At 43.8% G+C, this 288,358-nt stretch overlaps 11 protein-coding genes across 12 annotated transcripts; 3 read left to right on the top strand and 8 right to left on the bottom strand.

Annotated features, from left to right (window-relative positions):
• Positions 1-8,120: 8,120 nt before the first annotated feature.
• Positions 8,121-33,262, bottom strand: LOC120053263 (leucine-rich repeat-containing protein 17-like). The gene is made up of 7 exons (XM_039000405.1): positions 33,135-33,262; positions 32,844-32,980; positions 29,309-29,648; positions 28,899-29,125; positions 10,223-10,378; positions 8,907-9,048; positions 8,121-8,761 (listed from the first exon to the last, which is right to left on the bottom strand). The coding sequence occupies exons 1-7, from the start codon at positions 33,260-33,262 to the stop codon at positions 8,485-8,487; spliced, it is 1,407 nt and encodes a 468-aa protein (XP_038856333.1). The 3' UTR covers positions 8,121-8,484.
• An 11,562-nt stretch (positions 33,263-44,824) lies between these two features.
• On the bottom strand, positions 44,825-57,342 carry fam185a (family with sequence similarity 185 member A). Its single transcript, XM_039001369.1, has 8 exons — positions 56,693-57,342; positions 56,332-56,441; positions 50,310-50,402; positions 50,037-50,175; positions 46,947-46,988; positions 46,732-46,830; positions 46,409-46,543; positions 44,825-46,258 (listed from the first exon to the last, which is right to left on the bottom strand). Exons 1-8 carry the CDS (start codon positions 57,114-57,116, stop codon positions 46,146-46,148), a joined length of 1,155 nt encoding a protein of 384 aa, XP_038857297.1. The 5' UTR covers positions 57,117-57,342; the 3' UTR covers positions 44,825-46,145.
• Positions 57,343-84,470: 27,128 nt separating this feature from the next.
• LOC120053264 (fibroleukin-like) lies at positions 84,471-97,122 on the bottom strand. The gene is made up of 4 exons (XM_039000406.1): positions 96,818-97,122; positions 91,692-91,880; positions 86,703-86,971; positions 84,471-85,237 (listed from the first exon to the last, which is right to left on the bottom strand). The coding sequence occupies exons 1-4, from the start codon at positions 97,120-97,122 to the stop codon at positions 84,528-84,530; spliced, it is 1,473 nt and encodes a 490-aa protein (XP_038856334.1). The 3' UTR covers positions 84,471-84,527.
• Positions 97,123-103,443: 6,321 nt separating this feature from the next.
• LOC120054015 (lysine-specific demethylase RSBN1L-like) lies at positions 103,444-122,863 on the top strand. The gene is made up of 8 exons (XM_039001370.1): positions 103,444-103,904; positions 104,156-104,299; positions 104,518-105,200; positions 115,890-116,027; positions 118,381-118,523; positions 118,768-118,935; positions 119,064-119,172; positions 119,407-122,863. The coding sequence occupies exons 1-8, from the start codon at positions 103,457-103,459 to the stop codon at positions 121,126-121,128; spliced, it is 3,555 nt and encodes a 1,184-aa protein (XP_038857298.1). The 5' UTR covers positions 103,444-103,456; the 3' UTR covers positions 121,129-122,863.
• Positions 122,864-125,005: 2,142 nt separating this feature from the next.
• On the bottom strand, positions 125,006-126,710 carry tmem60 (transmembrane protein 60). The gene is made up of 2 exons (XM_039000605.1): positions 126,547-126,710; positions 125,006-126,110 (listed from the first exon to the last, which is right to left on the bottom strand). The coding sequence occupies exon 2, from the start codon at positions 126,035-126,037 to the stop codon at positions 125,633-125,635; it is 405 nt and encodes a 134-aa protein (XP_038856533.1). The 5' UTR covers positions 126,038-126,110; positions 126,547-126,710; the 3' UTR covers positions 125,006-125,632.
• A 352-nt stretch (positions 126,711-127,062) lies between these two features.
• On the bottom strand, positions 127,063-135,779 carry LOC120053482 (proline-rich protein 5-like). The gene is made up of 10 exons (XM_039000606.1): positions 135,652-135,779; positions 131,287-131,412; positions 130,857-130,937; positions 130,175-130,223; positions 130,000-130,057; positions 129,662-129,753; positions 129,275-129,415; positions 128,756-128,894; positions 128,366-128,653; positions 127,063-128,208 (listed from the first exon to the last, which is right to left on the bottom strand). The coding sequence occupies exons 1-10, from the start codon at positions 135,777-135,779 to the stop codon at positions 127,955-127,957; spliced, it is 1,356 nt and encodes a 451-aa protein (XP_038856534.1). The 3' UTR covers positions 127,063-127,954.
• A 6,275-nt stretch (positions 135,780-142,054) lies between these two features.
• Positions 142,055-147,909, top strand: rad52 (RAD52 homolog, DNA repair protein). The gene is made up of 11 exons (XM_039000608.1): positions 142,055-142,151; positions 143,303-143,401; positions 144,012-144,113; positions 144,276-144,369; positions 144,533-144,600; positions 145,493-145,611; positions 145,722-145,797; positions 145,874-146,160; positions 146,327-146,535; positions 147,192-147,455; positions 147,695-147,909. Exons 2-11 carry the CDS (start codon positions 143,342-143,344, stop codon positions 147,754-147,756), a joined length of 1,341 nt encoding a protein of 446 aa, XP_038856536.1. The 5' UTR covers positions 142,055-142,151; positions 143,303-143,341; the 3' UTR covers positions 147,757-147,909.
• A 139-nt stretch (positions 147,910-148,048) lies between these two features.
• Positions 148,049-211,058, bottom strand: LOC120054016 (serine/threonine-protein kinase WNK1-like). The gene is made up of 25 exons (XM_039001371.1): positions 210,949-211,058; positions 204,436-205,647; positions 171,502-171,674; positions 171,082-171,302; positions 169,251-169,408; positions 163,427-163,515; positions 163,005-163,224; positions 162,689-162,790; positions 162,243-162,579; positions 161,948-162,117; positions 161,741-161,791; positions 157,782-157,859; positions 156,761-156,840; positions 156,433-156,592; positions 155,557-155,673; positions 155,252-155,380; positions 155,095-155,146; positions 154,870-155,001; positions 153,668-154,626; positions 153,450-153,500; positions 152,446-153,065; positions 152,047-152,240; positions 151,697-151,846; positions 151,311-151,519; positions 148,049-151,135 (listed from the first exon to the last, which is right to left on the bottom strand). Exons 2-25 carry the CDS (start codon positions 205,177-205,179, stop codon positions 150,779-150,781), a joined length of 5,553 nt encoding a protein of 1,850 aa, XP_038857299.1. The 5' UTR covers positions 205,180-205,647; positions 210,949-211,058; the 3' UTR covers positions 148,049-150,778.
• A 20,232-nt stretch (positions 211,059-231,290) lies between these two features.
• Positions 231,291-255,923, top strand: LOC120054017 (ELKS/Rab6-interacting/CAST family member 1-like). 2 transcript variants are annotated; one of them, XM_039001372.1, is made up of 19 exons: positions 231,291-231,878; positions 232,125-232,313; positions 239,731-240,022; positions 240,113-240,240; positions 240,383-240,457; positions 240,539-240,694; positions 240,932-241,099; positions 241,204-241,371; positions 241,495-241,632; positions 242,559-242,699; positions 243,962-244,102; positions 244,192-244,385; positions 244,876-245,011; positions 246,220-246,351; positions 247,900-248,060; positions 248,273-248,420; positions 248,892-248,987; positions 250,994-251,179; positions 251,379-255,923. In XM_039001372.1, the coding sequence occupies exons 1-19, from the start codon at positions 231,333-231,335 to the stop codon at positions 251,514-251,516; spliced, it is 3,333 nt and encodes a 1,110-aa protein (XP_038857300.1). In that variant the 5' UTR covers positions 231,291-231,332; the 3' UTR covers positions 251,517-255,923. The 2 variants fall into 2 exon arrangements, with proteins under 2 accessions (XP_038857300.1, XP_038857301.1); XM_039001373.1 differs by lacking the exons at positions 246,220-246,351; positions 250,994-251,179; positions 251,379-255,923 and adding an exon at positions 250,375-250,401.
• Positions 255,924-256,790: 867 nt separating this feature from the next.
• On the bottom strand, positions 256,791-259,512 carry LOC120054019 (F-box/LRR-repeat protein 14-like). The gene has a single exon (XM_039001374.1). It carries the CDS (start codon positions 258,952-258,954, stop codon positions 257,743-257,745), a length of 1,212 nt encoding a protein of 403 aa, XP_038857302.1. The 5' UTR covers positions 258,955-259,512; the 3' UTR covers positions 256,791-257,742.
• A 12,679-nt stretch (positions 259,513-272,191) lies between these two features.
• On the bottom strand, positions 272,192-273,970 carry LOC120053265 (E3 ubiquitin-protein ligase TRIM47-like). The gene is made up of 4 exons (XM_039000407.1): positions 273,392-273,970; positions 272,891-272,986; positions 272,412-272,645; positions 272,192-272,200 (listed from the first exon to the last, which is right to left on the bottom strand). The coding sequence occupies exons 1-4, from the start codon at positions 273,968-273,970 to the stop codon at positions 272,192-272,194; spliced, it is 918 nt and encodes a 305-aa protein (XP_038856335.1).
• Between the last annotated feature and the right edge of the window lie 14,388 nt (positions 273,971-288,358).

Consider the following 288,358-nt stretch of genomic DNA (forward strand, 5'->3'; position numbering starts at 1 on the left):
GGTGATACAGCCCGACAGGATGCTCTCGATTGTGCATCTGTAGAAGTTTGTGAGTGCTTTTGGTGACAAGCCGAATTTCTTCAGCCTCCTGAGGTTGAAGAGGCGCTGCTGCGCCTTCTTCACAACGCTGTCTGTGTGGGTGGACCAATTCAGTTTGTCCGTGATGTGTACACCGAGGAACTTAAAACTTTCCACCTTCTCCACTACTGTCCCGTCGATTTGGATAGGGGGGTGCTCCCTCTGCTGTTTCCTGAAGTCCACAATCATCTCCTTTGTTTTGTTGACGTTGAGTGTGAGGTTATTTTCCTGACACCACACTCCGAGGGCCCTCACCTCCTCCCTGTAGGCCGTCTCGTCGTTGTTGGTAATCAAGCCTACCACTGTAGTGTCGTCCGCAAACTTGATGATTGAGTTGGAGGCGTGCATGGCCACGCAGTCGTGGGTGAACAGGGAGTACAGGAGAGGGCTCAGAACGCACCCTTGTGGGGCCCCAGTGTTGAGGATCAGCGGGGTGGAGATGTTGTTACCTACCCTCACCACCTGGGGGCGGCCCGTCAGGAAGTCCAGGACCCAGTTGCACAGGGCGGGGTCGAGACCCAGGGTCTCGAGCTTGATGACGAGTTTGGAGGGTACTATGGTGTTAAATGCTGAGCTGTAGTCGATGAACAGCATTCTCACATAGGTATTCCTCTTGTCCAGATGGGTTAGGGCAGTGTGCAGTGTGGTTGCGATTGCGTCGTCTGTGGACCTATTGGGTCGGTAAGCAAATTGGAGTGGGTCTAGGGTGTCAGGTAGGGTGGAGGTGATATGGTCCTTGACTAGTCTCTCAAAGTACTTCATGATGACGGAAGTGAGTGCTACGGGGCGGTAGTCGTTTAGCTCAGTTACCTTAGCTTTCTTGGGAACAGGAACAATGGTGGCCCTCTTGAAGCATGTGGGAACAGCAGACTGGGATAAGGATTGATTGAATATGTCCTTAAACACACCAGCCAGCTGGTCTGCGCATGCTCTGAGGACGCGGCTGGGAATGCGGTCTGGGCCTGCAGCCTTGCGAGGGTTAACACATTTAAATGTTTTACTCACCTCGGCTGCAGTGAAGGAGAGCCCGCAGGTTGGTAGCGCAATTTGAATGCACAGAGATACCGTGACGAGATCCTGAGGCCTATTGCCATGCCAGTCATCCTCTGCCATCACCTCATGTTTCAGCATGATAATGCATGGCCCCATGTCGCAAGGATCTGTACACAATTCCTGGAAGCTGAAAATGTCCCAGTTCTCCCATGTCCTGCATACTCACCAGACATGTCATCCACTGAACATGTTTGGGATGCTCTGGATCGACGTGTATGACAGCGTGTTCCAGTTTCCGACAATATCCAGAAACTTTGCACAGCCTTTTAAGAGGAGTGGGACATCATTCCACATGTGACAATAAACAGCCTGATCAACACTATCTGAAGGAGATGTGTCTCACTGCATGGGTTGGCTAAAAGTTATTAGCTAATACAATTATTTATCCAGGCTAGTTTCTGCTGTTTAGTATTGCTGATTATGCTGTGACTATTTACTTATTCTCTGTATCATGTTTATTGAGTTAGTGTTTGGCAAAAATACAGTTGCAACATCCATGTTTCTACAAAAACTTTTCCCACAAACATATCTTTTTTTCTACAGTATATTTACTTTTTCATGTGTACACGATGGAATTAGACTGCACGGTAAATTAGTGAATGAGAGAACAGACGGGCTGTGGGCATCACGCGCTTCAAATTCGAAATCAAGTCTATTTGTCTTTTGTCTACATGAAGCAATGCTGGTAAATTGAGCGGATAATAGAAAATAGACGATTTGTGCATTTTTACATGTATAGGTTAAAAGTGTCTATGTAGTGTTGATAAGTTTAGCTGCCATTGCCAATAATACAAATTTGAAAACAATAACCTTATGCTCATCTTTGTTGATTTCGTGCACAGGCATATAGCCTAGCTGGGAAACTCGTATGGCTGGGAAACTCGAGGATCTCCGTTCAAGAGAGAATAATGTTATGTAGAAAGAGACTAGCTAAATTCGTTAACTGCTAGGGTGTATTAGCTACAACTCTCCTCATGTTCCTGAGCCAAAAATAAATTAAACATTTGCTATGCTACGACAGGCAACCACGCACCGCCGTCGGAAATAATCATAAGCAAATGTAATAATAATCATAACTAAACTTAACAAATTGCCTTTATTATTACTACCGGTTCTAGTATTACGGCGTACTGCAGTTCTGCGTGTGGTTTCTCCAAGTTGAGTTGCCGGGCCCCAGCAGAAGACGTTGCTCGACTGCTGTGGGTAGGTACAATCTATGTCAAACACTGTACTGTCTCTCTATTTCATTACTTTCAAATGTATTAAAACGTGGGAAACCTATAATGTAATATGAATGTTACGTAGGCTATAACGCTGTCGATTGTGCTAGTTTTAACGTCAACACGTAATTTTGCGCTGGAACTGTAATTGTGGAAATAAATAATATTTTGCTAAAAAGTGTCAGTAATTGCATGGAGTGGAAACAAACGTTTTTGGTGAAACAGGGCGATTTGCGAGTGCTAATCAATCAACCATCGCTAACGTTAGCTATCATAGCTAAATTACATAAAGTTAATTAGCCACACATTCACCCAGCGACCAACGATGGTGCTCACGGGCGTATTCAACTAACGTTAATGTCTTTATTACGTTATATTTGTCAGAAAGCCCATGTGAAGTCTGAGTAAAGTGTCAATCATTTATGTTGCGCTGCATGTGTAATTTATGTAGACAGTAGTACCTTTAATTTACTGCATATTTGTATACTGTATAGCTGTACTTGCTTATGATAAATAGCATTATTAGTGTTTGTTTGATTAAAGTGCAAGCAGTTTTATTAGTCAGCTTTCATTCACATTGAGTGTCATCAAGAGGAAGGGTGGCAGTGACATTTGTCAGTTTTTTGGGCCTCAGAAAAGAAGAAAAGTATGTTGAGAGCAGTGAGGAAATGAGTACCAACAGATGATAGAAGTACACAGTAGTACAAGAGAAGAGTCAATGTTTCTTGATATAATAATCATTGCCATTCAGATCAGAAATGGTTAGTAATCCATTCCTGAACATCCGGGCAAGAAACACCACTTGTTTACTGATCATATTTATTTCATGTTCACTCTGGTGCGTTCAGAGTAAAGAGAGGGAGAGAGAAAGCATGAGGATGCTAACAGGGCAGGGAGAGCAGGTGACATGGAGGTGAGTGAGAAAAGGAGCAAATATTGATGACTGATCTGATATCGCCATGTTGGTGTTGTTCCTACGACATAATTAATGTTGGCACAACTGAGCTTAGGTTTAGGCACAGGTGCCACTGAGGTTAGGGTGGGGTGCAAGGGAATATTCTGTCTTTGGACTGGGGTAACCAACTAACTACAGGTCAGTTGCAATGATGGTCCTGGAGAAACATTAATTATGATGTCTTAGGAACAACACCAAGACGGCGATATCAGATCGTGCAAATATTGATGGTTAAGAGTCTTATATCCGCAAACCTACAAAACATTACACCAGTCAGGCTACAGTCCATATCCATCCGGATGCCCAGTCTGTACAGAGCCCAATTCTACAACGCCTTGGACACAGTGAAAACTAAATTCATAGGTTTGCTCAAACTGGATTCCACAAGCTGCAGCAGCTTGAAAATGTGCTGCTACGCAGAGACATGGACAAGGTGGTAGACCAGTATCCTGAATTTAATTCAAGACTACTGCAGGTGCAGCTGGCCATGTTTGGTGCTAATTACACATATCAAACGAGCTCAGATGTTGCTAGCATTATTTGGGAAATGGTGCCAGAGGTGAGAGGTCTCTTCAGTCAGGTGGAAGCTTTAGTAAGGCTTCTGCAGGTCATCCCTGCCTCCTCTGTAGAGGCTGAAATTAGTTTTAGTGCCCTGAGGAGACTTAAGACATGGCTTAGATCATCGATGAGTCAAACAAGGCTAAATAATGTGGCCATGTGTCACATGCACCTGGAGAAACTGGACAGACTGGACCTTGAAGGAATATGCCAGTCTTTTATCGGTGTCAACGATAAGCGCAAAAAGGCCTTTGGATCCTTTGCTTGAAGAATGGCAAGTCAAAACACATGTCATTGCCTGGAGAGGAGATGAGAGGAAAGGAGAGCAGAGCAGAGGAAAGGAGATGACTGGAGAGAGCAGGGGAGAGAATAGGAGAAGAGATGACTGGAGAGCAGGGGAGATGACTGGAGAGGAGAATATAGGAGAGGGCTCAAGAGCAGAGCAGAGCAAATGCCCCTGCTGCCCACCCAAGTTTACTTGTAAGTAAAAACAACAGATTGCTTAACCTTGGCCACAATATCTGAACTTGTCTTCATGTAACAATGCATAGATTTCTGTTTATATGATTACGGTTATGGTTGTACTTTATTAATCCCTAATCTCTGCCATTACATACAAGAAAAGGTAAAAAAGAAAAAACTGAGCAATGTAATACAATACACCATTAGAAATTATTGTAAAAAAATAAATAAAATGTTCATCCCATGTGTTAGTGAATTTCTAAATATTTTAGAATGGCAGGAAATTAGTTTTCAAATGTTGAGTTATTTCCTGGGGGGCCAGAGCCCCCCGTATAAGGTGAGTCAAAAGGAACACATAACAATAATTCACAAGGGCTATATAGAGAACATAACAAATACAACTGTTTATTATGGATTCTCATAAATATTAAGTTGGCATACGCTACGCAGTGTATGTGAATTGACACTACTCTCGCACGCAATTTTGACCCCGTTGATGGTGTGGTTTCGGCTTAATTCCCATTGTACAAATGACCCAAGCAATGTATCTGTTTATTTTACCAGCATTGCTCCGTGTAGACTGGAGAAAAATAGACTACTAATTTTACGTGCGATTACACCGTTGGACAGATTTGTTATAAGGGATATTATACTTTAGTAATCCACAATTACCTGGTGATGTAAAAATCGAATAATGACATTATCTTCCATATTCCTACAGATACCTTGTAACTGGAGATTCTTTCAAAACAATGACCTACAGTTACCGTGTAGGGCACTGCAAGGTTGGGTGACCAGGGCCATCTGGGACTGCCTCCTGGAGGAATTCAGGCGTGTGAAGGCTACCTATGTCCATAACTTCTTGAGGATGGACACGAGGTCCAGAAGAGGATCTGCAGCTCACCGCCATGTGCCAGAGGAGAAGTCTGCTGCTCTGCAGGATGTTTCAAGGATGGTGTCCAACAACTCAGCAAGAGAGGCAATCCGTGTGCGGGAGATCTTCACCTCCTACTTCTTCGAGGAGGGTGCTGTTCCCTGGCAACACCATAGAATACACTATGCACAACCAAAGGCTCTTTTAAGAGCCATCCACATTGCAATAAGAGTACTTAGCTATGTCAACTGCAGTTTCAATTCCCATTTTCTCTCCCTTTGATTTCTACTTCTCAGGTGAGGGTGCTGTGTAGGTAAGGGTGTGATGTATGTACAAAAACAAAACAGGGTATTTTAAGTCACCCATATTGATTTTTTTTTAGAACAATTAGACACCCTATAACCCACACATACACACTCATGTATCAATCTGATTGTGTTGTGCAGTAAGCAGGCTCAGGTGTATAACTGTGGCTCCTTCCACCTTCAAAGAATAGGCAAGAGGGCCAACCATGGAGAACAGTAAGACACTTCATTATTTATATGCTATATTGTTTGTCCTCGTGTCTGCATGTTTTTCAGTATAAAGTACTCTGCAGCCACTTAGTGTGGACACCAGGTGAGGCCACACGCACATATTCCTGTTGAACACTGTCTCTTTAACTACCTTATTTTCTCAAAAACAGTCTCTCTCCTTCACTTCATCCCTCTCTCCCCTTCTCCCTAGATCCTCTAGGTTATATCAGCTGTGTCGGTGAACCCCTCCCGCATCTGAACTGGCTACATAGAGGGCACAGCATGATCAGAGGTGAAAGGTCACTTGGTCAGGTCAACAGGAAGTATTAGTAAAGAGATGCTTTACATTGAAATACAGATAGAGATGTAGTAGTCCCAGAGTTAATGATCCAAGGTCAGTTTTGCATTTCACCTCCTGATGATTGATGACTGACAGTGTTAGAATTTAAAAAAAAATAGGCTTAAACATATCTCTCTCATCTGTCTCTCGTCTGCAGGTATGTTTTGATGTGAGAGAGGATGCCAAACCCCAGTCCCATCATCGCCACCTCACCCGCTCTTAAGATAACCTTCGGGTCGACTGGGAGCCCAAGTTTCATAGCTAGGTTCTGAACTAATATGTATACCAAACATTTTAGGGTCCATACACAGATCAGCTACATAGCTAGCTACACATCCATAGACATACAGGTTTTTTTATTCTCCACTGCACAATAAGCAAGAAAATAGTTAGCTAGCTACGTTATTTAATCTATCTGCATTGCATGGCAAATATCAGCAAGGCAAGCTTACACAATTGTACATTAAATGTGCAGAAAATGCTTTAGCTAGCTAGATTCTTTACATCCACTGTTTCACAAGACAACAGCCTGGTTTGCTGGTTGTTTCAGGAGTCCATACAACATTAAACAACCAGAATTACAATGTCATACTCATGTCACAACACCCATAAAGCTAGCCAGCTAGCTGGCTAATGTTAGCCAGTCAGGTGGTCTTGTTAAATCGCGATTTTCGTAAATAAACTTTGACAAAAAAATATGCATAATCGTTTGTCTCTACATTAACTGACATATTCCTGTCAACTGTACATTTTTTGCATGATTCGTTATGCCGTTATAATCACTTACATTTGCTTCCATCCTAGTATTTTTGTCAGCCATCTTTGCTAAAGAAAGTCTCCAGCCATGGGTCGCATTGTGTCAAATTCGTCATGGGAACCACTCGATATGATTGGTCATCGCCCAGCGGTCGCCGTTGGTGATTTTCCATAAAGTTGGGAAAAGTTTATCTTTTTCACAGCCTCCCACGCCACCTTCGCACCGCCCAAAGGACCCACGCCCTCTCCGGTTCTCACCGCTTTCCTCCCATTGAAATGAATGGGAAGTGGTGTTTCACCGCGCAGCATCTTGTGCTAATTGTACATGGGCTGTCATCACACACTATATGCATTCTATTTCCAGCGTTCGCGCACTTTAAAAAAAACTTTTCGTTTGAATTGGGTTTATGTGGATGGAATGGCTCTCTTTCTCTGGATGATAGTGTCATTGGACCCTTTTCTTAAAGCAGTTACCCCATAATAACAAGTTCCCCTGTGTGTTTTATGTCTGCTAGCAAAGCACATTTTTAGTGACTTGTTTTTGATTTCTAGGGCCAGGGGTGTTGTAACCGCAGGGAAACTAATCAGCAGTGGTTCATGTTTAGTGTGGGGATATGCTAGGAAATGGGTCACATAAAATAAATGTTTACCTATAATAATATTATACAGGACTGTTTTGTCTGGGACCATTCTGTAGGAATCTAGCAGTTACAGAGTAGCTATGGTACCAAGGCTTATTTCTTGGCAGAGATTACTATGCTTTTTTTTTTTTAAATCAAACATCTTGCCAAATAAATATTCCTGGGCCATGACTATGTTTGGGAAAGGAGCAGGGCTCCTAAATGCTTTGTTGACAGTTTAGACAGTATTTTTAGTATTTGTGTTATGGCAAAATATTAATATAATTGTGGGAAAATAGCATGAGGAATGGAGGCAGAGCGATTGTTCTGCTGTGTGCTCTCAAAATGAAATGGATTCAGATTGACTCACAATGGGAGTGCAAATGGCATAAACAGTATGGGTGAAAAGTTTGAGTAGACCTGCAGTAAATCAAGGCCTACAGACTAATGCCCCATTTATGTAGAGCCATTTTTATTTATTTATTTTTATTTAACTAGGCAAGTCAGTTAAGAACAAATTCTTATTTACAATGACGGCCTACCGAGGAACAGTGGGTTAACTGCCTTGTTCAGGGGCAGAACGACAGATTTTTACCTTGTCAATTCGATCCTGCAACCTTTCGGTTACTGGCCCAACGCTCTAACCATTAGGCTAACTGCCGCCCCCAAAAAATCTATTGAATGCTGGTCACCTCATATTCTGTTTATATACTGTTGTTTACTCACTGTGTATGTATATATTGTATTCTAGATATAGCTCATCCTAATATACCTAATACTGTACATACCATTTTCTCTTCCAAATTATATACTGTCTATACACACCACATGTATATTCTGGATTCTCATACATGCTCAATCCAATATATCTACTTGGATTGTTATTTCTTGATTTCTTGTTTTTTGATTTTTTTGGGACAAAGCAAGAACAACAATATTGAACAAAGTTCAAGTTTACCATCTGATACATAATTAATTTGAATGCTCTATAAAAGGAAGACAAAGTATTTAAAGGTGTTCAAGATGTCAGTCATTCCATCCTGGGGTAGTTTGTTAATTCAACCTGGTGACGTGGTATTTCTGCGGTCCTCTCAGATGTGCCGGTTCCATCTCCTCTAGCTCCTCCTGCAGCTCCATAGATGTGACCCACAATTCTGGATCTGTCTGGCCGTATTCTGTCTGACTGTGCTCTGTCTGGCTGCAGGCTCTGTTGTAGGAGTGAACATAGTCCTCCACACTCTTTCCTCTGAGCTCAGGAGGGGAGTGGCACAGCAGGCCAGAGTGGGTCACCCCTGGGTGCAGACGTAGCCAGTACACCAGGTAGTGGATGCTGGAATATTAATTTATCTATTTATTTCATGGTTTATTTATGAGGGACAGGCCCATTTGAAACATTGACACATTGAATGATTCATGGTCAAATGCATTGTACCTGTAATTAGTTGTTAGGTAACTCTAAAAGTAGTGCTACCCACCTGTAGTCACAGACCCAGGGGTTTCCCCCCAACCTTAGCAGGGACAGGAAATAGAGATCTTCTAGAACACCATAGTGGAAGAAGTGCAGGTTGTTGTTGGAAAGGTCCAACTCATGGAGGTGGAGAAGGCCAGACAGGGAGGCTGAGAAGCAGAGAAGTGTGATTATCATCATTAGAACGGTCAAACTACACTTAAGAAAAATATAAACGCAACATGTAAAGATTTGGTCTGATGTTTCATGAGCTGAAATAAAAAGATCCCAGAAATGTTCCATACACACAAAAAGCTTATTTCTCTAATTTTCTGCACAAATGTGTTTACATCCCTGTTAGTTAGCATTTCTCTTTTGCCAAGATAATCCATCCACCTGACAGGTGTGGCATATCAAGAAGCTGATTAAACAGCATGATCATTACACAGGAGCACCTTGTGCTTTGGACAATAAAAGGCCACTCTAAAATGTGCAGTTTTGTCACACCACCCAATTCTACAGATATCTCCCAATGCTACAGATTTGAGGGAGCGTGCAATTGGCATGCTGACAGCAGGAATGTCCACCAGAGCTGTTGCCAGAGATTTGAATGTTCATTCGTTTTAGAGAAGTTGGCAGTACGTCAAACTGGCCTCAACGCCACACACGTGGTCTGCGGTTGTGTGTTTGCGAGCGGATTGCTGATGTCAACTTTGTGAACCGAGTGCCCAATGGTGGCGGTGGGGTTATGGTATGGGCCGGCATGTGCTACGGACAATGAACAAAATTGCATTTTATCGATGGCAATTTGCACAGAAATACTGTGACGAGATCATGAGGCCTATTTTTTTAAGGTATCTGTGACCAACCGATGCACATCTGTATTCCCAGTCATGTGAAATTTGTAAATTAAGGCCTAATCAATTTATTTAAATTGACTGATTTCCTTATATGAACTGTAACTCAGTAAAATCTTAAAAATTGTTGTATGTTGCGATTTATATTTTAGTTCAATATAATATTTTCTTCCCTTTTTTAAGTACTTCCAAGACTGTCCTGTGAATTCAAAACAGAATTAGTTCTCTGACAATGCAAATGCTTCAAACCTCCCATATGTTAGGCATCTGCTGATGGGATACACAACTGTGTTTATAGGTTTCTCCTGGATATCACAGTGAATAGTAAACATATGGTTTTCATTTATCCATGATCTGGTTATGGAATATTCTACCTGTCTGACTCCCACTCATAACAGGTTGATATGATAATCAGGCTTTCTGTCTCTCCGCCTCGTTCTCACTATCTCTCTCTCTCTCTCACTTACACACTCACTTACACACACACCTGTGTCCATGTCCTCCAAGTTGTTGTCGCTGAGATTGAGTGACCTTAGGCTTCTGGCCTCCACAAAGTCTCTGGCCTTCAGGCGCCGGAGGGAATTTTGGGACAGGTCCATGTGAACCATGTCCCCTGGGATGTCTGCAGGAACCTCCGCCAGATCTAGAGACCGAGAGGGGAATGGGGGAGATAACAGAGAGAGTTGATGGGTGATAGTCATTCTCTGTCACAATTGTTTTTCCAAAGTTTCCTCTCTAACAGATCGGCATGGAACAAGATGGCTGTAGTTAAAGGGGCAATCTGCAATTGCTACATACATTTTTGGACTTGTGAATTAATGATATGTATCCATTGATTCTTGAAGAATATAACTTCTAAATGCCTCATGAGCTTAGTTCAACTGTCGAACCCCATCAGAACCCCAAATATAGGCTTGTTTTATTCCAATGTTTGTAAATAAAGTAAATGTAAATCAGACACGATATAACCTAAAACATGTTAGAAACTATCATTTTTATATCATGGATAGTCAGTCTTTTCATCCATAGCTCAGTCTGAATTTGAGAGTAGTTCAATTTCTCCAGCCCCATCCCTCAGTTTTTTACCAAAACAGGGGCAGGGAGTTTGCTTTGTTATTGTTTCAACTTCTGATTGCCACTTTAAAGACCTGTTTCAGGTCTTTGGGGAAAACTCGAATTTTACAGCTTAGTATCGATAATATCCAAGGAATTCCTGAAGGAATGGTTTTCCAGTTATCGTGGGTTAATTACTATACAGGCAGGACTGGGACTCGCAAAGGTAAACCCTGGAGGAGGGACAGATGGAAAACTGGTAGGGGGACAGTTTGAAACTCTCCTCTGATTGCCCTGTGCAAAGCATCCCCTGGTGCCCTGACAATGGCTCAGTCCTGGATTTATAGTGGTTTACTTTATTCCCAAATAAAATTAAGATGTTATTGTTTCAGAGGGAATGTAGTCTGTTAGATATGGCTTGTTAGATATTACTGCACTGTTGGAGCTAGAAACACAAGTATTTCGCTACACCCGCAACAACATCTGCTAAACATGTGTATGTTACCAATAACATGTGATTTGATTTTAATCTGATTTGGCAAATAGATCGCTGATCCCTTATAAAGAGAGAGAGGAAAATATGCAGAGCGAGATAGGGGGAAGAGGGACAGGGATACTGTACAGTCGTGGCCAAAAGTTTTGAGAATGACACAAATATAAATTTTCACAAAGTCTGCTGCCTCAGTTTGTATGATGGCAATTTGCCTGTACTCCAGAATGTTATGAAGAATGATCAGATGAATTGCAATTAATTTCAAAGTCCCTCTTTGCCATGCAAATTAACTGAATCCCCAAAAAACATTTCCACTGCATTTCAGCCCACCCACAGAAGGACCAGCTGACATCATGTCAGTGATTCTCTCGTTAACACAGGTGTGAGTGTTGACGAGGACAAGGCTGGAGATCACTCTGTCATGCTGATTGAGTTCGAATAACAGACAGGAAGCTTCAAAAGGAGGGTGGTGCTTAGAATCATTGTTCTTCCTCTGTCATCCATGGTTACCTGCAAGGAAACACGTGCCGTCATCATTGCTTTGCACAAAAAGGGCTTCACAGGCAAGGATATTGCTGCCAGTAAGATTGCACCTCAATCAACCTTTTATCGGATCATCAAGAACTTCAAGGAGAGCGGTTCAATTGTTGTGAAGAAGGCTTCAGGGCGCCCAAGAAAGTCCAGCAAGCGCCAGAACAGTCTTCTAAAGTTGATTCAGCTGCGGGATCGGGGCACCACCAGTACAGAGCTTGCTCAGGAATGGCAGCAGGCAGGTGTGAGTGCATCTGCACACACAGTGAGGTGAAGATTTTTGGAGGATGGCCTGGTGTCAAGAAGGGCAGCAAAGAAGCCACTTCTCTCCAGGAAAAACATCAGGGACAGACTGATATTCTGCAAAACGTACAGGGATTGGACTGCTGAGGACTGGGGTAAAGTAATTTCCTCTGATGAACCCCCTTTCCGATTGTTTGGGGCATCCGGAAAAAAGATTGTCCGGAGAAGACAAGGTGAGCGCTACCATCAGTCCTGTGTCATGCCAACAGTAAAGCATCCTGAGACCATTCATGTGTGGGGTTGCTTCTCAGCCAAGGGAGTTGGCTCACTCACAATTTTGCCTAAGAACACAGCCATGAATAAAGAATGGTACCAACACATCCTCTGAGAGCAACTTCTCCCAACCATCCAGGAACAGTTTGGTGACAAACAATGCCTTTTCCAGCATGATGGAGCACTTTGCCATAAGGCAAAAGTGATAACTAAGTGGCCCGGGGAACAAAACATCAATATTTTGGGTCCATGGCCAGGAAACTCCCCAGACCTTAATCCCATTGAGGCGGGTGGACAAACAAAAACCCACAAATTCTGACAAACTCCAAGCATTTATTATGCAAGAATGGGCTGCCATCAGTCAGGATGTGGCCCAGAAGTTAATTGACAGCATGCCAGCGCGGATTGCAGAGGTCTTGAAAAAGAAGGGTCAACACTGCAAATATTGACTCTTTGCATCAACTTCATGTAATTGTCAATAAAAGCCTTTGACACTCATGAAATGCTTGTAATTATACTTCAGTATTCCATAGTAACATCTGACAAAAATATCTAAAGACACTGAGGCAGCAGACTTTGTGAAAATTAATATTTGTGTCATTCTCAAAACTTTTGGCCACGACTGTATATAAAACCGTGGGATTAAGTCGTAGAGAGTGATAGAGACTGAAAAATAGGACACCTGCCAGCCGTGATCTCCCTCTCTCCAGCTCTGTCTCTAATTGTATGAGTCCTCAAAGGAATGGGGGTTTGTCATTCCTGTGGTGTGACGTGGTCTAGTAAGATTTTCACAAACATACGTGTTCTCTGACATACAAAATGGAGTGATTTCTTTCATCTGTCCTGTTGTGTTCGTAGCACGGGTTCTAAGTACTAAACATACACATGCAGATACACATGTACCAGGCATGGCCATAGTGTCTAACCATGAACCCACGTCAAGACATACATCTCTTTTCGTCACTTCCTTTTAAATGCGGAATGAGGGAGAGCTCGGTTTGTTGTTTTGGAAAGTTTGTTGTTTTAAAAGTGTATTGGAAAGTTTATTAGTAGCTTGCTAACTTTTTAGTTTGGATCCAGCGAAGCAGTTGGCATCAGTTGCAGGGACTGCTACTCTCTGTCCAGTGATCCTGCCGACCAAGGCCGGGTCTGAGGAGCTAATTGACAAAGCAGCTAGCCTAGCTGCTAGCTAGCTGCCTATCATGCTAGCGGGGTTTCTTGAGGGCTTGAACGCAGCCCGCTACGAGGTTAGCCATTGTGGCTGGGACCGCGGATTGTCCCGGGTTTGTGGCTGTCTAGATCCCTGCTGTTTGTTGTTTTCAGTCTTTCCTGTGACCTGCCCTGTCTGGAACTGCGATGAGTAACAGCGTAACCTACATTGCTAGCTACCATGACAAAGACCAAAGCCAACGGGAGTACTGTTGAGGACAGTGGTGTCTCTCTATCACAGGTGAAGGATCTTTTAAACGATCAGAAAGAGTTCTACAAGCAGTTGTCACAACACCAAGAAAATAATGTGTTTTGTCCAAATACTGGTGGATTCAACTAATAAAATAATGGACGACCTGAGCAGAGAGGTCCAGGACCTAAAGAACAGAATTTGTATTTATTTTTTATTTCACCTTTATTTAACCAGGTAGGCCAGTTGAGAACAAGTTCTTATTTACAACTGCGACCTGGCCAAGATAAAGCAAAGCAATGCGACAAAAACAACATCACAGAGTTTACATAAACAAATGTACAGTCAATAACACAATAGAAAAATCTATGTACAGTGTGTGCAAATGTAGAAGAGTAGGGAGGTAAGGCAATAAATAGGACATAGAGGTGAAATAATTCAAATGTAGCATTAACACTGGAGTGATAGATACTGGGGTGCAAAAGAGCAAGAGGATAAATAACAATATGGGGATGAGGTAGTTGGGTGTGCTATTTACAGATTGGCTGTGTACAGGTACAGTGATCGGTAAGCTGCTCTGACAGCTGATGCTTAAAGTTAGAGCGGGAGATATAAGACTCCAGCTTCAGTGATCTTTGCAATTCGTTCCAGTCATTGGCAGCAGAGAACTGGAAGGAAGTGTTGGCTTGGGGATGGCCAGTGAAATATACCTGCTGGAGCGCGTGCTACGGGTAGTATATGGGGCTTTGGTAACAAAACGGATGGCACTGTGATAGACTACGTCCAGTTTGCTGAGTAGAGTGTTGGAGGCTATTTTGTAAATGACATCACCGAAGTCAAGGATTGGTAGGATGGAGAGCACGTGATGCCGCGGAGCTGAGCAGACGTTGACAAACCGAGCTCTTCAAAGTTATTCTATTATTACCTAAATAACAACGTTGAAACAATATTCTAACATCGGCTGATAAATTGTCAAGTACTTACCTTCCCAAAGAGCCATGGACCTCCGACCGAGAGGCAAGAAGGATGACCAAAACGTCGTTGATTCCCAAGATAATGATAACGCTACAGCTAGAAAGATTAGCATTAGCCCTCATAACTCAGACGACAGTTCCAGACTGTTGCTCTTGCGAGCCTGCCGACATGCTGGCTACTCTCCTCCGGGAAATTCAGGATGGTAACAAAGGTCTTTCTATGAAAATTTATAAGAAAACGGCTGAACTCTATTCTTCCATTGACGACCTGAAATCCTCCATGAATGATCTCCTTTTGAGAACGACTGAGGCAGAGTTGCGCATTAGCACAGTTGAAGATAGCATCGCTCGACATGACCAGGTCTTGATACAACTGCAAAAGGACAATGCCTACCTCAAAAACAAGGTAGATCAGATGGAGAACCAGAGCAGACGTAGTAATATCCGTGTGGTGGGATTGAAAGAGGACAGCGAGGGCCGTGACCCGGTCCGTTTCTTCACTCAATGGATCCCGGATGTCCTAGGCATAATCAACTTCACCAAGCCACTGGAAATCGAACGCGCCCACAGAACATCAGCGCCGAAACCCCGGCCAGATGAGCCCCCACGGGCCGTCCTGATCAGGTTCCTCCGTTTCCAAGACAGAGAGAAGATACTGCAACTCGCAAGAGCCAAAGGGGACATCACCATCGATGGCAAGAGGGTCAGCCTTTTCCCGGATATGAGCGCGGATCTCGCCAGACGTCGCAAGCAGTTCAGACTTGCCGCCAAAGCACTGAAGGAGAAGAACATCACCGGCTACCTCATCCACCCTGCGCGGATGAAAGTTCAGTACAAAGGCCGAAGCCATCTTTTCAACACACCGGGAGAAGTGTACACTTTTCTCAAAGAACTGAACAACGTCTGAGCCAGGACGGTCTCTCTGGGGGATAAGATGCAGTTTGTTTGTTTTCTCTTATCCGGACTGAACCGCTGATATCCTCCGGTCGCTATAATTGATTTGTACATTTTCAACTAACCGTATCTTTCCGGGGTGAGTTCTATTACATTTACAGGAGAGTCTATTTTGGTTTAGTCCACATCCACTGGGCAAAGCAAATAAGTGGGTTTAGGCCCACTGCTTTCCCCCCCATTTATGTTAATCTTTCGAAAAGAGACTCAAGCAGCCCTTACCGTGGGCAGTAAATATTCAGCCATAAATGTCTATTCACAACGTTTGTTTTCAATCTAGAGAGCACGCAGGTTTTAGTTTACGCCAAGGTTTAGCTAGTAAGAGCAAGATGGAAAGCGAGCAGCAACGTATCTCTACAAGTGTATTCATGTTTGATTGTTGGGATTGTGGTTTTAGTCTAACAATCGGGGTGGGTGGGATTCTTTTTTTTATCCCCCTTTTTTCTATGTTTATTGTTTCCTTCCTAAAGAGACACATAGGTCACTTCTGTGTTCAAACCAAAGTTGAAACATTTCCTAACTATCTACATATGATAGATTTCCATTCAGTTACATATTTGAAACCCAACCTATGCTTAATCCACTCAAATATGTCACATTCAACGTAAAAGGTCTTAACAGCCCGATTAAAAGGAAAAGAGTCTATACATACCTTAAGAAATTAAAGGCTGACATTGTGTTTTTACAAGAAACACATCTTACAGCCAGTGAACACAAGAAATTGAAGAGGGAATGGGTAGGACAAGTTTTTGCGTCCTCTTTTAACATCAAAGCAAGTGGAACTGCAATTTTGATAAGTAGACACATCCCCTTCTGCGTCAACAACACCATCTCTGATCCCTCTGGCAGGTTTGTTTTGGTGCAGGGGCATATGTTTTCAGAGTCTTGGACCCTATTGAATATTTATGCTCCTAACTTCGATGACCATATGTTTATTCAGAATGTCTTCCTTCAGGTTGCTCAAGCACCACCAGGATGGCTACTGGTTGGAGGAGATTTAAATGTTTGTTTAGATACAGTTCTTGATAGGTCCTCTGATAAACACTCACTTCTTACCAAAGCCAGCAAGCTCACCATGTCATTCATGAAAGATCTCAATTTACTCAACATCTGGAGACAGTTGCACCCACAGGATAGGGACTACTCTTTTTATTCACACCCACACAAGACACACACACGCATAGATAACTTTTTACTATCGACACAACTGTTTCATAGAGTGTTAGATGTCAAGTATCTCCCCAGAGTGCTTACTGACCATTCTCCTCTGGTATTATCAATCTCCATTCCTACCAAGGTAAATGGAGCATATAGATGGAGACTAAATTCTACACTCCTAAAGCAACCTGAATTTTGTGCATTCATCAAAGAGCAGATCAATATTTTTACTTTGACAAACAAACCCTCCGCTCCTGACAGTTTCATTCTTTGGGACACATTGAAGGCCTACCTGAGGAGACAGATCATTTCCTATACTAAAGGGCTGAAGTGAAAACAAGGTGCGGAACTGAGTGCCCTTGAATCTGAAATCTCCGAGCTAGAGAAAACCTACCAAAGAGGCCCGACTAAAGATCTATACAGGCTTTTGGTAAATAAAAAACTGAAATATAATATTCTGAACACATATCAAGCTGAGAGGGCCATCACTAAATCAAAACAGCATTATTACGAGCTTGGAGAGAAAGCTCACAAAGTATTGGCATGGCAACTGAAAGCAGAGGAAAGTAAGAGGACAATTAATGCTATAGAAACTCTTACTAATGAGATATCTTTCGAACCCTACTGAAATTAATAATACTTTTAAGAAATACTATGAAGACCTCTACACTTCCCAATCAAGCGATGATCTATCAGAGATCGACTCCTTTCTCTCCTCTCTCAACCTCCCATGCCTGTCAGGGGAAGACCGCGAGCGCCTGAGTGAACACTTCTCAGTTCCTGAATTGTTGGAGGCCATTAAATCCTTACCTTCTAATAAATCTCCTGGGGAGGATGGCTTCCCTCCAGAGTTCTATAAATAATTTAGGGAGCTGTTGGTCCCCTACCTTATGGAGGTACTTAAAAAAGCCAGGGAAGACAACTGCTTTCCAGAGTCTTTCTCTCAAGCAGTGATTACTGTAATCCACAAGAAAGGGAAAAACCCACTAAAGTGCGCCTCCTATAGACCAATCTCTCTCCTTAACACAAATTGTAAACTGGTCACCAAGATGCTATCTAAGAGACTGGAGTCATGTCTTCCCCTGTTGGTCAACCCAGATCAGACTGGCTTCATAATTAATAGATTGTCCTCCAATAATCTCAGAAAGTTCTTTGATATAATTCACCTTGCTAACAAAAACAAAATACCTAGTGTCGCAGTCTCCCTCGACGCTGAAAAGGCCTTTGATAGGGTTGAATGGCCATACCTCTTTCACGTCTTGGAAAAGTTTGGTTTAGGTACCGTGTTTGTAAATTTGATAAAATCACTCTACAAATCTCCTAAAGCTAGGATTGCTACCAATGGGATTACTTCCTCCTCTTTCCCTCTCTATAGGGGGAACAGACAAGGTTGCCCAATTAGCCCCCACCTCTTTGCCCTCGCCATCGAACCGTTGGCTGAGGCTATTAGAACGTGCCCTGACATACATGGCTTTGAGGTGGGCCCCCATACCCATAAATTATCACTCTTTGCGGACGACCTTATCTTATTTCTAACAAACCCAGAACACTCCCTCTCTCACTTGCAGATCCTACTACAGTGTTATAGTTCTTTCTCTGGATATAAGGTCAATTTTGATAAAAGCGAAATCTTACCGTTGTCTGTCTTTGACCATCATACCATCAAGCTCAAGTTTCCTTTTAGATGGTCGCCTATGGGCTTCACATATTTGGGCATAATGGTGGATGGTAATCTGAACAACCTCTATAAACTCAATCTGGCCAGTTTGTTGCAAAAGGTGGAGGGTGACCTTTGTAAATGGATGGACTTACCTCTCACTCTACTGGGTAGAATCAATGTAATTAAAATGAATGTCCTGCCCAGATTTCTATATCTGTTTCAATCTCTCCCTATCCCTGTTCCCGCAGCATTCTTTTCCTCTCTCGACAAGCTGACCAGACGGTTTATCTGGCACGGTAAAACCCCTAGGGTTGGCCTGGATAAACTGACCCTTGATTACAGTCAAGGGGGCTTAAACCTCCCCAATTTTAGAATGTACTACTGGGCAGCACAGTCTAGGTTTCTGGCTCAGAGGTTTGACAAGGGTCCCTCTCCCTCATGGTTGAACATTGAAAAGCTTGAGGTAAATGATGACACTGGGGCAGAATTGTTTTACAAATGGGACAGAAAATCTATAAAAACCATCACAGACAACCCTTTAATCATACATTCTGTCCTGGCATGGTGCAAACTGCATGAGCTGTTCGGACGAGGGGGATTCCTTTCCCCTAAAACCCCTTTATGGAACAATAGATTGATTCCTATGTTTTTCCAGAATAGTAACTTTAGACCATGGTCTGATAAGGGGATCACTCTTCTGGAACATTGTTACGAGGAGGGAGTTCTTATGTCTTTTGATCAGCTGAAACAGAAATACCACTTGCCTAACAGGGACTTCTTTAGCTACCTACAACTACGAAACTTTATTAGGGTGTCTCTCAAGGGACAATGGAACCTACCTAAGATGTCACCTATTGAACAACTCTGCCACGCAGACCAACCACTGTTCAAGACCATTTCCCATGTTTACGATGCTCTTATGTCAGGACTAACACTGCCTGGGCTAGATAAACCCCGACTTAGATGGGAAAAAGATCTGGGTATTGATCTTGATGAGGGTCTATGGAGTGACCTATGCAGGGATGGTGTTACATCCACATTGAACTCCAGATACAGACTGATCCAGTTTCATTTCCTCCATCAGCTCAATATCACCCCATCTAGATGTTGTTCAACCCTGATATCTCCTCCCTATGTTTTAGATGTGGCTCAGATGAAGGAACATTCCTCCATTCCACTTGGCAGTGTTCAAAACTACACGGTTTCTGGCAGGGGGTATGCGATACCATATCCTCAATTCACGGGGTTGCATTCCCTTTAGACCCGGAGGTCTGTCTACTGGGCAACTTTACTAACACCAATCTTAGGCAAAGCCATACTATAAAGCTAACAGAAATAATGCTAGCGATTACCAAGAAATGTATTGCCTTGAAATGGAAATTGGATTCCTCCCTGCCAGTTGCAATGTGACTATCAGAAGTTAATAGTTGTATCCCACTGGAGAAAATTACTTACTGCTTGAGGAATAAGTTAAAGACATTTTACAGAATTTGGCAACCTTTTATTGACTATATGGAGAATCTCCCCCCACATCCCATTGAATTAATCTCTATATTATCCTTATATAATGTTTCACACGTAATGTATAATATGTAGCCTACGGCAGGTGACCATATGATCCAATGTCTCTTTTTTTTAATTTTTATTGCATGTTTGTATATATAATTATAATTTGTTTTATTTTTTCTTTCTTTGTTACGCTCGTCTGTTACTGTCACTTTGTCCTATTGTTGTCTAATATCTTTTCACTTTTGTCTTGAATGTTGTTAATTGGAAAATGCAAAAAATAAAAAATAAAATAAAAAAAAGGATCGGTAGGATAGTCAGTTTTACGAGGGTATGTTTGGCAGCATGAGTGAAGGAGGCTTTGTTGCAAAATAGGAAGCCGATTCTAGATTTAATTTTGGATTGGAGATGCTTAATGTGAGTCTGGAAGAAGAGTTTACAGTCTAACCAGATACCTAGGTATTTGTAGTTGTCCACATATTCTAAGTCAGAACCGTCCAAAGTAGTGATGCTAGTCGGGCGGGCGGGTGTGGGCAACAATCGGTTGAAGAGCATGCATTTAGTTTTTGTAGCATTTAAAAGCAGTTGGAAGCCACGGAAGGAGTGTTGTATGGCATTGATGCTCTTTTGGAGGTTTGTTAACACAGTGTCCAAAGAAGGGCCAGATGTATACAGAATGGTGTCGTCTGTGTAGATGTGGATCAGAGAATCACCAGCAGCAAGAGCGGCATCATTGATATGTACAGAGAAAAGAGTCGGTCCGAGAATTGAACCCTGTGGCACCCCCATAGAGACTGCCAGAGGTCCGGACAACAGGCCTTCCGATTTGACACACTGCACTCTGTCTGAGAAGTAGTTGGTGAACCAGAGTCGAAAGCCTTGCCCAGGTTGATGAAGACGGCTGCACAGTACTGTCTTATATCGATGGCGGTTATGATATCGTTTAGGACCTTGAGCATGGCTGAGGTGCACCCATGACCAGCTCGGAAACCAGATTCCATAGTGGAGAAGGTACGGTGGGATTCGAAATGGTCGGTGATCTGTTTGTTAACTTGGCTTTCGAAGATTTTAGAAAGGTAGGGCAGGATGGATATAGGTCTATAACAGTTTGGGTCTAGAGTGTCTCCCCCTTTGAAGAGGGGGATGACCGCGGCAGCTTTCCAATCTTTGGGGATCTCAGACAATACGAAAGAGAGGTTGAACAGTTTAGTAATAGGGGTTGCAACAATTGCGGCAGATAATTTTAGAAAGAGAGGGTCCAGATTGTCTAGCCCAGCTGATTTGTAGGGATCCAGATTTTGCAGCTCTTTCAGAACATCAGCTGTCTGGATTTGGGTGAAGGAGAAGCAGGGGGGGCCTGTGCAAGGTGCTGCAGGGGGTGCTGAGCTGTTGGCCGGGTAGTGGTAGCCAGGTGAAAAGCATGGCTAGCCATAGAAAAATGCTTATTGAAATTCTTGATTATCGTAGATTTATCGGTGGTGACAGTGTTTCCTAGCCTCAGTGCAGTGGGCAGCTGGGAGGAGGTGCTCTTATTCTCCATGGACTTTACAATGTCCCAAAACTTTTTGGAATTAGTGCTACAGGAAGCAAATTTCTGTTTGAAAAAGCTAGCCTTAGCTTTCCGAACTGACTGAGTATATTGGTTCCTGACTCCCTGAAAAGTTGAATATCGTGGGGGCTGTTTGATGCTAATGCAGAACGCCACAGGATATTTTTGTGCTGGTCAAGGGCAGTCAAGTCTGGGGTGAACCAAGGGCTATAACTGTTCTTAGTTCTACATTTTTTGAATGGGGCATGCTTATTTAAGATGGCGAGGAAAGCACTTTTAAAAAGCAACCAAGCATCCTCTACTGACGGGATGAGGTCAATATCCTTCCAGGATAGCCGGGCCGGGTCGATTAGAATGGCCTGCTCGCTGAAGTGTTTTAGGCAGCGTTTGACAGTGATGAGGGGTGGTCGTTTGACCGCGGACCCATCACGCACGCAGGCAATGAGGCAGTGATCGCTGAGATCCTGGTTGAAAACAGCAGAGGTGTATTTAGAGGGCAAGTTGGTCAGGATGATATCTAAGAGGGTGCCCATGGTAACGGATTTAGGGTTGTACCTGGTAGGTTCCTTCATAATTTGTGTGAGATTGAGGGCGTCTAGTTTAGATTGTAGGACAGCCGGGGTGTTAAGCATATCCCAGTTTAGGTCACCTAACAGTACGAACTCTGAAGATAGATGGGGGGCAATCAATTCACATATGGTGTCCAGGGCACAGCTGGGGGCTGAAGGGTGTCTATAACAAGCGGCAATGGTGAGAGACTTGTTACTGGAAAGGTGGATTTTTAAAGGTAGAAGCTCGAATTGTTTGGGCACAGACCTGGATAGTATGACAGAACTCTGCAGGCTATCTCTGTAGTAGATTGCAACTCCGCCCCCTTAGGCAGTTTTATCTGTCACGCCCTGATCTGTTTCACCTGTCCTTGTGATTGTCTCTACCCCCTCTAAGTGTCGCTTATTTTCCCTGGTGTATTTATCCCTGTGTTTCCTGTCTCTCTGTGTCAGTTCGTCTTGTATGTTCAAGTCAACCAGCGTCTTTTTCCTGTGCGCCTGCTTTTCTATTCTCTTTACTAGTCTTCCCAGTTTTGACCTTTGCCTGTTTTTCTGGACTCCATACCCGCCTGCCTGACCATTCTGCCTGCCCTGACATCGAGCCTGCCTGCCATTCTGTACCTCTTGAACTCTGAACTGGTTTTGACCTTTTGCCTGTCCACGACCATTCTGTTGCCTATCCCTTATGGATTGTTAATAAACATCTTGGACTCTAATCATCTGCCTCCTATGTCTGCATCTGGGTCTCGCCTTGTGCCCTTATACTATCTTGTCGGAAGATGTTATAGTTAGGGATGGAAATTTCAGGAATTTTGGTGGCCTTCCTAAGCCATGATTCAGACACGGCTAGGACATCAGGGTTGGCAGAGTGTGCTAAAGCAGTGAATAAAACAAACTTAGGAAGGAGGCTTCTAATGTTAACATGCATGAAACCAAGGCTTTTACGGTTACAGAAGTCAACAAATGAGAGTGCCTGGGGAATGGGAGTGGTGCTGGGGGCTGCAGGGCCTGGGTTAACCTCTACATCACCAGAGGAACAGAGTAGGATAAGGGTACGGCTAAAGGCTATAAGAACTGGTCGTCTAGTGCGTTCGGAACAGAGAGTTAAAGGAGCAGATTTCTGGGCGCGGAAGAATAGATTCAAGGCATAATGTACAGACAAGGGTATGGTAGGATGTGAGTACAGTGGAGGTAAACCTAGGCATTGAGTGACGATGAGAGAGATTTTGTCTCTAGAGGCACCAGTTAAGCCAGGTGAGGTCACTGCATGTGTGGGGTGGAACAAAACGGCTATCTAAGGCATATTGGGCAGGGCTAGGGGCTCTACAGTGAAATAAGACAATAATCACTAACCAAAACAGCAATGGACAAGGCATATTGACATTAGGGAGAGGCATGTGTAGCCGAGTGATCATAGGGTCCAATGAGTAGCACTAGATGAGTCAGGGAGCCAATTCCGTAGTTGCTGCTATGCTAGGCGAGCTGGAGACACAGTGATTCAGACAGCTAGCGGGACGGGGCTAGCAGACCTTCATCCGGTAACATCGCAACAAAAGAGCCTGTTGAGACCACCTCGGACGGTTACGTCGGCAGACTAGTCGTGATGGATCGGCGGGGCTCTGTGTCAGCAGTAAAGGGTCCAGGCCAATTGGCAAAAGAGGTATTGTAGCCCAAGAAATGGCTGGTGGACCTCTTTGGCTAGCCGGGAGATGGGCCTAGCTCCAGGCTAGCTCCAGGCTAACTGGTGCTTGCTTCGGGACAGAGACCTTAGCCAGGAGTAGCCACTCGGATAGTAGCTAGCTAGCTGCCATGATCCGGTGTAAAGGTTCAGAGTTTGAGGTAGGAATCCGGAGATGTGGTAGAGAAAAAGCAGTCCGATATGCTCTGGGCTGATATCGCGCTGTGCAGACTGGCAGGAATTGACTGGGTTGAGGCTGGCTGATGTCCGAGTTAATGGTGAGGACCGCTAGCAGTGGCTAACTGACTACTAGCTAGTAGCTAGTTAGCTGGCTAGCTCCTGAAGGGGGTTCCGGTTCTAAACTATAAAAATAGCAGATCCGTACCACATTGGGTGAGGCGGGTTGCAGGAGAGTATATTCAGTCCGTAGATGGAAAATGAGATTAAAATATATAGAAAATATATTTGAAGAAAAATATATATACACGGGACAGGACGGGACGAGAGAAAGACACACGTCCGACTGCTACGCCATCTTGGATTGAGATCCAAGCTTGCAGCTCTCCCAGGGTCAGCTCGATGAGGTGAAACAGGAGAACGACAAGATGACAGCAATCTGTAAGTCATTGAGAGAGGACATCAGTTCTGTCTGTGAATCCATGATAACAATGATGGATAAATCAGACTTGAGGGACAATCAAGGCGGAATAACATGCTTGTGGACGGAATTGCAGATTCTCCACATGAGACCAGGACGGAGTCTGAGGACAAACTGAGGGAAATGATCACTGAGGAATTGAAGATGGACCACAGGAAGATTGAGGAGGAGCGTTCCCACAGGACTGGAAAACCCACCACCGGCCCAGGTGACATGCCCAGGCCGATAGTGGTCAAGTTCCTGAGGTTCCTGAGGTACAAGGACAAGATAGCTGTTCTGGAAAGAGCCAACAAGGACCATCCTGAAGCTGTGCGCCAGAAGAGGAAAGAACTTATCTCAGCCATGAAAGCTGCCAGAGCATGTGGGGACATTGCTTATATCCGCTATGACAGGCTCATTGTTCACCCTCCCTCTCAGAAGTCTGGAAGGGATGAGAGAGCCAAGCATATGGGTTCGTAGCTTCAATCCCGCAGCGCACGCACACACACACACACACACACACACACACACACACACACACACACACACACACACACACACACACACACACACACACACACACACACACACACACACACACACACACACACACACCAATTGATTAATAGACTGCTGAATGTATATATTTTTATCTTGCTTTGTTTGCTCTTTTCCATATTATTTCTATCTCTGATAAGCTACCCAGGAAAAGGCTGAACATAGCCCATATTAATATATGTAGCCTTGGAAATAAGGTTCATGATATAAATATCTTGCTAACATCAGATAACATTCATATATTAGCCATTTCTGAGACTCACTTAGATATTTAATTTGATGACACAGCAGTAGCAATACAAGGATATAACAAATATAGAAGAGACAGAAATTCTTATGGGGGAGGTGTTGCTGTATATATTCAGAGCCATATCCCTGTAATGCTTAGAGAAGATCTTATGTCAAGTGTTATTGAAGTGGTGTGGTTACAGGTTCACTTGGCACATCTGAAGGCTTTTCTAACAGTCAGTATCTAAATAATATATGTGAAATGCTTGATAGTGTATGTGATGTAAACAGAGAGGTCTACTTTCTTGGGGACCTGAATATTGACTGGTTTTCATCAAGCTGTCTGCTCAAGAGGAAGCTTCTCACAGTAACCAGCGCCTGTAATCTGGTTCAGGTTATTAATCAACCTACCAGGGTGTTAACAAACACTACAGGAACAAGATCATCCACATGTGTCAATAGCATTTTTTCTAATACTGTAGAACTTTGTTCTAAAGCTGTTTCCGTACCCATTGGATGCAGTGATCACAATCTAGTGGCTATATTCAGGAAAGCCAAAGTTCCAAAAGCTGGCCCTAAAATAGTGTATAAGAGATCATACAAAATATTTTGCTGTGACTCTTATGTGGATAATGTTAAAAATATTTGTTGGTCTGATGTGATAAATAAGAAGCATCCAGACGCTGCACTTGATGAATTTATGAAATTGCTTCTGCCAATTATTGATAAACATGCACCTGTTAAGAAACTGACTGTTAGAACTGTTAAGGCTCAATGGATTGATGAGGAATTGAAAAACTGTATGGTTGAAAGAGATGGGGCAAAAGCAGTGGCTAATAAGTTTGCCTGCACATCTGACTGGCTGACTTACTGCAAATCGAGAAATGATGGTACTAAACTCAACAAAAAGAAGAAGAAACTGTATTATGAAGCCAAGATCAATAATATAAAGGAAGATGGAAAAAACACTTTGGAGTATTTTAAATGAAATTATGGGCAGAAATACAAATTCAACTCAATCTTTCATCGAACCAGATGGCTTATTTATCACAAAACCATCAGCCAATTATTTTAATGATTACTTCATTCGAAAAGTGGGCAAACTTAGGCAGGAAATGCCAATAATGAACAGTGAGCCATCATATTCATACATAAAAAAACTAATAATGAAAGAAAAGCATTGCAAGTTTGAATTTTGTAAAGTTAGTGTGGGAGAGGTGGGGAAATGATTGTTATCGATCAATAATGACAAACATATCATTGACAACTTAGATGGAAAGCTACTGAGGATGGTAGCTGACTCTATAACCACTCCAACCTGTCATATCTTTAATCTGAGCCTAGAGGAAAGTCTTTGTCATCAGGCCTGGAGGGAAGCCAAAGTCATTTCGCTACCCAAGAGTGGTAAAGTGGCCTTTACTGGTTCTAACGGCAGACCTATAAGCTTGTTGCCAGCTCTTAGCAAACTGTTCGAAAAAATGGTGTTTGACCAAATACAATGCTATTTCTCTGTAAACAAATTAACAACAGACTTTCAGCATGCTTATTGAGAAGGGCACTAAACATGTACTGAACTGACACAAATGACTGATGACTGGTTGAAAGAAATTGATAATAAGAAGATTGTGGGAGCTGTACTGTTAGATTTCAGTCAAGCATTTGATATTATTGACCATAACCTGTTGTTGAAAAAACAGGCCTTATTGCTTAATCAACCTCTGCCATTCATAGCTATCTATCTAATAGAACTCAAAGGGTTTTCTTAAATGGAAGCTTCTCTAATGTCAAACATGTAAAGTGTGGTGTACCGCAGGGCAGCTCTCTAGGCCCTCTACTCTTTTCTATTTTTACCAATGACCTGCCAATGGCATTAAACAAAGCATGTGTGTCCATGTATGCTGATGATTTAACCATATACGCATCAGCAACCACAGCTAATAAAGTCACTGAAAGCATTAACAAAGAGTTGGCGTTACCTTGGATTGTAAACTGTCATTGTTAGAACGTATAGATTCAATGGTTGAAAAGATAGAGGTCTGTCCGTAATAAAGCAGACACCACACTCCACAAAGCAAGTCCTGCAGGTTCTAGTTTTATCTTATCTTGGTTATTGTCCAGTCATATGGTCAAGTGCTGCAAAGAAAGACCTAGTTAAGCTGCAGCTGGCCAAGAACAGAGCGCTACGTATTGCTCTTCATTGTAATCAGAGGGCTGATATAAATACTATGCATGCCAGTCTCTCTTCGCTAAGAGTTGAGGAGAGACTGACTGCATCACTTCTTCTTTTTATAAAAAACATTAATGTGTTGAAAATCCCAAATAGTCTGCATAGTCAACTTACACACAGCTCTTACACACACACTTACCCCACCAGACATGCCACCGGGGGTCTTTTCACAGTCCCCAAATCCAGAACAAATTCATAAAAGTGTACAGTATTATATAGAGCCATTATGGCATGGAACTCTGTTCCATCTCATACTGTTCAAGTTAACAGGAAACCTGGTTTAAAAAAACAGATAAAGCAACACCTTTTTATTTTTATTTATTTAATTTATTTTACCTTTATTTAACTAGGCAAGTCAGTTAAGAACGAATTTAACTGCCTTGTTCAGGGACAGAACGACCTCACGGCACAAAGCCTCTCCCCTATTTGACCTAGATAGTTTGTGTGTATGTATTGACATGTAGGCTACGTGTGCCTTTTATAATGATAATTTATTCATTCTTTATGTATTTATGTAGTTCTGTCCTTGAGCTGTTGTCTATTAATGTTCTGCATTATGTCATGTTTCATGTTTTGTGTGGACCCCAGGAAGAGTAGCTGCTGCTTTTGCAAAAGCTAATGGGGATCCTAATAAAATACCAATAAAATACCAAATACCAATCTCTACACACAAACTCACATGTACACATGCTCTTGTTTTCATTCTAACCGGCCCTCTGACGAAGTAAATTGATGTAATTATGGTAATCCACATCTGTAGTGAATTTCCAGAGAAACACAAACATACGGTTGGATAAAACAAGCTGAAAGACTAAAACATGCTGATTTGGTTAAGATATTCACAACCTACAGCTGCCAACTGTTAATGCAACCAGTCTGTAAACAGGTCTGCCTACACATAGATAGGTAAAATGGTACAATAAAACCAATGGAATAGTTCCAAAAGTGCAAATACCACCCACCCTACATGCTGGTCAAGCAAGCTACACTGAACAAAAAAGATCCAGAGGCCTATTGTTGTGCCATTCATCAGCCGCAATCACCTCGTGATTCAGCATGATAATGCATGGCCCCATGTCACAAGGATCTGTACACAATTCCTGGAAGCTGAAAATGTCCCAGTTCTTCCATGGCCTGCATACTCACCAGACATGTCACCCATTGAGGACAACAGCGTGTTCCAGTTCCCGCCAATATCCAGCAACTTCGCACAGCCATTGAATTGGAATTGGACAACATTCCACAGGCCACAAGCAACATCTTGAGATGTGTCGTGCTGCATGAGGCAAATGATGGTAACACCAGATACTGACTGGTTTTCTGACCCACGCCCCTACATTTTTTAAGGTATCTGTGACCAACACATGCATATCTGTATTTTCAGACACTGTTAAAATCTTTGAAATTGTTGCATGTTGTGTTTATATTATTGTTCAGTGTAAATAAAGTGCACCTCAAGTATTTGAACCAGGTGGGTCTGATAGTTTGTGACCTCACCTCTGCTTCTGCAGTCCAGTCGGGGTGTGGGGAACAGGTAGGTATGGCAGGAGGTGGTGGCGTCAGGCTTGCCCCTGATGGGGATGGGCTGCAGAGGGTATGTGGAGTCCCTCTGGTCCTCCCCATGCGGGTCTGGGGGGTCGCTGGGAGGCTCCAGCTCCAGACACAGCAGCTCTGGGTCCACCTGTCTCAGCTTCCTGCCCCTCAGCCCAACTGGCTCCGCACACCTATAGGTTGTGTTCAGTAGAGCTTTTTTTTTAAACAGGGAGGTGCTATAGCAACATGAAGATGAGAACACAGATTTCTGTTGTCCATTATATAAAGTATAGTACACTTATTTAGACCAATGCCCACAGATGTAATTTGGGACACCTCTGTTGAGCCCTGTGTCACATTCTATTCCCACCCACCTGGCATGGTTCCCCAGGTTACGGTTGCTGGGCACCTGCAGGGTGCGAACCAGACTGTCGAGTGTGCAGCGGCAGCTCCAGGGGTTGTCATGGAGACGCAGGTAGCGCAGGGCTGGCATGGGGATGAGAGCCTCCTCGCTGAGCGTGCCCAGACGGTTGTGCTGCAGCAGAAGGGTGGTGAGGTGTATCAGGCCCAGGAACACCCCCTCCTCCAACACTGAGATCCGGTTCTGCTGCAGGTCCAGGCTCCTCAGGCCCTCGAAGCCAGAGAAGGCCCCGTCGTGGAGGGCCCGGATACGGTTACGGGCCAGCAGGAGGTGGTCTGGAGCCCGTGACCAGGCTGACAATAAGAATGATCATGATATTATGTTTCATTTCCATAAAACTTTTCAAGCAAAGCACAGACGCAACGTGTTATATTTTGTTACAGTGAAGGTTGCAGCAGAAGTAAACTCCTTTATCGACGACTCAATATTAGGAAGGTGTTCACTTACGCCAAAAAATACATTTGTTCATATTGGCAGAAAATCTTATAAAATAAATAAATACAAATGCGCTGCATTCGTTGCCTTCCTTTTAGATGGAATAAATAAAACAGGGTTGGATGAATAACTTGAAAAATGTAATCCATAAGCCTACTAATACATTGATCGGCATCAATAACCTATGTAAAGTCTGTCAAAGTTAGCAATGAGGAATCGACCCGGGGGACCGGAACTGATTCCGGGGGACCGGAACTGATTGAATTAGCCCAGAATCGGGTGTCGGACTCGGACCGGAATCAAAATGAATGACTGCCCAGAATCGGCCCAAGAACATCAGGCCGTTTCCATCTTCCGGTATTCAGCCGACTTTGCCGGTATTTTACCAGAATCCCCCCAGAAGCGGCCCAATGCAATTTTAAATAAATGCATACAAAATTACCTGATTTAGGCCTCCCGGGTGGCGCAGTGGTCTAGGGCACTGCATCGCAGTGCTAACTGCGCCACCAGAGTCTCTGGGTTCGCGCCCAGGCTCTGTCGCAGCCGGCCGCGACCGGGAGGTCCGTAGGGCGACGCACATTTGGCATAGCGTCGTCCGGGTTAGGGAGGGTTTGGCCGGTAGGGATATCCTTGTCTCATCGCGCTCCAGCGACTCCTGTGGCGGGCCGGGCGCAGTGCGCGCTAACCAAGGGGGCCAGGTACACGGTGTTTCCTCCGACACATTGGTGCGGCTGGCTTCCGGGTTGGAGGCGCGCTGTGTTAAGAAGCAGTGCGGCTTGGTTGGGTTGTGCTTCGGAGGACGCATGGCTTTCGACCTTCGTCTCTCCCGAGCCCGTACGGGAGTTGTAGCGATGAGACAAGATAGTAATTACTAGCGATTGGATACCACGAAAATTGGGGAGAAAATGGGATAAAAATGTTTTAAAAAATAATAAAAAATAATCATAATTACCTGATTTAGTCATTTTAAAAATGACTATTATACATACAAATTATACCCATCCACATATTTTTTAAATAATTGTATTTATTTATTTTTTACCCCCTTTTCGTCATATCCAATTGTCTTGTCCCATCTCTGCAACTCCCATACGGCCTAGGGAGAGGCGAAGGTCGAGAGCCGTGAGTCCTCCGAAACAACCCCGCCAAGCCGCACCGCTTCTTGACACAATGCACGCTTAACCCGGAAGCCAGCCGCACCCATGTGTCGGAGGAAGCGTACATGTGCTTGGCCCACAGGACATCCCGGCCGGCCTAACCCAATTGTGCGTTACCTCATGGGTCTCCCGGTCGCAGCCGGCATGGGTATCAAACCAGCATCAGTAGCAAACCAGCATGCATAGTTTGCACTGCGATGCAGTGTCTTAGACCGCTGCACCACTCGGGAGGCCCCATCCACAAAGGTTTTAATGCTTATCAACTGCCTTGCACAAAGTATCCAAATACAAAAATCCTTCTTAAACAGGACTCTTAAAGAATTTAATTTAAATGTTAATTTTATTTTCTGATGACAGAAAATATGGGAAAATAAATAAATAATTAAATGTTAATTATATAAAGCAGCCTGTGTAATCATCTGCCAGAGAGTAGCCACAATCGCCCCGAGCCCCAAGTAATACATTTGGGCAGATAACTCACACCGGAATCGGCCTGAGCCCCGAGTAATACATATGGGCCAGATAACTCACACTGGAATCTGCCAGAGCTCAATCCCCGCATTCTAGTCATAAGTAATACTGCCAAAGGCGGCCCAAACTCGGACCACATGACATCTGCCGAGTCTGACTCTCAGCCGAGTGCGCTGACTCTCAGCCGGAATCGGCCCAGATCCACTGTGCTAGCTGGGGTATCAACAGGCTACCAGTTGCAATTTGTTTTATATGAAAAAGAGACTGAATTAAATCTTGACTGCCCTGCAGATAGGAACGTGTCCAGACCAATAGACTATAGGTGTGAAATGTTCCGAAACCTCCCCCTTATGGGCCATCAGCGGGACAAAAGTATTGCTGAGTCTAAAAGATGTTGCGCTATTAACGGCAGCACCACTTTATCAATTCATATTAGTACTTTAGACTACGCCATAAAAACTGTTTTTATGGGCACACAAATCCAAAATGATGTATGAGATTTGCAAAATCGAATGCTTCCAACCGAAAGTCACCTAACTTGTGTGGTTCTTCAATAGGCTATGCAAGGCTAATAGACCTACTTGTTGGATGTGTGTTATATCCAGCTGTTTAGTTAGGCCTAGTGATATTGTCGACCATCATCAGCTGATCCAGGAGATAGTTTTCTGAATGACAATCAAGTGACAAGCAGCTGTTGTGTTATAGCACCTGATGCAAAAACAGTCAGTGCAGGAAAATGGTGTTCTAAGAATGTCCAGAATATGTTGATGTTTTGTTCATTGCGCCAGTGAAGACCTTTGATCCACGTTGGATCCAATCCAATATGCCTACATTTGTTTTCTGCTTTTTTGTTGCTTGATTTACAGCAGGGTCTAAAATATTTAACAGAGAAAGTATCAAGGTAATGAGTGAATGTTTTCACATGTTTCTGTGCGTCAGATTGGACACAGAGTTAGGCTTCTGTGTGCAATTGTGTAGGATAACCTAGGCCAGTGATTCCCAACCTTTTTCGGTTACTGTACCACTAACTGAATGTTGCTCTTCCCAGAGTATCCCTGAAGTAGCCCCTCATGTGCATTTTACCAGTAGGCATATGGTCTCAAGAGTCTTCTCAAGTACCCTCGGTGGATATAAAAGGAAACTCAATGTATCTCCATAACGTTGAGTGCGCGGTGGTTCTGTACGCAGCTTGGTGGTTTTTGCGCGCCAAAAAGACAGATACTGTAAGCACTTTTCAAGAAAGTGGCCCTCGCCAGTGACCTGATACTAGATGAATGCAGTCCTGGACTAAAAAGCGTGTTCAGTGAAGAATCCCCATTGAAAGTGATGTTTTGTCCAGGAGTAGGCTTAATCTGGCCCTATTTGATCTTTATAGGCAGTAAAACCATAAAGTAAATAAGCTATAATCCATCGCATTATAATTACATAAGGCAGTGGGGATGGAGGAAAGTTTTCTCCCTTGGCAGTCCACGAAGAGGTCTTCGGAGTCGCTGTACTCTGAGCATTCAGGGACCTGATGCCTGATGTCTCCTGACCTGCCCTGGCGCCCCCGACCTCTCACCCTAATGATGAGAACAATACATTTCAGCATAATTAATGTAGATAATATTTGCAGCTAAATAGACTTACTTATAACACCTAATAAAGTCAATAAAACATAGTGGTTCAAACGAGTAAGATATAAAATGAGAGAAACAACCTAGAATCCATCCATACCTGTCCCGTCTGAGGAGGCGTCTGCCTACTTTGAGCCGCCTACCCTGGCCTGCCTTCCTCAGCTGGGAGGGTGGTGGGAGCAGCAGGAGTACTAGGAGAGCCAGGAGGAGAGGGGAGGTTACACGCATCCTGAGCCCAGCTGGGGCTGCCTCTCGCTCGGGATAGCTGGAGCGAAGCAGTGGGTGGAGTGGAGGTTTTACTGGAAAATGGGAGTGGAGGATTGCATGTTGACAGTGTCTAATATAATGTGATTCAGCTGCTGTTCCTGCAGAGAGAGAGAGGGAGGGAGAACGGGAGGGGGAGGGTGGAGGGGTAGGGAGAGAGAAAACAGATAGTGTGAGTGACTGGGACAGAGAGAAAACAGACAGTGTGAGCGACTGGGACAGAGAGAAAACAGACAGTGTGAGCGACTGGGACAGAGAGAAAACAGACAGTGTGAGCGACTGGGACAGAGAGAAAACAGACAGTGTGAGCGACTGGGACAGAGAGAAAACAGACAGTGTGAGCGACTGGGACAGAGAGAAAACAGACAGTGTGAGCGACTGGGACAGAGAGAAAACAGACAGTGTGAGCGACTGGGACAGAGAGAAAACAGACAGTGTGAGCGACTGGGACAGAGAGAAAGTTGACGGATGGCATTAAAGCAACACAATGGTTAAATTTCAACATTTCGAAAATTGTTTGATTTACACATTCTTTCTGCATTTAGCAGTTGCTTATTTATACTTACATGTGACAGTAAATTCAGCTGAAACCATGAAGTCAATGTGTGCGAGATTACCCAGATAAAAACAGCTTTGTAAAACTTGATGAGACAAGTTATGGCAGAAACCAGTCCCTCCCTGTAACATTCCTCACAGTCAGCGATTTGTTTGTTGGTGTGTGTTTATATATATTTGCTCCTGAGTATAGTATTTCAAATAAAGCACACACATCTGGAAACATTCTAATGTTCCTTCTGCTGCTTTTCTCTCACCTCTCTCTCTTTCTGTATCCCCCTCTGTCAGAGGTGAATGCAGAAACCTACAGGAGCTGAACCTGCCATTGTTCCAACATTAACATGAGTAACGGCAACATCTTGTCACGGGTACAAACTACCCTCTTATCTTATCGTCCAGGGGTGGAATTAACGGTAGAACAGAAAGAACATCTTTAGTTTATTCATTCCCTTTTGATAATGGGTGCAAACTTTGCACAGGTACAAACACCTAGTAAACCAAGTGCTTAGCCTTGATGGAATGCCACTGTTCTGAAGCTCATCACCACTCAGACTGACAGTTGAAGTCAGATTATTAAAACTAGACATTGCTTGATTATACAGCACCCCTACTATTATCTACAACATTACATTAAGAGGACTACAGGGAATCATTCATTTTCCCTTTATTCCATATGTTGTATACTTCCCAATACTGTTTAGGTGTAAAGCTACAGTGAAATCAGGACCACATGGGGACTCGGGTGGAGGAGGGAACTGCTTGTCATATAATGTGATTTACAGTCACCATTCATCTTTACCGATAACACTACATTCTTTAAATAACATGTCATTACTATGAAAAATAGGGACACATTTTCTACATTAAAGGCCTGATTGGTGGAGTGCTGCAGAGATGGTTGTCCTTCTGGAAGGTTCTCCCATCTCCACAGAGGAACTCTAGAGGTTTATCGGAGTGACCATTGGGTTCTTGGTTACCTCCCTGACCAAGACCCTTCTCCCCCGATTACTTAGTTTGGCCGGGCTGCCAGCTCTAGGAAGAGTCTTGGTGGTTCCCATTTAAGAATGATGGAGGCCACTGTGTTTTTGAGGACCTTCAATGCTGCATACATTTTTTGGTACCCTTCCCCAGATCTGTGCCTTGACAAAATCCTGTCTCGGAGCTCTACGGACAATTCACTAGAACTTATGGCTTGGTTTTTACTCTGACATGCACTGTCAACTGTGGGACCTGATATAGACAAGTGTGTGCCTTTCTAAATCATGTCCAATCAACTGAATTTAATCATGTTGTAGAAACATCTCAAGGATGATCAATGGAAACAGGATGTACCAGAGCTCAATTTTGAGTCCCATGGCAAAGGGTCTGAATACTTATGTAAATAAGTTATTTATGTTTTTAATTTTTAAGACATTTGAAAAAAATTCTAAAACCTGTTTTCACTTTGTCATTATGGGGTACTGTCTGTAGATTGCTGAAAAAAATAAAATATTTTATACATTTTTGAATAAGGCTGTAACGTAACAAAATGTGGAGAAAGTCAAGGGGTCTGAATACTTTCCAAAGGCACTGTACATATTGTTGTTTGTTAAGTGGCCCTGTTTGATTTTTTATGAACCATCTAATGAACTCTGAGGGCTTGTTTGTTATAAGGGGCTACAGTACCTTGCAAAAGTATTCACCCCACTTGCCATTTTTCCTATTTTGTTGCATTACAACCTGTAATTTAAATGGATTTTTATTTGGATTTCATGTAATGGACAAACACAAAATAGTCCAAATTGGTGAAGTGAAATGAAAAAAATTACTTGTTTCAAAATAAATTTTTAAAAAATAAAAAAACGGAAAAGTGGTGCGTGCATATGTATTCACCCCCTTTGCTATGAAGCCCCTAAATAAGATCTGGTGCAATCAATTACCTTCAGAAGTCACATAATTCTTTAAATAAAGTCCACCTGTGTGCAATCTAAGTGTCACATGATCTGTCACATGATCTCAGTATATATACACCTGTTCTGAAAGGCCCCAGAGTCTGCAACCCCAATAAGCAAGGGGCACCACTAAGCAAGCGGCACCATGAAGACCAAGAAGCTCTCCAAACAGGTTAGGGACAAAGTTGTGGAGAAGTGCAGATCAGGGATTGGTTATAATAAAATATCAGAAACTTTGAACATCCCACAGAGCACCATTAAATCCATTATTTAAAAAATGGAAAGAATATGGCACCACAACAAACCTGCCAAGAGAGGGCCGCCCACCAAATCCCACGGACCAGGCAAGGAGGGCATTAATCAGAGAGGCAACAAAGAGACCAAAGATAACCCTGAAGGAGCTGAAACGTCCATAGGACCACTGAAGCCATACACTCCACAAAGCTGGGCTTTACGGAAGTGGCCAGAAAAAAAACATTGCTTAAAGAAAAAAATAAGCAAACACGTTTGGTGTTCGCCAAAAGGCATGTGGGAGACTCCCCAAACATATGGAAGAAGGTACTCTGGTCAGATGAGATAAAATTGAGCTTTTTGGCCATCAAGGAAAATGTCTGGCACAAACCCAACACCTCTCATCACCCCGAGAACACCATCCCCACAGTGAAGCATGGTGGTGGCAGCATCATGCTGTGGGGATGTTTTTCATCGGCAGGGACTGGGAAACTGGTCAGAATTGAAGGAATGATGGATGGCGCTAAATACAGGGAAATTCTTGAGGGAAACCGGTTTCAGTCTTCCAGAGATTTGAGACTGGGACGGAGGTTCACCTTCCAGCAGGACAATGACCCTAAGCATACTGCTAAAGCAACACTCGAGTGGTTTAAGGGCAAACATTTAAATGCCTTGGAATGGCCTAGTCAAAGCCCAGACCTATATCCAATTGAGAATCTGTGGTATGACTTAAAGATTGCTGTACACCAGCTTTAGAAGATTGCTGTACACCAGCTTTAGAAGCCAGGCTAATTGACATAATTTGAGTCAATTGGAGGTGTACCTGTGGATGTATTTCAAGGCCTACCTTCAAACGCAGTGCCTCTTTGCTTGACATCATGGGAAAATCCCCCAAAATCAGCCAAGACCTCAGGAAAAGCAAGGTAGATGCCACTGCTCCAAAACCTCCATAAAAAAGCCAGACTATGGTTTGCAACTGCGCATGGGGACAAAGATTGTACTTTTTGGAGAAATGTCCTCTGGTCTGATGAAACAAAAACAGAACTGTATGGCCATAATGACCATCGTTATGTTTGGAGGAAAAAGGATGAAGCTTGCAAGCCGAAGAACACCATCCCAACCGTGAAGCACGGGCAGCATCATGTTGTGGGGGTGCTTTGCTGCAGGAGGGACTGGTGCACTTCACAAAATAGATGGCATCATGAGAGAGGAAAATGATGTGGATATATTGAAGCAACATCAAGACATCAGTCAGGAAGTTAAAGCTTGGTCGCAAATGTGTCTTCCAAATGGACAATGATCCCAAGCATACTTCCAAAGTTGTGGCAAAATGGCTTAATGACAACAAAGTCAAGGTATTGGAATGGCCATCACAAAGCCCTGACCTCAATCCTATAGAAAGGTTGTGGGCAGAACTGAAAAAGCCTGTGCGAGCAAGGAGGCCTACAAACCTGACACCGCTCTGTCAGGAGGAATGGGCCAAAATTCACCCAACTTATTTTGGGAGGCTTGTGGAAGGCTCCCCGAAATGTTTGACCCAAGTTAAACAATTTAAAGGCAACGCTACCCATGCTCTACTATAATTCTGACATTTCACAATCTTAAAATAAAGTGGTGAGCGTAACTGACCTAAGACAGGGAATTTTTACTCGGATTAAATGTCAGGAATTGTGAAAAACTGAGTTTAAATGTATTTGGCTAAGGTGTATGTGTAACGGCTTTCTTCCTGGGGTGAAAGAGAGGACCAAAATGCAGCGTAGCCAGTGCTCAACATGTTTAATATAATAACAAGTGAACACTACAAACAACAAACAAAATAACAAACCGTGAAAACCGAGACAGTCCTATCTGGTGCAGAACAAACACAGAGACAGGAAACAAACACCCACAAAATCCCAACACAAAACAAGCCTCCTATATATGAGTCTCAATCAGAGACAACGACTACCATCTGTCTCTGATTGAGAACCCACACTAGGCTGACATAGAAACAGACAAACTAGACACACAACATAGAATTCCCACCCAGCTCACGTCCTGACCAACTAAACACATACAAAACAACAGAAAACAGGTCAGGAACGTGACAGAACCCCCCCCTCAAGGTGCGAACTCCGGGCGCACCCCTAACAACTCAAGGGGAGGGTCTGGGTGGGCATCTGTCCGCGGTGGCGGCTCCGGCGGTGGACGAGGGCACCACTCCACCATTGTCTTTGTCCACCTCCTTAGCGTCCCTTGAGTGGCGACCCTCGCCCCCGACCATGGTCCAGGAACCTTCACCAACTCCCCTCTACAATAGAGGAGACAACTCAGGACAGAGAGGTAGTTCAGGACAAAGAGGTAGCTCAGGACAGAGAGGTAGCTCAGGACAGAGAGGTAGCTCAGGACAGAGAGGTAGCTCAGGACAGAGAGGTAGCTCCGGACAGAGAGGTAGCTCCGGACAGAGGGACAACTCTGTACTAATGGCAGCTCCGGACTGAGTGGCAGCTCATGACTGGAGGGCAGCTCATGACTGGAGGGCAGCTCATGACTGGAGGGCAGCTCATGACTGGAGGGCAGCTCATGACTGGAGGGCAGCTCATGACTGGAGGGCAGCTCATGACTGGAGGGCAGCTCATGACTGGAGGGCAGCTCATGACTGGAGGGCAGCTCATGACTGGAGGGCAGCTCATGACTGGAGGGCAGCTCATGACTGTAGGGCAGCTCATGACTGTAGGGCAGCTCATGACTGTAGGGCAGCTCATGACTGTAGGGAAGCTCATGACTGTAGGGCAGCCCATGACCGTAGGGCAGCTCATGACTGTAAGGCAGCTCATGCAGCTCCTGACTGGCTGGCGGCTCTGGTTGCTCCTGACTGGCTGGCGTCTCTGGCGGCTCCTGACTGGCTGGCGTCTCTGGCGGCTCCTGACTGGCTGGCGTCTCTGGCGGCTCCTGACTGGCTGGCGGCTCTGGCGGCTCCTGACTGGCTGGCGGCTCTGGCGGCTCCTGACTGGCTGGCGGCTCTGGCGGCTCCTGACTGGCTGGCGGCTCTGGCGGCTCCTGACTGGCTGGCGGCTCTGGCGGCTCCTGACTGGCTGGCGGCTCTGGCGGCTCCTGACTGACGGACGGCTCTAGCGGCTCCTGACTGACGGACGGCTCTAGCGGCTCCTGACTGACGGACGGCTCTAATGGCGCTGGGCAGACGGACGGCTCAGACGGCGCTGGGCAGACGGACGGCTCAGACGGCGCTGGGCAGACGGACGGCTCAGACGGCGCTGGGCAGACGGACGGCTCAGACGGCGCTGGGCAGACGGACGGCTCAGACGGCGCTGGGCAGACGGACGGCTCAGACGGCGCTGGGCAGACGGACGGCTCAGACGGCGCTGGGCAGACGGACGGCTCAGACGGCGCTGGGCAGACGGACGGCTCAGACGGCGCTGGGCAGACGGACGGCTCAGACGGCGCTGGGCAGACGGACGGCTCAGACGGCGCTGGGCAGACGGACGGCTCAGACGGCGCTGGGCAGACGGACGGCTCAGACGGCGCTGGGCAGACGGACGGCTCAGACGGCGCTGGGCAGACGGACGGCTCAGACGGCGCTGGGCAGACGGACGGCTCAGACGGCGCTGGGCAGACGGACGGCTCAGACGGCGCTGGGCAGACGGACGGCTCAGACGGCGCTGGGCAGACGGACGGCTCAGACGGCGCTGGGCAGACGGACGGCTCAGACGGCGCTGGGCAGACGGACGGCTCAGACGGCGCTGGGCAGACGGACGGCTCAGACGGCGCTGGGCAGACGGACAGTTCAGACGGCGTTGGGCAGACGGGCAGTTCAGGCGCCGCTGGGCAGACGGCAGACTCTGGCCGGCTGAGACGCACTATAGGCCTGATGCGTGGTGCCGGAACTGGAGGTACCGGGCTGAGGGCACGCACCTCAGGGCGAGTGCGGGGAGGAGGAACAGGGCTCTGGCGATGCACTGGAAGCCTGGTGCGTGGTGTAGGCACTGGTGGTACTGGGCTGGGGCGGGAAGGTGGCGCCGGATATACCGGACCATGAAGGAGGACACGCGCTCTTGAGCACCGAGCCTCTCCAACCTTACCAGGTTGAATGGTCCCCGTAGCCCTGCCAGTGCGGCGAGGTGGAACAACCCGCACTGGGCTATGCAGGCGAACCGGGGACACCACCTGTAAGGCTGGTGCCATGTACGCCGGCCCGAGGAGACGTACTGGAGGCCAGATACGTTGGGCCGGCTTCATGACATCCAGCTCGATGCCCAACCTAGCCCTCCCAGTGCGGCAAGGTGGAATAGCCCGCACTGGGCTAAGCACGCGTACTGGGGACACCGTGCGCTTTACCGCATAACACGGTGTCTGACCAGTACGACGCCCTCTCACTCCACGGTAAGCCCGGGGAGTTGGCTCAGGTATCCAACCTGGCTTCGCCACACTCCCCTTTAGCCCCCCCCCAAGAAATTTTTGGGTGAGCCTCTCGGGTTTCCAGCCACTCTGCCTTGCAAGCGCCTCATAATGCCGCCTCTCTGCTTTTGATGCCTCCAGCTCCGCTTTGGGACGACGACACTCCTCTGGCTCTGCCCAGGGTCCTTCTCCGTCCAGAATCTCCTCCCATGTCCATTCCTCCTTGTACTGCTGCTGCTGTTGCTGCTGCCCGTTGCCACGCTGCTTGGTCCGGGTTTGGTGGGTGTTTCTGTAACGGCTTTCTTCCTGGGGTGAAAGAGAGGACCAAAATGCAGCGTAGCCAGTGCTCAACATGTTTAATATAATAACAAGTGAACACTACAAACAACAAACAAAATAACAAACCGTGAAAACCGAGACAGTCCTATCTGGTGCAGAACAAACACAGAGACAGGAAACAAACACCCACAAAATCCCAACACAAAACAAGCCTCCTATATATGAGTCTCAATCAGAGACAACGACTACCATCTGTCTCTGATTGAGAACCCACACTAGGCTGACATAGAAACAGACAAACTAGACACACAACATAGAATTCCCACCCAGCTCACGTCCTGACCAACTAAACACATACAAAACAACAGAAAACAGGTCAGGAACGTGACAGTATGTAAACTTCCGACTTCAATCGTACGCCAGTTATGATTGCCCAATACTGTTATCCCAGTTATGTAGTGAGATAATGTGGCAAGCTGAAACAATGAATGAGAGCAACAGAGAGAGAGAAAAAAAGGCTTTGTGTGTCAACCCCAAAAGGCATGGAAGCCCGTACAGGTCTTTGTGTCAAAATTAAGACGTTAAATAACGAGCTGTCTACTGACCCGAACAGCCTTCGATAAACAGGGACCTTGACCATGTGTCTTTGTATCCTCTCCATAAGTGTTTATATTCCAACATTATTTACACCTGAAAGCAATTCCATAGGCTCTGTTTTCTGTTAAACCCTATGAGCTCATAGAGAAGAAATCTGTGGAAAATGCTTCACAGAGCTGGCTAAGAATGAAACTGCAGAAATAAAGTCTTATTTCAGTTCATTTCCAAAGACTTTTAACCATCTGACTGTCAGTGCTGCTGTCAACACATACCTACACTCCCCTCTTTCTCTGGTAGTCCCTCCTCTCCCTGTCCATCCTTCCTCTGCTGTTCTTATGGGATTCCTCCTGATTATCAAGGTCTAAACTCAGGTTAAAAATCTTCTCCCAATCAAATGCCACAGTCAATTTACAACTGCCTACCTCACATCCCTCCACCAACCCGCTCGCCCCTTTCTTGCCATCCTACGTTGGTCGTTCACCTGGGGCAACCCTACCAGAAGTCAAATAATCAGTCATATATTGTCATAACCCCAACACCCATACCTACACAAATTGAAGAAAGTGAGAAGACTTGAATTAGTGAAATCAGGCTGATAACAGGCTGCAGGTGCAGAGCTGTAATAAAAGAACACATTGTCTTTATAAATACTATGGAGTATTACTTGTTCAATTACTTGTTACAAATCATAGATCTTTAGAGGTGCCTTCAGAACATCCCGTATGAATACGAGGCTAACACACAGCCAGTTGTGGCCCAGCACTGTTCACATATTGATCTTAAACCCCCTCTGTCTGTCTGTCCAGGAGCTGTCGGAAGGTAGATTCACTGTTAAAGGCTTACAGTACCTGGCCAAAGGGAAGGGTTGCCACAAGCTCATCCACCTCAATCTCTCCGGCTGCACTCAGGTCAGTTTCTGCGGTCCTCTCTGATCCATATGTCTCCTCTTCTATCTGCTTTAACTATATCCAGATCAGTTTTCCAACACATCTGTGTCCTCTGCCCCCTGGCTGCACTAGAGTCAGTTTGTGTGCTCCTCTCCAAGTCTGTATGTTGACCCTGGGGAATGAGAAAGGTTCTCTCTCTGGCTCTGAAAGGAAGAGAGAGAGAGAGAAAGAGAGAGAGAGAGAGAGAGATAGAGAGAGAGAGAGAGAGAGAGAGAGAGAGAAGGAGGGGGCTACAGCTTACGCACTGGTTTTAAATTACAACACACACACCCACATGCACATGTACTCCAGCATGAACATGGACTCTCACCAGGGCCAGCATTTTCCCAGCTGGTTAAGTGGTTGTACTTTGCTGCGAGAGAGAGACAGAAAGGCTGCAGCTAACTTGTTTGTTGAAAATTACAACATGTCCATATTCACCCTCTCCCTCTATCTCACCCCACTGCTCTCTAATGTTCTAATGTAGTGTGTGTGTGTGTGCGTGCGTGTGTCTCTCTCTCTTGTCCCTAAAGATCTCAGTGGATGGTTTCAGGTACATAGCAGCGGGCTGCCCACTGCTGCAGCAGAAGTTGTCAATGACATGCCCACTCTGTCAGACAACTGTGGGCTGGTACGTATGGAGCTACCAGACAACTCATTTAGGCTCTGGCCAATAGTTGTTCTCTTTCTAGGGAGTAGTACCATCTTTTTTAACCACCATTGGCTACCTGTGTATTTTGTGAGTGAATGAGTTAATGGACCTCTGCCTGTCACTGTCTGGTTTCCTCCAGTTGGAGCTAGCCTCTAAGTATCACTCTCTGTCTGCCATCTCACTATGTAACACGGCACATCTCTCAGACTTTGTCCATCTCTGACATGGACAACCTCACCAAGTTCAGAGTGGATGGTGAGTGTCTGTGAGTGCGTGTGCTACGACTCATGTTCCATATCTGTGTATAAGTGTTCGTTGATTGTCTTGGCAACCCACGTTGTGGTGAGTCTCGTTGCCGGTGTGATGTTTACAGGGAATCTGATTGGGTGACTAAGTGACGTGCTACACGCCTTATTTCATGTGATTGGTCTGTGACATCAAACCATGATGTAGCATCCAGAGAAACATCTTGTGGGCAATGTTGTGGGTCAACCCTGGAACTTTGGAAATCCACACATTTTTGGCCTTATACAGTGCTGTATCTGGCACAGGTCACTGTTAAGTGATCAGTCAATGATTATAGCTCTTCAGCCAAAGGAGATGGTCAGATTGTTTCTTGAAGATGTGATTAGTCAAGACAGATGGTTCAGGGGCATTATCAACACACACATAGTTTGTTATGGTGTGTGTTGTTCTGACAGTATATCTGTGTGTTCCTGTAGGTAGCAGTCAGAGCTCTGTGTCGTAGCTCTCCAGGCCTCGCTACACTCCATGCTGCTGACTGCCCCAGAATGACTGACGCCAGTCAAGTCTATGGGCGCCCTCCAAAACCTGGTCTACCTCAGCATCTCACACTGCAGTAGGTGTTTGTGTGTGTGTACTGTCTCTCTACTTTAGATGACATCCGGTTGCGTCACCTGACAGTGTGTGTGTGTATGAGTGCATGCTTGATGCAGGGTGAATAATAGGGGCAGTGATACCTGACTTAAGGGCTCTCTGCCTCTAAACTGAGGGAGCTGAATCTGAGCAACTGCAGCCACATCAACTGATCTATCACGAGGGTGGCTCAAAATAAGGTCATACAAATAAATAAACACACATATTACACACACATGTACTGTACAAGCATTGATTGACTGGCGTGATGTGTTTGTACTAGTTGCAGTGACCTGAACCACCTGAGTGTGTCTTAAAGCCAACTTATGCTTGCTCTGAAAATGTAATCCGGAGGCTCCTCGTGGAGGGTTTGACGCAATTGCGGAGCCTCTGGAGGCTTGCAGAAGCCAAATTGAGCTCCGTACTGCATTGCCGTGCGCCTCCCAAATGTTGTAACAATGCATAGGCTCCATATAGCTCCGCATTGATTGGTTGACGGTAGGTGGGGGCGGGAGGTCCTGTATAAACAAACTCACTTCCTTGACAACTTCCTTCACAACAGCTCTGCGAAGTGCAAAAAGTGTGTTTGCTCTGACTTCTGCGGAGGCCGCATCGCAGTAAATGCTGTATGTCCAATGCAGAAGTTGGATTGACCATGCAGAGCCTTTTACTGTGATAACATGTCTGATTCTGGTCTGGAGTGGCTCAGTAGCAGTTCCTCTCTCCTCCCTCTGGACATCAGTTGATGCAACATCACGGACTAGGTAATGCTTCCATAGCTTGCTGTATATGTGTGTAGAATTACAGTTAGCCATGTCAAACACCCCAACAACCTTACTCGTGTTTCCAGGCCATGAGACTGCAGTCCTGAGCAGTGGGAGCGCAGTAACAATGTAACCCCCTACTAGTTTGGCTATGACTGCTGTATCCAATCAGATGATCCGACTAGAACCAGGACTCCCAGGAGGAAGACGAGCCAGCACCAGGTAAAAATAACAAAAATAGGAATTTGATAAAGGCCTGTGAAGAGGACTACAATTACACAACATGAGTACACAGTCCATGCAGACAAACACACAAGGACTGAGTTTATACAGTTTATATATACATTCCAACTACCAATTTAAGGTAAACCAAATCCCTATCATTCACTGCACCTTTAACTCTAGCTCAATGTCAAGCACCTGACTCAAATGACCACAGATGAATAACCACAAAACAGATTATTTTTAGGCTAGGAAATATTGTTGAATTTATATCAGAACATCAATGCAGTATATACATTTATGTAAAGCTTTTACATCAAAACATTTCAACTGAGTTGGAGAAAGGATCTAGATTTTTATATGCATTACAACACAGATTGAATTTCATTTACATCATACAGCAAATATTTTTTGCATTTAAATAATATTAAAAAACTAAATTGCCTCAATGATTTCATTGTCAGTGTTGGTGTCAACACTTTTCCCAGTATTTTTTATTCACAGTAAATTGAACCCCCCATGAATAGTTTAAAATAAAGGCAACAACAACAAACACTGGTCACATCCTTTACGAAGCATCCAAAAACATTTAGTACATTTTGCAGTTTCAACCCTACGATCAGAAAGTCTTAAGAGTGAGGTTCTCCTGGTTTGTCATAACAAACAAGGCAATTATCTTCCTCAATAGTGTGCAATGAATTCTACTAGATGAAAAGCCAAAGTGAATATACATCCTGCCATTAAAAGAAAGCTAAAACATTTACATTTCACATACTATCAAACGTTCTATTTTCGCATAGTATTTAAAACGCAAGCGCGGGTATTCAGAAACAGCCAATGACTGAACTAGCCTGGCTGCCACTAGATTTATGCTTGAGCCATTTCATGACAACAGTTGGCTAAAGCAGAAACATTATGACTGAGTTACCTCTACTAACCGTGATCATGTTTTGCAACTGCATTTAGACACGTAATAAAGCCTAGTAGGCGTTGTCAATGCTACAGATGTGATTGTAACTTCATGATATTCACCAAAAACTATTGATTGAGAACAGAAATCAATAAGATTTTATTTTGTTTAAATCTGCTCTCATGGGGTTCTCCGTCTGCATGTGTCAAGACTCCCAGAGTGCGATTCATTTCATCCTATCACTGATCTGTCTCCCAGTTCCACATTGGCAACTTTCTCTTCTTTTTTCTCTCCTATGTCAGCTTAGCAGTAGAAAGACAACTGAGACAACAGAGAAAGACAACTGAGACAACAGAGAAAGACAACTGTGGTTGGACTCTGCCCAACAGTCACAGTCAGTGAGATAGTTATGTCTACACTTCTTGTCCCTGAGGACTTAGTTCAGTAGGTAGACAGGAAGGAGGTAGGACATTTTTGGAAGTGTTGGAATGGAGCGTAGGAGTGAAGCCTCAGCTGCCCAGCTTCAGAGACTCAAACCAGCTCTGTGCCTTCAGGGTGATGGAGCCTCTGTCTGCCTGGGCCCTGATCCACTGGTCACCCTGGGGTTGCCCATTCATATGGCCTACAGGGAGAGCAGAATAAATGGAATTGGGTGGGTTAAGTAGTAACAGTAGCAGCTGTGTACTGTACTCACTGGGTGAGTAAACATAGTAGGAGTAAGTGTAACTCATTGGTGAGTTCAGTCCCAGTAGTATTTATAGGGATGACTGACCAGTGACAGTAGTCATGCTATCTTTGGAATCTCTCTCTGCTTGCTGAAGGACTATCTCTGGGCTGATCTCTACTGACGTTCCACACAGCTGCACTCCTGCTCTTATAGAGGGGTGGACACGCACAGACACCGCACCTGAGAGAGGGGGGGAATAGAAAGCAAAAGGGAGAAAAGAGTGATGGGAAGACAGTGACAGGAAAAGACTGGGTCAGAGGTGTAACATTGGAGAGAGAGAGAGTCAATTCAGAGGGATGACCAGATATGGCTCATCCTATTGAGCATTCTATACCCAGTACATCCACGCAGAATGTTATTATGTTTACCTTGCTGAGAGTGGATTTCTGCACTGCCACTGTCTCCTACATATGCATCAATGTTTCCACTGTTTGACAACACCTTCAGGTAGCCATTATTAGAACCATCTGGCAAAACGTGTCAAAGGAAAAAAATATTACGCTTGAAATCAGGTTAAAATAGCCTCAAACAAAATTTGACACAATCGGTTTTCAAATGTAGCACAGAGTATTGGCCCACTTACCTACAATTATATCTCCAGTCTCATTCCGCACTGTGGCATCACCTGTATGACAAAGAAACTAAACGTGAGATGCTGATGTACCCAGAGAGCTCACAAGGCTAATGGTTTCCATGTCCTCTAGGAGAACAGAGAGGCTGTCTATCTCAGAGGAAATCTCCATGAATTATGGCTGACTCATCCTCTTCGCCTCACTTTCTCTCTGTTAATTGCTCTTCCTGGTTGTTTTCTTTGCCAGAGGTTCCTCTTCTTTCACTCTACCTAACCTTGATTTATCTAAGCAGTGACTCACTCAGGCCATCCACAACTTAATCATCTTGTTTACACCAAGTTAGGGAAAGCATTTAAGTCTAGTCTGAATAATGGTAGTCACTAAACCAAAACAGTCCTGACCAGGAAAAACTCTGTACCTTAGATATAGCTGATAAATAGGGCCCAGGGTTTTTGCATGTCATGTCACATGTTCAATAAAAATTCAGGGCCCTAACTAAAAGTGCTGGCCAGTATTTGGCAGTATACAGTATACTCACAGATTACTGCACCTGTACATAGCCCATCCAACTACCTCATCCCCATACTGTATTTATTTACTCATCTTGCTCCTTTGCACCCCAGTATCTCTACTTGCACATTCATCTTCTGCACATCAATCACTCCAGTGTTTAATTGGTATATTGTAATTACTTCGCCACCATGGCCTATTTATTGCCTTACATCCCTTATCCTACCTCATTTGCACTCACTGTATATAGACTTTTTCTACTGTATTATTGACTGTATGTTTGTTTATTCCATGTGTAACTCTGTTGTATGTGTTGAACTGCTTTGCTTTATTCTTGGCCAGGTTGTAAATGAGAACTTGTTCTCAACTAGCCTACCTGGTTAAATAAAGTTGAAATAAAATAAATTAAAAATACAGTTGAAGTCAGAAGTTAACATACACTTAGGTTGGAGTCATTAAAACGTGATTTTCAACCACTCCACAAATGTCTTGTTAACAAACTATAGTTTTGGCAAGTTGTTTAGGACATCTACTTTGTGCACGACAAGTAATTTTGTCCAAAAATTGTTTACAGGCAGATTATTTCACTTATGATTCACTGTCACAATTCCAGTGGGTCAGAAGTTCACATATACTAAGTTGACTGTGCCTTTAAACAGCTTGGAATATTCCAGAAAATGATATCATGGCTTTAGAAGCTTCTGATAGGCTAATTGACATAATTTGAGTCAATTGGAGTTATACCTGTGGATGTATTTCAAAGCCTCCCTTCAAACTCAGTGCCTCTTTGCTTGACATCATGAGAACATCAAAGAAATCAGCCAAGACCTCAGAAAAAAATAGTAGACCTCCACAAGTCTGGTTCATCCTTGGGAGCAATTTCCAAACGCCTGAAGGTACCACGTTCATCTGTACAAACAATAGTACACAAGTATAAACACCATGGGACCACGCAGCCGTCATACTGCTCAGGAAGGAGACGCGTTCTGTCTCCTAGAGATGAACATACTTTGGTGCAAAAAGTGCAAATCAATCCCAGAACAACAGCAAAGGACCTTGTGAAGATGCTGGAGGAAACCGGTACAAAAGTATCTATATCCACAGTAAAACGAGTCCTGTATCGACATAACCTGAAAGGCCGCTTAGCAAGGATAAAGCCACTGCTCCAAAACCTCCATAAAAAAGCCAGACTACAGTTTGCAACTGCACATGGGGACAAAGATCGTACTTTTTGGAGAAATGTCCTCTGGTCTGATGAAACAAAAATAGAACTGTTTGAACATAATGACCATCGTTATGTTTGAAGGAAAAAGGGTGAGGCTTGCAAGCCGAAGAACACCATCCAAACCGTGAAGCATGGGGGTGGCATCATCATGTTGTGGGGGTGCTTTGCTGCAGGAGGGACTGGTGCACTTCACAAAATAGATGGCATCATGAGGCAGGAAAATGATGTGGATATATTGAAGCAACACCTCAAGACATCAGTCAGGAAGTTAAAGCTTGGTAGCAAATGGGTTTTCCAAATGGACAATGACCCAAACCATACTTCCAAAGTTGTGGCAAAATGGCTTAAGGACAACAAAGTCAAGGTATTGCAGTGGCCATCACAAAGCCCTGACCTCAATCCTATAGAAAATTTGTGGGCAGAACTAAAAAAGTGTGCGCGAGCAAGGAAGCCTACAAACCTGACTCAGTTACACCGGCTCTGTCAGGAGGAAGGGGATAAAATTCACCCAACTTATTGTGGGAAGCTTGTGGAAGGCTACCCAAAACGTTTGACTCAAGTTAAACAATTTAAAGGCAACGCTACCAAATACTAATTGAGTGTATGTATGTAAACTTCTGACCCACTGGGAATGTGATGAAAGAAATAAAAGCTGAAATAAATCCTTCTCTCTACTATTATTCTGACATTTCACATTCTTAAAATGTGACCTAAGACATGGAATTTTTACAAGGATTACATTTCAGAAATTGTGAAACTGAGTTTTAGGTGTATGTAAACTTCCGACTTCAACTGTATATGACTAGGTATACAGTATTATATTTTGGCCAACATATACAGTGCATTCGGAAAGTATCCAGACCATTTTACTTTTTCCAAATATTGTTACGTTACAGCTTTATTCTAAAATGTATTACATTCATTTCCCCCCTCAAATCTACACACAACACCCCATAATGACAGTGAAAACAGGTCTTTAGAAATGTTTGCAAATTATTTATTTTTTTAAATACAGAGAAATGCCTTATTTACATAAGTATTCAGACCCTTTGCTATGAGACTCCAAATTGAGCGCAGGTGCATCCTGTTTTCATTGATCATCCTTGAGATGTTTCTACAACTTGGAGTCCACCTGTGGTAAATTTAAATGTATTTGGCTAAGGTGTATGGAAACTTCCGACTTCAACTGTATGTGTGAATTCAAACCGATATCACAATAACAAAGTATTCCACAAACCACTGTCAATACCATTGACTCATAAAAGCCAAAGCTCTGGGGTGACAATGTTTCAAGTCTCATGAAGGCCATCTTACTATGCAATGCTAAATGTACTATCCACTATATGCGCAGCACTCCCCTCCTCACCATGTATGTGTCCCAGCTGTATCCTCCCTGAAGAGGACGATATGGTGGTGGACTCAGCGTAGATGGCTTTCACCTTCAGAGGGCCATGTTCTGTCGACACGTTCATAGTAGTACCCTGGATCTTCTTCACATTCACCGCCTACAGACAGAGCACAAAAAGAGCTTATATCTACTATTAACTGTAATACACATACCATTCAGCACAAATATACTTTTATAAAATAAACAGAATTGGGTAGGGTAGGTCTCAGAGTATAACAGCAGCTACTGTACACTGTGTCCAGAGGTGCTGATGTCCACATTGCCATGGATGGTTCCCACCCCAGTGACGTTGCCCCCCTGGGAGTGGACCTGCACCTGGTGACCCTGTAGAATAGAAGATTTTTTTACGATGGAAATATTTTTTGCTCTCCTCCCATTGCCCCCAAAACCCACACAAGAAGATGCATGCCCAAGCAATATCTAATCCCCCCCTAACCTTCTAGGCATAGCCACAGGAAGTAGGGGTGCTGAGGGTGAAGCACCCACTGACAAATCGAAATCAACCTTTTCATGCGTGAGTTCCAAATATCTCTAACGGTCACCCCAGCGTGAGTTGTTTTATGCACGTGATGTCAGAATGCACTCACTGTTACAAAATGTGATTGTTACGCAACAGGACAGTTAACCCGCGCTGCCTGCTAATTATCTGTATATCATGTCGTTTCTACTGTATGTAGGTATATATTTATGATAATATATTTACTGTATTATTCACATGTTTTCAAGTACTGTGACAAATAATGCATTCCGATTATTGCAAAGATTGTAATGGACACCTATGATGTGTGTAAAATTCTTATGTAGCCTACATTTTCCAGTTTGCATGATTGTGTTATGCTGTCTCTACTTCTGTGGATGTATGAACATTGCATCCAAAAAGAAACTGGTCACATTCAGGACATAACTTTGTAGGGACTGTGTTTGTGCAAAATGTTTCTGTTAAAAAACAGTGGCCAGCTCAAACGCTGACTTGCGTCAATTGAAACTGGACGCTCTAAATAAGCGTTCTAATCACACCGGTTTGAGCGCACGCAGCAGGGACCCCTGTAGAATGATCACACCTGTTTTTTGGTATGTGTCAAAGGAAAACATATTTAAGAAACAATCATGCAGTACAGTAAGCAGCAAGCAGTTACACTGGCGGGCCTCAGTGGCAATAAATTACCAAAAGCTTACCTTGACTTGGAAGAGTTCCAGTGTTGGATAGCCATAGCTAGCTAGCTAAAATAGCACCCCTCTGTTTGAGTAGGCTAAACTAGCTAGCAGGATTGACTAAATGAAAAGAAAAACACTATGAAATATAGCTAGCGTTCTCTTTTGCTTCTCCTTCATTTTTGAAGAAATTAATTTGTTCAAAACTGTCTCTCTAGAGTCACCCAGAAGCGGCGCTCCTAGTGGCCAGGGACTTTAACGCAGGCAAACTGAAAATCAGTTTTACCAAATTTTTACCAGCATGTCACATGTGCAACCAGAGAAAAAAATCCTAGACCACCTTTACCCCACACACAGATGCAAACAAATCTCTCCCCCCTCCATTTGGCAGATCTGACCATGATTCTATCCTCCTGATTCCTGCTTACAAGCAAACACTAAAGCAGGAAGTACCAGTGACTCGCTCAATACGGAAGTGGTCAGATGATGCGGACCCTACACTACAGGACTGTTTTGCTAGCACAGACTGGAATATGTTCCGGGATTCATCCAATGGCATTGAGGAGTATACCACCTCAGTCATCGGCTTCATCAATAAGTGCATCAACAACGTAGTCCCCAGAGTGACAGTACGTACATATCCCAACCAGAAGCCATGGATTACAGGCAACATCCGCATCGAGCTAAAGGCTAGAGCTGCCGCTTTCAAGGAGCGGGAGACTAATCCGGACGCTTATAAGAAATCCCGCTATGCCCTCAGACGAACTATCAAACAAGCAAAGCGTCAATACAGGATTAAGACTGAATCCTACTACATCGGCTCTGACGCTCGTCGGATGTGGCAAGGCTTGAAAACTATTACGGACTACAAAGGGAAACCCAGACACAAGCTGCCCAGTAACGCAAGCCTACCAGACGAACTAAATGCCTTTTATGCTCGCTTTGAGGCAAGCAACACTGAAGCATGCATGAGAGCACCAGCTGTTCTGGATGACTTTGTAATAACGCGATAAAGGTTGCCAAAGTGAACAAAACCTAGAAACAGGTCAACATTCCACAAAGCCGCTGGGCCAGACGGATTACTAGGACGTGTACTCAAAGCATGCGCGGACCAACTCAAGTATTTTCACTGGCATTTTCAACCTCTCCCTGACCAAGTCTGTAATACCTACATGTTTTAAGCAGACCACCATAGTCCCTGTGCCCAAGGAAGCGAAGGTAACCTGACTAAATGATTACCGCCCTGTGGCACTCACGTCAGTAGCCATGGAGTGCTTTGAAAGGCTGGTCATGGCTCACATCAACAGCATCCCCCCGGACACCGACACCCTAGACCCACTCCAATTCGCATACCGCCCCAACAGATCCACAGATGACGCATTCTCAATCGCACTCCACACTGCCTTTTCTCACCTGGACAAAAGGAACACCCATGTGAGAATGCTGTTCATTGACTACATCTCAGCGTTCAACACCATAGTCCCATGAAGCTCATCACTAAGCTAAGGACTCTGGGACTAAACACCTCCCTCTGCAACTGGATCCTGGACTTCCTGACGGGCCGCCCCCAGGTGGTAAGAGTAGGCAACAACACGTCTGCCACACTGATCCTTAACACTGGGGCCCCTCAGGGGTGTGTACTTAGTCCCCTCCTGTATTCCCTGTTCACCCACGACTGCGTGGCCAAACATGACTCTGACACCATCATTAAGTTTGCTGATGACACAACAGTGGTAGGCCTGATCACTGACAAGACAGCCTATAGGGAGGAGGTCAGAGAACTGGCAGTGTGGTGCAACAACCTCTCCCTCACTGTTAGCAAGACAAAGGAGCTGATCGTGGACTATAGGAAATGGCGAGCCGAACAGGCCCCCATTAACATTGACGGGGCTGTAATGGAGCAGGTCGAGAGTTTCCCCACATTTCCCCCCTCAGGAGACTGAAAAGATTTGGCATGGGTCCCCAGATCCTCAAAAGGTTCTACAGCTGCACCACCGAGAGCATCCTGACCGATTGCATCACCGCCTGGTATGGCAACTGCTCGGCATCTGACCGTAAGGCGCTACAGAGGGTAGTGCGAACGGCCCAGTACATCACTGGGGCCAAGATTCCTGTCATCCAGGACCTGTTTAATAGGCGGTGTCAGAGGAAAGCCCATAAAATTGTCAGAGACTCCAGTCACCCAAGTTAAAGACAGTTTTCTCTGCTACCGCACAGCAAGCGGTACCGGAGCGCCAAGTTTCGGACCAAAAGGCTCCTCAACAGCTTCTACCCCCAAGCCATAAGACTGCTGAACAATTAATATAATCGCAACCGGATAATTTACATTGACACACACCACCACCCCCTTTTGTACACTGCTACTACTCGTGGTTTATTATCTATGCATAGTCACTTCACCACCACCTACATGTACAAATTAGCTCAACTAACCTGTACCCCCACACACTGACTCGGTACCGGTGCCCCTGTATATAGACTCATGATTGTTATTCTTATTGTGTTACTTTTTATTATTACTTTTTATTTTTGTCTACTTGGTAAATATTTTAACTCTTCTTGAACAGCACTGTTGGTTAAGGGATTGTAAGTAAGCATTTCACGGTGAAGTCTACACTTGTTATATTCAGCGCATGTGACAAATACAGTTTGATTTGAACTACTCACCACACTTTATGCACTGCAGTGCTAGCTGTAGCTTATGCTTTCAGTACTAGATTAATTCTCTGACCCTTTGATTGGGTGGATAACATGTCAGTTCATGCTGCAAGAGCTCTGATGGGTTGGAGGGTGTCCTCCAGAAGATCTCATAATTACTGTGTAAGTCTATGGAAGGGTGAGAACTATGGGCCTCCTAGGTTTTGTATTGGAGTCAATGTACCTAGAGGAGGACGGAAGCTAGCTGTCCTCCGGCTACACCATGGTGCTAACCAACTGAGTGCTGTTGAGGCTACTGTAGACCTTCATTGCAAAACAGTGTTTTAATCCATTATTTGGTGACATGTGAATCTATTTAGCATAACTTTAATGTTTCTCTATTTTTATGAAATTCAGAGGATGGTCCACCCCTTCCTCCTCAGAGGAGGTTCCACTGCTTTACATTTCAACCGATCGCTGCCCGCACCTGCCCGCCCGTCCAGCATCACTACTCTGGACGGTTCTGACTTAGAATATGTGGACAACTACAAATACCTAGGTGTCTGGTTAGAATGTAAACTCTCCTTCCAGACTCACATTAAGCATCTCCAATCCAAAATTAAATCTAGAACTGGCCTCCTATTTCGCAACAAAGCATCCTTCACTCATGCTGCCAAACATACCCTCGTAAAACTGACCATCCTACCGATCCTCGACATCAGCGATGTCATTTACAAAATAGCCTCCAACACTCTACTCAACAAATTGGATGCAGTCTATCACAGTGCCATCAGTTTTGTCTCCAAAGCCCCATATACTACCCGTAGCACGCGCTCCAGCAGGTATATTTCACTGGCCATCCCCAAGCCAACACTTCCAACGCGACCTGTATGCTCTCGTTGGCTGGCCCTCGCTTCATACTTATGGCCAAACCCACTGGCTCCAGGTCATCTACAAGTCTCTGCTAGGTAAAGCCCCGCCTTATCTCAGCTCACTGGTCACCATAGCAGCACCCACCAGCACGCGCTCCAGCAGGTATCTCTCACTGGTCACCCCCAAAGCCAATTCTTCCTTTGGCCGCCTTTCCTTCCAGTTCTCTGCGGCCAATGACTGGAACGAACTGCAAAAAAAAAATCACTGAAGCTGGATACTCATATCTCCCTCACTAGCTTTAAGCACCAGCTGTCAGAGCAGCTCACAGATCACTGCACCTGTACATATGTAACGGATGTGAAATGGCTAGCTAGTTAGCGGGTACGCGCTAGTAGCATTTCAATCAGTTACGTCACTTGCTCTGAAACCTAGAAGTAGGGTTGCACCTTGCTCTGCAAGGGCCGTGGCCTTTGTGGAGCGATGGGTAACGATGCTTCGTGGGTGTCAGTTGTTGATGTGTGCAGAGGGCGCCCGGGTCGGGGCGAGGGGACGGTTTAAAGTTATACTGTTACATTGATGCTGTTGACCCGGATCACTGGTTGCTGCGGAAAAGGAGGAGGTTGAAAGGGGGGTGAGTGTAACGGATGTGAAATGGCTAGCTAGTTAGCGGGTACGCGCTAGTAGCATTTCAATCAGTTACGTCACTTGCTCTGAAACCTAGAAGTAGGGTTGCACCTTGCTCTGCAAGGGCCGCGGCTTTTGTGGAGCGATGGGTAACGACGCTTCGTGGGTGTCAGTTGTTGATGTGTGCAGAGGGTCCCTGGTTCGCGCCTGGGTCGGGGCGAGGGGACGGTTTAAAGTTATACTGTTACACATAGCCCATCTGTAAATAGCCCATCCAACTACCTCATCCCTATACTGTATTTATTTATCTTGCTCCTTTGCACCCCAGTATCTCTACTTGCACATTCATCTTCTGCACATCAATCACTCCAGTGTTTAATTGGTATATTGTAATTACTTCGCCACCATGGCCTATTTATTGCCTTAACTCCCTTATCTTACCTCATTTGCACACACTGTATATAGACTTGTTCTACTGTATTGTTGACTGTATGTTTGTTTATTTCATGTGTAACTCTGTTGTTGTATGTGTCGAACTGCTTTGCTTTATCTTGACCAGGTCGCGGTTGTAAATGAGAACTTGCTCTCAACTAGCCTACCTGGTTAAATAAAGGTGAAATCAAATAAAATGAAAGTTGTGGATGTAAACGTGGTTAATGTAATGTTTGGATTAAGTTTCATGTCAGGTGAACTGTTGTGTCCTCACCTTTTGGTTTAATAATTCTCATAATCTCCAAACTGTTCCTTTTCAATTGCTACGATGTTTATCTATATGCTTTATATATTTATTCTGTATTCACTTGCTTTGGCAATGTAAACATGTGTTTTCCATGCCAATAAAGCCCTTTGAATAAGAATTGAAGGGGCTGCTGGGTCATTATAGCAGATGTGGCTGTAGTTTTAGTCAAACTATAACCTTATTCATATTTCACTGGACTGTACAGACTTTAATCATATTCATATTTACCTTGACTGAGTGCAGCACACAATTCCCCCTCTCTGTCTGCACCCTGCAGGTATCACACTCCATCTTCTGGACATGCACGTCGCCCTCTCCTTGAGTGGTGATGTAAAGGTCTGACACACACACACGTGATTTCACTCACCGTTTTGCTGTCATATCTAACTAATCACTGGTTTTATAAGAGGGAGGGGAAGTGCTTGGCTAGGGGTCATCATATCAATAATGTAATCATGAGCATCAGCTGACAGTCTGATCCTAGTACAGTTAGTACACCTAGAGCCATTCTCTTAATGGACTTCTTTAATTCATGAAGCAGACAGTGGCTCTAAACTCATGATTCAACTTCACAAACCAAAACACTCACCACTTTTGATGGGAGCGGTCAGCTCCACTGACACGTTGCTGTTTTTGACCTCGGACAAGATGTACAGTTCCTTGTTTTGGTCATCATAGTGCACCTGGAAGTTGTCTAGTTGGACGGCTTGATCTGCGCTGGTGCCATGAATGGTGATGAAGGCCCGGTTCGCCTCGGGGAAAGCGTGCGGGTCCAGAGGTCGTACGGAGATGTGACATTGGAGCTGAACCCGTACTTTGCTGAAGGGGTTAACAACAAGAGTCCACTGCTTCAAGGGTTTGCTCGCCTCTTTCTTGGTTGAAGAGCAGGGAGAGGTCGAGAACGCCTTCAGAATCAACAAGGAAGAGTCTTGGAGGTTATTTGGACACGCTGCCAGAGATCTCCAACGTAAAAGTCCGAGACTTATACGTTGGTTCGCGGAACAACAAAACATCACGGTCACAGATCATAAACAGTCTTGAAAAAACTTGCGGTTAAACATTTGCACCAGGGCTCCTTTATTGAGGCGTGGAACTTCGTTGCGTTACGTTCCACGTCCTACGGATAGACAATACTTTTGGCCAAAGGATGATGAAACAAGTTCGAACTCCTTAGGTGATATTCTAACCAAAGACAGGAATGAACCACTGTGTTCTAGCCCTGTCCTATAATAAACCAGCCTCTCGTCACCCACTATCAGCGTCTAAGTACTTCCGGGTGAGGGAATTTTTGTAACTGTCTAAATAAAAGTCCCCCACGTAATAGTAGAACACTGTAATTAACTTGTAGTTATTCATAATATATGAAAGATAATTGTCTAAACATTAACAATGATTCATATTTGTTCATATTTAAGTGACATTTACATTTCCCCCCCAAAGTTAAACAAATGCCCCCAATGCAATACACTGTAGGCCTATAAATTACACATGGGCTTGTAGAGAAAAAAGTATTATGTGCCACTGTAAAAGGAGGGTTGGGAATAGTCTGTAGAGTCTGTAGCACAGGTGGTTGGTGGAACCTTAATTGGGGAGAACGGGTTCGTGGTAATGACTGGAGCAGAATCGGTGGAATGGTGTCAAACATATGGTTTCTACGTGTTTGATGCCATTCCATAAGCTCCGTTCCAGACATTATTATGAGTCGTCCTCCCCTCAGCAGCCTCCACTGGTGTAAAATCTATATATGGTGTTATTTCATGGGGGACTCTGGTCTAAATACCCAGCAACACTTTCTACTCCACCCCCAATGCAATAATACACTGTAGGTCTATAAAATGATTTCTTAGCTTACCCTGTTTGCTTCCAGTGTGAAATAAAATGCCATTCCATACTAGACTTTCATGAACTCATGCTTTGCCCTAATGGAGGTGCCAAATACCAATTATTAGCAGGTGACTAGTTACTTCAAAGACACAATGTAGGACTGACATACTAACCTAGATTAAGGATGAGCCAGTTGCACCTTCTACACATTTTAGTCATTTAGCAGATGTTCTTATCCAGAACCACTTACAGTAGTAGTGAGAGCATACATTTTCATACTGGTCTCCCATGGAAATCAAGCCCACAACCCTGGCATTGCAAGCACCATGCTCTATTAACTGAGCCACACGGGACTACACATTAAAATCAACCCAAGGCCAGCCTTCACCTGTGCCAAAAATGTATCTTGGCCCGACAAGTAAAATATTTTTGAGGCCATATCCTAGTAAAATCATATTGCTATAGTTATATATTATCCCAAATATTCATTGCCTTCCAACGATTCTGTTAAACCCACATTGGTCTCAATACAGTGTTTTGGTTGTTATTGGTACATTTTGTGTCACTATTACTGTTTGTGTATGGAGGTCTATGTGTTGTTAATTTAATAGGTCTACATGAGTTGGAGTCAAATTGAAGTCAATAAATTCTGGAAGTAATTTTAAATTAGAAAATGAAGAGAAAAAATTGCTTCTTGACTTAAATAGCTTTTCCTTATCAGCTTATTTTGAAGAAAATGAAAATAAACAGCCTTCAATTCAAATTGACCCCAACCCTGAGGCCTAAATTCAGCACTCAAATGAGATGTGGATCGCACTACACTCAATGCATTACAGATCCATAGGCTATCCAATTCACATTCATTTACAGTTTAACTCCATTTTCAAGTAGGTATAGTTATCAATAGTGTGTTTCTTTGTTGTTATTGTTAGTCATTAAAAATGTACGGGCCTCTTGTGTTTTCTTGTGAGACATTAGTATCTGTGCATTGGACACTAATCAAAACCCTTACTTTAAGAAAGGGCTGTTGGACACACTTTTCAAAAACATTGTCCCTGTAAAACCAACTTGGTCTGACCTTTGACAGGAAATGTACAGAGGTTTTCTGCATCATCAAAACCAAGACAGTCAAAACCAAGACAGAATAAGTACAGCAATTAGTGAGGTAATGTTCAAAATCATAGTTTTATTTCTTGATGATACAAAACATAGAATTGACGAGTGCATTGTCAAAATCTATTCTCTGCATAAAGCTATCCAGAGAAACATGTGAGAAAACCTAACTTAGAAATCCCAAAAGGCAACACATACTTCCGCAACCCGAGGAAAGCTGTGAGAAAAGGAAAAAAAGCACCAAAGCATCTCTGTAGGTCTTTTCAAATGAATCCAGCTATAAGTTCTGAATCATTCAGCCTTAATGAAAAAGACAGGGATGAACAATGATCAGAATTTACTGTGTAATGTGCCAAATCCGGTCAATAGGTTGAAATTTCAGCAGGATTTCTTGAATGATACAAAGATAACAATATGTAGATTTGCAAACAGGGCTTCAAACTGTTAGTTCAACTCATCCTTGCATCATTGTTATATCTCAGGATAGTGAAAACTACGTTCAAACATTTTGACCCACAATCCATGACAAAATGTTCAGATATTAAAGAAGAACTTTGCTGCTCTCTTGTTGTCTGCAGTTCAGAGGCCTGGACACATCTAGATTTGACATATCAATTACTCCTGGTTAAAAGAGTTGGGCATTAAAACAGTGATCAGTGTTATGCATACTGATAGCTGTGGAACTTGCAAAAACAGCATCTCACACAATGAGCATTACTTCAGCTACATGTTTCAGGTTAGTCTAAATACAGACATGTCATTGCTAGATATTCTATTCAGGCAATTAATCACTAAAGGGGGTGCACACACAAAATGCAGTCAATGTGATGGTGTATTGATTAGACAGACTGTTTGGACCACCACACCAGATATTCTTGTTATGTCTGTGCCCCGTGTAGCAGAAAATGGTAGAAAAAGACTAACGTCTACTCCAGCTCCACCACTTGACGTCGCCGGTCTACTAACCACCAGGCCTGGCAACCCATCACTGCGTACAGCTGGCAACACTCATTACGCACACCTGTGCCTCATCATTTGGCACACCTGGACCTGATCACTTCCCTGATTACTCCCCCTATATATATATATATATATATATATATATATATATATATATATATATATATATATATATATATATATATATATATATATATATATATATATATCACTCCATTGTCATTTCCCATCAGGCGTTATTGTCTCTGTTTATGTTCTCATGTCCAGACGCTTTGCTTGTTTGTGTATCATTACGGAGAATTTTATAAAAATTAACACAACTGCTTCCTAACGCCCTGCATGTTCCTTACAGAATAACACCTCACCTCATGGAAGCAGCAGTTGATCAAGGCATCTCCCAGATGGTCAGCGAACAGGAAGACCTACTTCGCCAACACCGTGACCAGCTGGCTCAACTGGTGACGACTATGGGCGAGGTGTATCATCGTTGCCCAAGAGGCTGGGATACTGTTGAGCCAGTATCCCAGCCCATCCAGCAGTCTGTCCAGGTCAGCTCTGTTCAGGGGGTCTTCGATCATCCACCAGAGATGGAGGTGAGTGCTTACTCCACCTACGGCAGGAAGGCCAGACCGCTGCGGATTACGCCCTCATCTTCAGGACAGTGGCAGCATCCAGCGGATGGACTGAGCCGGCACTCCGCACCCTATTCCAAAGAGGGTTGCGCGAGGAAATCCAGACGGTGTTGGCGTGCTGAGATCTCTACTTGGACGCACTTATCGTGTTGGCCATCCATCTAGATAACCTTCTGCGGGAGCGTCGGTACCACCACCTCTCTCCCTCCTTCATTGACCAATCTGAGTCAGAGCCTGAACCCATGGAAGTAGGGGCCCCTCGCCTACCTGTGGCTGAGCGACACTGTCGGAGACAGCTGGGGCTCTGTCCCTATTGCGGACAGGAGGGGCACCAGCTTCAGCAGTGTCTGATATGTCCCAACCCGGGGTCCACAAGAGTAGAGGGACGGTCCCGTGATCATCCGTCTCCTGGGTTTGGCGTGAGTATTCCACCATCCTAACTTTCCGCCAAACCCGTTCCAGAATCCATATCACTAGCTGGCTGTCCCTCAAATGTTGTCTACTGCTCTAGTGGGCCATGGGGAATTTCATTGAACAGGGCCTGCAGCCTCACTGAACATCCCCTCATATCTGCTCTCAATTTCCGGTTCAAGCGTTGGCTGGACGACCACTGGGATCCTGAAATGTCACACGCACCACTCACCCTCACTGTGGTACCTATGCACCTTCCCTTCCTCATCACTACACCCACGCACAGTCATCCTCGGCCTCCCGTGGCTTCAACGTCATAACCCCACCATCTCCTGGTCGAGGATGAGAATCACCGCCTGGGCACCAGGATGCTGGAGGACCTGCTTTCCCTCACCTTGTGGTTCCACTTCTGAGAGCCGGGTAGCGCCCACCAGCCTATCCCCCCTTTACTGTTGGCCCCGTGTTTTGGGATGTGGACATCCGCCAGGCTCTGGAGAGGGAAACCGCAACCTCTACCTGCCCTCCTGAAAGCATCTACATCCCCCTCGGAGGTAAGGGATAGGCTATTGACTTGGGCGCACACATCCCTCACTGGACACCCAGGTATCACTCACACCGGGCTTACTCCCTTCCAGTGTGTCCTGGGTTATCAGCCAGCCCTGGCTCCGTTGACGCCGAGCCAGACTGAAGCCCCTGTGGTGGACGAATGGTTCCGGCGTGCAGAAGAAGTTTGGCGTGAAGCTCCAGCGTGTCAATCTCCAGAAGGAGCAAGTGGATTGCCACCGCAGTGTGTCGCCCGTGTTCCATCCTGGTGATCGCGTCTGGCTCTCCACTAGGAACCTCCCAATCCACCTGCCCTGCAAGAAGCTGAGCCCCCGGTTTGTGGGGCCGTTCAAGGTCCTATCTCTGTGTAGCCCGTTTATCTGATGCTGTCTGGTCAAAAAGTATGATATTGTTGCCGCCCATAGTATTGAATGCAAGGGAAGCCGGGGGGCATTTGGCCTTCCTGTTAAAGGAATTTAATTCCTATATGTTTATCAACCAATTCAATTAAAACCCTCTGCCCATACCCATAGAATTTGTAAGATACTTATCAGCATTAAATGGACAGAAACCAGTCTCAAAATCAATCAATCAATAGTGTTTATTCTCGAGAGTACTGATCATATTACAATTTACATCAAGTTATATAATAAAGATGATGTCATAGGTTTAATGTCCATCCTCCTCTCGGATACAATGGCAGTACAGTACAGTTCTCATCACTGTCTGCCACCTGTTAAATAATCGTCCACCAACCCAAGGTCTTTCCCCTCCCTGGGTAGACACATCATTCAAGCCTGTCTGAAGATAAACCCATTCTTTCTAACAAGGAACACATTACATTCAGCATTATGATGTTAATAAGATTCATTCATACAGTAACATAGTATTCTGTAGCGTTCTCATTCTGTTTAATTCTAAGTCAAATGTATACATATTTTAGTCATTATTCACAAAAATCCCATAACACTTCCTTGATATTTTTTTGTTATACAATAATAGCCAACCAGCGTTGTGCTAAACTGAATTAACTCTGAATGGTCCTGGCCAAAAAAAAGTGTCAAGGGAAGCCAGTTTGGATTGACAGAATTAAAAAAAAAATTGTTACATTTCGTTGTCCTCTGGTGGCTAGCTAAAATTGTCCTTTTCCTAAATTAGCCATGGATGGAGATAGGGATTTGGACTTGTGGTTTTACTTAATTCCTCATTCTGGACAATGATTATAACGGCGACTCTGATCCAACCATAAATTCATACATTGTACCTCTGGTAGGTTAATGTTAACTAGCTGGCTAATCGTTGCCCATGACAAGGAAGTTAAGCTAGTGAGCAAGCAATTTAGCCAGGTAACCTAGGACAACAACTAAAAGCTGTACTGTATGACAGTCAGACCGCTTCGGCAACATGAAAGACAGGAGAGTGGCATTTGCGTTTCTCTATAAGTACTGTAGGTAGGGTGAGTCAACATGTTTTTTCTGCTTATTTATGTACGTATACACACACACACACACAACAGTACCATGGACAGCCACATGATATTAAGTTTACGTTGATTGGACTAAATTGTTTTGGGAATATTTTAGTTGTCACAGTATTAGACTAAGCATAGGGGATTTGATGATGTTGAAATGTTGCTGAAATAGTGGAGGCAGTTCCTGTTTTCTTTGCGACTTTCCGTAACTCTGGTGTTCGTGTATTCCAAAAATGTCAAATATTAACTTGATTGACCATGTTGTAGGTCATGTAACGGTTTGTTACATTCAATATGCTTTGTTGACTCCATCGGACAGATGTTGCTCCGGTTTTGTGATGAAACAATGGTGTGGTTGAATTTATTCTGCCACCGTCTTATTGTCTAGGCATATATATATCACAGTGGCAAGGCATATGAACTAGCAGGTTATAGAGCAAACATCATTATCACAACACAGGTTGTAATATGGCTTTTTCCCCTGGCTTGGCTTCCCCTGTGATTGTATGTACGCACTGCTACTGTCCGTAAGGAAATTTAGCCTTTTTCAAACCCCTGAAACACATTTTACTGCAATTTAGAGCCATAATTGTTATGGTTCCTTCTATGTAAAAAAATATGTATATTTGTCTGCATATCTAAGCATACCTCTTGAGCTGTCTGTATCCTCCTGACTGGTTATTTTATTAAATAAGCAAAATATGCTTCTCCACATCTCTGCTAAAATCTGGGTACAAGATTGAAAGGAATGTGAGTCTTATTTAGTAATTGCTTGCTTTTCTAAAGTCTACCAACCTTGCCAGTAGGCATGCCAGCTAAGATAATTAGACACACTAGCTACTCTAACTTCATTGATAGCCTGAAATGGCTTCTTGGGAGCTAGTTATGAGTTTGAGAACCTATCTGGGCCAGCATCATAAAATTGCTAGGTGGCTAGTATTACAGAGAAACATCAACATTTTTTTTATTTTTAAATTGTACATTTTTAAACAGGATACATCTGAGGGGGCATATGCCTATGGGCATTACACCTTTGATTCACAGTCTAAACATTTCCAGTAAGTGTAATGCTCAGACAACAAAACAACTGATAGCAGAACCGAGGGGCATTTCTGGAAAAAGCATAGGCAAATACCTTGTAGGTTCTAATCAACAGAGCATGTAATATCTAAGAATTCAAATGGCAATCAACATTAAAGCTTTTTTGTAACCCATGCCCCACATACTTTGCTTGTTTAAAACATTTTTTTAAAGGACGAGGCAGGATCAAATTAGATCCGAGAAGCTTTACCTTGCATATTTAGCACGTACATACAGTACCAGTCAAAAGTTGACAAACCTACTCATTCAAGGGTTTTTCCTTTTTTTACTATTTTCTACATTTATATAATAGTTTAGACATCAAAACTATGAAAAAACACACGAAATCATGTAGTAACCAAAAAAAGTTAAACAAATCAAAATATTTGATATTTGAGATTCTTCAAAGTAGCCACCCTTTGCCTTGACAGCTTTGCACATTCTTGGCATTCTCTCAACCAGCTTCACCTGGAATGCTTTTCCAACAGTCTTGAAGGAGTTCCCACATATTGTTGGCTGCTTTTCCTTCACTCTGCGGTCCAACTCATCCCAAACCATCTCAATTGGGTTGAGGTCAGGTGATTGTGGAGGCCAGGTCATCTAATGCAGCACTTCATCCCTCTCCTACTTGGTCAAATAGCCCTTACACAGCCTGGAGGTGTGTTAGGTCATTTTCCAGTTGAAAATCAAATGATAGTCCCACGAAACACAAACCACATGGGATGGCGCATCGCTGCAAAATGTTGTGGTAGCCATGCTGGTTAAGTGTGCCTTGAATTCTAAATAAAACCACTGACAGTGTCACCAGCAAAGCACCCACACACCATCACACCTCCTCCTCCTCCATGCTTCACAGTGGGAACCACACATGCAGAGATCATCCGTTCACCTACTCTGCATCTCACAAAGACATGGAGGTTGGAACAAAAAATCTCAAATTTGGACTCATCAGGCCAAAGGACAGATTTCCACCGGTCTAATGTCCATTGCTTGTGTTTCTTGGCCCAAGAAAGTCTCTTCTTGGTATCCTTTAGTAGTGGTTTCTTCACAGCAATTTGACCACGCAGGCCTGATTCACACAGTCTCCTCTGAACAATTGATGTTGAGATGTGTCTGTTACTTGAACTGTGAAGCATTTATTTGGGCTGCAATTTCTGAGGCTGGTAACTCTAATGAACTTATCCTCTGCAGCAGAGGTAACTCTGGGTCTTTCTTTCCTGTGGCGGTGCTCATGATAGCCAGTTTCATCATAGCGCCTGCTGGTTTTTGCAACTTTTAACAAGGCACACCTGTTAATTGAAATGCATTCCAGGTGACTACTATATGAAGCTGATTGAGAGAATGCCAAGCGTGTGCAAAGCTGCCATCAAGGCAAAGGGTGGCTACTTTGAAGAATCTCAAATGTATTTGTATTTGTTTTACACTTTTTTGGTTACTACATGATTCCAAATGTGTAATTTCATAGTTGTGATGTCTTCACTATTATTATACAATGTAGAAAATAGTAAAAATAAAGTAAAACCCTTGAATGAGTAGGTGTATCCAAACTTCGGACTATTTCCAGTATAGTCACCCTTTCAGAGAAGACTTATTTGTGAAATGGGACACATGTCATGAAAAGCTTTGGCATGTAAACTGCACTGAGACATTAAAGTTGTCAGTGGGCTGTAGTTTAGAATTACTCAACAAATTGCTGCACAAAGACACATTTTGTCATGTTGCATATGACTGGATAAGTAGAGTAGAGGTTCTCCACTTTGGTCTCAAAAAGTAATTCACTAATGCACTGTCTAATGCAAGGAATGTGAATTTCTCTCAACATAAAGACATTCCTAAGCCAACTCAGAGAAAACTGTCTTCACTAACCGCTGAGGATTTTGATTCAATAAGCAATGGAAATTGGTTCCGTGATAAGAATTTGTGTTGCTTGATCTTGTAAACTCTCATTTGGAGGATCACTTTGAGTTGATGTGCAACACTTATTTTGTTAGCCAGAGGATAGATGTTCTGCCTAAGGTACCAAGAATAGCATGCAATTGGTGATGTTTGAGGCAGAGGTCCTCTGTCCAGTGTCTGTTCTTTTGCCCATCTTAATATTTTATTTTTATTGGCCAGTCTGAGATATGGCTTTTCTTTGCAACTCTGCCTAGAAAGCCAGCATCCCGGAGTCGCCTCTGTTGACGTTGAGACTGGTGTTTTGCGGGTACTATTTAATGAAGCTGCCAGTTGAGGACTTGTGAGGCGTCTGTTTCTCAAACTAGACAATCTATTGTACTTGTCCTCTTGCTCAGTTGTGCACTGGGGCCTCCCACTCCTCTTTCTATTCTGGTTAGAACCAGTTTGCACTGTTCTGTGAAAGGAGTAGTACACAGCGTTGTATGAGATCTTCAGTTTCTTGGCAATTTCCCACATGGAATAGCCTTAATTTCTCAGAACAAGAATAGACTGACACTTTTCAGAAGAGAGTGTTTTGTTTCTAGCCATTTTGAGCCTGTAATCGAACCCACAAATGCTGATGCTCCAGATACTGAACTAGTCTCAAGAAGGCCAATTTTATTGCTTCTTTAAAATCAGCACTACAGTTTTCAGCTGTGCTAACATAATTGCAAAAGGGTTTTCTAATGATCAATTAGCCTTTTAAAATGCTAAACTTGGATTAGCTAACACAACGTGCCATTGGAACACAGGAGTGATGGTTGCTGATAAATGGGCCTCTGTACGCCTATGTAGATATTCCATTAAAAGAATCTGCCAATTCCAGCTACAATAGTCATTTACAACATTAACAATGTCTACACTGTATTTCGAATCAATTTAATGGAGATTTTTTTAACATTTTCTTTCAAAAACAAGGACATTTCTAAGTGACCCCAAACCTTTGAACGGTAGTGTACATTACCCAACAAAATTGACAGAAAATCTATCCTTTCCATATCTATCCAATATAGACATCCTCTACAATCATTCACGCACAATTGCAACATAGGTGTAATGCCTGTAATCAAATGTAAGAAATTCAATTAAACAAATTAAATTAATATAAAACATAACGTTTAGTACGCATTAATTTGCATCAAGACTGTGTTGAGCATTTGGCCATAAATTCTCATCCATATCACAGTGAATGTCATTCTTCATGCACCGTGGGAAAAACCTTCTGGTATGGCGAATCCAAGCCTGACATTGGTCTGCATTAATATCGTTGCATGTCTCATCCATGGCCAGGAGGGTGGCATGCTCATGGGGATGTCGATCGTACACCTTCCACCTCCATACTGAAACTAAATACTCAAAAGGTTTGAGGAAAGGAGAGTATGTGGGCTGGTATAGGGTCATGAATCGGGGATGGGCCAAAAACCATGCCTGAACCAATTCAGCATGGTGGAACCTGACATTGTCCAGCACAATGGCATAGGTGACCCCCTTCACCTTGCCTGCCTGCTCAATTTCATTGAGAAACACAATGAGGTGTGCAGCATTGTATGGTCCAAGTAATGTCCTACCACAACATCTTCAGAGAAGGCTGCGCACATAGAGATGTTTCCCCCAGGTTTTACAGGCACTTGGACAGTCGCCCGTTGGCCGATGATGATCCGCCCAAGGTGCCTTGTTTTGGCCAGGTTGAAGCCCACTTCATCAACAAAGATATACTTGTGATGGTTCACAGCAGCATCAAGCACCATCATCCTCTACATTTTTGGGGGAGTTAGTTATTTTTACAGTAGTTTCAATATATTGTGAAGTAGCATGCGCATCAAATAATAACAATAATACAGTATATAGTGCTGTACCTGAACAAACTTGACCCACAGTTGTTTAACCCGGTTGTTAATTCTTTCAACAGGCAACATGTAAATGTATTTCATGCTGGAACACACATTGGCAAAGGTGACATCGTTCTCCTCAATGGCCTGCTTTATTTCGGACAGCCGTATGTCATTCCTGGCCCTCACCATTTCCACCACTGCCCAGTCCTGCTGGTCGGTCAGCATACGGCCACCACCATGTGTTCTCCTGTCAATTCTGAGGGTAGTATAGAGTATATGTCGTGGAACATCGTCTCAGAAATATAACACTTGTAAGAACTTGTGAAATCAAATAGACTTTTTAATACAATTTGTATAGCAAGCCGGAATGTCCCGCGGAACACACCCTCCGCTTCCCAGCCCCGGCTCCAACATTTATACACAAATAGCATATGGGTCCACCCCATATGCAAATAAGCATACTTCCCCTAATTCTTCCTGCCATCATTATCTTTTTAGTTCAGGCTTCCTGCTTGTTCACGCCTACTAACGCCCATTATCTGCTTTCAGTTAAATTATAATAGTGACCGGACCCTCTATCTTAGTGTGTCAGCAGATTATGTGTCTAATGGGTCTAAGTGCCCTAAGCACATATTTCTCTGACAGGTGTATCTTTAGTAGAATCAGCAGACTATGTGTCTAATGGGTCTAAGTGCCCTAAACACATATTTCTCTGACAGGTGTATCTCTTAATGGAATCAGCAGACTATGTGTCTAGTGTCCAGTTACCCTAAGAGCCTATTTCTCTGGTATGTATGCACTTAGTGAAATCAGCAGACTATATGTTTATGTGCTGTCCTATACGTATATATGTATCTCATGTACTTCTACAAATCCCTCTGAGGCTAAATAGCCACATAAATTATGCAAATATGACTTTGGAATGGGAAATGAGAATACATATGATGGACAATAAAATAAACAAACAAAGTAAAGCATATAAACCAACTAAACCAAACATCTCCAATGTGAAAATAGGAGTAAAAGATCCAATCAGAAACATTAAAGAAAACCTAACTAGACCAAACATCTCTAGTTTTCATAAGAGTAAAAGATCTAATTTAGTATAAAATTAAAAAGATTAATATATTACATTTTTGAAAAAACATGAGCATGTAGGTACCTAGCCTTGCCTGAGGTTATCTCAGTTATGTGAAAATTTAAAAATGAAAATAAAATACAATGAGTATAATACTAAATTGAATATGAGAAAATCAAAGACCTACATGCAGTTACAAAAGAAAATTGACACAACATCATTCTAAATTTAAGCATTTCAACATGATCCTCCCTCGCAGACACCTCTCTAATAAAGTGATATCAATGATACCAACCTTTGTTAAGAAGATTAAGGACATGGTCCATAGACACTTGTAACCGGAATACCCTCTGTTACCTAACATGTTTTTGAAAGTAACCTAGTTTTTTAGAAGGCATAACTAGCTTTAATTAAAGGAAACCAGATATATTCATTGATATACATATCTAAAAATTCAACCAAACATACAAAAACACAAGGCCTTAAACAAAAATAGATATACTAAAATCCTTACATAGGAGCACAGTCCTCATCCTTACAGATACTACAATCTCCTCTTTGACATTTCGCGCAAAACACGGGGTCTCCGTGATGGTCATGGCCTTCCACATTAAATTTTGTACACCACTTGCACTTACGGCGCAAATGACACTTTTTGCAGACATGTATACGTAAACATTCATCTGAACTGGGTAATGGAACATATACATGGAAACGATTCTTACGAAAATCGTGACACGCATGACCACCCTCCCCCAATCACTTCATAGAGACAGTTAGGGTTACCAAAGGGGCAGTCAAGAGGTCCTCCAACCGCATTACAAGGCTTTCCATACTTATTAGTATACTTGCCAGGGCTACCCGGTACAGGATCAATCACCACAGGAGGGTCACCTCTTCTTACAGACATCTGTTTAACTGTTGTCTGAACCACAATTGACTTTACCAGGGGTATAACACAACAAAATGCAATACCCAGAGCCAATAACCCTCCTCCCAACATTATGGCCATCCTAGCAAACATTGCTCCCCATTTTCCCAATGCTAGATCCAACCAATCCCAAACATGAGAGTCAAACCCAGCATTAGCCTTTACTTCTGCTCGTAGTCCTTTAAGTTTAGCCATAGCGATAGCAAATGACCCATTAGGTGCAGTATTATTGGGAATAAAAGTGCAACAGTCATCCCCAAACATAACACAAACCCCACCCTTCTCCGCTAAAAGCCAATTGAGAGCCTGTCTATTTTGCCAAGTCATTTTACTGGTAGCCTGTACCTGTTCCCCCAACGCCGTAAGAGCCTAGTCAGTATAGTTAATGAATCTCTGTTGGTTATAATATATATAATTAATCCACTCTAAGTTTTTATTAGGTGTTATCCACAAAAATATAGATTCAAATCCTGATTTAACTTCATCTCTTGCCTTGAACTCCCTAGGTACACCTCTAAGCAGTCCAATTGCATTAAGGTATACCTCAGGATCCTTCTCATAAGCCCTTTTAACTCTAGGTTTAACATAGTCATCATGGGGTGATTTAATAATAGTAACCTATTTAATTGCTCTAACTAAGGCACAAAGACCAATCCATCCATCAGACAATACATTCAACAGTTAGTTTCTGGATGTGTGGAAAGAACAATCAGCAATACCTCTGTCTTGATTTTTCAACATAGTAAGAGATGGCGCAACCTGAGTTATTTTACCACACAACCCTTCTCTATTCATTATCAACCCTTTATCATTATTTCTACGTACTCCCACATTCTCTAACACCCAAATAGTATCACATTCTACAGTGGTGTTTCCTACATCCATTCCTTCAGTGTGGTGTCTGTAAAAACATTCATATTTTCCTTTAACCACGGTACTTCTGTCTAATTGAGGTCCATTTGATTCAGTTCTAATGTTATATGCAGCACAATCGTTGTCTCCCAGCATGGTCTCATTAAACATAGTTTTACCCCTAGTGCTTACCCAGAGCAATCCTACATTCTATGTCACACAAGGGAATAGAATACTTTCTATTGGTACAATGGTCATTTTTCCAACTTACAGTTTTTAAATGATGCTGGTTCAGAGACTATTAAAAGATCAGACAAAGTTGATTTTCTACACAAAATACAATTGTCCATTTTTTGTGTTTGCCATATACTTAGCTCATTCGTATCACTCCTTCTTCACTACTTCTTCTCGTGTGCTGTCCCTGAGTGGTTCTGATTCTGATATATCTAATTCTGTTGCTTTTTCAATGTTCTTATCTTGAGGTAGATCATTAGAGTTTATCAGAAAGTTCCAAATGTCAGTAAAAAATTCTCCTGACTGATGTCTCAAGTTGCTTTGTGGATACGGTGGTCTGCTTGGTAAGGGAGGTCGATGTCATCTTAGTGGTAGCTACTGTGGTCGTCACAGCAACCGCCACCCTTGTTGTTGTCACAGGTTCCTCCTGTTCAGGTGCAGGGGTAGGATCAATCTTAATGACCGTGGTGCTACTCCCTTCGGTCACTGTTGTTCTTGTTATTTCAACTATTAATTCTTCACCTTCAACTGGTTCAATCTGATTCATGATGAGCACCCTCTCGTCTTTTTCTTTGATTAATGTCAGGTCACATCCTTTCGGATCCCAAACGACTTGTCCCTTTGTTTGGTGATGTGTCCATCCACAGAGTGCCATCTCCGGTAAGGGTTTGATCCTTATGATTGAGATAGACTTCAGTTCTCCTGCTTCTGTTATAAGTTGAGGTGGAACAGAGATTCTAACCTTGTCAGTCTTTTTGGATTGTTCAGCTGATTCCTTTCTTCTCTTCCTGCTTCCACCATACATCTTGATTGTGCGTGAGTCTGTTGTTTCTGTACTAGTGTTCACTGTTACTTTTGTTTATGTCAATGTCATTATTCTTTTGTTGTTCTACCTTCAATTGTCTGTAAAGGAGACCATTCAAAAGTTTAAAAGTCAATTGTGAGGAAATCCCCATTTTCTTCAGCTTGCGGGACTTTTCCTCCTCTTTCTTCACCTGAGGCTCCCTCCTCAGGCCGGACTTAGCTTCCATCTGGAAGGGTTTCAATTTTAGGGAAGAAATGTTCTCATTCTGTTCCTTGTGAGGCCTCTCCTCCTCTTCTGGGTGCATTAGTCGGTGCACCTGTCACATTTTGGCTTTCACTTGATTTGCTGTTTTCTTGGCTCCTCCCTGGCGTCTCAATCGTTTCCGCTGCTCCTGCTCCCTCCGGGCTCCCTCCTGGTGAATCAGCATCCTCTGTGTCCTCATCTCTATGTGGTTGTATCCTTCTCTCTGTTGGGACTCAGCTGCAGTGGTTCAGATAGTACCACGTCTGGCTTCTTTTCACTTGGACGGCCGTTCTTGTTGCTTTGGCCACCTCATAGGGTCCTTCTCTCCTCGGTGGATCCCACTTCCTCCGGAACACTCGAACGTGGACTAGATCTCCTGGTATCACTGGGAGAGGTCCTTCTGGTCCCCTTGGATCATCAGACGCAGAACCTCTCGTCCTGGTTCAGGTTTCTGCCTACTTTCTGTGAGGCATTCATACTTAGAGACTTATGGCCTCTATTCTATGATTGCACCATACATCCTCTTACTTCCATCACTCATCACACAACAAACTGACATTCCAGCTGAAGCTGGCGAACCCCTCTCCTTCTGGTTTCCTAAACATAAGACTTGGAAAACGACAAAACATAACAGCATTGACAATGTTATGTGTTATGCATAAACATATTCATGAAAACTGAAATCTGAGACCATGACAATTCCCACTCTCTCTTCACCTGACTCTATGCCTCCAGGATACTTTTCTGCTGGACTCCACAAAAATAAAAGCCCTAAAAAGCTTCCTCATGCTTCCACCCAGTCTTCCCCTTTTGGCCCCAGGTTCTGAGAGGTGTTCCCAAATCATGTCATTTTTTACTTAGTTTCCCATCTGCTCCATTTTAACTGATAATCATGTGCATAACCTTAATCAACATTATCTCTTCTTGACGTAATTCAACACTATATATGCTTTCACATCAATTCCTTTAACATGTTTGTTTAGAGTATAATATCCTATCATCTATTCTTTTTCACATGATGCATTAAAAAATGAAACAAGTAGCCCCCAAACTCAACCCAGTATGTCTATAGTGGAATCTAGTCTCTCTCTCTCTCTGATTCCACGTCCTCTGTCATGGTGTTTTCAAGTTCACCCCTTATTCAGCTGGACCTCACTTCTCGTGAGACTTATGTACCCACCAAAGAGAGACATGAAGAACTTTACCACTGCAGTGTTGTAAGAAGTATACCACCAGCCTGGTGTATCTTGATGTACACTCAGTCTCCAGAATGCAGCCCAAGCCCTTCCATTTCTGGCTGTTTTTTCCTGAGGACATACACACTAACACATGGGTTATTCCCTGACAGACTTTCTTCTTATAGCAAGATCACTAAATCTTAATTTTTAATAACAGCCCTATGTAACCATTCTGCCTCAAATACCTGGCCTCCTGCCACAGAAATATTCATAATGATAGTCAAATGATGGTCCCTACAGCAACTGCTGTAAAATAACATATAATCAGTCAAGTGTCTTCCAGTTGGATTAATATCCAATCCTAACAAAACTAAGTCATAAGTTTCTTAAACTTTTGCTCTAATGTTCAAAATGCCACCACTTATTCTTTTTACCATATCTTTAGATATGTGAATTGTTCTATTTACTTTAGAATTGTCCCTATATTTTACACAGCCAGCTGTCTTTCCTTTTCTGTGAATTATCTCTATTATTATACATAGTTTCTAGAAATAACACCCCTTCACTACCATTACCTTCATTTATGAGTCCCCTAACCCATAACAGCCATTGTTTGATACATACTTAAAACATCCTTAAGTCAATTTATATATCATTTATATCAGTATCAGTCCCTCAGGAACATATACACAACCTTATGTTCCTCAAAACAAAAATAAATTGACCAAACAAGAAAAAGAGAAAAAAAATTATAATAATTACACATTTGCAATAAATTACCACTATTTGTAATGTAATTAAACCTGGAGAAAACGTCCATCTGTTTCATTCTATGCCCATGTTATTATTGGTCTCTTTCTTCTTCATTCTTGGGTATCATCGCACAACAGACTACCTTTTTATTCAATTAAACATTACATTTTATCATTACAATTCCAATGACATTATAAAACAAAAGAAACAAAAAACCTTTAATCTAATATTCTGTAAGTTTTGTCAACCTCCTTGTCTCAGGATTAGTTTCCAGAGCTTCCCTAAGCCTATTAACGTTAAACAGTTCTATATCCAAATAACTAAACAGTTCTTTTTTAAATACTTTTTCCAATCCAATATTCAGGATAACAGTCCTTAGTGTTTACTTTAACTCAAATTTGACCTTATCTATTCAATACACAACATCCCTTTAATAATTAACATCTATACTAAACACTTTAAATACCAGTATTATCTATTTTACAATAGCCCCTTTGTCTCAGTTTTTCTCTCATGAGTGGCCTGATAATAAAAAGGTCAGTACCCCAATTCCTTTAAGTCATTATTCTCCCAACAAATATAATGTCAGCATGTCTATTTTTAGATACAGTTCACAGGTCATCAGACACAGTTGTCCCTCACTATTCAGTCGGTTAGGGTGGGTTTGAGCTCCACACCCACTTGTAGTGATATTCTCTCCCATGCCTTAAAGCATTCTGACGTCACCTTCTATGATAACTCCCTTATTCTACCGGTGATTTCTCAGACGAATTACAGATGATGTATTTATCAACATAACCCTCACAGAGACCCATACTCCAATAAACCCTTTGGAATAACTTTCAACACTTTTTATATGCAGAATGAACAAAGCACATGTGTATTTACCCAAAGACCATAACCCCAAGGAACTGATAATTTTTCCTATGAACTCATGTTATATCAAAATTAAAATTAAAATACAACCTATTTGAATAAGTTATTCAATTTAAGGGTACAACTCTTCATAATTTTCCCAGGGACATAATAGATTTTCAAAGTAATTATACAGTTTGAATAGAGTCTGGTGTCTTTCAATCATTTTATAATTCAATCCCACCTGTTCCAACAATTTCTAGTAAAAGGTGATCAGTCTTTCACAGGAAATTCTTAGGATTCAGGGCATTTTGACACCATTAATATGTTTCCACTCCCCCTTTCTTTAGGAACAACTTAAATACATTTTTCAAAAACATTTCCATCCTTTTGCATACCCAATTTGAAACTGAATTGGAAAAAACCCTTCCAATATATCTACTAATGCATATTCATTCCCAGTACATGGTGTACTTACTAGTGAACCATAAGCCAATAACGCAAAGGGACTGGACTCACTCATCCAGAACTCAATTTTTTAGCCTTATCCAGATATTTTTATTTTTAAAGCAACTGACTTTAAGAACTGCTTTCCACAGTAATGCAGTCTCCAATGACATTTTGACCAAAGAAGATTAAACCTTTTTTTTTTTTTTTTTCCTGGAAAAGAAAGTATACATATCGTTAATATTCACAATGTTACCTTTTAATCAGCAAATAGTTTTTATTCCATAAACGTCTTAACAGTTTTCAGAGAATGACGGTATAGAATGCCTAACAATTAAAATTCCATCTGTACTCTACTAGATGTCAAGTCAAACGTGATCTAATACTTCTTCTTGACCACATATAAACTGTAATCTCTATGAAACACTCATTGTTCGCTCAGAGACTATACACCGCCAAATAAAAAATTCCATTCTCACCAACCTCAAACCGATTAGTTGTTTGTTATTTTGACAAGGATATAAACTCTTGTATAGCGGCATTTCCTGCTACCGCACTAAGTTCTAGTGTCACATTACACTAATTTTCCCCATACCCGCTATACCCATATTCAAAACAGAGCTATTTTCTTATTCGTTCTTAGATATTGTCAATAGTTCTGCTAATCACCCGCACGTCTGCGAGGACTAGAGGAACCACATTTGTACCTCATCGCAATGTATTTTCTGATGATAGAATGTTGACATCAGAACGCCTGCAAATCGAGCTTCACATTTTGGTCCCATGCGACTGTGCCTCCCTTATTCTATTCATCCTGTTTATCAGGTAATAGTGTCCTTCTCTCTCTATGCTATGGAAACAGTCATTTTGTTGTCATGCCACTATTTATTTATTTATTTTTCCTAATTGACAGTTGATCTTTTCAGATTAGTTCACACCAATCTGTCAGCCTCTTACCACATGGTCAACGACGATATCCCGGACTTCATTAGATACAACAGTTACCTGCAGTCTGCCCAGTGGTGGGAAAAGTACTCAATTGTCATACTTGAGTAAAAGTAAAGATACCTTTATAGAAAATGACTCAAGTGAAGTCACCCAGTAAAATACTTCTTGAGTAAAAGTATTTGGTTTTAAATATACTTAAGTATCAAAAGTAAATGTAATTGCTAAAATATACTTAAGTATCAAAAGTATAAACCATTTCAAATTCCTTATATTATGCAATCCAGACAGCACAATTTGATATTTTTAATTTTAATGACGAATAGCCAGGGGCACACTCCAACACTCAGACATAATTTACAAACAAAGCATGTGTGTTTAGTGAGTCTGCCAGATCAGAGGCAATAGGGATGACCTGGGTAGTTGTCTTGATAAGTTTGTGAATTGCACAATTTTCCTGTCAAAATGTAACATGTACTTTTGGGTGTCAGGGAAAATAAATGGAGTAAAAAGTACATTATTTTCTTTAGGAAAGTAGTGAAGTAAAAGTTGTCAAGAAATATAAGTAGTAAAGTAAAGTACAGATAACCCCAAAAATGACTTCAGTAGTACTTTAAAGTATTTTTACTTAAGTACTTTACTCCACTGCGTCTGCCTCTTTCTCTCTCTGATGTTCACCTATTTGATGGGGCCCATGCCCACCTCTTTTTCCTCTTCCTATCCCAGTCTGCTGTCCCCACTTGCTTCAATAGATCCACAGACGATGCAATTGCCATCGCAATGCACACAGGTATTCCTCTTGTCCAGATGGGATAGGCCAATGTAAGAATGCTGTTCATTGACTACAGCTCAGCCTTCAACATCATAGTACCCTCCAAGCTCATCATTAAGCCCTGGGTCTGAACCCCACCCTGTGCAACTGGGTCCTGGACTTCCTGACGGGCCGACCCTAGGTGGTGAAGGTAGGCAACAACATCTCCACCCCGCTGATCCTCAACACTGGGGCCCCACAAGGATGCGTGCTCAGCCCTCTCCTGTACTCCCTGTTCACCCACGACTGCGTGGCCACGCACGCCTCCAACTCAATCATCAAGTTTGCAGATGACACAACAGTAGTAGGCCTGATTACCAACAATGATGAGACAGCCTACAGGGAGGAGGTGAGGGCCCTGGCGGAGTGGTGCCAGGAAAATAACCTCTCCCTCAATGTCAACAAAACAAAGGAGATGATCGTGGACTTCAGGAAACAGCAGGGGGAGCACCCCCCTATCCACATCGACGGGACAGTAGTGGAGAAGGGAGAAAGTTAAGTTCCTCGGTGTACACATCACAGACAAACTGAAATGGTCCACCCACATAGACAGTGTGGTGAAGAAGGCGCAACAGCGTGTCACCTAAAACTTTCACAGGTGCACAATCGAGAGCATCCTGTCAGACTGTATCACTGCCTGGTACGGCAAAGGCACCGCCCTCAACCGCAAGGCTGTCCAGAGAGTAGTGCGGTCTGCAAAACGCACCACAGGGGGCAAACTACCTGCCCTCCAGGACACCTTCAGCACCCGATGTCACAGGAAGGCCAGAAAGATCATTAAGGATCCCCGCTATCATCCAGAAGGCAAGGTCAGTACAGGTGCATCAAAGCTGGGACCGAGAGACTGAAAAACAGCTTCTATCTCAAGGCCCTCAGACTGTTAAAAACAGTCATCACCAACATAGAAAGGCTGCTGCCAACATACAGACTAAAATCATTGGCCATTTAATAAAGGTATCACTACTCACTTTAAATAATGCCACTTTAATAATGTTTACATATCCTACATAACTCATCTCATATGTATATATTGTATTTTATATAAGATGCAATAGATCTACTGCATCTTGCCTATGCCGCACGGCCATCGCGCATCCATACATTTATATGTACATATTCTTTTTCCATCCCCTTACATTGTGTGTATAAGGTAGTCGTTGTGAATTTGTTAGATTACTTGTTAGATATTACTGCACTGTTGGAACTAGAAGCACAAGCATTTCGCTACACTCACATTAACATCTGCTAACCATGTGTATGTGACCAATAACATTTGATTTGAGCGGAGTAACAGGATGGTCCTACTTAAATTCGCTTTCGAAGATACTTTACTTAGGACAGCTTATCAGCCGTACCAGTGATTGTCCGGGAGGTGAGTTTGTTCCCACCTCGTGTTGAGATTCAAAGTTTAAATCACTTTAAAATGTGCAGCTTCACGCTTTTCTGGTCTCGTGTTTTTTTCTTAACCCATCGATAATAGAGTTTGGTCGAAAGGGGCGGTTCCGGCAGGCTGGCACGCTCTCTGACCTCACTCCGGGCGGTAACTACTCACTGTGCAAAGTTAGGTAAAACAATCTCTTATAGCTTCTCATATCACATCCCTCTCTTAACAAAAAGACTCATCATTTTTCATATTACATGCACAACGCAGAGTATGGAAACTTTATATATAGTACTTTACAAATTACAGTATTTCTTTTAGATTTTTTTTTTATGACATCCCAAAATAACATTAGTGTTCTATAGATCGCCTCTGACCATTCCCCACATTCTATGTTAGAAATATTGTTCCAGTATTCACTTTTGAATGTGTTAGAGGTTCAGTGGGGAAAAGTACATTCCTTTGATGAATCTTGAGCGCAGGCCTGAATCTTCTCCCTTGATTTACAACAGGGTGTGAGTTGTTAACCCCTACTAGTTTTTTTCCTTCCCTCTCTAGGGTGAGAGGGGTTCTGATTGAAGTTATTCATTGCAAACCTGATATGACCTATTTGGATTCTCGTGGACAGTCATGACAGTTATCAAACATGTAATTTAGATGTTTATTCTTTCCAAACACACATGTTAAATCCATATATAGTAGACAAACCAGTTTAAAATCTATAGGTTTATCAAATGGTTAAGTGATTATCCATTAAGCGCAGTTGGATTAACTGATGGTCAAATGTATTTAAACAAATGAGAAGAGAATCATATGAAAATTGTGAGCATTGCATTGTGAAAAGCAATTACTTTATATGAAATGTATTTCTAGATGAAACACTGATTAGATTTTGTGAAAAAGGTACTGTGTAATTTTGATTTTGTGTGATCAAAAACAGCCTTTTTGATGATCTGTTTGAGTGGTGAAGTTTTACCACATACTTGTGAAAATAGTACCAAAGCAATAAAAAAACTAATACCTGTGAATTTAAAAGCACATTGGATGGCCATCGCTATAAACATGAAAAATAAAGTATGTGCTCGCAATAGTATAACATTGAGTGTTAAAAAATGTACTCCTTAAAGCAGTATGAGAAGGAACTGGAGGGCATTCTTCACTCACTACAGAAATATCTGGCGCTACAGTATTTAGCATTAAATGGGAAGATTGTCAATGAATTATCAATAAATTAACTCACAACACTGACCCTGCATTGTAAATGTGGCACTGACCCTGTAAATGGCTTACTTTGTTTTTTTCTTATTTCGTATTTCTTGTTTAAAAAAAAAAACTAAAAAAAACTTTATACTATTTTATATACGATAGTATGGCATAAGTCACACAATCCAATAGAGAGATTGGGATAAGGCAGAGAGCTCTGTAAATATTTAATCATTGGACATATGGAAGTGTAGCGGGTCTTATATGCACCACAGGAGAACCAAGAAATGAAGAGCGACACCACGGCTGGCTTTTAGGCTTTTATGTTGATCTGCAATAGAATTGTGAAAAGACAGGACAGGAACACATCAGTCTCCAATGCACCATCTGACAGGTTGATCTTTCTCTCTGTTTTCTCAGACTCACACAATCACACTCATACATAAAGCCATAATGTACACTATAAAATAATAACCAGTCCTTAATACAAAGAATGTATCATCTTAATTCTTAGACAATAGAACCATACCTGCAATAGTATTGTGAAAAGACAGGACAGGAACACATCAGTCTCCAATGCACCATCTGACAAGTTGTTCTACACAAGAGCATGAAGAAAGGTAAAACACATATCCTGTCTCACATCCCCAATACATTGCTAGGTGCTTTCAGTGTTGCCAGTACCAAAATACAACAACTCATGTACAAAAACACTGCAACACAGACAAGTTACAACGTGAAATCGCCCCTATCCCGTTCAACCTTAGAGGACCAAACTACATCTCCCATAATGCAACGCCAGCACCAGTCGGCGGCTCATCTAACCGTCTGCATCACAGAAAGGCATGCTAGCTAGCAACAGCAGCACTTTTAGCACTCTAAACTATATTAATAACAACAATAAAACTCTGAAAGTTACATGTTTCAATAGTCTCACACTCCCTTACAACAATATCTACAGCATTAACCTTGGGATGTTTTATTTATTTCACGTTATGGATTTATGGAGTAATCTGCAACACATACCTTTTTCTCTCAGTGTTTTCTCGGACTGAGGAGAACGGGAGCTACGGGTAGTACCAGGGTGTTAGTAGGTGACGCAAGCACCCAGATGAAATAAAATACATTTAATGAAACAAAACCCGAAGATGTTATCATTCAGCTACTGACTCCCCCCTCCTGTCTGAACTTGGAATATTCCTGTTCGCGGGCTTTGGCCACTGACCCTCAACCTGGTTGTTCTGTTCTGCGTTGTGTACTATTCTAATAATTTGAAGTTTGATAACCATTTTAACTCTACTACAGAAGCACGACAGCACTGACTTCAAGAAATGGGTCAATGCACAACTTCCTTAGAAGTTCTGATGTACCATACTGTACTACGACTAAGTGGATCTAAGTCTAGATGATGACTACACAACATGTAGTATTTTTTTATTTAACTAGGCAAGCCAGTTAAGAACAAATTCTTATTTACAATGACGGCCTACCAAAAGGCAAATGTCGGTAATAGATTTGATCGAGGACACATTGCTTCTTTGGCACTGCATTGGATTCCTATTCCATGATGGATGCGTTGTTTGCAAAGCTTTCCACCAAAATGTTGTTGCAGTTTTATTTCATAGCATTTCTGCCATGTAAATAGAGCGTCAAGTTCTATTCCGAGCTCTGGCTTTAGGAACCAAAGCTCACACTCTGCAAATACACACACACTCAGTAAACACTGCATCTCTTAAAAAGCCACAGGGAAATTCCTTTCCTCTCTTCTCCCCGAGATTGCAATAAAGTGTCAGCCACAGTTAGAAAGAAAGGGGAGAAGGAGGGAAAAAGACTTGCAAACTTGGACAGTGTTGCTTAAACAAGTGGCCTTGAATAATAATTCAGGGGAACAGATATGAGAGAAGACAGACAAATGAAAGCTAGATGGGAGCATATACTGTACTGTAGGTTAGGTAATGTTGTGTTGAATAAGCTGTGGCACTCATTCATAGACACAGTACATGATAGTAACAGGTAAATACTGTACATAGAGGTACAGAATACTGGATAGAGCAAGACAACATAACTTAAGCCTCTTGGATCAAATAGATGGTGTTCATGTTGTGTCATGCTGACTATAAGCAGTGTACTGTAAAAGTCCTTACTATCAGCCTACTAACACTGCAGCAGTGGTGTAAAGTACAAAAGTAAAAATACTTGAAAGTACTGCTCAAGTAGTTTGTGGGGTATCTGTACTTTACTATTTATATTTTTGCCTACTTTTACTTCACTACATTCCTCAAAACCATTATGTACTTTTTACTCCATATATTTCCCTGACACCCAAAAGTACTCTTTACATTTTGAATGCTTAGCAGGACAGGAAAATTGCCTAATTCACACACTTATCAAGAGAACATCCCTAGTCATCCCTACTGCCCCTGATCTGGCGGACTCACTAAACACATGCTTCGTTTGTAAATGATGTCTGAGTGTTGGAGCATGCCCCTGGCTATCTGTAAATTTAAAAAACAAGAAAATTATGCTTTCTGGTTTGTTTATATTTGAAAATATTACATTTACTTTGATATTTAAGTATGTTTAAAACCAAATACTTTTAGATTTACAGTGGCAAATAGTGGCTTCCTCCTTGTTGAGCAGCCTTTCAGGTTATGTCAATATAGGACTCATTTTACTGTGAATATAGATACTTTGTACCTGTTCCCTCCAGCATCTTCACAAGGTCCTTTGCTGTTGTTCTGGGATTGATTTGCACTTTTCGCACCAAAGTACGATCTCTAGGAGACAGAATGCATCTCCTTCCTGAGCGGTATGACGGCTGCGTGGTCTCATGGTGTTTATACTTGCGTACTATTGTTTGTACAGATGAATGTGGTACCTTCAGGCGTTTGGAAATTGCTCCCAAGGATAAACCAGACTTGTGGAGGTCTTGGCTGATTTCTTTTGATTTTCCCATGATGTCAAGCAAAGAGGGACTGCGTTTGAAGGTAGGCCTTGAAATGCATCCACAGGTACACCTCCAATTGACTCAAATTATGTCAATTAGCCTATCAGAAGCTTCTAAAGCCATGACATCATTTTCTGGAAATCTCCAAGCTGTTTAAAGGCACAGTCAACTTAGTGTATGTAAACTTCTGACCCACTAGATTTGTGATTAAGTGAAATAATCTGTCTGTAAACAATTGTTGGAAAAATTACTTGTGTCATGCACAAAGTAGATGTCCTAACCGACTAGCCAAAACTATAGTTTGTTAACAAGAAATTTGTGGAGTGGTTGAAAAACGATGTTTTAATGACTCCAACCTAAGTGTATGTAAACTTCCGACTACAACTGAATACAATGTGCGACTTTATTTATTTATCTTTAATCAATTGCTCACTGACATTTAAATATAGTTGTAAAGATGAACAAATAATCTGCAAATCATGAACATGAATGCCTTATAAATTATGTATTAATCAATGGCTTTTCAATCAAGCAATCAAGTTTATTTTATATAGCCCTTCGTACATCAGCTAATATCTCGAAGTGCTGTACAGAAACCCAGCCTAAAACCCCAAACAGCAAGCAATGCAGGTGTAGAAGCACTTTTGATTCAATTTATTATAAAGTGTTGCCTTCTGATTTAATAATATGGTAATTTAGCAGATGCTCTCTTGTTCTCTTTCACTTGAGTTACCTGTGTTAGTTTTTTCTTCTCTTTCAACTCTCTCTCTCTCTGTATCATCTCTCCTTCCTACAGCCTTTCTACGGCCTTCCGGCAGTGATCAATCAAATGGTTCTTCTCTCACATGTTGATGTAAGTGTGAGATGCGCTAATCACGATGAGTTTGGGAGAAATGATCTCTCCATGCTGTTTGTCATCACACTAGTGGAAAGTTGCTTTGATCTGAATTGAATGTTGTTTTTAACTTTATTTTCTCCACAACTCTACTTCTGTACAGGTTCTTACTGGAGTTCAACTTTTGTGGGTTGTGGCGCTCGTATTACGTTGTAGACGGTAAATTATGCTCTTAATACTTTACGTGACAAAGGCCATTGCAAAGAGGATATTTGGATACATACCTGTGGAGGGAGAGTCTTTACGTGCTAGCTGAGAGGTTTGCATAGAAAGTCTACAAGTTATATATGTATAGTCAACACCATGGTGAGACTGAACACATCAACAAAGGAATTAAGTTCTGTTTTATTGACCTCGTTAAATTTTTTCCGTAAAAAATACTGAGAATAAAAAAACATTACAACAATCAATCGTCAGTCAATCATTCCAGTACAATTTAAGAGATTTTGTCCATCTCTTCATTACCCTCCTCAAAGAGTATTTCTCTTTCTCGTCACAGGAGAAAGACTTCTATGAAACCGTTTTCCAACAATTCTTTCACACTGTAACCTTACATAGATAATAAGAAGACATCTTATAAATTACTTCAGGAACTCTGAACATATTTTCCACAGTTTGAGTGTTCCATTTGAAACCATAAACCATGGTGTTTCGTTTCAGACCACTAAGTGGCAGTATTTTACCAACAGAGCAGGCTTTTCCGAGGCCCACTAATACTAATCAAGAAATTAAGAAGATTTAGGTGTTGTTGACCTGCCTGAATCAGAGATTTAATATTTGAAAGAGTAAATAAAATGATGGAATATATTAAAATTGCTTGTTAAACAAAAGGCATTATAAACCCCCAAAATATGAAACAGCAGTACAATCTGAATGTTTCCATTTGCGTATCAAACAGTGCTCCTCCCTAAAAAAATCTTATTTTTAACATTGAGCATTTTATCTGCTTTTTCCTGCTTTTGTCATGGACCCATTGAAAAATCTCGGAGGCCTCATAGGGGTCCCCGGCCCCCCTATTTGAGAATTGCAACAACTGAGAACTCCAACCGAGGAGCCAGCCGTAGATCACTTTGCATAGCCCCTTGGCCTGATCATCATTCTGACAGTCTTGAAAGATTGTCTGTCATTAGTCGGGTAGTACTCTGTGGATATGTTATGCCACGTCCCCCAGTAGATCCCGTTCCGCACCCCTTTGTATTTTCCCACATAATATCTCCCGTTGAGGTTGGAAGCCATGCAGGCGTCAAACCACCAACCTGAGCTGTAGTAGGCCCCACAGTTCCCTGAAGGGTAGCGGTCATAGTCCCTGTCAGGAGTCGTAAAGAACCGGTTGTTGTGGTCGTAACTCTTGCTAAATTGAAGTGCATCTCCTGCCGTGCCCGAGTACCCACCCACAGACAGGCGGTAGCGTAGCCGCTCGCCAGCCACACGGAAGAGCCTGTACTCTGCGTACTCCATCATGCCGTTAAAGTCCTCCAGCTCCACCCTAAGGACCATCACCCTGTTTCGGGTCAGCAGGTGGATGTGGTCGTTGCCCAGCCAGAACTCCCCAACCATCAGGTCACCGAAGCCCGTCCGGTATTCAGCCCAGGTCCGGTTGAAGTCCACACTGCCATCCTGACGGAGCTGAATGACGGTCCACCCTCCGCCATGAGACTCCATGTCACAGAACACTGCAATGGTTCCGTTCTTAGGGTCAGGGGTCACTTGGTAGACTCTGCTCTTCCTCTCCCCCCTGGCCATGTGGTCAGAGCAGTCTCTGGGTGCCATGGTAACTGTTGAGTGGAAGGATAGTGGAATGAGAAAATTAGATTGGAGTAGTCTGTAATCCTTGTTGAAGAAAAGGTGCCTTGCAGCATAACACAAATATACATGTTCTTACTGTAGGCCTACAGAAACTAAACTGGTTAAATTAAGGTTATTTTATTTTTTGCAAACAAAATACAATATTTCACACATTTGATACTATACACACAAGATTAGAATATGATTGTATCATGCTGAAATAGCTAGTATTTATCGGTTACCATAAATTTGAAGTCTTTTTATGTTAAAGAAAATGTCCCTGAAACAGATTTCAGTTAAATGTCAATTAGAGTTAAGTCGGTAAGACATTTAGGTGCTTGGCTTAAAGTGGCCTTGTACATTAATAAAAGCTAGCAATAGCTTTGTGTGACACTTAATTTGTTATTTGATATATGTGCCACTCATCAATAACAATGTGTGTTTAAGCTGACTATGACCTAAAAGCATGCTCTGCACAGTTGCACCTTGATCCCTATTTAAGCCACACAGACATGCACATGCTCACATATATAAATTCTTAATTTAACAGAGAATAACCACAAACCACACAACATCTGTTACAAAGATGATGATCTCAAACCTCCACCACATTATAATAGGCTCATTAAACATCACCTTAGGTCGCTTGGACTTCAGAGTTACAATCCTCATAATTTATAATGGAGATGATATCACACTGATATAAAGTTGATTGAACAATATAAAAAAAAAATCCAGAACAACATTGTTCCACTCACAACAATATATTTTCCAGTCACAATTTCCACTGTTATCTGCCATAACCTAGGCTACACTGTTTCAATAGAAGTTTATAATTTATCTTAACCAATGGGGAAAGGAATAGGGTTTTTGTACTTATGTGGGATCTTAATTTGATCAATCTGTTGCAGGATGTCTTTTCTGAAATGCAGGACATTTAAAACTTGTAGTGTATTTGAGGTTCAAAAAGGCTTCTTTTTGTAATTTCCACTTAGACGTGTCATACTTGATTTTCCATTATGAAAAATGTATTAACTTCTACAAAAATGCCCATTAATTATAATCCACATAATAATACAAATTTCCTGTTGCTGCAGGATTATTTTCCTGCTGTAGCAAACTGGCTCAAATGAAGATCCTACATCTGTGTAGGCTGTAGTCAGAATTTGTAGTGCCGTATTTGTATAGCCCGATTCTATTAAGTTTACCAAAAAAATGGCATCTTAATAACTTAATAACAGTGAATAGCCTTTCTGGATCTTGCTTTGAAAAATTCAACACATTTGGTAGCTATCTACCTGGTACCAAATAATACATAACACGGCTTGATTCAGTGAACCCGTAAGAAAGCTCAAACTAAACTTTATGTAATTATCAATTACAATGTAATTATCATAATTCCATTTAAATAGCAGACAATAGCATGTAAAGTAAAATATAATTGATTTATCTTACCTCCTGGTGAAATCTGTGCAGGGCTTTGAGGCTGGTTCTCCGTCCTGTTAGTCTTGCTGCCTACCTGGTCCTTCTCTGTGAGCAGGTTTAGCCCAGGACGGACCTTTGGATGCCCTCCTCGAGAGACCTTTGGCCCTCCGCTTGTATCCTTTGTGTCATTCAGACTAGCAGATACCTGGCTGGTCTTCACACGCAGTTCTCTCACACTGGGGGTGGAAGACTCCGGTATGGGGCTGGGGGTAGGGGAGTCGGGGCTGGGGGTTGTAGGGCTATGGATAGAGTTGGCCAATGGAATGGGACTAGTAGTGGTAGTTTTGGGGCTAGGCCTTGTGCTAAATTGTTGCCTTGAGCTGGTCTTTTTTAGACTGGCGATAGTAGTGGTCATTGTGACAGGGCTAGTGGATATTTTCCAGCTAGTGCTAGAGATTATTTTTGAGCTAGAGCTGAGGATAGTTTGTTGGTTAGGTCTTGTAGTTCTTGAGCCAGGGCTTGTGGCCGTTTGTGGGCTGGGGTCAGTCATAGTCCTTTGGCTATTGGATGTCTTGGGGCTAGGTGTGGAGGAAGTGGTCCTTGGACCTTGGGTGGTGGTTTTGGGCCAAGGCTTTGGAGCAGGTCTGGGCTTCAGCACAGGCTTTGGTCTTGGTCCAGGTTTAGGTGTTCGGTCTGGAATAGGTCTTGGGTCTGGTTTGGGCTTTGTGCCAGGTTTAGGCTTACGTTCAGGTTTAAGCTTTAGGCCAGGTCTGGTAGTTGTTGTGCTGGGTTCTAGCTTTTGGGCAGACTTTGTCTCAGGACTGATGCTGATACTGGTGGTCCTTGAACTGGAACTTATGGAGGTTGTGGTTGCTGGAGTTGGACTGATTGTTTTGCTGCTTGAGCTGGAAGAGTTGGTCCAAATTCTTGAACTGGTGATCTTTGAGCTAGTGTTAGTGGTGGTTGTGGGTTCTGGAGTTGGGCTACCGCTGGTGCTGGTCCCGATGCTGAGCCTGAAGGTTCTGTAGTTCATCCTGGATCCTGGACTAGTGACCTTTGGGTTAGGATTAGTGGTGATTCTGGTTGCTGAAAATGAGCTCAGTGTTGTACTGCTTCGGCTTGAGCTGGAAGGGCCATTCCGGATGCTTGGACTGGTGGTCGTTGGGCCAGGGCTACTGGTGGTGCTGTTTAGACTAGTACTGGTCCTGGTGTTACGTAGAGTGGGGCTGGTAATGCTGATCTCCGGGCTGAAGCTGGTAGTCCTGAAGCTTGAACTGGTAGTATTGGAGCTTGGGCTATGGATAGTGGTAAGAGATGGGTCAGGCCTGGGAGTGATTTTGGGGCTGGAAGAACTAGTAGGATTGGGTGGTCTGGGCTTTAGGACAGACTTTGGTTTTGGTCTTGGTTTGGGTCTTAGGCCTGGAATAGGCCTTGGGACTGGTTTGGGATTTGGTTCAGTTTCAGGCCTTAGGTCATCTTTAGGCTTTAGGCTGGGTCTGGACTGTAGGCCTGGTCTGGGCTGTGGCCCAGATTCTGGCTTTGTGCTAAGTCTGGGGATCCACTTGGACCTGGTGATCGTTGGGCTGGGTCTAGGATTTTGGTCAGACTTTGTCGCATGGCCGGAGCTGGCGCTGATGCTCAGCGAGCTGAGTCTAGTAAAGCTGGTTGATGGGCTGGGGTTAGTGGCGGAGGAGCTGGCCTTGATAATTGGATTGGTGGTGGTTGTAGTTGCTGGAGTGGGACTACTGCTGGTTCTGGCCCCAGGGCTAAGGCTAGTGGTGGTGGTTGAAGTTGAGCCGGGTTTGAGTGTGGTCTTTGGTCCTGAACTGGAGAAGCTAGTCGGGCTGGGTGGTCTGGGCTTTAAGACTGGTTTAAGCTTTGATCCAGGTTTAGGCTTTGAACTTGGAATAAGCCTCCGGCCTGGTTTGTGCTTTTGGTCTGGTTTGGGTTTTAGGCCAGGTTTGGGCTTAATGCTAAATCTGGGGGTTGTTGAACTGGGTTCAGGACGTTGGGCAGACTTTGACTCAGGACTGATGCTGGTACTGGTGGTCCTTGAGCTGAGGCTAGTGAAGCTGGTGCTTGAGCTGGGGCTAGTGGTGGTTTTGGTTGCTGGAGTTGGGCTTAGTGTGATGCTTCTTGAGCTGGAAGAGCCTGTCCGGATGCTTGAACTGGTGATCTTTGGGCTAGAGCTAGTGGTGGTTGTGGTTGCTGGAGAGTGACTTGATGTGGTTCTGCTGAGACTGCCTGAACTGGGGGTTGTAAAGCTAATCCCAAGGCTGGAGCTGGTAGTCCTGGAGTTTGGACTTGTGGTCTTTGGGCTGAGGCTAGTGGGTATGTCTGGAGTTGAGCCAGGTCTGGGAGTGGTCTTTGAGATGGAGCTTGGGGAGCTGGTTGTATTGGGTGGTCTGGGCTTTAAGTCAGGTGTGAGCTTTGGTCCAGGTTTGGGTATGGGTCCTGGAATAGGCCTTAAGCCTGGTTTAGGCTGTAAGCCAGGTCTGGGAGTCAACCAGAACCTAGTTCTGGAGCTTGGATGGGTGGTCCTTGAGCTAGGTCTAGCAGTGGTTGTAGTTCCTGGAGTGGGGCTACCACTACTGCTACTGCTGATGCTGACCCCAGGGCTGGAACTAGTGGTATTGTAGCTTGGGTTAGTAATCTTTGTGGTAGTGCCTGGAGAGGAGCCTGGTGTGGTGCTACTTTGGCTGGTACTTGTCCGCGTAGTCTGCCAACTGTGGCTTGTGATCCCAGGGCTGAGGCTAGTGGTCAGAGTTATGTTACTGGTCTTAGGGTTGAGGCTGGTTGGGCTGGGTGGTCTGGGCTTTAGGATGGGCTTTGATTGTGGTCCAGGTTTAGGCCTTAGGCCTGGAATAGGCTTTGCACCTGGTTTGTTCTTTAGACCAGGTTTAGACTTCAGGCCAGGTTTGGGCTGTAGGTTAAGTCGAGACTGTAGGCCAGGTGTGGGCTTGATCCTAAGTCTGGCAGTTGTTGTGTTTGTTTCAGGGTTTTGGACAGACATTGTCTCAGGGCTGGAGCTGGTACTGGTGGTCCTTGAGCTGAGGCTAGTGAAGCTGGTCCTTGGGCTGTGGCTAGTGGTGGTTGTTGCTTCTTGAGTTGAACTTGAGCTAGAAGAGCTGGTTGGGATGCTTGAACTGGAAGTCTTTGGGATAGCGCTAGTGATGGTTACTGGAGAGTATCCCGGTGTGGTGCTGCTTTTGCTGGTACTTTTCTTAGTGGTCTGTTGACTTGGTCTTGTAAAGCTGATCTCAGGGCTAAAGCTTGTGGTGGTGGTTGAAGTTGAGACAGTTCTTGGATAGGTATTTGGGTTAGAGCTAGATGAGCTGGTTGGTTTGAGTGGTCTGGGCTTCAAGACAGGCTTTGGTTTTGGTCCAGGTTTGGGTCTAGGGCCTGGAATGGGTTTTGCACCTGCTTTCGGCTTTAGGCCAGGTCTGGGCTTTATCCTAGGTCTGGTAGTCATTGTGATGTGTTCAAGGTTTTGGGCAGATGTAATCTCAGGGCTAGAGCTGGTACTTTTGGTCCTTGAGCTAAGGCTAGTGAAGCTGGTCCCTGAGCTGCGGCTAGTGGTAATTGTAGTTGCTGGAGTTGAACTTGATGGCGTGGGCTTTAAGACAGGCTTTGATTTCGGTCCAGGTTTTTGTCTGTGGCCTGGAATAGGCTTTGCACCTGGTTTTAGCTTTAAGCTGGGTGTGGGGGTCCACAAGGACCCAATTCTGGCACTTGAACTGGTGGTCCTTGGGCTAGATCTAGCAGTGGTTGAATTTCTTAGAGTTGGGCCACTGCTACTGCTGGCCCTAGGGCTGGAACTAGTCGTCCTATAGCTTGGGCCGGTAATCGTTGTGCTAGGCTTGGTGGTGGTGGCTGAAGAGTGTCCCAGTGTGGTGCTACTTTGGCTGGGTTTTGCACCTGGTTTTGGCTTTAGGCCAGGTCTGGGCTTAATCCTAGGTCTGGTAGTCATTGTGCTGGGTTCAGGGTTTTGGGCAGATGTCGTCTCAGGGCTGGAGCTGGTACTGGTGGTCCTTGAGCTGAGGTTAGTGAAGCTGGTCCTTGAGCTGATCCCTGGGCTGGAATTGGTAGTAAAGGAGCCTGGACTGTTGATATTTGGGCTGAGGTTTGTGCTGGTGTCTAGAGTTGAGCCAGTTATGGAAGTTGTCTCTGGGACGGCTAGGGAAGAGCCAGTTGAGCTTGATGGTGTGGGCTTTAGGACAGGCTTTGATTTTGGTCCAGGTTTGGGTCTGGGGCCTGGAATAGGCCTTGCACCTGGTTTTGCCTTTAGACTGGGTCTGGGGGTCCACCGGAACCCAATTCTGGAGCTTGGACTGGTGGTCCTTGTGCTAGGTCTAGTGGTGGTTGTAGTTCCTGTAGTTGAGCTACTGCTAATGCTGTCCCCAGGGCTGGAACTAGCAGTCTTGTAGCTTGTGCTAGTAATCTTTGAGCTTGGACTATTGGTGCTGGCTGAAGAGTATCCCGGTGTGGTGTTGCTTCGGCTGGTACCTTTCTTAGTTGTCTGTAGATTGGGTCTTGTAAAGCTGATCCCAGGGCTATGCCAAGTAGTGGTTGTTGAAGTTGAGCCAGTTCTGTGATAGGTCTTTGGGCTAGAGCTGGAGGAGCTTGTTGGGCTGAGTGGTCTGGGCTTTAGGACAGGCTTTGATTTTGGTACAGGTTTTGGTCTGGGGCCTGGAATGGGTTTTGTGCCTGGTTTGGGCTTTTGGCCAGGTTTGGGGTGTAGGCCAGGTCTGGGCTTAATCCTAGGTGTGGTAGTCATTGTGTTGGGTTCAGGGTTTTGGGCAGATGTCGTCTCAGGGCTGGTACTGGTGGTCCTTGAGCTGAGGCTAGTGAATCTGGTCCTTGGGCTGCGGCTAGGGGTGGTTGTAGTTGCTGGATTTGAACTTGAGCTGGAAGAGCTGGTTGGGACGCTTGAACTGGAAGTCTTTGGGCTAGTGGTTGTTGCTGGAGAGTGTCTTGTCGTTGTGCTGTTAAGACTGCCTAGGCTGGGGCTTGTATTACTAATCCTTGGGCTGGAGCTGGTAGTAAAGGATCCTGGTCTGGTGGTATTTGGGCTGAGGCTTGTGCTGTTGTCTGGAGTTGAGCCAGTTCTTGGATAGGTCATTGGGATTGAGCTTGATGAGCTGGTTGGGCTGGGTGGTCTGGGCTTTAGGACAGCCTTTGGTGTTGGTCCAGGTTTGGGTCTGGGGCCTGGAATGTGTTTTGCTCCTGTTTTGGGCTTTATGCCAGGTCTGGGCTTAATCCTAGGTTTAGTAGTCATTGTGCTGGGTTCAGGGTTTTGGGCAGATGTCATCTTGGAGCTGGTACTGGTGGTTCTTGAGCTGAGGATAGGGAAGCTGGTTCCTGGGCTGCGACTAGTGGTGGTTGTAATTGCTGGAGTTGAACTTGAGCTGGCAGAGCTGGTTGGGATGCTTGAACTGGAAGTCTTTGGGCTAGTGGTGGTTGCTGGAGAGTGTCTTGTCGTTGTGCTGTTAAGACTGCCTAGGCTGGGGCTTGTATTATTAATCCCTGGGCTGGAGCTGGTAGTGCAGGAACCTGGAGTGGTGGTACTTGGGCTGAGGCTTGTGCTGTTGTCTGGAGTTGAACCAGGTATGGAAGTGATCTCTGGGTCAGAGCTGGAAGAGACAGTTTTCCTTGATGGTGTGGGATTTTGGACAGGCTTTGGTTTTGGGCTAGGTTTTGTTCTGGGGCCTGGAATAGGCTTTGCACCTGGTTTTGGCTTTAGGCCAGGTCTATGGGTCCACAAGGACCCAATTTTTGTGCTTGGACTGGTGGTCCTAGGGCTAGATCTCGCGGTGGTTGAAGTTCCTGGAGTTGGGCTACTGGTACTGCTGACCCCATGGCCGGAACTAGTTGTCTTGAAGCTTGGGCTGGTAATCTTTGAGCTAGGACTAGTGGTGGTGGCTGAAGAGTGTCCCAGTGTGGTGCTGCTTTGGTTGGTACTTGACTTAGTGATCTGTAGACTGGGTCTTGTAAAGCTGATTCCAGGGCTAAGGCTAGTGGTGATGGTTGAAGTTGAGCCAGTTCTGGAAGTGGTCTTAGGGTTGAAGCTGGAGGAGCTGGTTGGGCTGGGTGGTCTGGGCTTTTGGACAGGCTTTGGTTTTAGTCCAGGTTTGAGTCTGGGGCCTGGAATGGGTTTTGTAACTGGTTTGGGTTTTGTGCCTGGTTTGGGCTTCATGCCAGGTCTGGGCTTAATCCTAGGTCTGGTAGTCATTGTGCTCGGTTCAGGTTTTTGAGCAGATGTCGTCTCAGGGTTGGTACTGGTACTGGTGGTCCTTGAGCTGAGGCTAGTGAAGCTGGTTCCTGGGCTGCGGCTAGTGGTGGTTGTTGTTGCAGTAGTTGAACTTGAGCTGGAAGAGCTAGTTGGGATGCTTGAACTGGAAATATTTGGGCGAGAGCTAGTGGTGGTTGCAGGAGAGTGCCTTGCCATTGTACTTCTAAGACTGCCTAGACTGGGGCTTGTATTACTAATCCTTGGGCTGGAGCTGGTAGTAAAGGATCCTGGTCTGGTGGTATTTGGGCTGAGGCTTGTGCTGTTGTCTGGAGTTGAGCCAGGTCTGGGAGTGATCTCTGGGACAGAGCTGGAAAAGCCAGCTGGGCTTGATGTTGTGGGCTTTAGGACAGGCTTTGGTTTGGGTCCAGGTTTTGTTCTGGGGCCTGGAATAGGCTTTGCACCTGGTTTTGGCTTTAGGCCAGGTCTATGGGTCCACAATAACCCAATTCTGGCACTTGGACTGGTGGTCCTAGGGCTAGATCTAGCAGGGGTTGAAGTTCCTGGAGTTGGGCTACTGGTACTGCTGGCCCCAGGGCTGGAACTAGTTGTCCTGTAGCTTGGGCTGGTAATCTTTGAGCTCGGACTAGTTGTGGTGGCTGAAGAGTGTCCCAGTGTGGTGCTGCTTTGGTTGCTACATGTCTTAGTGGTCTGTAGACTGGGTCTTGTAAAGCTGATTCCAGGGCTAAGGCTAGTGGTGGTGGTTGAAGTTGAGCCAGTTCTGGAAGTGGTCTTAGGGTTGAAGCTGGAGGAGCTGGTTGGGCTGGGTGGTCTGGGCTTTAGGACATGCTTTGGTTTTTGTCCAGGTTTGTGTCTCTGGCCTGGAATGGGTTTTGTGCCTGGTTTAGGCTTTAGTCTGGGCTGTAGGCCTGGTCTGGGCTTAATCCAAGGTTTGGTAGTCACTGTGTTGGGTTCAGGGTTTTGGGCAGATGTTGTCTCGTGGCTGGGACTGGCACTGGTGGTCATTGGGCTGCGGCTTGTGGTGGTTGTAGTTGCTGGAGTTGAATTTGAGCTGGAAGAGCTGGTCGGGATGCTTGAACTGGAAGTCTTTGGACTAAGCCTTGTGGTGGATACTGAAGAGTGTCCCGGTGTGGTGCTGCTTATGCTGGTACTTGTCTTAGTGGTCTGTAGACTGGGTATTGTACAGCTGATCCCAGGGCCAAGGCTAGTGGTGGTGGTTGAAGTTGAGCCAGTTCTTGGATAGGTCTTTGGGCTAGAGCTTGATGAGCTGGGTCGTCTGGGCTTTAGGACAGACTTTGGTGTTGGTCCAGGTTTGGGTCTGGTGCCTGGAATGGGTTTTGCTCCTGGTTTGGGCTTTAGGCCAGGTCTGGGCTTAATCCTAGGTCTGGTAGTCATTGTGCTGTGTTCAAGGTTTTGGGCAGATGTCATCTTAGGGCTGGAGCTGGTACTGGTGGTCCTTGAGATGAGGCTAGTGAAGCTGGTTCCTGGGCTGCTGCTAGTGATGGTTGTAATTGCTGGAGTTGAACTTGAGCTGGAAGAGCTAGTCTGGATACATGAACTGGAAGTCGTTGGGCTAGTGGTGGTTGCTGGAGAGTGTTTTGGCGTTGTGCTGTTAAGACTCCCTAGACTATGGCGTGTATTACTAATCCTTTGGCTGGAGCTGGTAATATAGGATCCTGGACTGGTGATATTTGGGCTGAGGCTTGTGCCGTTGTCTGGAGTTGAGCCAGGTCTGGGAGTGATCTCTGGGACAGAGCTGGATGGTATGAGCTTTGGTTTTGGTCCAGGTTTGGTTCTGGGGCCTGGAATAGGCTTTGCACCTGGTTTTGGCTTTAGACCGGGTCTGGGGGTCGATAAGGACCCAATTCTGGCGCTTGGACTGGTGGCCCTAGGGCTAGATTGAGCAGTGGTTGAAGTTCCTGGAGTTGGGCTATTGCTACTGCTTGCCCCAGGCCTGGAACTAGTCATCTTGAAGCTTGGGCTGGTAATCCTTGAGCTAGGACTAGTGGTGGTGGCTGAAGAGTGTCCCAGTGTGGTGCTGCTTTGGTTGGTACTTGTCTTAGTGGTCTGTAGACTGGGTCTTGTAAAGCTGATTCCAGGGCTAAGGCTAGTGTTGGTGGTTGAAGTTGAGCCAGTTCTGGAAGCAGTCTTATGATTGAAGCTGGAGGAGCTGGTTGGGCTGGGTCGCCTGGGCTTTAGGACATGCTTTGGTTTTGGTCCAGGTTTAGGTCTTAGGCCTGAGAATGGCTTTTCGCCTGGTTTAGGTTTTCGTACATCTTTAGGCTTTATGCTGTGACTGGGCTTTAGGCCTGGTCTGGGCTGTGGCCCAGATTTTGGCTTTGTGCTTGGCCTTGGGTTCCACCATGACCTGGTAATTGTTGGGCTGGGTCCTGGGTTTTTGTCAGTCATTGTCCGTGCAGTGCTGGAGCTGGTGGTGGTGGTCCGTGAGCTGAGGCTGGAGGAGCTAGTCAGGATGGGTGGTATGGGCTTAAGGCCAGGTCTGATGGCCTGGATAGTTTGTTTGGGCTTGTGCTTCTGGGAAGGTCTGTTTCTTGGGCTAATAATCCTTTTTGATGAGCTGATGGTTGTTTGGTTTGAGCTTGTTTTGATACTTGGGATGGTTCTATCAGTCCTGTAGCTGGTGCCTGAACTTGGGGTTGTGATGGGGTCAGACCTGGTGGCTCCTTGGCGAGGTAAAGAGGAGATGGTCCTTTGACTTGAGCTTGTGTTAAGAATTGATTTCCTTGTGCTGGAGATGGAAGAAAATCTTGGGCTAGAGGTTGAGCTGGAGGAAGGACTTGGAATATATCCACCGGCAGCGTCTGATCTAGATCCTGGGCTGGGATTGGTGGCAGGGCCTGAGATGGAGGTGGATGTTTGGTCTGGTCCTGAGGAGTGAGGTATGGGGATTGAGCCCTGTGTCAAACCAGTGCTTGGGCTAGTTGAGGCTATGTCCTGATTATCACTTGACCCATCTGTCGTCACCACTATGCTGTGTCTCTGCACTTTTTGGACTCTTTTATCTACCTCTTTCTCTACCTTCTTTACTGTCTCCTCTCTCTGATTCTCTTTCTTTTCTACTGTCTGTCTGTGGCTCGGGGTCTGTGTCTCTCTCTCTTTCTTCTTCTGCCATTCTTTCTCTCCCTGGGTCTTCTTCCCTTGCCAAGAATGTTGGCTCTGCCTCTCCTTCTCTTTCTTTTTTTCACTATCTTTCTCTATCTTCCCCTCCCTCTCTATCTCCACCTGATGTTGTCCCTTCTCCTCGATCTGTTCCCTATTTCCCCACTCTCTCTCTTCTTTCTCTCTACTCTCACGCTCCAGATCCTTCTCCCTTACCTTATCCCCCTGACTCTCCTCGGTTTCCACCTTCATTTCCCATAACCTCTCTCTTTCATTTTCACTCCCCCTGTTTTTCTCTATCTCTCCCCCTCTCCCCCTTTCCCCTTCTAAAATGTTATCCTTCTCCATCTCTGTCTCCCTTCCCTCCTCTTCCTCTCTCTTGGTCTCATTCTCTATTTTTTTCTCCCTCTCTATCCCCCATTCCCTGTTTCCCCCTCTTTCTCTCTCCTTTTCCCTCACCCACTCTGTCTCCCACTCTTTCTCCCGTTCTCTCTTTCTTATCTCAACAATATTGCTCTCAATCTCCCTGGCCCTCTCCTCCACTCCCTCTCTCTCTTCCACAATTGTTCTCTCCCTGCCTCTTGCCCCCTCTCCCTCCTTGTCCATCTCCATCTTCCTTTCTCTGTCTCCCTGTCTCTCTGTCTTCTTCTCCCACTCCTTCTTCCCCTCTTTATCCTTCTCCCTCTCTCCCAATCTCACCTTCTCCTTCTCTTCTTTCTCCCTCTCTCTGTCCCCCAGCCTCTCTCTCTCCCGCTCCATCTGGCTTATCCTGCACTCCATGCAGGCTCTCTTCAGCTGCTCCACGGTCTCCTTTAGCCTCTGTACCTCCTTCACAGTCCTCTCCAATTCCCTGAGCTGCCGGGGCAGCATGACGTCCAGCGGTGGCAAGGTCACTCGGTAGGGGCATGCGTCCTCGTCCATCCCCTCTCCCCCACACTTCCCTGCAGGCTTTATAGTTACCAAGCAGCTCACAGATTCTGTACCCCAATTAAAGTCTCCCTTGCTGAGGTTTGCATAGTTCCCAGGGGGCGTGGAGAAGGCCAGCAGGGTCCCGCACACGCAGAGCACAGCTAACCTCATCGCTATCCTGAGCTATAAGAATTCTGAGAGAAGAGAGGGCGAGAGAGGGTGCATGAGGATGCCAAAGACCCACCTCGGTGTGTGGGAAGCTGTGACAGAGAGTGGGAGGGAGAAAAGAAGGGGAAGAAAGAGGAGGGGGCTGAGGGACTTCTTGAAAGTGGTGTTTGCTTGTGTGAGAAGGATTTAGAGGAGAGAGAGAGAAAAGGAATGGGAGTGAGGGATTAAAAATTGGGCGTCCACTTCAAGGGGGTATCCATGTCTGTGAGTGAGACAGGAAAGGATGAGATGAAGAAAGAGGGAGTGAGAGAGGTAAAGAAAGAGAGGGGAGGAAAGAGAGAGAAAGAGATAATTGGGGGATTATAGCAGTCTTTGGCCGCTTCAGCATGTCACCAAAAGAGTTAACAGGTACAGAGCTAAATCGGTCATAAAAGGCACAAGGCACGTGAAGCTTTAAAAACGAAAGGCATTTATACAGCATATTGTAATCCTATTATTATTTTCCACATTGTCTTTAACCAAATCAAAACATCTAATGAGGACCATTTGCAACGCATTCTTATTCCATGCTGTAATGATAAGCACACATTGTTTTCTCTTCTTGTATATCACTGCAGTGAATATGCATGTGTGTGATGGTTGCTTTGGCATCCATTTCCCCATGCGTCCTGTTAATAGGGCCGACACGCATGCGAATGACAGATGAGACAGGTCCAAATATGCATTTGAAGCACAAAGTCGTCGGGCCCTGGGCTGTGGCTTTATGTTTGTTGCATTACTGTTCAGACATATCTGATATCTCTCTGTCTCTGAGCCTCAGTTCTCTCTGGCTTGAGTGGAATAACAGGCAAGAATTTATCATCACATATTTATCCAAGGGGGTTTGTGGTTGCTAAATACAGTGTATGGGTAATGAATTGTCTTAGTTAGAGATAAGGATTATGGGCCAATTGTATGCATTCTATTCATGGAAAGAGCAAAGTTTTACGCCTTTGGAATGTGCCACTGGTATAAATCCACAGTGCCTACGTAGTCGAAGAATGAAGTTGCCCCCGATACACATGACTAGGCACCCACCCCAATGGCTCAGGTTAGGATTTGGGTGAGTGAATTTTTAAAATCCTAGATATGTGCCTAAGGGCAACTTTTACCCAGAACGATGGCACTACACTGCACAGCCAATTTCCTTCATATTTATTTTAGACCCAGGCCATTAACACCCTCTGCTGTGTCCTTAGCCATGTTTGGTCGGGAGGGGGGTTTTCATCCTCAGGGTGCCCTCTTTCTGAACGCAGTGTTTTGAATTCCCACGGTAACCTGTCTTGGCCTACTCTCTGTCCTGGGTTGTGTAAGCACTAAGCAGCACTATAGTTTTTCCTTAAACCGGCAAAAATAAACATCTTACTATCAGTGAGGCTTTGCTACCTAGACTGGACTACTAGATCAGGCCTCCCGGCAGGCCTCACCGTCACCATCCACTCTAGGCAGAGAAGTGACTGTCGTTGGGCCTGTATGTTTGTCTGTGTGTGACTGCCCTATTCCTAACTGAGCTGGATTCACATATCTGTCTGCGATGCCATGCCACTTCCCTGTAATGCCATAATTCCTGGTAGGCCACTCCAACTCTGGAGCGAGATGTGGCAGTTGTGTTGGCTCTATGCTTAAGTTTTCTTCGCAGACCAACCAGAGTCTCATCTGTCTGCGACGCCATTCTAGTCCCCTGTAATGCAGCACTTGGCATGTGGGTCTGATAGCGTAAACACAGTAATGTAATGCAGTATTAGGCATGACAAGTCACCTGTCATTACCATGAGGTTATGTTTAGTCTAGAAACTGTAGTTGAGACTGGTCAGCTGGTCAGCTGTGTTCTGACTAGATAGAAGAAGGACAGGAGCTTTTTTGTATTTGTATTTATTAGGATCCCCATCAGCAGTTACTCTTCCTGGAGTCCGAGCAGGATACATTTCTGTTTTAATCCTACATCATAAACAAAACAACACATCATACAAGACATTACATCATTACTATATCCTCACACATCTACAACATACATTTTACAATACTACAATACAACAGTATTAAAGTATTACAGTGTGTATGTGTGTGTTTGTGTGTGTCTCTTCACAGTCCACTTTGTGCCGTGAGGTGTTGTTTTATCTGTCAACTAATTTACTACACACACACACACACACACTTACACACTTGAACACTAATTAGTTCACATCTTCTCCAGCCTCAGTCAACCCTCTGTACATACTGGAACTGATAACTTCTTGTTCCTCCTTGTAAAAGTTCTCCACTTATTCATTGGTCAGTTGCCTGATTTTTTTAAAATGAGAAAGCGAGGACTTAGAGTCCCACACATCTGGGCTGGATTTCCTACACAGTGTCAAACACAGATAACGTCAGGTCATTTTTGTTTCTGTTTCAAGAGCCTGTACCTCATTAAGACATTGTTTGACCATTCTCTCTAAGATTCCCTGAGTTGATACAGGGTCTGGAAAACATGCTTTAAAGGGGGAGTGGGTTGTTTGGTTCTAACACCTCTCACCCAGGGGAGTCTGACTCTCAACCATCCACACAATCGTTATAAAAAACCTTTCTATTTTTCCCCTGAAGGAGAAGTTGTGGTGTACTGGAAAACAGTTTGTTTGTACCTTTTTTTTTGCCAGCAAATTTACAACAGGACATTCTAGTTTTATAATCCTCATATTGTGTCCTGAGGGACCACTATATTGTATAACTTGTTTAACTGTGAATTTCTCCATTTAGTTTCACAGTGCACTAATGGAGGAGGAGTGGAAACCAGCAGTAAACAAGATAATTGAGATGTGTCAATTCATTTGACCCTTATCGTGCTTCGCAATAGTGTGAAATCTTCCTCTCCTTATATTCATATCTATCTTCATCTGCATAGATGTGAAAGAGCAGGACATGTGAAAGCAAAATCCTGGTTTATATGTCTTCCATATGTTTTTAGATAAGAGGAGAGGACAGGGAGAGGAGGACACTTCAGACAATTGACTCCAGACATGTACAAATTACCTCGACTAACCTGTACCCCGCACATTGACTCAGTACCGGTACCCCCTGTATATAGCCTCGTTATTGTTATTTTATTGTGTTACTTTTATTACATTTTTTACTTTAGTTTATTTAGTAAATCTTTTCTTAACTCTATTTCTCGAACTGCATTGTTGGTTAAGGGCTTGTAAGTAAGCATTTCACGGTAAGGTGTGACATGTGACAAATAAAAATTGATTTGATTTGATTTGACATGTTTGTGGATAGAGAGTGTGTGTGAGGGTCGAAGGGGAGTTACTTACTCTTTCCAGTGAGTCATCACCATCTCCATGGTAACCCACTCATTCAGTGTCAGTTCTCTGTCCAATATACACTCAAGAACAATTTAGGGCCAGAGAAATAAACACACTCTGTTAGAATAATCCACTGTCAGGATTTAACTGAATGCTGTGTTTATTCTATACTCTCCGTTGTCTCTGATGGATTTTAACCCCTACTTGAATGTTGCATTAAAAGGATAGAGTGGTATTAAAAAATGGATCCCTTCGCCGAGGGTGCACTTGAACAGAATTATTTAGATGAGGGATAGTTTGCATATTTTCACTGTGTTTATTTCTGATTTATGTTTGCATGCAGAGAAACTTCCCTTTTTCAGATAACCAGTGCATTACTGGAAACATGTTTGAATGCTGTTTACAGCACTTTGTTTATTCGGTAACTGAGACACAAGCTAGGTAATATAAATAATCAATAAATGTGAAAAGACACAGCTGAAGTTGAGCGTAAACAGGCCTATTACTATTATCAAGGTTGGATTGTGTAATCTGAGTCATGTTTTGAAATGACATCACTCGCTTCATGTATTTGGGTTTTAACTAGATCTGTGAAAACAGCAGAGAGGTTTAAAGTGCACGTGATGTCTCTCTCTCCGTCTCTCAATTTTCCCTCTCACTATATTTTTCCATTTCCCTCTCTTCTCTCTTCCTCCCTCTAACACCTCCCTTCCTTCCTCCCTCCTTTCATACAAGTACTTGGGAGTATAGCTAGACGGTACACTGTCCTTCTCTCAACACATATCAAAGCTGCAGGCTAAGGTTAAATCTAGACTTGGTTTCCTCTATTGTAATCGCTCCTCTTTCACCCCAGCTGCCAAACTAACCCTGATTCAGATGACCATCCTACCCATGCTAGATTACGGAGACGTAATTTATAGATCAGTAGGTAAGGGTGCTCTCGAGAGGCTAGATGTTCTTTACCATTCGGCCATCAGATTATCCACCAATGCTCCTTATAGGACACATCACTACACTCTATACTCCTTTGTAAACTGGTCATCTCTGTATACCCGTCGCAAGACCCACTGGTTGATGCTTATTTATAAAACCCTCTTTTACCTCACTGCCCCCTATCTGAGATACCTACTGCAGCCCTCATCCTCCACATACAACACCCGTTCTGCCAGTCACATTCTGTTAAAGGTCCCCAAAGCACATTACACCCCTGGGTCGCCCATCTTTTCAGTTCGCTGCAGCTAGCGACTGGAACGAGCTGCAAAAAACACTCAAGCTGGACAGTTTTATCTCCATCTCTTCATTCAAAGACTCAATCATGGACGCTCTTACTGACAGTTGTGGCTGCTTCGCGTGATGTATTGTTGTCTCTACCTTCTTGCCTTTGTGCTGTTGTCTGTGCCCAATAATGTTTGTACCATGTTGTGCTGCTGCCATGTTGTTGCTACCATGCTGTGTTGTCATGTGTTGCTGCAATACTACGTTGTTGTCTTAGGTCTCTCTTTATGTAGTGTTGTGGTGTCTTTTGTCGTGATGTGTGTTTCGTCCTATATTTTTAAACCCAGCCCCCGTCCCCGCAGGCCTTTTGCCTTTTGGTAGGCCGTCATTGTAAATAAGAATTTGTTCTTAACTGACTTGCCTAGTTAAATAAATAAACTCTCTCTCCCTCCCTCATACTCTGGTCCGCACAGAACTAACCACTAACTACTGGGCCCAGACGTCAGTTCAAAGTCTAGTTTTGATTTACATTTGCTTGAGTTGTCAACTAACGTGAATTCAGTGTGAAAACAACTAAATAATGTCACCCTGTCATTGGATGTAGGTTAAAAGTTGGGTTAAAAAAATATATATATATTACATTGATAACTTTTTTCAAATACAATCAGTTTCCACGTTGATTCAACGTCATCACATAGATTTTTTTTGCTTGAAATAACAGTTTTTGCCCAGTGGGTAGTCCCTACTCCTGCACTTGTGAAGTTCAGAGAAGATTGGGTAGATTTCAGTAATAAGAGTCCTCTCCCCCTTTCTCGTCAACCCCCCTTTCTCTCTCTCTCTCTCTCTCTCTCTCTCTCTCTCTCTCTCTCTCTCTCTCTCTCAACAGCAAGACATGGATGCCATTGTTAAGTGAGTCGTTCCTCTGCTGCCACCGTGTGGTATATTTTAATATTGCAGCATAGCCGTGATTGTGTATTTTTTTAACCTTTATTTTTAAGAACAAATTCTTATTTTACAATGATGGCTTACCCCGGTCAAACCCTCCCCTAACCCTGACAATGCTGGGCCAATTGTGCCCCGCCCTATTGGACTCCCGATGACGGACGGTTGTGAGACAGACCTCCCGAGTGGCGCAGTGGTCAGTGCTAGAGGCATCACTACAGACACCCTGGTTCGAATCCAGGCTGTATTACAACTGGCCGTGATTAGGAGTCCCATAGAGTGGCGCACAATTGGCCCAGCGTCGTCTGGGTTTGGCTGGTGTAGGCCATCATTGTAAATAAGAATTTGTTCTTAACTGACTTGCCTAGCTAAATAAAAAAAATACAGCCTGGGATTGAACCAGGGTCTGTAGTGATGACTCTAGCACTGAGATAAATTGCCACTCAAAAGGTTGGTGTAGTGAGTACCCAAGCAAGGAAAAACAAATAGTCAAATGTGGATTAATAACTCTTTACAGGAAAGACACTCATATATTTAGAATATTCTCTATCGTCCAATCTCTTTCATTTATGTCACTATATCAATTATATATCTCATATCACAGTGATAGTGAGAGATGTGGCAATGTCAATATTGTACTATATGCATTGTAACAGTGTAGCTGAGGTACAGGGTGCATAGTATAATATTGTATCAATGACAGCTAGACTTTCCCGTTTGCAAAGTGTTTACTGTTTCCCCCCCTCCACCCTCTTGTTTTCTGACGTACTACACAGGGGCCCGCCTCTCCCTGTCTCTCACGCAGCAGTTACGTATGAGCGTAAAAAATTGAAACTTTCAAGATGGCTGAGTCCGTAGGATCCATGCATTTCGCAGCTAATGGCAAAATAAATCCCCCAAAACCCTTGGTACCCAAAATACCACCTGAGAGTCGACCACAGTCTTCCAACGATGTCTTCCCCCCACCGCCCAAGAAAGTCAGAATTGAGGAGAAGAGCTTGAAGCAAAAGAAATTGAACGGGGACGTAGTGTGCGCAGGGGAAAAACACAACGGGAAGCAGAGTTATGGAAGCCCAGCGAAATGGAGTTTCGGCCCGGCCAAGCCGAGCAACTCCACCTCGCCAGCTCCCGCACGAAAGATCTTCAAGATCAGCAACTTTCTCGCCTCTCCTTCGAAAGTGAAGAAACCGAAGGAGAAACGTCACAAGGAAAAAGAGAAGAGCACTAAAATGCAGAGATCACTCCTGGAGAAAGTGAGCCCTCCGAGTTGCCATACAAAGACGGAGAATGGTGATGTAAAGATGTTTCGAGGTCAGTCTTCTGAATAACGGATTTCATGTTAAAAGTAATGGAAACTAGGTTTTAAATTACTAAGGCCAGCTGATAACATTAGTTACAGTGCCACTGTACAGTAGGCCTACATAATGCCACTAGGCCCAGCTGTTTATAATACTACTGACTGATAGGCCTACACTTAAGAAGTTGAACATGAATGACGTGTTGATTGATCACTATCAATATATTTGTTACTACATAATTTGTATTACATTTCCATTTTTAAGATCACACTGGCAAAGATGAGGAAAGAGAGAAGAAAGGGGAGAAGGATACTGATAAAGAGAGGGACAGGGAGAAGAAGAACCACCCAGGGATGGTTGTGAATGATGTTGCGAGGGAGAATGGCGAGGTGAAAATGCCACTGAAAGGTATGGGGGAGAGAAGCTCTTCATGGTGATTGCTTGGAGATTGATGCCATGTTTGTCATGCCCATGTCAGAGGTGTTCACACTGTTTTAGTTTCCCTCTCATAATACATTTAGTCAAAAGCTGTGAAGTAGCTAGGTCATTTACCAGGACTAGTGCCTTCAAGATGTATGCACATCTTATTTACACCTGTTGGCTTACACGTCTTCTCTTCCATGCAGATTCAACAGAAAAGCCAAAATTCAACTCTGAGGACGAGCTCCTCTTGAAAAAGTTAAAGAAGAAGAAGAAAAAGAAGCACAAAGACGGCGAGAGGGAAAGACGCAGCCGGCCCAAGATGTACCACCGCTCCAGCCAGACTGTGTGTTCTGGTGTATCTGTGGACCTGCCGGACCTGCTCAACACACCAGACAGAAGTAACAACAGCACCAATAACAGTTTCTTCCAAACCTTCCCAAGTCCCCATCAGGATTTTTCCAGCATCACCACTAGTACTTCTGTGTCCACCTCCACAGCCTCCATGGTCAGGGAGAGGTTGGGCTATGGCTCCCCCCTCCACAGTGCCCCGTCCCTTGGCATGGCGGTGCTGGAGTTTGGCAGTCTGATCCACGTGGAACAGCAGGCCAACGGCGGGGCCTTGGTGGCCCACGCTTACACTCAGCAGCTGGCCTGTCTCTCCCCGGCTGAGATGCAGCGCTTCGCCCAGGAGTTTGTCACCCTGTCATTCAGCGAGGACCAAGCTGACGCCGCCCATTACGTCATGGGCATCATCCATGGAGCGGCCTCCTACCTACCAGACTTCCTGGACTACTTCTCCTACAAGTTCCCCAACGCACCCGTCAAGATGGAGGTGCTGGGGAAGAAGGATATAGAGACCACCACCATGACCAACTTCCACACTCAGGTCAGTGGATGGATGAGGGAGAATGCTTTATAATGCTGGTATAATACTGTTGTGCTTTATAAGCATCCCAAAGAATCACCACATCAGTACCAGTCACTTCCACACACTGGTGCTGATGTTGTGTATGTGTATGTGTGATTTGAAGGGCATGTTGTTTTTGTAGCCCAGCGTTTTCACGGGACTAGCCTCTCCATCTGGGCCATATCCATTTTGTTTACGTTTAGGCTTTGTTATCTTTGCTCCAAAGTCGTTGGTGAATCTTTGACGCTCCATATGTTGTTAGATTATTGCCTGGATGAGGGTTTGAACCAGCCTAAAATGACAGAACATATCAATCCTACCTCGTTGATTTCCCACTGCGCCAAGGATGTTGCTCATAAGTCGAGGTTGCGCAGCCAAGAATGAATAATTGTAGCGAATTCGGGGGAATTTTTTTACCAAAAGTGAACATACTCAATGACGCCGACCCGGCTGCTGTATTTACCCTAGAATTAGTTTTTTATGCTTTCTTTTCCTTACAGTAGGAAAGCATTGGGCTTCTTCCGACAATCCTCGCCCCTCCTTACCCTGTAAATCTCTCTTTTTAATATGAAAACCTGTCAGGATTCAAACTTGTTGATGGGTAAATGTGTTTATATATTTTTATTTAACCTTTATTTAACTAGGCAAGTCAGTTAATAACAAATTCTTATTTTACAATGATGGCCTAACCTGACCTAACCCGGACGACACTGGGCCAATTGTGCGCCGCCCTGTGGGACTCCCAATGTTAAGCCTAAACACCACAGGAGTTACATCTTGTTTATCCCAATTAAGATAAAGGGCTTAATCTATACATTTAAGATCATGTTCACATCGCAAACACAATGTTAGCTAAGTTGTTTTGATTGTAAATCAAGGAAGTAATTAAAAACACAGAATTGGAAGAAGACATGAGTGACAAATATACTTTAATTGTTTGAAATCGGTGCACATATCACACATGCTGGAAAATTAAATAGTTTATAAAATGGAGCGTTCAAAGACTAATATGAATTTATCAAAATGCAGTCGGAGCGTTCATCTAAGGGCTTTTGTGCACAGAGTGAATTAAGAGGAAGGGGAGAACACTGACTAATACATCAAATCACATTGTATTGGTCACATACACATATTTAGCAGATGTTATTGCAGGTGTAGCTAAATGCTTGTTTTCCTAGCTCCAACAGTGCTGTAGTATCTAACAATACACAGCAATACACGCATCTAAAAGTAACATAATGGAATTAAAAAATATAGAAATATTAGGACAAGCAATGTCTGAGTCCGGAGTATAAGTGTGTGTGTGTGTGTGTGTGTGTGTGTGTATAATGGGATGTATAGACATTATGGACAGTATGTGGATAGAATATTTAGTGTATATATATATATATATACTGTAATAGTTTAATATAATTGCATTGACTAGACTACAGTATATACCTATGAAATGAGTAAAACAGTGTGTAAACATTATTAAAGTGACCAGTGGTCTATTATTAAAGTGACCAGTGATTCCATGTCTATGTACATGGGGCAGCAGCCTCTAAGGTGCCGGGTTGAGTAACTGGGTGGTAGTTGGCTAGTGATGGCTATTTAACAGTCTGATGCCCTTGATATAGAAGCTGTTTTTCAGTCTCGGTCCCAGCTTTGATGCACATGTGCTGATCTCGCCTTCTGGATGATAGCGGGGTGAACAGGCCGTGGCTCGGGTGGTTGATGTCCTTGATTATCTTTTTGGCCTTCCTGTGATATCGGGGGCTGTATGTGTCCTGGAGGGCAGGCAGTGTGCCACCGGTGATGCGTTGGACAGATCGCACCACCCTCTGGTGAGGTACCGGGCGGTGATACAGCCTGACAGGATGCTCTCAAGGGTGCATCTATAAAAGTTTGTGAGAGTCTTACATGCTGACCAGACCGGACACGTCGCGTGCACGAGCATCGCAAAATACATTTTGAAATCAATGTTATTAAATTATTGCACCCACACTGCTCGCTCGCGCCAACGAGCGTCTGCGATGCCAAGGGCTAAATAGAACTCCTTTATATTTCTGACGCAGATCGCTCTGAAAGTCCTGCCTCTCCCATCTCCTCATTGGTTTATAGAAGCAGGTACCCACTTGCCATCTCCTCATTGGTTATACCCACGTGGGTGATTGAAAGACGAACTGTTTTGCCGGTCGTCGTGGTAATACTATGAAAGTTTAGATGCCGATCACCATATAAGTTCAAAGATGAAAAAGCCTGGAAGGAGGAGAGATGACTAGAAACGATTCGGTTGGCCGTTTTATGTGTGGATTAATTGTCGGAGTAAAGGACCTTGTGCATTTCAGGTAAAATAACAACTCAATGTTTATATCCCAGGACAAATTAGCTAGCAAGTGCAAGCTAACTAGCTAAAGTGCCATACATGTTTAATGCTTTTCGACCTGTCCCCAAATTAATGTCATTGGTTCAGAGTTTGTTTTGATATTTTAACCTGCGTGTCGTGATCGCGTTTGGTGTAGGGGGGCAAAATAAATATATGCACGATAGCGCACGATGGCGCACGCGTGCAGCCGGTTTGGGTTCCGTGTTAGGGGCCAAGCTACATTTCTTCAGCCTCCGGAGGTTGAAGAGGCGCTGTTGCGCCTTCTTCACCACATTGTCTGTGTGGATAGACCATTTCAGGGTGTCAATGTGTATGCCGAGGAACTTGAAGCTTTTCACCCTCTCCACTGCAGCCCCGTCGATGTGGATGGGGGCGTGCTCCCCTGCTCTCTCCTGAAGTCCACGATCAGCTCCTTCGTTTTGTTGACGTTGAGGGAGAGGTTATTTTCCTGCACCACTCTGCCAGGGCACTTCTCCCTGTAGGCTGTCTCATTGTTGGTAATCAGGCCTACTACTGTCATTGCAAATTTGATGATTGAGTTAGAGGCATGCGTGGCCACACGGTCATGAGTGAACAGGGAGTACAGGAGGGGACTGAGCACGCTCCTTTGTGGGGCCCCTGTGTTGAGGATCAGCAGGATGTCCAGGACCCAGTTGCACAGGGCGGGGTTCAGACCCAGGGCCCCAAATTTAATGATGAGCTTGGAGGATACTATGATGTTGAAGGCTGAGCTGTAGTCAATGATAGAGGTTGACCGATAATGATTTTTCACCGCCGATACCGATACCGATTATTGGAGGACCAAAAAAAGCCAATACTGATTAATCAGCCGATTTAAAATAAAAAAATTATTTGTAATAATGACAATTACAACAATACTGAATGAACACTTATTTTAACTTAATATAATACATAAATAAAATCAATTTAGCCTCAAATAAATAATGAAACATGTTCAATTTGGTTTAAATAATGCAAAAACAAAGTGTTGGAGAAGAAAGTAAAAGTGCAATATGTGCCATGTAAGAAAGCTAACGTTTAAGTTCCTTGCTCAGAACATGAGAACATATGAAAGCTGGTGGTTCCTTTTAACATGAGTCTTCAATATTCCCAGGTAAGAAGTTTTAGGTTGTAGTTATTATAGGAATTATAGGACTATTTCTCTCTATACGATTTGTATTTCATATACCTTTGGCTATTGGATGTTCTTATAGGCACTTTAGTATTGCCAGTGTAACAATATAGCTTCCATCCCTCTCCTCGCCGCTACCTGGGCTCGAACCAGGAACACATCGACAACAGCCACCCTCGAAGCAGCGTTACCCATGCAGAGCAAGGGGAACAACTACTCCAAGTCTCAGAGCGAGTGACGTTTGAAATGCTATTAGCGCGCACCCCGCTAACTAGCTAGCCATTTCACATCGGTTACACCAGCCTAATCTCGGGAGTTGATAGGCTTGAATTCATAACAGCAGAGCTGCTGGCAAAACGCACAAAGTGCTGTTTGAATGAATGCTTACGAGCATGCTGGTGCCTACCATCGCTCAGTCAAACTGCTCTATCAAATCATAGACTTAATTATAACATAATAACACAGAAATACGAGCCTTAGGTCGTTAATATGGTCGAATCCGGAAACTATCATCTCGAAAACAAAACGTTTATTCTTTCAGTGAAATACTGAACCGTTCCGTATTTTATCTAACGGGTGGCATCCATAAGTCTAAATATTCCTGTTACATTGCACAACCTTCAATGTTATGTCTTAATTACTTAAAATTCGGGCAAATTAGTTCGCAATGAGCCAGGTTGCATATACCCTGACTCTGCGTGCAATGAACGCAAGAGAAGTGACACAATTTCATCTGGTTAATATTTCCTGCTAACCTGGATTTCTTTTAGCTAAATATGCAGGTTTAAAAATATATACTTCTGTGTATTGATTTTAAGAAAGGCATTGATGTTTATGGTTAGGTACACGTTGGAGCAACGACAGTCCTTTTTCGCGAATGCGCACCGCATCGATTATATGCAACGCAGGACACGCTAGATAAACTAGTAATATCATCAACTATGTGTAGTTATAACTAGTGATTATGATTTATTGATTGTTTTTTATAAGATAAGTTTAATGCTAGCTAGCAACTTACCTTGGCTTCTTACTGCATTGGCGTAACAGGCGGGCTCGTCGTGAGGCAGGTGGTAAGAGCTTTGGACTAGTTAACCGTAAGGTTGCAAGATTGAATCCCTGAGCTGACAAGGTAAAAATCTGTCGTTCTGCCTCTGAACAAGGCAGTTAACCCACCATTCCTAGGCTGTCATTGAAAATAAGAATGTGTTCTTAACTGACTTGCCTAGTTAAATAAAGGTGTACATTTGTAATTTTTTTAACCGATTTCCGATTGTTATGAAAACTTGAAATCGGCCCTAATTAGTCTGCCATTCCGATTAATCTGTCGACCTCTAGTCAATGAACAGCGTTCTTACATACGTAGGTATTCCTCTTGTCCAGATGGGATAGGGCAGTGCGATGGTGATTGCATCGTCTGTGGATATATTGGGGCGGTATGGAAATCGAAGTAGGTCTAGGGTGTCAGGTAGGATGGAGGTGATATGATCCTTAACTAGCCTCTCAAAGAACTTCATGGTGACAGAAGTGAGTGCTATGCGGTGATAATCATTTAGTTCAGTTACCTTTGTTCCTGTACCTAAGAAAGCAATGGTGGATATCTTGAAGCAAGTGGGGACAGCAGACTGGAATAGGGAGTGATTGAATGCACTACCAGTCAAAAGTTTTAGAACACATACTCATTTAACGTTTAAAAAAAGTTTACTATTTTCTACATTGTAGAATAATAGTGAAGACATCAACTATGAAATAACACATATGGAATCGTGTAGTAACCAAAAAAGTGTTAAACAAATCCAAATATATTTTATATTTAAGATTCTTCAAATAGCCACCCTTTGCCTTGATGACAGCTTTGCACACTCTTGGCATTCTTTCAACCAGCTTCGAGGTAGTCACCTGGAATGCATTTCAATTAACAGGTGTGCCTTGTTAAAAGTTAATTTGTGGAACCGTTGTGGGTGAACGGATGATCTCCGTATGGGTACTTCCCACTGTAAAGCATGGAGGAGGTGTTATGGTGTGGGGGTGCTTTGCTGGTGACACTGTCTGTAATTTATTTAGAATTCAAGGCACACTTAACCAGCATTGCTACCACAGCATTATGCAGCGATACGCTATCCCATCTGGTTTGGGCTTAGTGGGACTGTCATTTGTTTTTCGACAGGACAATGACCCAACACACCTCCAGGCTGTGTAAGGGCTATTTGACCAAGAACGAGAGTGATGGAGTGCTGCATCAGATGACCTGGCCTCCACAATCACCCGACCTCAACCAAATTGAGATGGTTTGGGATGAGTCGGACCGCAGAGAGAAGGAAAAGCAGCCAACAAGTGCTCAGAATATGTGGGAACTCCTTCAAGACTGTTGGAAAAGCATTCCAGGTGAAGCTGGTTGAGAGAATGCCAAGAGTGTGCAAAGCTGTCAAGGCAAAGGGTGGCTATTTTAATAATTTCAAATATAAAATGTATTTAGATTTTTGAAACACTTTTTTTGGCTCTTACATCATTCCATATGTGTTATTTCATAGTTTTGATGTCTTCACTATTATTCTACAATGTAGAAAATAGTAAAAAATAAAGAAAAACCCTTGAATTGGTAGGCGTGTCCAAACTTTTGATCGGTAGTGTATAGATAGCTAAACAATCCAGCCAGCTTGTCTGCGCATGCTTTGAGGACGTGGCTAGGGATGCCGTCTGGGCCAGCAGCCTTGCGAGGGTTAAAGCGCTGAAATGTCTTACATCGGCCACGGAGAACGAGAGCCCACAGTCCTCTGGAGTGGCCCGCGTCGGTGGCACTGTGTTATCCTCAAAGCACCTGAAGAAGGTGTTTAGCTTGTCCGGTACCAAGATGTCGGTGTCCGCAGCGTGGGTGGTTTCCCTTTGTAATCCATGATTGTCCTTGCCACATACGTCTCGTGTCTGAGCCGTTAAATTGCGACTCCACTTTGTCTCTGTACTGACACTGTTTGTAATGTTTGATTGCCTCACTGAGGGCATAACTGCACTGTTTGTTTTTGACCATATCCGTTTGCGCCTCAATGAAAAATTGTGCTGTATAAGCTTGAAAAATAGTAATATAGTTAAATAAACACTACAGAGGGACAAACAATTGAACACAAATAATTCTATTTCTATAATTGAAAATGGAGAGAGACTGCTGGCTCCATCAGAATGCCCATCCTGTAAGGAGCAGAGGACAGGGGGCTGCAGAGTCCCAGCCGGGCACGGGTTTAGAGGGCACGGACAGAGGCCAAGCTGGTGGAGTAGCCTGTAGAGGAGCGGAGGACTGATGCAGGTAGAGGTGTGGACTGGATGGTGGGGTGGGACCTCCAGGTACTCCTTGAAAGTAATTGGCAGCTTTTTGTTTTTGCGTCAATCTTTTAGAACTGTGTCTCCTGAAATGGCAAGCATCCTTACTGTCAAAAATAGAATTAAATTAAGTCAAATCCAAGTTCTTCGTGATATACACAGGATACCTCAGTGTAAACAGTGAAATTAAATGCTTACTTGCAAGCTACCTGTCAACATAGCCCTTGATAATTCATGACTCTCAATTCCATTACATTACACGTAAGTCATTGGACCAAGGCGTCTTCTGTACGGGGGTTAGAGTTACTACACAGCCATATCTCCATGTTAGAGCATGTGTTTACGGAAAACAGACTGAAGGCAGAGTCGACTACCTGTGGTAATTGGCTATCTACGTCTTTTAAGTGTGTGTGTGTGAACAGAAGACGGATGCCACAAACGTGTTGTCACTGAAAAATACTGTCAGCGACAACTGTGTTAAAACCCGGTCAAAACAGTGTGTGTATTTTGATGTGATATGAAAGTAGAGGGATTTCTGTTTCTGTAACCGTACCGTAGTTGAGAATCGATTCACGTTTAGCTGGAGTATTTGGCTGTTTTGGCTGCCAGAGCCAGTTCGCCTTTAAACAGAACATGTAAGGAAGGTCCTTGGACTAGAAGGAGTAACTTTAGGCTCCTTTAGTCCATTGTTGGACTACCTCTCAACAGTGCAGTGAAATGTCAAAAACAAAGAACACAATAAGGCAAGTGGTAAACAAATATTAAAAGGTATAAAAGTAGTAGTAAAACCTAGCAGTAATGGTATGTACTGTGAAATGTGCTATGTTAACAAGTAGATGAAGTGAGCAGTACATATAAATAATATCAGCAGTGATGTGAGTGTGCGTGGGCAAGGGCTGTGACTTTAGTGGAGCGGTAGGTAGCAATGCTTTGTCGGAAGCAATACTGTCAGAGTCAGTGGAAACTGTCTTTTAAGGTGCAGGTGAACAGCAGGTTGTGCAGGTGGACAGCCAGGCCTTTTAACTCTTATGGCCTGGTGGTAGATGCTCCGGTACCGTCTGCCAGACAGAAGCGAAGAGAACAGGCCGTGGCTGAAGTCCTTGGTGATCTTCCGGGGGACGGTGGAGCTGCCTTTACAGGTGGTGATGCAGCCAGATAGGATCTTCTCAGTCGTGCATCTGTAGAAGCTGGTGTCTTTCAGGACAAGGCTCCCATCTGACAACTTGCTATGGAAATAAGGGGGCGAGTTTATTGATGAGTATAAGCAAATTGGGTGTATAGATGGAACATTTTAAATGAACAGTGTCTAACCTTTACCTAACATCTCAACTCTCTCAGCACATTATAACACACACAAGCAAGTGCATGTTTATTCAATGTCAACATCTAGCTAGCCACATTATTCATTTAAGTAATTTCAAGCTATCTGACTTTAACTAGCTGGGCAACAAAACTTAGGCCTACTATAAAATCACACTAGGATTTCAGCCTAGTATGGAAATATTGGGGCTGACATGAAGAGAAACTATTTTGACAACCTGTCAAAACATGCAGCTAGCTACTGTTACTGTAAGTACTGTGGCTAGCTAAGTTGTTAGCCAACTGTACTAATGTGATGATCGTACATGCTAGTGATAGATGTTCCAATTGAAAACAGCAGACAACTTCTGATTTCAGAAAAATATAATATAAGCCGCGAAAGTTTTAACTTTACTGTTGGATGAAATGTTTGTTAGAGACAGAGGAGAGACACTCTTCTAGTTCCGGACACTTCCATAGCTCTATTCTCATTGGTCAATTCTTGATTGCGCTGGCGTCTCGGATTGGTTGGCAAGTGCAATTTTTGGTTACCTCTTGGTTGTAAATCAAATCAAATTTTATTTGTCACATACACATGGTTAGCAGATGTTAATGCGAGTGTAGCGAAATGCTTGTGCTTCTAGTTCCGACAATGCAGTAATAACCAACGAGTAATCTAACCTAACAATTCCACAACTACTGCCTTATACACACAAGTGTAAAGGGATAAAGAATATGTACATAAAGATATGAATGAGTGATGGTACAGAACGGCATAGGCAAGATGCAGTAGATGGTATAGAGTACAGTATATACATATGAGATGAGTAATGTAGGGTATATAAATATTATATTAAGTGGCATAGTTCAAAGTGGCTAGTGATACATGTATTACATAAAGATGGCAAGATGCAGTAGATGATATAGAGTACAGTATATACATATGCATATGAGATGAGTAATGTAGGGTATGTAAACATTATATTAAGTGGCATTGTTTAAAGTGGCTAGTGATACATTTTTACATAAATTTCCATCAATTCCCATTATTAAAGTGGCTGGAGTTGAGTTAGTATGTTGGCAGCGGCCACTAAATGTTAGTGGTGGCTGTTTAACAGTCTGATGGCCTTGAGATAGAAGCTGTTTTTCAGTCTCTCGGTCCCTGCTTTGATGCACCTGTACTGACCTCGCCTTCTGGATGATAGCGGGGTGAACAGGCAGTGGCTCGGGTGGTTGTTGTCCTTGATGATCTTTATGGCCTTCCTGTGACATCGGGTGGTGTAGGTGTCCTGGAGGGCAGGTAGTTTGCCCCCGGTGATGCGTTGTGCAGACCTCACTACCCTCTGGAGAGCCTTACGGTTGTGGGCGGAGCAGTTGCCGTACCAGGCGGTGATACAGCCCGACAGGATGCTCTTGATTGTGCATCTGTAGAAGTTTGAGTGCTTTTGGTGTCAAGCCGAATTTCTTCAGCCTCCTGAGGTTGAAGAGGCGCTGCTGCGCCTTCTTCACAACGCTGTCTGTGTGGGTGGACCAATTCAGTTTGTCCGTGATGTGTACACCGAGGAACTTAAGACTTACTACCCTCTCCACTACTGTCCCGTCGATGTAAACGGCGATGTGATAGGCGATATGTAGACGGCGATATGATTGGTTGTCATAACCAGAAATTTCCTGGACTCACTGTTGTCAGGGGTCCTCACGAGATGAATATTAAATACATGATTGGAGATGGAACACCTCAAGGATGACCTAATCAGCTCATTCTCTTCCCCCCTCTGTTGAAAGCTAGGCTATGCGTGACTTCTTAACTCTGCACTAGGTCCTGCTAGTGTGACTCCTTGATTCTTCTCCGAGTGTTTGTTTCCGTTCAGAATCTGCATTTATATTTCCCCCCGACCAGGGACTCTTACTCCTGTATCCTAGCAACCCTGTTTCCTTCCTCCCTGCAGATAGCTTGAAAGGTCTACTGCTCTCTCTGAGACGTCACGTGGTTGAACATTCAGCAATGCTGAAAATGAAAGGCAGTCACTTACTACTTGACTTGATTCCATCATGTGAACAAACACTGCAGGGTGTTGAAGGGTTATTAGTGAGCTTCTGTTACCATTAGTAGCTGTGTGTATTGGGCCATGACAGAGACACCTGCTACAGCTAGATGTTGCTGACATTAATGGATTCTTGATGGATAGATAGTCAGCTTGTCTTGCGAATATAATGTGTTATGGTGTTAAGTCCATTTCCGCATGATGGGAAGAAGATGATGAATCAGCCGAGTGCTTGTATTTAGGTTAAACTGTGTTGTCAAAATTACAGTAAAATTTCTCAACATCAGTGGTTATTTTTACTGACCCGAAACTTGCATGGTAAAAGAAAAGTTGAAAAGCGGAGTTTGTTGAAGGTTTATCTTCTGTCTGTTGGTAGATGTCTTTCTAGCCTTATTGACTATTTCAGCACCTGTGTATCTGATGCTAGTGTCTCTCTTGACTCCTACTTCCAGAGCACTTACCTGTCCATTCACATCTCCCATTTTAACCTATCTTCCCCCTTTGTCTGTCTCCAGGTGAAGCGTACCTACTCCCAGGGGACGTACCGTGCGGGGGCCATGCGGCAGGTCAGCCTGGTGGGGGCCGTGGACGAGGAGGTGGGAGACTACTTTCCCGAGTTCATAAACATGCTGGAGGAATCGCCCTTCCTTGAGGTGGGTGTAGAGTATAGGTCTTCTCGTCTCCCAAACATCCGAATTGGATCCGTTAAATTCCTCCCGACAGGATCCGGTAATAAAAAATAAATAATCTATGTCCGATTCGGATCTGAGGTGGACCAGATACGACCCAAAACATGTCAGACCTGAGAGAGAATCAGATCCAAATTGGGTCGGCCTGTATCCTACCAATGGATCCAAAATACATATTTTTTAAATGCAGCTTTTTTGTCGCGCAAGACAGCGAAATGGTTTTGACTTGTCTGGCAGTGAACTTTAACGTGTATTTTCAGTTGTATCTAAAATAATTGATCTGTGGTCTACAGCTTAGTATTTTCATAATAACATGCCTATAGTTAGATGGAGAACATGAGGTTTTCAGAAATGTTTCCTTATTTCTGTTGATCAAATATTTGATTAAGATTCAATTCTTTGTGATGATCATCGTGTGCCAGAATGAGAGCAGCGAATAGTTCACTTTTGTCTGTAACCTAATATTTTATATGCCTATTATTTTACTGAGCAACATTACAATCTAGCCTATTTAACTGTTTTGATCAACATTGATTTAGACTAAAGCTAGGCTATAGCCTGTGACCTGCAAGCTTCAAATAGGCTACGGAAGGATGGCGTCTCCCATCAGTATTCCCATGTCATTTCCAACAATTGGGATTTGTCGGTCTAGATATGTTTTTCCGCTATGACAGTGCTATAATTGAATGTAAAATATTTTGAAGTTTTCAGAGATCTGTTTTGTTTCTGTTGACCACTTTTTTTTTGTGGTAATTTTTAAGACTATGAAAATCACCACATTATGTGATGAGTGCTGTGTGTTAGACAAACAGTACCAGTCAAAGGTTTGGACACACCTACTCATTCAAGGCTTTTTATTTTGACTATTTTCTACATTGTAGAATAATAGAAGACATCAAAACTATGAAATGACACACATGGAATCATGTAGTAACCAAAAAAGTGTTAAATAAATCTTTGAGATTCTTCAAAGTAGCCACCCTTTGCCTTGATGACAGCTTTGCACACTCTTGGCATTCTCTCAACCAGCTTCATCTGGAATGCTTTTCCAACCGTTTTGAAGGAGTTTCCACATATGCTGAGCACTTGTTGGCTGCTTGTCCTTCACTCTGCGGTCCAACTCATCCCAAAGCATCTCAATCGGGTGATTGTGGAGTCCAGGTCATCTGATGCAGCATCCATCACTCTCCTTCTTGGTCAAATAGACCTTACACAGCCTGGAGGTGTGTTTGGGATCATTGTCTTGTTGAAAAACAAATGATAGTCCCACTAAGCCCAAACCAGATGGGATGGCGTATTGCTGCAGAATGCTGTGACACTGAGTGTCACCAGCAAGCACCATCACACCTCCTCCATGCTTCACAGTGGGAACCACACATGCGGAGATCATCCGTTCACCTACTCTATGTCTCACAAAGACATGGCAGTTGGAACCAAAAATATCAAATTTGGACTCAACAGACCAAAGGACAGGTTTCCACCGGTCTAATGTCCATTGCTTGTGTTTCTTGGCCCAAAGAAAGTCTCTTCTTCCTATTGGTGTTCTTTAGTAGTGGTTTCTTTGCAGCAATTCGACCATGAAGGCCTGATTCACGCAGTCTCCTCTGGACTACAGTTGATGTTGAGATGTGTCTGTTACTTGAACTCAGTGAAGCATTTATTTGGACTGCAATTTCTGAGGCTGGTAACTCTAATGATCTTATCCTCTGCGGCAGAGGTAACTCTGGGTCTTCCTTTCATGAGAGCCAGTTTCATCATAGCGCTTGATGGTTTTTGCGACTGCACTTGAAGAAATGTTCAAAGTTCTTGACATTTTCCATGTTGACTGACCTTCGTGTCTTAAAGTAATGATGGACTGTCGTTTCTCTTTTCTTATTTGAGCTGTTCTTGCCATAATATGGACACCTACTGTATAACACACCTACCTTGTCACAACACAACTGATTGGCTCGAATGCTTTAAGAATGAGAGAAGTTCCACAAATTAACTTTTTACAGTCACACCTGTTAATTGAAATGCATTCTTGATGACTACCACATGAAGCTGGTTGAGAGAATGCCAAGAGTGTGCAAAGCTGTCATCAAGGCAAAGGGTGGCTACTAAAATATATTTTTATTGGTTTAACACTTTTTTTAGTTACTACATGATTCCATATGTGTTATTTCATAGTTTTGATGTCTTCACTATTATTCTACAACGTAGAAATAGTAAAAATAAAGAAAAACTCTTGAATGAGTAGGTGTATCCAAACTTTTGACTGGTTCTGTAAATATATCAAAGTAAATGAGGTGATGTGTAATTGTGTGTGTGGTCCCAGCGTACCCTGCCCTGGGGCACGTTCTCCAGCCTGCGCCTGCGGAGCCCCACAGAGAGTGATGATGGGCCCATCATGTGGGTCAGACCAGGGGAACAGATGATCCCTGTGGCTGACATGCCCAAGTCCCCCTACAAGAGAAAGAGGTGTGTTGCGTTGTTTGGCATGGTTGTTTGACCACCATAGTGAAAAGATTGAGTTAGGTCTAGGCTTGGTAGGGACAAGAACCAAGGCATGGCAGCAAGACACTAACATGACATAAGACATTAAAATTAATAGCTGACAACAATGAAGTAGTCTGAGGTATCTTAGGATTTGGTATCCTTATGCCACATCCTAGAGCATTTTGTTACTACTTTTAAGGTCAGTTTACATTTCCCCCTGTTCCAGGTCAACCAATGAGATCAAGAACCTGCAGTACCTGCCGCGGGCCAGCGAGCCCAGGGAGATGCTGTTTGAGGACCGGACCAGAGCCCACGCCGACCACATCGGACAGGGCTTCGAGAGACAGACCACCGCCGCCGTAGGGGTGCTCAAGGCTGTGCGCTGCGGAGAGGGGTGGGTACACACCTGGCCTCTGTACCCCTGATCTAGTACACACACACACACACACAGCCCATCCATATCTGTACACACCTGAGCTCCTCTTGCTGACAGTGTCTCTCTCCCCTTGTCTGTCCCTGTAGTGATGCTCCTGCCAGGATTACCAAAGACGTGGTGTGTTTCCACGCTGGAGATTTCCCTGAAGTGGTCCAGAGGCTCCAGCTAGACCTGTACGAACCACCCCTCTCACAGGTACTTCTGAGATCAATGGATTCTACATGGATCATTAGAACAGATTATTAACCAATGATTGTGTGTCAATGGTGGCTTTAACCAACAAAATAATCTGCTCTACTGCCCCTTTCACTCCTCCTTTTTTGCTCTCTCCCACCCACCCTCCTTCTCTCCCACCCACCCTCCTTCTCTCCCACCCACCCTCCTTCTCTCCCACCCACCCTCCTTCTCTCCCACTCTCCCCCTCCGTAGTGTGTGCAGTGGATAGATGATGCCAAGCTGAACCAGCTGAGGAGAGAGGGCATCCGCTACGCTCGTATCCAGCTCTACCACGATGACATCTACTTCATCCCCAGGGGAGTGGTACACCAGTTCAAGACTGTGTCTGCTGTCTGCAGCCTGGCCTGGCACATCCGCCTCAGACAATACCACCTGGACCAAGAGAGGGAGGAAGAGGAGAGGGAGAAGAGCTGTACTTCTACACAGGCAACAAGTCAAGTCATAGAGGAAGCGGAAGAAACGGAGGAAAGTGAGGAGGAGGAAGAGGAGGGAGGGAAAGAGGACACTCCTACACAGCCACAGGTAAAGACTGAGGAGGCAGGGGGAAGGGCGCCTGTACAGGAGCCGCTATCAGTTTGCAAGGAGGAAGAAGACACGCGGGAGGAGGGAGGGGAGAGAGGAGGCTGTACATCGACACTGGCATTCCCTTTAGTCAAGGAGGAGAGAGGGAAAGGAAACGCAGTCACAGAGACACTACTGGAAGTCAAGAAAAGAAAGGAGGATGATGACCATCACAAGATGGAAGAGAGGGTGAGAAAAAGAGCAAGAGATGGCACTACACCCACACAGATGCCACCACAAGTGCTGATGGAGGAAGATAGTGAACTCTCAAAGGCATCACAGCAGGCTGGCATAGAGAGAGAGGAGGAAGAAAGACATCAGAAGACACCTCCACAAGTCCAGAATGAAAGACAGAGGGTAATAGATGGTAGCACAGCCACACAAACACCTCCACAAGTCAAGAAAGAGAAGGACAAAGGGAAGGGGAAAGATTTGGAGAAAGACGGGAAGGAGAAAGTGGAGAGGGAGAAGAAGGAACGGGGGAAAGAGAAGGAGGAGCGGGGGAAAGAGAAGAAGGAGAAGGTGAAAGATAAGGACAGAGAAAGGGAGAGAGGGAAAGATAAGGAGAAGGATAGAGTGAAGGAGAAAGAGAAGGGGAAAGATGAGAGTGTAATGGAAATCACCACACAAACAGAGATGTCTCCACCCATTAGGAAAAAGGAGGATGAGGAGAGGAAACACACACATCCATCCCAACACACCCAGAGGGAGAAGGGAATGAGGGAGACAGACACTGCTTCAAAGACACAGCCTCAAATCAAGAAGGAACGAGACAGGGACAGAGGTGGTAATAGTGCACAGACACAGTCTCACACACGGCTAGAGAGAGAGGAGGGCAGAGAGAGCAGCACACACAGACACAAACCCTCTCATGGAAAGAAGGACAGAAACGGGTATAGAGAGGGTAACCCATCCACACACCCCAATCCAGGGAGAGAGGAGGATGGGAAGGTTCTCTCTCCTAGACCCACACCCTCTCATGTGAAGGAAGGAAAGAGAGATCGAGAGGTCAACCATAAGGACGAGAGGAAGAAACCGCCCCCTGCCCCTAGCTGCCCCCCCTCGTACCACAAACCCCCACGGACACTTGTAACCTTTGACCTCTTTAAGCCTATGGACGCACTCCAAGCCCCGCCCCTGTCCCTGGCAGACAGGTCTCACCACAGTGACTGTCGAGGTGCTCGCTCCAAGTCTGAGAGTCGGACACTAGCGCCCTCTAAAGGAGCAAAAGTAAAGGACACGACACACACCAAACCTGCAGTTCCTCTCCAGGACACACGGCCGCAGCACTCGCTAAAACAACCCCTGAAACCACACACCACACATCCACAGCATAAAGACTTTTTATTATGAATGTGTAGTTCTCTCTATTGTACAACTTACTTAGCCTTCTCCAAGATCTGTTGCTGCTTCAGCAATACTATAATTGTCATGCCATAGCCAATTCAACTCCTCTGTATATGTACTAAGGCATATACAGATCTGGGATCAGGCTACAACTTACTGTAAGGCCCTGTTTGGAACTTTGAAATGCATCCTTTCTTTCTTCCTCCATTCCTTGGAAGTAATTATTGGTCTAATACAGTTGGAGGGTAAAACCTAGTCCAACAATGGACTAAAGGAGCTTAAAGTTACTCATTATAGTCCAAGGACCTTACATGTTCTGTTTAAAGGCGAACTGGCTCTGGCAGCCAAAACAGCCAAATACTCCAGCTAAACGTGAATCGATTCTCAACTACGGTATGGTTCCAGAAACAGAAATCCCTCTACTTTCATGTCAAAAGACATATCAAAAAATAAAATTCACAAATGAAAAATATACACTTACTGTATACTGTTTTAACCGGTTTTAACAGTTACAGCCGACAGTATTTTTCAGTGTCAACACATTTTTGGAGTCTGTCTTCCATTTACACACAGGTGTTCAGAGACGCAGATAACTAATTAGCACAGGTACGCCTCTATCTTCCGTTTGTTTTCCATAAACAAGTGCAGTAACATGGAAATATGGCTGTGTGGGAACCCTCATCTTATTTAGGTGTGTAGTAATTTAGCCTTTTAAAAAATATTATTTTGTTGCTAATATGAAAAGATGCGTTCCTTACGTTTTCAAAACCATGCCGCAAGCGACGCATTTTAACGTTCAGAACGAGTGTCGGGGCTCTTAAAACTCCCCTGGCCAGAAGATACTATCGTGAATAGGCGCTACGGTAGTTAGCCTCTATGAATGTGTGACACAAACAGGTGTTACACCACGTAGTTCTCTCTGAGGAAGGATGCATTTCATAGCATCTGAAGAGGGCTGAAGGAATGTACGCTAAGTAGCTCACTTCACGTTAGTGAATCTACGTAGGTTCTTTCTATGAAAAGCGTTGTGACCCGTGCGTTAGTGCCTGTGCACTACTTGGCTACACTGTTCTTCAAGCACCTATTCTAGGTACCCTATGGCTCAGTCCAAAAACAGCTCCTTGGCTCCTTTGTCTTCTAGCCTTTCCCCCTTTTAAAGTTTGCAGATCTGAAGGGACTGGTTAGGTGTATGTAGGCAATATGTTTCCCCATCTAGGCTCAATTACAAATAGACTCCTACCCCCAAACCCTTGAAGTCTACACTAGACTATACTGAAGTGGTTAGTAGGGATAGGACTCTATTTGGAATGTAGAATTAGCCTTCATGTATGCTATGGGGAGCTTCTACTATATTGCTTATACCTATCCAGGCACTTCAGGTTTGCCAACACTGAAGGGCTTAGAGCTAGGGGCTATTTTTGGACCAGTCTTGTATGTATGATTCAACACAGGGCTGTAAATGATACGTACCGAATCTGTACAGTATAGATGTACTAGTACTGATGTGAGAAAATGTATACATAAATGCATATATTTTTTGTAAGCCGAGTTTTATTTTCCATAGAACTTATTTATATCATTTTCAGTCTGTTTTTATTTCAGATGTATGTGAGAAACTCTGTTGTAAATGCCTTTTATCTCCTGAGATTAAGACTTGGTAGTGTGATTTATACTCTGACCAGAACCTTTCAATAAAAGGTTCCTAATATTACAATAGTCTCTTCATTGTGCTCATTCAATCTGTATGGCAGTGGTTCAGCGCTATAGCACGATTGAAATTTAAAGGCAATGTTAGAAAACAGTATTCACAGTAAACACTGCATATGTCAGCTCAATCGCAAATTACATTTAAATTGTGCTGAATAAAGATTGAATCGATCCCTTAGTTAAACTGAATTGACCCCAACTCCGATCGCACACACTGACAACCACCAATCATCCAAATAATGTTACATTTGATTGACATAATGCATGTCTGTCACTCGGGACATAATACCAGGCACACCACACATTTCTTTACAGAATCTTCCATAGTGCTACTGCCATATGAGTATATACATTTTAAGTGGAACTCTCAACCCATACCATGGGCCCTACAGACAAAGTCATGACCGGGAATATCCCAAATCCCCTTTAGTGTCTACAGATCTCAGGGAACCTGATCTGATAGGTGTAAGGCTGCTGACACAATGGGATTTTGTGTCTGAGAATTTCGGATGGAGACGATGCTTTTTCAATAGGTGCCGGATGAATGACAACGGATGATGATTCTCTGACAAAAAAAAACGCAGTCTTTTGACAGACAAACTCGTCTGAAAATAGTTGACTTGAGTTGTACTTTTGACGGACAATGATGTACACTGTTTATTAGGTACACCCTTATCGTATCCGGTCGGACCCGCCTTTTTCTCCAGAACAGCCTGAATTCTTCGGAGCATGGATTCTACAAGGTGTCGGAAACATTCCACAGGGATGTTGGTCCATGCTGATGCGATGGAATCATGGAGTTGCTGCAGATTGGAGACGGTACATTCATGTTGTGAACAGCCCATTCCACCTCATCCCAGAGATGATCTATTGGGTTTGGTTAGAAACACTGTTCAGATTTGGACCAGGCAATTTTTTCCCACTCAATTGTCCAGTGTTGGTGATCGCGTACCCACTGGCGCCGCTTCTTCTTGTTTTTAGCTGATATGAGTGGAACCCAGTGTGGTCATCTGCAATAACCAATCCGTGACAAGGATCGATTAGTTGTGCATTCCGAGATGCCGTTCTGCACACCACTGTTGTACTGTGCTGTTATGTCTGTTTGTAGCCCGCCTGTTAGCTTGCACAATTCTTGGCATTCTCCTTTGACCTCTCATCAATGAGCTGTTTTCGCCCAAAGGACTGGATGTTTTTTTGTTTGTCGCAACATTCTCGGTAAACCCTAGACACTGTCGTGCGTGAAAAGCCCAGGAGGACGGGTGTTTCTGAGATACTGGATCTGGCGCACCTGGCACCGATGATCATACCACGCTCAAAGTCACTTAGGTCACTCGTTCTAACGTTCAATCGAACAGTAACGGGATGCCTGCTTTATATAACAAGCCACGGCCACGTGATTCACTGTCTGTAGGAGCAATCAATTTTCGTGAACAGGGTGGTGTACCTAATAAACTGGCCACTGAGTGAAAATCATATGATTTCATCCATGTTCACGCATCTGAGTATGGCTGTAGCTTAAAGGATAAAAAATAAGGGAAGGTTCTAAAGGTTGTCAGACCTTCAGTCCTGGCACACCCCAGCCAGCCAGCGACAGGCCCTTTGTACAGTGTTTCTCAATCCATTCCTGTGAGACTCCAAAAATATGCACATGTTGGTTCTAACCCAGGTCCAAGCATTAGCCTTATTTCGCTAACATGGTTGATGATTACTTGCTTAGTAGAATCAGGTGTGTTAGTGCTTGACTAGAGCAGAAAACAAATACATGCAGCCTCCTGGGTGAGCCACAGGACTAGATTGAGAAACTCTGCCTTAGCAAACAACAAAACATCACAGAAGACAACATGGAGTTATTATAGCACTTTCTAACCCCGATGCCCTGGCTGCCAGTAGCAGTAACAGTACGAGTCCTGTCCATGAATAAGCTGACCTCTTACAGAACACCCCAGAGGGCAGGTAATCACTGCCTCTGTTCTCTTTGGAGTGGGTCAGGTTACCAGTTATGTAATTCTCTTTATAGCAGACTCAGAGCCTTGTTCCAAGACTTATAGAATGTACACTTCATTTCTCCCTTTGAAGTAGTCACTAATCTGCATGTGATTAAATAAATTAAAGATGGGATATACTGCTGTATAATCAGTCATACTGCTTACACCAATCCAACCCAGCAAAGTTGAGGAATTGTAAATATTTATTTTTGTGTGTGTTTCTCCGTGCTATCCACAGAAAAACAGATCCCTACCACTTCAAAAAGACACATAATTAATGTTCACATATAAACCCCTTGGACCTAACGGTTCCAGTTATCTGAGAGTAACAAAGGCACATGCACAGATCAGTCAGTCTGTCAGGAGGTCCAGTCTGCTTATGAATACCCTGAATTCTCATCCAGAGTCCATCATGGCAAAGACCAACATGGCTGCAACATTTCTTGCTGTATCACTAGGGCGAAATAAAGATTACATTTGTAAGCAGCATAAACCCATAAAACATATTGCCATATCACTACTCTCTCTTGTAGTAGTCTCTCTTGTAGTAGTCTCTCTTGTAGTAGTCTCTCTTGTAGTGGTCTTTACATCCTGTACTAGTGGAGTAAACTAAATCAATTCCCTTTTCCATCCCCATTCTTTCAGTCTTTGCTGTAGTGAAAATGAACAATTTCTCATCTCCATATTCTTCAGTTCAGTTTCTCCTACAGTGGATAACAATAATCTCCCATTCATCTCCCCTACAGACTAACTTTCAGTCTTTATATCCTAGACGGAGTAAATCAAATCTATCTCCATCTTTCTCCCTCTCCATCCTCTCACTCTCTGCGGTAGTGAAAGACACTGTAGCCCAGCTCCACCATGGCCCCGACCAGCAGGGCCCAGAGGGGAACACACACCACACTGAGCCAGATTTCCATCAGCCTCTCCAGCCGGGCGCACAGCGTCAGACAGAAGCCCAGCTTCAGCAGCATGGCCACTAGGTACCACACCCTCCGTCGCAGGTTCTGCTGGCCTCCACGCGGGTCATAGCCGGGCTTGCACCGACCCGCCATCTTCACCACGAGCATGAGGATGAGGATGGTGTCAAAAATCCATACGGGGAGGAAGATGAGGAACCAGTTCCAGGGGATCTTGGAATCCAGTTTGAGGACCAGCATGATGAGGAAGATGAGGGAGAAGATCCAGGTCAGGAGGACTCTTTGGGCCAGAGACATTCTCATTTAAGGGATGGGGTGGTGCCCTGGAGGGGGAACGTTAACACTGTGGCACTGGCAAGTCAAGAGCGAGACGAACCTGAAGATAGGAGACATACATGAGTGACATACACACCTAAAATGTGAGACAATACTAGCTAACATACCAGATTGTACAGGTTGTGATAGGAAGGTATAGCAATGTTGTCCTCCTGGCAATGTTTATTTTTTTGTGGGGTGAGGGCATGCTAAACGTATAGGAGTATGCTGTAGGTAGCTAACATTAACTACTGTAGCTAACTAGTCTCTGCAACGTGCAGTCTGAGTCTGCAAGCACACTAACGTTAACTAGTTGACACACTTCTAATGGGGGATCATGATCAGATTATCTAGCTTGCGTTGAATGCATTGCGATTTATATTTAGTCAAATAAATGAATGACAACAATATTGGTTAGCGAAAATAGCATTAGCTTAGCAGCTACAGCTAGCTAAATCTAGCCGAACTCACATATGGCCAGCCAACATTCTCCTTACCTGGATCGGAGGATTTGTCACCTAAGTATCTTTAAAAATCCATATCATAGACAATCTTGTATTTTATTGCACTTTCCGTTACGATAAAAACGAAAAGTGTCTAGGGGATTTTTCGAATGTTTATCTTCCGGTTGTCGTTATTAAAAACATTTTTTTATCACGCTATTATCCACTAGGATTGGCCATTCTCTGTCAATCATACAAAACAGCCCTCTGATTGAAGGAAAATAAATACGTGAAACCGAGCATTACCGTAAAGTACACAAAAGGTGTGCATATTTGTTTAGTTCGGTCAATGGTATAATTTAAGTAAATGGACTAAATATATATATATATATATATATATATATATATATATATATATATATATATATATTTTAAGGCAATAGAAATCTGTACTTAGCCATTAGAATTTTTATTCAAATCTGATATCACAAATGAAAGATAATTACAACCTTGGATAAAAATTTCTCATTACAGATTGTCAAAAAAAGCTAAGTATTAAAAAACGGTTGAGGTAAAACATCATAAAAATAGCTTCTATTAAAAAGCCCTTATTGAAATCACAAGTTAAGTTAAAAAGCTTACTTCACAATACCTAGCTGTCCTAAATAAAACGATTTATTTACAGTTGAAGTGCCACACAACACAGTAAATGAGACAATATTAATTATCGTTAAACCCTATTTTTCTCATCATAAGTAAACAGTAAACAACAATTACAGTTCAATATTTAGTTTCTATGGGTAATACATAACATGAATGCTTTATGACCTTTGAAAAAAGGATGACAGACTGGTCCCAGAAGTACGTTAGCCAACTTCTCTACCATTGCCACACCATACATGTCATGTTTGGCATGACAGTAAAAAAACACACAGAGGAAGGGGAACATACAGATGGGACAAGCCAGGTTAACACAGATTGGACTAGGCAGGTTATTAGAATGAGAAGCAAGATGTGACCAAATTACATTCACATCGTGTATTTACTCCAAAAGCTACTTTTATCTTTGAATTTTATGGTAACTGCAGTTCTCCAAGTTTTGTAGATGAAAACCCAGATACAATCCAAGGGCCCACATCCAAGGGCCTACAAGGTATGGCATCATAGTGGTGTGAGAGTCAAGTTTCAAAACACACAAAACATAAGCATCCCAAAAAAGCAGATATATTCAGATCTAATCAAATGCTTAGAAAAGTTAGTTTTTTCTCTAAGTAAATGCTGACTAAAAAGAGGCCTCTTGTGGGGAGAAGTATGGAGTGCACTTAACCATGTCTTTTTAGGTCTAGGTTGCTTCTAGCCTAGCCACTGATCTAAGGTCAGTTTAGCATTTTCCCCCTAATGTCTAAGATAAGATATTTGGGGAGGGCAAGCTACCCATGATTCCCTCTACTCAGTGCTCTGCCTACTCTCCCGACCATATCTCATTGACTCTGAGCAGCGGGGCTGGGAATTCTATGAATATCCCGTCTGAATCTAAGTCCAGGGACTCCAGCACCTGTCCAATGACGGTCTCCGGGCTGGAGGATCCGCTGAGTGGAGAGGAGGGGGCAGCCTTGTCCATGTCCGTAAGGGTCATTGTTGCCTCCGTCCCATGGAGGGGTCCTGGGGAGTGGAGGGGGAGGATGGAGGGGGAGGGGAGAGGAGACTCCATGGTTCCTGACAGAAGGAAGGTTGTGGGTTAGAATCAATCAGTCTGGCAAGAGTATTTTCTTATTTTTAATACTCTGGGAACTTTTACATCCTGCGCCTCTGGAAGTTTGCAGTTTGTAGTGTATGCATAACGTAAACCTAGTGAGGAGGACAGATGACCTACCTCTGAACTGTGGAACCACACAGAGCCTGTTAGCAGAGGCGCTGGAGGTGGATGCGTCGGACCTGGAGGTCATGTCAGCGTAGGCCAGCCCCTGTTCCTCCAGGCAGGAGATGATCTCACAGGCAGAGTGGCGTCGGATGCCCCCGCTGCCCACCGAGCTGGCATCAGGGTCATACTCTGCCACGGGCGTCAGGAGGAGAGGGATGTTGTAACTCTTAGAACGGACCACAGGGTTCTTAGACGGCTGGTCCACAGGCTGCTTAGGCCAGCACCACTGCAAACGCTTCTCTGTGAGGGAGGCACATAGTGTGTAAGAGAAAGAGAAAAGAAAGCAAAGGAGAGAGAAAACATAGTGGAAGAAGAGTGAACAGCGCAGTGTATGCGTCTTACCCAGCACACAGGAGCAGTGTGCCACACTGCCATCTCCAGAGTAGAGGCCGTGGGTGCCCAGGTAAGGAGAGACCACCCTCTGGACCAGAGACTCCAGACGCAGGTAGTCCTCACTCACACCCCGCGACTCATGGACACCCTAGAGGGAGAGAGAGGAGAAAGGTCAGAGCGAGTGTGTGTGTGTGTGTGAGAGAGATAAAAAGAGACAAAACGACTCAAAGATATTACATTTACATTTAAGTCATTTAGCAGACGCTCTTATCCAGAGCGACTTACAAATTGGAAAGTTCATACATATTCATCCTGGTCCCCCCGTGGGAATTGAACCCTGGTCCCCCCGTGGGAAATGAACCCACAACCCTGGCGTTGCAAGCGCCATGCTCTACCAACTGAGCCACACGGGATCCATAAAGGGGTATAAAGGGGAAACATATAAAGACAGAAAAAGAGAGTGAAAGAGAGAGAGAAAAGGAGATCAAATAAGTGAGCGATAAAGAGAGAAAGGCGTACTGTACCTACCTGCAGTATAAGCAGCATCTGTGTGACGGAGGGGGGAATGCGGGCGCGGGGCCGAGACAGAGCGTCCTCCAGCTTCACACTCAGAACTATGGTGTTCCTGAAGTGGAGCAGAGCCAGCTGTCTCACATTGGGCTCCTTACCCTGCAGGCAGGAGAGGAGAAGGGTAGAGATAGACAGAAGAATGGAGCGAAGGGTCAGGAGAGGGGGATGTAACGTTATGAAAACTTAGCTTTAAATACCTGAGAAAATATTCTTATTTATTGTCTGCTGAGAGAGAAATACAGATAGAGAGAGAGAGAGAGAGATTGAGGGTGAGCGGGTTAGAGGAGCGTCAGGACAGAGTGACAGTGAAAGCGAGATGAAGGAGAAGAGTCAGGGGATTGATACCTGTACTGGGTGAAAGATGGCCTGCAGCATGTTGAGAACATCACAGAAGAAGAAGTCCCATGTCTCTGCCAGAGAGTCCAGTGACTTCTGACCTGCATACCAACAGGAGGAACAAACCGTCTGCTGTTAGTAAGAGAATAATATCACAATGCACAGCTGCTTGGGACCTATGGCCTCAGATTACTTTGGCGTGTTAAACACAGAACACCACAGACCCTGACAAAGGTAATGTAAGCTTCAGTTCAACTATTCTTCTTTGGAGCACTGGCTGCTCTCTACTGTGTCACTCTGTAAACACATCTACTAATATTCAATTAACAGTGAGACACCACAAATACCTTCGTAGAATCTTATTTTGTCCCGTAGAATGACCATGCCCTTTGTCAGCAACTGGTTCTGAGGGACAGAGAGGTTCAATGAAACAACTTTTGTAAAAAAAAAAAGATATTATGGCTCAATCAGAAACAATCTATCTATGATATTATTTCACCATTTAGCAGAACCATCAATTACCTGGAGGTATTCTGTGAAAAACGACCCCAGCTCTGTTTTCAATAGGTATCTGAGTAAACAAAGACAAGAGTTCACCCACTAGAGCTATAGTGTACATTTGACTAGTATAATACACTGATAACACAAAACAGGCAAAAGATTCAAAACCAACTATGTAAAATTTGATGATAGCATATTATTGGTTAAGTACATGTATATTACTGTGTAGGTACATGTATTCACACCAAGGAATGTACAGTAAACCTCATATAACTGCATGGTATCTGGGTAAGTGCAACCCAGCTCTCTCTTTTAAACATACTGTTCATGTTTGTTTCCAGTGGTATAAGTATATGTTGAAACAGTGTTAGGAATAGACCCTATGATTGACTCGGCTCTCCAAGTGTGTGATGCGTGTGATTTCAGTTGTTTACTAGGCTATAATGGAGGCTGATATGACAGAACTGATGGCTCTAATGTCAGGCCTGGAAAGATAATGAGACATCTGGCAAGGCCACATGGCTTCACACACACACACACACACACACACACACACACACACACACACACACACACACACACACACACACACACACACACACACACACACACACACACACACACACACACACACACACACACAGCAGACAAATGCCATGTTAGCAAAGCGGTGTGTGTGTGTTTGTTAGTGTTTGTAACTCACCTGACACCTTCGTTGAGGACATAGAGTTCATTGTCAGACAGACCTTTCTTCTGGAAGACGGCAATGACAGCATTGTGGATGCTAGTGAACAAGCACGCACGCACGCACGCACACACACACGTACTGTTTAGATTACATTTACCCATTAGATAATAGTTCATGTTCATACAAATGTAGAATCTTAATTTGAGCGAGTTTGCTATAGCAGGAGTTATTATATGGATTATAATTAACAAACATTATTGTAGGGGTTGATGCATTTTTCGTAAGGGAAATCTGAAATGTCTAAGTGGAAATTATAAACTTGAAATACAATACATGTTTTACATTTCCTGCATTGGAGTAAAGTTATCCTGCAAGAGGGTGATCAAATGAAGTTCCTACATCTGTAACAGGCACAGACTACATGCATGGTCAGGCTGCAGCATACCTGTTCCAGGTAGCGTTGGCCCCGGCCCTCTTCTGTTTCTCTCCTCTCTCCTCCGGTGATCCCTTCTCACTCTTTCCCAGTTCACTGAGACTGGGGGAGCTCATCAACTTCAGCCTGTGTAGAGTCCTCATAAAGGCAGAGAGGGAGGGAGAGAGGGAGACAGCACACTAAGTATTGAACTAAAGCAAAGACTAGAGTCTGAAATACTAGAAGAGAATGAAAATAGGGGAGTAGAGAGAGAAGAGAAGAGAAGGAAGAAAGAGTGCAATGTGAAAGAGGGAAAGAGAGACATCTGGAATCTGGTCGAGGCAGAGACCAGAGCAGAAGACTGAATGAGAGAGTGAGGAGAAGAGAGAAAGAGGAGAAGAGAGAGCGAGAGAGAGAGAGAGAGAGGGGAGGAGGAGGAAGGAGGGGCTATCAGAGCTGTCCTTTGCAAGGGGTGGGCCATGGTGTGACTTTTCTCTCTCTCTCTCTCTCTCTCAATTCAAAGGGGCTTTATTGGCATGCAAAACATATGTTTACATTGCCAAAGCATGTGAAATAAATAAAAGTGAGAAGAAACAAATGTAATAGTAAATATTGCACTCAAAAATTTAAAAAAGATAAAGACATTTCAAATGCTATATTATCAGCTATTTACAGTGTTTTAGCAATGTGCAAATAGTTGGAGCACGAATAATGGGGGAGGATAAACAAACAGATAAATATTGGTGGTATTCATAATGTTGTTTGTGCTCCACTGGTTGCCCTTTTCTCATGGCAACGGGCCACAAATCTTGCTGCTGTGATTGCACATTGCGGTATTTCACCTAACAGATATTTACATTGACATTTTAGTCATTTAGCAGACGCTCTTATCCAGAGCGACTTACAGTAGAGTGCATACATTTTTATAACATTTTTTTTTTTACATTTTTCATTACATTTTACATACTGAGACAAGGATATCCCTACCGGCCAAACCCTCCCTAACCCGGACGACGCTATGCCAATTGTGCGTCGCCCCACAGACCTCCCGGTTGCGGCCGGCTGCGACAGAGTCTGGGCGCGAACCCAGCCCAGCCTGGGCGCGAACCCAGAGACTCTGGTGGCGCAGCTAGCACTGCGATGCAGTGCCCTAGACCACTGCGCCACCCGGGAGATATGGGAGTTTATCAATGTTTGATTTGTTTTCAAATTCTTTATGGGTCTGTGTAATCTGTGGGAAATATGCATATTTAATGTAGTCATACATTTGGCAGGAGGTTAGGATGTGCAGCTCAGTTTCCACCTAATTTTGTGGACAGTGGGCACATATCCTGTCTTCTCTTGAGAGCCAGGTCTGCCTATGGCGACCTCACTCAATAGCAAGGCTATGCTCACCTACTCTGTACACAGTCACGGATTTTCTTCATTTTGGGTCTTTCACAGTGGTCAGGTATTCTGCCACTGTGTACTCTCTGTTTAGGGCCAGATAGCATTCCAATTTGCTTAGTTTTTTGGTTGAGGCTCTCTCTCTTTCGCTCTCTATCTCATATACACACATACTACACTGACACTCCAACACACACACACACATACTACATACGCTCACACACACACACACACATGCATATTGACACCCTACATACACAAACACACTTTCACATACGCTGCTACTACTCTGTTTATTATATATCCTGATTGCCTAGTCACTTTTACCCCTACCCACAGGTACATGATGTATTACCTCAATTACATCAACAACCTCGTACCCCTGCACACCTACTCGCTACTAGTACCCCTTGTGTACAGTCTCGTTATTTCCTTTTATTTTTAGCAAATAGTTGTCTTACTTTTTAACTCTGCACTGTTGGGAATGGGCTCATAAGTAAACATTTCACTGTAAAGTCTACACCTGTTGTATTCGGCACATGTGACCAATCAAATTTGATTTGATGACAGTGTCTAAAGAAAGTCTACACCCCCTTGAACTTTTTCACATTTTGCTGCTTTAAAGTTACATCTAAAAGGGATTAAATGCGACATTTATCCTATAGATCTACATAACCTACTCCACATTGTCAAAGTAAAAGAAAGTTCTCGAACATTTTCCAAATTCAGAAAAAATAAAACTGAAATATCATAATTGGATAAGTCTCCACTGCGCTGAGTTAATACTTGCTGGAAGCACCTTTGGCAGCCATTACAGCTGGGAATCATGTGAGTAAGATTTGACCAACTTTGCAGAACTCTTAGGGCAATATACACAACCGGTCAAAAGGTTTAGAACACCTACTAATTCAAGGGTTTTTCTTTATTTTTTACTATTTTCTACATTGTAGAATAATAGTGAAGACATCAAAACTATGAAATAACACATATGGAATCATGTAGTAACCAAAAAAGTGTTAAACCAAATCAAAATATATTTTATATTTGAGATTCTTTAAAGTAGTCACCCTTTGCCTTGATGACAGCTTTGCACACTCTTGGCATTCTTTCAACCAGCTTCACATTTAATGCTTTTCTTTTTTGTCTTGAAGGAGTTCCCACATATGCTGAGCACTTGTTGGCTGCTTTTCCTTCTCTCTGCGGTCCAACTCATCCCAAACCATCTCAATTTGGTTGAGGTCAGGGGATTGTGGCGGCCAGGTCATCTGATGCAGCACTCCATCACTCTCCTTCTTGGTAAAATAGCCCTTACACATCCTGGAGGTGGGTTGGGTCATTATCATGTTGAAAACCAAATGGCGTATCGCTGCAAAATGCTGTGGTAGCCATGCTGGTTAAGTATGTCTTGAATTCTAAATAAATTACAGACAGTGTCACCAGCAAAGTACCCCCCACACCATAACACCTCCTCCTCCATGCTTTACGGTGGGAAATACACATGCGGAGAACATCCGTTCACCCACACCACGTCTCACAAAGACACAGCAGTTGGAACCAAAAATCTCCAATTTGGACTCCAGACCAAAGGAAACATGTCCACCGGTCTAATGTCCATTGCTCGTGTTTCTTGGCCCAAGCAAGTCTCTTCTTCTTATTGGTGTCCTTTAGTAGTGGTTTCTTTGCAGCAATTCGACCATGAAGGCCTGATTCACACTGTCTCCTCTGAACAGTTGATGTTGAGATGTGTCTGTTACTTGAACTCTGTGAAGCATTGATTTGGCCTGCAATTTCTGAGGCTGGTAACTCTAATGAACGTATCCTCTGCAGCAGAGGTAACTCTGGGTAATCCATTCCTGTGGTGGTCCTCATGAGAGCCAGTTTCATCATAGCGCTTGAGGGTTTTTGAGACTGCACTTGAAGAAACTTTCAAAACTGTTGAAATGTTCCGTATTGACTGACCTTCATGTCTTAAAGTAATGATGGACTGTCGTTTCTCTTTGCTTATTTGATCTATTCTTACCATAATGTTGACTTGGTATTTTACCAAATAGGGCTATCTTCTGTATACCCCATACCTTGTCACAACACAACTGATTGGCTCTAACACATTAAGAAGGAAAGAAATTACACAAATGTAACGTTTAAGAAGGCACACCTGTTAAGTGAAATGCATTCCAGGTGACTATCTCATGAAGCTGGATGAGAGAATGACAAGAGTTTGCAAAGCTGTCATCAAGGCAAAGGGTGGCTATTTCAAACATAACATATATTTTGATTTGTTTAACACTTTTTTGGTTACTATATGATTGCATATGTGTTATTTCATAGTTTTGATGTCTTCACTATTATTCTACAATGTAGAAAATAGTAAAAATAAAATAAAAACCCTTGAATGAGTATGTGTTCTAAAACTTTTGACCGGTAGTGTATATCCATAGTTTTTATAAAAATTGCTCAACCTCATTAAATTTGGCTGGGAATCATTGATGGACAGCAATATTCAAACTTTGTCTCAGATTTTCAAGCAAATTTAAGTCAGGACTGAGACTAAACCACTCAGGAACACTCAACACGTCTTGGAAAACCCTTCTGTTGTGTCTTTTGCATTAACATTTGTGTGATTGTCTTGCTGAAAAATAAAACTATCCCAAGGTTAGGTTTTCAGAAGATTGAGGTGGCTTTTCCTCTAACCTGGGTTTTACTCCTTTCATATTGATTTTGATCCTAACAACCCCCCCAGTCCCTGCCGATGACAAGCATACCCATAACATGCCACCACAATGTAATTCTGCCCTATGACACCCATCAATTTCTTTCAAGTTTCCAGTTAGTTCCATGGTAGTTATACCAATCAGATTGTAGGGCAACTCTCTGTAGCGCCATCTGCCATTCCCCACATAAGGAATGGGGCTAGGGGTTGATTTCAGACTGGCTATAGCTTTATGACCAACCTCATAAGAGGGCTAACCAGAAGGCAAATTTTGAATGTTAATCCTTTGAGTTGATCCTCACCTCCTGATTGGATGATGATTGCTGTCAATATCAGGGCTTGGGGGCGGGGCTGAGAAGGTGGTGAAGTTGAGTGACAGGGGTCGGGGGGAAGGGCGAGAGCCGTGCCTCCGACGGAGTCCATCCAGCATCTGCCAAAAGAAACATTGAGAAAACAACATAAAATTCATCAACACAAGTAACTGCAAGAAAGCCTTGACTCACCAGGGTCTTATTATTCAGGTTGGGTTCAGGTTTCAAAGTGACAAATGCTCAGAAAGAACCGTATTATACAGAACAGGCATTTCTCTTCATCATGCAGAATAGGAACTTGATTGTGTCTGTGAGCTCTATATTTTATAGATTATTATTATGTCACAGCAGCTAGCCAACCAGGAAACATTGAACACATGGAAAGAGAGAGAGAGCAGTCAAAACCACAGTGAACTCTGAACAGCCTGGTATTGGATGTTCTCTCTATCACTGGATACTGTTGCTGTAGCAGCCTGTCATTTGAGAAGTGTAACAACAGTGGTATTTTGAAATCAAAAGTTAATGCTAACTCACTGCTAACTCAAACTCATTCAGTCTACACGCACGCACACACACACGCACGCACACACAATAGAAATACAAGGGTTAGTTTTAGTTTAGAATATTTTGCATGTGATGTGTCTTCCATTGATAGGATGTCAAGGTGTCGACCAATGATGTTACAAATAATACTATGGCGCCATCAGCTGGTTATTGGGAAAAACTACAGTCTAGGCGCTCTGTTATTTTAACAAAGAGTATCAATAAAGAGTTGTTTTGATCCTAAAAACGTCATGCAGTGGGCGTATCTGAGACTAAAGGAAATTAGAGATACATTTCTTCCAATATTACACAGGTCTAATGTTACACAATAACCAGGCTTCACTGTTGTGTCTGCACAAAGGATATTGGTACATAGGGCTGTTGCAATTTGTAACGACAGTTCCTAAAAAAGACATAGTAATTTAGTAATGATTGAATAGGAGCCTACAACCCAATTTAAAACAAAATGTCATTCACTCAACTAACAAATCCTACTTCCAGTGGTACCATTTACTTAATGTCATACTGTAGCCTAATAATTGTGACTGGAGATTACAATATGCAGATTAATCTAATAAATAATAATAGGAGGATCCAAGCACGTCTGGGGCTGTCCAGGGGTTGGGGCAATGTGTGTCAGACTATGAACATGGCAGGTGTGTATTCTCTTTGTATGGCAGGCGTGTGTTGTTGTCTCTGCGTAAACTGGTCGTTGGAGCAGACGCAGACTCCACACACACACACACACACACACACACACACACACTCCCTTCGGACTGTCTGCCCCGCATGCCACGCCAGTCTGGGTATTAATTTGGATATTCTGCATTTGTTCTTGCGGAGCGGCTGAGGTCCCTTTTCTTCCATAACAATCTTGAGATCGATCGCTTTAATTTGCAAACGAGGGCATTTACCTCGTTAATTTATGAGAACCCCTAGACTACATAATAATATCCTTGCTTTATACGATATTTGATGTGTACAGCCTACACAAAGGAAATGTATTCCAAATATATCCCCATCATAGAACACGATGGCCATGTCACAGGGAGGAACGTAGCCTACATTACAGTGCGTACGTGGAGTAGACAACTTTAACATGTGCTACAGGATATGCAAACAAACTAGCCCATGTAAACAATGCGACAGTAGACTATCTTAGATTTCCCAATCAACAGACGCCCATACCTTAAAAATTAGACCATAAATAGCCTACCCGGTAGGCTATCATTCAAAGTTCACTGTACACACACATCCATAGCACGCTACGTACTCACCGTTCTCTCTCCTGATCGTGTTGCTTATAATATAATATAATGATATGGATATCATATATGGATGTTCACTAGCATTGATGTATAGCCTATCAGCAATAAACACCATAGTCTATCTCATTGTTGATTCCCAGTCTGCACTGACCAAACAGCCATTGGGGTGCAGTTGTGGGGTGCGCCAGCGACCTATGCTGCGGGAGTCATTCCATGAGCATGCATGCTCGCCCCCGTGTTGTTTTGACGAGATCCGATCCACTGGGCCAGACGCCTTGCGTGTTTTGCGTCTGTTGGTGCTTTCAAGACAACTCGGAAACACGGAATCTCCGAGTTTAACTATACGTTTTTTTTGCGTAGAGAATTTCTATTGGTCAATTCAGACATTTTTCAAGTGGTAACGAGTTTTCAAGTTGGACATTTCCGACTTTCCCGAGTAATGAGTTGTCTTGAAAGTGGCATGTGAGCGTGTATGCGCGTTTTTGTGTCTGGTGTTGTAGGGTGGACGAGATAAACATTCTCATTCAAGCGAGGAAGTTGTAAAAAGGAAAAGAAAGATCAGGATGCGCAATTTCAATTAGGCCTATAGATGTTTATATTATATTTTACAGCATTGTTCTACAATTTATTGTACATAATTTGTAATGTAATAGCCTACACATTCCCTTTTCGGAGAGCTGAATAGTTTTGAATTAGACTAGTAACCTAATTTTCCCTAGTTACACAGTTACAGGCTGTAACTATTTACCAGTGGTGGAAAAAGGACCCAATTGTCATACTTGAGTAAAAGTCATGATACCTTAATAGAAAATGACAGAAGTAAAAGTGAAAGTCACTCAGTAAAAAACTACTTGAGTAAAAGCATAAAAGTATTTGATTTTAATTATACTTAAGTATCAAAAGTAAATGTAATTGCTAAAATATGCTTAAGTTTCAAAAATAAAAGTATAAATAATTTTAAGTTCCTTATTAAGCAAATCAGACGGGACACATTTAATTTTTAAATTTGTAATTTACGGACAGCCAGGGGCACACTCCAACACTCAGACATCATTTACAAACGATGCATTTGTGTTTAGTGAGTCCGCAAGATCAGAGGCAGTAGGGATGACCAGGTATGCTCTCAAGATAAGTGTGTGAATTGGACTATTTTCCTGTCCTGCTAAGCATTCAAAATGTAACTAGAACTTCTGGGTGTCAGGGAAAATGTATGGAGTAAAAAGTACATCATTTTCTTTAGGAAAAAGTTGTCCAAAATATAAATATATATAAAGTATAGATTCCCCAAAAAACTACTTAAGTAGTACTTTAAAGTATTTTTACTTAAGTACTTTACAGCATTACTTTCATCTTCACTCACATAAACGCTCAGTGAGGGTACTTCATAAATTTGAGTAAAATCTTTTTTTTTCTTCTGTAGACCCATCCTTGGTGCTTAGGATGTTCAGGTCTGGACCTTTGTTGGTCTGTCTCCATAACAATGACTGTTTACAAGTGGATTATAATAGAGTAGAACAGAAATGAACAGTCAGATCCACACACACACACACACACACACACACACACACACACACACACACACACACACACACACACACACACACACACACACACACACACACACACACACACACACACACACACACACACACACACACACACACACACACACACACACACACACAGCTCTCATGGCAAGATTTGCTTGGGTATCAGGCTACATTGGGCTTCTGTAGCCTAGATGTAATGTGTAATTCACATTTTGAATATGACCACTATCTCCCCATAAAGTCCTGACTAATGGGGTTAGACACATGCTGCTCTATATCCAGCATTGACCCCAATCTCACCCAGTTTAAGCACAGCAGAGAGGGCTCTCCTCTGTGCCATCTGTCACATCATCATGGCACGAGTGGCGGGGGCCACTTTAGTGCAGTCAGTCAGGGTTGGCACAAGGTTGGTCGAGAAACTGCGATTATAAATATTTTTACGTTGACAAAGGTCAAGGTTATTTATTTTTCACATATACAGCTATCTATGTGACTGAAAACAATGACATATGAATTAATGATGATGATGATTCATTAGGACATGAATGCACAAATCCTAACATCCTTAAAAATACTGGACAAACCCACTTAACTCGCGTACGACCAATGAACAAAGCGAAGGGATTTGACTAGGGTAAAATTCAGGATGGGTAATGGCGGTTTGTAGAGTACATTTTTTTTGTCGACGCAACATGGAGACAAATTGAAGATACAACAACCATTTGAACAGTTTGCTATTACAGCAGATAAAGTGGACTTGTGTGTCTTGTGTGTGCTCGTTACCACACGCCTCGGGACAAGACCTGGGACATGCTTTGCTCTCCGGAACAGGGTGCCATTGAAGGGAGTGATAGCTGGAGTGGCACAGTGTTGAGGAGGACCAACTGAAATGGTAGATTCCTGGTGTCTGTGACACCCGCCGTTTGGTGCAACGCAGATCTTGTTGAGAGTGTAGTGAAACACAGAAGACACTGTCTGTCCTGCGGAGTTTTGATGCAGAGTCTTTACCCAACAAAGTCATGTCAGGATGTGTCAGTTGTCCCGTGAGAGCTTTAGTCCCTAATTCATTACAGTGTTTTAGGGGCCAAGCGTATGGTCATTTTGCAGCAGAGTGTAGAAGGGAGATTCCTAGATGTGATAAGTGTGCAGGACTTTATTTAACCTTTATTGAGACAAAGGAATGTGTAGTATCAGTGGAAAAAACTGTGCGTGTTAACTGTAGGTGTACCTATGGTGTCCGATGAGAGAAAGGCAGGTCGAGGTTGCCAGAATCCGAGTAGTACAGAAGGTGTGGTATGCTGAGGCAGCGAAGAGAGTAGTAGAGGAAGATGGTTCTATTGCTAGGGATCCTAAGTGTGTGAGTAGGCTGAGGCCAATAGAGAGTGATAGGAATAACATTTCAGTAAGGTTGGATTCTAAGCATTCATAGCCATGATAACCATGGCTATGAAATGGAAAGCAAATCACTGAAAATAAATGTTGTGGTGGCAGCTGTAGAGAAGTACTTGGGTCTACAAAATTTTACTGCAGAAGAGTTACAAGATGTGTTGAACGATAGCTTCCCGTCCTCCTAGGCTGCTGGCCTGGTGTAGGATCAGATAGGGTCAAATTGTGTAATAATGGTGAGGTTTTAATAGGTGTAGGGTTAGTTGGTGTAGGGCTAGTTTCCCCCGTTCTTTTCCTCTTCCCTTTTGTGTAACAAAGTTGAATGATTTCACACCCCAGAACAGTAGGTGGAAACACAGGGCTAGAAAATAGAAATTGTAGATTAAGAGGCCCACACTCCAGTACAGTAGGTGGCGGTACAGTGATGGTATATGCACCTTTCAGTTGGTTGCGATCCACCAATACAAATTTAAAGAAGAAGGAGGAGGGTCACATTCTTCAAGGAGATAAGTCACTCAAGGAGGTAGGGGAAGGAAGATGGCAGAAGCGGATGTTCTGTTTGAATCAGATGGCGTGTCAAGTGGAGATGAGAAGAATTGGATTACAGTGGCGAATACAAAAGGAAATAAGAGAAGTAAAGTTGTAGTGGAAGCTAGTAAACCCAAGCCTAGTTCTGATTATTTTTTGTTTGGAGTAAGAGTTTTGGATCGATGGAGTTTCCTGGGAGATCCATTTGAAGTCTATGAAAATCATGGATGCTTTGGGTAAGGTGGTGTCGGTGAGAGTAACGAGAAGTGGGCTTATTTTGTTATTTTGTGTATCTATGGAACAGAAGGACCGTGCTCCGCGCCTCAAGAAGATATCGGATTGGAATGTGTCGTGTGTGGATCTTCGAAGCAGGGCAAAGGATATATGTGAAGAATTGGATCAAGTGGTTGGTGCACAACGACTGACCCGCATGGTGGATGGAGTGAGGAAGCCCACTCTATCCATTCTATTGTTTTTTTATTAGATTCTCTCCCTTCTCACGTCTATTTGGATTTTATGAGATGAGTCATGTGAGAACAGTCATGACCAAACCCATGCAATGTGAAAAAAGGAAATAATTTGGCCATGTGTCAAGTGTATGTAGATGAGAGGGGTATCGTATGCTGCAATTGTGGTGGTGAACATGCACCTGAATTTCTGAAGTGCCCTGTTAGGGTGAAGGAGACGGAGCTGGCAAGAATAAGGGCTGTCCATCATGTCTCCTGTCCAGAGGGGGTGAGAAGAGTGGAGTGACGTTGAATAAGTAATGGTAGTAGGAGTAGAGACACCAGATTATGTTCCTTGTCAACAGAGGGATCCTGACATGTTGCATGTTATGAATTTGGACTTTGTAGCATTTATTGCATTGGTTATCAACTGTACAGCGCAAACAGAGAGGAAATCAGAAAGAATAGTCATCGTTGTGAGTGCGGCTGAGCGTTTTTTGGGACTCAGATTTTACAGCAGAGACATTACAAAGAGACTTGTAGATGAATGCTCTGTCCTCACAGGCGCCTGAGCAGGAGTGAGGTGGTTGTTTTACCACCCCATACAGTAGGTGGCGGCAATACACCAATAGGTTGTAGTCTGCCATAAAACTTTAAAGAAGAAGAAGATGCGTCACTCAAACTTCGACTCAGGGGCAAGCGGGAAATACAATATTTTGTAGCTAGCTAGAATTCACTAGCTATAAACTTAACACGCTCTAAACTCTAAGGTAATTTACGGAACATGTATTAACTTTCCAACGTTTGTGAATAATACAGCTTCACCTCATAGCTAGCAAATTTTTCATCGGCTGATATATGCCAAAACAATTGCTAGCCAGTTAGTTATAGCGAGCCAACTAGTTAGCTAGCTAGACACATTCCAGAAATTAGCAGTTTGTATCAAAGCGATAGCTACATTGTAACTATTCAAATCAAATTTTATTGGTCACATACACATGGTTAGCAGGTGTTATTGCGAGTGTAGCGAAATGCTTGCTTATTAAGGTCAAAGTATCGAGTTCGTTTGCAAACTCTGCGCACTTCGTTATGTCAGCATTTACATTTTCTAACGGTACGTTGCCGATTTGGACAGTAATACAGCTGGATACGTTTTATTAGTCGTATGTACTGGATACACATGGCATACACCGTCCAACGAAACGCTTACTTTCAGGGTCTTTCTCGACACTGTAACAGTAAGAAACAAATATATAACAATACGAACAAAGGAAATGGCTAAGTAGAATAGAATACACATTTAACCACAAGTAGATATAATGTTAATACAGGAAGTGTCGTGTGGCAAATTTTGGTGGCACCATAATTGGGAAGGACGGGCTCGTGGTAGTGCATCTTTAAGGGGCGGCAGGTAGCCTAGTGGTTAGAGCGTTGGGCCAGTAACTGAAAGGTTGCTAGATCGAATCCCTGAGCAGACAGGGTAAAGATCTGTCGTTCTGCCCCTGAACAAGTTAGCCTGTCTTTGTAAATAAGAATTTGTTCTTAACTGTCTTGCCTAGTTAAATAAAAACAATGACCGGACCGTTATTAGTGGAATGGTATGAAACAAATGGTTTGATGCAATTCCGTTCCAGGTTTTATTATCAGCCGTTCTCCCCTCAGCAGCTGACAGGAAGGCACAATTGAATGCTTAGAGACCGTCAGCTTGTGGCCGTGGGTTCTTTTTTGATGCTGCGGGCCTTTTACAGGCACCATTTCGAGGAGATGTCCTAGATGGGTGTGAGCACGGTCCCAGTGATGTACTGGGCCGTTTTCACCACCCGCTGGAGGACCTTGCGGTCTTGGATGGAACAATTCCCATACCAGGCCTTCATGCAACCGGGCAGGACTTGATTGACTGTCTGTCATACACTTTTTGCAGCACCTGCCACAGTATTGATAAACTGGAGACTGTGAAAATATGCACCATGATACAGAGGAGGACAAGAGCAGCCAAGCATCCAACACGCGCTTCGGGCAGGTAGGTTTGGGGTGCATCTCAGGAGTCTAAAGTGGCTCCAAATCCTCTATCCTTTCATGTAAACACTGATGTGAAAGAACTGGACAAGGATATGCGTCATCCATCCTTTGTTTTCAGATCAGTTAAAGCTGCAATATGTAACTTTTTGGGTGACCCTACCAAATTTACATAGAAATAGAGATCTGCCATTCTCTTTGAAAGCAAGTCTTAAGACACTTGTAGATCTGTTGTGAACTATTGCTATGCTTCCCATTAAGTTTAGTTTTAGCGGCTTTTACTTTAAAAGTACTTCTGAGAGTACTATATTTTTGGTTATGGAAAATATATTTCACAGTGGTTTAGATGGTACAGTGATTCTCTATAGTCTACACTATGCTTGTTTTGTCACAAACTGAAATTAGGCAAACTATTAGAATTTTAGCAACCATGAAATGGCGGAGTGATTTCTGCATAGTGTATCTTTAAGATGCAGGATAAGAAAGCCTCTTTAGACTATAGAAAATACCTTAGACTTTTTTTTATCCACCCAAATGAATAAAAACAGTGTAGGACACTGACCTTTTTGCTTTATAATGGCAAGCAAACCTCAACCAAGACTTTATCTTTCCAGTATAACTATACTGCAGAGGAGTACCAGGCAGTCCAGAATGCACTGCGACAGAAGCTGGGACCTGAATACATCAGCTCCAGGATGGCTGGAGGGGGCCAGAAGGCAAGGCCAAGTCACACAAACTTTTTTGTTGTTGAAAACAACTTCGAATTACATCCTAATCCACCCAAGAGAAAACTAACCAATAAGTACACACTTCATCATCAGCCTTCACTCACTAAAACGCCCGCTTGGAACTAAAAAACAGTGTTGTCCTTGTTGCAGGTGTGTTACATCGAGGGGCACCGTGTGATCAGCCTGGCCAATGAGATGTTTGGATACAACGGCTGGTCTCACTCCATCTCCCAGCAGAATGTCGGTAGGAGAGCTGGAGCATCGCTAGCTATTAAACAGTATATTTAGACACTTACTTCTGTCTTCAGTCTAACCTTTATTATTTATTTATGACCCACTGGGTACTGTATATGAATGTGTTAGTGTAATGCACAGTCACAACACAGCGACGGTCTGTCTCCTCACAGACTTTGTTGACCTCATCAATGGGAAGTTCTACGTTGGAGTCAGTGCGTTTGTCAAAGTCCAACTGAAGGTGGGTGATGGGCAGAGAAGTCAACCATTGTTATTTCAAATCTACAGTGCCACTGTTGGCTCTTCCCAGTTTTGGAAGTGTGTTTCAAGGGAGGGTGCAATGAGTTGTGTGTTGTTCGGCAATGCTGTGCCAACATTGGTTATTATGTTTACCCATTAAATAGTTGGGAGCATCTATAGTACATATATAGTAGTACATACACTGAGTGTATAAAACATTGGCACCTTCTAATATTGAGTTTCAACCCCCCCCCCTTTTGCCATCAAAACTGCCTCAGTTTGTTGGGGCATGGGCTCTACAAGGTGTCGAAAGCGTTCCACAGGGATGCTGGCCCATGTTGACTCCAATGCTTCCCACAGTTGTGTCAAGTTGGCTGGTTGTCCTTTGGGTGGTGGACCATTCTTGATACACACGGGAAACTGTTGAGTGTGGGAAAACCCCTCACCGTTGCATTTCTTGACAAATCGGTGCGCTTGGCACCTACTACCATACCCCGTTCAAAGGCACTTAAATCTTTTTTCTTGCCCGTTCACCCTCAATGGTGCGCACACACACACACATAATCCATGCCTCAAGGCTTAAAAAACCTTTAACCTGTCTCTTCATCTACACTGATTGAAGTGGATTTAACAAGTGACATTGATAAGGGATCATAGCTTTCACCTGGATTCACCTGGTCAGTCTGTCATGGAAAGAGCAGGTGTCCTTAATGTGTTGTACACTCAGTGTCTATAGTAGCATATATAGTGTACAACTTTGTTTTTTAATACAGTTTACTCTGTTAGCACCGCTACAAACCATTTTGGGTGTGTCAACTCACGCTTTTTACTATAATGTATTTCACACACTTACTGTATTACTAAGTGTGTTTGGTGTGTCTCTCTCCCCATAGGACGGGTCGTTCCATGAGGACGTTGGCTACGGGGTGAGCGAGGGACAAAAGTCCAAGGCCCTGTCACTGGAGAAGGCCAGGAAAGAGGCGGTCACTGATGGACTGAAGAGAGCACTCAAGTACAGGGGGAGACACTACACTTCATGTACCATGAACTACTTTTTACTGTGTGCGTGTGTTGGTGTCTAAGTTTGTTGTAGTTCTGATATTTGATCCCCCATCCTTCCAGATGTTTTGGAAACGCCCTTGGGAACTGTATCATGAATAAAGAGTACCTCATATCCATCAACAAGATCCCTAAACAGGTTAGATACTGTTCCTGTCAACTGTCATTTACATCCATCCATCCTTTCCAGTGTTCACTGTCTGTGTCTCTCCCAGCCTGCTCCCCCTCTGGACCCGGCCCAGACCAAGCGTTCTGACAGTGAGCCGTCAGTGGAGAAGGCCCGGCTGTCTAGCTTGGCCCGGTGGGAGGGTGCTGGGCCTGGGTCAGGGAGGGCACCACTGGAGCAGCCCAGGGCCCACAACCACCACCAGGCTCCCCCAGGGGAGCACGGGGACAGAGGGGGAGCCAGGACCTTTCTCTCACACACCCCTACTGCTGCCTCTGGACCTGTAGCTCCCTCAGCTCCATCAGACAGTGAGAACAAGTGCTGTAATCTTGTCAGGTAAGCAACAGCCAGATGACTAACTGTCAAACCTTTCTTGTGTATTGGTTTTATTACAGGTGTGTCTGTCTCTATATTTCCTCTCTGTACCCAAACTCTTACTCTTACTCTCACCTCTGTTCTCTCTCTTATCTCCTCTCTATCCCTCTCGTCCTCCTTCCTTCAGGTCTTTATCAGATGTGGAGGACCTCTGTCTCTCTGACGCCCACACAGACCCCAAGCAGCTGAGGAAGCTCAAGCAGCAGCAGCTGCAGCAGAAGTTCCGCCAGGAGATGGAGGTGAAAAAGCTCCTGCAGGGACAGGGACAACCTCTGCTCCAGCTCAAGACAGAGGGCCCAGACACAGCTATTGCACAGGCACCCAGTAGAGCTCATGGTAAGACAATAAGCAAGCAAGAAAATACTATATTTTGGAGGACTGGTGCTTGGCTTGGGCAGGAGCTCACCGGAGTACCGGCACCTTACATTTTCTATTGTGAAGCTCCTGCACCTAAAATATAAACAGTCCCGGTACCCAAAATGATTTCCGGCACCTATTTCAGTCCAAGTCGAGCACTGTGGAGGACCATACAATCTGTTAGCAAGAAATGTCCAAGTTCTGTATTAATGCAGTATGGCGTTAGTGTTAGCGTCAGTTAGCCATGTTCTATGTGACTGGTGTTCGTCTTGTACTAGTGTTGCCATGCTCTTTGGGAATGGGATACCTCTCCTTCCAGGTAGGTTTAGCACCCCTGACCAGGGACAAAGACCACCATGGCTTACAGCACACCTAGTGGACACAAAGAACCCTGCAGCAGGGATGAGTATCTTGCCAGTACCGTAAACCACCACCAGGGAGCTCAAGTAGAATGAATGGGAACTACGCATATCTGGTGTTGTGGAAATCTACCTCCCTATGCTGCCGTCTCTGTTACATGTGTACCTGAATACTGTGGCTGCTTCTAGTTGTTACTGTTGTACTAGGGGCTATAAAATCCCCATAGTGTGACAATATACTGTATATTCTCTAACACTTGTCATCGTCCCCACAAGATAACCCAGAGCTGTGGGACTTCACTCTTGACGGCATCCAGGAGTTGGAGGCCCCAGCAGGTGGACATTCTACAACATCATCCTCGTTACGACCCAGCACGCCAGGGGGTAGTCACCAAATGCTGACCCGCAGTAAGACACCTCAGAGAGGGGCTTCACCATCCCTACGACCCCCCGTCAGGCCCCACGAGCCCCCACCACACGGCCAAGGACAGGGGGGACACCAACCCCAGTATCACAACCCTAGGACATCTGACAGGGCAGGTGAGACTGGGTAATGAATGAGCTGCTTTAAAACAGTGGACATCATTAACCCTGGTCCTGGGGGACTACTGGGCGTGCTGCGTTTTGTTTCAGACCTGAACTAACATATCTAATTATCAACACCTTGATTAGCTGAATCAGGTATTCTAGTAAAGTACCTTCAATTTAACCAATTTGAGAAACATTCTTGTTATTGGTACAGCATTTTCTAGATTATTAATTGCCTTTTCTTGTCACAGGTGAGGCATTCAGTCCATGTAGACAAGGACAGTACATGAAGAAACGCAAGCTGGACACTTGAGAAAAGGCTGTTACCTAAAAGCCATTTTACCAACAAGTCTTCATTTTGATTTGTATTTTATTTTAATTGAGTATATTGGCATCTCCTGTTGCTGCTAAATGTAAAGAAATGTTTATGGTTTTTGTAAATAAAATCAGGGCTTTGTTTGCCTTTCAAAAAACTGGACTATTCTTTTACATGCAAGTGTAACCTTTGTTCTGAATGTAATCATGTTACAGGTCCAGGATCCTGACCACACCAACCTCATTGGCAGAAATAGGTCTACTTGGTGCATGTAAAAGATGAAACAATATGATTTCAGTTGAATTTTTATTAATTTTTTAACACTTTGTACAACGTGAAAAAACAACCATAGAGTAGGCTGGTCCCTGGAAGAGCAAGAGAAAAGATGGACAAAAATCCAAGAGTACAACATGAAATAACGTTATAAATGTCAGTAGCCTAAGGAGACAATTGTGCCTGTAGAATCTTTTCACCACTTGAGGATAATTGGGTGATTAGTAGCTTGTGCTGTACAGTGGGTTGTTGTAGGTAAGCCAAAGGTCTAAAACCAGTTAGCATGCAGAATTCAGGAAAGACAGATGCCAATATTATATTGAGATACATTGAAACCTGAGCAATTCATGATCGGCACTTTGTGTGGCCTTGCCTACAGCAAAGAAAAGCAGGATCTCAGTTTTCCCAATATCAAAAACACTAAATAACAACCCTCGTCGGCATGAAAACATTTCCCCTTGGTCCCTATTAAACATTGCATATTCTGCATTGCAGTAACTTATTATTCTCTAGAGAAGTTAAAGTAGTAATTCAATCCAGGAGTGGGTTTGGTCACTGTATCGAGGGGAATGGCACTCATCACGTAAGGTGGCAAAGAAGCAAGAGAATGGTGCCAATGGAGAGAAAAACCACAGTTTAGTTTTCTTATCTGTTGAAAACAAGTGCTGCTATGCAATACTGTACTGATTACATTCACTTAGACAAGTCATACCCTTTTTCAACAACCAACATAAGATACACAAATGCCGGTTTTGGTGACCACAGAAAATAACCTGTTTTCATGCAACACTGCTCTGCTTTACATGAGTCAGTCCTGTGTTGATATAAGACTCACCTGCCTCTTCTGACAGACTTCATTAGGTATGTTTAACTTTCACATGAAACATTTACCGATGTCTATGGACGTTTGATGGATCTCACAGGTCGGCAGTTAACTGGTCTTTCAGTCACTGGACTCTAGTCCATCAGAAAGAACAGTAGGGCTAGGTGATTATGGTGGAAGTTCTCAGTAGTGAGGATGCGAAGCACTAAAGAGTTCTGAAAGTTTACAGGGCTGTCCGTGTGTGTACTGTGTGGGGGTGGGTAAATCGCAAGACATAATACTTACTCTATGGCGATGAGCATTATATGAAAGCATTATTTAAATGTAACACATGTACCTTGCATGTATAGACATATACACAGTAAAACAAAACAAAAATGACAGGGTGGTGTATGATAAGAGCTGAAGAAGCACAGGACTACTCTGCTGTTACGGAGTACAATACCAATAATAACCCTGCAATTGCACGTTATATTCCTTTAACTACATGTTGTTTAACAACATTTAATAGTTAGTGAAACATCAAAATATGATGGCTGAATACAGGTCCATAGAGAACATATTGTATTTGTATTTAAATATACACACAAAATAAACCACAGAAAGGGAACCCCAGACAATTTGTCATGATTTTGAAATATGACGACAACGGGAAATAAGGTTGGATAGATTTGTGAAAAGTTTACATTTCTAAGGTCTGTGTGAACATCATGCCCCGTTCACTGCTAGATAATATACCAGTAGTATCTATAGATAACCCCATGTCTCAGGAATGTACCGAGGGCCATAGCCTTACTTATCAGAGTGACTACAGTACACCAGGTGGTGAGGTGAGACAACCGACACAGTAGCTGAAGCCTACAACTCAAACAGTTGATAAGCCTAACCAGTCTCTAAAGCGTAAACCAAAATCACTCATGGATACAGTCAGGCTAAATCCAAAGCATGGACATGACAGGAAGTAGATAATGATAAACTATCTACAGACAGGTCTGTTACTTAGCTCACGCTAACAGGTTATGGTCTCAAATAAGAAAGTAACACCCTCAGTCAGGCATAACATCACACCATCTCAGAGGGACAGATAGTCAAATATAACCATAGAATCATAACCTAGGACAAGAAATATTTGTTATACAAAGAAAATGTGTACATGCGTTTAGGGGTTGAAGGCCACTGTTACACGGGGCCAGGGACTCACTCCTTTCCCCACAATGCTATTATTGCATCTTACTGTATGGCGATGATATGGGTAACCACTATCCAGTAAAACCTTACCGACTTCCATTCACTCTTCTTTCCTTCTCTACATACTGTATCTCTCTCGACTTTCTTTATACAAACTTGATACCCACAATTCATCTGTTTCTCACCAAGATAGCTTCCCATACCATTCAACACCCCCGAATCTCAGCCAATGACAGTAAGGCTAGGAGGTGCGTGTGTGTTGGCAGGGTTTCTCTCCATCTTCTAAATTCTGTCCTAGTTAAGCTTAAGGCCAGTTACAGTCAAGAAGTGATTAAGAGTTCCCCCTCCCTATCCTCTCCTTCAAGGGAATGATGACGTCACAATGGTGCTTTCAACAGACGTCTCTGGCCGTTGCTGTTTGTGCTCTTGGCTCAATGGACAAACCTAAATGTCAATCACAACCCGCTTCCACAGCCATTGGCAGAAAAGACTGGGCCCTGGTAGGGGTGAAGGTGTGATTGGTGTGCTATGGGTATGTATTGCACTCTCCCTCCAACCGACAGACAGACCTCTTTTTTCGCCTGACAGGACCACAGTCTCCTCTCCTTCGTTCTCTTCTTTTTTGTTCACCTCACCAATAAGCGAAACAGAACAAAACATCAGAGAGTGCTAGTAGTTGTCCTATGGCTCTCCTCCTCCCTGCCCTCAGCCTAGCCTGACTAACCCAGGTCCAGGCTACGTGGGCCTCAGGTTGGGGCCTCCAGGGTTGCTGACAGGTTTCTGAGTGGCTCCCACGTGGAAGGCCTGCTGAAGGGGGGCTGAGGCCGAGGAGGGGGCTTGGGGCTGGTACTGGGCCTGCGGCTGGGTGGAGGCCAGGAGGCCCACCTGACAGGGACCTGTAGGTCCTGCCCACTGGGGGGTGCTGTAGGTGGATGGGCCGTAGCCAAAAACCTGGGCAGGGGTGCCCAGAGAGCCCTGACGCGGGCAGAGGGGGATGGAGGGGTTGGTGGAGGGGTGGGTAGTAGGGCAGAGGTGGCCGGGGGCAGAAAACTTTCGGCCCATGTTGGCTTGTGGAGGGATATGTAGAGGGATCTGTAGTTAGGAAGAGGGGACAGGAGAGAAGGAGAGGAATTGGATAAGGGGAAGTTACAAAAAAACACTATTAAGAAAAAAAAAAAAAGCAAACAATCATGAAAAATAGAGCTAAAAACATAGATTGGCAGATGATGGAAATGGCTGGTCTTTAGACTGAGTCGTGAGGCCTTACGTCGTGTCCGGGTCCCTGGGATGTCCCCTTGGGTCCTTTCTTGCCGTGGGAGAGGCTGATGGCGTCTCGAGCCCAGTTGTCAACTAGCAGGTGCAGGTCGTCTGTGAATGTGCCCTTGCGACTCTGTGTTACGGCCGGGGCCATGTTAGGGCCTGACGGCTGAGACTGGCTGGTGTTCGCTCCACTGTCTGAACTGGTCCCACTCACTCCTGGAAGACATACAGAGACGAGTTCAACCTGGGAAGCCAACTCGTTTCTCAAATCAAGTTTGGCTTCTCTTCTGGAGATGTATCATCTCTTGGTTTGATGAATATTACGTGGGTTTGCCTTTCTAAAACATGTAGTGAAGGAGCATAGACAATAGGAGCGCCGCTGGGTTTGCTTACCCATGGTGGAGGTGCTGAGGCTGGGCAAGGAGGGGGAGAGTTTGAGATTCTGGAGGGAGGTCCGGCTGCCTGGCTCAGAGAGCCCTGCCGTGGGGCGAGACGTCTGCTTAGAGGAGGACTCTGGGGAGATCTGGCCTGTGACTTGGGCTCCTAAACACACACACCAACATCAACCACAGAGTGGAGAGAAACAACTGATCACATTACATTTATACCTTCTAAGCTAGCAGTCTCTACCCTTTAATATTGACTGATTACTCGTTGCTTGCAGTCCAACATTTGTATATTAATTTCCATTCAGCAGTGCGGAGATACAGACAGCTGGACTGACCAATCATAACTCGTGTTACCTGAGTGCAAGGGACCGGGCTGGGCGCTGCTGCGGGCTGATTTGCTGGCCTTGGTCTTGGCCCTGCGTCGGCCCCCGGCCATGGCCACAGACGGGGAGAGGACAGCCGAGGGACGAGGTTTACCCAGCCTGGTGAACAGAGCATCGATTTCCTCCTTGTGACGGGAGTGGAGGGTCTGGCTCTCTATCATATGTCTGTGGAGGGAAGGAGGAGTGGAGGAAGAGAGGAGGAGGGCAGAGTGAGGCAGGGTTGTAACAAATACAGTACAACAGTCATCACTTCTCTCTTCCACCACTACTAAGTGATCCCATTGAAATTTAAAAACATATAAAGAGAAATATTGCCCAAAACGGCAAACAAACAAACAGGTTACATCTTGGAGGAGTGAAGGTAACATACTTCTCTCGGAGGTGGCTGACTTCCCTCTCAAAGGCCTCATCCTCTGGCCCTGAGTCATCCTCGTTGTCGCTGGTCATGTAATGATTAAACAAACCTCTGTTCACGCCGGAGGCGGAGCTACAGGGGTTAGAGGTTGTTGAAGAGGAAGGGCTGTTCTGATGGGAGGAGCTAGATCCCGAAGGAGCCGTGGTATTGGCTGCAGCTGGCGTCACTGAGAAACGGCCCACTTTGGAGACAGAGTTGGGGCTGGGTGTGACACTGGCAGTCACCTGAAAGCGTCCGATGGTGGCGGGCTGCGTTGGGACAGAAGTGAGTCCATCTACGGAGTCTCCATTCCAGACTCCTTTGGAGAGGGAGGAAGAGCGGTGGAGGGTGTTCTCTGGGCTGGAAAAGGAGGAAGACGAGGAAGAAGAGGAGGAGGACGAAGAGGGTGTGAGGGAGGAAGAGGAGGCGATGGTAGAGGGGTCAGGAGTGCTGCCGGCGCCAGCTTCTGAGACCTGGAAGCGTCCCAGTTTGACGACCCCTGTGGAGGGCGTTGCTGCTCTACTGCTCCCTGGGATGGTCTCAGGGCTCACAGCTCTCCTCAGCTGGCCGTCCAGACTACCAAGAGGCTGCTGGGACTGGACACACACACACGAGACATGTCAGTAACAAACATACCAACACAACTCACTCAGAAAACATTCAAAATAACTAACGCAACTAATATAGGTAAGATAACACAACAGAACAAGCACAACTCTGTGTGTAATGTGTAACTCTGTCGTTGTATGTGTCGAACTACTTTGCTTTATCTTGGCCAGGTCGCAGTTGTAAATGAGAACTTGTTCTCAACTGGCCTACCTGGTTAAATAAAGGTGAAATATTTATTTTTTCAAATAAAAACTAGACACACCACTCAAAGATGACCCAACGTTCACCTATTCCACACATCTACAAAACTCAACATTACAGTACATAACTTAAAACTTCTCAAGGGTACAAGTTCTGAAAAGAGGACTAACCTGGTTTGGTACTGGGAATGGAGGCAATTGCTCAGAGGTAGGGGTGTCTGCCTGCTCGGAGACACCAGGATACATCCGACACACACACACACACAAAGATGTAATCATTATTATCAAGGTGGGAGAAAATCCCTCAAGTTACAACAACTGAAAAACGCATTTAGTACAAATACTATATCTTCTCAGTCACTGGACAATCAGAGTACCCTCTACTGTACCTGCGCTCTGGTGGCTTGGCCATGCTTTTCTGGATGGATCTGTGCATGTTCCGCTGGTGTGAGGCCCTGTCCTGCGTTGGAGGGGGGGCCCGGGGCTCCCTGTTCCCCTGAAGTGAGGGACAGGTTGAAGGGGGGCACCAGGGCCGCCAGATGGGGAGGGGAGATGGTCTCTGTGGAGGAAGAGGTGGTCTCAGTGTTGCCAGTGTCAGCGGAGGTGGTGTCCTTAAAGAGGGAGCGCAGCTTCTTTTCTAGGGCATGGATGTCATCTATACCAGGGGCCTTGGACTGGGACTCTCCCCCATCTGGGTCCCCTGGCTGCAGCTGGGACGGTTGGGAGGGCAGGGTAGAGGGTGGAAGTTGGGTGGGAGCCATTGCAGGCTGTGCAACAGGGACAAAGGTAGGGACAGGCTGAGACTGAGACTGGGAGGAGGTGGGCTGAGTGACAGGAATGGACACAGGGATAGGAGCAGGAACAGGGTGCTGCTCTGAGCTGGTCACAGTCCCAGAGTTACTGGGTGGAGCTCCAGAGACAGGGGCAGAGCTGCTGCCCATCTGATCGGCAGAGGCTGGGGGGAAAGAGGACGAGGAGGCCTGGGGGTGCTGGAGAGCAGCTGAAGGGGGGAATGTGATTTGGGCAGGAGCAGGTTGAGAGGGGGCAGCTTGGCAGCCAGGCTGGGGGTGTGGGATTAGCTCACTGGTAGCAGGTGCAGGGGCTGAAACTTGGGTTGGCGACCCCCTCCCGGTTGCAACTTGGCATGTGGAGGGGGGAAGAGAGGAGGACCCAGAGGGGATGACAGAGACATGAGGCAGGGTGGAGGAGGTGGTGGGGGCCGGGTGCAGACCAGCCTGGGAGGAGGGGACTGTGCTGGTGGCTCGTCTCTCCCCATGCGTCTCCCTCATCTCAGTGAAGGCCTGCTGGAGGCGGCTTGAGGGGGCAGACAGGGACAGGCCCAGACTCACTGGGGCAGCGGGGAGGTACACAGAGAGAGGAGTCACTTACATAATCTGGGCTCTTACAACAAGTAATTTATCATCATGACGTCAAACACACTAATGTTGGTAAATGCATTAAGCAACATGTTTTAGAGTTCTCAAACATGTCAAGGTTGGAAGTGGGGCACATTTTTGAAACACAGAGTTCTAACATTCTATATGTGAGTTCTGGTTACACTTTATGGCCCAGAGATTCCAGTCACTCTCACCTGGATGGGGCTCGTCCCCAAACGAGGTGTTAGCCGAGGGAGGGCCGAAGAACTGCTCTCTCAAACGGGACTCTGGGACAGGGCTGACGATGAACCTCCGGCCTGCAGAGTGGACCACCTGAGCTGCAACGTCTAGGCAACAGGGGTGAGAGGTGAGTAGTGAAAAGGTGAAGCCCAGACAACCATAATTCAGTAGAGATAGTAAATGTGTAGGTGCATGTTTACCAGACAGAGGAGTGGGCTTGTCACGCTGCTGTAAGGGGTCATCTACCACAATCTGTGGAGAGAGAAGGACAACACCATGTCAACTAAAGGCTGCCTAGGAGTTAGTGGGTGGGTAGTGTAGTGAGGGGAAAGATGAAGTGTTGCTGTGGTATGTTACTTGAGTGAAGGGCGGTTGAGCGCAGCCTTCCTTCATGCCCTCTACTTTATCGCCCGGCATTTCGATGACCTCCCGAACCTGCTCGATGAACGACTTGCGTTCGCTCTCCAGGATAAACTTACTCAGGACCTGAGAGAAGGATATACATTTAACTACAATAATACAAAAACTCATGCCTATCAAATCCACATTTCCTTGTGGAGCTACAAAACAAATACATCTAATTTCTTTACTTTTGAAAATTACAGAGACTTGGGGGATACAACTCAGATCAGTGCTTTTTAGTTTCTTATCATCATCATCACCATGATCCGTGCGATCTCTTCAGGGTTATCTCCATCCAGGTCGAACTTAAAGGTCACCATCTTCCTGTTGTGGGTCTCCAGCTGGCACTCTGCCACCCGGTCTCCCATGTTGGAGATCTGAAAACAGACACACAGAGAGAGGACACCAGCTGAAATACGACCAGACGTCTGTAGACACAGAGAGAGGACACCAGCTGAAATACGACCAGACGTCTGTAGACACAGAGAGAGGACACCAGCTGAAATACAACCAGACGTCTATAGACACAGAGAGAGGACACCAGCTGAAATACAACCAGACGTCTGTAGACACAGAGAGAGGACACCAGCTGAAATACGACCAGACGTCTGTAGACACAGAGAGAGGACACCAGCTGAAATACGACCAGACGTCTGTAGACACAGAGAGAGGACACCAGCTGAAATACAACCAGACGTCTATAGACACAGAGAGAGGACACCAGCTGAAATACAACCAGACGTCTGTAGACACAGAGAGAGGACACCAGCTGAAATACGACCAGACGTCTGTAGACACAGAGAGAGGACACCAGCTGAAATACGACCAGACGTCTTTAGACACAGACAGCAGGTGAGAGGCCAATAGGGCTGCAAAATTCCTGTAACGTTTTTCTGAAATGCTGGTTAGAAGATTGTCCGGAATCCGAAGGGAATAAGCAGGAAATCTAAAATCCTCCAACCAGTATTTCTGGAAAACCTGGGTATGTTGAAAATGACTGGAATTTTGGCTTGAGGAGAAGGTGGCCATGTGGGGTCTGTGTGTGACTTCTGTGCGAGCCAGGGACAGAGCGCTCCACATAGAGGAAGACAGACAGACATTGAGTTGAGGTGAAAGTCTGACCACGTGACTCTTACATTGAGGACGATGAGCTTGGCCTTGGCGGTCTTCTCGTGGCAAGAGTGGCTGCGTACAGAGTGCTGCTGGTGCCGCTTGATCATGGAGCGCCCTTCGTGTCTACCATCTGATGTCCCCTCATAGCCGTTACTCAAACCTGACGACACGTTCGAAAGGCAACTGGGAGAGAGAGAGGAGAGAGAAGTGGGGGGAGTGAGACATCACAAGGAACAAAGGGCCGTATCATACAGTATATAGGTGTATTTTCAATAGAACATATTGAGTAGCAGAAAAGCTTTCTGGTGTGAGCTAGGTATAAAGCTGATGTGGAGAGATGTGATGCCTTACTTCTCCACAGACTGAGGCACCGGCGCTGTCTGGCCTGCTGCCTTCTCTGCTGACGCCGGCTGGGATACACTCACAGAGGCCTGAAACATCGTCACACACACACACTGTTCATTAAAAGGATCTTTACAACCATGTCATGTCAAGCATGAAAGCAAGGGTGTGTGATCTGACCGCAAGGGTGTGTGATCTGACCGCAAGGGTGTGTGATCTGACCGCAAGGGTGTGTGATCTGACCGCAAGGGTGTGTGATCTGACCGAGTAATTGGAAATGCTTTGAGCACAAACACACACAGAAGGTTTTGAGCACACACACACACAGAAGGTTTTGAGCACACACACACTGAAGGTACAAGGTACTTCTCGTAGGACATGTTTTGTATGTGTGTTTGTAGGCTCCTTACAATACTATCACATGCCAGCCTAACAACCAACACACATCTCACTCACACACACACACGTTACCCCTGGTCTGTGTGTACCTGCGGCATAGAGAGGTTTGCGGCCTGATAGAGGAAGTAGAGGTGCTCTGCGTTGATTGGAGGAGATAGGATAGGAGGGCTCGGATCATTGGCCCATGACTGACAGCCATGCAGGAAGAAGCAGTAGCATGCAAGAGGAACGTATGAAAGAAAGAGTAGAGCCACGGAGCTTTTAGTCCAGGGTTTCCCAAACTTGGTCCTGGGGACCCCAATGGGTGCAAGTTTTGGTTTTTGCCATGACACTACACAGCTGATTCAAATGATCAAAGCTTGATAATCAGTTGATCACTGATGTGTAATAGGGCAAAAACCAAAACATGCACCCATTGGGTTCCCCAGGACCGAGTTTGGGAAACCCTGTGTTAGTCAAAAAAAGAGAAAAAAAGTGGGAAAGAATAGAAAAGAGAAGGAATGACAGGACTGTACTCGCCTGATACAAATAGATGGAATACATGCTGTGTCCTTGTTTGTGACTGTTTTAGCGTTAGTAAGAGTGTAAGCTGAGGTTGTTGTGAACTAGTGTGTCGGTGTGTATGTCTCACCTGTATTTGTTGGGCACCAGGCTGGAGCGGTGGTAGTGCTGTGCTCTGAGGTACAGTGCTGCCCACTGGCTGTGGCTGCTGGAGGTGCACGGGAACAATGGGATGAGATGAGGGGGTGGAAGAGACACATAGATAAGAGATCTTCACAAATCAAACAGCCATATCTGCAGACAAGACAATCTCTTCATTATCTATTCACCAACACACTGCTCCTCAAACAAACCCACTATTCCTCCCCCAGAGGCCTAACCGCCTCATAGCTTTACACTGGCTCTCATCCACAATCCAACTCCCCCAGGAATTTACCTACTGCATCATATAGCAACACTATAAATCAGTCTCATATAGCTTCAGTACAGGTCTTACAGCATGGATTATACCACACACACACACACACTCCCTACTCTAGTCAAAAAGCCGTGAAGGATACCATACAATAGGCTTGGGGGGTATCCAGATTTTCATATCGTCATACCGTCCTTCTCTCATCCCGGGATTTACAGTATTACCGGCATAGCACACAAGGGGGCGCTAAAATGCAAGAAAAGGCCATTGGGCCTCTATTACCAAAATGCTAACAAAATTAGCACAAACAAGCGAACAATAAACAAACTAATTGCAAAGAAAGACAAATACAGCTCAAAACGTTATACAAGCATAGTTAGTAGCTACCTAATGTCATTTTTGGTGAGTGTGGACATGAACAAGCGAAAGGGAACAAGATACATTTAGCAAATGAACAAAGTTGTGATACATTCCTTTCTGAAGTAAGAGAAGCATGTGTACACGGAACAGAAGAGAAAATAACATATGGAGGAAATACATGCTAATAGGAAGCACCTGGAGAAAATGGCAACTGTACAGATAATTCATCAAGAGCTCTTTGACTTCTGGTAGAAAGCCATTATAAAATACAGCATCTAATTTCAAACATTTACAGTGCATTCGGCAAGTATTCCGACCCCTTAACTTTTTCCACATTGTTACGTTACAGCCTTATTCTGAAATTCATTATTCTGAAAAAGGTATTATATTAAATTTCCCAGAATGCATTAGTTTAACCCTCAAGTTGACCCTAAAGCCTTTTAAAACAAAGCCAAACAAATTAAATGGTTGGTGGAAATATACAGTGCATTCGCAAAGTATTCAGACCCCTTGACTTTTCCCACATTCTGTTAGGTTACAGCCTTATTCTAAAATGGATTAAATAGTTTATTTCCCCTCATCAATCTACACACAATACCCCATAATGACAAAGCAAAAACAGGTTATATATTATATACACACACACACACATATATATATACACACACACACACACACACACATATATAATATATATATATATATATATATATATATATACACACATATATACACACACACACATATATATATACATATACAGTCATGGCCAAATGTTTTGAGAATGACACAAATATTAATTTTCACATAGTCTGCTGCCTCAGTGTCTTTAGATATTTTTGTCAGATGTTACTATGGAATACTGAAGTATAATTACAAGCATTTCATAAGTGTCAAAGGCTTTTATTGACAATTACATGAAGTTGATGCAAAGAGTCAATATTTGCAGTGTTGACCCTTCTTTTTCAAGACCTCTGCAATCCGCCCTGGCATGCTGTCAATTAACTTCTGGGCCACATCCTGACTGGTGGCAGCCCATTCTTGCATAATCAATGCTTGGAGTTTGTCAGAATTTGTGAGTTTTTGTTTGTCCACCCGCCTCTTGAGGATTGACCACAAGTTCTCAATGGGATTAAGGTCTGGGGAGTTTCCTGGCCATGGACCCAAAAGATCAATGTTTTGTTCCCCGAGCCACCTAGTTATCACTTTTGCCTTATGGCAAGGTGCTCCATCATGCTGGAAAAGGCATTGTTCGTCACCAAAATGTTCCTGGATAGTTGGGAGAAGTTGCTCTCGGAGGATGTGTTGGTACCATTCTTTATTCATGGCTGTGTTCTTAGGCAAAATTGTGAGTGAGCCCACTCCCTTGGCTGAGAAGCAACCCCACACATGAATGGTCTCAGGATGCTTTAATGTTGGCATGACACAGGACTGGTGGTAGCGCTCACCTTGTCTTCTCCGGACAATCTTTTTTCCGGATGCCCCAAACAATCGGAAAGGGGATTCATCAGAGAAACTGATTTTACCCCAGTCCTCAGCATTCCAATCCATGTACCTTTTGCAGAATATCAGTCAGTCCCTGATGTTTTTCCTGGAGAGAAGTGGCTTCTTTGCTGCCCTTCTTGACACCAGGCCATCCTCCAAAAGTCTTCGCCTCACTGTGCGTGCAGATGCACTCACACCTGCCTGCTGTCATTCCTGAGCAAGCTCTGTACTGGTGGTGCACCGATCCCGCAGCTGAATCAACTTTAGGAGACGGTCCTGGCGCTTGCTGGACTTTCTTGGGCGCCCTGAAGCCTTGATCCGATAAATGGTTGATTTAGGTGAGCGCTCTGGAGTAGGTTTTCAAAGATCTCTCTGTACTCTGTTCCGTTCATCTTTTCCTTGATCCTGACTAGTCTCCCAGTCCCTGCCGCTGACAAACATCCCCACAGCATGATGCTGCCACCACCATGCTTCACCGTAGGGATGGTGCCTGGTTTCCTCCAGACGTGAAGCTTGGCATTCAGGCCAAAGAGTTCAATCTTGGTTTCATCAGACCAGAGAATCATGTTTCTCATGGTCTGAGTCCTTTACTCGCCTTTCAGCAAACTCCAAGCGGGCTGTCATGTGCCTTTTACTGAGGAGTGGCTTCTGTCTGGGCACTCTACCATAAAGGCTTGATTGGTGGAGTGCTGCAGAGATGGTTGTCCTTCTGGAAGATTCTCCCATCTCCACAGAGGAAGTCTGGGGCTCTGTTAAAGTGACCAAGGCCCTTCTCCCCCGATTGCTCAGTTTGGCCGGGCGGCCAGCTCTAGGAACAGTCTTGGTGGTTCTAAATTTCTTCCATTTAAGAATGATGGAGGCCACTGTGTTCTTGGGGACCTTCAATGCTTCATAAATGTTTTGGTACCCTTCTCCAGATCTGTGCCTCGACACAATCCTGTCTCGGATCTCTATGGACAATTCCTCATGGCTTGGTTTTTGCTCTGACATGCACTGTCAACTGTGAGACCTTATATAGACAGGTGTGTGACTTTCCAAATCATGTCCAATCAGTTGAATTTACCACAGGTGGACTCCAATCAAGTTGTAGAAACATCAACGATGATCAATGGAAACAGGATGCACCTGAGCTCAATTTCGAGTCTCATAGCAAAGGGTCTGAATACTTAAATAATTGAGGTATTTCAGCTTTTTTAAATTTATTTTTTATAAATTCTCAAATTACTAAACTTGTTTTCGCTTTGTCATTATGGGTTATTGTGTGTCGATTGAGGGGAAAAGTAATTGAATCAATTTAAAATAAGGCTGTAACGTAACAAAATGTGGAAAAAGTCAAGGGTCCTGAATACTTTCCGAATGCACTGCAAATTTAGAGGGAGGCTGTGGGTATGAGAGTAGAGGGAAGAGGTGTGCGTTTACAAGGGACGGTTTTTATATAGCTGAGGGGGAAGCGATGGGTGGCAGTAACCTCCATACTACAATAACAAACAAAATACAACAACGGGTAAGAGAGGGAAAGGTGGAAAGAACGAGAAAGACAGAGGGAGGCGAGCAGAAGGAAGGAACAGAGACCAAGAGAAAGAGGAATGATAGAGAGGAAAATATAAGAAGAGGGGGATACCAGTACATCTGAAGAAAAGAAAAGAGAGACAATGGCAAGAAACGCATAAAGAAACCGAAGGAAAGAGGGAGAGAGGGTCCACCATTGTTTTCAAAAATGTGTCTACATTGGTCTTTTGGTAACAGCCCACAAGAACCTCTCATCATGGTGTTTCCATCTATGATCAGTTGAGGAACAGCAGTGGTGTTATTGTGATGGTGACGTGTACCTGTTGTGGAGCCCCAGGGACAACAGTGGCAGTCTGGGCAGCAGGAACCACCTGACAAACAGAACAGAGAGAGGAGGAGAGGATAGAAGGAGGGAGAGAGAAAGTCAGATGTAGTTTCTATTATACTGTACATACAGAGACAAGAGTTGGGTACTGTTACTGTAAGAATATATTAAATACATTGCGTGCCACGATAATGACACTCACCATGGTCTGCTGCGGCTGCTGCTGCGATTGGTCGGTTTGGACAGGGGGCGTGGCCTGTGGGTATGGGGCCTCTGGCTGAGGCTGCTGACTGGGCAGAGAGCTGTATGACACCACCGGCTGAACCAGGTGCGTCTCGGGAAGGATGGAGGAACTATCTGTTATTTGATTGGCTGAAAGAGGGAGGGGTAAAGAATAGGTTTATTAATTGATAGTTCATAAAAACACTAGATTAAGACTAGGTCAATACTACATAGCACTGAGTGCAAAAAAAAGGTGCCAGGCAGAAGGTACAGACCTGTCTCTGTCTGCTGCAGGTACTGGTCCACCTCTGGCACCTCTGACTCTGGCTGGGCTGGAACTTGGGTTGATACTGGGACTGGGAGCTGCCCTGTAGACTGGGGTATGTAGGGAACTCCCTGGGGCCCCAGCTGTGCCGTCTGAGGGGGGATGTCGGGTGTCGTCTGCAGGTTGGGCTGTGGTGGCTGCTGGGTGGGCTGTGGCTGGGTGTAGGGGGCAGCCTGTTGGCCTGGCTGGGAGGCCTCTGTGCCAGGCTGCTGCTGTAGTATTACTTGTTCTTGTTGTCGTTGACCCTGCTCCTCCTCCAGCCTCCTCTTCTCCTGCTCCTCTCTCACCTTCAATATCATCACATCAAGTTCACCTCAGTTTAATTCATTTGATTGCAATATCATAAAACTTTACATTTAGGATTCAGACCTAAGATTCCATTGAGCTGTTACAGACCTGTTGCCTCTGCTCCCTCTTCCTGCTGATGAGGGAAACCCTGTCCTTTATGGCCTTAGCCATGGTCTTATGGTCCCCTTCACACACGTAGCCAGACTCCACCTGAGACAGAGACACACAGACAGAGAGAACAGAACAGGGGACCAGGGCAGTGTTAGGACTTGAAAAATTCCTAAATAATCAGGAAGAATAGACTCCCAAATGGCACCCTATTCGCTATTGGCCCTGGTCAAAAGTAATGCACTATATAGATAATATGGTGCCGTTAGGGGTGCAGTCAATATCTCTCTGAAGTGGACATTGTGTCGTCACCCACCATCTCCTGGGCCACGTCCTCGGGGACGTCCTTGCTGAGGTCGAAGGAGAACTCGATGGCCTCGTTTTCCTTGTACTTCCCCTTCAGCTTCTTGACGTCCTCTATCCTCAGCCACAGCTTGATGGCCTCCATCTCCCCGTCATCTTCCTCAGCCAGCTCCACACGCACCCCGGTCTCCTCCTGGAAGAAGGCATGGTTCAGCAGGTCCTTTATCGAGTACCTAGGAGAGACGGGAAGAGTCAAATCAACACAGATATTTTTGACACAACAAAAGCCTTTTAAAGTCGTCTCATTTTGAGAAGGTCCTGGGTGCATGAGTAGGAATACTCTCCCCTGCATCCGTGATTCTATAGCTGGACTTCGCAGAAATCACACTGGGTAAGAGTGTCTGCTGAATTAACAGAATGTGAGTGTGAGCTGACCTCTCGTCCTTGTTCTGTCGGATGCATCCCTCGATGATCTCCTTCACCTCGGGGATGGCCACCTTGTCGAAGCTGGCCGGCTTCACCCCCTATAGGACACAGACACACACACACACAACTCCCAGTCAACAACCCACACATTGTCAACATAGAAAGATTCTTCTTCTGTGATTCTAACTTCCTGGGCCTGGTTTCCCGATAGCGATGGAACTTACGCTTACGAGTGTTTTATGATGCATCTTTCCATCAGAAGATGTAACGTGTGTTTTATGATGCATCTTTCCATCAGAAGACGTAACGTGTGTTTTATGATGCATCTTTCCATCAGAAGACGTAACGTGTGTTTTATAATGCATCTTTCCATCAGAAGACGTAACGTGTGTTTTATGATGCATCTTTCCATCAGAAGATGTAACGTGGTTTTATGATGCATCTTTCCATCAGAAGACGTAACGTGTGTTTTATGATGCATCTTTCCATCAGAAGACGTAACGTGTGTTTTATGATGCATCTTTCCATCAGAAGATGTAACGTGGTTTTATGATGCATCTTTCCATCAGAAGACGTAACGTGTGTTTTATGATGCATCTTTCCATCAGAAGACGTAACGTGTGTTTTATGATGCATCTTTCCATCAGAAGATGTAACGTGGTTTTATGATGCATCTTTCCATCAGAAGATGTAACGTGTGTTTTATGATGCATCTTTCCATCAGAAGATGTAACGTGTGTTTTATGATGCATCTTTCCATCAGAAGATGTAACATGGTTTTCCAAAACACCACACAGAGTATGTTCGCAAAGTGCGTCGTTGAGGCCTGTGTTGATATGGATTGGATCGAAAGAAAGGCAGCACTGCTCTCGGATCAGCGTTCTCCCTTTCCAATCTAATCTTAACATTAGAATTATTCCACAACACTGATGGCGGATCAGCTCCTAGAGCGATATTATTATCCAAGGCTACAAATATTGATGTTGACTATAATAATGCACTAAATCAAGATTTGGTACATCATTGCACATGTTACACATCATGAAATATATTGAGTCAAATAGCTAAAAAGCATACAAATAGCTAAATATAACTTTATTGAATTAACATGAAATTCCAATATCATTCAGATATATATAGGTCTATGTAGCCTATACTGTATTTATCTTTTGATACAGTTCTTGGTTTTCATTTGAAGTTTCTTTATATCATTCACTTGTTATGCAAAGAAATCGTCAACTTTGTATTTGTAGTCACTGTCACATTTGTTCTGAAGTTATTGGCGGTCACAGAAAGACAGATAAACATAGATTTGGTGTTTAGCGGAGATCTTCTGTGTATAAAATGACGCGGAAGTGCAAAACAGTACTTAGCTGTTCTGAGGCAGTTGTTAAATAACAAACATTTTCAAGAGCAACTTCAGTAACAATGGTTTTGGGAAACCGTTCGGAAATGTAACGATGCACCTACAAAAGGTTCTAACGATGAAAGTAGCCTTAAGATGCTTTTGAGGAACCGGGCCCTGGTCTACTCAGGGTTGTGTTCTGGAGGGCACAAGGTTGCAGATAGAAATGATGTGTACAAAGTTGAAATTATTCCATATTCTACATGCCAGAAGTATGTCTGTTCTACATAATATATGTCTGAACGTTCTGTGGCGTTGCCCTGTCGCCTCCTAGCAGCACTGTATTAGAACAGAGTATAACCCTTTACTGGGCAGCAGTGCATGCTTTGTGTTAAAACTCATGTAATTGAATGTGATGTACTTGAATGTCCCAAATGTTTTTGTGGGAAAACAACGTTGTTGAGGGGGAATAGAGTCACCGGTTACAGTGCTCTCATCTCAGACCAAGGTTCAGTAGCTACAGTACCCACTGAACCCTGGGCCTGTTTTGAGGGCCACTGATCTAAATTCTACATGTGCATTTAGGAGTTATGGTGACACTCCCACCCTTTGAAGATTAGTGGCTAGGGCTGTTACTGGGAGGGAGGGAGAGGAATGTAAATAAGGAAACTGACCATATTTCAAGAGGATTTACTTCTGGGTAACAGAGATTAGGTCTATAGAGACAGCAGGAGACTGCCTGGCTCTACAGAGGTATGGAGGGCTGGATAAGAGCTGTAATCACAGTCACATTAAGACAGCTCTGATAGACAGTCATAAGTTTGCACAATCAATTATGTGATAAGTATGTTGTGTATACTGATTCCTGGAATGCAAGTAACTTATCAAGGGAGTTTAACAATGTTTAACTGAGGTAAAAAGGTAACCTGTGTCATAAACAGGGTTGGGAAATTACACCAACCCTTCCAAATGCGGGTAGATTTTGTAATTGGTGGGTAAGAATGTCTATTTCACCAGCCACGTTGGCAGGTGATCACACATATATTTGGAATATATACATTTTTTATCCATATGTAGAAGTTGGTCGAATTGACTGGAAAAGGCTACTAAAGTGTGACTTTTTCCTCGAGTTTCTTGGCCAGTTATATCACTTTGTTCACATGCTAGGTAGATTTTTTATGTTAGTTTGAGTTCGCTGTAACTGTCTGCTGAAATGTTTTTTTCATCAGACAAGTGCATATCCAAGTTACCACGGTAACAGCCCCTTAAAGGGGCAGCTGAGCGTTTGTCTCACCTACTGATTGTGCTTGATTCAGCAGGGATCTCTCTCTCCTAAAAGCTTTTATTAATCAACTTTTAGTCATTTCTTATCATTAAAAACTCTAAAATAGTTTCATTGTTCTCCTAGATTTATTTGTGAGATTCTACATTTCTACTTAACTTCTTATGGCTGCAGGGGCAGTATTGAGTAGCTTGGATGAAAGGTGCAGAGAGGTGCCCAGAGTAAACGGCCTGCTCCTCAGTCATAGTTGCTAATATATGCATATTATTATTAGTATTGGATAGAAAACACTCTGAAGTTTCAAAAACTGTTTGAATCATGTCTGTGAGTACAACAGAACTCATATGGCAGGCAAAAACCTGAGAAAAAATCCAAACAGGAAGTGGAAATTCTGAGGCTGGTGGATTTTCAACCAAGCTCCCATTGAAATCCCAGCGAGATATGGATGAGTTTTCACTTCCTACGGCTTCCACTAGATGTCAAGTCTGTAGAACTTTGTCTGATGACTCTACTGTGAAGGGGGGCCGGATGAGAGGAGAATTAGTCACCACTGCCATGAGGTGACCATTCTTTCACCATGCGCGTTCACATAAGAGGGAGCTCCGTTCCATCGCTCATCTGAAGTCAATGTAATTCTCCGGTTGGAATGTTATTCAAGATTTATGTTAACAACATTCTAAAGATTGATTCAATACATCGTTTGACATGTTTCTACTGACTGTTATGGAACTTTTGGACATTTCGTCAGGTTTTAGTGAAAGCGCTTTGTGACTTTGGAATTGTTTACCAAACGCGCTAACCAAAGTAGCTAATTGGACATAAATAACGGACATTATCGAACAAATCAAGCATTTATTGTGGACCTGGGATTCCTGGGAGTGCATTCTGATGAAGATCATCAAAGGGAATATTTATCATGTCATTTCTGGTTTCTATTGACTCCAACATGGCGGCGACAGTGGCTGGTGGACCAAAAAGTGAATTTCCCACCGTGGTCGTGCAGTGCTCACGGAAGTGATCAGGTGTACCTACTCCCTCCCAGTGTAGTTGATGAACAACTGTGATCATTGAGCGTGGCAGCAGAGATTACAGTACTAGAATGGCAATGCTGATTGGTGACAAAATAGGCTCACCTTCAAGGTCCATTTCTAACCATAAATCATGGAGTATCTATGTCGAGGTGTGTGTTTTATTGCTCCTACTTTGGATCCAAGCCAAAGACCAGTTCCAGTATCAGCCAGAGGGAAATAACAGGACAGTGCAAACACTCCAATCAATCACACACTCCTCACTTCAACTGACAGACACGCAACACAACTTCTAGACTCATTCCACACACGCGTCAGGAGACAGAGCAAGGAAAACAGAGAGGAAGAGAAGGAAATAGAGGGGGAGAAAAATAATGGAGTGGAGGATTGGAGGGAAGGGAAATAGGTAGAGAGAGGGCGGAAGAGGACTCGAGGCGAAGACAGAAAGAGGGGTGAGAAATCGATAAAGATAGGAGAGAAAGAGAGTGGCAAAGGAAGGCCAATGATGCAAATGAAAAAGAACTGTGCTCAAAAGGGAGAAAACAGCAGGGAGGGAGGAGAGGGGGGTGGCAGAGTGGGAGGACAACAGGGAGAGGGGGGTGGCAGAGTGGGAGGACAACAGGGAAAGGGGGGTGGCAGAGTGGGAGGACAACAGGGAGAGGGGGGTGGCAGAGTGGGAGGACAACAGGGAGAGGGGGGTGGCAGAGTGGGAGGACAACAGGGAGAGGGGGGTGGCAGAGTGGGAGGACAACAGGGAGAGGGAGGTGGCAGAGTGGGAGGACAACAGGGAGAGGGGGGTGGCAGAGTGGGAGGACAACAGGGAGAGGGGGGTGGCAGAGTGGGAGGACAACAGGGAGAGGGGGGTGGCAGAGTGGGAGGACAACAGGGAGAGGGGGGTGGCAGAGTGGTAGGACAACAGGGAGAGGGGGGTGGCAGAGTGGGTTGACAACAGGGAGAGGGGGGTGGCAGAGTGGGAGGACAACAGGGAGAGGGAGGTGGCAGAGTGGGAGGACAACAGGGAGAGGGAGGTGGCAGAGTGGTAGGACAACAGGGAGAGGGGGGTGGCAGAGTGGGAGGACAACAGGGAGAGGGGGGTGGCAGAGTGGGAGGACAACAGGGAGAGGGGGGTGGCAGAGTGGGAGGACAACAGGGAGAGGGGGGTGGCAGAGTGGGAGGACAACAGGGAGAGGGGGGTGGCAGAGTGGGAGGACAACAGGGAGAGGGGGGTGGCAGAGTGGGAGGACAACAGGGAGAGGGGGGTGGCAGAGAGGGAGGACAACAGGGAGAGGGAGGTGGCAGAGTGGGAGGACAACAGGGAGAGGGAGGTGGCAGAGTGGGAGGACAACAGGGAGAGGGGGGTGGCAGAGTGGGAGGACAACAGGGAGAGGGGGGTGGCAGAGTGGGAGGACAACAGGGAGAGGGAGGTGGCAGAGTGGGAGGACAACAGGGAGAGGGGGGTGGCAGAGTGGGAGGACAACAGGGAGAGAGGGGGGTGGCAGAGTGGGAGGACAACAGGGAGAGGGGGGTGGCAGAGTGGGAGGACAACAGGGAGAGGGGGGTGGCAGAGTGGGTTGACAACAGGGAGAGGGAGGTGGCAGAGTGGGAGGACAACAGGGAGAGGGGGGTGGCAGAGTGGGAGGACAACAGGGAGAGGGAGGTGGCAGAGTGGGTTGACAACAGGGAGAGGGGGTGGCAGAGTGGGTTGACAACAGGGAGAGGGAGGTGGCAGAGTGGGAGGACAACAGGGAGAGGGGGGTGGCAGAGTGGGAGGACAACAGGGAGAGGGGGGTGGCAGAGTGGGAGGACAACAGGGAGAGGGGGGTGGCAGAGTGGGAGGACAACAGGGAGAGGGGGGTGGCAGAGTGGGAGGACAACAGGGAGAGGGGGGTGGCAGAGTGGGAGGACAACAGGGAGAGGGGGGTGGCAGAGTGGGAGGACAACAGGGAGAGGGGGGTGGCAGAGTGGGAGGACAACAGGGAGAGGGGGGTGGCAGAGTGGGAGGACAACAGGGAGAGGGAGGTGGCAGAGTGGGAGGACAACAGGGAGAGGGGGGTGGCAGAGTGGGAGGACAACAGGGAGAGGGGGGTGGCAGAGAGGGAGGACAACAGGGAGAGGGGGGTGGCAGAGTGGGAGGACAACAGGGGGCATGGAATGAGGGTTGAGGCGTGGGAGACTTACGCTGGTGACTCGGCGGTAGATCTGTGCAGCGTTCTGGCACTCGGAGTATGGGTACTCTGAGGTGGCCATCTCCAGCATGCACATCCCAAAGGCATACACATCCACTGACTCGTCGTACTTCTCCTCATACATCTCAGGCGCCATGAACTCAGGGGTACCTTAAATCAAATACAACCATTCAGAACTCTGTGTCTCTCTCCCTCTCGGAGTGTCACACCCAAAACGCCCCTCTTCTCCTCTAACCGAAGAGGAGGAAGAGTGACCCGTCGCCGCTGCCTCCGGGTGAGCAGAACCTGCGAGAGGAGAGAAAGAGAGAGAGAGAGAGAGAGAGAGAGAGGGGGGGAGGAGAGCAACAAAAAAAAGGGGGGAAGCTGGGCTCAGTTAGACTGTAGTGAAAGAGGCACACGTTTCTCTGTGTAAGACCTGGTTATCTTGGGGGGGGGGGGGGGGGGGGTGACACCTGGTATAGGGGGTCTAAAGAAGATGGCTGGTGTACAGAACACACTATGGGCAAATTGGTGTTAGACACATGTCAGTTCAACTACTGACAGACTGTAGAATTACCCGGTTTACCTGTCAGAACCCGGTTAGTGAGTTGAGTGCCAATGATCAGGGGCTTCAAAATGGCAGAGAAGGGGCACGAATCGTAAGACTAGCTATGGAAATAACTTGTGTCAAGACCTTACCTTTCACAAACAAACACTCAAACATAACCCATTTCATACAAACTTACCTTTAAGTAGGCCGACTTACCTGTCCTCCTTGACCTGGGGAGTAAAGTGTTACGGTGAGGGCCGAGAGAAGCAGATCCCATAGCTAGTTAGTGAAACAGTGTGTGTCTGGACACCAGCCGTATTCAAATAGCAGATACTCTGCTCTCAATCTTCTGAGGGTCTTACACAGAAAAACTCAAGATGGATATTTGAAATGAATAGGTTTTTGTAAGATGTGTGTCACAGTGCACTCACACACTTACCAGGCCCATAACAATACTCACTTACCAGCAGTACCCTACTTATTCCTTTACTGCAGCATGGAGCACAGCTGAGGCTAGAGCCTACAGTTTCAAAACATACCCGAGAGTGAAAGAAATCAAATAAAAAAAAGTCTGATAAAGGAGAAGTGGGTAGGGGGGGCTTTCCAGACAGAAAAAGAAGCAGACATTCTCTCTGCTCCTAAAATGGTTTAAAAGACAGAGAAACACTGACAAAAACCTGTGGGAGCAAACCCTTAAAAAAAAGAGAGACAAAACGGGAAATGTTATTGGCATCATTGGCAAACAGACCACATATTTCCAAACCACAGAGCAAAGACCAGTCTGAGAGAACATAGAACCAGTGGCCATACCTGTAGCCCTGGTCTGGCTAGCCTGACAGTTAAGGCATGACAGGTGGATTGAGATTCATATTTCGCAGAGAGATTGGAGGCGCTACTTACTCTTAGTAGGAGCCTGACACAGCAAACTTTCACTTTATGGAGGAAAAAGACTATCTAATCGATTCTGTCACTGAGTAACCAGCCCTGGCGGACTCACTGACATGACAGTGTGTGTAAAGAGAGGGTTTGTGGGTCTCCCCATGACCTGGCCTCCGCTTGTGCTGTGGTTTGATTAGAGAGCTGAAACATTGTGGTCTGTTTTCCAACCACATTGTCATTAAAAAAAAAAGACGATCAGAAACAAAAACCTAACCCCCCCCACCCACCCAATCAAACCCTTCATAACCTCAAGGTCAACCACAGTATAAGAACCTTACACAAGACATCCCTTTGGAGTGTAGCGGGGAGGAAAGCAGGGCACAGTAAAAGGAAGTGGGTGATATTGGAGTCTTACCTATGACACTCTTGGCAAAAGAGGACCTCTTGAGTGTGGCCAATCCCAGGTCTCCTATCTTGACGGAGCCTGTGGGGCCGGTGATGAAGATGTTGTCACACTTCAGGTCCCTGTGAATGATGGGAGGGGCTCGGGTGTGGAGAAAGTGAAGGCCCTTCAGGATCTGCCTACACCAGCTCCTCAGAACCTTAATCTTCATCACCTTGAAACGCTTCAGATACCTACAGAACAGGACACATATAGGGTTAAAGATGGACGTCACACATCCATCCTCATTACAATTCACTGACTCAGGAACCTAGTGCCGACAGTTTCATTATGACCATCGTTGAGAAAAAACACACAGAAGAGAGCAACACCATTTGCATGACGTCCAGCACTGGACTGGTGTTGACGCCTGTGTGTAAGAGTGATACTCACGTTTTCAGTGTTCCGGAGGTCATGAGTTCTGTGACCAGCACAATGCACTTCCTGCCTTTAACGGGGGCCTCCCAGGATTCGTAGAAGCGGACGATGTTGGGGTGCTGCAGCCCCTTCAGCATGCCAGCCTCCTCCTTGAACCGCTGGCGTTCCGACTTGGACAGCTTACGGTCCTACGGGGGGGGGAGAATCATAGGAACGTCAGTGTTACAGTCAGTCAGGAGAGAGAATAAACACAGGTCGATGAGAGTACATTTAGCTTACAGACAATATGGCATATACTCTTTTCATTCAGCAAAGGTCAAACAACAATGCGAACAGTAGCCTTTTACTAGTATGATGTCAAAGTGAAAGTGGCTCTACATCATGGCACAAACATTCATGTTGATGCTTTTTAAAGTGTGGGGATTTGCAATATGAGTGTTTAGCTCACTAAACTTTTGGAAAGAGGGCAAATCCTCAAACATTTCTGTCAGCTTGCTTTCAGTTAGCACATGCTTGGGACAAAATACATCATCACTTGTTTCTTTCAAAGCAGTATAGTGACTGAGTTGGACAAAAGGGCTTTACAGTTCATAAAAACAAGTACGAATAGACCTACGTATATTCATCAATTTACAGTACCGGTCAAAGGTTTGGACACACCTAGTCCTTCAAGGTTTAAAAAAAATATCATTTTATACTATTTTCTACATTGTAGAATAACAATGAAGACATAAAAACTATGAAATAACATATGGAATAATGTAGTAACCAAAGAAGTGTTAAACAAATAAAAACAGGAGATTCTTCAAATTAGCCACCCTTTGCCTTAATGACAGCTTTGCACACTCTTGGCATTCTCTCAAACAGCTTCATGAGGTAGTCACCTGGAATACATTTCAATGCTCCCGAGTGGTGCAGCGGTCTAAGGCACTGCATCTCAGTGCTTGAGGCGTCACTACAGACAACCTGGTTCGATTCCAGGCTGTATCACAACCGGCCATGATTGGGAGTCCCAGCCGTCGTCCAGGTTTGGCCGGGGTAGGCCGTCATTGTAAATAAGAATTTGTTCTTAACTGACTTTCCTAGTTAAAAGTTGAACAAAAAATAAATAAATTAACAGGTGTGCCTTTAAAAGTTCATTTGTGGAATTTATTTCCTTCTTAATGCATAGGAGCCAATCAGTTGTGTTGTGACAAGGTAGGGCTGGTATACAGAAGATGGTCTTTTACCAAATAAGGCTAAGTCTATATTACGGCAAGAACAGCTCAAATAAGCAAAAAATGACAGTCCATCATTACTTTAAGACATGAAGGTCCGTCATTCCGTAAAATGTCAACAACTTTGAAAGTTTCTTCAAGTGCAGTCGCAAAAACCATCAAGTGCTATGATGAAACTGTCTCTCAATAGGACCGCCACAAGAAAGGAAGACCCAGAGTTATCTCTGCAGCAGAGGATAAGTTCATTAGAGTTACCAACCTCAGAAATTGCACCCCAAATAAACGCTCAGAGTTCAAGTAACAGACACATCTCAACATCAACTGTTCAGAGACTGCGTGAATCATAGTCAAATTGCTGCAAAGAAACCACTACTAAAGAACACCAATAAGAAGAGAGTTTCTTGGGCCAAGAAACACAAGCAATGGACATTAGACCGGTGGAAATCTGTCCAGACGCAGAGTAGGTGAACGGATGATCTCCACATGTGTGGATCCCCACGTGAAGCATGGAGGAGGAGGTGTGATGGTGCTTTGCTGGTGACACGGTCAGTGATTCATTTAGAATTCAAGGCACACTTAACCAGCATGGATACCACAGCATTCTGCAGCGATACGCCATTCCATCTGGTTTGCGCTTAGTGGGACTATCATTTGTTTTTCAACAGAACAATGAGCCAACACACCTCCAGGCTGTGTAAGGGCTATTTGACCAAGAAGGAGAGTGGTGGAGTGATGCATCAGATGACCTGATCTCCACAATCACCGACCTCAACCCAATTGAGCTGGTTTGGGATGAGTTGGACCGCAGAGTGAAGGAAAATCAGCTAACAAGTGCTCAGCATGTGTGGGACTGATGAAAAATAATTTCAGGTGAAGCTGGTTGAGATAATGCCAAAAGTGTGCAAAGCTGTCATTAAGGCAAAAGGTGGCTACTTTGAAGAATCTAAAATATATTTTGATTTGTTTAACACTTTTTCAGTTACTACCTGATTCCATATGTGGTATTTCTTAGTTTTTTTCTTAGTTCATAATAAAGAATAACCCTTGAATGAGTAGGTGTGTCCAAACTTTTGACTGGTACTGTACATTAAAGACATGCTCAGTTCGTCAAATTTCTGCCCTGCTAGAGCTGCCCCAGTCAAGTGTATGTGCTGTTAATGTGAAGTGGAAACATCTAGGAGCAATAACGGCTCAGACGCAACATGGTAGGCCACACAAGTTCACAGAACGGGACCGCCGAGTGCTGAAGCGTGTAGAGCGTAAAAATCGTCTGTCCTCGGTTGCAACACTCACTACCGAGTTCCAAACTGCCTCTGGAAGCAACGTCAGCACAATAACTGTTCGTCAGGAACTTCATGAAATGGGTTTCCATGGCCGAGTAGCCGCACAATAGCCAAAGATCACCATGCGCAATGTCAAGCGTTGGCTGGAGTGGTGTAAAGCCTGTCGCCATTGGACTCTGGAGCAGTGGAAAATGTGTTCTCTGGAGTTATGAATCACGCTTCACCATCTGGCAGTCCAACAGACGAATCTGGGTTTGGCGAATGCCAGGAGAATGCAACCTGCCCGAATGCATAGTGCCCACTGTAAAGTTTGGTGGAGGAGGAATAATGGTCTGGGGCTGTTTCTCATGGTTCGGGCTAGGCCCCTTAGTCCAGTGAAGGGAAATCTTAACGCTACAGCATACAATGACATTCTAGACGATTCTCTGCTTCCAACTTTGTGGCAACAGTTTGGGTAAGGCCCTTTCCTGTTTCAGCATCACAATGCCCCCGTGCACAAAGCAAGGTCCATACAGAAATGGTTTGTCGAGATCGATGTGAAAGAACTTGACTGGCCTGCACAGAGCCCTGTCCTCAACCCATCAAACACGTTTGGGATGATTTGAAACGCCGACTGTGAGACAGGCCTAATCGCCCAACATCAGTGCCCGACCTCACGAATGCTCATGGCTGAATGGAAGCATGTTCCAACATCTAGTGGAAAGCCTTCCCAGAAGAGTGGAGGCTGTTATAGCAGCAAAGTGGGGCCCAACTCCATAATAATGTCCATGACTTTGGAATGAGATGTTCAACGAGCAGGTGTCCACATACTTTTGGTCATGTAGAGTAGCTGCACATATGGGATGTATCATGCCATTTTCGGAGATCACTTTGGCTGGTGAGTGCTACTTTAAGAACTACTGGCTAAAAAATATACAAAAGTACTGGAAGAGTCACTTTAAACTTTAATATAATTTGATGTATATATATAGGCAGAGGTAAAACTGAAATAATTTTCACACTATCAAACAATTGTACGCGCGCACACACCCACGGACGTAGGACCTTGCGCCTGTTCTCTCTGGCATGGGGCAGTGACATGAGGAATGTGTGCAGCTTTGGCATACCTTCCCACCAAACTGAAAACAAAAAGGGCCAAAGCGTGACCGAGCGAGAGACGAAAGTGGAAACGTGAAAAACCTCATTCTTCCTGTCTACTAACCAAATCCCCTCAGTCTACCATCGCAAATCATACATAACATTTCTCAACGGTAGGGACGGGAGTTTTTCTTGGTCAGGTCATGTGTTCAAAAAAAAAAACTGCTGGCTCTACTCAGACAACAGCCAAAGCTAGCCTACCAGAAAAAAACAATACAGCTTCATACAGCTATTTGAAACAATAGATTGCTGATAAAGAGTTCAAGTCAGATGAAGTAGGCCACACTCACTACTACTATATCTAGACTTCTCATAGTGCACTCTTATCCAAACACACAGAGCTCTGTCCAGTAACATTCAACAGGTGGCCAGCGTAAAGCCCTGACAGAATATCAAGTACAAGTCAAATCAGATACCTTCATGCATTTGTAGACTAACTCTTTGGAACACTTTATGATCGCCAACGCCTTCATTCTTGGACCAGTAAAACTCAACAATAATCAAAACCTTTTCTTAACTAAGAGAGCCAGCAAATAAATTCTAACTAAAAAGTCTAATTTCACTTCGACAATAGGCCTATTTAAATACTAAAACAGGAGTAAAAAGACAACAGAGTTTGTGCACAGGCCTGAGGCCTTTATGCCTCAGTCTCAGATACACTGCTAGGCCTACATCTGCTCTCTGATCTGCTAAACGTGCCAACCCAGACCAGAGACCAGACCACAATATGAAACAACATCAGTGCAAGATCTGGCAAGTGGCCAGGTTGTCCAGGAAACGCTCCCTATTGTATGTGTGAGTGAGTGAGAGAAAGAGAGAGAGAGAGAGAGAGAGAAAGGGAGCTTTCCACTGTCAGACTGACATCTGACTGCAGTTAGAAAGGAACTGAGCTGTTCTGGCTCTGGGGCTTTGGTCTGACTGTTAAGTGTTGGGTGTCTTTGGGGGTGTGGTTACTAGGGAGGGGGGTTTGGAGGACAGGAGGTGGAAGGATGAGGATTCTTTGGACAAAGGCAGGTTTTATTTTTAGGGAGGGTACGCACAGGAGTGAGGGGGTGACAGGGAACCAGAGTATATTTCAGGAGGAGGGGTGACCCTGAGCCTGGATAAGGGCTGAGGTTGAGTCAGGGGCGAGGGACTGCTTGCTTTGCTCTCTAACTAACTGACCTAGTTTCAGTTCATCTGTTGTGCCCATGGCATAGGCCAGCAGTTCCCCTTCCCCTTTCTCTTCCCGTTTTGCAGTGCATATGGAAACAGCCATGAAAAACATTTGCGGTTCGATACCACGGTTGTGCGCAATTCTGAAGTTTGGAATCAACTCATATTCAACTCATGAGTTAAAATTCAAATTGAATTGGCCAGGATGTAGACTAAAACATGTGAGTGATAAAGTAAAATTGAATTCAGTGCAATTCAAATAAATTCCACTCAGTCATACAGAACATGAGTTTCAATGAATCTGACAGGTCACACTTCCAGATAACAAAGAATATTTCACTTTACTCTGGAAACAATGTTCATATACTCTTAACCGTAGAAGAGCAAAATACAGTGCATTCGGAAAGTATTCAGACCCCTTGACTTTTCCCACATTTTATTACGTTACAGCCTTATTCTAAAATAGATTAAATTAAATGTTTTCCTGAATCTACACACAATACCCCATAATGACGAAATGAAAACAGGTTTAGAAATGTTTGCTAATTTCTGAAAATGAAAAGCATAAATACCTTATTTACATAAGTACTCAGTCCCTTGAGACTCAAAATTGAGCTCAGGTACATCCTGTTTCCATTGTTCATCCTTGAGAGATTTTTCTACAACTTGGAGTCCACCTGTGGTAAATTGAATTGATTGGACATGATTTGGAAAGGCACACACCTGTCTATATAAGGTCTCACTGTTGACAGTGCATGTCAGAGCAAAAACCAAGCCATGAGGTTGAAGGAATTGTCTGTAGAGCTCCATGACAGGATTGTGTTGAGGCACAGATCTGTGGAAGGGTACCAAAACATTTCTGCAGTATTGAAGGTCCCCAAGAGCACAGTGGCCTCCGCCATTCTTAAATGGAAGAAGTTTGGAACCACGAAGACTCTCCCTAGGGCTAGCCGCCTGGCCAAACTGCACAATCGGGGGAGAAGAGCCTTGATCAGGGAGGTGACAGAGAACCCAATTGTCACTCTGACAGAGTTCCAGAGTTCCTCTGTGGAGATGGGAGAACCTTCCAGAAGGACAACCATCTTTGCAGCACTCCACCAATCATGCCTTTATGGTATAGTGGCCAGATGGAAGCCAATCCTCAGTAAAAGGCACATGACAGCCTGCTTGGAGTTTGCCAAAAGGCACCCAAAGGACTCCCTGGTCGGATAATACCAAGATTGAACTCTTTGGCCTGAATGCCAAGCATCACGTCCGGAGGAAACGTGGCACCATCCCTACGGTGAAGCATGGTGGTGGCAGCATCATGCTGTGGGGATGTTTGTCAGCGGCAGGGACTGGGAGACAAGTCAGGATCGAGGGAAAGATGAAGGGAGCAAAGTACAGAGAAATCCTTGATGAAAACCTGCTCCAAAGCGCTCAGAACCTCAGACTGGGGCAAAGGTTCACAGGACAAAGACCCTAAGCACACAGCCAAGACAACGCAGGAGCGGCTTTGGGACAAGTCTGAATGTCCTTGAGTGGCCCAGCCAGAGCCTGGACTTGAAACCGATCTCTGGAGAGACCTGAAAATAGCTGTGCAGCGACACTCCCCATCCAACCTGACAGAGCTTGGAGAGGCTCTGCAGAGAAGAATGGGAGAAACTCCCCAAATACAGGTGTGCCAAGCTTGTAGTGTCATACCCAAGAAGACGAGGCTCTAATCGCTGCTAAAGGTGCTTCAACAAAGTACTGAGTAAAGGGTCTGAATTCTTTCTGAATGCACTGTACATATCCTTAGAGATTGACAGTCTTAAAAATAACAACAATGTTAACGATAACCTTACGTTTTTAAAGAATCGGTTGATTAAATAAATGAAACCATTAAATTATTTATAACATTAAAAGTAATTTCCTAAATTAAGATGTATACTAATCTTATTTATATAAATAGCCTTTGTTGTCCCTACACTTAATTCAAACCACTCCGCCCCATTCTGTGTTTACATGTGTTCACCATTCATTAACTGCCTCACTGACTGACTCCAAACACAGTTCAGTGCAACGGAATGGACTGGTCTAACACACCATTCACTTACGGTAATTCAAACAGTTCATTACGATATTTTAACACTAGGAACTCCTCTGACATTGTCATCTCAAAAATAGCATCTATGGAGTATAAAGCAAAACCTTATTAGGCAAGTTGTGTTGTTCACACTTACAAAGCAATGCAAACTACTTCCTGCATTAACCTGAGCGTGGACATCTGTTACTCACAAGTCCCCTTAGCTTGTCACATACAAGCAACAAAAGACACCACATTACTACTCCATGTAGTAACAACCATGTAGTAACACTGCACATCACGTGGTCACGAGAGATCACTGGCTACAAAAGATGCTAGCAATAATATACACTACATTTCAGTTCAAAACATCTTATGCATGTTTATAATTTGCTTATATCACACATGCTCATAGCTTAAAACTGAGCATTTCCGTTATTTTGTTGTGGTTGAGCAACCACAGATGTCTGAGTAAAACAATAACAAAAGAGGAATAACATCCATACCACAATACCGGGCTGTTTGCAATGCGTCATTGGTTAGACTTATTTACATACCAGTAATGTTACTGCTGATATTTACAAAGAAGTGCCAATACAACTGAGTGATACTAGTGTCCTAATCACAATGTTATACTATTATATCCTCTTAGTATGAATAGATTGTTTTTATACATCCTTAGAAAATAGTGTTATGTTCAAGCTCTGTGTAGGAGAAATGTAATTACAGTGCACTCGGAAAGTATTCAGACCCCTTCCCTTTAATCCACAGTTACGTTACAGCCTTATTCTATAATGGTTTAAACATATTTTTTCCCCAATCAATCAATCTACACACAATACCCCATAATGACAAAGCGAAAACGCACTGTATTTACTGGACTGCAGGAATGTGTACTCCCAATACCTCAAAGTTTCTCCTGACTGAGGTGATCTGCACGGAGAAATCCTGGGTGATGGAAAAGTACATCTTTGTGGCAGGTGGATGCATCCTGTCAGTAACAGTGGATAGAGCCATAGTTACTAAATCCGAGGGGATACAGCCCCAATTTATGAATATGATGGGAATGAGAGACGTTGTGTAGATCTGGTGAGTTCATTGAGCCAATACATTTGTGACGGAATGGTCCGTCACTGGCCGCAGGCAGCGTTTGGTACACTAACAGGCTGACTACACCGCTCGCGTCGCGTGGGTTGCAAAATAAATTTAGAAATCTATATTATTCAATTATTGCACCCACACTGCTCGCGAGCGTCTGCGTTGCCAAGGGCTAAAATAGAAGTCAGTTCTATTTGTGACGCAGATCACGCTGCAAGTCCTTCCTCTCCCATCTCCTCATTGGTTTATGGAAGCAGATACCCACGTGCCTTCTCCTTATACCCAAGTGGGTAAATAAAAGACTAAATAGGTCAGTGGCGGTAATGCACCTAATTTATGAAAGTTGCCAATCGCAATATAAAGTCAAGAGAAGGAAAATGCCTAGGAGGAGATGACTAGAAACGATTCGGTTGACCGTTTTATGTGTGGATTAATTGTCGTAGAGGACCTTGTGCATTTCAGGTAAAATAACAAATCAATGTTTATATCCCAGGACAAATTAGCTAGCAACAGCAAGCTAGCTAAATAGGACAAATTAACTAGCAAGTGCAAGCTAGCTAAATTGCCATAAATGTTTAACGATTTTCGACCTGTCCCCAAATTAATGTAATTGGTTCAGAGTTTGTTTTGATATTTTAACCTTAGTGTCGTGATCGCGTTTGGTGTGGGGGGACAAAATACAATTATGCACGATGGCGCACGCTCGCAGCCAGTTTGGGTTCCGTGTTACACACAGACACATTCATTGCGCCTCCCTGCTCCGTTATCAGCTACGTTAACAATGTGGGTCAACACACAAGTTAACTTCTCTTAGTACATACATTTCACACCTCATTATTACCTTCCGTCAGTAACAGGTTATGGTATAAAGAATATACAAACAAGCGTTCATGTTTAATTTAAGCAACGTTTATTGTACTTATCAATGTTATGGATGAGTGCGTTGTTTGGTTCCTTTCTCTCTATCTCTGTAGCTTCCGGGTATGCTGGGATAAGGACCAGAGCTACGGTCAATCGGGCTGGGTTTGTAGTGCCTGATCCGAATCGCTCGTTCATGTGAATGGGCATATTGGAAGACTACGTGTCAGTAGGGATGGGATTTTGTAAATGGGTTATATTGGTTTATTGTATCATGAGAAACGTGTTGCAATGTATATAATTCATTATGTTTAGCTGAGTGGAAAATGTAGGCTTTGATGAAGGTAATTGCTTAATTAATTAGTGCTGGGTATTTTCTGATGGGAGGGGCTTCCCCGAAAAAGGAGCCTCTCTTTCAGTTCAAGGGGGAAACCATTTTGGATTGAGCTGTTGATGGGGTAGCACTGTTTTTAAGCTGTCCCCATAATGTATACTTTGGATGGCAGAAACTGTTGTTTTTCTTCCGGATTCACTCTGTAAATAAACACCCTTGCACAGAAGTACTTCTGCGGCTCCGCCATCTTTTTTTTGATAGAGGTTTTTCAGTTTAGCCTTCTGGCCTACTCTACGTGACAACATTCAACCACCGAGAAGTCGCTAATTAGTATGTATGTACGTACGTATGTATATACACTGCTAAAAAAAATTAAGGGAACACTAAAATAACACATCCTAGATCTGAATGAATTAAATATTCTTATTAAATACTTTTTTCTTTACATAGTTGAATGTGCTGACAACAAAATCACACAAAAATTATCAATGGAAATCAAATTTATCAACCCATGGAGGTCTGGATTTGGAGTCACACTCAAAATTAAAGTGGAAAACCACACTACAGGCTGATCCAACTTTGATGTAATGTCCTTAAAACAAGTCAAAATGAGGCTCAGTAGTGTGTGTGGCCTCCACGTGCCTGTATGACCTCCCTACAACGCCTGGGCATGCTCCTGATGAGGTGGCGGATGGTCTCCTGAGGGATCTCCTCCCAGACCTGGACTAAAGCATCCGCCAACTCCTGGACAGTCTGTGGTGCAACGTGGCGTTGGTGGATGGAGCAAGACATGATGTCCCAGATGTGCTCAATTGGATTCAGGTCTGGGTAACGGGCGGGCCAGTCCATAGCATCAATGCCTTCCTCTTGCAGGAACTGCTGACACACTCCAGCCACATGAGGTCTAGCATTGTCTTGCATTAGGAGGAACCCAGGGCCAACCGCACCAGCATATGGTCTCACAAGGGGTCTGAGGATCTCATCTCGGTACCTAATGGCAGTCAGGCTACCTCTGGCGAGCACATGGAGGGCTGTGCGGCCCCCCAAAGAAATGCCACCCCACACCATGACTGACCCACCGCCAAACCGGTCATGCTGGAGGATGTTGCAGGCAGCAGAACGTTCTCCCAGGCGTCTCCAGACTCTGTCACGTCTGTCACATGTGCTCAGTGTGAACCTGCTTTCATCTGTGAAGATCACAGGGCGCCAGTGGCGAATTTGCCAATCTTGGTGTTCTCTGGCAAATGCCAAACGTCCTGCACGGTGTTGGGCTGTAAGCACAACCCCTACCTGTGGACGTCGGGCCCTCATACCACCCTCATGGAGTCTGTTTCTGACAGTTGGAGCAGACACATGCACATTTGTGGCCTGCTGGAGGTCATTTTGCAGGGCTCTGGCAGTGCTCCTCCTGCTCCTCCTTGCCCAAAGGCGGAGGTAGCGGTCCTGCTGCTGGGTTGTTGCCCTCCTAAGGCCTCCTCCACGTCTCCTGATGTACTGGCCTGTCTACTGGTAGCGCCTCCATGCTCTGGACACTACGCTGACAGATACAGCAAACCTTCTTGCCACAGCTCGCATTGATGTGCCATCCTGGATGAGCTGCACTACCTGAGCCACTTGTGTGGGTTGTAGACTCCGTCTCATGCTACCACTAGAGTGAAAGCACCGCCAGCATTCAAAAGTGACCAAAACATCAGCCAGGAAGCATAGGAACTGAGAAGTGGTCTGTGGTCACCACCTGCAGAACCACTTCTTTATTGGGGGTGTCTTCCTAATTGCCTATAATTTCCACCTTTTGTCTATTCCATTTGTACAACAGCATGTGAAATGTATTGTCAATCAGTGTTGCTTCCTAAGTGGACAGTTTGATTTCACAGAAGTGTGACTGACTTGGAGTTACATTGTGTTGTTTAAGTGTTCCCTTCATTTTTTTGAGCAGTGTATATATATATATATTTTTTTTTTTAAATGTAGAGGCAAGGACAGAGAGCTTTGTGGCGATATGGCTCTTCTTGCCTCCCAATCTACTGACCGGTGACCACAAACAGTGAAGCAATTGTGTGAGAAAGCAGAAGGAGTTTAAAAGAGTGTATAAAAGGTTGTTAAGAGGTGATCGTGGGATGTTACGCTCCAGAGTCTATAACCCACATCAAAAAGTGGGCCCCTATGCAACTGTGTAAATGGTTACATTAGAAAAAACATCAAACAATTCAAAACCATAGCCAATAGTTAAGACTAAAACAAAATTGGAAACGAAGCAGAAAGCGGTAAGGAGTAGTTCAATATATACAGTATGTTTTACATTTGGTAAACATTGGTGTGATGACTGATGTATTTTATAATTTGGAAGCATTACATATTAACCTCAAAATAAGACATTCATGAGTGTGAAGCAAATGAATATACAACGGAGACTGGTAATAAATATGTACAGCAAAAAAAGTTAGGGTAGACTAAAATACACGAAGCCTTCCGGGGGGCAGTGGCCTGCCTGTGAAAATAAGTTTTGTTTTGTCTGTAATTAAAACCTTTTTGTTCACCTGGTAAAATAATGTTAGAGGGAATGAGAGGTAAAGCATAGAAGAGATGTTAAAGGGAAACTAGTGTTAGAGTGGAAGAGAAATGTACTGGGTGATGATGATTGAGAGGGCTTTCCAGTTGGAAAGGGTGGAAGAGTGAGTTGAAGGAAAACATACAGTTGAAGTAGGAAGTTTACATACACCTTATCCAAATACATTTAAACTCAGTTTTTCACAATTCCTGACATTTAATACTTGTAAAAGTTCCCTGTCTTAGGTCAGTTAGGATCATCACTTTATTTTAAGAATGTGAAATGTCAGAATAATAGTAGAGAGAATTCTATATTTCAGCTTTCATTTCTTTCATCACATTCCCAGTGGGTCAGAAGTTTACATGTACTCAATTAGTATTTGGTAGCATTGCCTTTAAATTGTTTAACTTGGGTCAAATGTTTCAGGTAGCCTTCCACAAGCTTCCCACAATAAGTTGGGTGAATTTTGGGCCATTCCTCCTGACAGAGCTGGTGTAACTGAGTCAGGCTTGTAGGCCTCCTTGCTCGCACACATTTTTTCAGTTCTGCCCAAAAATGTTCTATAGGATTGAGGTCAGGGCTTTGTGATGGCCACTCCAATACCTTGACTTTGTTGTCCTTAAGCCATTTTGCCACAACTTTGGAAGTATGCTTTGGGTCATTGTCCAATTGGAAGAACCATTTGCAACCAAGCTTTAACTTCCTGACTGATGTCTTGAGATGTTGCCTCAATATATCCACATAATCCACATTCCCCTCCACATGATGCACTCTATTTTGTGAAGTTCACCAGTGCTTCACGGTTGGGATGGTGTTCTTTGGCTTGCAAGCCTCCCCTTTTTCCTCCAAACATAACGATGGTCATTATGGCCAAACAGTTCTACTAGACCAGAGGACATTTCTCCAAAAAGTACGATCTTTGTCCCCATGTGCAGTTGCAAACCGTAGTCTGGCTTTTTTTATGGCAGTTTTGGAGCAGTGGATTCTTCCTTGCTGAGCGGCCTTTAAGGTTATATTGATATAGGACTTGTTTTACTGTGGATATAGATACTTTTGTACCCGTTTCCTCCAGCATCTTCACAAGGTCCTTTGTTGTTGTTCTGGGATTGATTTGCATTTTTCGCAGCAAAGTACGTTCATCTCTGAGACAGAACACGTCTCGTTCCTGAGCGGTATGACGGCCGCGTGGTCCCATGGTGTTTATATTTGCGTACTATTGTTTGTACAGATGAACGTGGTACCCTCAGGCACTTGGAAATTGCTTCCAAGGATGAACCAGACTTGTGGAGGTCTACAATTTTTTTTCAGAGGTCTTGGCTGATTTCTTTTGATTTTCCCATGATGTCAAGCAAAGAGGTTTGAAGGTAGGCCTTGAAATACATCCACAGGTACACCTCCAATTGACTCAAATTATGTCAATTAGCCTATCAGAAGCTTCTAAAGCCATGACATAATTTTCTGGAATTTTCCAAGTGGTTTAAAGGCAGTCAACTTAGTGTATGTAAACTTCTGACCCACTGGAATTGTGATAGAGTGAATTATAAGTGAAATAATCTGTCTGTTAACATTTGTTGGAAAAATTACTTGTGTCATGCACAAAGTAGATGTCCTAACTGACTTGCCAAAACTATAGTTTGCTAACAAGACATTTGTGGAGTGGTTGAAAAACGATTTTAAGTGACTCCAACCTAAGTGTATGTAAACTTCAACTTCAACTGTATGTAGACTAGTGAAAGTAAAAGAATGTGAGTTCGGAGTAGAAAGAAAGGAAAGATTCATGTTACTCATGGTCTATCAGTTGAAGTCAAGTGTAATGAGTATTGACAGTATAGTTCATAATATTAGTAGCTTTCAGCAAGCACTCTAATAATGCAATATTTTAGTAATTTGAAGCGAAGGTTCTCATACAAGGTCACATGATGAATACGAGTGTTGACAGCATCTGCATTCTATTGTTTGATATGCTCCCATTACGTGAAACATTGTCCCAAATTGAATTAAACCGATCCAAAGAAATGGGCTGTGAAACTAAAAAAGCTGATAATCCAGCACAGGTTTCTTATTTGATCTCCCAGGGACAGAAATTATAGAAGGCAAGCCATACGTCAATGCAACAGGTCTAGACAACAAGATTACCAGTGAAAGAAACTTTTGCACATCTTTCCTACATCCATCGTTTTTTGAATTTTCTAATGCTCCATGACTGTCCAGCTTTAATTTTTGTCCGTAAATGATTGGGGATTGCCAAACAAATTTTGGTGGGTCTTCACAAAATGTATAGTAATCTAGACTTTAAAAATGCATTGAGACAATGATCTGTCATTAACATGCCACTCGCGCCGGTATAATACAAGGACAAACGGGGACCATACTGAGAAAAATGTATGCTGGAAATTTAAGATGAATAAAGTTAATGTTTGCAGGATATCTCCCTTTCTGTAAATGTGTGTCCGTTTGTGCTAAATTGAGGGTCAATTGATAGACTCAACGTGAAGTACCCTTTCATAGGGTTTCGGGCGTGTCACAAAATGCACGTGTCACCGTCCCAGTAGCAATCGATTTCGGCTGTGGGGCAGTGACAGTTAAATTAAGAACTGGGTCTATTTGACTACATCCATAGTTTTATTCCATCGTTCTCATCAATGCCATTGCAAGCTTTGACGGAAGGGGGGGGGGGGGGGGGGGACAGAGACACGACCCAGTATACTGGACACCAGGGTGTCAAGAAGCGTTTGAGAAGTTTAAACAAGCGCTGTGCGAAGCCCCCACTCTGGGAATACCAGATGTAAATCAGGAGTTTGAGATGATTGTACACAAGGATAAGGGACTACCACTCTACATTTAGGTTGGATCATTTATCAATAGTTCTAATTGTGATGGGAGAGAGAGAGAGCTGCCCCTGGACTGTGAAGCACAAAGGGAGGGGCGCGTGCGCTACTCACAACAGCGATTGAAGGGTGAAAGAGGAACCTGTCTAGTCTATTTGACAATTTCTTGAATTACCTTATGGAATTCCCTATACTGTTCCAGGACAGAACCGTTATTTTAAAAGCACGGGAACCAGTTAATAACGTTATTTTACATTCCGGGCATTTTTTACAGTCCCACAACAAAAAAACGCAACAAAGCGCCTATGCAAAGCTTTCACTCTGTCACTCATGAACGAAAGCAAAGCTACTCCTACACATTTCTGTGCCATCATTCATATTTTGTGCAGAGGTGTCATATGATTTCAGACTTGGCAATATCATCATACAGGTTGTTTCTGAAACGAATAAAATCTTTGTAAGAATTAATTGAGTCTAAATTTGAGGGTTTCCTCCCTGGTTGAGAGAGAAGGCCCTGTTGTACACTTGAGCTGCTAACAAGCTACTCTGTCAGTGGTTATACCAACAACAATGATGTATGTAATGATGTATTAAGTTAGTTACAACATACAATGATGTATTAAGTTAGTTACCTGGAAGCTTAGCTAAATATGGTCTCACGGTTTATTGAAACTCTACGCTCAAGCTGTTTTGATGTTGAATTTGATTACCAATTATTGCAATTTCACACTCTGTTGGCTATATATGGGGAAGGTTTTACTAAGGAAGGAACGACCATTGAACGATTAGCCACAGACCCCTGTATACAGGAAGCTTGTTCACCAGAGGGAAAGTTGTCTGTATTTGGGGTTGCTCATCTGTTGCAGAGTGTGATTAGGAAACGTGACTCAAGAGTTGTGCTTGACACGCAACACTACTACTCTCTCCTTTTTTTGTGAGCAGATAAGCTTTAGACATACATCACAGAGGACTGGGACCAAGCTAAGGGAAAAGGAAATTGTCAGAGAGTTGCTTAACATGAACCATTAGGCCCTAAAGCCTAAACTGTTCATAGGATTTTCTCTAGGCGGTGGGTGTAGATAGGCCTTGGGATGAGAGGTGTGTGACTGACCTGAGTACTGGTAAATAATACCAATAAATACCAACTGTAGCTCAACACAAGGAATTGGTAGAGACTTTAGCTGGTAGAGATTGGTGTGAGGTGAAACTGATTGAGGCCACAGCTAGTGTAGAGTGGCTATGGGAGGTGGAATAGAACGAAGTGAGGAGGACATGGTGTAGGAACACCTTCGGTAGACCTGCCACCTCTGGGGGAAGACTGAGTGAAAGCATGAGGTGTATAGATCCTATATTTTTGTCAATCTCAGCAGAAAAGCAGCCCACAGGCCAGGGTTTCCATTAGGAAAATGTGGTGCCGGACAACCTGACCCGGGAAGATTTAGATTTATCTGCCATTTGAGATATTTACCAGACCCGTATTGGGTGGGTAACCCATTAGGGCATCCACCAACAGTGCTCAGAATGACAGGAATCACATTTAGATTATGGTAATTCATTTTAACAGAACACGCAACTCCTGTAAGGAAGCAGCCAAGAAAAATACATTCAAACAATTGCAATTTGCAGAAAAACAACATTCTAAACAGCGCACCTGGGAAAACACCATTCAAAGCAGGGCACCTGATAGCAGTTCCATATGTGACAAAGATGAAAATCTCTGTTAGAAACTTAGAAAGAAGGGGAATGAAAATATGCAATATGACTAGGATTGTGCCTTTGGCTTCTATACAATGAAAGAAAGTTGATATGAAAACCAGAAATGGCATAGCAATGGATCCAATACAGAAATAAAAAATATTCAAAGTACTTCACCATGACTTAGGCACAGAGGAATCAAGGTTCATTAGCTTCTTTAAAAAGATAGCTTTGGGCCTCCCGAGTGGCGCAGCGGTCTAAGGCAATGCATCACAGTGTTAGAGGTGTCACTACAGACTTGGGTTCAATTCCTGTCTGTGTAGCATCCGGCCACGACCGGGAGACCCATGAGGCGGCGCACAATTGGCCCAGCGTCGTCTGTGTTAGGGGAGGGTTTGGCAAGCAGGAATGTCCTTGTCCCATCGCGCTGTAGCGACTCCTTGTGGCGGGCCAGGCCCAGTCGCCAGTTGAACGGTGTTTCCTCCGGCACATTGGTGCGGCTGGCTTCCGGGTTAAAACTTCTTAGAGCCAGGCCCCTTTTTTCTCAATTTCCGCCTGAATGACGTGCCCAAAGTAAACTGCCTGTAGCTCAGGCCATGAAGCCAAGATATGCATATAATTGGTACCATTGGAAATAAAACACTGAAGTTTGTAGAAATGTTAGGAGAATGTAACAATAGATATGGTAGGAGAAAATCGAAAGAAAAACCAACTGGAAAAAAAATTCTGTTGAGAAACCATCCCCTTAGAAATGCAAGAGAAAGGTAATATTGTAGATTAGCTCCCTGGATGCAATTCCTATGAATTCCACAGGGTGTCAGGGGTCTATGTTCAAGGTTTCAGGGTTGTAACTTCAAAAACGAATATGAAATAACAGTTTTTGTAGAAGGACACAGTCCCGTAAATCCGTGTTTGCGCACGCCATGAAGAAATTACGCACCTGCTAAAAATCGGTTTCCAAATTAACTTTTTATGGCTGCAGGGGCAGTATTGAGTAGCTCTGTTTAAGGTGCCCATTTCAAACGGCCTCGTACTCAATTCTTGCTCGTACAATATGCATATTATTGTTATTATTGGATAGAAAACACTCTCTAGTTTCTATAGCCGTTTGAATTATGTCTCTGAGTGGAACAGAACTCATTCTACAGCACTTTTCCTGATATGGAGTGAGATTTCAGAAATGTTGGCCTCTGGTCCCAGGTCAGTTTTAAAGTCCCTGTAAATCCTATGAGGATACAAACACTGCCCACGCCTTCCTCTAGATGTCAGTAAGAGGTGACAATTTGAATGGAGTCGATTGCGCAATCAGGGCCTGTATAAAACGCCAAAGACCGGATGTACCGTTCTTTTCCTGCTGCGCCTGACGCACGATGGACGTTGGACCTGCTCTCTTTCCAAGCTTGGGTTTAGCCAGTAATATTTCGCCGGTCATGTTTTTACTCGTTATAGGTGTTAAAGACATCATAAGGTAGTTAATTTAAACCGTTTTATAGCAATTTATATCCGTTTAGTGCGATTTTGAGGCAATTCTTAGTGATGCACTTTGAAGCTTTGGGCACGTTTCCAGTACCGGTCGAACGTTAGTGGGCATTTCGACGGACAAGAGGACATCTTTCGACCAAAAGAAGATTAGACCCAAGAAAGGATACATTGCCCAAGATTCTGATGGAAGATCACCTCATAGTAAGAAATATTTAAGATGATAAATCGTTGTTCTGTCGAAAAATTTTAAACGCATATTCCGCCATTTTCTTTGGTATAGCTTCGCTTGGCGAACCCTGTATTGCACAGTAAGGATAATTTTAGAAATGTAATTCAGCGATTGCATTAAGAACTAATTTGTCTTTCGATAGCTGTCCAACTTATATTTTTTTAGTCAAGTTTATGAATAGTTAATCATGAGACAAGATCACTGTCAAATATGGCGCCCGACATTTTCAGGCTAGTTTTGCTAGTTTTGTCATTGTATAACCACGGTTTTTTGTGGCTAAATATGCACATTTTCGAACAAACTCTATATGTATGTTGTAATATGATGTTACAGGAGTGTCATCGGAAGAATTCTGAGAAGGTTAGTGAAAAAATTAATATATTTTGGCGATGATTACGTTATCGCTCTCTTTGGCTAGAATCAATGCTCTGGTAACGTTTGCACATGTGGTATGCTAATATAACGATTTATTGTGTTTTCGCTGTAAAACACTTAGAACATCTGAAATATTGTCTGAATTCACAAGATCTGTGTCTTTCCATTGCTGTGAGCTGTGTATTTTTAAGAAATGTTTTATGATTAGTAATTAGGTAATACACGTTGCTCTGTGTATTTATTCTAGTCGAGTTGTGATGGTGGGTGCAATTGTAAACTATGATTTATACCTGAAATATGCACATTTTTCTAACAAAACCTATCCTATACAATAAATATGTTATCAGACTGTCATCTGATGAGGTTTTTTCTTGGTTAGTGGCTATCAATATCTTTATTTGGCCGAATTGGTGATAGCTACTGGTGGAGAGAAAAAATGGTGGACAAAGAAAAATGGTGTCTTTTGCTAACGTGGTTAGCTAATAGATTTACATATTTTGTCTTCCCTGTAAAACATTTTAAAAATCTGAAATGGTGGCTTTATTCACAAGATCTGTATCTTTCATTTGGTGTCTTGGACTTGTGATTTAATGATATTTAGATGCTACTATTTAATTGTGACGCTATGCTAGCGATGCTAATCAGTGTGGGGGGGGTGGGGGATGTTGTCATAGGTGTACCGACCTCGGGCTTGCAGCCATAAGAGGTTTTAACATACTTCTTTCCGAAATAAATAGTATAGTTTGATTACATTTTAGGGTATCTGAGGAGTAAATAGAAACGTATTTTGACTTGTTGAAACAAAGTTTAGGGGTAGATTTTCGGATTCCTTTCTCTGAAAGTTGAACGAGTGGATTACTCATATCGATGTCACCAACTAAACTGACTTTTTGGGATGTAAAGAAGGATTTTATCTAACAAAACGACACTACATGTTATAGCTGGGACCCTTTGGATGACAAATCAGAGGAAGATTTTCAAAAAGTGAATATTTAATCGTTATATGTGAATGTATGAAACCTGTGCCGGTGGAAAAATATTTTGATGTGGGGTGCCGTCCTCAAACAATCGCATGGCGTGTTCTCGCTGTAATAGCTACTGTAAATCGGACAGTGCAGTTAGATTAACAAGAATTTAAGCTTTCAGTTGATATAAGACACTTATATGTACCTAAATGTTTAAAATCCATAATATTCACGATTATTTATTTGAATTACGCGCCCTCCAGTTTCACCGGAAGTTGTCCCGCTAGCGGGACCCCGATCCTTTTAACCGAGCAGTGAGTCAAGAAGCAGTGCGGGGGGGGGGGGGGGGGGGGGGGGGGGGGGGGGCGCAGTGGTCTAAGGCACTGCTGTGCCACCAGAGACTCTGGGTTTGAGCCCAGGCTCTGTCGCAGCCGGCCGCGACCGGGAGGTCCATGGGGTGACACACAATTGGCCCAGAGTCGTCCGGGTTAGGGCGGGTTTGGCCAGCAGGGATATCCTTGTCTCATCGCGCACTAGCGACTCGTGTGGCGGGCTGGGCGCAGTGCACGCTGACCAGGTCGCCAGGTGTACAGTGTTTCCTCCGATACATTGGTGCGGCTGGCTTCCGGGTTGGATGTGCGTTGTGTCAAGAAGCAGTGCGGCTAGGTTGGGTTGTGTTTCGGGGGACGCATGGCTCTCGACCTTCGCCTCTCCCGAGTCCGTATAGGAGTTGCAGCGATGGGTCAAGACAGTAACTACCAATTGGATATCACGAAATTGGTGAGAAAAAGGGGAAAAATTACAAAAAGAGTAAACAAATTTTAAAAAGATAGCTGTGGATTATTTCAAATCACAAGTTTGTAGGTCTATGCCTATTTGAGAAAGCCACAACTAAATAATTGTGGGCGTCAGCAAAAAGCATCTAAAATGTGTAAAGATAATGTGTCTTGAGTATCATTTAAAATGTTGAGACAAGAAGGGCAGGTGTGTGGCGAAGAAAGGCGAGTCGCTCCACAGAACAATTCTTGCGCATTTACGGTTTCATTGAGTATGGTTACATGCACACAATGCAATTATATTAAAACTATAGTTCCTCACAGTAAACCATTTGAAAAATCTTTCCAACAATCTCCCCCTTGATAATCACCAATCCTCAGTGTGAAAGAGCAATGAAAGTTATAGGTCTACTGCTGCATTGGCCTATAGGCTATGAGTTCCAAGCGCTCAATTATTGTGGATAGTCAGATTAATATAACAGTTCTATTAAAACGTTTACATGCTTTGCAAAAATAACGATTTCCCTAATAATCCTGTTTACAAGGACACATCTGAAATCAGGCTACCTGATTACACTCAGATAAACGCAGATAATCGGCCATCAAAATAAACGTTCTACCACAGTGACCATGTTATTTTTGGGAAGCCTATTTTATTCTGAGTTCGGACATATATAAAGTTAGTTTGTGAAAACAACTTGTAAGACACATGCATTCAGTTGTTCCGAACTCAGGGAGGCTCGCTCAGCTGGTGCTAGCACATGCGCAGACCAAATACGCCGCTGGAACATCGATTTAAGTGTTTACATTAGAGGTCGACCGATTAATCGGAATGGCCGATTAATTAGGGCCGATTTCAAGTTTTCATAACAATCGGAAATCGGTAATTTTGAACGCCGATTTTGCAGATTTATTATAAAAAAAATATTGTTACACCTTTATTTAACTAAGCAAGTCAGTTAAGAACACATTCTTATTTTCAATGATGGCCTAGGAACGGTGGGTTAACTGCCTCGTTCAGGGGCAGAACGACAGATTTTTACCTTGTCAACTCAGGGATTCAATCTTGCAACCTTACGGTTAACTAGTCCAACGCTCTAACCATCTGCCTCACGAGGAGCCCGCCTGTTATGCCAATGCAGTAAGAAGCCAAGGTAAGTTGCTAGCTAGCATTAAACTTATCTTATAAAAAACAATCAATCAATCATAATCACTAGTTATAACTACACATGGTTAATGATATTACTAGTTTATCTAGTGTGTCCTGCGTTGCATATAATCGATGCAGTGCGCATTCGCAAAAAAGGACTGTTGTTGCTCCAACGTGTACCTAACCATCAATGCCTTTCTTAAAATCAATACACAGAAGTATATATGTTTAAACCTGCATATTTAGCTAAAACAAATCCAGGTTAGCAGGCAATATTAACCAGGTGAAATTGTGTCACGTCTCTTGCGTTCATTGCACGCAGTCAGGGTATATGCAACAGTTTGGGCCGCCTGGCTCATTGCGAACTAATTTTACGTAATTATGACATAACATTGAAGGTTGTGCAATGTTAGAGGAATATTTAGACTGATGGATGCCACCCGTTAGATAAAATACGGAACGGTTCCGTATTTCACTGAAAGAATAAATGTTTTGTTTTCGAGATGATAGTTTCCGGATTCGACCATATTAATGACCTAAGGCTCGTATTTCTGTGTGTTATTATGTTATAATTAAGTCTATGATTTGAGCGATGGTGGGCACCAGCAGGCTCGTAAGCATTCATTCAAACAGCACTTTCGTGCGTTTTGCCAGCAGCTCTGCTGTTTATGAATTCAAACCTATCAACTCCCGAGATTAGGCTGGTGTAACCGATGTGAAATGGCTAGATAGTTAGCGGGGTGCGAGCTAATAGCTTTTCAAACGTCACTCGCTCTGAGACTTGGAGTGGTTGTTCCCTTTGCTCTGCATGGGTAACGCTGCTTCGAGGGTGGCTGTTGTCGATATGTTCCTGGTTCGAGCCCAGGTAGCGGCGAGGAGAGGGATGGAAGCTATACTGTTACACTGGCAATACTAAAGTGCCTATAAGAACATCCAATAGTCAAAGGTATATGAAATACAAATCGTATAGAGAGAAATAGTCCTAGAATTCCTAGAATAACTACAACCTAAAACTTCTTACATGGGAATATTGAAGACTCATGTTAAAAGGAACCACCAGCTTTCATATGTTCTCATGTTCTGAGCAAGGAACGTAAACGTTAGCTTTCTTACATGGCACATATTGCACTTTTACTTTCTTCTCCAACACTTTGTTTTTGCATTATTTAAACCAAATTGAACATGTTTCATTATTTATTTGAGGCTAAATTGATTTTATTGATGTATTATATTAAGTTAAAATAAGTGTTCATTCAGTATTGTTGTAATTGTCATTATTACAAATAAAATAATTGTTTTTTTTTTTTTAAATTGAATTTTCTTTATTTATATATATATATATATATATTTTTTTTTTAAATCGGCCGATTAATCGGTATCGGCTTTTTTTGGTCCTCCAATAATCGGTATCGGTGTTGAAAAATCATAAATCGGTCGACCTCTAGTTTACATGTCTTAATTATTTGAAAGATTGCTCAGAAAACCAAGTGTTTTAATAGGCGTAAGTTTACTTAGATTTTTACCGTATGCCAATTAAGATAAGAGAATGGTGTTTACATGACTATTGCATTATGTGAATGGAGGCGGGCTTCAATTACCAGTAGAGAAATAAAAATAGTAGCTCTTTTTAATCATGCACCAAAACTGTGATTGCATTTAGAATTGTTGTGCAATGAATGGGCTTATAAAAGCTAAATGTTTTAGTCCAACAGCAACCAGCTGAGGAGCTGCAGGAGAAATCCAGCTCAAAAAAGGCTCTGTATGCTGTGCTTATGTGATAGTTGTGCTGGATAAATAAGTTACATGATGACTAACGAAAAACACAGCCTAATGTAACTCAACTAAACTAAATAAATGAACCCATAGACTGATACTCATGACTGTCAAATGCATTTCTAACTGGTATTTCCATCTATTTTTTTTCTCCTGATCATTTTGGCCTTTATTTATCAGCTTTTCATTCATCTGTATTATTATTGCCGGTTATGTTTATTGTATAATGAGATCTTAGTCCTATCACTATGATCATTGATATTCTAAATAAGCTATCCCTTTCTTTCTGTGCCCCCAAATGATAGATATACTGGTAAAGTTACCAGATAGATGGAAAAAAATCTACCAGCCACTCAGAATACTTACCAGTCATAATAACATCAAAAACTACTCTGTTTAGTTTTTCCAGGTTCACTCAAAATCTATTATTTTTTTAATAAAAAAATAAAATAAAATGATGTTCCAAGTCCATAACAATGATTAAAACCACATCAGGAGACCACTTTTGAGGCCAGGGGAAGAAAATAAAATATATTTGATGGTACTTGGCATCGCTAACTGGCTACACAAAGTGGTAGACAGGCATTCCCATACAGTTCTCTTCAGAAAGTTACAAGAAATACAAATCGCTGGTGCATTCTTTACAATATGAAAGAATCTGACCTCGCTTTTTTCTCTAGGGCACTCAAACAATTGCACAGTGAAGCCTATCATTACAACAATTATTATCTGGGTGATTTTTCCCCCCCTGGTCACACTGGTGCTCCCAAAATAAAATGTTAGGTCCCACAGCAAAATATCTAGGAGCACCTAATAGAGCCCTGGTGATACCTGTCCTCTGTGACCCGTCTTCACACACCGGCTTTGTCTGCAGCTGGGAGGCTGGAAAGCCTGTCTGGTCGAGTCTAGGCTGTGAGGGAAGAGATGGGCCTCGGTGTACATGGGGTTGGGGTGGGTGGTGTATAACCTAGACTATGTCTGGGGAATAAAGCCTTGTGCTTGAGTTTTACTGATCATGGGACAGCTTTAATAACCGTGTGAGGGGATTTCAGCTCCTCCCAGCATAGTGCCTACTAGGGTTGGGTGGTATTGACTTTTGTAACTTCATACCATTCCTGTACCATACCAGGGTATACGGTATTACCACACAATGGGCAATATTTAATTCAAAAAACATATATATATTTTTTGACGCACAAAACAAATTTAGGCAGCGGGGATCTTGATCCAGGGGGGATTGTCTTTTCTGTAGCCAAGAAGCTTGATCTTGCAAGCTAGCAAGTTAGCAAACCAAATGCATAGCTGGAGCCCTGAGCTGGAGATCATTTATTTGGCAGACCTTAGATAGTTAACTTATACTTCTCAGCAATGGGGTAGCACACACCACTTTATGTTTGTGACAAATATTTGACATGTAGAGTTCGAGAGGGAGCATAAAATAAAGAAAAGGCAAGAATATATCCTGAGGCAATAGAAAATAAAATGTGCAGCTTGATTGGTTATACGCTTTATGTCTGAATCCTGGGGAGATATTAGTCACATGCCACTGTCAGCATCATCTCTGTAGAATGGATGGAGTGTGGAAGGAGAGAGAGAAGGGACTAAGTGGAGGGGGAGGAGGAGATAGACGATGGATATATAGAGAGCTGAAGAAACAGGCCTTGGCAGGCCAGCCTGCTGCGCTTCACACAGGAGATTAGAAATTCATCAGTCAGGAATCTGACCCATTTTAAATTCACAAAAGCAATGAGCTCAGGGGTTGGACTGAGCATGTGCAGAATTCTCTCTCCGGGCTGAGTGAGGAGGAAGGGCTGTGATAGCAGCATCTCCACGTTCTTGGTGTGTGTGGGATCTGTGATTGTTATGACAGGCTCAGAGTGTCAATATAAAGACAGTGCATTCGGAAAGCATTCAGACCCCTTGACTTTTCTCACTTTGCTAAATTACAGCCTTATTCTAAAATGGATTAAATGTGTTTTTCCTCATCAAGCTTTACACAATACCCCATGACAAAGCAAAAACAGGTTTTAAAGAAAATTTGGAAAAATGTCAAGAAGGACAACCATCTCTGCAGCACTCCACCAATCATGCCTTTATGGTAGAGTGGCCAAACAGAAGCCATTTCTCAGTAAAAGGCACAACAGCCCACTTGGAGTTTGCCAAAAGGCACCAAAAGACTCTCAGACCATGAGAAACAAGATTCTCTGGTCTGATGAAACCAACATAGAACTCGTCGGCCTGAATGCCAAGCGTCACGTCTGGAGGAAACCTGGCACCATATCTACGGTGAAGCACGGTGGTGTCAGCATCACGCTGTGGGGATGTTTTTCAGCGGCAGGGACTGGGAGACTAGTCAGGATCGAGGCAAAGATGAAGGGAGCAAAGTAATGAGAGATCCTTGAAGAAAACCTGCTCCAGAGCACCCAGGACCTCAGACTGGGGCGAAGGTTCACAGGACAAAGACCCTAAGCACACAGCCAAGACAATGCAGGAGTGGCTTCGGGACAAGTCTCTGAATGTCCTTGAGTGGTCCAGCCAGAGCCCGGGACTTGAACCCGATCGAACATCCCTGGAAAGACCTGAAAACCATCCAACCTGAGAGCTTGAGAGGATCTGCAGAGAATAATGTGAGAAATTCGCCAAATACAGCTGTGCCAAGTTTGTAGCATCATACCCAAGAAGACACCAGGCTGTAATCGCTGCCAAAGGTGCTTCAACAAAGTACTGAGTAAAAAGGCTGAATACTTATTTAAATGCAATATCTGTTTTTAATAAATGTTTGCTTTGTCATTATGGGGTAGTGTGTGTAGATAGATTAAATCGTTTTTTTCCCATCATATTTTTGAATAAGGCTGTAACATAACAAAATGTGGAAAGTCAAGGGGTCTGAATACTTTCCGAATGCACTGTATATGGTCTTTTTTTTTTTTTATACAGGGTAAAGTTGATAATTTCATAACCAACCTTCGTGAATTCTCATCCGAGTGGAGAAGCGTCTGATGTGGAGCAGAAAGTTTATTTATTTATTTATTCTGCATTAACGCGAGACACATTACTAGCTAACACTTTTAAAATCGGCAAAAATGACAAATTAGTGGGTGATTTTCTTCAACTTTAAGTTGTAATTTAACATCATGACTTTCAAGACAAAACATGCAACACAGCTCTGTGTGACTGTACGAGTAAAGGATAAACACATTGTGAAACACTTGTCATACCAATACCACAATGAGGAAGGACACATTCTTTACACAAAATGAGGAAGTGTGGGGCCACTCTAGCGCCCTTCCTCTGACCAGAAAGAATCCAAACAATTAAAAGGGAAAAGGCAACGCCGTTTCTTAAAAAGGGAAAAAAGCTGTGGCTGTGACTCAGGAGACTGAATCAGGGAGGAAATCACTCTGGGTGTGGGCCACGAGATTCTACTGGAACGTGAACAGTCACCGGTGTTGTGGTGGCATAGACCCATGTAGTAGGGAGTGAATGTAATTAGTCATTTCCGGTCACAACTTGCAGACTTGTTTACGTGCTGCTGCGCGTTTTGTTGCCAACCTTACTTGACTACCTGACAACTTTACGGTTTTTACTTTTTAATTACCGTTTATATTTTTAGTTTTCCCCTCACTCAACTTTTTCACTCCGGACGTTTTATCTGGACATGGTTCGTCAGGACTTCCAACAGCCGAAGCTAAGTAGTAACATTAACATGATGCCTTCTAATTGCAGTCGCTGTACTCATAATATACAGGAGAACGATCGCCTTACGGCGAGGATAGCTGTGCTGCAAGCCCAGCTTCAGACGCAATCGTTAGGCAAGGGTTATTTCAGTGTAGGAAAGGATGAAACAGCGTTGGTGCCACCAGTAAGTACAGATAGTAGTATAAATCCCCTCACACAGTCCCCGCAGCCAGACAACTTTCTCATGGCTTCTGGAGGGAAATGCTGTAGGAATGCTCAACCGGTGTCGCTCATTCAGCCAACAGAATTTCAACCGGTTCTCCCCATTAAGCAGCGAGTCGGAGTCAGAGGCCGAGCCTTCTCTGGTCTCTACTCCTCCCGTTACGGGGTCTGAGACGCCGAAGCCTCCCACCATTAGCTCTGACAAATTGAAAACCCTAGTCATTGGCGACTCCATTACCCGCAGTATTAGACTTAAAACGAATCATCCAGCGATCATACACTGTTTACCAGGGGGCAGGGCTACCGACGTTAAGGCTAATCTGAAGATGGTGCTGGCTAAAGCTAAAACTGGCGAGTGTAGAGATATTGTTATCGACGTCGGCACCAACGATGTTAGGATGAAACAGTCAGAGGTCCCCAAGCGCAACATAGCTTCAGTGTGTAAATCAGCTAGAAAGATGTGTCGGCATCGAGTAATTGTCTCTGGCCCCCTCCCAGTTAGGAGGAGTGATGACCTCTACAGCAGAGTCTCACAACTCAATTGCTGGTTGAAAACTGTTTTCTGCCCCTCCCAAAAGATAGAATTTGTAGATAATTGGCCCTCTTTCTGGGACTCACCCACAAACAGGACCAAGCCTGTCCTGTTGAGGAGTGCCGGACTCCATCCTAGCTGGAGGGGTGCTCTCATCTTATCTACGAACATAGACAGGGCTCTAACTCCCCTAGCTCCACAATGAAATAGGGTGCAGGCCAGGCAGCAGGCTGTTAGCCAGCCTGCCAGCTTAGTGGACTCTGCCACTAGCACAGTCAGTGTAGTCAGCTCAGCTATCCCCATTGAGACCGTGTCTGTGCCTCGACCTAGGTTGGGCAAAACTAAACATGGCGGTGTTCGCCTTAGCAATCTCACTAGAATAAAGACATCCTCCATTCCTGCCATTATTGAAAGAGATCGTGATACCTCACATCTCAAAATAGGGCTACTTAATGTTAGACCCTCACTTCAAAGGCAGTTATAGTCAATGAACTAATCACTGATCATAATCTTGATGTGATTGGCCTGACTGAAACATGGCTTAAGCCTGATGAATTTACTGTGTTAAATGAGGCCTCACCTCCTGGTTACACTAGTGACCATATCCCCCGTGCATCCCGCAAAGGCGGAGGTGTTGCTAACATTTACGACAGCAAATTTCAATGTACAAAAAAAAAAAAAAGACGTTTTCGTCTTTTGAGCTTCTAGTCATGAAATCTATGCAGCCTACCCAATCACTTTTTATAGCTACTGTTTACAGGCCTCCTGGGCCATATACAGCGTTCCTCACTGAGTTCCCTGAATTCCTATCGGACCTTGTAGTCATAGCAAATAATATTCACATTTTTGGTGACTTTAATATTCACATGGAAAAGTCCACAGACCCACTCCAAAAGGCTTTCGGAGCCATCCTCGACTCAGTGGGTTTAGTCCAACATGTCTCTGGACCTACTCACTGCCACAGTCATACTCTGGACCTAGTTTTGTCCCATGGAATAAATGTTGTGGATCTTAATGTTTTTCCTCATAACCCTGGACTATCGGACCACCATTTTATTACGTGTGCAATCGCAACAAATAATCTGCTCAGACCCCAACCGAGGAGCATCAAAAGTCGTGCTATAAATTCTCAGACAACCCAAAGTTTCCTTGATGCCCTTCCAGACTCCCTCTGCCTACCCAAGGATGTCAGAGGACAAATAAGTTAACCACCTAACTGAGGAACTCAATTTAACCTTGCGCAATACCCTAGATGCAGTTGCACCCCTAAAAACTAAAAACATTTGTCATAAGCAACTAGCTCCCTGGTATACAGAAAATACCCGAGCTCTGAAGCAAGCTTCCAGAAAATTGGAACGGAAATGGCGCCACACCAAACTGGAAGTCTTCCGACTAGCTTGGAAAGATAGTTCCGTGCAGTATCGAAGAGCCCTCACTCGTGCTCGATCATCCTATTTTTCCAACTTAATTGAGGAAAATAAGAACAATCCAACATTTATTTTTGATACTGTCGCAAAGCTAACTAAAAAGCAGCATTCCCCAAGAGAGATGGCTTTCACTTCAGCAGTAATAAATTCATGAACTTCTTTGAGGAAAAGATCATGATCATTAGAAAGCAAATTACAAACTCCTCTTTAAATCTGCGTATTCCTCCAAAGCTCAGTTGTCCTGAGTCTGCACAACTCTGCCAGGACCTAGGATCGAGAGAGACACTTAAGTGTTTTAGTACTATATCTCTTGACACAATGATGAAAATAATCATGGCCTCTAAACCTTCAAGCTGCATACTGGACCCTATTCCAACTAAACTACTGAAAGAGCTGCTTCCTGTGCTTGGCCCTCCTATGTTGAACATAATAAATGGCTCTCTATCCACCGGATGTGTACCAAACTCACTAAAAGTGGCAGTAATAAAGCCTCTCTTGAAAAAGCCAAACCTTGACCCAGAAAATATAAAAAACTATCGGCCTATATCGAATCTTCCATTCCTCTCAAATTTTAGAAAAAGCTGTTGCACAGCAACTGAATGCCTTTCTGAAGACAAACAATGTATACGAAATGCTTCAGTCTGGTTTTAGACCTTATCATAGCACTGAGACTGCACTTGTGAAGGTGGTAAATGACCTATTAATGGCGTCAGACCGAGGCTCTGCATCTGTCCTCGTGCTCCTAGACCTTAGTGCTGCTTTTGATACCATCGATCACCACATTCTTTTGGAGAGATTGGAAACCCAAATTGGTCTACACGGACAAGTTCTGGCCTGGTTTAGATCTTATCTGTCGGAAAGATATCAATTTGTCTCTGTGAATGGTTTGTCCTCTGACAAATCAACTGAAAATTTCGGTGTTCCTCAAGGTTCCGTTTTACGACCACTATTTTTTCGCTATATATTTTACCTCTTGGGGATGTCATTCGAAAACATAATGTTAACTTTCACTGCTATGCATTTCAATGAAACATGGTGAAGCCCCAAAATTGCCCTCCCTAGAAGCCTGTGTTGCAGACATGGCTGCAAACTTTCTACTTTTAAACTCGGACAACACAGAGATGCTTGTTCTAGGTCCCATGAAACAAAGAGATCTTCTGTTGAATCTGACAATTAATCTTGATGGTTGTACAGTCGTCTCAAATAAAACTGTGAAGGACCTCGGCGTTACTCTGGACCCTGATCTCTCTTTTGACGAACATATCAAAACTGTTTCAAGGACAGCTTTTTTCCATCTACGTAACATTGCAAAAATCAGAAACTTTGTGTCCAAAAATGATGCAGAAAAATGTATCCATGCTTTTGTTACTTCTAGGTTAGACTACTGCAATGCTCTACTTTCCGGCTACCCGGATAAAGCACTAAATAAACTTCAGTTAGTGCTAAATACGGCTGATAGAATCCTGACTAGAACCAAAAAATTTGATCATATTACTCCAGTGCTAGCCTCCCTACACTGGCTTCCTGTTAAGGCAAGGGCTGATTTCAAGGTTTTACTGCTAACCTACAAAGCATTACATGGGCTTGCTCCTACCTATCTTTCCGATTTGGTCCTGCCGTACATACCTACACGTACGCTACGGTCACAAGACGCAGGCCTCCTTACAGTCCCTAGAATTTCTAAGCAAACAGCTGGAGGCAGGGCTTTCTCCTATAGAGCTCCATTTTTATGGAATGGTCTGCCTACCCATGTGAGAGACGCAGACTCGGTCTCAACCTTTAAGTCTTTACTGAAGACTCATATCTTCAGTAGGTCATATGATTGAGTGTAGTCTGGCCCAGGAGTGTGAAGGTGAACGGAAAGGCTCTGGAGCAACAAACCGCCCTTGCTGTCTCTGCCTGGCCGGTTCCCCTCTCTCCACTGGGATTCTCTGCCTCTAACCCTATTACATGTGCTGAGTCACTGGCTTACTGGTGCTCTTCCATGCCGTCCCTAAGAGGGGTGCGTCACTTGAGTGGGTTGAGTCGCTGACGTGGTCTTCCTGTCCGGGTTGGCGCCCCCCCTTGGGTTGTGCCGTGGCGGAGATCTTTGTGGGCTATACTCGGCCTTGTCTCAGGATGGTAAGTTGGTGGATGAAGATATCCCTCTAGTGGTGTGGGGGCTGTGCTTTGGCAAAGTGGGTGGGGCTATATCCTGCCTGTTTGGCCCTGTCCGGGGGTATCATTGGATGGGGCCACAGTGTCTCCTGACCCCTCCTGTCTCAGCCTCCAGTATTTATGCTGCAGTAGTTTGTGTCGGGGGGCTAGGGTCAGTCTGTTATATCTGGAGTATTTCTCCTGTCTTATCCGGTGTCCTGTGTGAATTTAAGTATGCTCTCTCTAATTCTCTCTTTCTCTCTCTCGGAGGACCTGAGCCCTAGGACCATGCCTCAGGACTACCTGGCATGATGACTCCTTGCTGTTCCCAGTCCACCTGCTCCAGTTTCAACTGTTCCGCCTGCGGCTATGGAACCCTGACCTGTTCACCGGACATGCTACCTGTCCCAGACCTGCTGTTTTCAACTCTCTAGAGACAGCAGGAGCGGTAGAGATACTCTCAATGATTTGCTATGAAAGGCCAACTGACATTTACTCCTGAGATGCTGACTTGTTGCACCCTCGACAACTACTGTAATTATTATTATTTGACCATGCTGGTCATTTATGAACATTTGAACATCTTGGCCATGTTCTGTTATAATCTCCACCCGGCACAGCCAGAAGAGGACTGGCCACCCCTCATAGCCTGGTTCCTCTCTAGGTTTCTTCCTAGGGTGTGGCCTTTCTAGGGAGTTTTTCCTAGCCACCGTGCTTCTACACCTGCATTGCTTGCTGTTTGGGGTTTTAGGCTTGGTTTCTGTACAGCACTTTGATATCAGCTGATGTAAGAAGGGCTATATAAATACATTTGATTTTAAATAAATACATTTGATGTAGTAGGTACTAAACGGTCAATAAGAACACATTGTCAAATTCCATTTCAAAAAGCTTTGCTGCATTGTGCACAAATGAAGATGACCCTTATATTCAGGAAGGGGTCCATCCTGATCGAAAATATATTGTTATCCCTAGGGACAACACCAGAATCACAATATTTTTTCCATGGCAAAAATGAAAACACAAAGCAGGCCATACTTTGGTCCTTTAAAAACCTTCGGTATGTAAAATAGTGTGCTATAGCCTGGAAAATAAATCCATTTGACTCTGGATGACAACATAATAACGTTTGTTTCCAACATTAGGGATGTTTTCCTAAACAAGTTAAATCCCCTGTGTTTTGTTTCCTTGTCACAACACTAACGAGTATCACAATATTTGTATTGTCCCAACCCTAGTCAGCTCTGTAACATTGCGGGCTAGATCTCAGAGAGGAAATGCCAGGAACTTGACTAATGAGATAAGGCCTATAATAAATACAAAGGTGAGGGTTTGGAAGAACAAAGGAGACATTGCACTAGTGTACTAAACTAATATCAGGAGGATTATTAGCAAATATTTTACAACAGATATTTGATACGGCTTTGTGATACAGAACGCGCATTGGCCATTGCGATTGCATAAGCCTCATTGGGCGGTAGGCTACAACTGCAAAGTTTTTTAGGATATTACATTTATTAATAGACGGCTACTAGCAGTGGGTATAATATTTAGAGTTGGCAATCTAGCTCATGTTTTTTAGTTTCCACTTACTCAGTTGGTGAATTATCCCCTAATAAATTAGCCTATGATATCAGTGCACATAAAGTCGCATGTAAATTTGCATCACCAGAGCATGGCAATCTGAAGGGGCATGCTCGGATGACTGTGACTGATTTAAAACACCTGAGGGTGTATCACCGGTGACACCCACAGTTAATGTCCAAATGCCCTGAATGTGACTCAGACCGCATGACAGTACCACAGTCACAGGAAGGAAAGATAGGTAGACTTATGGGCCTAGACCTCAGTAGTCATGAAGGGAGGGATTTGAGGATACAAGTTTATTAAATAGATAGTATTGAGATGCAGGTAGCTTAGTGGTTAGAGTGTTGGGCCAGTAAACGAAAGGCCTAGTTAAATAAAGTTTAAATAAATAAAAAATGAAAAAGCCCATGCTCTTACCTGCAGCTCACACCATGCCACCTCCACTGTGGTCTCTGTGTCCAGGCCCTTGTAGACAGTCTTGAAGGAACCACGTCCAATCTCAATGTCAAACTTCAGGAAACGCCCATCCGGCGACGTTCCCACCGCTTTCGTCTCTGCTTCCTCGATGTCATCCTGCACCTTTTTCTCTGCCTCTCTCTGTTCAGCCTCCACCCGGGCTTTCTCCTTCTCTTCCTCCCCCTCTTCCCTCTCCTTCACTTCACTGCCACTTCCAGGTTCTGTCGTTTGGCTTGGCGGTAGGGCAGCTAGACTGTTTGCTGGCTGAGTCACTACTGCATCCCCATCACAGATATCTTGTACTATGGCAGCCTTCTGCTCTACAGACACATCTACCTTCACTTCTCCTCCTTCGCTCTCCGTCACAGTCACACGGGGTGCAGGTCTTGGGGTAGGGGGTGGACCGGCAGGATGGGACACATCTTGCACGGGGGGTACAATGGGCGCAAAGATAGGGATTGTACTGGGTAAGGGGAGGTCAAGGGCGGTGGCATTGGAGTCACTGATGACGCTGCGGCGGAAGAATGGTCGATATTCGGCGGTGCAGCGATCGCGCTCCATGGTGTGGTGGCGGTGCCTCACCTCCACTGCCACCCTTTCACCAACAAGTGAGTCCGAGCCAGATCCGTTGTTTACGTTGCCATCACCACTCTTGGAAAGGGGAGCCAGGAACTTCACCATCTTGTCGTTGGGCTTTTCCGACATCCCACCACCCAACGCGAGAGTGAGCGGATACGATTCAACAGAGAAAAGAGAAGTCAAACTTCCTCCATACAGGCTTTGGAATGAAACAAATCTATCTGGTCAAAAAGAAAAAAAATGTTAAAAAAATGCCACTAAACAGGAGCTTGTTTTGCAGATCTCCCTCTCCTATTCCTAGCTGTGTGCTTGTTGCTTTAAAACAGTCTGCAGGTGTACAGGGCTCAGCGTCTGGATAGAGGGTGTTCTTTTGTAGATGGAAACGAACAGAACACAGTCACGGAACAGGAAAAGCTGATGCTGATACACAAGACCCTTTAGATCCACACCATCCATGCTGCAAGAAACCAGGTACAACCGCGATCCATCATAAGGAGCCACCAGGGCGGGGGAAAGAGCTAGACTCTGCTCCAAGCACTGAGCTTCACTGCAGGCAACGACAGGCCACACACTGCCAGCTGAGATCAAGTGTCACTGCAGGGGGAAAGAAGCAGGGAGAGATGAGATCAGTATTACAATAAAATTCAGGGGAGAAAGGGAAAACTGGTTTAAGGGCAGGCGAGGGGAGGGTTTGGTCAGAAAATCTAGAATTCCTGACTTATCAGGCCAAATTCCCTCAATGAGTGCAAAGAGAGGTTTGAGGAATGTCTGTTAAAAAAAAGTTGTTAAGAAGCAGTACATTAGAGTGAATATCTGTAGCTACCTTGTTGTGGTGGTCAAGTGGCAAACAGTTATCTCAAGCTTTACAGTACACAGCAGAGTAACAGTGATTCAACTAGGTAACTAAATATCACAATATTTACACATAATACGACAGTAGCTTCGTTGGCTTGTACGTTGTAGTCAACTGCATTCAACGCCGACCCAACAGCAGCTTTGAAACACTACAAGGTTTTATGCAACCCTCTGTCCTAGTTATGTCACACTGTTATGGGTCTAAACCACATTGATTAAACCCCCTAGAGTCGATTGACACACCTGTGCCTCACAAAGTGACGTCATTTTGAATATTGAATAGCTCCGTGTGTTTATGCTAGAGACTTACTGTTTCTTGTAGTGGCTGCAAATCAAGGCCCTCTTTCCGCCGATATAAAGTTTACGCCTATTCCATAACATGGGAGCTTGTGAAAGTGGCCTTTTTCTACAAGAGGATCCAGACAAGAAAATTATCACGAAACCGTCTGTAAAACCCGAACCGTCTGAGTTACAAACTAATATGTGACAGTGTCGGTTGTTTGGCTATACGACAACCACAAGCTTTACAACAGTCGTCTCAAATCTGTCACTGACGTCGTAATTTTGAGGTCATCTCACAAAACCGACTGTCCAGACCGAACCATCAGAGCTACACACCAATATCGAAAGGGGAGACTCACAAAGGTGTCGGTTGTTCTGCCTAGTGGTTAGAGCATTGGACTTGTAACTGAAAGGTTGCAAGATTGAATCCCCAGCTGACAAGGTAAAAATCTGTTGTTCTGCCCCTGAACAAGGCAGTTCCTAGGCCGTCATTGAAAATAAGAATTTGTTCTTAACTGACTTGCATGATAATGCACGGCCCCATGTTGCAAGGATCTGTATACAATTCCTGGAAGCTGAAAATGTCCCAGTTCTTCCATGGCCTGTATACTCAGCAGACATGTCATACTGTTGCGCATGTTTGGGATGCTCTGGATCGACGTGTATAACAGTGTGTTCCAGTTCCCGGCAATATCCAGCGACTTCGCATAGCCATTGAAGAGGAATGGGACAACATTCCACAGGCCACAATCAACAGCCTGATCAACTCTATGTGAAGATATGTCACGCTACATGAGGAAAATGGTGGTCACACCAGATACTGACTGGTTTTCTGATCCACTGACTGGATTTTTGTTGGTCACAAGGTATGTGACCAACAGATGCATGTTTGTATTCCCAGTCATGTGAAATCCATAGATTAGGGCCTAATGAATTAATTTCAATTGACCAATTTTCTGTATATGAACTGTAACTCTTTGAAATTGTTGCATGTTGCGTTTATATTTTTGTTGCATGTGAGATATATATACACAAACAAAATAACTGATTAAATATTGAATTTTGCATTTACTGCTATAGCCCATAGAAATGTATTGAGTAACACATTCATATTTGACAAAACATAAAGTAAATTAATCATTAGGAACAAGGTTTTGAAGTGAGATCTATATCTGAGAGGGAAAAGAACTGAGAAAAAATAAATGTACACCCATGTTTGGTCATATTATTTTTGGCACATTTTACCCCCAATGCATGTTTTACAGCCAGGTACTGGGCTACCTTCAGACCACTCCCCTGAAGATTACCTGCTGGCCACTAACAAGGATGTTAACAAATTTGTGCACAAAATTAGACCAACCTTTTGGTGCGTATTGAACATTTCTGGTATCTTTTATTTCAGCTCAAGAAATATGGGACAAACACGTTACGTTTTTATTTTTGTTCAGTATATATCTTTGTTATACCTACAGGGGTCCTAAAATCCAATGGCTAAATGATACATTTTATGACAATCTTTAAACAATTCTATATGCTAGCTTTGTAGATATTGCGGTCTAAGACCTACACGGCTTAATTTCTGAGCTTTGTAGAGAAAATCGTGTGATTCAATTCAGCACAACCTATTTGTGTATGTGCTACACGTATAAAAAAAAATGTGACATTGATGAGTCAGTTATCAATGTGAAATGCTTGACGTACATTTGTTAACATTTTCTAGCTAAATAGATAACATTAGCGACCAAATATACTCAACGCACAAACCGCAGAATTTCGCAACATCGCGAGACTTCCAGGAACGCTTGCGAAACAGACCTGGGTTCATAGTTTGATAAATCAATTAGAGAAGTGAAAGATTACTTCTTAGCTGTTCATTTTCTCGAACTCTAAAGTAACAACCTTGAGTATAGCTAACGTCATAACTAGTTGATCACGTTATTAATCCCAACCTCGTGAAAGTGAAATGTTTTAATTTCCCTAAAAGCAACTTGATATTGAAGGAGTGCCTTTGATTTTACAGCCTACATATGCGCAGTTCGGCGCGAGACGACCGTTACGCTTCGAACACACCGACTGCGTCATTGCGTTTCGATACACCAGAAGTACATTCATTTCCAATGGAACGCTGCATTTGCCTTGCAGCATTGCGTTGCAGAGGCAGTTGCAGTGCGTTCTGTGTGGTGCATACGTTCGATAAATCGAACGTATGCATCAAATTGTATGAGTGGACTTGACAGAAAGTAGCAAAATATGAATGTAGATTTTTTGTTGTTGCACACATTCAGTAAAAATTTGGGATTACATAAAAACAGTTTGATTGCATAATTTCTTTACATTTTGTATTTATTTATTTGCCAAGTATATTATTTATTCGATGACATCCTCAAATTAATTGTGAGAGCCTATAATATAATTTCCCTCCAATGCAGTTTTGGAGCGAAATGCAATAATAAATAGTCAAGATAGGCAGAGTAGGCTCTTTCAACAATGAGACCAACGTTGAGGAAGGTGGTCTTGATCGCGCTGTTGGGCCGGGACCAGCCCCGCCGAAAGCTAGCTAACGCTAACTAGCCACATCTAGCACAAGCTCACTACTAAACTGACCTGGCAATCCTACTATCGTGGACACTTGTCTCCAAGCAGCATTTTTTGTGTTTATGTCCCTGTAGCTGTCAGCAGTTGTGTCAAAAAGACACGGTTTTGAGGATATTGCGAAAATGATTCTCTCCTCCATGTCGGTGTGTTCGAAGCGTTACGCTTCGAACACACCGACTGCGTCATTGCATCACTGCTGCATAACATTTTGCGCAGCTAGGCAACTATACTGATGCAGGTACCTTTTGCAAATGGTTGCATGCGGTTGGACACATGGAGGAGAGAATCATTTTCGCAGTATCCTCAAAACCGTGTCTTTTTGACACAACTGCTGACAGCTACAGGGACATAAACACAAAAAATGCTGCTTGGAGACAAGTGTCCACGATAGTAGGATTGCCAGGTCAGTTTAGTAGTGAGCTTGTGCTAGATGTGGCTAGTTAGCGTTAGCTAGCTTTCGGCGGGGCTGGTCCCGGCCCAACAGCGCGATCAAGACCACCTTCCTCAACGTTGGTCTCATTGTTGAAAGAGCCTACTCTGCCTATCTTGACTATTTATTATTGCATTTCGCTCCAAAACTGCATTTTGGAGGGAAATTATATTATAGGCTCTCACAATTAATTTGAGGATGTCATCGAATAAATAATATACTTGGCAAATAAATAAATAAAAAATGTAAAGAAATTATGCAATCAAACTGTTTTTATGTAATCCCAAATTTTTACTGAATGTGTGCAAAAAAAAATCTACATTCATATTTTGCTACTTTCTGTCAAGTCCACTCATACAATTTGATGCATACGTTCGATTTATCGAACGTATGCACCACACAGAACGCACTGCAACTGCCTCTGCAACGCAATGCTGCAAGGCAAATGCAGCGTTCCATTGGAAATGAATGTACTTCTGGTGTATCGAAACGCAATGACGCAGTCGGTGTGTTCGAAGCGTTACACCTATTTATATGCATGAGTTTAGCGAGCCAACGTCGCCTGCAATCAAAGATGTTACAATTGCGATTGGAGATTTATATTGGATTAACAGTTTTAGCCTAACTTTTTTTTCTATTTTACCCTAAAATGACATACCCAAATCTAACTGCCTGTAGCAAGGATATGCATATTCTTGGTACCATTTGAAAGGAAACACTTTGAAGTTTGTGGAAATGGGAATTGAATGTAAGAGAACATAACACAATAGATATGGTAGAAGAAAATACAAAAAAATAAAAAAAAGTAAAAAAAAATAAAATCTGTATCTTCTTTCGACAAACGTTAGCTACTAGTTAGTTAGCTCACCATCATTCCATGGCGACTGCGCAGTTAGCTAGCTAGTATTATTAACTTACCTAAAAATTAGTGATAGAAATATAAAAAGTTTCTAAACCCAAAGGCGCAACATTGCAAGACCTCCGGGAATGCTTGAGAAACAGACCAATCAAACCAGAGAAGTGAACAATTCTTACTTGGTTGTTCATTTTCTCAAAATCTAAAGGCGCAATCTAGATTCAAGCAAATGTCTTAAGTGGTTTAACATGTTATTACTCCAACCTCGTGAAACTGAGAAACTGGCACGTTTTCATTTTCGTAAAAAAACAACTTTATATCACAGGAGTGCCTTTGAGTTGACAGCCTGCACATGCGTAGTTCGGCGCGAGACGACCGTTAGACCCGATGACGTGTTTCTACGCATGAGCTAAGGTAGCCAAGGTCCCCATGATATCGCCTACTAGTGTGATCGGAGAAGCAGTTTTAGCCTACCTTCACACTGTACTGTCTTTGGAAATATCTCATAGTTAACTAACTACTTTAAGTTATCGAGCTACGATGGTGCTTGGTGGCGACTAGCAACTTAACAGTTAGCTACCCCAACTTGATAAAATAACAATTGATTAACGTTTGTCAAATTACATTATCGTGAAATCGAAACGATAACTAACACAAAACAATAATAATACAAAGACAAAAAACGAACATGAGATTTGGCACTTGACTGTTTTAAATCTGTCTGATTCGCGTTGGCTAGCTGGAGCGAGAGTTCTTTGTTAGCCCATCTCCGCATAGAACATCGAAGGACAGTTCCGCGTTGCCAAAACTGCGATTTCTCTCCCGCTCATAGAATGCTAATAATAATAGAAATACTTTAATCGGTAGTTTCATTTACCGTTGTATGGTCAAGTTTCCATCCATAAGTAGCCATCAAGCTGTGAGAAAACTCTCCGAGACAACTCTCCGTTTGTTTACCCAAGAAGGTCCTTGCCAAAGGAGCCGGTTGGAGCCTTCCAAACACAAACAGGCAGCGTTGATTCTTCTTCTTTGGGTTTATTGGCGAACTACACGAAAATTGTCACCACCAACTGGACAGGGGTGAAAAATTCACTAAAGAAAAGTAAATTCCACTGTCTACAGCAAAGCTCAAATTAACATTATTCAACACAAACTACGAAAGAAAAAAAACTGTGTGTGTATATATATATATATATATGTGTGTGTGTGTGTGGGCCAGTGACATTTTTTAAAAATTGATTTCATTTTAAATTCAAGCTGTATCACAACAAAATGTGGAAAAAGTCAAAGGGTCTGAATACTTTCTGAAGGCACTGTACATCATTGGTACTGACTCGTGTGGTCCCATCCTGTCGAGCCTGAGCAGGGGATTTGAGGTTTCAAATGACTGAAGGAGCGGGAATATTTACAGTGTATTTACAGTATAATATGTACAGTGCCTTCAGAAACTATTCAGACCCTTTGACTTTTCCCACATTTTGTTGTGATACAGCTTGAATTTAAAATGAAATCCTTTTTTTTTTTTTTTTGTCACTGGACCATACACACACTATACCCCATAATGTCAACGTGGAATTATGTTTCTTTTACGAATTCATGAAAAGCTGAAATGTCTTTAGTCAATAAGTATTCAACCCCTTATCATTTTCATTTTATGTGACTTGCTAATCACATATTTACTCCTGAACGTATTTTGGCATGCCATAACATGCCAAAATACGTTCAGGAGTAAATATGTGATTAGCAAGTCACATAATCAGCTGAATGGACTCTATGTGTGCAATAATAGTGTTTAAAATGATTTTTTAATGACAACCTCATCTCTGTACCCCACACATGCAATTATCTGTAAGGTCCCTCAGTCGAGCAGTACATTTCAAACACAGATTCAACCATAAAGACCAGGGAGGTTTTCCAATGCCTCACAAAGAAGGGCACCTATTGGTAGATGGGTTAATAAAAATTGGGGATTGATCAACAACTTTGTAGTTATTCCACAAATCTAACCTAATTGACAGAGTGAAAAGGAAGCCTGTAAAGAATACAAATATTCCAAAACATTTTGCAACAATGCATTAAAGTAATACTGCAAAAAAATGTGAAAAGGAATTAACTTTTTGTCCTGAAAACAAAGTGTAATGATTGGGGCAAATCCATTACAACACATTACTGAGTACCACTCTCCATATTTTCAAGCATAGTGTTGGCTGCATCACGTTATGGGTATGCTTGTAATTGTTAAGGACTAAGGAGTTTTCAGGATAAAAAATAAATGGAATGAAGCTAAGCACAGGCAAAACAATCCAAGTGTGGAAAGCTCTTAGAGACAGACTTACCCATAAAAACCCACAGCTGTAATCGCTGCCAAAGTTGCTTCCACAAAGTATTGTATGTACATTTTATATTTCTACTTATCTAAAAAATATATTTCTGTATTTCATTTAATACATTTGCAAAAACTTTCAAAAACATGTTTTCACTGTCACCCATCAACCAATAGGTGCCCTTCTTTGCAAAAAAATCTAAATTGATTTCATTTTAAATTCACGGTGTAACACAACAAAATGTGTAAAAAGTCAAGGGGTCTGAATACTTTCTGAAGCCACTGTACATCATTGGTACTGACTCGTGTGGTCCCACCCTGTCGAGCCTGAGCAGGGGATTTTAGGTTTCAAATGACTGAAGGAGCGGGAATATATATATATATCGTTTTTTTGTGGGTTTTTTCGTAGTTTGTGTGGAATAATGTTAATTTGATCTTTCCTGTAGACTATGGAATTTACTTTTCTTTAGTGAATTTTTCACACCTGTCCAGTTGGTGGCGACAATACACATTTTTGCGTGTAGTTCGCCAATAAACCCAAAGAAGAAGAATCAACGCTGCCTTTCTGTGTTTGGAAGGTTCCAATCCTCTCCTTGGCAAGGACCTAGAATGTGTAGATGGGTGAGAAAAAAATTGAGTACATTTAATCCATTTTTAATTCAGGTATGAAAACTTTCTGAAGTTCGGAAAGTATTCAGACCCCTTGACTTTTTCTACATTTTGTTACATTATAGCCTTATTCTAAAATGTATTGTCACGCCCTGACCATAGTTTGCTTTGTATGTTTCTATGTTTTGTTTGGTCAGGGTGTGATCTGAGTGGGCATTCTATGTTGTTTGTCTAGTTTGTCTATTTCTATGTGTTTGGCCTGATATGGTTCTCAGTCAGAGGCAGGTGATTGTCGTTGTCTCTGATTGGGAGCCATATTTAGGTAGCCTGTTTTGTATTGTGGTTTGTGGGTGATTGTTCCTGTTTCTGTGTTTGTTCACCATACGGGACTGTTTCGTGTTCGTTAGTTTATTCGTTATTTTGTTTGTTTGTTTCAAGTATTCTAAATAAATATGAATACTCACCACGCTGCGTATTGGTCCGATATCTCCTACTCCTCCTCAGACGAGGAGGACGAAGACAGCCGTTACATGTATTAAATAAATAAAAAATCCTCAGCAATCTATGCACAATACCTCATAATGACAAAGAGAATACAGTTTTTTTTGCAAATGTATTAAAAATAAACAACTGAAATACCTTATTTACATAAGTATTCAGACCCTTTGCTATGAGAATTGAAATTGAGCTCAGGTGCATCCTGTTTCCATTGATCATCCTTGAGATGTTTTTACAACTTGATTGGAGTACACCTGTGGTAAATTCAATTAATAGGACATTATTTGTAAAGGCACACACCTGTCTATATAAGGTCTCACAGTTGACAGTGCATGTTGGAGCAAAAACCAAACCATGAGGTCGAAGGAATTGTCCGTAGAGCTCCAAGACAGGATTGTGTCGAGGCACAGATCTGGGGAAGGGTACCAAAAAATGTCTGCAGCATTGAAGATCCCCAAGAACACAGTGGCCTCCATCATTCTTAAATGGGAGAATGTTGGAACCACTAAGACTCTTCCTAGAGCTGGCCACCTACCCAAACTGAGCAATTGGGGAAGAAGGGCCTTGTTCAGGGAGGTGACCAAGAACCCGATGGTCACTCTGACAGAGCTCTAGAGTTCCTCTGTGGAGATGGGAGAACCTTCCAGAAAGACAACCATCTCTGTAGCACTCCACCAATCAGGCCTTTATGGTAGAATGGCCAGATGGAAGCCACTCCTCAGTAAAAGAAACATGACAGCCCACTTGGAATTTGCCAAAAGGCAGCTAAAGACAACTAAGACCATGAGAAACAAGATTCTCTGGTCTGATGAAACCAACATTGAAATCTTTGGCCTGAATGCCAAGCGTCACGTCTGGAGGTAACCTGCCACCATCCCTATGGAACATTTCTGGGATCTTTTATTTCAGCTCATGAAACATGTTACGTTTATATATTTTTGTTCAGTGCAGTGCCATTTGTCACCATTGCTATAAAAGCGACAAAGTCCACTTTCTTCAGCGTTGATTCTGACAGACTAGGCGGGTCTTGATACTCTCGTGCCACCCGAGGCCAAGAACCTCCTCCTTCCCCCTAAAGACAGCAGTTTACTAGCTAGTTTAAAACTGGGCACTCCCCCAAATTCATCCTGCTAGTGGCTACATAAGCTACTACTATGTGAGGGCTATGGTCATTTGACTAAATGGCCTGAAATGTAGGTACCACGGCTTGCCAGTGATCATCAATGAATACTGCAACTTCACATAAATACTTACCTTACAGTGCAAGTTAAGAGAACTACCGTAGCAGGTTAGGATAATTGAGGTGGAAGGTTAGGAGAATAAAGTTAAGGTTAGGAAAGGGGTTAGCTTTGCTAAAATGCGTAGCTGGTTTGGATAATAAACGTGGCAGGTTAGTAGAATGAGGTTAAAGTTTGGAAAAAGGTTAAGGTTAGGCTTAGCTAAAATGATACAGTTAAACAATAAACTTGTCGTGCATCCCAATCAGCCACGCAAAACGATCTTGAGTGGCAAGAAATCTCCCAATTAGATGATTCGCTTTCAATACACCCACTTCTGTTGACAAGCCCACTTTCACTTTCATACACACTCCAAGTATGCAGATAGAAAAATGAGCCAGATATTCCACCAGATGTATAAATTTGAAGCATCCGGTTGGCGGTTCCATTAACTACCAAATATGGTGATGAGAGGAATCCCAGTGGCAGGCAGTTGGAGAAGATGGAGTGAGAAGGATTTTGGCTGACATTCTGCAAATGTTCTTATCGATTAAACAGGTTTCTGTTTCCAAAACTAGAATCGGAAACAGAGAAGACTGTGTTTTGTAGACTTCACCCGTTGCCAACGTTTTAAAAAATTGCGAGAAGGAGTGCAAGGGAAAATTGTGTTATTTATACATGGTAGGCGTTCCATAAAGGAAATATGCAAATAAATGCTAGAACGCGCCAATAGGATCTCACTAGCTCGTGCTTGGCTCTGCCCACCTTCTTGCTTGTTCTGCCCACTATGACGCGACCGGCTTTGGTCTATCTTGGGTTAGTTATAACAATCTTTGGCCAAATCTTTGGCGCTGTCCCTGCCATACTATAGGCCTACTGCCCTGTCCAAAACTGCGACTGCTGCTTCGGAAAGACACGAAGACCCGGCGTAAACCTTTTGATGATGAAAAAGTAAACAAGAGCACCCCCTTCAGGTGAAAATTAAATGTAGCAGAGTTTTAGAACGCTTAATGTTCCGTTATCTATATATCATGACACGTTTGTGATAATGTAGAAGAGAAAATCACACAAGACAACAATGACAAAACGGGACAAAACATACCAAGAATTTGAGTAGACATTGTACAGGGAAAGTTCAATCGCTTTTGGTTCAAGGGACAGTGGACTTGAGGCCTCACTTTTATCATAAGGGCCTCTAGTCACTTCGTAGGTCGAATTCGTTGTTTTTTTCAATATGGCCCATGCGGTGATTGAGTTTGACACCCCTGCTTTAGAAAGTTGGGTTGCCTCCAATGATTTATATATACACTAGATCAGGGGTTCCCAAACTTTTTAACTCGGGGTCCCCCTTCCAGCACTGGGGAACATCCCGTACCACGCCTGCGCGCACAAGCACTGTTCATGACACAAACTGTTAACAGCCCTCGTTGGTGGAGAGAATTTTGAAGGTTTAAAGTTTAATTCCTACAATTCTGCACATTTTGTCATGGGGTGCAAAGAAAATGTTGCAACTGTGAAGCACATTTTCTTGCAATTCTATACCATGTCTAATTTGTATTAATTTGATATTTGAGTGACAAAAGAATTACAACAATATCTATGGGCTGAACAACCTAAATAAAAAAACGTTTGCTGACATGGGCTAGTTGATGACAAGTTATAAATAGCTCTCTAAGGTATGCAATGACTAACATGACAAGAGGAACTGATGATGCACTACCCAATTTTGAAATTGCACCTTGTGCATTCTCAGGGGTGCGTTCTCAAGTATGCGTACTTAGTCCCCTCCTGTACTCCCTGTTCACTCATGACTGCATGGCCAAGCACGACTCCAACACCATCATTAAGTTTGCTGACGACACAACGGTGATAAGCCTGATCACCAACAACAATGAGACAGCCTATAGGGAGGAGGTCAGAGACCTGGCAGTGTGCTACCAGGACAACAACCTTTCCCTCAACGTGATCAAGACAAAGGAGCTGATCGTGGACTATAGGAAAAGGAGGGCTGAGCACACCCCCATTCTCATCAACAGGGCTGTAGTGGATCAGGTTGAGAGCTTCAAGTTCCTTGGGGTCCACATCACCAACAAACTATCATGGTCCAAACACACCATGACAGTTGTGAAGAGGGCACCACAATGCCTATTTCCCCTTAGGAGACTGAAATGATTTGGCATGAGTCCTCAGATCCTCAAAAAGTTCTACAGCTGCACCATTGACAGCATCCTGAGTGGTTACATCACCGCCTGGTATGGCAACTGCTCGGCATCCAACCGCAAGGAGCTACAGGCCATCATTGTAAATAAGAATTTGTTCTTAACTGACTTGCCTAGTTAAATAAAAGGTTAAATAAAAAAGTAAATAAAAATACAGAGGGTAGTGCGTGCGGCCCAGTACATCACTGGGGCCAAGCTTCCTGCCATCAGGACCTCTATACCAGACGGTGTCAGAGAAAGGCCCTAAAAATGGCCAAAGACTCCAGCCAACCTACTCATAGACTGTTCTCTCTGCTACCACACGGCAAGCGGTACCGGAACGCCAATTCTAGGTCCAAAAGGCTTCTTAACAGCTTCTACTCCCAAGCCATAAGACTGCTGAACAGCTAATCAAATGGCTACCTGAAATATTTGCATTGACCCCGCCCCCATTTTTTTTACTCTTCTGCTACTCACTGTTTATTAACTGTGCATAGTCACTTTACCCCTACCTACATGTACCGTACCAGTCAAAAGTTTGGACACGCCTACACATTCAAGGGGTTTTCTTTATTTTAAAATATTTTCTACATTGTAGAATAATAGTGAAGACATCAACACTATGAAATAACACATATTGTATTATGTAGTAACCAAAAAAGTGTTAAACAAATCAAAATATATTTTAAATTTGAGATTCTTCAAAGTAGCCACCCTTTGCCTTGATGACAGCTTTGCACACTCTTGGTATTCTCTCAACCAGCATCACCTGGAATGCTTTCCCAACAGACTTAAAGGAGTTCCCACATATGCTGAGCACGTGTTGACTGCTTTTCCTTCACTCTGTGGTCCAACTCATCCCAAACCATCTCAATTGGGTTGAGGTTGGGTGATTGTGGATGCCAGGTCATCTGATGCATCACTCCACCCCTCTCCTTCTTGGTCAAATAGCCCTTACACAGCCTGGAGGTGTGTTGGGTCATTGTCCTGTTGAAAAACAAATGATAGTCGCACTAAGCGCGAACCAGATGGGATGGAGTATCGCTGCAGAATGCTGTGGCAGCCAAGCTGGTTAAGTGTGCCTTTAATTCTAAATAAATCACAGACCATCACACCATGTCCTCCATGCTTCACGGTGGGAATCACACATGCGGAGATCATCCATTCAACTACTCTGTGTCTCACAAAGACACGGAGGTTGGAACCAAAAATCTCAAATTTCGACTCATCAGACCAAAGGACAGATTTCCACCGGTCTAATATCCATTACTCGTGTTTCTTGGCCCAAGCAAGTCTCTTCTTATTATTGGTGTCCTTTAGTAATGGTTTCTTTGCCACAATTCGACCATGAATGTAATGGCTTCCGTCGGTAGAAGGAGAGGAGGACCAAAGCGCAGCGTGGTATGTATCCATATTTATTAGAATACTTCTTCTATAATGAACAAAACAATAAACAGACGAAAAGCCAACGAAGCTACAGTCCCGGAATAGAGAACACAAAAACTGATTGTCACGATCGTCTTTATGTGGAAGAGAGGACCAAGGCGCAGCGTGATACGAATACATCTTCTTTAATTATAACGAAGACGAAACAAACACTTTTACAAACTAATACAAAAACAACAAACGACCGTGAAGCTACAAACCTACGTGCACACATGCAACATAGACATAGACAATTACCCACAACCTGTCTAATGCCTATGGCTGCCTAAAATATGGCTCCCAATCAGAGACAACGATAGACAGCTGTCTCTGATTGAGAACCACTCAGGCAACCATAGACATACCTAGACACCTACACTGAACACAACCCCATAAACTCTACCAAAACCCCCTAGACACTACAAACACCCTCGACTAGACAAAAACACACAAACATCCCCCATGTCACACCCTGACCTAACTAAAATAATAAAGAAAACAAAGATAACTAAGGCCAGGGCGTGACAGTACCCCCCCCCCCCCCCCCCCCCAAAGGTGCGGACTCCGGCCGCAAACCTGACACAGAAGGGGAGGGTCCGGGTGGGCCTTCTTATGGCGGCGGCTCGGGTGCGGGACGTGGCCCCCACTTCACCATAGTCACTACCCGCTTTGGTGGCGCCTCTGGAGCGGCGACCCTTTCAGCGAGTCCTGGACTGAATACCTTTCTAGAGGGCGCCACTGGACTGAGGGGCAGCTCCGGACTGAGGGGTGGCTCCGGACTGAGGGGCGGCTCCGGACTGAGGGGCGGCTCCGGACTGGCGGGCGGCTCCGGACTGGCGGGCGACTCCGGGCTGGCGGGCGACTCCTGGCTGGCGGGCGACTCCTGGCTGGCGGGCGACTCCTGGCTGGCGGGCGACTCTGGCAGATCCTGGCTGGCGGGCGGCTCTGGCAGATCCTGGCTGGCGGGCGGCTCTGGCAGATCCTGGCTGGCGGGCGGCTCTGGCAGATCCTGGCTGGCGGGCGGCTCTGGCAGATCCTGGCTGGCGGGCGGCCCTGGCCGCTCCTGGCTGGCGGGCGGCTCTGGCCGCTCCTGGCTGGCGGGCGGCTCTGGCCGCTCCTGGCTGGCGGGCGGCTCTGGCCGCTCCTGACTGGCGGCCGGCTCTGGCCGCTCCTGACTGGCGGGCGGCTCTGGCGGCTCCTGACTGGCGGGCGGCTCTGGCGGCTCCTGACTGACGGGCGGCTCAGACGGCGCTTGGCAGACGGACGGCTCAGACGGCGTTGGGCAGACGGGCAGTGCAGGCGACGCTGGGCAGACGGTCAGCGCAGATGGCTCTGGGCAGGCAGGCAGCTCAGATAGCGCTGGGCAGACGGCAGACTCTGGCCGGCTGAGGTGCACAGTAGGCCTGGTGCGTGGTACCGGAACTGGAGGTACCGGGCTAAGGACACGCACCTCAAGGCTAGTGCGGGGAGCAGCAACAGGACGCACAGGACTCTGGAGACGCACAGGAGGCTTGGTGCGTGGTGCCGGAACTGGTGGTACCGGGCTGGAGACACGCACCATAGGGCGAGTGCGTGGAGGAGGAACAGGGCTCTGGAGACGCACTGGAAGCCTGGTGCGTGGTGTTGGCACTGGTGGTACTGGGCTGGGGCGGGGAGGTGGCGCCGGATATACCGGACCGTGCAGGCGTACTGGCTACCTTGAGCACTGAGCATGCCCAACCTTACCTGGTTGAATGGTCCCCGTAGCCCGACCAGTGCGGGGAGGTGGAATAACCTGCACTGGGCTGTGTTGGCGAACCGGGGACACCATGCGTAAGGCTGGTGCCATGTATGCCGGCCCGAGGAGACGCACTGGACACCAGACGCGTTGAGCCGGCTTCATGGCACCTGGCTCAATGCCCAATCTAGCCCGGCCGATACGAGGAGCTGGAATGTACCGCACCGGGCTATGCACACGTATAGGAGACACCGTGCGCTCTACCGCATAACACGGTGTCTGCCCGTACTCTCGCTTCCCACGGTAAGCACGGGGAGTTGGCGCAGGTCTCCTACCTGACTTCGCCACACTCCCTTGTAGCCCCCCCCCCCCCAAGACATTTTTGGGTTTGACTCTCAGGCTTCCAGCCTCACTTCCGTGCTGCCTCCTCATATCGCCTCCTCTCGGCTTTAGCTGCCTCCAGCTCTTCACGAGGGAGGCGATATTCTCCCGGTTGTGCCCAAGGTCTCTTACCGTCCAGTATTTCCTCCCAAGTCCATGAATCCTGTGTATGTTGCTCCTGCTGCTGCTTAACACGCTGCTTGGTCCTTTTGTGGTGGGTAATTCTGTCACGATCGTCTTTATGTGGAAGAGAGGACCAAGGCACAGCGTGATACAAATACATCTTCTTTAATTATAACGAAGACAAAACAAACACTTTTACAAACTAATACAAAAACAACAAACGACCGTGAAGCTACAAACCTACGTGCACACATGCAACATAGACATAGACAATTACCCACAACCTGTCTAATGCCTATGGCTGCCTAAAATATGGCTCCCAATCAGAGACAACGATAGACAGCTGTCTCTGATTGAGAACCACTCAGGCAACCATAGACATACCTAGACACCTACACTGAACACAACCCCATAAACTCTACCAAAACCCCCTAGACACTACAAACACCCTCGACTAGACAAAAACACACAAACATCCCCCATGTCACACCCTGACCTAACTAAAATAATAAAGAAAACAAAGATAACTAAGGCCAGGGCGTGACACAGATAAATGCAAGAACAGGAACAATCACCCACAAACCAACAGTGAAAACAGGCTACCTTAATATGGTTCCCAATCAGAGACAACATAAAACACCTGCCTCTGATTGAGAACCATATCAGGCCAATAAGACAAACCTAAACAAAGAAACACATAACATAGACTACACCCACCCAGCTCACGTCCTGACCAACTAAATAAAGACTAACCAAAGGAAATAAGGTCAGGAACGTGACAATGAAGGCCTGATTCACGCAGTCTCCTCTGAACAGTTGATGTTGAGATGTGTCTGTTACTTGAACTCTGTGAAGCTTGATTTGGGCTGCAATTTCTGAGGCTGGTAACTGTAATGAACTTATCCTCTGCAGCAGAGGTTACTCTGGGTCTTCCTTTTCTTTTGCTGTCCTCATGAGAGCCAGTTTCATCATAGTGCTTGATGGTTTTTGCGACTGCACTTGAAGAATTGTTCAAAGTTCTTGAAATTTTCTGGATTGACTGACCTTCATGTCTTAAAGTAATGATGGACTGTTGTTTCTCTTTGCTTATTTGAGCTGTTCTTGCCATAATATGGACTTGCTCTTTTACCAAATAGGGCTATCTTCTGTATACCACCCCTACCTTGTCACAACACAATTAGCTGGCTCAAACGCATTAAGAAGGAAATAAATTCCACAAATTACCTCAAGAAGCTGGTTGAGAGAATGCCAGGTGTGTGCAATGCTGTCAAGGCAAAGGGTGGCTACTTTGAAGAACACTTTTTTGGTACATAAATCCATGTGTTATTTCATAGTTTTGATTTCTTAACTATTATTCTACAATGTAGAAAATAGTCAAAATTAAGAAAAACCCTTGAATGAGTAGGTGTGTCCAAAATGTTTACTGGTACTGTCACGTTCTGACCATAGTTCTTTTGTATTTTCTTTGTTTTAGTGTGGTCAGGGCGTGAGTTGGGTGGGTATGATCTATGTTTTCTGTTTCTATGTGGGGTTTCTCGTTTGGCCTGATATGGTTCTCAATCAGAGGCAGGTGTTAGCCATTGTCTCTGATTGGGAACCATATTTAGGTAGCCTGTGTTCTATTGTGTTTAGTGGGTGGTTGTTTTCAGTCTTTGTGTGTCTGCACCAGATAGAACTGTTTCGGTTGTCACTTTTGTTGTTTTGTATTTTGAGTGTTCACCCTTATTAAAGTAAGATGAACAATTACCACGCTGCGCATTGGTCCTCCGATCCTTCTAACTTATCCTCCTCAGACGAGGAGGAAGACTAAAGCCGTTACAGGTACTGTACATATTAGCTCAATTACCTCAACTAACCTGTACCCCTGCACATTGACTCGGTACCGGTACCCCCTGTATATACCCTTGTTATTGTTATTTTATTGTTCCTCTTTTATTTTTTACTTTAGTTTATTTAGTAAATATTTGTATTTCCTTAATGCATTTGAGCCAATCAATTGTGTTGTGACAAGGTAGGGGTGGTATACAGAAGATATCCCTATTTGGTAAAAGACCAAGTCCATATTATGGCAAGAACAGCTCAAATAAGCAAAGAGAAACAACAGTCCATCATTACTTTAAGACATGAAGGTCAGTCAATACAGAACATTTCAACAACTTTGAAAGCGCAGTTGCAAAAACCATCAAGCGCTATGATGAAACTGGCTCACATGAGGACCGCCACAGAAAAACAAGACCGAGTTACCTCTGCTGTAGAGGAACTCCTTCTTGATGTCATCAGACCAGAGAATCTTGTTTCTCATGGTCTTAGAGTCTTTAGGTGCCTTTTTGCAAATTCCAAGCGGGCTGTCATAAAATGCCTGATTGGTGGAGTGCTGCAGAGATGGTTGTTCTTCTGTTTCTCCCATCTCCACAGAGGAACTCTAGAGCTCTGTCAGAGTGACCATCGGGTTCTTGGTCACCTCCCTGAACAAGGCCCTTCTCCCCGATTGCTCAGTTTGGCCGGTCGGCCAGCTCTAGGAAGAGTCTTGGTGGTTCCAAACATCTTCCATTTAAGAATGATGGAGGCCACTGTTTTGCTCTGACATGCACTGTCTACTGTGAGACCTTATATAGACAGGTGTGTGCCTTTCCAAATCATGTCCAATCAATTGAATTTACCACAGGTGGACTCCAATCAAGTTGTAAAAGCATCTTAATGATGATCAATGGAAACAGGATGCACCTGTGCTCAATTTCGATTCTCATAGCAAAGGGTCTGAATACTTATGTAAATAAGGTATTTCAGTTTTTTATTTTTAATACATTTGCAAAAATTTCAAAAAAACAGTTTTTGCTTTGTCGTTATGGGGTATTGTGCATAGATTGCTAAGGATTTTTTATTTATTTAATCACCCTACCACTGAGGGGATTAGATTAAGCTGCCCCTCCTGCCCGTGTGGGCGGAGTTTGCACCGGGTGGACAAAAATATAAACGCATCATGTAAAGTGTTGGTCCCATGTTTCATTAACTGAAATAAAAGATCCCAGAAATGTTCTATATGCACAAAAAGCTTATTTCTCTAAAATGTTGTGCACACATTTGTTTAACTCCCTGTTAGTGAGCATTTTTCCTTTGCCAAGATAATCCATTCACCTGACAGGTGTGGCATATCAAGAAGATGATTAAACAGTATGATCAGTACACAGGTGCACCTTGTGCTGGGGACAATAAAAGCCCACTCTAAAATGTGCAGTTTTGTCACACAACACAATGCCACAGATGTCTCAAGTTGAGGGAGTGTGCAATTGGCATGCTGACTGTAGGAATGTCCACAAGAGCTGTTGCCAAATAATTTAATGTTCATTTATTTACCTTAAACCATCTCCAACGTCGTTTTAGGGAATTTGGCAGTATGTCCAACCCGCCTCACAACCGCAAACCACGTGTATGGTGTCGTGTGGGCGAGCGGTTTGCTGATGTCAATGTTGTGAACAGAGTGCCCCATGGTGGCGATGGGGTTATGGTATGGGCAGGCATAAGCTATGGACAACGAACACAATTGCATTTTATTGATGGCAATTTGAATGCACAGATATACCGTGACGAGATCTTGAGGCCCAATGCAAGGCCCATTTTTAAGCTATTTGTGACCAACAGATGCATACCTGTATTCCCAGTCATGTGAAATCCATAGATTAAGGCCTAATGTATTCATTTCAATTGACTGATTTCCTCATGAACTGTAACTCAGTAAAATATTTGAAATTGTTTCATGTTGCGTTTATATTTTTGTTCAGTATATTTTATGGAAAATAGATATTAGTATTTTATGGAAAATAGTATTACCGTGCGGCTCAGATTACTGTTCGATTTAAACTGGGAAGGCCTCCCTCACCGGTTTTGCCCCCTTACGTTACGGGCCATAGCCCAGTGCAACACGGGCTAGCTCAACAGAATCCCCTCAGTGCCTCAGCATCAGTTGAGTCGACCCCCTCTATCTTACTCTTTCTGGTTTTTCAGATGGCCATTTTAACCTGCCCTAACAAGCAGTTCATGAGGCAGTCCATCTGCCTGTTTGCCACGCTGTACTTGGGCCCCCCAACGTACAGCTGCAGGGTCCGCTCCATGCCCAGGCCCTCACACCATCTATCTAGGACCATGAGCGAGATATAGGAGAGAGAGAGTTAAACAAAATGTCAAATAAGATGTACCTAGCATAGGTCTAGACCTATCCAAGGAGAATGCCCACTGGCTTCATAACCAAACCGAGGAATTATGTCAGGTATCAAACATCTGACTCAAACATTTATTTAAAGGAAATTAATTCATTTTTACCATCCTCCTCTTGGTGATTGCAACCCTAAAATTGGTTCTCAAACACTTTAGGCCTATCTGGTGAAACAGTTCTAGGCTACACAAAATAACACACTTAGGTAAAAAGGCTAGTAAATTAATTGTAAAGTAAACCGACTTTCTGTACGTTATGGTATGTCGTCGGGAACACGCCTTTGGGATTAAAGTGTAGCGATGACAGTCGTGAACGCGCATCGCGGGCTTGACGTCACTGAAGCGCCCAGGCTCTCCAGAGCGAGAGCCGCTGGTTTTGTTGGCAAAAAATATGGGAAAATTAGATAGAGGTATGCTGGGGAAATAAGGGAAAATGTCCGTATATGTAGCCGTTTTCCATTTGACGCAGGATACAACAAACTGACTTGACTGACCCCCATCAGACAGAGCTACAGCACGGTAGGCTAGTTCACTCTATAAGTGATTTTCGTCATCATTGTGTTCATTTCTAAGGATTCTGCTTGACCATATCATATTTATGAATATGTATGCATCAGAATATTATGACATTTTTGGCAAAGAAAATAACGGCATTATTGTTAGTTTTTTTGGGGGGGAGCAAATTTCTTTAAATGAAGGAAAACCCCGTAAATGATGTTCAGCCCTACAGCAATGGAGGAGGAAAAGAAAGGGACATTTGAGAGGGAGCGATTGGGTGGCTCCTGTATTTAACGAATATATATATTTTTAGATGTTGTCCATTACTAAAGATTTTAGACGTCTTGCCACCCAAGTTGACAATCGTATTACCTTCAGACCATTTATCAGTTTTGTTAGCAGTCTATCTTGCATCCATGAGGTTTTTATTCCCCAATGTTTAAATGGCCAGCCCTTTCAGTCATAGCTAACGTAGCGAACAAGAAACAATGTAGCACACTACCTTGCGCGATATAGGCTAGTGCAAGATCCATCCATCTACATTCAATTTCGGAACAGTGTTACATTGCAATATTTTTTTTTCGATATTGCAGCAAAACGTTACATTGTAACGCTTGATAAGTCACATTAGCGTCATATTTGCTTTTAGCTAGGCTGCCATTTGAAACTCCTACTAGCTATGGATACATTTATGAGGAGTCTACAATCGAAATGGTCCGTGGTGAAATGTATCACGGATAAAGATAGTAAGTGGGGTTTCTTAGAAAATTCTGTACTATCGGTCGCATTTTTGGGCCCACAACTCGCAGTCATTGGATACAATTGAAAAGGGGCGCTCCTCCCTACATTAGCCAGGTGACGTGACACATACAGTACCATAACGTACCAGCGTCCCTACATGAAATTCTATCTTTGACGCTGAACGTAAGGGAAAAAAATCTAAATTATCTATACAAAACGGTCTTTGCAGAGCCTACTATTGAACTGTAGGTGTAGCGGATTTCACATATGTATTGATACAACTGTCCATTCATTCATAGGAGCAATAGGCCTACATTAACACGGCGATATGGGAATTATTCCATAGTAGCCTTTATACATTGGCTAGTAGAAATTAAAATGTTCAACTAACCTGTTCTTGCCTATACTTTCTTCGTCTATTGGGAAGAAACGTATTTTACATGTACGTGTTCAGTTGCAGGTGGTTCTCAAAAAATCTGAGAATATTCAGAAAGATAGTGAAATTCATATTTTTCCAACAAGTAACGTTAAGGAGTTCCCTCCTTTAATCATTAGGACATCTTGCATTTCCCAAAATATTTTCAGGAACAAGTCGGCGAGAAGTCGGAGCAAAACAGGAAAAATAACATACTTGCTTTATGAAACATAATACACAACATCCGGGACTAGCATTAGCCACTGTAGCATGGTGGGGGAAAAGGGTGTTTCATAAAGAAAGTATGCATATTTTCCCCGTTTCTTTTTGCCTTCTCGCCATTAAGTCGAATGAAGGCGAAAACCAACGCCTTTGCAGCCTGAATGGACAATGTTTTATGTATGAACCGGTCCAAGGGGGATACGAGTGTATAGCTGGCTGCATACATTCCCTTTGAATGGTAAGATGACATGACTCTATCGACATCGTTTCTATGCGACACAGCCGTGGCCATGTGTAGAAAGAAGTAGATGACAGTGCAACCAAAACAAAAATCAACACAAATGCAAGAGGGGCGCCCTAAAGCTCAGGTGTGAGTGCTACGCCACTGCTTATAAGTTAATTTATTTGCCACATCTTAGATAGTTATCTCCAGTTCAGGGTTCCAGCTATATGGTTTGCTAACGTTCTATCTAAGTGGCAAGCTTGCTAGATCAAGTGTCTTGGTTACAGCAAATCCCTCTTGGATCAAGATCTCTGCTGCCTAAATTAGTTTTGTGTGCACTACTGGTAATACTGTATACCCTGGTATGGTAAAGGAATGGTATGAATATCTGGATACCGCCCAACCCTATTTCTCACTCCATACAAAATGTGGATTTGACAATTTTTCTTTATATTCTCTTGTTTTTGGAGAACCGCCTGCAACTGAGCACAGACAAGATACATGCTTTGTTCTCGATTCGGTAGAAAAGTGTATCGGCTAAAACAGGTTCATAGAAAAATTGCTTTAAACACTTTTTACTAGCCACGGTATAATGGCTACTATGGAAGAATTCCCATATCACTGTTTTAATGGATATCTACACCCAGTTGGTGGGCTGTCTATATGGGAATTTCTTACTGGACACGCTCAAAGCATCTGCCAAAATGCATTGGCCCTTTGAAAAACCTTAGCAGGTTTTATTGCAAGATTATGCCTATGGTTGGTAGTCTGATTTCCACTCTGGTTTCTCCTTTAGTCAGCTTGTCTTTGTTGTATTTGGAAAGGCAACAATGTAGTGTTGTTGAATGCAGAAACATGAGTATGACCTCTTCTGGAGTGTATGGTACAGACTCATCTAGAGTCTGCTTCTTCCTAGTTCCTGCCTACTAAGTTTTCTTTTCTTGCCACTATAACCTCTGCTTGCTCTTTGGGGGTTACGGTCTGCATAGTTGTGACATTTGAGGTACTCATCCTACACACTTGGTGTAGGGACCCTGGATGTACAGTCGTGGCCAAAGTTTTGAGAATGACACAAATATTAATTTTCACAAAGTCTGCTGCCTCAGTTTGTATGATGGCAATTTGCAAATACTCCAGAATGTTATGAAGAGTGATCAGATGAATTGCAAAGTCCCTATTTGCCATGCAAATGAACTGAATCCCCAAAAAACATTTCCACTAAATTTCAGCCGTGCCACAAAAGGACCAGCTGACATCATGTCAGTGATTCTCTCGTTAACACAGGTGTGAGTGTGGACGAAGACAAGGCTGGAGATCACTCTGTCATGCTGATTAAGTTTGAATAACAGACTGGAAGCTTCAAAAGGAGGGTGGTGCTTGGAATCATTGTTCTTCCTCTGTCAACCATGGTTACCTGAAAGGAAACACGTACCGTCATCATTGCTTTGCACAAAAAGGGCTTCACAGGCAAGGATATTGCTGGCAGTAATATTGCACCTAAACCAACCATTTATCGGATCATCAAGAACTTCAAGGAGAGCGGTTGTTGTGAATTTTCAATTGTTGTGAAGAAGGCTTCAGGGCGCCCAAGAAAGTCCAGCAAGCTCCAGGACCGTCTCCTAAAGTTGATTCAGCTGCGGGATCGGGGCACCACCAGTACAGAGCTTGCTCAGGATTGGCAGCAGGCAGGTGTGAGTGCATCTGCACGCACAGTGAGGCGAAGAATTTTGGAGGATGGCCTGGTGTCAAGAAGGGCAGCAAAGAAGTCACTTCTCTCCAGGAAAAACATCAGGGACAGACAGATATTCTGCAAAAGGTACAGGGATTGGACTGCTGAGGACTGGGGTAAAATCATTTTCTCTGATGAATCCCCTTTCCGATTGTTTGGGGCATCCGGAAAAAAGCTTGTCCGGAGAAGACAAGGTGAGCGCTACCATCAGTCCTGTGTCATGCCAACAGTAAAGCATCCTGAGACCATTCATGTGTGGGGTTGCTTCTCAGCCAAGGGAGTGGGCTCACTCACAATTTTGGCTAAGAACACAGCCATGAATAAAGAATGGTACCAACACATCCTCCGAGAGCAACTTCTCCCAACCATTCAGGAACAGTTTGGTGACGAACAATGCCTTTTCCAGCATGATGGAGCACCTTGCCATAAGGCAAAAGTGATAACTAAGTGGCTCGGGGAACAAAACATCGATATTTTGGGTCCATGGCCAGGAAACTCCCCAGACCTTAATCCCATTGAGAACTTGTGGTCAATCCTCAAGAGGCGGGTGGACAAACAAAAACCCACAAATTCTGACAAACTCAAAGCATTTATTATGCAAGAATGGGCTGCCATCAGTCAGGATGTGGCCCAGAAGTTAATTGACGGCATGCCAGGGCGGATTGCAGAGGTCTTGAAAAAGAAGGGTCAACACTGCAAATATTGACTCTGCATCAACTTCATGTAATTGTCAATAAAAGCCTTTGACACTTATGAAACGCTTGTAATTATATTTCAGTATTCCATAGTAACATCTGACAAAAATATCTAAAGACACAGAAGCAGCAAACTTTGTGACATTAATATTTGTGTCATTCTCAAAACATTTGGCCACGTCTGTACAGTACCAGTCAAAAGTTTGGACACACCTACTCATTCAAGGATTTTTCTTCATTGTTACTATTTTCTACATTGTAGAATAGTAGTGAAGACATCAAAACTATGAAATAATAAAAATATATTTTATATTTGAGATTCTTCAAAGTAGCCACCCTTTGCCTTGACAGCTTTGTACACTCTTGGCATTCTCTCAACCAGCTTATTGAGGTAGTCACCTGGAATGCATTTAAATTAACAGGTGTGTCTGTTTTTAAAGATAATTTGGAATTTATTTCCTTAATGCGTTTGAGCCAATCAGTTGTGTTGTGACAAAGTAGGGGTGGTATACAGAAGATACCAATTCCATGTTATGGCAAGAACAGCTCAAATAAGCAAAGAGAAACAACAGTCCATCGTTACTTGAAAACATGAAGGTCAGTCAATACGGAAAATTTCAAGAACTTTGAACAATTCTTCAAGTGCAGTTGCAAAAACCATCAAGCGCTATGATGAAACTGGCTCTCATGAGGACCGCCAGAGGAAATTAAGACCCAGAGTTACCTCTGCTGCAGAGGATATGTTCATTAGAGCTCCCAGCAAATTGCAATCCAAATAAATGCTTCACAGAGTTCAAGTAACAGACACATCTCAACATCAACTGTTCAGAGGAGACTGCTTGAATCAGGCCTTCATGGTCGAATTGCTGCAAAGAAACCACTACTAAAGGACACCAATAATAAAAAGAGATTTGCTTGGGCCAAGAAGCACGAGCAATGTACATTAGACCGATGGAAATCTGTCCTTTGGTCTGAGTCCAAATTTGCGATTTTTGGTTCCAACCTCCGTGTCTTTGTGAGACGCAGAGTAGTTGAACGGATGATCTCCGTATGTGTGGTTCTCACCGTGAATCATGGAGCTGCGGGTGCTTTACTGGTGACACTGTCAGGTGATTTAATTAGCATTCAAGGCACACTTAACCAGCATGGCTACCACAGCATTCTGCAGCGATACGCCATCCCATCTGGTTTGCGCTTAGTCCCACTGTCATTTGTTTATCAACAGGACAATTGTGTGCTGCCCTATGGGACTCCCAATCACGGCCGGTTGTGATACAGCCTGGAATCTAACCAGGTTCTGTAGTGACGCCTCTAGCACTGAGATGCAGTGCCTTAGATCGCTGCGCTACTTGGGAGTGAAGGAAAAGCAGCCAACAAGTGCTCCGCATATGTGGGAAGTGGAAACTTCTTCAAGACCGTTGGAAAAGCATTCAAGGTGAAGTTGGTTGAGTGAATGCAAAGAGTGTGCAAAGCTGTCATCAAGGCGAAGGGTGGCTATTTTGAAGAATCTCAAATATAAAATATATTTTGATTTGTTTAACACTTTTTTTGTTACTACATGATTCCATATGTATTATTTCATAGTTTTGATGTCTTCACTATTATTCTACAATGTAGAAAATATTAAGAAATAAAGATAAACCCTTGAATGAGTAGGTGTGTCCAAACTTTTGACTGGTACTGTATGTTAGTGATATTCAACTTGTTCCTCATTTCATGCATCATGGCTAGACCGATATTACAGTAAAGCAGCGATGGTATGCTTTTGCCTTTCGGTGTATGGACTTTCTCATTTAGCCAACTCTGTTCCTTCCAGATCAGTCTCCTGTGTATCGACCCTCTGAATGGTCGTTATCTAACTCCAAGAGCAGCTGTCACTCAGTCCCTTCTGAGATTGAGAGAGCGCTCAGCTGTTTCACATGAAACAAGCGCTCACTTCAGTTGAGTCCGTTACACACTAGACAAGGCTACATCTCCACGTTTCGGACACTGCACCTCTTCCCACCATCCAGCCGTCCACTCCTCTGCTTCAGCAAACATGTACGGCAGCGCCCGTTCCGTTGGCCGAGCGGATGCCAACCACAGCGGAGGAGGGAGAGATGGGGGGAGCAGCCAGGGTTCTGGGCACTCCCCTCGTCTCCCCCGCTCACCACGGATGGGCCACCGTCGCACCAACAGCACGGGGGGCAGCGGAGGATGTCCAGGCGGAGCGGGGGGTAAGACCCTCTCCATGGAGAACATCCAGTCCCTCAATGCAGCCTACGCCACCTCAGGACCCATGTACCTGAGCGACAACGAGGTCGCCATGTCCGACCGCGTTAACAAGAGTGGTCGGGAGATGACCACAATGGGGCGACAGAGAGTGACATACGGGTCGAGGGCGAGCGCAGGTGGGGGTGGAGGCGTGGCAGCCAGCACGCCAAACATCGCCACGTCGGCCCCAGCCAACGCTGGGCTCCCTGGGGGTATGATGGCAGGTGACTCCCTGGCTTTTGGAGATCACCACATGGCCTCTACGGTGCCCCACTCCCTGAGACAAGCCCGGGACAACACCATACTGGACCTGCAGGCCCAGCTCAAAGAGGTCAGTAGCCCCAGTTGCAGCTGTCTAATTTACTTATTTGCATATTTTAGTGAGATTGGAAGCTGTGATGTCATAAGGACATTTTGCAATGACACGTTTGACATGACCGTATTTTGAGCAGCGCATCCAGTTGGACTTTTACGGAGTGTCTGCCATACAAAGGTTTGTGTGAGAACGATTTGGTGCAGAGTGTGTGAGTGAAAGTCAGATTGTATGTTTGACTGACTGAGTCTCCTGGTCCCTCAGGTACTGCGTGAGAACGAGTTGCTGTGTCGTGAGGTGGAGGTGAAGGAGAGCAAGCTGAGTTCCTCCATGAACTCCATAAAGACCTTCTGGAGCCCTGAGCTGAAGAAGGAGAGAGCCCTAAGGAAGGACGAGGTGTCCAAGATCACTGTCTGGAAGGAACAATACCGCGTGGTGCAAGACGAGACACAGGTTGGTGTGGGTGATATTTTTCATCCATGTAATTGTTAAAGAAAGAATTGGGGGTTAGATAATCTGATCCCAGATTTGTGTTTAGGGGCAATTTACTACCACGAGCAAAGGGCAGGTTAGAGCCTATTGGCTGTGTGTGTGACAGGGGAGAGACGTAGGCTCTAACCTATCCTGTAGCTATCGGCTGTGTGTGTCTGGGGGAGGATGTGTAGCTTTAGCAACATCAGCTAATCCTCTTATACGCAGCTATGTGCTCATGCTACATACTGCAGATGAAAGAGGGGTGTTAGTTTAATGGCTGCATAAGTCTGTACACAACATCCCCCTTTTGTTAAAGGAATGGGAGGATGTAGTGAGCAGATATGAGAGGAAACCTGTGAAAAATGAGCTTCAGATTGAGCTAGGGGGATGTTACAACGCTACTGTACTGTACCTGCCATAGAGAAAATAAATAATGGAAACAGCAGAACAGCCTCTTGGGGATAAGACATAAAGTAAATAGCAGGCTCTTGGGAAAAGCATATAAAAGCAAGCGTTTAGTCCCCCCCCACCCCCCTGTGTGTGTGTGTGTGTGTGTGTGTGTGAGAGAGAGAGCAAGCAAGCTTTTAGTTTCCTCACATTGCTGTCTTATGTGGTGACGGCTCACAACTCGGCATACTGAAGACGAACTTGCTAATCAGAGACCACGGGCTCTATTTTTGGCTGCCGCTACAGCGGTGCGAGTACCAAACACACGTTAGTTTGCATTTTCAGCATGTAAAAACTGGCCCCATGCACCAGGTTCATGCCTAATATCAGCTCACTTGTGCTGAGGTGGGAGAGATGGCAATATTTGAGGTGTGTCCTTGAAAACAAGCACAAAACGGAATTTAATGCGGCGCATATCGGAAGATTTAAGACCAATGAAAAGCAGGTAGCTCTTAGCAGTAACGCGGTTGGTAAGGGCATGGATTTTGTGAGCGGAAGGGCAACCAATCTAGCCGTGACGCACAGTGCCCTTAAGCTCATTGAACAAGAGAGGGGATGTGCTTTTTGTTCCGGTAACCCTCGGGGCGGTAGGTAGCCTTGTGGTTAGAGCGTTGAAAGGTTGCTGGATCGAATCCCCGAGCTGACAAGGTAAAAATCTGTCGTTCTGACCCTGAACAAGGCAGTTTACCCACTTCCCTAGTAGGCCGTCATTGTAAATAAGAATTTGTTTTTAACTGACTTGCCTATTTTTAAATAAATAAAGGTTAAATAAATAAAATAATAAACCAAGCATATAGCCTCCCCTCAATTAATGCTGCTTTCAAGCCTGAAAGGGTTTGACTCGTGAGACTGCTTTGAAATGAATCTTAATCTCCAACGCTTTATTCAAATATCAAGTTTGGGAGCAGCAAAACAGTGAGCGAACGTCCCCTTTTTATATATTGTGTAGGCCTACATTATTTTAGCCAGCTCTCGTTTTGGGTGTGCGTAAACCACTTCCAAATAGGCTACATGTGTCCATATGCCCATCACGAAACGAGATATGAGATGATGCTGGTGCCCCTTGTGTTTAGAACTTATTTTCCTCGAACAATTGCTTGTTTTCAATTTCACATGATTAAAAACCATTCCCTCCGTAGGCTACCCTTACCCTAGACCTATACGCTGTAACAAAGGCTGGTTCAACAGCCATCCTTCATGTCTTTTTTATCCTGTTGCTTTTATGATATCATGGTTCTGACCCCAAGCTATTTAGAAATATTGTTGTAAAAAAAAAAAAACAGTGATTTTGTTTTAATTTGATTAAAAAACCAACTTATTAGAATGATTCACCGTCCTAGCTTTGTGATGAGATCGTCCAGCTCGAATGCAGTGGAATTTAGGAACCGTCTGCTATTTCTGGAGAAGTGTGAATTCCATCTGTAAAATGGCTCCATTATGTTTCTAAAACATATTTGGGAGCAGTATAACGGTTGACATTCTCTTTATATTGGCGCTTTGTCCAGGATGTGTGTAAAACCTTCCATTGTCTGCATTGCCTTATATTATGCTCATGGGAACAATTATGGTGCCTGTAACTATATTTATGCATAGCCTATTTTAAAACAAGTTTTGATTTTAATTTAATTAAAATGTTTTGCTCTTTTTAGGCCTTATAGTGAATTCAATCTTGCTTATTGACTACGTTTGGCATGTCCTTGGCTCAGACATAATGCAATTTACAGTAGTCTTATCCCCTGATTCAGAGGGGTTGGGTTTGTATTATGTATTTATTTATAGACAATTTTTTTGACCTTACGAATTCAAAAGTACAATTCTTGTCTTTCATAATTCGGTGTCAGCGTTTGTTGCTGGCATGTCATCCCTAAGTTTGCTTATCTTGCCAATGAAAAAGTCATTAAGTAGTTTACAATATCAGTGCGCTTTGTGATGAATGAGCCATTTGATTCAATGAATGAAGGAGCCGAGTTGGCTTTTTTCCAAAAATGTCATTTAAGGTGCCCCAAAGCTTTTTACTATCATTCTTTATATAATTTATCTTTGTTTCATAGTGTAGTTTCTTTTTCTTTAGTTTAGTCACATGATTTCTTAATTTTCAGTATGTTTGCCAATCAGTTGGGCTGCCAGACTTAATTGCCATACCCTTTGCCTCATCCCTCTTAACCATACAATTTTTTCTCATCAATCCAAGGGGATTTAACAGTTTTTACAGTCATTTTCTTAATGGGTGCGTGGTTATTAGTAACTGGAATAAGTAGTTTCATAAATGTGTCAAGTGCAGCGTCTGATTGCTCCTCAGACCAGCAAATATTCTTTACATCATCAACATATGAATCACAACAAAACTTCTTGTATGACCTCTTATACACTATATTAGTCCCAGCCTTTGGAGCTTTGGTTTTTCTAGATATGGCTATTATATTGTGATCACTACATCCATTGGATTTGGATACTGCTTTAAAGCAAATATCTGCAGCATTAATAAAGATATGATCAATACATGTTGATGATTTAATGCCTGTGCTGTTTGTAACTACCCTGGTAGGTTGACTCATAACCTGAACCAGGTTGCAGGCAATGGTTACAGTTTGAAGTTTTTTTCCTGAGTGGGCAGCTTGATGAAAGCCAGTCAATATTTAAATCACCCAGAAAATATATCTCTTTGTTGATATCACATACATTATCAAGCATTTCACACATGTTATCCAGATACTGACTGTTAGCACTTGGTGGTCTATAGCAGCTTCCCACAAGAATGGGCTTTAGGTGAGGCAGATGAACCTGTAGCCATATTACTTCAACGGTATTTAACATGAGATCGTCTCTAATCTTTACAGGAATTTGGTTCTGAATATAGACCGCAACACCGCCGCCGTTGGCGTTTCTGTCTTTTCGGTAGATGTTATAACCATGTGTTGCTACCACTAACATCAAAGGTATTATCGAAGTGAGTTTCAGAAATTAATCAGAATATGAATGGCATCTGTTACAAGTTATTGACTTCATGGACCTTGTTTCTTAGGCTACATATGTTAATATGGGCTATTTTTAGCGCTTTTCTGGGTTGTTTGATTGTTTTTAATGCTTTACTGGGAAGCTTATCAGAGGTAGACTTACTCATGTTATTTACATTGGAGCTGATAGTGCAGGGTGAGCTGCATAAAGATGTCTTCCTACTAGGGCACATCGCCTCAGTGCTAACAGTGTAACTCTGGTTTATAGCCTCATGATTAAATGCGGAAGACACATTTCAGTTGGACAACTGACTATGTATCCCACTTTCCTTTCCCTATATTAGTAGGAATGCTATGTTTTAACAATATATTTCCATATTGAAGCCATTCAATTACTTAGAACAATGTGGACTGCAAACTTGGTCAACATATTATGCAAAGATGGGACAGGCCCACATTTTGTTTCTGTAGGCTATTTAACAAACTAGGCTATAAAAGACTAACATTCGAATTGGAGTTGATGACAACACGGTACATAAGACTGTAAATACACAAGTTGAAGCAACTGCATATTTAGCCAAGGAGCACATTCTGATTGGCCAGTGAGGGGTCAAGCCTCCAACTTATTTATTAATCAAAACTCCTACTTTAGCAGTCAATGGCATTTGATTCTTACCCCCTCCTGTCTCCTTTGGGGTTGTGCCAAGTTCAATTCCACATCAGGTGCTTTAAACACAGCTACCCACCTCTCTGTCTCTCCTGCTCTTCAGAGTGAGTGAGAGGAGACGCTGCCTCTGCGTTTAGGATAATGCTCAGCTCAGCACCCCATCACTGCGTGTGTATAATGTGTGAATGCTGGCAGGGGGATTTTCTGCACTCCAACCTTCTGTCATCGTGTGTGTGTGTGTGTGTTAACTAGCAACAGGATATTAACTGTATGAGAAATGGGGATCAATTCTGTTTCAGAACTAGTGTATTTAGGAAATCATCTATAATCCAGATGTCTGGAAAACATGGATGATTTTTCACTTCATGTTTTGGACTTCACTAATCAAATGAATGTATTTCCCCTCTGAACACTGGCATCCTGACATAAGGCATGTCTTTAATGATTAATGGCCTGATCTGGATAATTTGGTGTTTCTTTTCCTGCCCATTATGCCCTGCTGAGTCACACACACACACACTACGGGAGAGTGGCTGTGTGAGGGGGCTGACGGTTAGACGGACAGGGTAATTACCCAGATGCCTGTGCAGTGGGGGGCTGACAGTCTGAAAACAGCCATCTTTAAATTAGAGCACCCGCTGATTAGCCCTACAGTAGTGAGGCTACTGTAGGGCTAATCAGCGGGTGCTCTAATTTAAAGATGGCTGTTTTCAGACTGTCAGCCCCCTCACACAGCCACTCTCCTGGTGTGTGTGTGTGCGCGCATTGGTTGCAGCTCTTGTCATCCCAGTAGAAAATAGAAGACATTGATCCCCTTCATCCCCAGTGATAAGTGACTGCTATTAGTCTCAGAATGTGAGGCGAGCGCTGTAAAATGGCTGTCATCTTCCATCTCCTACAGTAGTACGACTGATACTCAGCTATTTAACATCGCCTGTTACTCACTAAACACCACTCCCCTCTCCACTCAGATACACCATTTGCCATGTCAGAATGTTAAAAATGCTTAATTGGCTCATATTAAAGTGGATGTATAAGATATTTGTGGTAAGATAGGGAATGAATACAAATGGGAGGGAGGGATAAATATACACTGCTCAAAAAAATAAAGGGAACACTTAAACAACACAATGTAACTCCAAGTCAATCACACTTCTGTGAAATCAAACTGTCCACTTAGGAAGCAACTGATTGACAATAAATTTCACATGCTGTTGTGCAAATGGAATAGACAAAAGGTGGAAATTATAGGCAATTAGCAAGACACCCCCAAAAAAGGAGTGATTCTGCAGGTGGTGACCACAGACCACTTCTCAGTTCCTATGCTTCCTGGCTGATGTTTTGGTCACTTTTGAATGCTGGCGGTGCTCTCACTCTAGTGGTAGCATGAGACGGAGTCTACAACCCACACAAGTGGTTCAGGTAGTGCAGTTCATCCAGGATGGCACATCAATGCGAGCTGTGGCAAAAAGGTTTGCTGTGTCTGTCAGCGTAGTGTCCAGAGCATGGAGGCGCTACCAGGAGACAGGCCAGTACATCAGGAGACGTGGAGGAGGCCGTAGGAGGGCAACAACCCAGCAGCAGGACCGCTACCTCCGCCTTTGTGCAAGGAGGTGCACTGCCAGAGCCCTGCAAAATGACCTCCAGCAGGCCACAAATGTGCATGTGTCAGCATATGGTCTCACAAGGGGTCTGAGGATCTCATCTCGGTACCTATTGGCAGTCAGGCTACCTCTGGCGAGCACATGGAGGGCTGTGCGGCCCCACAAAGAAATGCCACCCCACACCATGACTGACCCATCGCCAAACCGGTCATGCTGGAGGATGTTGCAGGCAGCAGAACGTTCTCCACGGCGTCTCCAGACTCTGTCACGTCTGTCACATGTGCTCATGTGCTCAGTGTGAACCTGCTTTCATCTGTGAAGAGCACAGGGCGCCAGTGGCGAATTTGCCAATCTTGGTGTTCTCTGGCAAATGCCAAACGTCCTGCACGGTGTTGGGCTGTAAGCACAACCCCCACCTGTGGACGTCGGGCCCTCATACCACCCTCATGGAGTCTGTTTCTGACCGTTTGAGCAGACACATGCACATTTGTGGCCTGCTGGAGGTCATTTTGCAGGGCGCTGGCAGTGCACCTCCTTGCACAAAGGCGGAGGTAGCGGTCCTGCTGCTGGGTTGTTGCCCTCCTACGGCCTCCTCCACGTCTCCTGATGTACTGGCCTGTCTCCTGGTAGCGCCTCCATGCTCTGGACACTACGCTGACAGACACAGCAAACCTTTTTGCCACAGCTCGCATTGATGTGCCATCCTGGATGAACTGCACTACCTGAGCCACTTGTGTGGGTTGTAGACTCCGTCTCATGCTACCACTAGAGTGAGAGCACCGCCAGCATTCAAAAGTGACCAAAACATCAGCCAGGAAGCATAGGAACTGAGAAGTGGTCTGTGATCACCACCTGCAGAATCACTCCTTTTTTGGGGGTGTCTTGCTAATTGCCTATAATTTCCACCTTTTGTCTATTCCATTTGCACAACAGCATGTGAAATTTATTGTCAATCAGTGTTGCTTCCTAAGTGGACAGTTTGATTTCACATAAGTGTGATTGACTTGGAGTTACATTGTGTTGTTTAAGTGTTCCCTTTATTTTTTTGAGCAGTGTATAAAGAGAGAGGGAGGGAGTGTCAGTGTTGATATGTTAGTGTTTATCGTACGTTTGACCCATATATAGCATTGAACTGCAGTGTGTTGTGCTGCAGAGCTTTGCTTACTGTGTGTGTGTTCTGTTTAGATCAGCTTGCTGTATCCAATCTCTTAAACGCCTCTCTGTTGTCTCTTCTCATGAGGGAGAGGAATGGAGCGAGGGATCAGTGAGTCAGACTTAGTCACTGGGTCTGGGAGGGGCGAGGAGGAGAGAAAGAGGATGAGGGAACGTGTGAGAGAAACGGGAGGGTGAGGAGGGGAGTGAAAGAGACAGAGCGAAGGAGAGTGCGAGTGGCAAAGGGATGGGGCGAGGGATACAGACACGGACTTGTCTTTGTGCTGTTGTCTGAAACACCTCCCAGCTGATCCAAAGCAGAGAATAGAGCACAGCATTGTATTTCTGTCACATAGCTACTCTGTCAAAGAACTGTGGCAGTACAGGCTGCAAACAATGAATGCTGGCTGATTGTGCTTTTAATCTCTGTATTTCACTACATGGGAATGCCAGAATGTCCTGATTGAGTAGGTGGTATATTTGTTGCTGTACCCACCGATCCTTCTCTTCTCTCCCCTTTCCCACCCTTTTTGATACATATAACTTCTCCCCCTATCTCTTGCTCTCTCTAGCACCTCCACATGACGGTCCAGGCCTTGCAGGATGAATTGAGGATCCAGAGAGACCTGAACCAGCTGCTCCAGCAGGACCCTGCCAGCCAGGGTCGCGAACTGGCTCTGAACTTTGAACCAACGGAGGAGAACTACCGGCGGCTTCATGGGGACCACGAGCGTCAGGCCAAGGAGCTGTTCCTGCTCAGAAAGACCCTGGAGGAGATGGAGCTGAGGATAGACACCCAGAAACAGACCCTGGGCGCCAGGGACGAGTCCATCAAGAAACTGCTGGAGATGCTGCAGAGCAAAGGTGGGTTACTGGGACACACACGCAGCGACCCATATTAGTCATTTTCCAATGTTAACGCATCTTCTAAATGACCATATTATTGTATTCCAGGGCCATCGGCTAAGGCCTCAGAGGAAGACCAGGAGAGAACAAGGAGACTGGCTGATGCTGAAATGCACAGACACCATCTAGAGTCCCTACTGGACCAGAGAGACAGAGAGACGACTGCTCTACGAGAGGTGAGGGACACTGGGAGAGATGAGGAGACGGAGGAAGGTAACACATAGAGGGGCTTTAGTTGGGTCACAATACAAACCATTTGGGATTGAGTGTTGTGTAGTAGACAATGTGTGTGAGGTGTGACAACCTTGTTCTCTTTAGGAGCTGCATCGTCGATATGAGGGAACCCCAGAGTCCACCAAAACCAAGGCTCTACAGACAGTCATCGACATGAAGGTACCCGTCTCTGTGTGTGGCTGTATCTGTAAGTGTGTTTATGTCTGTGGCTTAACCCCTTATCTCTCCGGTGTGTGTCAGGATGCTAAGATCAACTCTCTGGAGCGAGGTCTGAGGGACATGGAGGAGGAGGTGATGATGCTCAAGTCCAACGGCCTGCTGAGCTGTGAGGAGAGACAGGAGGATATGAAACAGATGGAGGTCTACCGCAGCCACACCAAGTTCATGAAGAACAAGGTTAGATGGTCACTTCCCCTCAGTTCCCATTGGTCAGAATTCAGTTCCTTCCAATCAGCTCAATATCATTCTGTTCTATAGTTGTACGTGTTCTCATTATGTTCTCTTCATAGCCATGCACTCCTTCCTCTCCCTCTGCTCATCACCCGCTACTTCTCTACCATTCCTCTTCTCCCCTCTCCTGCTCTTGTTTTCCCTCTTCCTCCACCTCTGTCTTTCTCTCTCTCTCTCTCTCAGATGGACCAAGTAAAGCAGGACATGTCCAGGAAGGACACAGAGCTGCTAGGTTTACAGACCAAGCTGGAGACTCTGACCAACCAGTTCTCTGATAGCAAACAGCACATTGAGGTCCTCAAGGAGTCGCTGACCGCTAAAGAACAACGAGCTGCCATCCTACAGACAGAGGTACACACACACACACACACACACACACACACACACACACACACACACACACACACACACACACACAGAGCCAGTAGGCTGAGCGGTTCCCCTCTGCTGGCCAGGTGGATGCGTTGCGTCTGCGTCTGGAGGAGAAGGAGACCACGCTGAACAAGAAGAGTAAACAGATCCAGGAGATGTCTGAGGAGAAGGGCACGCTCAACGGAGAGATCCACGACCTCAAGGACATGCTGGAGGTCAAGGAGCGCAAGGTCAATGTCCTGCAGAAGAAGGTGGAGCTTGACTATATATCACCCTGTATAATGCAATAGGATACAAAGTCATACAACGTCCTGTTTAGTAAGCGTTTTGTGTATGTTTTTTGTCTAGCTCACCTAATTGTGTGTGTGTGCCAGATTGAGAACCTGCAGGAACAGCTGAGAGACAAGGAGAAGCAGATGAGCAGCCTGAAGGAGAGAGTCAAGTCTCTACAGACAGACACCTCTAACACAGACACAGCTCTTAACACACTGGAGGAGTCCCTCGCCGAGAAGGTACACACACACACACACACACTAGAGTCCTACATTGGTCAGCCTGCCACATCAATTCCGATACCTACCTGACATCAGGACAGGTTGTTCTCCCCAAACCGACCCACGCGCTTAGAATTGTTCCCGAGAGCCGGTCCATTACCCGCCAAATTGCATCAATTTATTTAATTGTTTTTATGACTCCAGACAGTAGGCTATTCCTTTTCCCTGCTAGAATGAATTTGTCTGCATGTCTATTCAACAGTTGGATAAAAGAAACCATGCGGCACATTGATAACTCAAATAGCTTTGAAAAAGAGCCTTCTTACCTAAGGAAAGTTATAGGCTTAGCCTACATAACAAAACATGACCTTTGCATTCAATATTGTTTTGATTTTCAAATAGTTTAATTGAAACTTAAATAAATAATTGCCCGAATTTTTAATATAGACTACAAAAATACTTAAACCTTTACCAGCCATATTGGTCAAACACAAATTATATGGCCAGTGTATGGTGAATGAAAGTCTGAATTGCGAAAGCCACTGCACGTGGACAAATTAAAGTGTTTCAGCCCCAATAACGGACAGTTCCCTGCTCCACACTCTCACTGTGGCTGGGTCTTGCACCGCTCACACAATGGAATTTACACCAATAAAACAAGCTGCTGGGTTTGTACAAATTGTATAAGCATGATTTAAAACATTTCCGACCCGCAATATAATTGTTCTGAACTGCGAGCCAACCCACGGGTTCAAGGAATGCTTTCATTCCACCCGCCAGCAGATTGTTTTGTTGTTATGGGTCACCCGTGGGGAACCGTCGGTACCCGATGCAGTGCTCAAACACACACACTGTCCAACTCCGGCAGAGACTCATGAGCAGTGCTGTTTCTGTCCGGGGTGTTTGTACTCTCATATGGGCTCTGAAATGACACACGTCTGTAGGAGCGGATCATTGAGCGTCTGAAGGAGCAGAGAGACAGAGACGACAGAGAGAAGACAGAAGACATCGAGTCCAACAAGAAAGAACTGAAGGAGCTCAGAGAGAAACTCAGTCTATTGCAGGGAGACCTGTCTGACCGAGAGGTACACACACACCCAAAATGTAGTGACACTGACACTTTTGATTTTTTTCTTCATTATTATAATTTTTTCAATACGCTATATCAACAAATGTTTCACATTTTGTTTTTGTTTTTTCATAAATGATTGCGTATGAGTACCTTCGTGTGTGTAAAATATTACAGATTTTTTATTAAAAGATTAAGAATCATTTTTTGTTGGGAAAAACACTATATATCCATTGTTTAGCTGGAACGGAATGTTCATATCCTGTATATTTGACTGTGATACGTGGTTGTCTCACCTAGCTATCTTAAGATGCATGCACTAACTGTAAGTCTCTCTGGATAAGGGCATCTCCTAAATGACTAATGTCAAATGTAAATGTTTTACATAGAGGTCATATTACTGTATAGAATTATTATTTTTTAAATTTAAATATTGATGTCACAAATGTATCAACAAAAAAAATGTAATGTAGTTATTTGTTACATTTTACTATGTAAAACCTAGCAGTACTCCTTGTTTCCCTGAGAGTCATTTACACTGAGTGTACAAAACATTTCCATGACATAGACTGACCAGGTGAATCTAGGTGAAAGCTATGATCCCTTATTGATGTCACTTGTTAAATCCACTTTAATCAGTGTAGATGAAGGGGAGGAGACAGGTTAAAGAAGGATTTTAAAACCTTGAGACAACTGAGACATGGATTGTGTGTATCATTCAGAGGGTGAATGGGCAAGACAAAAGATTGAAGTGCCTTTTGAACGGGCATGGTAGTAGGTGCCAGGTGCACCTGTTTTAGTGTGTCAAGAACTGCAACGCTGTGGGGGTTTTCACGCTCAACAGTTTCCCGTATGTATCAAGAATGGTCCACCACACCCAGCCAACTTGACACAACTGTGGAAAGCATTGGAGTCAACATCCCTGTGGAAAGCTTTCGACACCTTGTAGAGTCCATGCCCCGACAAATTGAGGGCAAAAGGCGGGGGTGCAACTCAATATTAGGAAGGTGTTCTTAATGTTTTGTACACTCAGTGTATGTAGCATTTAGCAAAAAAACATGATTATTTGTCTGAAATGAAACCATCAAGTGATAGACATGTATTTGTTTCAAACCTGTCATTGAACAACCCCATGCCATGATTAGATAGTGAAAAAACACATCCCTTTCATAATTTCTTTAAACAATAAAAGCTAATTTACCAACATTTCTGAAAATGGATATATAGCATTTTGGAATGAAACTCTTTAATTTATTAACCCCCTATTCCTCTCTCCAGACCAATCTGTTGGACCTAAAGGAGCATGCATCATCCCTGGCCTCCTCGGGGCTGAAGAAGGACTCCAAGCTGAAGAGTATGGAGATCTCTCTGGACCATAAGAAGGAGGAGTGTCTCAAACTGGAGAACCATCTTAAGAGGGTGAGATGTTGCCCCTAGACAATGATCTAAGGCCACTTTTACTTACTTGTCTGATCATAAAAAAAAAAAATGGGGCTGACTGTTTTCAGGCCCAGAATGCGACGTTGGAGGCCAAGGCGAACACGGAGCTGTCGGAACGCATCATCTCCCTGGAGCAGGAAGTGACCCGACACAGAGAGGATTCTGGCAAGGCTCAGGCGGAGGTGGACCGGCTGCTGGAGATCCTGAGAGAGATGGAGAATGAGAAGAACGACAAGGACCGCAAGATCAACGAGCTGGAGAAGTATGTGTATCTTTCTCTGACCCTGACTCTACTTGTTTGTGACTAACGCAGCCTCTAAACAGCAGTTTATCTATATACATGTGGACCTGGTCTAATGTAGGTGTTTTCTTCTGAAATACCACACGGTCCTCCTCTTCTCCTTCCTTTCATCTTGTCTTCCTGCTCTCTGAATCTGTTTCTCTCTCTCTCTTGCCTTCTTGTCTTTATGCTGGAACTCTCTTGTCTCCTCTCCAGTCAGTCCTCCAGGTTAGTAACATGTTCTCTGCTCTGTCTACTGGCTGGACTTCCTACCTTTCCCCCACCACCCCCACTCTCTTTTAATCTCAATTGCTTTTGCTCTCCCTTCCCTCTCACTTTCACCACTCTCTTCACTTTTCACTTCACCCTCTCTCTCTAACACCCTCTCCCTCTGTGATGCTTTAGTGTTATGAGTGTAACCTTATGGGAATGTCTGTAACCCAGTCCTCTTGTGTCCCATGGTGCCTTGCAGGCAAACCAAGGACCAGAGTAAGAAGGTGGCATCCCTGAAACATAAGGAGCAGGTGGAGAAGAGTAGGAATGCCCGACTGGTGGATGAAGCTAAAAAGAGAGAGGACAACATCTCAGAGAGCTCTCAACAGGTCAAGGTAAGGTGTGTGTGTGTGTGTGTGTGGGGGGGGGTCTATGGATGTGTGACTAATAACACTGGTAAAGAAAGCTCTTCTTGTTGCACAATTTTTTTTCGACATACAGAACCAGTCAAAAGTTTGGACACACCTACTAATTCAAGGGGTTTTTTTATTTTATTTTTTATTTTCTACATTGTAGAATAGTAGTGAAGACATCAACACTATGAAATAACACATATGGAAGGATGTTTTAACCAAATAAGTGTTAAACAAATATATTTTAGATTTGAGATTCTTTAAAGTAGCCACTCTTTGCCTTGATGACAACTTTGCACACTCTTGGCATTCTCTCAACCAGCTTCATGAGGTAGTCACCTGGAATTCATTTCAATTAACGGCCTTGTTAAAAGTTAATTTGTGGAATTTATTTTCCTCTTAATGCGTTTGAGCCAATCAGTTGTGTTGTGACAAGGTAGGGGTGGTATACAGAAGATAGCCCTATTTGGTAAAAGACCAAGTCCATACTATGGCAAGTCAGCTCAAATAAGCAATGAGAAATGACAGTCCATCGTTACTTTAAGACATGGTCAGTCAATCTGGAAAATTTCAAGAATTGTAAAAGTTTCTTCAAGTGCAGTTGCAAAAACATCAAGTGATATGATGAAACTGGATCTCATGAGGTCCGCCACAGGAAAGGAAGACCCAGAGTTACCTCTGCTGCATGACCTCCAGGCTGTGTAAGGGTTATTTGACAAAGAAGGAGAGTGATGTAGTGCTGCATCAGATGACTTGGCCTTGACAATCACCTGACCTCAACCCAATTGAGATAGTTTGGGATGAGTTGGACCGCAGAGTGAAGGAAAAGCAGCCAACAAGTGCTCAGCATATGTGGGAACTCCTTCAAGACTGTTGGAAAAGCATTCCAGGTGATGCTGGTTGAGAGAATGCCAAGAGTGTGCAAAGCTGTCATCAAGGCAAAGGGTTGCTACTTTAAAGAATCTCAAATATAAAATATATTTTGATTTGTTTAACACTTTTTTGGTTACTACATGATTCCAAATGTGTTATTTCATAGTTTTGATGTCTTCACTATTATTCTACAATGTAGAAAATAGTAAAAAATAAAAACCCTTGAAGGAGTAGGTGTGTCCAAACTTTTGGTACTGTAAATATCCTTTATGTAAAATATCTTTATCTACCTCAGTCTTCTCTCCCCTCCCATCTAGGACTCTCTGCGGTTGAAGACTGAGCGTATCGAGGAGTTAGAGGAGGCTCTGAGGGAGAGTGTTCAGATTACAGCAGAGAGAGAGATGGTGCTGGCACAGGAGGAAGCTGCCAGGAACCACCAGGAGAAACAGGTACACACACACTTAACACAAGTGTACACACACATGCACAAACACCTGGAGGAGGTGTTGGAGATGAAGTAAGACGCACACGCACAACACAAGGGTACACACGCAAAACACACGCACACATGTGCAACACAAATACACACGTATGTACAAAGCTACACAGACACACACAGCTTCTATATCCTTTCTCCTCTCATCCCATCTACTGGCCACGTTTCACTCTGTCCCTCCCTTCCTACCTGCTGTCCCTCCTTTCCTCAGCTTTCTTGTCTCTCGTTTTCTCTGTTACTTACTGCCTCTCAGAAGCACTCACACAAACCAATGCATGAGTCCAACCACGTCCACTTTAAGTGGTCTAAGGTATGACGTAATGATCCTCCTCTGTTGTATTTCACCCTTTTGGATCAGTAGCTCTTTAGACCATGTACCATTTACCTACTATTCACTTCGAAATTACATGGGGTAAACTAAACCAGAACTATCTGATACTTGTTTCTCATGACGCCAATCTGTAACTTGTTGGTAACCAATGATACCAACATTGCACCCCAGAGAAAGTCAATAGTTATTATTTAGCAATGTTGGGTTGTACTATTAACCATGTGACTTCTAAGTAAATGCCAGTTAAATGAAAGTACTACAGTGAAGTAGTACCTTTTATTGCTGTTTAGATCTGTCATTGGAGCCCCTTGTTGTATGTTCAACACCTCAGTGGGGTTGGATCCAGAAACAACCCCTAGCCCTGTTCACCATATTGCTGGTCTATTACCCATCAATCCGTTCAGATTTACACTAGTACCTAGGTGCTATAGGGTGTAAGAGCTAGTGCCAAGGGGATAGGGTGTAAGAGCTAGTGCCAAGGGGATAGGGTGTAAGAGCTAGTGCCAAGGGGATAGGGTGTAAGAGCTAGTGCCAAGGGGATAGGGTGTAAGAGCTAGTGCCAAGGGGATAGGGTGTAAGAGCTAGTGCCAAGGGGATAGGGTGTAAGAGCTAGTGCCAAGGGGATAGGGTGTAAGTCAGGAATCATCAACTAGAGCAGCCGCGGGACCATTTTGTTTCTTGCGCGGATGTTCGGGGGGCCGGAATCTAATTACAAATCATTTGTAGACTGCAAATTCACCACAAGAAGCCCAAACCGATGTAATGTTTGACTAAAACATAATCATTTCAGTCCTTGCTTATAGTTGTATATGATCATGTGTGTCTCTCTATTTTCCGTGGGAATACTTGGGAACAGATTTACAAAATTATATAACTTGGAGCTGATTTCCTGACTTTTTCCCAGTCTTTTATGTCCAACAATGAACATTAGAAAACGTATGGGTGGCAAATATTTGGCCTGCAGTCTGTCAGATGGGGAACCCTGGTGTAAGGGCTAGTGCCAAGGGGATAGGGTGTAGGGGCTAGGGGTTCTTTGATTGACGGCTCATCAAAATGGGGCTGTACTTGAGGAAGGTTATGTCTTTGAATGATAAACATAATCTAATACATTTTCACTCTCTCTGCTTGTCTTTGTATTGTCTTATTTTTATTATGTGTGCGTGTGTGCAGATTGAGGAGCTGCTGGGGGCCATGGAGAAGGTGAAACAGGAGCTGGAGTCTATGAGGGCCAAGCTGTCATCTACCCAACAGTCCCTGTGTGAGAAGGAGACTCACCTGACCACTTTGAGAGCCGAACGCAGGAAACACCTGGAGGAGGTGCTGGAAATGAAGTAAGACACGCACGAAGACACACCCATCATACACACGCACGTACACACACACACACACACACACTGTATATACACCCATTCCCTCCACTTTCACACTTTGCAACATGTCTGCTGACTTGGTAGTCAGGTAATGCTGTAATACAGTCAGGTAATAGGATATCCTGTAAATGACTCATTCTAAAATGCCACCCTGTAATACCACCTTGATGCAGACAGGAGGCGCTGCTGGCAGCCATCAGTGAGAAGGACGCCAACATTGCCCTGCTGGAGCTGTCCTCCTCCAAGAAGAAGAAGACGCAGGACGAGGTGGCTCTGCTAAAGAGAGAGAAGGACCGTCTGGTACAACAGCTCAAACAGCAGGTAGGGATCAATCCCTCGTCATGTTACCTAGGTCCAGCCACATAGGCCTCTGTAAAGTCACTTCCTCTACTCATCTCCTTCACCTGAAATGGGGGGAGACTAAACAGACCTCAGATTGTTTATAGGTTTTAACTTTGCAGCAAGTGTCAAAATCAAACAGTAGGCAGCCATAAACTTCTCTCGGCACAGCTGTCTGCTCAATGCACCATGATTATGGTGGCAGGTAGCGTGGCGGTTAAGAGCGTTGGGCCAGTAACCGAAAGTTCGCTGGTTCAAATCCCCAAGAAGACTAGGTGAGAAATCTGTCTGTGCCCTTGAGCAAAGCATTTAACCCTAATTGCACCTGTAAGTCGCTTTGGATAAGAGCATCTGCTAAATGACTAAAATGTAATGTAAATGAGTGCTGGTCAAAAAATCCCTTTAGTCTCCCCCTGAAATCTTGTCCTTTCTCTCTCTTTCTCTCTCTTTCAGACTCAGAACCGTATGAAGCTAATGGCAGACAACTATGAGGACGACCACTTGAAGACCGCCCCCGACCAGACCAATCACAAACCTTCTCCAGATCAGGTGGGTACACAGTCAACCAAACAGAATCATATATTTTGCAGTCGAAGGCTGTCTAGATGCTATTATTGTGTGAACACGTGTAGCTTAACCAGAATAGACCACCTTTCTCCAGTATATAAAGTTATCACGGCCGGCCAGCTCATTAGGCAGGATTACACCTGCATGCTTGCTGTTTGGTGTTTTATACTAGGTTTCTGTTCAGCACTTTGTGACATCAGCTGATTACAGAAGGGCTTTATAAATACATTTGATTGAAATTGGATTAGGCAGCCACCTATGGCGGCATCGTCTGACCTAGACACACCAACAACAAATAAAACCTCACATAATTCTTCCCAAATACAATGACAATTTCTCTCAACCAGTGGCAAATGGGCTTTTTAGGTGATCGCTGATGCCGCCCTGTGATAAGTAGTGCCCCTTTGTCAAAGGCAGGGGCGCAAAATATTTTGCTTCTCTATTCCCAGCGTGCCTCTCCAGGGTGCTGTTGGAGAGACTCATTGCTGCGGCGCTACACCAACGTTCCGTCAAAAAAGAATCTAACATAAATCATGTAGCAGATATAGGGTAGGGTTTTTGTTATCGGCCCCAGGACCGTGTTTGGGAAACTCTGATATAGGATATGGTAGAAAGAGTATGTGGCCTTTTCTGTAGCTTGCAGGCTGGAGATAAAATATATGACAATGTAATGAGATGGACACTTTTTACATCATGCAGGTTTCTCTGGTCAATTTGCCTAACTAACTTAAATGGCGCCCAATCAAATAAAAAATGTGCTGTCATTTTAACAAACAACATATCCTAAAAATAGGACAGGTCAGACAATATGGAATGGACAATCACAACTGTTGTCCAGGAGTTTCACCCCTTTGTCATGATCAGTGGTTTAAAGTTTGTATCCGTCAATTTTTGACAAGCTGTTCATAGTGAAAAAGAAAATACTTCTGCTTTTCCCGTTGTGTAAACACATTGCAAATAGGCTCACGATAACTCCTGATAAAGTTGGTTAGCTGATATTCAGAGCTTAAATAGCCAAATTGAATCAGGAATCAGGACTAATAAAGCCAATACAACAGCCGGCTTTACAAATGGTGGTCCTACCACATGAATGGGCATTCATAACATGCAGACATGGTAGGCTACACCTCAGTAAGCACGGACTGACGCAGATGCTTTGTGGACATCTTTTTTTGGCGCGGTTCAGACCGGCCTTGATTTCAACGTCCACAGACATTGATTTTTGGTCAGTTTTCTGTCTCGCACTCCTATTTTTCTCTGTCACACTCTCTCTCTCTCACACACACACACACACACACACACACACACACACACACTAACCAAGTGTTCTTTTCTAATGCTGCAATTGGCTAAACCATCTGTCCAATAGGATGATGAGGAGGGTATTTGGGCATAGCCAACCCTGCGCCCCCCTCCCCTCTCTCTCTCAGCCATTTTGTTCAGAAGGGTGAGAGCACAAATGAATGTCCGAGTCATCTGTCCATTTTCACCACCTTCCTGGCATGTATGCCCGTCTCTCACTCCATCGTCAGTGTGTCCCGTTTTGCGCCTCCATTTTGTTTTGTCGTCCGTTTCTCCTCTCACCATTTTATGTTGGTGCAGTGAGTTGGTCCGTGCAGTGTTTGGTACATGTCATCTGTTCTCATATTTGTATTTTCTGCGGGAATGATATCTCTGTTGTTTCAGTGTTTGTCTGCCCACCATGTACTGTAGCTTGGACACTGTTTGTGAACAACTGAGTCAATCAAATAGGCAGACATACACACACACACAAGACACACTTCTGTCCCACATACCAGACTCCACAATCGTTTCTCCTTGTGATCTAATGCATGTGAGATGCAGCCTTTTCCCTCCTCCTTCTGCATGCTCCATGATTCTGGTTTAGTCTCTGAAAACACACAGGGACCTAATGTAATTTTTCTTATCTCTCTCTTATCCAACTGGCTCTTCCCTTTCCTCTCCCCCCTTGCATCTCTCCCCTCCAGATGATCCCCCCTCTCCTGTCCCTGAGTGAGAATCGCAATAAGCTTAAGCTCTACATTGCCCACCTGACTGACCTCTGCCACGACCGAGACCCCAGCATCCTCAGCGTCCTGACCCCACCGACCCACTATCACCACGCCAACCCACCAGCCTGGGAGGAGGAGCTACACAAGATGACTTTGGAGCAGGTAACAGAGGAGTCCCTCCCTCTGGGGTTTTCTCTCTTGTTCCCCGTCTCTTTCTCACCCTCTATCTTTCTTTCGGTGCTCTGTCATATCTTCCTCTTAACAGGAATGAGTGAAGTTTATCGCCTCAAGGGAGATGGTGGGGGAGGAGAAGTATGCTAACTCATTATCTCTCCCTCTGTCCCTTTTTCTTCCTCCTTAGTTGGAAATGGAGTTGGAGTTGTGTGAGAAGGAGAGTGGGGAGCTGCAGGAGTATGCCAACTCGGTGCTGCAGCAGATCGCTGACTACTGCCCTGACATCCTGGAGCAGGTGGTCAACGCGCTGGAGGAGTCCTGCTGAACTCTCACCTTTACAGACCACCCCCTGATGACCCCAGGACCCTGCATGAGCTTCAGACAACCTTCCTCCCATCTATCCACACATGATCTTGGCGGAGGGAGGACTGCGCGATCATACTACACCCCCACATGCTCAATTCTCATTCCTGGGGAGATTCACCAGCCTGAGGAGATGATGATGATGATGATGATTAACTGATGAAGAACAGTCACACAGTGGGCTAATGGTGGAAGGATGTAGATGCATGCTGGTCATGGGTTGTGTTCAGTAGTGCACATCGCACAAAAACGTTTTGAAAGAGAAAACAAAGTTAAGGTAGCACCTCCCTGTTTCATTTCTTTCAAAGTTTTCGCAGTTTTCGTCCCTACTGACACAACCGTAGTTGTCTCTTTGTATCTAAACCGGTGTTTTTTCTGAATGGTGGGGAGTCGTGGCATGGAAATGTTTAGAAACCAGTGACCATTTAAACAAAAACATTTAGCATATATTACGTGTTATTTCCTATGTTTGACATTAACAATCTCCTATGTGAGTTTCTGGACAAAACTTTTCCCATTTTCCCTCAACCACCCAATTAAATCCATAGAGAGAGAGAGAAACACTAGCTGGGTTTTAGGGCTTGTGGGGCTTTATCTCTGGCTGACTTACTGCATGTTCTGTGAACGGATCTTAAGATATAAGAGGGAGGAATCCTAACTCAATATCCTAACTTGAACTTCCACACACATCTCCCATTGACATCAGTGTCTGATTTACGTCAAATAAGGATTTGGACCAGAGGGAGAAGGGGAGAGAGAGAGAGAGAAACAGAGAGGAGAGGGGGGTAGTGGTTTGTTTTAGATGGTTTTGCACACAGCACCCTCTTCAATATGAGGTATGCAACATTAGTTTATTTTAGCCACGTACACTTCTAGTAGTGCATCACAGGAGGTTGGTGGCACCTTAATGGGGGAGGACGGGCTCGTGGTAATGGCTGTAGGGGAATGGTATCAAACACATGGAAACCAAATCCATTCCATTTACTCCGTTCCAGGCCTTATTATGAGCCGTACTCCCCTCAGCACCCTCCACTGTAGTGCACTATATGGAATATGGTGTCATTTGGGACGGTACGATAGTGGCCTTTGAGTGTGCAAAGGGATCAGTACTGGATGTACATGAGGGACCTTTTTATTCCTTAGTTCTATTGGTGCTACAGCTTGACATAAGACATGAAGAGATCTACTCCACCAGTCATAGGATCTCATCCAAAGTTTCTATAGATATGACTTTATAAAACATTATCATTGTTTAATTTTTGATTGAATTATGTTCCCTGAGATTGATGTTGCCCCTTTTGTGCATTTTTCCAAAGCTTCAGGGCGTGCGGTTCTTGTAATGAAATTATAGTGAATCCTACTTAAAAGGATATGAAAGTCCCTTCCCAGTGGGTTTGAACCTTTTTTAAATCAATTTGTAAATGACTCATTAAATACGTAGTGACTAGGGTTGAATATTTCCCCTGTTTTTTTAGAAATGTTCCATCCTGAAAATAAATCACTTTTCTCCTGGGTAACCTGGTGTTTCCCACCAAAACTGGAAGTTTCATTCAAAAGAATTATAAAGCATATATGTTTGGAGTTGATTATAGCTTTGATCAGCATGAAAATTCTAACCTGAATCTACCTGAGCCTGATGAGCCATATATTTTTAAAACATTTATGAGCCCTACATTAACAACGTTTAATGAGCCTAAGCCCAAAAATGCCCAAATGATTATGCCATTATCCAATACATGTATGATAAAGCCTACTGCACATTATGCGTGACAGAAAAACATAGAAGCCCCTAGATGTAGCCAGCTATAACCTATGCTCTCTTGGGTAAATAAATTAAACTAGCTCCAATAGGCTAATCTTTTTGAGTGTGAACTGTATTGTATTATATGGACTGGAATTAGGCACATCGTTGAAACCATGATGAAGCCGAAGAGAACATGCAATTCTGGTGCAGCACATGCGGCCTACAAAGTTAAAAGTATTGGCTAGCGAATTTGATTTTAATTTTGAAATATAATTGGGCCTATTTGTATAATTAGTATGCTGACATATTTCTATACCTACCTTTTATATACCCTGAATGTTATCCCCTTTCTCTCATACCATCCGCCCTTTCAACAATTAAATGAAATACGTTTCGTTGTCCTTATCTTCATCATTCTAATGACATCCTTGAATAATATATGACTAGACTTAGATGCAGACTGCTTTCACTTCTCTTCATGAAGATTGAATGGTTATGGGTCTGAATAAATAACTGCCATCGTGAGTTCGCTCATCTTTCAAATTACCCATGAGTTCTATTGGCTTCTGTGTATAACATTCAGCTAAAAAGAGCTTGCATCCCTCTTCGAATAGTCTATTGGTATAAAAAATGCTCAAAACATAATGTCCAGCAAGCTATTGTGGTCTAGATTTTCCTGCATGGGACTCCAAGAGCTAAGGAGTGTTCTTTTAAGGAGAGAGGCCAGCGGAGCACAGGTGCTTGCGTATTGGATAAGAGACATAGGTTATAACTTAGAAGCTTATTATGCATAACCCATAATTAATTAGCTAAATATAAGGCTTATACGGCATTGAACGTATTACCCGTAGAAGGTAGGCTAGAACATCTCTATATATAGGGCTATATATCAATCTAGAACAGGATTATCTATTTTGGATGGAGTTGATGGAGAGCGACAGAGAAAAAACAAGACCCACGAAAGCCAGAAGGAGATGGGTAAATTAGATACACATTAGATCTTTATATTACTGTAACATAGGCTATGCTGCAGCAAATGTAGTCCTACCTGTCACAAGAACAAAAAGTTGAGATGATAGGTCTACATGCATTATGAACTGTACTCCATACTGAGATGGGCTGTCTGTCCCCACCCTGAGCGTTGATTCATGCAGAGGCCATAGAGAAGCCAGATTTAGATATCGCATATAATATAACAGTTCCATTTCACACCATGCTGTTCATATAAATAATTTATTATAATTTACCGGTTTCTCGCAGTTATTTATCCCAGGGAAAAGCGAGTGATTTTGAGAGATAAATCCCGGTAACCAGGTTCCCGCCGTTCAACCCTAGTAGTGACTACATAAATGTAACCCAGTGGAAGATGTTGTGAATTCTGTAAAAAACAAAGTGAGAAGCTAAAAGCAGTGCAGTTAGTTGTCTATTGTGTGTGTGTGTGTCTCAATTTGTCTGAAGACAAAAGATATGACCGTACTGCCATAAATTGCGGAAAGTCATGTTCTATAAATATATATACATATAAAGTATGATGTTGACCATATGGATATATATGCATTGAATGTTTGCACAGAATCGTGAGGAGCAAGACTCTGAACAAAATGGCGGACCGTTCTAGTGTCTTCAGCTAAAACTGGAGAAATATTTGTAAAAATAAAAATAAACTTTTATAAATGTCAAATTATGTGTAAACTTCAAACGTTTTCAAACTGTGACTGTGTAGAGGGAGAGTACTTTTTATTTTCTTTCATTTATTTATATTTCTTGAATTTTTTATGCATACTTTTTCCACATGATGTAAACGTATTACCCTGAGGTTCCAGTGTTTAGTTATTTCATATATCTGAGATGTTTGTGGGAATGACGCCCCCTAGACTGTGTTCCTCTGTTCTCCACTTGTCTCACACAGTAGTCTGACCGTTTAGGACAGAACGGTCTCCAACCATGGTTCTCCTGATACTTATTCAGTGGCCTGATTTACAGAGAGCATGCTGCCAGTCTCTGGCATTTAGAACTGCTCTGTACAGTACATTTCTATTTCAATCTGTCCATGGTTGAACAATAAGCTACAAATCAGCTTGGTCTCCAGGACCAGAGTTGGAGACTAGGCTACTGTTTAGATTCTATTATCCTGCCCCTTGTCCATAAAAGCCAGGATGTGATTCCAAAGTACTCTCTATGGCCATCTCCCTTTCCAGAAGTTATTACTGACCTGACAAAATCGTAGAGGTAAAAGCAAAGGGTTTCACTGGTCAGCTTTCACCTATCCAGGTCATGAAAACAGTTTAATTTCAGGAAGGAGGAAAAAAATGTGTCTTTCAAAAAAGTTGCAACAGGGCCCTAGCCTGTGTATCCCTGCCCTTGCCTTAATGTCTGTGGACTCACCAGTCTGTGATAACTTTGTTTTAAACTCTTCATTCAGGAACACAGTGCTGTTAAAGGGGCTACTTCTAAAGTCATGGTTCTAATTTTATTTTTTTACTTTCATTTGCATTTGTTAAAGAAATGTACTGCCTTCCGTCTGTGTTAATGATGAAAAAAGTTATCTATGAAAAATTAAAGCAGAACAGACACGTTTGAGTATTTGCATTTTGTATGTATGTAAATAAACATATCCTATCAGTCTTTCACGCTCTGTGGCGATTTTTGTTTACAGGACTACCATTGTGCATATTTATCAGCATAATTAAGTAACATAAAACAAAATGATTTGTCACACACAGGATAAAAGGCAGAGTGATGCTAAAACGTTTTTTTTTACCCAATAAATTACTGGGAGGTTATACATATGAAGTGTGCGACTCTCTTTGTAACACACCGGATAGGTGCAGTGAAATGTGTTGTTTTACAGGGTCAGTTATAATAGTACAGCACACCTGGAGCAAATTAGGGTTAGGTGCCTTGCCTGACCCTAATTTGCCCAATCTTGTCGGCTCGGGTAATCGAACCAGTGATCTTTAATTTACTGGTCCAACACTCTAACCGCTAGGCTACATGCCACTCTAATAGCATATCTTGGAATACCTTAATACATGTCTGTCATTTTATACCTAATAGCTGTCTCAGTTGCCAAGAATGGTTTTCATGCCCTCATATTTGATTTGACTGTGTCCCGCTGTGGATTCGCTAGGGAGATGAGGTCAAATGTGATTGGCAACCCTTCGCCTCAACTCGACTTCTGAATGTGTGTAGAGTGACAGAAACTCATCCATGGTAGGTGCTAATCCACTATTTCACTTAATCTATCCAGTTCAGACCTGAAAACACCAGGGAGATTGACATAAAATCTGTCCTTTTCTTTCTATCTGGTTGTGCAACCCCCAAATGGTTGTTTCTGGACCAGTATAATTTATATTAGAGTAAGATAATGGAATGGCCCCTAATGTTCTGAACACCCTGCACCTTCTGCCATATTTAGTACCTGCTTTTTCATAGTAAGGCCCTCCTATAAACCTCAAATGGGTGACAGAACTCAAAATAAACCATTTCCCTAAAAAAACATTCAGCATTTTTATTAATAAATATCACTGTTGTATGAATATAAAACCATTTTAAATTACCCTTTTTAAGAAACACACCAATGATCTTTCCTTGAAGGCTTTACAGGAGAAAATATGATGTAGGTTATTGATATGTTGCATACAGACTTCAAATACATGCTCTTGATAACCAAGGGCAAGATAAAGTCTATTTTTACACTCTCCATTCTAAAGTCCCCAGGGGGGAGAAGGCAGATAGTTTACCCCTGTCATATCCACACTGTTCATGTTTACCAGAAGGAATTAGGAAAGGCAGATTACAATGTTAGATATAGTACAACTCCTCAGGCATGGAAACTACCAATTCAAAAAGGTGTACTTCAAAAACAAACAATTCACTTCAATTTGAAGTACAATGTTCTGGCTTACAGCCATTCATTATAAAAACTATATTAACATAAGAAAAATACTTCTTAGTCAAAACTTCAATCCAAGGCATTAAGGCCTTAATGTGCAGTGTTAAGATGGACTGTGTTAGAACATAGTTGTTTTGCATGAGTTGTCTATCATCAATACTGGTAAACAGTTAAAGGGAAAGTTGAAAAATGTGGCATATATCCCATATTTTTTTTGTTTGCATGGAAAGACAGTGGGGTTGTGTCCCAGGCACTCCAGTTTCTTCAATGAATGAGGTAGCTAGTAAAAACCTTATAAATGTGATACAATGACAGGATAGTTAACATGGAAATAAGGGAGAAAGCAATTATACCAAAATAAGGGGTGGAATAATGCTATGACAGTGAATGTTTAAAAAGGGTTGATCCCTTCTACTAAAATTAAGGTCACAGTAGTATAGTTATTAAAAGGTAATGTAATAGTCTACAAGCTGTTCCGCTCAGGTATTCTATGAAAAATAATACACCTTCCACGGTGAAAACCACCACTTCTTCCTCCCAGCTTGGCTTTCACCTCACTTTCTCACTCTCCGTCATCTGCCAGAGTCCCAGGTTTAACACTTTAAGGCACGGGAGCTGCGTTATCCTCTCCAGACCCCGCTTGGTGATTTTGGTACACCCGTACAGGTCGATACCGGTGAGCTGCGTCAGGTGGTCGGCGATCAGCTCCAGCCCCTTGTCAGTGATGCGTACGCACTGCCCGATGTTCAGGGTCTTGAGCTCGTGCATCTGGCGCACCATCCGGTTGATCCCGTCGTCACTGATGTGGCAGGAGCACAGGGACAGAGACTTGAGCTGGTACAGCCCCTGGGCGATGTAGGCCAGGCTCTGGTCACCTATCTTGTCGCAGAAGGACACGTCGAGGCCGGAAAGCTGTAGAGACCCCATTGCCAGGTGCATGATGCCCGTGTCACTTATGTTGTCACACGACCGCAGGTTGAGGCTCCACAGGTGAGTCATATTCGACAGGTGGATCATACCGGCGTCCGATATTCCTCCGCAAAAGCTGAGGTTGAGCACCTTGAGATTGGCCAGTCCCTTGGAGACGTGTTTGAGGGACAGGTCCGTCAGCTTTTGGCAGTCCTGCAGGGTCAGCTGCTCCAGAGAGAGGCAGCCTTCAGCAGCGCTTCGGGTCATCCCAGCCAGGTGACCGATGCCCACGTCTGACACATGCCTGCAGCTCCGCAAATTAAGGCTCTTGAGTTTGTGCAAGCCCCAGGCAATGAGCAAAAGGCCTGTGTTGGTGATGTTACTGAGGCCACCGAGTTCCAGGACCTCCAGATTTTTCAGATACTGGGCAATCCTGCCCAGGCTTGAGTCTGTGATTGGTTTGCAGAGGCTGAGGTTGAGGATCTGCAAGGACGGGATGTCCTGAACAAAAGCATGTCCGAGCCCGTTGTCCGTGAGGTTAAAACAGCCGCATAGGTTAAGGCTTTCAATGTTTGGCATCCCCTGGATTACGTAGCTCAGGCTGCGCCGCAGGCTGAGGATCTGGACCTTCTTGATGCCCCGGGTATGGAGGCTGGGGAACAGGGACGGATTGGCCCTACGCAGATGAAGCTTCGCTTCCACCCCCCTCCACACAGACTTGTGGTACGAAGCGTCCCTCCAGGCCGCACACACTTGGGCCACCCTACCTTTGTCCCTTACGTCCAAGTAACTGAAAATCATAGCTAAAATTTCCGGGAAGAGGCCAGATATGTGTGTCTCCATTTCAAACATGTTTGGAAGGGGAGAGGTTAGCCAAAACTAACCAGGTATACGATTATTCGAGTAGGCTAGCTAACGTTATCTGTTTGCGAAGTTAGCTAATGTAACTCAGAAAAATAACATGTTCAAAGTCCAGGCATCCCAAGCCATCTTTACATAATACACATCTGAAATTCCAACGCGAAGTTTTCAGGTTGTGTTATATTATTCCAAATCAACTGAGATAGTTAGCTAACTACTTCCCATGAAAACGTAGACAACTAGCTGACGTTAGCTTGCCTGGCTAGTAGCCTAGGCTAGCTAGCGAACCATAAGGCGGAAAACAGAGACCGTCAGGCGACTCTACCCATGTTCAAGTCAGATGACGGTTGTCGTTCTTCAAATGGATCCAGTCGGTTGTTCATTTTCAAAATAAAAACTGAAAATGTATCTCTGAAACCCGCAGTATTCTTTTCTTCTGTGTAATGGGTAAAAAGGCACAGTTTATATTAGCATTTCAGTTCTGTTGATGGATTCATGGCGCTTCTTCCCGTGGCTGCGCTGTGCTGCCTTTGTCTGGCCAACCATTTCAAACTGACGACGTAGGAACAGCAGTGCTTTGGGGGGGGGGGGGGGGGGACAAAAACAATCCACAGAAACAATTGACATTAATATGAGAAGACGTAATAAATGTAATTGGCCGGATTTAATAACATAAATATGAAAAAGTTTGATATTTTATACATAATCACTTTTCTCAGAAATTATTTTAAAGATAATAACCTTTTTAGGACCACCACATTTTTTTATTCTTGGTTTCGCCCAATTCGCTACAAGTTAGCGGTCCTCTGGAAGCGACTATAAATCAATGAAATCGTTTTTTGTATCCATTGTGAATGATAATATTTTCTCACAGTATTTAAAAAAGGCCTCGGTGTGAAATAGTATAATGTAACGCTCTGAGGATCCCATATAGCCAGTGGAAATTTCATAAAACACCTGAAAAATTTCCCCACATATAGAAAGGGTAACTCAGACATGTCACGTGGGCTATTAACCGTTTAGAACGTTTTCTCACCATCAAATATGGTAGTGAGAGGAAGTTCAGTCGCGGGTAGTGGGAAAAGATGGAACTAGGTGAAACTGGGCCGATCTTCTGCACATTGTCTCATCGATGAAACATCTGATCTCAATACATTTTTCTCTTCCCAAAACTACAAATCTGTTACGAACACAGTGCCCTAAGTTTTCTAGACTTGACGCTATGCCAAAGATTTTTTTAGCAGTACAAGGTCGAATTGAGTTTGTGCGCACGCGCACTTCGCAGAGGAGGGGTTCCCTAACGGAAATATGCAAATACTTGCTACAACGCGCCAATAAACTCGTGCTTGGTTTTGAACCTCCTTGCTTGTTCTGTTCACGATGCTTCATCTGCTCCCATTCATCTCCTCCCATGTAAACGACAGAGATTAACTATCTTGGGTTAGTTATACATTTATTTGATTTCCCTTTTCAAAAACAGCTGTGTCTGTCCAGAGATCACTGGCGCGGGGAACTCTGAGGGCCCGGAACAGGCACATCAATATCCCGTTATTTTTCGGGATACAAAAGTATTCTGTTTTTGAGATAAGCCCAAAAACCTTGTATCCAGGTTATGTTAAACCAGGACAAAATGCCTGGGGTATGCTGATTTTAACGGGATGCTGTGGCATATAAACATTTTATCCCGTGTACTGTTGTTATTCGCGGTCTGCGCAGGCTCAGTTGCGCATATCCTGGGTGTTGTGTTATGATGTTTTCATCTGATTGTCAAACAAATCACTTAAAAAAGTAGTTTACCTGCGCAGTTCGATCCACCATAATATACCATACTCGCTACTTTCAACCCTAATTTACACACGTTCTTGCTTATAATTTCCGACATTTGGTAGGCCATATTACAATTTTGGACATTTGGTAGTCCATTTGTTTGTCAACTACAATAGTTAGAAATAAATAATATTTCTCCACTTCTGTTCCTGAGACAAACTGTAACCTACATTTGTTGTTTCATTTTACTGCAAGTAAAATGCATTTTACTCCGTAGGAAGTATACGGAGGGTACGGGGAAACAGAGGATGAACAGCAGAGGGGCTGTCACGTTCGTTTAAAGATGGATTGGACCACGGTGCAGCGTCGTAGGCGTACATCATACATTTATTAAATGAACACCAAAAACAAGAAGGAATAAACGACACGTAAAGTTTTGTAGCGCTAACACAGCAACTAACCAAAAACAAGATCCCACAAACTAAAGGTGGAAAAAAAGCTGCCTAAGTATGATCCCCAATCAGAGACAACGATAGACAGCTGCCTCTGATTGGGAACCATACCCGGCCAACAAAGAAATAGAAAAACTAGAACGCCCACTCAAATCACACCCTGACCTAAACAAATAGAGAAATAAAAAGGATCTCTAAGGTCAGGGCGTGACAGTACCCCCCCCCCCCCAAAGGTGTGGACTCCGGCCGCAAAAACCTGACTCTGTAGGGGAGCTGTTCATCCTCTGTTGCCCCGTGCCCTCCGTATACTTCCTACTTGTCATGTGTCTAGATGGAAACCCATGTCTCACAGCCCTTTGTCTCCTGTTTCCCATCTTCCGGGTGGGCATCTAGCCTCGGTGGCGGCTCCGGTTCGGGACGTAGAACCCGCTCCGCTCGCTGATCCCTCCGCTTCCGTGGAACCGGACCGTGGATCGTCGCCGGAGGCTCCGGACCGTGGATCGTCGCCGGAGGAACCGGACCGTAGATCGTCGCCGAAGGAACCAGACTGTAGATCGTCGCTGGGGTCTCCGGACCGTGGAATGTCGCCGGAGGCTCCGGACCATGGATCGTCGCCGGATGCTCCGGACCGTGGATCATCGCCGGAGGCTCTGGACTGGGAACCCCCGCTGGAGACTCTGGACTGCAGACCGTCGCTGGAGGCTCTGGACTGCAGACCGTCGCTGGAGGCTCTGGACTGCAGACCGTCGCTGGAGGCTCTGGACTGCAGACCGTCGCTGGAGACTCTGGACTGCAGACCGTCGCTGAAGACTCTGGACTGCAGACCGTCGCTGGAGACTCCGGACCTTGGATCGTCTCTGGAGGCTCCGGGCCATGGATCTTCACTGGAGGCCCCGGGCCATGGATCATCACTGGAGGCTCTGGGCCATGGATCATCACTGGAGGCTCCGGGCCATGGATCATCACTGGAGGCTCCGGGCCATGGATCATCACTGGAGGCTTCGGGACATGAATCATCACTGGAGGCTTCGGGCCATGGATCATCACTGGAGGCGTCGGGCCATGGATCATCACTGGAGGCGTCGGGCCATGGATCATCACTGGAGGCTTCGGGGCATGGATCATCACTGGAGGCTTCGGGCCATGGATTATCACTGGAGGCTTCGGGGCATGGATCATCACTGGAGGCTTCGGGCCATGGATCATCACTGGAGGCTCCGGGCCATGGATCATCACTGGACCGTGGAGGCGCACTGGAGGTCTGGAGCGTAGAGCTGGCACAACACATCCTGGACAAAGGACCACCTTCGCATGGCAAGTGCAGGGAGCTGGCACAGGACGCACTGGGCTGTGAAGGCGCACCAGAGATACAGCGCGTAGAGCCGGAGCAGGATATCCTGTTCCAAGGAGGCGCACTGGAGACCAGGCGCGCTGAGCCGGCACCACCCGTCCTGGACAGATGCCCACTTTAGCCCGACAAGTGCGAGGAGCAGGCACAGAACGCACCGGAATGTGGAGGCGCACTGGAGACACGGTGCGTAGAACCGGAAAACATGGCACCTGAACGCTTACCAACTCCACACGGTGAGTACAGGGGGTAGGTTCTGGTTTAAAACCTGGCTCCGCCAACCACCCCCGTGTGGCCCCCCCCAAAACATTTTTGGGGGCTGCCTCTCGGGCTTCCTTCGTGGTCGCGAACCCCGGTGTCGTCGTTGTTCCTCCCTCGCTGCCTCCGTCTGCTCCCATGGAAGGCGATCCCTTCCGGCTTGGATCTCCTCCCACGTCCAGGATCCCTTACCATCCAAGATCTCCTCCCATGTCCAGGATGTCTGCTCCTCCTGGCCACGCTGCTTGGTCCGTTTGTGGTGGGATCTTCTGTCACGTTCGTTTAAAGATGGATTGGACCAAGGTGCAGCGTGGTAGGCGTACATCATACATTTATTAAATGAACACCAAAAACAAGAAGGAATAAACGACACGTAAAGTTTTGTAGCGCTAACACAGCAACTAACCAAAAACAAGATCCCACAAACTAAAGGTGGAAAAAAGGCTGCCTAAGTATGATCCCCAATCAGAGACAACGATAGACAGCTGCCTCTGATTGGGAACCATACCCGGCCAACAAAGAAATAGAATAACTAGAATGCCCACCCAAATCACACCCTGACCTAACCAAATAGAGAAATAAAAAGGCTCTCTAAGGTCAGGGCGTAACAGCTAATGACTCTGGAGCAGGAGGAAAAGGTCTCAGCTTCCCGGGGGTGTAGCCGCGGGGCTATAGCGGCGTGCCAGCGCCCCCGGCTTAACATCCTTGGGTACCGGTCGGTGTTGTGGAAGCGAAGTGGCCCAGGCCTTACTGAACCCCTCCTGTAGGTCCTGGTACTCTGTGGGAATGGCGGAGAGTTTTGGGGCAATTTCCAAGCCCCCAGGAAGACGTCCCGGAGCAGGCAGAGCTGATTTCAGCAATGAGCGTGGTAGAACGGGCTCCAGCCCACATTGGCATCAGTAGACCAGTCAATCGAGGGATTGTATCGCTGGAGCCAAGAGAATCCCAATACCACAGATACCTGTGGAGACTCAATTAGCAGGAATTGGATCATCTCGCTGTGGTTCCCCGACAGACGTAGGTTGATGGGGTGGTATGGTGGGGGACCTGGCCCATAGAGCGCCCGTCCAGCTCTCTAACATTCATGGGAATGGAGAGGGGTTGAGTAGGGATGCCCAGTTCGGACGCCAGAGTAACGTCCATAAGACTCATATCGGCCCCCGAGTCGATGAGTATCTGGAGTTTCTTGGACTGGTTTCCCCACCGCAGGGTGGCATGGAGAGGGGGGCGAGTAGGGGGAGTAGCAAAATTATCCTTAAGACCCACCAGAGTACTCATTCCTACCAAAGAGCTAGGTCTCTTGAAGGGAAAGGTTGACACATAATGACCGGCAGTACCGCAATACAGACAACTCCGGGTGTTAAGTCTGCGTACGCATTCGGCTGGAGACAGCCTAGCCCTGTCGAGCTGCATCGGCTCAGGAAGAGGCAAATAGGCAGTCATCGGAGGCTCATGGAGGAACTCGGGTAAGCTCAAATCCTCTCGGGGACTTCCCGGAGTTCATTAGATGCAAGGTGGGATCCTTGAGTGAGCAATTGGGACCACAATCAGACCTCTTCTCCCTCCTACGTTCCCGTAGCCGACCATCGTTAAAGTGATGAGTGAGTCGAGATCCGTCGGTAGTTCCCGGGCTGCAAGCTCGTCGTTTATTTCCTCTGATAATCCGTGCAGGAACGTGTCAAACAGCACTTCCGGGTTCCAGGCACCCCCCGCTGCTAGCGTGTGGAAATCCACTGCATAATCTGCCACACTGAGGGAGTCCTGCTGAAGCTGGAGTAAATTCTGGGCAGCCTCTCTCCCGGGCACCGGAGCCTAGAAAATGTTTCTCCCCTCCGCCACGAATACCTCCAGACTGAGGCAGATGGCGGATTGTTGCTCCCACACCGCCGTGTCCCAGGCGAGCGCCCTCCCGGACATCAGCTTAATAATGTACGCTATCTTTGAGCGGTCCGAGGGTAACGAAGAAGGCTGCAGCTCGAAAACGAGGGAGCACTGGGAGAGAAAGGACCGTCAGGTTCTGGAATCTCCATCGTAGCGCTCCGGGGAAGGTAAACGGGGTTCCCGGGAAACCGGGGTGACAGCGCTGCTAACAGCCGGGTTACTGAGGGGCTGGGACGTTACCGTCATTGTAGGCTGCCTGGTAGGCAACCCATGAAATTGATCCCGCGATGCGGCCAATGCTAGGTCGTGACGTTCGGCCATGTCCTGGAATCCTTCCATCAGACCACGAAGCATCTCCTCGTGTCTACTAATGGTGGCTCCTTGGGAGGAGATGGCGTTGCGGAGCTGGTCCAAATCCGCTGGGTCAGTCATGGCCAGTTCATACTATCACGTTTCAGGTAAGACCCAACTGCAGACTGTGTTGAAGTAACAATGTGTATTACATTAACAGGGGCAGGCAAATGACAGATCAAGGCAGGCAGGGGTCGATAATCCAGAGTAGTGGCAAAGGCAAAGGATGGCAGGCAGGCTCAGGGTCTGTAGCAGGCAGAGTGGTCAGGCAGGCGGGCTCAGAGTCAGGACAGGCAAAGGTCAAAACCAAGAAAGTGAGAAAAAGAGAGACTGGGGAAAAGCAGGAGCTGAGACAAAACGCTGGTTTACTTGACAAACAAGACGAACTGGTAACGGACAAACAGAGAACACAGGTGTAAGTACCTAGGGGATAATGGGGAAGATGGGCGTCACCTGGAGGAGGGTGGAGACAAGCACAAGGACAGGTGAAACAGATCAGGGCATGACAATTAGGGCTTTCAGGAGGAACAAAAATCTACTGGAGACATTTCAAAAATACTGTTAGATTTAGGGATTATGTAGCTGAGATGTACGGTAGTTGAAATAAACATCTGCATTTCAAAAGAGTATTTTTATCATTATTTTATTAACAAAAAAATTAAGATGTTGATGAAAAAATATTGTATATTAAATGCTTTATCCTACATTTTGCGGTTGTATGAGGTTTGGAGATAGTAATGTAAAACTTTAGAGTACTTAATACACTACTGTAAATAAAAACACAGCATCTACAGTGGTACAAATATATTATTGAATTCGAAAAAAATATACAAGCGCACATAATTTTCAATGTTATACTAACAAGTGGTTACCATGGTAAATAATCCAATAATAATTGGTATGACATGGCTCTCGGAAACTCATTAAGAGGCGGCTTCTAAATGAAAATACCTGCAGATCAATAAAATGTAGGTCTAATTAAATTTAGAGGATTGGAGGATTCTAAATTAATATCTAAGAAGCATTTTTCGTTAGGACAAATCTGGTCTGTGAGAATATCTAAGGGTTTTTATATAATTATAATAGAGGGTTAATAATAATAATAATAATAGTTGGATAACAGATCGGCTCTCGGAAGTCATTAAGAGGCGGCTTCAATATGCTTTAAATGTTCCAGGACCACCGACAGTTTTTTTGCCTGATGCAGGACTCTAGTGCCAGAGAAGAGAGACTCTCAGACTGAAAACACCTCCATTAACACCTCCACCGATAGATCAGCGTTGTAACTCCACCTTGATAGTGTGGTTTAATGACAGAATGCCACCATCTACCACTAACTTTTAATGGAAGCTTCACTGTACACACAATACCCCATAATGTCAAAGTGGGATTTTTCCCCCAAAATTTGTACAAATTAATTAAAAATGAAAAGCTGAAATGTCTTGAGTCAATAAGTATTCAACCTCTTTGTAAGTTCAGGAGTAAAGATTCTGCTTAACTTTTCTGCGCTACGGATCCCTTTTTTACGGGATCATTTTCCTAAACAACCGCTGAATTGCAGGGCGCAAAATATTACTAAAAATATTTATAATCATGCAATCACAAGTGAAATATACCAAAACACAACTTAGCTTGTTGTTAACCTGTTTGGCGTGCAAGCCCGACGTCGGTACACTTATGACAACAGCCAGCTCAAAGTGCAGGGCGCGAAATTCAAAAGATATTTTTTTTAAATATTTAACTTTCACACATTAACAAGTCCAAGACACCAGATGAAATGTACACATCTTGTGAATCAAGCCAACATGTCCGATTTTTTAAATGTTTTACAGGGAAGACACAATATGTAAATCTATTAGCTAACCACGTTAGCAAAAGACACCATTTTTCATTACTCCACCAGTTATTTACTCCATCAGTAGCTATCACAAATTCGACCAAATAAAGATATAAATAGCCACTAACCAAGAAACAAATTCATCAGATGACAGTCTGATAACATATTTATTGTATAGCATATGTTTTGTTAGAAAAATGTGCATATTTCAGGTATAAATCATAGTTTACATTGCAGCTACAGTCAGAAATTGCACCGAAAGCAGACAGAAAAATTACAGACACCAACGCCAAATAACTAAATACTCATCATAAAACATTTCTGAAAAATACATAGTGTACAGCAATTGAAAGACAGGCATCTTGTGATTCCAGACAATATTTCCGATTTATCAAGTGTTTTACAGCGAAAACAAAATGTAGCGTTATATTAGCTTAGCACAATAGCCAGAAACACTTGGGCGCCGGCGACTACGGCAGATATATGAAATAACATCATAAAATGGGTCTTACTTTTGCTGATCTTTCATCAGAATGTTGGACAAGGTGTCCTTTGTCCAGAACAGTCGTTGTTTGGATTCAGAACGGACACTTTCCCTCTTCATTTAGCAAGCGCGCTAGCCGGGTGCCACGACACTCTCCATGTCAACAAACGGAAGAGAACGGAACACAGCAAAACTCCCGAAAAAATTTCAATAATCTGATGAAACCATATTGAAAAAACATACTTTACGATGATATGGTGACATGTATCAAATAAAATCAAAGCCGGAGATTGTAGTCGCCTATAACGGAAGCTAAACAAAAGGCAATCACACTGTCCAGCTCGCGCTATTCAGAGTACCGAAAATGGTGGACACGAGATTCCAAGATGATGTGTTCCAACTCAGATCGAGATAATCACCTCATTTCTTCTCTCACAGCCTCTTGACAACCAGAGGAAGGTGTATGACGTGTATGTATACTAATAGGTCTTGTGCCCATTTATAGGCATGAAGAAGAACAGAGCATCGATTTCAGACGTTCCACTTCCTGGTCAGGAAAAGTGCTGCAGAATGAGTTCTGTTTCACTCAGAGAAATAATTCAAACGGTTTTAGAAACTAGAGAGTGTTTTCTATCCAATAGTAATAATAATATGCATATTGTACGAGCAAGAATTGAGTACGAGGCCGTTTGAAATGGGCACGATTTAACTGGCTACTCAATACTGCCCCTTGCAGCCATAAGAAGTTTTAATCCACCTATCGTGTCAGATTTTGAAAATATGCTTTACAGAGAAAGAAATCCAAGCTTTTGTGAGTGTATCAATCAATGCTAGAACAGCTATCCCCAAATTAGCATGGTCACGAAAGTCAGAAAAGCAATCAAATTAATCGCTTACCTTTGATAATCTTCGGATGTTTGCACTCACGAGACTCCCAGTTACACAATAAATGTTATTTTTGTTCGATAAATATTACTTTTATAACAAAAAAACGCCATTTGGGTTGCGCGTTATGTTCAGAAAACTACAGCCTCGTTCTGGTGCTGAAAGGCAGAAGAAAATTCCCAAACGTATCAGATTCAAAAATATTACTAAAAATATTTATAATCATGCAATCACAAGTGAAATATACCAAAACACAGCTTAGCTTGTTGTTAATCCACCTATCGTGTCAGATTTTGAAAATATGCTTTGCAACGAAAGCAATCTAAGCTTTTGTGAGTCTATCAATCAATGCTAGAACAGTTAGCCTTATATTAGCTTGGTTAGCTTGGTCACGAAAGTCAGAAAAGCAATCAAATGAAATGCTTACCTTTGATAATCTTCGGGTGTTTGCACTCACGAGACTCCCAGTTACACAACAAATGTTATTTTTGTTCAATAAATATTACTTTTATAACAAAAAAACGCCATTTGGGTTGCGCATTATGTTCAGAAAACCAAAGCCTCGTTCCGTTCGACGAAAATTCCAAAAAGTATCCGTAATGTTCGTAGAAACATGTCAAATGTTTTTTATAATCAATCCTCAGGTTGTTTTTAACAAACATAATCGATAATATTTCAACTGGACCGTAACCTATTCAATAACAGAGAAAAAGAAAATGGGGAGCTACCCCTCTCGCACGCAGGAAGTAATCAGAGGACACCTGACTATTTTTGAAAAATCTCCCTCATTTTTCAGAATAAAAGCCTGAAACTATGTCTAAAGCCTGGTCACAGCCTGAGGAAGCCATTGGAAAATGAATCTGGTTGATACCCCTTTAAATGAAAGAAAGACGGGCCAGGAAACACAGATAAAAAATAAAAAAATCACTTCCAGGTTAGATTTTCTCAGGTTTTCGCCTGCAGAATCAGTTTTGTTATACTCACAGACAATATTTTGACAGTTTTGGAAACTTTGGAGTGTTTTCTATCCTAATCTGTAAATTATATGTATATTCTACGATCTGGACCTGAGAAATAGTCCGTTTACCTTGGGAACGTTATTTAAAAAAATAAATAATAATAATCTGACCTCTAGCGTCAAGAGGTTAATAAGTTGCACGGACTCACTCTTTGTGCAATAATAGTGGTCAACATGATTTTTGAATGACAACATTGGCATTTTAGCAGACACTCTTATCCAAAGCAACTAGGGCTAAGTGCCTTGCTCAAGAGCACATCAACATATATTTCACCTTGTCAACTTGGGGATTTGAACTAGCAACATTTCAGTTGCTGGCCCCACACATTTTACCACTACGCTACCTCATCTCTGTACCCCACACATACAATTATCTGTAAGGTCCCTCTGTCGAGCATTGAATTTCAAACACAGATTCTACCACAAAGACTAGGGAGGTTTTCCAATTCCTTGCAAAGAAGGATAGAATAAGTTTTTAAAACCCAGAACCCCCGACCCCGCAGGAGGTCTTTTGCCTTTTGGTAGGCCGTCATTGTAAATAAGAATATGTTCTTAACTGACTTGCCTAGTTAAATAAAGGTTAAATAAAATAAATAAATAAAAAACACTGAGAGATGAATTCACCTTTCCGCAGGACAATAACCTAAAACACAAGGCTAAATCTACACTGGAGTTACTTACTAAGAAGACAGTGATTGTTCCTGAATGGCCGAGTTACAATTGTGGCTTAAAATCTACTTGAAAATCTATGGCAAGTCCTGAAAAAGTTTATTTAGCAAGGATCAACAATCGAGCTTGAAGAGTTTTCAAAATAATAATTGGCAAATGTTGCACAATCCAGGTGTGGAAAGCTCTTAGAGACTTTTTTTTTACCTTTATTTAACTAGACAAGTCAGTTAAGAACAAATTCTTATTTTACAATGACAGCCTACCGGGGAACAATGGGTTAACTGCCTTGTTCAGGGGCAGAACAACAGATTTTTACCTTGTCAGCTCCGGGATTCAATCTTGCAACCTTTCGGTTACAAGTCCAACGCTCTAACCGCTAGGCTACCTGTTAAAAATACTCAACTGTAATCACTGCCAAAGGTGCTTGTACAAAGTATTGACTCAGGGGTGTGAACACTTATTTAAATGAGATATTTCTATTTTTAATTTTCAATTAATGTGCAAAAAATGTCTAAAAACATGTTTTCAAATTGTCACTATGGGGTGTTGTGTGTAGATGGATTCAGGCTGTAACACAACAAAATGTGGAATAAGTCTGATATTTATGAAGGCACTGTACATTTCACAATGACATAGACTTTCAATATCCCAAGCATTCATACATTTAAAAGGAATAACGTGCCAGAAAAGAATTCTTTCAGTAATTTCTAGGGCTGTGATAGTTAATCAGTTAACTCAAGTTAACTGTTTGTAATTTTTGTGCACACATTATTTTTAATTGTGATTAATCGTATTGTCTAAAAGCGTTCATAATACACTGAAAACATCCAAAATACACAATATATTCAACTAAAAACAACACTGCAATGTCCAAACAGGTTGACATTGCAGTTAAAGAAAGTGTGCTTCATCTGTTTACCTGATTCTACTTACCATTACTTTGGAAAAAATCAAGATGTCAATATTTTTGTCATGCTTTTTGTATCAATTGTTTTAAAATACAGCTCAATTTGAGCAAATTCAGAATTTGCGATAAATCGCAATTAATCACAGCAAATCCTGCGATGAACTCAATTGCATTTTTGTATCATTTGACAGCCATAGTAATTTCATTATCTGTTATAATTAAACCCAGACTGTTTTATTTTGACCATTTTCCATTTTTGTCTGGAGATCTCTGGACCCAGCTGAATCAAATGATTTCCTTTCCTTTCATTTTTCTTGCCTGTTTGGCCTGGTGAGCCTGCAGCACAGTCACAGCTTCATCCACCTTGGAGCGGAGACACTCTGGAGACTCCAGCATGTAGAGCAGCTCAGAGTTGTCAATCTCCAGCAACATGCCAGTGATCTTTCCTGCCAGACTGGGGTGCATGTTCTGGATGAGCAGGTAGAGGCGTTGACCCAGCATTTCCTTCTGTTCCTGAGGAGGAGCAGCAGCTAGTGTGGAGGCAGTCAGAGGCTCCTGGTCCTGCACATGGACAGCAGGCTGCTGCTTAACAACCTGGGGAAGTGTATGAATGTATGAAGGGTTGCGCACTCCTGCAGCATACTTGTACTTAGGCATGTGCACTGGGGTTACAGCAGCTGCAGCCTGGGCGGCCATGCAATGAGGGGTCACCATGTGAGACACGTTGGGCCTCACAGTGCTGAAGGTCGCTTGCATGTTCTGAAAATATTGTTGTTGGGTTATCCAGCGAGGGTTGGGTCTCCGCCCTGCCAATTGGTTGGTATTGTAATAAGAAGTATGTGGAATGGCATCCATGAAGTAGTCAGATGGAGGTGCTAAGGAAGAGATGCACTGATTGATTTAAGTCAGCTTGATAATTGGTGTTTGGACAGTTATTTCAATCACAGGTTTATGTATCCATTCCTCAGTAACACAGAAGATTGAAATGAAAGTCCCCATAATAAAATGTGGGTGTATTTTATAATCTGTTATTATTCGGGCAATTACACGCCAGACCACCAGGGGCAGACAGATGGTGGCGGTAAACACACATCAGGTGATCTATAAAGACACATGTTTGAACCTATGGTGAGTGTGGATGGTGGGAGAGCTCACTGTTCTTACCACAATCAAACCAACGCAAATGAATGCAAGAAAACGCAAGAAACCCCAAACAAGATAAAAAGGATTACTACAGTCAACTCTATGGATCAACATTCATTCAAGGTAACCACTATTGCTAATTTTGAGGCATGTAAAAAACAAGTCTATTTGATACTTCTCACCTACCTTCCCATGATAGTTTGACAATTTCCTTCTTGCAGATATCCTCTAGTTGTTCTGTCACCTCAGATACAAAATTCTTCACAAAATGAAAAGATATGTGTGGATTGACAGATATGCTGGGTAAGGCATCAGATCCAGGAGGGACACAGAGAGACTGAAAACTCTACAGGGAGAAACAGGTTGAAAACAGAAATGTGGAGATGTTTTATCTAAAGTTTATAAGTTATTTTAGATTTTTTTGCTTATATAGACAGACTGATGTCACCTGGAAGAAATGGATGTGATCCTCTGTGTGTGAAAGCTGCTCCAGCTCAGCATCTCTCCTCCTCAGCTCAGCCACCTCCTGCTCCAGCTGCTTCAGTTGCCTTTTAGCCCGACTCACTTCAGCATTTTCCTGGGCTGTTATCTGCCGCTTCACCTCAGAGTTCCTTCTTTCAATGGAACAGATCAGCTCAGTAAAAATCCTCTCACTGTCCTCCACCGCTACCTGTGCAGAGAGCTGTTAGAACACACAGAGAGAATGAGGGTCCATTTCATTCAGCCCAGGAGAGACTATAAGGACTTTTCTTACCAGCATTCCATTGACAGCCAACATCTAAAACTGATCCTTACCTTAACCCTAACCTTACACCAAACCCTTTACCCTGACCCTAACATAATTTTAACCAATTCTGAAATGAAATATTGGTTTGCTGGTCATGTTAATATATATTTAATTTAAATATAGATGGCCCTAAAACTCACCTTCAGAGAGACCACAGCCTGTCTCAGCTCCTGCATCTCCTTCTCTTTCTGCTGGATTCTCTGCTGGGATTTCTGCTGATTCTCTACCAACTGTTTCTGCAGAGAATGGTGACAAGACTTTGTAACGGCTCCTTTCATGATATTCATGTGAAATAGGATAGTCCTTCAAACCACTGAGACACAGAGATGCAGCCAAAAGAAGGAGATATGTCTAAATATAATACCATAATGATTGCATTTTGTGATGTGTCAACGTATTATTGTTATTATTATTACTTATGAGAATCACCAAATTACTGCAACAATATAATCAGGCAATTCTGTTCAAGTACTTTGACATCTCTCGGGGCGTTGGATGTTTTTCTTACTCTTCCAGTTATATCACCTTTGACATAAAACACTTCCATTTGATATGAGGTACATCAACAATATGTTGTAAAGAGATTAACAAATGTCTAAATGCAGATCTATGATGTTTAACAGTGGAGTTATCATCCTTACCTGTTTCTCAGTCCTTTCTGCTGCAGCTGTATCATGGCCTTTATGTTCATTCATTGTACACAGATAACAGATACACTGCTGATCGGTACGGCAGTAAACCTCCAGTGGTTTGTCATGATGAGAGCAGATCTTCTGCTGTAGTTGTGTGGAGGCTTTGACCAGCTTGTGCTTCTGAAAGGCAGGGGATTCAAAGTGAGGCTGGAGGTGAGTCTCACAGTAAGATGCCAGACACACCAGGCAGGACTTGACAGCTTTGAGTTTCCTCCTAGTGCAGAAATCACACTCCACATCTCTAGGTCCAGCATAACAGAGAGCTGGAGGAGCAGATTTGAATCCTGTCGTCTTCTGTTTCTCCATTAATTCAACCAATAAGATGTTTTTCCTCAAAACAGGTCTTGGGATGAAGCTTTCCATGCACAGTGGACAGCTGTAGACACCTTTCAGATCTTCCTGATCCCAGCAGCCCTTAATACAGCCCATACAGTAACTGTGTCCACAGGCAGTAGTCACTGGATCCTTCAGTACATCCAGACAGATTGAACAGCAGAAGGGATCCTGACCCAAAGTTGCCTCTGCCATGTTGATACACACACTGTCTGACTGAACAGTTGTGGACAAGCATTGGGGTGTTGTCTGTCTGCTTACTTTCATTTCTCTGAAAATGTTTGTGACTTCCTGGTTCTGCCTGTCTAACCACAATGAGGGTTTGTTTGGCTAATGGCCAAAATATAGTCATAGATTTTATTTTTCAAATTTATTTAACCTTTATTTAACTAGGCAAGTCAGTTAAGAACAAATTCTCATTTACAATGACGGCCTACCAAAAGGCAAAAGGCCTCCTGGGGGAGAAAAATATAGAAATATAGGACAAAAGGCCTTCCGGGGGAGAAAAATATAAAAATATAGGACAAAACACACATAGCATGGCATCAACACATGACAACACAGCATGGTAGTAACACAACATGACAACAACATGATAGCAGCACAACATGGCAGTAGCACAGAATACAAACATTATTGGGCACAGGCAACAGCACAAAGGGCAAGAAGGTAGAGACAACAATGGTAGGCCTACTGAACAGAAGGAGACAATTAAAACATGTCATTTATGAAATTATAGTATTCCATATACAGAGATATTTAATTAGAAAATCAACATTCTCTCTGGGGTACTTGGGGATAAGTAACAGACTAGATTGAAATCACTGAACAACAAATCTTAAGTTTTAGATTTATTATTTTCATCCAGTAGGTGGCAGAAAAGTTTAAAGTAGAAATTAGACTTGAACGTCTTTTCTCTCCAAGAAAAGGTGTACTCAACAGCGCGAGAGACAGAGGAAATGAAAGGAAAGAAACATGTAGAAAGAACAGTGTTCTCTTTACTATGGTTTTACTTTTACATTCATTCTCTCACCTCAAGGAAGAAAGGATCATGTGCTAAAAATATAGGCTAAGAAATAAATGAAAACCTTTAAAGATTTAAATGAATAAAAAGTACTAATAAAATCGATGAAACAATGTATGGTAACGATTGACTCAACGCCTTGATTTGATAATTAATTAATTAATTATATTATTATCAATGTTATTATGATGGGCTTAGTTTAAATAGCGTACATTCTAGTTTAAGTAAAATTTAAAAAAGGCAGCCTCTAAGAATAGTCTAAATCAAGATGTATCTCATTTTGCTTTTCGATGTTCGAGTTTAACCAATAAAATGCTTAATTCGTTAAATTGTTTAGTATTTATGAGTCGTTCAATGGACAGGGACAGGCTAAAAGTCACAATTTAGAAATAATTCGATTTAAAATACATTTAATTAAAATAGTCTTCTTTTTGAACGATAAAATAGGGCCTATGTTGCTTTTTAGACAACTGGTAAACTCGGGGATTCTCATCAAAACGCTTAGGCCCACTGTATTCAGAGGACAATACTCCACCTCCACATCATTATTAATGCACATGGCCCGCCTGCACATCTACCAGCAGTGGTAGAGCACGAGGGGTGACCAGCCGGTTGCGTCTGTTCTATAATGTATGGTTTGGACAATGGGTGCGCGTGGACAGATTTCAGCGCAACTTTAGATGTTGAAAAGGTTTGAAATCCAAACCGCTCCTCTCTGACGAACTCAGCCCGGATCACCTGAAAGGGTGAGATCTCTTTTTCAAAGTAGGCCTCTATGTCTGTCTGTGTAATTATCAACAGCAGGTGAATGGGAGAAAATTGGAGTATGGGGGGGGGGGGGGGGGGGGGGGGGGGTGTTCACCTGCTGTAGGTCTATATATTGAGGGGATGTGAGCCCCGATCTACAGTTCGAGCGGGACCTTTCAGTGACAGCGCCCCATTTCGAGCAACGGGACGGAACATGGTTTTGGAGGAAGATACATGCCACACCCGATGGACAGCACAGGTTGTATAAAATATGTCTCTGAGCTGAAATGTCTTGGTTAAAAAGGAAAGCATGAAGCTTTTTGGTTGGGCTAAATAAATGGTTTTGTGTTGTTTATAAATATATTGTTTTAAGTTTAGGCTATAGGCCTATCCTAAAACTGGAAAGGCAAAGAACTTGTGAGTGGAAAACTAGATTAACACAAACTAATTATTTACCTACATCACATTTTTTCTAAAGCCTCCACGTCAATATGGGGATGAAGGTGAACGGCCGTGGAGTGCAACGCTTGCTGCATGGCATAGAGTGGGCCTAGGCTAGAGAAAGAACTGTTGCACCGGTTCACTATCCGCCATATGAGGAGCGTCATTCGATGCTGCCGCAGTGTGAGCGCAGGAGCTGCATGCGCACTCAACAAGCCCTAAAAAAACGGAGAAATCTGTGCGAACGCTTTAGAGGCTAAGGACATTAATACTATAATGAACATTTAATGCTCGTAACAGTAGGCCTATAGCCAATACACTTAAAAAACGGTAATACAATCAAATATAATCTAAAATTATTAGTATTGTCACTATCAGCAATCTTAATAGGCTATGTTCGCAATATCGGACAAGTGACACACGGCACGGGACTCCTGTACGCGCCGCACGGGCTAAAGAGGTCCGTGACACGGACGAACTGTTCACCAGCAGCAGGAGGAGAGGGATGAGGGCAGCATGGATTACTCCCTTCCACTGGGTTAAGATGCTTACCAACTAATTACCTTTCTATCTCAAAATCCCCGGCCACGCAGCCCCAACAGACGGAGTGCTAGGAGAGATGAAGAGACAGAGGGACGGGGAGGCCGGTGGTGGAGAGAGGAGAGGATGGGTGTTTGTGTTTCTTTTTTCATTTCAGGATGAGGATGCTGTGCTTTGGGTGATGTGGCCTTCGTTCAGGTATGGAGCTATTCCTCGAAGAGGGGGAGGTAGGGAGAGAGTGGTGAGTAAAGGGAAGAAAACAGTCCTTGACTAGACATAAAGTTGTATAGACAAAGTTGTATAAGCTTTATACACTGTATTATTTTTAGGTAGGTAAAGTGCGGTTTAATAATTTCGTTTCATGATTATGTAGAGTTATTGCGCAGTGCGCTTTATGGAATGTAATTTCAGTCACAGAAGTCGCTGCATTTTAATAAAAGAGAAAACGATAGGCCTATTTTTCATTACAAAAATAATAAAACTTGGCATTTGGTTCGAAATTAATGTTTTCTATGCGGTGTTGATTCACGTGCATAAATGTTTTATAGGCTATTGCATGTTAACTCTGTCATTGCAGCCTGATGCCTAATACAATTAGCAAATAAAAACTAGTAGCTTCGCTTTCTGAAAAATGTGTTTTATTCAAATTGTAATTGTATTTAACCTTAAAAGATATAGCTTCCTCCTACAATGCAGTTTAATCAAATACAATTACATAGCACTCTAAGTAGCCTAATTCTAATTCGTTCAAGTTGGCTACTTATGCGTTATAGATCATTTATTTTTAGGCCTACAAAAAAACGATATAATCACTTTTAGTCCACATGAAAGCTAAAGAAGTGACTTCGCGGGTTAAACTGTAAAAATATATATCAAGGTCATACCTGGACAGCTATGGGCCTTAACTACCCTCTTGGCGAACCCTCTCGTGCACTCCTTCAAGGGTTTGTATTTCTAAAACGGTCCTAAAATAACAGGAGGTGGAGGAGCGTAGACTGCATAATCATCACAGACAAATGCGATTATCCACCAGCATCGAGGGCATTCTAAAGAAAGGTGAAAGTCGCTCCCGCACGCAACTAGGCCTGCGGCTAACCTACTCTTCACATCGTATTCCTGACTATGGGATTAGGTGACTGAATAATAAAAAAGTAACAGACTGTTTTCTGTAGAAATTTAAACTAAGCCTATAACCTTATATTTATTATTGCTGCTATATCCTATTTATTCGTTTATTAATTGAGGCGTTTTGATTTGCATATAGGCTACCCGAAGTTAACGGTTGTAACGTTTTTATAAGGTTATAAATTAGCATTAGCTTTTTCTAATAGAAAAGGCCTATAATACCAGTGAAACGTCTGTTGCTAACCATTTTCAGGGGCATTCCTCTCACCATTGCAAAGGGCCCACTCAACTTGCTTAATGACAGAGGTCTCTCTCCCTCTTTCTCTCTCTCTCTCAACCAACATTGCTCTTTAGGTCTATTGACGATTTCTTCCAGAAGCGGGAAGAGGAGCTCTGGGACCCATTTGGAGCATCTCAAAAATCACTTAGTGCATCATTCCACACAGCTGTGATCAATCTTCGAGCTGGGTAGTGGGTCTGCATGGCACAGAGATGAATGTCTGCCCCACACTCCATGTCCCGATAAGGGATGTTTGTTCTAACCTGTTTGTTCTAACCAGATGGACAGAAGGCATGTGCAACGCAGCCCATGAGGACATGGATATAAGAAAGTTGTTGCTGATTTGAAGTGGTAGTATTGAATACATGGCTAATGCTGTGTTGGACGACATGTTGGAACACATTCTTTTAGAACACATAGAGCATAATTCTTCTCTGTGTAGTGTGGAGTAAGGTCTAGTGTTTGAGAGAGTACTTTTGTCATGCTTTTCATTCAAGCTCTGCCTTTCTCCCTCGTTCATTCCCCTTTTGTGGATCAGAGACAAGGTAGAAGATGTAAGCAATAACTTGACTTGAGCTTCTATCATATTTCTCTGACCTATCCAAGTTCACAGGGGCGGGCGGCCTGTCCATCTGGCATTTTGGGCAAATGCCAGATGGGCTGGTCCATTTTTAGCCCAGTAGGACTGTCTAACTTGTGCCCCTCAAGGAACAAAATGGGCTGGTGTGGGGGCCTCAAAGAAAAAACAGAGTTGCTGTGGTTCTGGATTTTCTGTAACCCGACTTGCTGTTGCTAAAAATACGTAGATTTCTGCATATGCAGGATCCACTAGCCTACCTCCTTTCAGCTGCTGTTCAGTAATAATGGGAAGTTCTTACCAACTCAGATCTTTTTGACTCAGTCAAAAGAATGAATCAAGCTCATTCCATTCATTTGATTCAGTAATGCCCAGAGCATGCAGGACCCCTACCGGCGAATGATGAACTAAAAGCTCGAAGGAATCATGATTGCACAAGTCTCTCATTCACCATAGGAGGCTTATTGGAGCTGCCATTTGTGACTGAAACGTATAAAACTGTGCTTCATACAATGTACATTTGTGATTGCTAGGTATACAAATAAGATTATTTATTGATACATTTGAAACAAGGTTTTGTTGCAGCCGCAGCCGGACTAGATTGTGTGAACGACTCTTGACGGAATGCTTGACTGCCGCGAGGGAGTCTAACGTTGGCTAGCTTGCTAGCTACCTCCAGACACAAATGAGAGAACACCTCACTCTGACCATTTTACTCGCCCTAGCACAGCTGGTTAGACTGTTTTCATGTTATCCAGAGCGTTGGTGACTGCAACAGTGCTGCTGGCAACAATGTAAATAAGTTTTTTTGCTGACGTTTACCGACACCGGCCATATTCAACGGGTGTTGAGCGTTCGTAAATTAATCAGTTATTCTGTGCTCTGGCACACTCAGACGAGAGTGCCCTGAAATTGGAGTAGATAGCCAGAGCGAAATTACGAACACGGCCAAAATAAATTAGGTCATTTTTTCGGAGAATTTTAGAACTCCTGTTGTCCTGCACCTTCTTGTCAGAGGGATTTAGTCTTGTTGCTGTAGCAGCCCAGTAACCACAACAACGGACATTGCGACAGTCGCAGAGACATTAACATCGTCTGTGCAACGATGAAACCGAGTTGCAGCGACGGTCTACAGACATTCCACCGGACTATAAATTAAATGTCGTTTTGACCAGCGACACATGTCGCGTTCAATTTGTCTACAGACATGTCGTTAGACCAAGTATAAACTGCTCTATAGGCTAAATCATCATATCGATCAAATTTGTTTGAGGGTTCAGAAGAGGGTGAGTAAAGAGAGAAACGTGAATGTTTATGTAAAATAGCACATGCACAGAACGTGGTTCGGATCCTTAGTTTCGAGAAGTTTCCAGAGGGGTGTGGCAGGGGTGAAAACTCAGTATTTGTAGCCTCGGCCAAGAAAAAAAAGGTCCGGAGTGTTTCAACTGACAAGACCGATTTCTGATCCCAGTCCGCCCCTGTGGATCTGTGATGGGAATAAACAAAGACAGAAGGTAGGCAACAACTTCCTGGATTGAAACAAAACTCTGCCATGTTCTGTGTTTTGTCCTGCCCTGCATGGATGTAGTAGGCTGCCCATGCAGCATGCCCCGGTGCTGGGCTGATGACTCCTCCTGTTCTGTGTATGGCACTGGTAGAATTCACTGTGAAGGCACACTATCAGTGAATTACCATAGGGCCATAAACAGAGTAGAGAAATAACCAAATTACCCAACATGCATCGCTGACACTGTCCCCTACCCTCTGCCCTCTTTACATTCTATACACCAACTGTGTAAAATTCAGTGTTGATGAAAGTCTATGACCATGATTGTGTTCTAACAGCTGTGGTGAGACAAACAACTTGTTATTCATCCAACTATTTTAGTTTTCTTCAGGCTGGTGCTGTTGTTTAAGACATGGCCTCCACTCGTCTTTTTTTCCCATTTTGGCACTAGCACATTTTTGCTTCTGTATATATCTGTTTGAGCAATCATGTGTAGTGCCAATATAGGAGGAGACAGACACTCAACACTTGTCTTTTTGGTTTGTTTGAACGGAGGTTGTATAGAACGTGGAATAGTGATACGTATGTGATAGGTCCGTATGTGATAGGTAATTGATGTGCAGTGTCACTGATTTGACAGAAGCTGAGGGTGGGACCAATTACTTTGTTTCTTTAGATTCATGAGTACTTGATCACAATTTTTCTTTATCTTTCCTACGGACAGAGAGAGAGACAGACAAAGAGATAGGTGAACTCCAGAGGGAATGAAAAAGAGAGCGAGAGACCGCAGAGGATGATCTATATATCAATGGTCTTGGTCCTCTCCTATATCTCTGGTTGCTATGGAGGTCTATCCTCTGTTCCAGAGGCCCTGAACGCTGTAACCTGAGCTGTAGTCTCAGACACAGGCCTCATGACTCACACAGAGCCTTATGATGCTCTCAGACTTAATGCATTCAAACCATTCCACAGCAGTCAAGTTCCAGGGCCTTCCTAGGGTGGTCATTATTAACTCCTTTGTGACTCCTGGGCAATTCTACTGACCAATAATAATCAACAGAATGTGCTCCACCGGTGTATTTATGGTTGCCCCGCTCACCCCGTTTTTTGGCAATGGTAGAACTCACACTGGTGGGATAGATGGATCCGGTGGTTCTAGACTTGCCAACAACTGACTGAGAGCTTACCAGCCAGCCAGATCCACCCGGCAACCACATGGCAACCACCCCCTTCAGGCCAGATGTTGATGGAGTTAAACGACAAGAATGACACTGCAGCCTTTGATGACCAGAGTTCTTTTAAACCTGAGACACGACAGGAGTGTCAGGTGAGCGTGACTCATTGAGTGTTGATTGGATGAGGCAGAGAGAGGAGGGGTGTGTGTGACAGGTGTGTAAGTGACTGTGGGCGGAGCAGAGAGAGGGTTAAACAGACTGTCCCCTCCTGCACCCGTCAGTCTCAGAACACTCATCACCATGGAGGCTGGGAGGAACACAGCCATAACTGAGGTTTTGTGACCCACCTAAAGCCTTCTGGGGTTTAGACACACAGACAGACTTCTTCAGTGTGGCGACCAAATTATGGGCAGAAGAACAAGCATCACCTTTCCTCTTGTTCTGACTCTTCCTCTCTCCCCTAGGTCCCAGGGCTCTCAGTAGCTGTGTGCCATCCCCCTGGGGCATCTGCGCTATGATTAGCTGATTATAACATACACTCCCAGAGTAACCTTACACTTGACAGAGGAGTGTGTGTGAGTACGTCTCAGCAATAGGGGCTGTAACAGAGATCCATACACACCCCCATTAACCATTAACCTCACTGGAATGAGAAGTGCATCCTACCGAGATTTACGCCAATCAACGAATCAGTCAATCAATTTGATTGATTCATGTGCTTTCCAAGTCGTATGGATGGTTTTGGCTGGGGCTCGAGATGGGGCTGGGGCTGGGCAGTGCGTGAGTGTAGTGGAGTATGTAGCAGTGTAGCAGTGATGTGCAGTGGATTAGAACCTGCGTTGTCCCTGCAACAGCAGAAGGGCCTGCTGTAAATCCTGGGCTTTAACGTTAGCCACAGCCACCGCAGCTTATGATGCAACCAGCTCCCCCTCTACGGCACCACGAGAGGGGAGTGAGAGGGGAAGAGAGCAGGGGGGGATTGAGAAAGGAGAAGAGAAAAGTAGGGTGCAAAGTGGTCTTGATGATGTCATTTTGACACAAATCAGCTTTCAAACACTGCAGTTCATCGGGTTCAACACAGAATGGGGAGGTTCACACACACATGCACGGATGCACGCACACACATATCCATAGCACATGGTTAAACTGGTGGCTATAGCGAGAGGGCAGTGTGCTGCTGACACACTGACAGCTGCTGGTGGTGATTAGACCATGTAGCCATGATGGAGGGGATCAAAGACACACACACACACACACACACACATGGTGTGCCAAAAAAAAACCTGGAAGGAGACCAGAGGAGGTTTAAGGTAAGTAGGAAGAGTGTGTGTGTGTTACATGTGTGGTATGGAAAATTTCACTGGTCCCCACAAGGAAAAAGGCTATTTTGGGGTTAGGTTTAGTTTTAGGGATAGGGGTTTTGGGTTAGGGTTAGGTAAACGGTTAGGATAAGAGTTAGGGGTTAGGGAAAATAGGATTTCAAATGGGAATGAATTGTTTGGTCCCCACAAGGATAGTAAAACAAACGTGTGTGTGTTGCTAAGACCTGCCCTGTCACTCATGGGTTATAGGTGGTAGCAGAGCAAGAGGAGAAGAAATGGGCTTAGGAGTGGTAAGAGGGTAAAGGATGAGGGGTGGGGGGTAAATGGATCCCATTATCAGCCACTTAGTGATGGTAGTACAGAGCAGGGCAGGGGAAATGACAGTACAGCTGATCACACTGTATTCATGTCTTAATGCTGTATGAATGTTGGTCTATGCTGCTTGTAGTCCTAAAGTATGTGGAGGATGTAGGTACTTGTGCTCTCCTAATCCATTCTGAATTGTCCCCAAGAGGATTGATAAAGTTCTAGTGAATACATCTGTATTGTATTGTTGCACATTCCAGTATACTATGTGGTAACAACTGAACACAGAGCCTATAGAAACAGGTGGTGGGAAGGTGAGAAAGTAAGAAGGAAAGGTGGGGTCTGAAAGATGAAGTGTGGAGGGTGACAATGAAAAAGAACAGATAACACACACACGCACACACACACACACACAAAACCACCTCCACTTCATCCTGTGACGGCTCTGTCTACTGGGTTTTGCTGGGCTTACTTGCTGCAGGAGATTGGTGGGCGGAGTAGCAGAGGTGGGCGGAGCTGGGAGGGTTGTCAGTGCTGATGGGGCACACCTGTGAAAGCTCAGCAGCGGCATAAGGCCACTGTTTCCCCATTCAGCCAGATATTCCTCTCTCCATGCATACCTTTGGTTGTTTCGTTGTGGCAGTTGGCAGTTGACACCTTATTTACTGACCTTCATGCCTCATCTATTGTTGTGTGTTTACTTTATTTATGGAATAAATTCATTTTGTTATCCTTTTGTGTGGTTTCCCATTATTTGTTACAATCTTGAGCCAGGTTGTAACAAGTGGCGGCTCATCCAGAACACACAACACAGTAATAAACAGGACACCATCATCTGGGCTAAGTAACCCCCCCTACTACCCCCCCCCCCCCCCCCCCCCTGCTGTCTTGGCTAGTTTTTATTGCTTTATTTCACTGTAGCCCTCAGTCCCGCTCAAATTGCCTTAGATAGCTCTTTCGTCCCACCCAACACACATGCGGAGACCTCACCTATGTTAATTGATGCCTCCAGAGACAAAACCTCTCTCATCATCACGCAACGCATAGGTTTACCTCCACTGTACTCACATCCTACATACCCTTGTCTGTACATTATGCCTTGAATCTTTTTTACCACACCCAGAAATCTGCTCCTTTATTCTCTGTCCCCAACGCATGTAGAGGTTAACCCAGGCCCTGTAGCTCCCAGTTCCACTCCTATTCCCCAGGCGCAATAATTTGTTGACTTCTGTAACCGTAAAAGCCTTAGTTTCATGCATGTTAACATCAGAAGCCTGCTCCCTAAGTTTTTTTTTCTTCACTGCTTTAGCACACTCCGCCAGCCCTGATGTCCTAGCCGTGTCTGAATCCTGGCTTAGGAAGGCCACCAAAAATGTGGCCTTCCTATAGTTGTTCCCCAACTATAACATTTTCCGCCAAGATAGAACTGCCAAAGGGGGTGGAGTTGCAATCTACTGCAGAGACAGCCTGCAGAGTTCTGTCATGCTATCCAGGTCTGTGCCCAAACAGATTGAGCTTCTACTTTTAAAAATCCACCTTTCCAGAAATAAGTCTCTCACTGTTGCCGCTTGTTACAGACCCCCCTCAGCCCCAGCTGCGCCCTGAACACCATATGTGAATTAATTGCCCCCTCATAGATATCATCCTGACCAACCTGCCCTCTAAATACACCTCTGCTGTCTTCAACCAGGATCTCAGCGATCACTGCCTCATTGCCTGCGTCCGTAATGGGTCCGCGGTCAAACGACCACTCCTCATCACAGTCAAACGCTCCCTAAAACACTTCAGCGAGCAGGCCTTTCTAATCGACCTGGCCCGGGTATCCTGGAAAGATATTGACCTCATTCCGTCAGTAGAGGATGCCTGGTTATTCTTTAAAAGTGCTTTCCTCACCATCTTAAATAAACATGCCCCATTCAAAAAAAATTGAACCAGGAACAGATATAGCCTTTGGTTCACTCCAGACCTGACTGCCCTTGACCAGCACAAAAACATCCTGTGGCGTACTGCATTAGCATCGAATAGCCCCCGCGATATGCAACTTTTCAGGGACGTTAGGAACCAATATACCCAGGCAGGAAAGCAAAGGCTGGCTTTCTCAAACAGATATTTGCATCCTGTAGAAAAACTCCAAAAAGTTCTGGGACACTGTAAAGCCCATTGAGAATAAGAGTACCTCCTCCCAGCTGCCCACTGCACTGAGGCTAGGAAACACTGTCACACCGATAAATCTATGATTCTCGAGAATTTCAATAAGAATTTTTCTACGGCTGGCCTTGCTTTCCACTTGGCCACCCCTACCCCGGTCAACAGCTCTGCACCCCCCACAAGCCTCCCCCATTTCTCCTTCACCCAAATCCAGACAGCTGATGTTCTGAAAGAGCTGCAAAATCTGGATCCCTACAAATCAGCTGGGCTAGACAATCTGGACCCTCTCTTTCTAAAATTATCTGCCGCAATTGTTGCAACCCCTATTACTAAACTGTTCAAACTCTCTTTCGTATCGTCTGAGATCACCAAAGATTGGAAAGCTGCCGCGGTCATCCCCCTCTTCAAACTCTAGACCCAAACTGTTACAGACCTATATCTATCCTGCCCTGTATTTCTAAAGTCTTCGAAAGCCAAGTTAACAAACAGATCACCGACCATTTCGAATCGCACTGTACCTTCTCCGCTATGCAATCTGGTTTCCGAGCTGGTCATGGGTGCACCTCAGCCACGCTCAAGGTCCTAAACGATATCATAACCGCCATCAATAAGAGACATTACTGTGCAGCCGTATTCATCGACCTGGCCAAGGCTTTCGACTCTGTCAATCACCACATTCATATCGGAGGACTCAACAGCCTTGGTTTCTCAAATGACTGCCTCGCCTGGTTCAACAACTACTTCTCAGATAGAGTTCAGTGTGGCAAATGGGAGGGCCTGTTGTCCGGAACTCTGGCAGTCTCTATGGGGGTGCCACAGGGTTCAATTCTCGGGCCGACTCTTTTCTCTGTATACATCAATGATGTCGCTCTTGCGGCTGGTGATTCTGTGATCCACCTCTACACAGACAACACCATTATGTATACTTCTGGCCCTTCTTTGGACACTGTGTTAACTAACCTAAAGATGAGCTTCAATGCCATACAACTCTCCTTCCGTGGCCTCCAACTGCTCTTAAATGCAAGTAAAACTAAATGCATGCTCTTTAACCGATCGCTGCCTGCACCTGCCCGCCCGCCTAGCATCACTACTCTGGACGGTTCTGACTTAGAATATGTGGACAACTACAAATACCTAGGTATCTGGTTAGACTGTAAACTCTCCTTCCAAACTCATATTAAGCATCTCCAATCCAAAATTAAATCTAGAATCGGCTTCCTATTTCTCAACAAAGCATCCTTCACCCATGCTGCTAAACATGCCCTCGTTAAATTTACTATCCTACCGATCCTTGACTTCTGCGATGTCATTTACAAAATAGCCTCCAACACTCTACTCAGCAAATTGGATACAGTCTGTCACAGTGCTATCCATTTTGTCATCAAAGCTTCATATACTACCCACCACTGCGACCTGTATGCTCTCATTGGCTGGCCCTTGCTTCATATTCGTCGCCAAACCCACTGGCTCCAGATCATCTATAAGTCCTTGCTAGGTAAAGCCCCATCTTATCTCAGCTCACTGGTCACCATAGCAGCACCCACCCATAGCACACGCTCCAGCAGGTATATTTCACTGGTCACCCCCAAAGCCAATTGCTCCTTTGGCCGCCTTTCCTTACAGTTCTCTGCTGCCAATGACTAGAGCGAATTGCAAAAATCACTGAAGCTGGAGACTCATATCTCCTTCACTAACTTTAAGCATCAGCTATCAGATCATTGCACCTGTACATAGCCCATCTGTAAGTAGCCCATCCAACTACCTCATCCCCATATTGTTATTTATTTTATTTATATATATTTTTTTTTTCTCCTTTGCACCCCAGTATCTGTACTTGCACATTCATCTTCTGCACATCTATCACTCCAGTGTTTATTTGCGAAATTGTGATTATTTCGCCACTACGGCCTATTTATTGCCTTACCTCCCTAATCTTACTTAATTTGCACACACTGTATATAGACTTTCTATTGTGTTATTGACTGTACGTTTGTTTATTCCATATGTAACCCTGTGTTGTTGTTTGTGTCACACTGCTTTGCTTTATCTTGGCCAGTTCGCAGTTGTAAATGAGAACTTGTTCTCAACTGGCTTACCTGGTTAAATAAAGGTGAAATTAAATAAAATAAATACACTAGACTCCGACGCGGACTCAGAGCGGCTCATTGCACGAGTCACGGCACAAGCAGTAAACACTTTGGGGAAACTCTGAGCACTTTCATCCGGCACCTCTCTGAGATGGGCCAAAGGCATGGAAACCAGAGGAGGTGGTGATACATCTCGCCAGACCCTTCCACCGTCAAGCTCCTTTCCTAGAATCACCACCACTCCTTCGACAGGCAATGAGGAATGAACTCCTATGATGACCTCACCTTGTACCAGATCTGTGGAGTGCACAAGTTTGTGTAAAGGGACAGACACAATATGCAGACCTATCCCTCGGATCAACACACTGTGTCCTGTATCCGTCTCTGGAGAAAAAGGGAGCACTGACTGCAGACTGGAAGAATAAAGCACCAGTGTCTCGCAGGACTTTAACTGGGACCCTCTCTTCAAATCAAATCAACTTTATTTGTCACATGCGCCGAATAAAACAAGTGTAGATTTTACCGGGAAATGCTTACATACAAGCCCATAACCAACAGTGCAGTTCAAGAAGAGTTAGGGAAATATTTACCAAGTAGACTAAAATAAAAAGTAATAATAAAAAAGTAACACAGTATAAGAATAAAAATAATGAAGTTATATACAGGGGGCACAGTTACTGAGTCAGTGTACAGGTTAGTTGAGGTAATTTGTACATGTAGGTGGGGGTGAAGAGACTATGCATAGATAATAAACAGTGAGTAGCAGCAGTGTACAAATGGGGGGGTCAATGTAAATTGTTCAGCAGTCTTATGGCTTGGGGGTAGAAGCTGTTGAGGAGCCTCTTGGTTCTAGACTTGGCGCTCCAGTACCGCTTGCCGTGCGGTAGCAGAGAAAACAGTCTATAACTTGGGTGACTGGAGTCTCTGACAATTTTCTGGGCTTTCCTCTGACACCGCCTATTATATAGGTCCTAGATGGCAGGAAGCTTGGCCCCAGTGATGTTCTGGGCGATTCTCACTACCCTCTGTAGAGCCTTAAGGTCAGATGCCGAGCAGTTGCTATACCAGGCGGTGATGCAACTGGTCAGGATGCACTCGATGGTGCAGCTGTTGAACCTTTTGAGGATCTGTGGACCCATGCCAAATCTTTTCAGTCCCTGAGGGGGAAAAGGTTTTGTTGTGCCCTCTTCACGACTGTCTTGGTATGTTTGGACCATGATAGTTTGTTGGTGATGTGGACACCAAGGAACTTGAAGCTCTCGACCCGCTCCACTACAGCCCCGTCGATAATAATGGGGGCCTGT

This window comes from Salvelinus namaycush, chromosome 9 (assembly GCF_016432855.1).
Source record: "Salvelinus namaycush isolate Seneca chromosome 9, SaNama_1.0, whole genome shotgun sequence".
NCBI lineage: Eukaryota > Metazoa > Chordata > Actinopteri > Salmoniformes > Salmonidae > Salvelinus > Salvelinus namaycush.

Excerpts from the sequence above, each read along its gene's own strand:
- LOC120053263 (XM_039000405.1), bottom strand. The coding sequence starts at position 33,262 with ATGCGTGTAACCTCCCCTCTCCTCCTGGCTCTCCTAGTACTCCTGCTG. Across the intron at positions 29,126-29,308 it reads AACCTGGGGAACCATGCCAG|GTGTGCGGAGCCAGTTGGGC; the intron begins GTGGGTGGGAAT and ends CACAACCTATAG. Across the intron at positions 9,049-10,222 it reads CTTGGAGGACATGGACACAG|CCTCCCTGTCTGGCCTTCTC; the intron begins GTGTGTGTGTAA and ends TCTGCTTCTCAG.
- fam185a (XM_039001369.1), bottom strand. The coding sequence starts at position 57,116 with ATGTTTTGTTGTTCCGCGAACCAACGTATAAGTCTCGGACTTTTACGT. Across the intron at positions 50,176-50,309 it reads TCAGCACCTCTGGACACAGT|GCGGTGAATGTGAAGAAGAT; the intron begins GTACAGTAGCTG and ends CTCTGTCTGTAG. Across the intron at positions 46,259-46,408 it reads TAGCATGACTACTGTCACTG|GCCATATGAATGGGCAACCC; the intron begins GTCAGTCATCCC and ends CTCTCCCTGTAG.
- LOC120053264 (XM_039000406.1), bottom strand. The coding sequence starts at position 97,122 with ATGAGGTTAGCTGTGCTCTGCGTGTGCGGGACCCTGCTGGCCTTCTCC. Across the intron at positions 91,881-96,817 it reads CTGAAGAGAGCCTGCATGGA|GCCCCAGACCCAAACCTGGA; the intron begins GTGCAGGATAAG and ends AACACATTCCAG. Across the intron at positions 85,238-86,702 it reads TGCACAGATTTCACCAGGAG|TTACCATGGCACCCAGAGAC; the intron begins GTAAGATAAATC and ends TCCACTCAACAG.
- LOC120054015 (XM_039001370.1), top strand. The coding sequence starts at position 103,457 with ATGCATTTCGCAGCTAATGGCAAAATAAATCCCCCAAAACCCTTGGTA. Across the intron at positions 104,300-104,517 it reads GGTGAAAATGCCACTGAAAG|ATTCAACAGAAAAGCCAAAA; the intron begins GTATGGGGGAGA and ends TCTTCCATGCAG. Across the intron at positions 118,936-119,063 it reads GCTGTGCGCTGCGGAGAGGG|TGATGCTCCTGCCAGGATTA; the intron begins GTGGGTACACAC and ends CTGTCCCTGTAG.
- tmem60 (XM_039000605.1), bottom strand. The coding sequence starts at position 126,037 with ATGAGAATGTCTCTGGCCCAAAGAGTCCTCCTGACCTGGATCTTCTCC.
- LOC120053482 (XM_039000606.1), bottom strand. The coding sequence starts at position 135,779 with ATGCTGGATGGACTCCGTCGGAGGCACGGCTCTCGCCCTTCCCCCCGA. Across the intron at positions 131,413-135,651 it reads AATCATCATCCAATCAGGAG|GACTCTACACAGGCTGAAGT; the intron begins GTGAGGATCAAC and ends TGCCTTTATGAG. Across the intron at positions 129,416-129,661 it reads CCATCTTTCACCCAGTACAG|GGTAAGGAGCCCAATGTGAG; the intron begins GTATCAATCCCC and ends TCCTGCCTGCAG.
- rad52 (XM_039000608.1), top strand. The coding sequence starts at position 143,342 with ATGCACCATGATACAGAGGAGGACAAGAGCAGCCAAGCATCCAACACG. Across the intron at positions 143,402-144,011 it reads CCAACACGCGCTTCGGGCAG|TATAACTATACTGCAGAGGA; the intron begins GTAGGTTTGGGG and ends TTATCTTTCCAG. Across the intron at positions 144,601-145,492 it reads TTGTCAAAGTCCAACTGAAG|GACGGGTCGTTCCATGAGGA; the intron begins GTGGGTGATGGG and ends CTCTCCCCATAG.
- LOC120054016 (XM_039001371.1), bottom strand. The coding sequence starts at position 205,179 with ATGTCGGAAAAGCCCAACGACAAGATGGTGAAGTTCCTGGCTCCCCTT. Across the intron at positions 171,675-204,435 it reads TGGCATGGTGTGAGCTGCAG|GACCGTAAGCTGTCCAAGTC; the intron begins GTAAGAGCATGG and ends CCCCCCCCGTAG. Across the intron at positions 155,674-156,432 it reads CCAAGCTCATCGTCCTCAAT|ATCTCCAACATGGGAGACCG; the intron begins GTAAGAGTCACG and ends GTCTGTTTTCAG.
- LOC120054017 (XM_039001372.1), top strand. The coding sequence starts at position 231,333 with ATGTACGGCAGCGCCCGTTCCGTTGGCCGAGCGGATGCCAACCACAGC. Across the intron at positions 231,879-232,124 it reads TGCAGGCCCAGCTCAAAGAG|GTACTGCGTGAGAACGAGTT; the intron begins GTCAGTAGCCCC and ends CTGGTCCCTCAG. Across the intron at positions 244,103-244,191 it reads TGGAGAACCATCTTAAGAGG|GCCCAGAATGCGACGTTGGA; the intron begins GTGAGATGTTGC and ends GACTGTTTTCAG.
- LOC120054019 (XM_039001374.1), bottom strand. The coding sequence starts at position 258,954 with ATGTTTGAAATGGAGACACACATATCTGGCCTCTTCCCGGAAATTTTA.
- LOC120053265 (XM_039000407.1), bottom strand. The coding sequence starts at position 273,970 with ATGGCAGAGGCAACTTTGGGTCAGGATCCCTTCTGCTGTTCAATCTGT. Across the intron at positions 272,987-273,391 it reads CAGAAAGGACTGAGAAACAG|AAACAGTTGGTAGAGAATCA; the intron begins GTAAGGATGATA and ends CATTCTCTGCAG. Across the intron at positions 272,646-272,890 it reads AGGCTGTGGTCTCTCTGAAG|CTCTCTGCACAGGTAGCGGT; the intron begins GTGAGTTTTAGG and ends GTGTTCTAACAG.